The sequence below is a fragment of the Andrographis paniculata genome, unplaced genomic scaffold (genome assembly GCF_009805555.1).
Source record: "Andrographis paniculata isolate CXL003 unplaced genomic scaffold, ASM980555v1 Contig98END, whole genome shotgun sequence".
In the NCBI taxonomy this organism is placed as follows: Eukaryota; Viridiplantae; Streptophyta; class Magnoliopsida; order Lamiales; family Acanthaceae; genus Andrographis; species Andrographis paniculata.
The window spans coordinates 317,861-531,213 of record NW_026137637.1 but is presented as its reverse complement, the minus strand read 5'-3'; the positions used below and the strand labels follow the sequence as shown (position 1 = coordinate 531,213).

Genomic DNA, 213,353 nt, shown 5'->3' with positions numbered 1-213,353 from the left:
TATTTTGATATAATATTTATAATAAACAAAATACTCACTCTATCATTTAAATTTGTGTTTAATTTTCTTCTTATGTGTCACCTAAAAATATTATTATTATTTTCTTAAGTAAAAAATATATTATTTTGGTACTTTTTTACTATAAAACAATAATAAATAAATACATATTTATATTGAAAATTCGTAATAAAAAATTTAAGCATATTTTTAGAAGGAAAAAAAAATTGAAAATTATGTAAAGTGAATAATATAAATTTTAATTTGGAAAGAAAAATCATATAATTTATGTAAAAGAACATAGAGATTAGAGCTAGCAAAAACTGATTCAACACGACAAGCAAATACGACACGACATGAAATAATTAGGTTTGGTCAAATATTTTAACTCGATTATGTATAAACGGGTCGGGTTAGGGTTGAGGCTCTTAATTCGAATCTGACACGACAACCCGATTATAGTATATTAATATTGATTAATATATTTATTATATATGTAAAATAATCATAATTTAATAATTTTCTCGTAAATGAATTTAAACTAAGTTCAATTTTAAATAATTCAACTTAATTTACGCTTAAACTAATAAAAACTAACATACCACGACAACACAAAAAAAAATTATTTAATTTGAATGAATAGATTCGACTTAATTATGTATACATGTCAACACAGTCAACCCGAACCTGACACGATAATAAACGGGTCAATACGAATCCGACACAATAATAAATAAGTCGGGTTAAAATTGAGTAATTTAATCCGTTTAAAGTAATCAACGCGACACGAATCCGACATGAATTGACTCATTGTCAGTTCTAATAAAAATACTGTAGAAAGGAGCTTAAAATTAAAAATAAAATCAAACATACCCTTTTATTATTCTTTTAAAATTTCAAAAATTAACTTTCAATATATAGATAAATAAAGTAAAACATCATTTTCATTGTCATACTAATAAAAGTTAGGTAAAGCCTGTGAGATTTTATTTTTATTTTTTTTAATTATTTCCTCTTCTTTAAGATTGCCACTAGTTTTGGTCAAAGGAAGTATATAGATGCATAAATATATATATATATACTCTATATTTAAAAATAATAAATAAAAGAAAAGAAAAATATAAGAAAGGTATATTCTTGAATAAAAATAATAAAGTTATAAATATAGTTGATTGGTTGAGAAAAAGTTGAAAAATACAAACTAATCATTAGTGCCACAAATCATGACAAAAAGCAAATCCCATAATCCCTTGTAATAATTTATACTCCCTCCGTCGGCCTGCAAAATCTGATCCGACATAACAATTCGAATACGATCCAATACAAAATAATTAGATTTGGGTCAAAAATTTCAACCTGATTATGCATATGAATTAACACGAAGCCGACACGATAATAAACGGGTCGGGTTAGGGTTAAGACTCTCAACTCGAGCCCGACACAATAAGCCGATTATAATATATTAATATTGATTAATATATTCATTATATACGTAAAATAATAATAATTTATTAATTTTCTCGTAAATTAATTTAAATTAAGTTCAATTTTAAATCATTCAACATAATTTACGCTCAAACCAATAAAAACTAACATAACACGATAACATAACAAAAAATTATTTAATTTGAATCAAGAAATTCGACTTAATTATGTATACGGGTCAACACGAGTCAATCCAAACCTGACACGATAATAAACGGGTTGGGTTAGAGTTGAGTAATTTAACCCGTTTAAAGTATTCAACCCGACACAAATCGACCAATTGCCAGCTCTAACCCCAATTGATATGATTTTCATTTTTGTTTGTCCCATAACAACTGACATATTTTTATTTTTAGTAAAATTATTAAATCAAAACATATTTAATAAATATAAATTATTTTAATTAAGTACATAACATACAATATAATGACTTAGGATCTACTCAAAACCCATTTACTTCTATCCTCAAGAGAATAAATATTTTATCTATATTTAAAACTACACATCTTTTATAAAATTGATTTATGTTAATTATAAATAAACAAAAATATTTTTTTTATTTACTTTGTATTATAAAAAATTTCATTATCTACAAAATGATATCCATATTGCATATATTTTTTTAATTTCTATATAATTTTCAAATATTTAAACATATATTTTAATTTATTTAATCATATATATTAAATTTACTTTAAAATTATACATATTATTAATTACATAAAAAAATAATATAATAATATCATAATTTATTATTATTAACTAATTAAACATCCTTACCTTAAATGTCGTATCCCTAATCAAAGGGTTTAATTCCAATGGAACGGAGGGAATACTTCATCAGTCCTACTTTTTTTGTCCGATCTTATTTATCATTTATTTATAGGAAATATAATTATATACTTCTATAATTTATTTCATAATTTTTTGTAATTTTATTTAGTTATTTTAATATTAATATATAATTAATTTTATTATATAATAATTGTTTTTATTAATATATTTTTTAATTATATTTTACTTAAATTTAAGTATCCACCGTGACTTGGACACAAAAAAGTAGAATAAAAGAAACAAATTTCACTTCAATGACAAAAAAAAAAAAATCAAAACTAAAAATGTATAAATTTAAATGACAAATGAAATAATTTGTTTGTGTAATTTTAAATTGAAATCAATATTATACTTTATTTCAAATTAATAAATTACAACAAAATTAATTTCTTGTTTACTATTTTTGTCTATCCGAAACCAATAGTCTTATTTCAATAAATAATCATATCACTATAAAATTACTCTTACTTTTTTATTTTTATTACACAATTATCACTACTTTCTACACTAATACATTCACAAGGCAAAAAAGTCTTTTATCCATACTTTTTACCAACTATTAATATAATATCAATATTCCTTAAATCTCATGTTCAACTCAATTAAAACTATAATTTTGGGACAGGAAAAGTATAAAATAATACAATATATATATATACACATGCATACAACATACTATGAAACAAAAGGTAAAAAAAAATAAAAAATCATCAATTATATGTAAAATATTATTTTTTATAATATAACACTAGAAAACAACTTCCCTAAACAAACACACGTAAGAAACATTCTTGATCACAAATTATAAAATATAAAAATAATTTGGGGTTAAAATGTAATATATAGAAAATGGAAAAATGTCTCTTGGCCGAGATTTGGGGTTAAAAGACACTTTCTTGCGTAGAAGCCGCCAACTTTTGTTTAGTACGTAGATATAGGCTCTGTTTGTTTGGAAATTTTAGATTTTGAATTTGAGATTTGAATATTAAAATTTTAAATTTGAATAATTATTTATTGTGATATAAAAAAATATTTATGTAAAATTTTGAATGAAAATTCAATTTTTAATAGTATAATATAATATAATAGAAAATTTATTTAATTTGATACTTCTTTGGTTCCAAATATCATAATGGGCCATTTGGATTTTGTAATACTCCCTCCGTCCAAAACTATAGTTTGAGTTGTGTTTGACACAATATTTAAAAAATATTAATATTATATTGGTAGTTGATAGAAGTACAGATAAAAGACTTTTTTGCCCTTTGTGTAAAAAATAGTGACAATTGTGTAATAATAATAAAAAAGTAAGAGTAGTTTTATAATGCTATGATTATTTATGAAAATGAGACTATTATTTTGGGATAAACCAAAATAGTAAACATGACTATTGTATTGGGACGGATGAGTATATTAGAAAATAATACTCCATCCGTCCCATAAATATGTATCAATTTGCTTTTTGTACGGAGTTTTAAAAACATTAATATTATATTGAGATACAGTAAAAATAAAATAAAATAAAAATGTCTAAAATAACATTTATTAGTATTGTGTGATATAAATGTAATGATATTATGGGACGAAAAAAATATTATAACTCACTATTATTAACTAATTAAACTCTATCAAATAACGTGTCCAATTGAAACTAAGTCATTTAAAATGAAACAAGTGATTATTGTCAATATAAAATGCAATTATATAAGTAAACATTTGTATTAAATAGTTATAATAAAAGCCCAAAACTAATGATCGTGAAAAGGCCCAATCAAAGTCTAGCCCATATATCTTATGTTTATTTAAAGTTTGTTTGATTTTGATTTAAATTTAAATAATATTTCATAAAAAAATAAAAAAATAAAAAAATTATGAAACTGATAGTAATAATTATAATGTAAAATCAAAACCAAATAAACCCTACCCTAGCAAAACAAGAAAAAAAATAAGGAAAAAAAAAAGAAAGAAAGAAAGTATCAATATGCCTTTTAATAGAGAAATTAATCCTGAATTGTTTGTTTTTAATTTTATTTAATTGTACTATGGTAAATATAAATTGTCAATACAATGTGCTAATTTTAACACGACATATTTAATTTATATATATAAATAAATATTTAAAGGTAAAAAATTATTTTTAGTTCCAATATAACTAAAATTCATCAATTTTGGTCTCAATATAAAAATTTTATCAATTTTGGTCTCGATATAACCAAAATTCATCATTTTTTATTCAAATACAACCAAAACTCACCATTTTTAGTCATAATATAATTTTGTTTTTATCAATTTTAGTTCTAATATAACCAAAACTCATCATTTTTTGTCCCACCGTCAACAAATCGACGGAAAATGTTGACGTCAAAAGAAATCAAACCTTATATTTATATTCGAAAAATTGCACAATCTTGCAAGTCCACGTCAGCATTTTCCGTCGGTTTGTTGACAGTGAGACTAAAAAAGATAAAGTTTGATTATATTGGGAAAAAAAAATGATGAGTTTTGGTTATATTGAGACTAAAATTGATAAAAATTTTATATTGGGACTAAAATTGATGAATTTTGATTATATTGGGACCAGAAATAATTTTTTTTCATATTTAAATTAAAATAAATATTATTCATTTTGTATGATTTTCAATAAAAATATAGTACTATTTTTTCTCTATAAAATATCACGTCAAAATACAATTTAAATAAAAATATAAATCAACACAAATTTTTAAATTAATTTCAAACTCCAACATAACAAAATATCTATTTATTATTTAATATTGAAATAAAAAATTAGATATTCTTTTTATTTGAACAATATTAACTAGGTTATAAAAGTTTATAATATGACATAATTATAACAAGTCAATAGACCAACCACAATTTTTTCAAATAGTGCAAAAATTTTCCAACCCACTTCGATTGATGAAATTTGATTAGTAATGCAACATTTAAAATAATGAAATTTGTGGATAATAAAATTTTGGGTAAACTGTTTTTTTAAGTCCCGTAACTGGACCCCCTTGTCATTTTAGTCCCGTAAGTGGAGCCTGTCACAAACTAGTCCATAAGTGAAAATTTTTCGTTGTTTTAGTCCTCTGGCGCTGGAGATGCCCGCGTGGTTCGCCGGAGGTGAGTGTCCGCCAGGTGTCGCTGACCTGGCGGGCACGTGGATTTTTTTATTTTATTTTTTATTTTTAAATTTTTTTTAAAACTTATTTTAAATTTATTTTAAATTTTATTTGTATATTTTTTAATTTTTTTTTATTTGATCCAATTAAAAAAATTTTAAAAATAAAAAAAATAAAAATCCACGTGTCGATCAGGTGTGGCTGACCTGGCGGGACACATGGCGGACACGTCACCTCCGGCGAGCCACGCGGGCGTCTTAAGCGCCGGAGGACTAAAACAACAAAAATTTTTCACTTATGGGACTAGTTTGCGACATGCTCCACTTACGGGACTAAAATGATAAAGGGGTCCAGTTACGGGACTAAAAAAACAGTTTACACTAAAATTTTTATTATCATTTTTATGTGTGATATTTCGATATCTTTTAAAATAAAAATTAATATATAATCAAAAGAAATTTAAAACACGTGTTTAAATATTTTATAAATTATATTTCAATCAAATATATACATTATTTTATAAAGAATACAATTTTATATAATATAAATAATTTTTTATATTATTATTAAATACAATTAACATATGAAGTAAAGAGTTTGTCCATTTTTTATTTTTTGGATAAATTTGTTTGTATATATATTTTTTAATGTGTTAGGTCTACAAATTTATAATGATAATACAAAATATAATATTTTGTGTTAAATTATTATTTTTTTTATAAATATATAAATAAATAAATAAATATATATTATATTGAGTTAATATGAATAAATATTTTTATTTTTTCAATAATATTTATAGACAATTGTACCATTAAAAAATATAATGTAAACAAACCCAAAATCTATACATTTATGCAATTTATATTAAAATTTAAGTATTGTAGAAGTAATTTAATTACTAGATCAAATATATATATATATATATATATGTTTGTTTAGTGTCTACATAAGATATTGACATTTTGCGACATAATATATATATTATTGAAAATTACGATCGAATTTGGATGAATAAAGTAGTTTTAATATTTCTATGTATCACATCAAATCTAAAAATCAAAATGATTTCTCATAACATAACACTCATAAAATTATCATTTAAAATCAATACGATCAATCATAGATTTTTATTCGAACTATTCATCAACCATCGACTTCACTAAACACTATTTGTAATTTTTCAATCAAACATTCGATTATTTTAAATATCAAAGTGATCTTAAATTATTTTATATTTATTAATTTACTAAAAAAATAAAAGAATTCATTACATTGAAATAGAGAAAATATAAATTTAATTTATTAAAAAATTTAAAAATTGAATAAATAGATAAAATAGTGTGGTTCCACTGATATATATATATATACATGCATAGATAGATAACTAATAAATTCATATTTTTTAGCGAAAAAATCAAAAAATATTTTTCTTTTTGAAACATGTGCTTTTTTTTATTTATTAATATTATAAAATATAAAATATACATATATCCTCACAAAATATATAATATTTACTTTAATCATTTAAATAATATTTTTTTACTCAGAAAAGAAATACTCACCTCAATATGCCACATCATCATTTTCATTTATAAAAAAATTTAAAATATTTCATGTGCATATCTATTATATATATTTTTAAATAATTTTTTTTACTAAAATATTTTTTTTCGTCTCAATTCAATGAGATTTTTAAAGTTTTACACTAAATTAAGGAATAATATAATAATATTTTATTAGTTAGCGAAGCTGTGTAAAAGTTTTTAACTTTGTTTTTTCCTTTGACTTTATATAAAATAATTGTATGTTTGTAAGTTAATAAAAGTTAAGGTTTTTTCCTTTGACTTTATATAAAATAATTGTATGTTTGTAAGTTAATAAAAGTTAAGGTTATTTTATTATTAGTGTATGATTATTTATTTATTTGTTTTTTTTTTTTAAGTAGGAAATGAATACTTTAAAGTAAAACAGACGAAAATGATAAAAGTGATACTTTGAATTGGGACGTAGGAAGTATATGTTGACGCAGGAAAAACGAAAACTGAAAAAATATATACTATTGTCAATTTATATCGGAATTAATAGACTTTATTCGAACAATACTTTGTATACAAAATAAAGAAAAACGAAATATTAGCAGAAGTGAAATTAGAATAAACCAAAATCAATATTAATACAGAATCAAAATGCTTCTAAACCTCACCAAAAAACTTGTTGGAAAGTTTATTACTGAAATATGATATATGGCAAATTTCGAAAAACACAAATCAGATAGAATGCGAAATCAAATTCGAGCCTAGCGTTAAAATGCGACTTTTTTGAAGCAAATTCTGTTATATATTTTGGCCCGTGATAATTGAGGCCTAGAATGCACACAATCAACCCGCCCAAATTGAAGCCCGGACCCGGCAACCCACTACCTGACCCAATCTTTTGAGAGACTCGTCGGTTCGCAAGCTGCCTGGCTTTGATCCGGGCTGGACCGGTTTGAACCGGTCTGGACCGCTGGTTTGTTCTGTCCTCTATATATAGGCTGATCCATTGAACCGGTTCACAATTTTTTTTTTTTTATTCCAGAATATTCATTCATTCAGAGAACAACACAGAACAGAACCTTCTCGCGATTCTTCTCTCATGCCCTAGGCGATTCCTTCGTCATCGCGTCTGTCTTCTCCGGTGAATCTGTCCGGCGAGTTGGGAGTTCCTCTTCCCCGTTGATGCGCGCCTCTTCCCTCGGTGTTTCTACGGTTTGGTTTAATCGATTTGTGCCTTTATGTGTGTCTCGCGATGTATATGCTGTTCGCGGTGTGATAGGCTTGAAATCGATTGTGTTTCCGTAGATAAGGGTTCGGGTTTGTGTGTTTGTTGCGTTTCCGTGGCGTGTCGTTTGTAGTTGGGTCTTGGATGTGTGATTGATGTCGGTTGGTTTGATATTAGGGTAAACTGAGTTTGAACTGTTGCTTCCGTAATAAACGTAATAAATCGAAGTTTTCTTTTAAGTTTTCTTCGATGTTAATTTGATTTCGAGAGAATATAGCCTATTGGATCTTGGATTAGTAGTAACAAATTCGTCCCTCCATCTATCACCTTCCATGATAGAACGAATAAAAAAAAAAAATAAAATTCCGCAAACCGAACCATAAAGTTTTTTGAAAGAAAATTTGGAAAAAAATATCTAAGAATTTAGAAAACAAATCGATGAGTTTGAGAATTGATTTTTCATATTACAGAGAATTAAGGATAAATATAATGTATATATATTATATTTTTTTGAATTATATTATCTGATTATTTATTTATTTATTTTTTAAAATCAAAATAAATTAATTAATAAAATATGGAACAAATCATTTATTCCCCTTTCACATTTCTAAATAAATACCCAACAAAACTTTTCTTCCAAACTCCCTATTCTATCTCTATTTTTTAAAATTACTCCAACAAACTAATTTAACAAACTCACATACCAATTGGGCTAAGGATATGATATAGTCCCTCCTCAAAGCTAAAAATATACAATTTTTTTTTTGCGCGAAGATTAAGAAATAATAATAATATTTTAATTATAGTGGATAGGTAAAAATAGTAAAATGACATTTTTGCCCTTATTTTTTTTAGTATAAAAATAATGATGTGATATAAAGTATAAGTATTTGTGGAAAAAATGAGGTATTTAATGAAATAGTTACTTTGTAATTGCACGTCCCAAAATAGAAATATGTATACTTTTTGACTGGACGGAGGGAGTATAGGTTTGGGCCTAGAAGTTGATTTAGGGTATGTTTGTTCGCGTTTTGAATTTTAAATTGATATTTGAATAACAAAAATTTTGAATTATAATAATTATATGATGTGATATAAATAAATATTGATATTGTAGAATTGATTTTTAGTATAATATAAAAAATGAGAAATAAGTGTTTGATTTGACATTTTCGAGAGCAAAAATTTGGTTGAATAGTAGAATTTTAAAAAATCTTCCAAACACACACTCTTAGGGTGTGTTTGTTTGAGGTTTTGGATTTTGAGTTGAGATTTGAATAGTAAAAATTTTGAATTTGAATAGTTGTATGATGTGATATAAATAAGTGTTGATGCGATGTTTTAAATGTAAAATTGATTTTTAGTATAATATAAAAAATAAAAAATAGGTGTTTAATTTGATATTTTTAGAGGAAAAAAATTGAATAAATAGTGTAAATCCAATCAAATCCTCCAAACAAACACACCCTTAAAGGATTTGGGCCGAATTCAGTGAGCCGGATTAAAAAGTGAGCCCATTATCAATGTATCCATAAACTCGTTGAATTAGTTTCCAACCTTTGTGTTTAGGCAATATAGACGAAATAATAGAAGTTAGATGTAAAATTTAAAAAATACTTTCCCAAAAAAAGTTTTGGAGTTCTTTTTGTCCCAACAAAAATATAAAAGTATAAAATAAAGATGCTTTTGTTTTGTAAAAATTTGAGAAATTAATTTTTTTTACGATGTACAAAATGATATAAATAATAACAAAAGCCTCTAATATATTATTATTATTATTTTAACAAAATGTGTTTTTTTTTTTTTTTTTTCGCAAAATGAACACCCTCAATAATTTTATTACAAGTTCCTTAATAATAATAATAATCACTAGGCTATAAAATAAAATAGAATAAAATACAAGAATCAATTATGGCCAGTTAGCTCAAAGCCAAACCCTAATCCCCAATTTCCTTCGTCACTCCCGTTTCCAATTTTGGGAATTTCTTGCAACTTCCAATCTGATTTCAACCGGATGATCCAATTGATAACTGAAATACCATCGGAAGCACATTTTCAGGCAGTTTCGAGGGTCAAATCGGCGGTTTTCTCCGGTAGCTGTGTCTGTTAGGCGCCGGAATCTGCTTCCACTGCGGTTCAGTCCAATTTTTCATTGCCATCGTCTCCGGTAAGCAGCGTCGGTGAAAATGGAAGGAGGTAAGCTCAGATTCTGCGTCGATAGAGGAGGAACATTCACAGATGTATACGCCGAAATTCCTGGCAACTCCGAAGGCCGAACGATGAAGCTATTGTCCGTTGACCCTGCGAATTACGCCGACGCTCCGGTCGAAGGTATTCGCCGTATACTGGAAGAATATACCGGCGAGAGCATCCCGCGGAATTCGAGAATTCCGACGGATAAGATCGAGTGGGTGAGAATGGGAACGACTGTGGCGACTAACGCATTACTCGAACGAAAAGGGGAACGAATCGCCCTCTGTGTGACGCGCGGATTCAAGGATTTGCTGCAGATTGGGAATCAGGCCAGACCTAATATATTCGACCTAACTGTATCGAAGCCATCGAATCTGTACGAGGAAGTTGTGGAAATCGACGAGCGAGTCGAGCTCATTAGCTCCGGCGACGCTGCAGATATTCCCGACGCGGCGGCGATCGTCCGGGGAATTTCCGGTGAGCTTGTAAGAATTGTGAAGCCGATCGATGAGAAAGCTTTAATTCCTAAATTGAATAGTTTGATTGAGAAAGGGATTACCTCTTTAGCTGTAGTATTGCTGCATTCTTATACATATGTGAATCATGAGGTAGAAATCGAGAAATTAGCTCTAAGATTGGGATTCAAGCATGTTTCGTTGTCGTCGGCATTGACGCCGATGGTTCGAGCCGTCCCTCGGGGGTTCACGGCGTGCGTCGACGCGTATCTAACCCCCGTGATCAAGGAGTATTTGCAAGGATTCATGTCAAAATTCGAGGAGAAACAGGGGAAGAAGTTGAATGTGTTGTTTATGCAGTCGGACGGAGGTTTGGCGCCGGAGAAAAGTTTCTCCGGCCACAAAGCTGTTTTATCCGGCCCCGCCGGTGGTGTCGTCGGGTACTCGCAGACGCTTTCCGGCGTCGAGACTGATAAGCCGCTTATCGGATTCGATATGGGCGGTACGTCGACCGATGTGAGTCGATACGCCGGAAGTTACGAGCATGTTATAGAAACGCAAATATCGGGCGCGATAATTCAAGCGCCGCAGCTCGAGATCAACACGGTCGCCGCCGGCGGCGGCTCGAAGTTGAAGTTTCAGTTTGGGGCTTTTCGGGTCGGGCCGGAGTCGGTTGGCGCCCATCCTGGGCCCGTTTGTTACAGGAAAGGTGGGGAGCTTGCGGTTACGGATGCGAATCTTGTGCTCGGATACATAATTCCCGATTATTTCCCATCGATCTTTGGCGCCGGCGAAGATCAGCCATTGGATGTGGATGCTACTCGAGCCGAGTTTCAGAATCTCGCGAAACGAGTCAACGATTACCGGCGGAGTCGGGATCCGGAGGCGACGGATATGACGGTGGAGGAGATTGCTCAAGGGTTCGTTAACGTCGCTAACGAAACGATGTGTCGTCCGATTCGTCAGCTGACGGAGATGAAAGGCCACGAGACGAAGAACCACGCCCTTGCTTGCTTCGGAGGCGCCGGACCTCAACATTCGTGCGCGATCGCGCGATCGCTCGGCATGAAAGAAGTTCTGATCCACAGATTCTGCGGGATTTTGAGCGCGTATGGGATGGGATTAGCCGATGTCGTCGAGGAAGAACAGGAACCGTATTCTGCCGTTTATAGTCCCGAATTGTTGTCCGAAGTTTACGATCGAGAATCGACGTTGCTGTGCCGCGTAAAGCAGAAGCTGATGTCTCAAGGTTTTAACAACGAAAACATATCGACGGAGACGTATTTGAATCTGCGATACGAAGGAACCGACACGGCGATTATGGTCAAGAGCTGGACGGATGAAAATGGCGTGAGAGGAGACTACGCTGTCGAATTCGAAAACTTGTTTCGACAAGAGTACGGATTCGAGCTTCGAGGCCGGAAAATTCTTGTATGCGACGTCCGAGTTCGCGGCGTCGGGATTACGAACATACTTAAACCCCGAGCAATGCTTCCCGGCTTGGGAACCCCGAAAAGCGAAGGTAGTTACAAGGTTTATTTCGAAAACGGCTGGCACGATACGCCGCTATTCAAGCTCGAAAATTTGGCGAACGGGCATTCGATCTCCGGGCCTGCCGTGATCATGAACGGTAACAGCACCGTGATTGTAGAGCCGTTCTGTAACGCCGTTATTACGAAATACGGTAACATTAAGATTGAGATCGGGTCGAGCCGTAAGACTGTTGCGGAACCTTCGAAAGAAGTCGCGGACGTCGTGCAGCTCTCGATATTCAACCACAGGTTCATGGGAATCGCCGAGCAAATGGGACGGACGCTGCAGCGAACGTCGATCTCGACTAATATTAAAGAAAGGCTGGATTTTTCGTGTGCGCTGTTTTCTTCCGACGGAGGTCTCGTCGCGAATGCGCCGCATGTTCCTGTGCACTTAGGTGCCATGTCGAGCACGGTTCGATGGCAGCTCGATTATTGGGGCGACGATTTGCACGAAGGCGATGTTTTGGTTGCAAACCATCCTTGCGCCGGCGGAAGTCATCTCCCGGACATCACCGTCGTCATGCCGGTTTTCGATAATGGGAAATTGATTTTCTTCGTTGCGAGCAGAGGGCACCACGCCGAAATCGGCGGGATCACTCCCGGAAGCATGCCGCCTTTTTCAAAGTTCATAAGCGAAGAAGGGGCGGCGATTAAGGCTTTCAAGCTCGTCGAAAAGGGCGTTTTTCAGGAAGACGGTATCCGGAATCTTCTTCTACATCCATCTCCCGACGAATCGGGTCGCAAAATCCCGGGAACTCGGAGGCTTCAGGATAACTTATCCGATCTCCACGCGCAGATCGCGGCGAATCAGCGGGGGGTCTCGTTGATCAAAGAGCTGATCGAACAATACGGATTGGACACCGTGAAGGCGTACATGAACCACGTGCAGGTAAACGCCGAAGGCGCCGTCCGGGAAATGCTGAAATCAGTTGCGTCGAGAGTGTCGTCGTGTTCGGGAGACGACGTAACGGTCGAAGAAGAGGATTATATGGACGACGGATCCGTCATACATTTGAAGCTGACGATCGATAAACGAAAAGGCGAGGCGTTCTTCGACTTCTCCGGGACAAGCCCCGAAGTCTACGGGAATTGGAACGCTCCGGAGGCCGTGACGGCAGCTGCCGTCATTTACTGCCTACGGTGTTTGGTCGATGTCGATATTCCGTTAAATCAAGGGTGTTTGGCGCCCGTGAAGATCCACATTCAGCCTGGGAGTTTCCTCTCCCCGAGTGATAAGGCGGCGGTGGTCGGGGGCAACGTTCTTACGTCGCAACGGATCACCGATGTTGTCTTGACGGCATTTCAGGCCTGCGCGTGTTCGCAGGGGTGTATGAACAATCTGACCTTTGGTGACGACACTTTCGGTTACTACGAGACGATCGGCGGAGGGAGCGGCGCGGGCCCGGGATGGGACGGCGCGAGCGGCGTGCAATGCCACATGACGAATACCCGGATAACCGACCCCGAGATTTTTGAGCAAAGGTATCCGGTCGTGCTTCGTGAGTTCGGGTTACGGGAGAAGAGCGGCGGTGCGGGAGTTCGTAGAGGCGGCGACGGCATTGTGCGGGAGATAGAGTTTAGGCGTCCCCTCGCCGTGAGCATTCTCTCGGAAAGACGTGTTCACGCTCCTCGTGGCTTGAACGGAGGTAATTTTACGAGTTTTTGTTTTTGTTCATTATAATGCTCGAATTTTATACCTAATACCGTAGATTTCTCGCATGAATCCTTTTTAGCGCTTTGTTCCTTGAAATTTAAAAGTCGCGCAATCATCTCTTACATGATAGACGTACTTTAATCAGCACACAAGCTGTCGATAGATAACATATGATTTGAATTAATACAACGGATGTTGTTTTAATTGAAATTATGTGCTGACAGTTTATATTTCATATACTGCGCAATATGAGGATATCTTTTGTGGTGAGATTATATTAACATATATATACCTCCTTCGTCGTACCATGGACTTTTTGCAAAATACCTCTATTAATCTCTTATATTACAAAATAATCATACTTGTGGAGTAAATTATACAAATATAAGAATATTTTTAACGTTAACTACAATGATGCAAAAGACAAATATAGGTCGTATTATGTTTATTTATAGTTCATATATTGTCTGGCAATAATATCTGTGCTGTCAGTACAATGTTGAATCATTTAGTTAGGGGTTGCGGAAAAGTTATATTAGTTCCTCAAGTAGCGTCGAATGGGCTAGCGCACCTTCACACATTGTATCATGCGCGGGGATAATTTAAATGTTACGAGAAATATGTCGTACAAATGTTCTCATGATTCTTTCGGACAGGGAAGGATGGCGCTCGAGGAGCTAACTATCTTATTACGAAAGATGGCCGGAAGGTGTACCTAGGTGGTAAGAACACGGTCGAGGTGCAAGCCGGCGACATTCTTCGGATCCTAACTCCCGGCGGCGGTGGTTGGGGCTCGCCGTGACCCGCCCAGCCGTGTCGGGTCGGGTCGGGTCGGGTCAGGTCGGGCTCATGAAGAAGGCTCTCTTAAGTGTAAGAACCTTCTGTTAGCTTTGGGTAATTGTTTTGGGATACAATTTTCTGAATTTTGATTGTTCGAATTCTTGCCAATAATACAAATACTGAATCAAATTCATGGTAAGAATTTTTGTGTGGTTGTCTTTGTTTGGGAAGTAATTGAACGAGCACCAATATGGATTTTGGAAGTATTTTCGAATTTTGGGTTAATTTGGAATTCATTAAATAGTAATAAAAAATAAGTATTTAATTATAATATAAATAGGACTAAATATAGAGAGAAGGTTTTGTTTTGTTTTGTTTTTTATTTATATATTATATATATATATAGAGAGAGAAATGAGCGAATATATGATATGACTAATAAAAAAATTGTACTGATAATATAAAAAGATTCACCGAGAAAAATATATTTTCATAGAGGAAACACAAATACTTACGGGTCACAAATAATTTATTGAAAGAGTGACGTTTTAATTTTTACGTAGAATTTTGAATATTAGCGATATATTGGATGTAGTAAAAAAGATAAAAATATTCCTATCGCCTAAAATTCGAATGTTATAATTTTATTTTATCTTTGTACAAATTTTGTGTAACTCGAAGCGTTAAGAGTCAAAATATCACATAAGGAAAGCGATTTTATACAATTCAAAATATATCAAAGATCGATAATATACCATGCTATATTCTATTTATTCAAATCTCATATGACTTTCCAACAAAAATACCTAAAATTAAAATATAAAATCCATATGATATTTTTTATGTGATGTATAAAAAATAGTGTAATAATATAAAAATAATGAATGTGACTGATATATTAATATTTTGAGAAAAATGTGTGAAATAAACAAAATATAAAGAGAACCCATCCCCTTGCTTCAATAATGTTTTTTAGTTCAATGCTATGAGGTTTGTTTTTTTTTTTTTTTTTTTTTTAAATATGAGTTTTGGGATTTATATTTTTAATTTTAAATCAAAATTATTAATTTTCAATAAAAATATATTATTTCATCTCACAAAATATGACATTAAAACATTTGTTAAACTAAAACTAAACAAATATTTCATTTAAATTGTGATATTTTATGTTTTTATTGCAAATTATATATATATATATATATATTTAATAGTAAAAAAAATAGTTTGAAGAAAGAAACTAGTTTTTCATTATTAGGCAATTAAGTAAATTTTTATACCATTCAATAACACAATTCCAGAATAAAATCGATCCAAACTCAAATTAACATTATCATTTATCAAAACACAAAACCAAAATAACAAAAAACAAACAACTCACTAATTAATTACTATATACATAAGCAAATCAAGATAAAATTTACACAAACTAAATATTACAACACACGCATATATATAATTATCGATAAAGACAACATTAAATCGCTCATATATATATATATATATATAGGTTCGATTTTGATTTGACCTTAGGTTGTCCGGTGCAACAACCATTGGGAGAAAGTGTGGAGAGTGTTCATATCAGCTCTATAGTGTTTCTGAGTGAACTCAAGAAGGGATGGCCATGTGAAATCAGGATACAGTCGCGGGTTGCCGGAATCCACCAGCTCAGGCGGCGGCTTAACTGTCTTGTCCTCCTTAGGACAAAGGAAGAAGGCTAGGGTTTTCCTCGGACAATCTTTGTTCACCACGGCGCGGTGCAAACAACTCTTGTACTTCCCATTTGAAAGCGCCTAATTAATTAATTAATATTCGTCCAAGGTTAAAAATGATGATCATTTATTCGAGCTCACGTCATAAAAGCGCGCATTTTTGTAATGAAAATTATATATTTATGCAGTAGGGGTCGTGGTTTGGATGTTTATTGCTTATGTTTTTATCTTACAAAACAGTACATTCGACTACTATTTATAATATAATTAAAATCAAACATAAAAAGAACATATATATATATATATTTATATAAAGAGGGAGGGGAGAATTTCATTGTATATATTTATGGATAAAATTATGGGTGTGTTAATTGATTTTGGATTTTATTTTTTGTTATATATTTTTTATTTTAATTTCTTTTGAATTAAAAATACTTGTTAAATATGATGTTTATATAAAAATAAATAAATTATTACTTCTGTCCGGCTCTAAGGGTTATATTTATTTTTTGTGTATTAATATATAAATATTAATTATTATATCAAAATGTAGTACAAATTAAAAGAAAATTGACAAAATTACTTCTATCAATGTCTTGTAATACTAATAGAATGACATTTGTAAAAAAAAACTTATACACATATAAAAATATTTTTAATGTTAAGTATAATGACGCAAAAGGTAAATATAAAAACTTATACACATATAAAAATATCTTTTAGCAAAGAAGAAAAAAATCATTAACAAAATACTCAACTCAATTTTAATGTCAAGATAATAATGTATTTATTTATTTATCTTAACATGGAAAAGGGTGGACAAGATATTCATTTCATGTGTTGTTTGGGATATTTTTGTTCTCTATTTTTTTTTCAACAATAATTTAGATATAATTTAGATGTGATGTTTTATATGAATAAATAATATATTTGCGTAGCAAAAAAAACTGAAATCAAACTCTAAAGAAACACGATTTAAAAAAAAAAAGTGTGATTTACTTACCATGAAAGTGTCACCTATGTTGACAACAAAAGTATTGTGGTTGGGGCGAATAAAGCGCCATTCGTTGTTGACAAAAACTTGGAGGCCACCGATGTTGTCTTGGTGGAGGATGGTTAAGGATGTTGGATCGCAATGAGGCCCCGTCCCTAAAGTTTGTTGTGGTTCTTGACATGACGGGTAATAGTTCAATCTCACGATCGATTTATGCTCTTTGAAGAACTCCATGTAATAAGTTCTGTCGACACCCAAACCCATTGCCAAGAGCTCCAAAATCGCCATTGATAGTGAGCTCATTGCATTGCAATACTCTTGGTACACTTTCCTACACACATATATATATATTATAGAAATTTTTGTAAATTTTATTATTATTATTATTATTATTATTATTATTTTTAAGGAAAATTGTATTTATGCTGTATGGATTTTTTATGTAAATGTATGAATAATCTATATAAAGTTTATTTCATAAGTCACACTTCTTGTATCGTTAAAATGATGAAAGAAACTCTCACACTTACGATATTTCATACATTTACGAGCATGCAATTAATATATATATATATATATGTATTTTAGCTTTCTTTTAAGCTAAATACATAGGGTTTGTTTGATTAATAAATAAATAAATATATATATATATTTTAACTCTTAATGTGAAAGTGATGTTTTGTGAAAAATAAATAATTTAATTTTATAAAGTATTATAATCTAAATAGTAAAAAAAATAAAAATAATTGTTAAGTAAAAAACACACTCGTAATTATCTTCTATAAAAAATCATTTTAAATAATAAATAAGCATGGAAATGATTTTCTCATATATATATATATATGTAAATGTTTAAATTGTGCAATTTACTTCCCAATGCAAAAGGGTTACATGTATATTAAACGAAGTTTTTGCATAATTATCTTCTATTAAGAATTACTTTTTTTTTTTTTTTTTTCCCTAGAAGAACATCTTTTAGTATTATAGTTTCTTTTTCCCAAAGATTATCAAATAATATCGAAATGTAATAACATACCCTAGACGTTCAAAATCTTGGCCCAAATTCTTGCAAAAGTAGTTTTCAACAATGTGAGAATCTCCCTCCTCGGCCGAGTATTCGAATGACAATGTTTCCTTCCACGGCAACTTGGTAGAGAATCTTCCGACAAAACTACTAGCATAGCCACAATGCTCGCCAAGTTTCCTTTGAGCCCTTTGCTTCTCTTCCAACGGTCGTTCAAAAAAAATATCAATCAATCGTTGAGCCTCAGCCACCAGACCACAATCTACACCGTGATTAGCCACCACAAAGAATCCATGTTCTTGGCAAGCTCGGCCAATGGCTTCCGAGGCTTTCTTGGAGGCCATAGGGTTGCCGGCCAAGAACCCCCCGAGATCAACCATGGTTGGGCAAAACTCGGCCGGGTGAGGGCCGGGCTTTTCTTCGTCGGGCCATATGAATTGTGGAGGGATGTGGGATTGATGTGGGAACATTTGAGGATGGAAAATAAAGTCATGTTTAGGGTTTTGAGGAATGGAAGGAATTGTCATTTTTAGGACAATTTTTTAGGGTTTATACTAAGGGCTATAGTTTGTTGATAGATTTGATAAAAGGGTTTTGTAGTGTATGTAATGTATGGTTTACATATGGTATATTTTAAATTCTAACACATGATTGAAATTTAATTTGAAGAACGTATTATTTTATATAAAAATAATAATCAAAAGAAGGTTGGAAAACTAAAGGGTTTGTGAAACATAAGAAAGAGTTTGGTGGTGAAGAAATATTTGAGAGGATATTTTGTTGTGATGGAAAAATAAAACCAAGACCTTCTTCTATATATAGGGGCAAAAGTGGACATTATTAATTTGTAGTTTATATTGCCCTTTATTTCACAATTGTGTTTTAAAATATATATTTTCACTATTTATTTATCCATATAAGGGGTGTATTTATTTGGGGTTTTAGTTTTGAGTTTGAATTTTGAATGATAAAATTTTAAATTTAAATAGTTGTTTTTAATGTGATATAAATGAATGTTTTGAATAAAATTATTTTTTAGTATAATATAAAAAAAATAAAAAATTAAGTGTTTGATTTGATAATTTTTAATGAAAAAAAAAATATGAATAGTAAAAAATATGAATACTTTAAAATGTATGAATAGTTCAATAAATATTATGTTTAACTCAACATTATTAAGCATCTATCAAATATAATTTTTAATTGAAAATGATAATTAATTACCTCTATTTACTTAATTATGAAAATGTAAGTAAGCACATAATCTTATACTCCCTCCGTCCTAGATTAGAATGAGCGCTAGATACGAGAATTTAGGTAAAGTATAATTAGTAAGTAATTAATAAGTATATTAGTATAAATAATTATTATTTAGTATAAATAATTATAGATTAAGACTAAGATAACTAAATATTTTAATTAAGATTAAAAAAAATTTAAATTTTAAATTTTAAATTTTAAAATATGATTAAAGTGTATAATCAATTTTTCAAAAAAATAAAAGATAAATTATGTGGGACTGACGAAAATAGAAAATAGGATCAAATTACGTGAGACGGAGGGAGTATATGGTAAGAAATAATGTAGGTTAATTTGAAGAAGGAATTTATATCCAAACAATAGTTATTGTCATTGTCATATTTAAGTGTAGGATAACATAAATATAAAATAACAAGATACTAATTAAACATCCCAATTACTATTATTTTCTAATTTTTTTTTAAAAAAAATTTATCAACTAATACTTATTCTAACAATAAGAAAAATTGTAAGATATCTTTTGTACGTCGATTGTTATTCTTGTCTTATATATTTCATTGGTCGTATAGAACTTAGAAATTAAAATAATAAAAATAATAATTTTTGCAAGGTTCAAGATCCAAACAAGACTGATAAAATAAACATAATAAGAGTAAAATTGATTTCGTGTATATAGTTCAATTTTTATTTTTGAATTTTCCCTAAAGCATTTATCACTCATTTAGAAGCCAACGATTAATTAATTATATGCATGAATAATGTATGACGACAAACAATCGATTAATTAACAATGCTTTCACCTTTAACATAATTACAGTGTATGGTACCCTAGCATTTTGGATATTTTGAATTCAAAATGTTTCATTTGAAAAATAATTTTTGAATGCCATGTTTATATAATAATATGGTACATGTTGAACGATACATATATATACATATTACACATTGTAAAATAATGTTGTTGTAGAAATTAGAAAATCAAGAATGATAAAAAAAAAAAAAAGAAAAAAAAGAAGAAGAATATAATAATGCAAAGATTTATTGATCTGGTTCAAGAAGATGATTTACGTTTGGGGGCGATCAAACTAATTATTTTCACTAGTAATTTTCGGGTGTAAATTACAAAAAAAAAAAAAAAAAAAAAAAACACTTACATTAAAGTATATATAAAAGTATAGTTTATAATCCTAACATATGACCCAATAAACTGCACTGACGGTTCAAACTAATAAATTCGAGAGGCTATATGTATTGTACGCTATGACTTCAACTTGAAATTGACAACCCATCAAATATTGAAATACAAACTTATATATCATAAATATATATTTTTTAAGAAAATAAAATAAATATATATATGCAATAATATATACTAGTACATGCATATATAGTAGCTATGTGATTGATTGAAGTGAAAACCCAACAAATTTAAATAGTCTATATTATCATGAGAACAAAAAAGTAGGAATGTTGATTGTCACCTCCCAAAGTGGGCAACACAAACAATAAAAGTCCATGGATTGGCTTAGCTTATATATATATTTGTGTCACATAAGGGCAAGACCTTTCATGTGATAGGCCCCAATGAGACCACCTAGCTCATTGGACACGTTGCTCGAAACAATGCACATTATTCGAGAAAATTAATTTATTTGATTGTAGTTTGAAATTGATTTGAATAAAACATTAATTTAAATTTTTATTTAAATTATAGTTGGATATGATATTTTGTGAGAAAAAATAATGTACTTTTATTGATAACTCTGCGAGATGTATAAATTTATTTTTAGTTTAAAATCACAACTAAACATTTATATATAGAAATTTTACTTGTGTGTATATATATATATATATATATTCAATCATCTTATAATCACAACGAGATTATATATTGGATTAGTCCCACAACCAAAAAAATTAACCTAAATGATCTTCAGATGCCGTAGTTGCTGGCACAGCAGCATCGTGGCAAGTCGGAGATTGTATGGATAATAAGTGAACATCTATCTGACGATGATTTTAAGACCATAATTAGAACTTGTATTAGGTTAGTCTCATAGGTTTTAAATTTAGATAGAAATGATCCTACACTGGCTACTTGTCATCTATATAATTTCTGATGTGCTACGACGTTGCCATACAAGCAGTTCCGGCCCTTGAAGCTCATTTCTGTCAAATTTTTTAATTATCGGACTAATCCAATACACATATATGCACACACTCGTATATTTATTAACTGAATTTGAGTATGAGTGTGATGCAAGTAATGTATTGCATATAAATAAAATAAAATAAAATATATCAATGTATAATAATATTACCTCGAAATATCCCTGATACTTAATCAATTTTGATTTGTGCTATGGTTTATAAAAATTAATCAAATTAAAGAACTATGATTTTGTTTTTGTTTATTTATTTTTGTGGATTATATAAATTGAGTTTCTTTGTATATGTTTAACATGATGAATTTTTCTATTTTAATAAATAATTAATAAATATATATGTATCCAATTATTATTATTATTTGCATTCTCTAACAGGATAAATAAAATAAATAATGAAGCCTTGATTTAAGCTATAGTCCTTTTTTTTTTTCCGCATTCTCTAAGAGAAAATTAATTTTCATCATATATATAAATATTCAATTATTATTGTTTATTATTTTTATTTTTATTTTTTTGTGGTTGTAAGTCATCATGTAAATTTAAATATTAGTAATTTTTATAACAATTTCTCACATTTCTATCACACGACTTAGACAACATATGATGTTCACTCAAGCAATTAAAATAAAAATATAATGAAATTTATAAGACCAAACAATGACGGTAAAAATAGTACAAGATAAAAAGGGTAATAAGTTATTATACGTACAAGACAAAAATTGTCGCTTCTTCGATTTTCTTGCTACATATATATTTTTCAATAATATCTTAAATATATTTCGTGGAATTAATTCTATTTTGTCGAGACTTCAATTGTCGATAAAAAAACATACAAAAAAGACCATCGTGTACCATATATATTCCTGAGGGGTCCTACGGACAATATAGACAAGAAATTAAAGGTTGCCACGTGAAGGTTGGACTTAAATTATAGAATAATACTTCCAACACCTAATTTGGATTTGGTGGTAGTTGAAATTTTACCCATTTCTTGATTTTTTGATCACTTTGTAAATAGAAATAAATAATAATAATAATAAGTAAATAGAAAAGTAAACGTATTCGAAGAGATTTTTTTCATTGTATTGTTCGAATAAAGTAAATCTAAATCAAAACCCTAACTTTGAAGCATTAGGGTTTTCCTTTTCGCAAGAAAATTCTCCAAGGTAGAGTATTGTGTTATTTTTGTAGTTCATTCATGTATGTGTATATAACAATATAAATCATTCAGAGTAAAGTAATTATTTGCATTTGTACAAAATTTTAAAAATAATAATATTTTATGTATAAAAGTAGTTGTGTTGTGTGTAAAGATATATATATATATATATATTCTTATAATTTATGCTACTATGGAGTGATATTGTTGTAAATATACTGAAGTATGGAAATATCATATTAGATTAAAAAAAAAAAAAAATTAGATTCTTTTTGTAAAAGATTACCAAATAAGATAAAATGTATAATTTTCCCTTGGAAGAAGGAAATATGTACTTGTTTAGAATATATTGATAAAAATTTGAAAATTAAACATACCATGAAAAAATAAAAATAAATGCACTAGAATAATTTGTATTGATTTGTTGGATCATCATCCCATAAATCACGTGACACTCCCATGAACTAAGGATTCGAATAATTAGGCTAGCTTATACGTATAATTGGAAATGATTTAATATCGTTTCATTGGAAGGATCGTGCAAAGTATATATTACTATTCCAACACCAAATTATTTGCTAGTTTTTATTCCAATACAACTTTTCAAAGTTTTTAGGTGATACAATTTTGATTTTGAATTTTTTTGGTATCATTTTGCACTTTTTATTTGTGACAAATTTATGAATTATAATTGACATAGCTAGGTAATAGAGAAAAAACTTTGTATATAATAAAGAAAATTGTACATATTTTGGAATGTCTTAAAATTGAAGTAATAGCAAACAATTTGGGATTTAAAAATATTACAATATAAACGAAAACACAAACAAATGCACCCGTAATTCAAGAATAAGGGGAGTGATACAAGAACATATAGTTGGGGCTCAACAAGTATGGTCGATCTATCAAAATATCACACCAAATGCCTATTTATATCATATTAAATAATTTTAAGTTAAATTTTTTTACTATTTCCAAGATACAAGAACATCACAACACAACCAAATACCTTTATATATATATACAGTGGCGGAACTAGAATATTATTAGAGAGAGAGCAAAAATTTTAAATTTATAAAATAAATTTCTTTATTTGTAAAATAATAATACTATCGTCCACTTAATAAATTCATATTTATTTTTTACATACTAATATTGAATATTAATTATTATATCAAATATAGTCCAAATAAAAGAGAAAAATGAAATGTTTTTATTAGTAAATATTGATATATTATCTTTTGAAAAAAAAAAAACTATTACACTTTCTTATTAAAAAAAATCAACATTTTGATATTTTTATTATTATTTTTTATTTATTTTAAATATTTTATATAGATTATAAACATATATATTATTTTTTTCTAAAATAAAAAAAAATTTCATAAAATAGGATAAAGGGTGGGGGGTGCCCCTTAATAGGTCTGCTACTATATATATATATGAATAGCATATGTTAATAATTGTGTATTTGGAAAAACTAGTTGATGGACATGAGTTAAGACTTATTTTAACTATCAAAGATGAAAAAAAATACTAAATGTGAGTGACAAAGCAAATTTCCACTATTTAAGATTCTCTTTTTGCACTATTAATATGGAAGAAAATTATTTATATATATATATATATATACATACATGCAACTTGATGCCCTTCAATCTTTCAATGTCACAAAAATAATAATACACCTTATTTTAAATTATCTCAAGCCAACCATAAAGAAGTAACAATGGTTTCTCATTTTGGAATAGGGTTATTGTAAAAGATTTTATTCAAACTTAACTAGGCTCAAGTTTTGACTATGATTCGAACTATAGTTAAAATAGTTATTTTGAAAAATTTCCGAACCCAATAAATATTAAGTTTAACCCAATTTGTTTAAGTTAAAGTTTGATTGAAGTTTATTCAAGTACAATTGAAATAGCACCTTATGAGCTCAAATTGGTTAAATAATAATAATAATAATAATAATAACAATAACAATAATTTACTATAGAACATGTATATATTTGTCTTCCAAACAAGTAAAAATGTTCACTTCATGAAGTGAACATTTGATCTTGTATATTTTCAACATTGTAATTAGGTATGATGAGTTTTAATTGTTTGCAATTTTTTTTTTAATTGTATTACCACCTATGATATATATATATATTTTTATATATATTAATTTATTACAACTATTATTGAAGAACATTTTAAGTATACGAAAAATATGAACAATATCCTCTCTTAAAGTGGAAAAAAAAAATAGAAGAAAAAATTTGCATTATATTTGTTGTAGGTAGACCATATTAATTTTGTTGTTTTCCGAAAATAAAAACTTTGAAGAAATATGATTGAAGAGTCTATGCTCGAATAGAGCTGAAAAAAAAAAAGAAAATTATTCAACTTGTTCCAACTCATGAATAAAATCAAGATATAAGTAAAAGAAAAATTGTATTTCTTAAATTAGAACATACTCATAACCTTAGAATTGTTGGTGCCACACAATGACAACACTTACTGCAAATTCGAACAAGATAAATAATAAGGGATTTTGAGTTCTTCATTAAGGGTGTCATTTAGCAAGAAATTTGTTGATTCTATTAAAAAATTAATCTAAATTGAAAAAAACTTCACATATGTAGGTCACAAGTGAATTGAGTTGATAAAACAATTCATCTCACTATATTATTATTTTGTCTGTCTTTATTTTCTGACTAACATATCGTGCAAATCACATTTAAATCACGATTCAAATTGTGATATTTTGCAACTTCTAAGGGTGATCATCAATGTACAAGCAAGTAATTAAGAATTTTTATAATCTACTTATCTAAAACTAACCTTCTTAATGTGTATGTTATAATCTTACATATGATGACAAAGAGGTAAAAACAAAAAAAAGACAAAGTCAAGTTCAAGTGAAGGTCCACCGAAGAAGGCAACTAACATGGAGAAAGAATGGCACTACTTCATTATATTCTATAAACTAATACATATTATCAATATATATATATAATATATATATACATTTATTTATAAACAAACATTACAATGTTGGGCGGTTAGAGTACTGATTTTAGTTAATCAACGTAATAATAATAATCCACACAACATATACTACTATTGATTCATAATAAGATATATAATGATATAATTCAAATTTATACATGGTAATTATTGATACAATATATAATACGAGTGATCTAATAACAAAGTATATGCTAACATAATAAAAATACATAGTATGAATCTAACCATACAAGATAATAATTCAGTCATACGCTATAATAATTTCAGTCATATACTATAATAATTTGAGAAGTAATTGTTCGATTTTACCTACCGCCATAATGTTTTGTGTGTATATGAATTCAATGAGACAAATTCCATATAAATACAAACACATGTATTTGTAATAATTTCGTACACAAATAAAGCTATGGAGTAAATTATAGTTTACGACTATCAGTACTATCAAATATGTTCATTTTTATTCATATATTTTCTCTTCTCAAATGAAAATTAAAATAATATATTTTTTTTTGTCATATTAAAATAATATAAAATGTTCTAAGAACCTTTTTTAAACATAAAATATTTAATTTCTATATGAAATATCTAATGATAAGTATGAAAATATACTTCTACATTATGTTAAGCTATCATAATTAGATAGCCTATATTATTACTATTATTAGTATTTTACAATACAATCTTTGTAATTCCTTATAAGAACATATTATTTTTTATCATAAGTAATATTTTTATATAAAAATATATATATATATTTTTTTTCATAAAATATCACATCTAAATCAATACTATTCAAAAAAAAAAAAAAAAAAAAAACCAACTATACATTCACTATTATAGTATTTTTTATTTTTTTTTTATTTTTGTAATGCCTATTAACGGGAGATATTTTATATCATCTCGACACAATATGGAGGAAGTAATTCGTATTTTTATCGTACTTATTTTTTCGCCGGGGCTTTCATGTGTGTGTATATATATGTATATATGTATCTTTGTATAATTAAAATATAGTGAAATGGAAAATAAATGATCTCTCTATAGATTTGTTTTGGCCTTTTGGAGTTTGAATTATTTTTAAATGCTTTAAGAGTTAGATGTGTGTTGGTTTGGAGAAAAATAAATTAATAAAATGGAATGTTTATTGAAAGCTAAAGGTTTATTTAATTTATTTGCACAAATAGTTCGAACAAGATTTTATGGGAACACGTGAAGTTGTTGGCTATTATGAGATTAAACACTTTCATTTCTCTTACAAACATGTCCCATTCACAAACACATGCCATAAAACTTTGTTCCATTTTATTTTATTTTTCCTTTTTTGAGTACAATGCACATTGCATAGACATTTTTATATTGATTCGAATTATATTCATGGTTTTATAGATTTTTTATGACTCGATATAAAGTGTTTTGGGATATTTATATCATAATAATTCAATAGTTTCTTGTATGATTCGATATATTTTGTATCTTAATTCAATATTATATAAGCGTTCAATATACTTACGGATTGATTCAATAGATTTACCCTATTGAATTCAAACGGTTTATACTTGGTTCATCAAATCTTTTATTTTAAGAAAAATAGAAAACACTTCAATCGAAAACATCTCTTTCAAATTGTGTGTTCTTTGGAGTTTGATTTTGTTTTTTCGTTTTAGTTTCGTGAGAGATAAATAATATATTTTTATAGTGAATCTAAAAAATAATAAATAAATAAAAATAAAACCAAACTCTGAAGGAGCATAACTTTATTTATATTGGGAACACAAAATCCAATACTTAATTTTTAATTAAAACATTAAATCTAAAATCAATATTTTTAGTGAAAATACCATGTCGAGTATCATTTAAAATATTACATATAGAATCTATTTTTTATTCAAAATACAAAAGAATACGTGGGATTATTTATTGGCGAACGAAAAGCCAAAATTAATACGAAACAAATAGAAAAGAGAATTTGTAACTTAAGATTGAAATGTGTGGGGATCATCATTTCTATTCAAAAAAAAAACTTTCCCACATTTGATGGTTTGGACAATAATTCCATAGACAAAACTATTGAGCAAATCTTATCATTATGTAAGTGTACACTTGGAAAGGATAGACTCAAAGGACCCAAAGATGGAGAAATACATACAAACAAATAAAAAGCTACAATTGTACATTTTAATTTCATCGAACATAGACACGCGAGAAAGATCCCACAAAGTGTGGCATTAGGGGACATAGAATCGCGACATAAAGTTCAAATCCACGATGAAATAAATACAAATGCCGACATACTCGAGCTGAAGGGTTGCCGCCAACACATCGACAAGTGGATATTATATATATATATATATACATATAATTGTTAAAGATTTTGTTTTTGGAATAAAGAAAATGAAAGTGACATCAAGTCATTGAAGTACTATTGAAGATGATAATGTCTAAATTGATTAAATGGTTTTAAAACAACACAATACTAAAGAGATATATATATATATATATATATGTGTGTGAGAGAGAGAGAGATATGACAACAAAGTAGAAATTCTTGATATGATTTTTGGGCTTGAGACATTTATATCCCTACAAAGTGGAAAGAAAGACATAAGTGTATTGTAGATCTCCATTAATGTAGTGAAAATCAAATGGGAAGATACAAAAATAAATCTTTGTTATATACAATAAGACTTTAATTTAGAAAAAAAATTAAAAATAATAGAAAAATCGATGAATAGTATTAAATTTTTAAAAACATCTGCTTAAGCAAAGCCTAGGTTTTTAGGAATTAATCTTAACAATAGGTTCGGCTTGATTTTTTTCGTTACTCAAACAGTGGTTCGATGATATAATTCGAAAAGCTTTGCTTTGCTTGGAGAAATAAAAGAAATATGTATCTGCATTATTAATTTATTCGTGATACATAATTGTACCAATCCCAAAAATAATAACCCAATACAAGACAGTCTAAGTCAAACAATCCATGGCTCAACGGTTCGTCTGGCCCAATTATTTGACCGGCCCAAGCCCAAGACGGCCCATAAGAGTAATTCCAAGGTAAATATGATTGTTTAGTAGAGAAGATGTTGAGACTTTGGTGGGAAAAGTCCACATAGATATAAGATTATCCAACAGAAAGACTTTATCCATACAAAATATTGACATATAGGAGGATAAAAGTGACATTTCAGAGGCATTGGGTATATCTTTTTACCTTCTCGGGCATAGTATTCAGATTTAATAAAAATGACATTACAGTAATTCCAGAGAGATTTGAACAGACATTTTTCATCATTTTAACGTATTATTTTTCTTTCGAATTTTAGCCTTTTTGCCATATTAATCATTCAAATATTACGAGATAGTTTAGATCCTTTTTTAAGAGGTCAAGAAACCATTCGGACAAATCAATTCCGACTGACATTTCCGAGTAGGCGGTCAACGACGATTTTTTACAACAAAAATAATATATCCACAAATATCTTATCATATATGATATATGTTCCCGAATCCTATTTGTACCAAAAATCGATTTTTTTATATGGATCGATCATTCGTGATTGAGACTTTAGCGACATTTTGAGTTTTTTAAGTGCAATACGAGGGCTTTTTTTAAAAAAAACCACCTATTCTAATACTATTCTAGCCCAAGCACACTTAATTTCGAAATTACAATAAAATCCGATATGTTAGATTGCTATGGATTGTGCCACTTTTTGAGTAAATTAAGCTATGTTCTTTTAGTAATTTTTCGGCCGTATGTCCTACAGGCGCGCTCTATCAACGGTCGAGGTTCAAAAGGCGGTACAAAATTTGATTCTCGTAACATCGTTAGGATATGTAGCAACTACACATTATCAAGATAAAATCGAATGAGGTACAATCTCCAATTTGCGAGCTCAATCCATCATCATATCTCTTCCAGTTTTCAACTTGCTCGGTTTAGCATGGACACAGTCGTGGCGCAAACCCATGGTTTCCACATCCAATTCAAAATGCATTTGGTCGAGCTCCCTCTACACGAGATGTCATGAAAACAACAAATAATATTAATGGAGGATAGAATACATCGATAACTAGCCGACAAGAGGCATAGAGGGACAAATCAATACTACATTTCCAAACTAATCTCATTTCGAAAGCAAAAATACGAAAAAAGAACAACTACTACAACCTCAGATCAACACTTGCAAAACATAATGTGAGAAAGAGAAGGTAAATTTACTACCAGGGCGCTTAATAACGAGCCAAGAAAGACAATTTAGACATCAGAATCAGCAAAACCATCGTGGAACCATATCTATTCGACAAAACCATCCACATGCCTCAGTAAAATAAAAGGACTCACCGAAGGAATCACAAGCTATGCCAAAGGTCTGAATCAAATGATTATGACATACGAGAATCAGCGAAAAATTCAGTTATTACCATCCAGAATGATAAAATGATGCACAAAAGGTACCGTTAGAAATAAAATCATCATTTTCCCCCAAAAATGAGATAATCAAACTCTAAATTTTAGTTTTCGATTGAAACTGATGAAAGAGTGCCCTTTCTTAGGGACTAATTACAATGGCAATGTACTAACTATCTCGATATTCTAAAATCGATAACAAAACAATTTTAAAAAATTTAAGCACGTTGTAAAGCACTATTTCCAACATTCAACTATATACCAGAGAAAAAAATTATAAAAGGCTAGCTTTCCTCTCTTCCCATCGCTCAATTAAACCAAACAAGTCGGAATAAGTGTAATAACAGCATCGAAATGCCGCAATATGTAGCCCTGGCTCTCACCTGTCCACATCAAAAGATTTTTACCAATCAGAAAAGTCAATCCCAAAACTGAATCCAGTGCACATTTCGATTTCTCAATCACTAAAAACCGCACGAAGTCCTCAGATTTCAACTGTATTAAATTCTACACCACTCGCCATCACTATACAAGCCGCAGTAAAATACAATAACCACAAGCATCGCATGTAAGAATATCAGACTAAAGGGAAACAGATATATTCGACCATCTCACAGGAACTAGAATATATATATAAATGTAATAAGATGAGGTAGACTTTACCAGGTAAAATGCCTTCATACCAAATTTGACTCCTACAATTTTCCGGTGGAATGCCAAGTTCCAGAGTTTGAGCCCGTAGCAGGAAGCAGGTCGTTCATTATATCTTCAAATATATTGTCTTGATTAGATATAAAGCTAATGCCATCCGAAATATCCCCGGAAAAGTTTTCATTGTTAAAGTCTCCTCCAATAATCAGATTCGAGGGTGCTGGGCTGCTACAGTTGTCGACTAATCTAGTCTCGATTTCAGAAGCTGGTCCGTTACTGCAGACATAGTTTGAGGGTGCCGAAACACTACTATTCCCTTCTAATCTGCTCGTACAGTTCTGCGCTTGAATATCTAATGGTAGAGACAGGTTTCCATTAGTGTTCGAGAATCTCATCGAATTATTTTGAGGGTTATAACCTTGTACATCGCTCAATAGCATCATACCAACATTCGATGTTGGAAGTGCCGGGCTATTCGATGCATTTGACTCGGTAGAAGGAAGCGTCGAAAAATTAGTTTGAATTGAATCATGGGGTATGGTTCTTCTAATATCAGCGGCTGAGTCGGCGCCAGAACCAGAATTTGGAGGTAATTCCCGACTACTGCTGGATGCGAGCACCCGAATATTTGAGCTTGGATAAGCCAAGCCATTACTTGCGGCGAGCACTCTAGCATCGACATCTGTACCCGAATTACTGACTCTAACTGTGCTCAGAGTGGAAGACACTTTGCTGCTGCCCACAATTTTAGCTCGTCTACGGAAGAATGTGAGAAAAGATGCATCAGAAAGCGGAGAAACTAAGGCTTTGTTCTTTCGCTTTTCTTCTTTCGCACACGCTTTCTCAGAAAAATTAATATACTAAACACATTCATTATTTTTATATTTCCTATACAATTCTCTCACTAAGGATGTCAACGGGGCGGGTTCGGGACGGGTTTTGCAAGCCTCGGGATCCGTCCCGTTATAAAATATTAGGACCCAAGACCCGCCCCGCTTCAACCCGGCCCCAGGACCCGTCTCGCCCCGAAGCCTCCGGGTTCGGGGCCAACCCGACAAACCCATTTTTTTTTAAGAAATAAAATAAAATAAAATATTTTAAAATAATTTAATACTAAAAAAAATATGAACGTCAAAGTACCAAAAAATTATAGTTTTAAAAATAAGAACAATCAAATATTGACGATAGTCCGTAGTAATGGCGGTCAACAGTAATTTCGATTATAAAGAGAATTGTAGGAGAAACAAATGGAAAGATAAATTTGAGTTAGAATTAAGGTTCTATTTTATATTTAAATTTTTTTAAATATAAATAAATTATAATAATTATTAAAATATCCGGATTCAGGTCCGGGGTAGAGCGGGTTTATAGTAAAAACCCGTAACCCGCTCCGAACCAAGCTTTTTAGACCCGAACCCGCCACATTAAAACCGGGTTCGGGGCTAACCTGCCAATTTGACATCCTTATCTATACTTCACGTAAATAAAATTCTCTTTCCAAAAATCTCATAAAACAAACACACCCTAAAGGCAAAAATTGAAGAACAAAGATTTCGCCCGTTTTCATACCTAATTAGCTTTTGATTAGGAGACGAAGCTTTCAACTTGGTCAAACCTATAAAAGAGATAAGACAGTTTAACCGTTAGTTATATTCAAGTCGCAGGTGTAAAAATGATATCATATACACAATAGTCATCATCATACAATGATAGCACACTTAAATAAACTTGTCTTTAATGTCATCATTATACAATAGTCTAAAAATCACATTAGCTCCATTTATGGTTATTTTCTTCTTTCCATCGAAAATAAGCTATTTTCCATTTCTTAGCATTACGGCGAGCAACTTCTATCTCTATTACTCGAGTTCTCACACCTTCCAAAACAAGAGTGACAGCAAGAAGACAAACAAAAAGACAAATTTGAACGGAATAAAATGGCTAAGAAAAGCCCGTAGTCCAAATTAAGAAGAGGAAAGAAGAAAGATTAAGACACGAACAAAATGAATAAAAGTGAAGCAGAAACCATCTATAAATTTCTTTATAAAGTAAAACTATGCTCCCTCCATCCGGGATAATTATGTCAGTTTTCCTTTCCAAGCTATCCGCTAAACCTATGCATAAGTTCATTTATAGTAAAAAATTTATCCAACCATAATTGTATCACCTCTGCTTTAACAAATAATAACAAATTTACGACTTATTTTACTTACCTCACTATTTCTTTAACAACTCCTTAATAAATTCTACCTCTTGATTTACCTTTTACTTCTCTTTTATATTAAAATATCGTTATTGTTTAATCTCTGTGTCCAAACAAAGTAGCATAAATATCCCGGATAGATGGAATATATATATATATATATGGGAGTACGATCACAAACAGCCAAAGGAAACTGCAATTTTACTGGGAAGCCCAACAAAGCTAGAGAAAAAACCCAGCCAAGCATGCTTATCTTTATGATAATGAATTTTTACGATTAGGCTAACAATATACGTATGTTTAGGTTTAGAAAACACACCAGATGATGATGTCTTGTTAATTCGGGTGCGCCTGTGGCCACTCCTCTCGGCTTTAATTGAAGCAATTACAGAATCTGCATACGGCCCCAAACCCTTTCTTCCAATCAACTTAATCCCGATTTTCTCAAGGTAATTCAATCGACCCTCGTCGCCCCCTCTCACCTCTCTCAGATCAAGTGCTTGTTGCTTGCTTAATACCGTATAAATATGAAACTCCAGCTGCTGATTAAAGTGAGACTGAAGCTGCTCGAAAAGCAGCTTATTAGTATATTGCTGATCCGGTTTTTTCCGGTGCCCGCCAAACGTCACTCGTAGAATCGCCATTGAATCAGCATTCTTTCTTCCAAAGAGTACAGCAAAGCCACCGAATTCCAGATCGGGCTGCCTGAACAAATCTGCAAGAATCGAAGCACAAGTGTGTGCGTTTTGAGAGGGGTTTTTCTCGACTTTTAACCTCAAGGACCTAACTTTCGCGTGATGAGCTATGTTTGCGGCTTCTCTAAATCCGCTAAGAAAAGCACCGTGCATTGTTGCAGGATAACGCCTGTTTGTAGCCTCCCCGGCAAAGAAAAGTCTTCCATCTCCAACGTTTTCTGCTAGGATATCATAGTCGTCTCCCGATGCACCAACTGCAACATTGGAGTAAGAACCGCAGCTCAAGGGATCGGTGCCCCATCTTGTACATACAGTTTGGACGGGATCCGGAACTTGAATGCCTTGCGGTTCATAAATATCTGCATAATAGAGTCTAGAAATCACGTTAGATAGCACCAAACATAGGGAGGAATCGTGCTGTTAAATACTTCACGAGAGAATCAATAATCCATTACATCTTAACTTCAATAATAAATCAAATTCGATAAATCAATCCTACTGCTCTAATGCTTCCTCTTACATAAGCTAAAATGATTTACCTTCATCCTTCGGCAAGTTGTAACATAATACATTCTAATTCTTCAGTTTTCGACCATTTCACCTAAAAGCTTAACTTAGTAGGAAAATACATCATTAGTTACACATTATATCCAACTCGTCCCCTCACATTCAAGGTGGATTATCTCACACGAAACTTGCACATGGACAATTTGTCTCCGGCTTTGATACCATATTAAATGATCATTTGACCAAAAAGTTTAAGCTAATAAAGAAACAAGCCGTTAATTACATATTATATAATCTTCAAACAGTTCTTATCATTTTATATCACCATAGATGTAAACGGTACACGGTGCAAGGCTTGTGCCATGCCATGGCGTACGGCACACACTATAACTTTGCATATCCTTATTTAATCATCAAAAAAATAAAAATCATAAATAACCCTAACAATTTATATTAAAACCGTGCCTTGCAACGGACGCCATGTCGACAGCAAGTTAAGAGCAAATGATTGGAAAAACTAACACTAACGGAAGATTGTTCAATAGATTAACTAAATTTCTAAAATAATATCGAGCACACCATTCAGACATTAATGCGCGAAGATTACAATCCTAAATGCATATAATAGAACTCTAAACAATAAATTCAAGTAAAAAACACATCAATTTGCCGAAAATCAAACATTTACCATACAACATACACTTAAAAGGTACAAAAAGCAAAAAAGTCTGACCTCTAAGAATCCGAAGCACCCTTTCCACAGCATCAGTCGGCTCCATAACTTCAAACTTATAAGCAGCTTCTCCTGCCACCAAACCAATCAAAATAGGACCACCAGCTACCGTCGCATAGCTATAAAACAGAAAGAACTCGCCCCGGCGGCTCGGATGATCAGAGAGATGACCAAATGTATCGAGATGGTTCCCCCAAAACGGATAAGGAAAAAGCAATGCCACCTTATTTAACAACCCAAAACCCAACCTCCTTATCGCGTCGAGCTTCCTCTGTGGCAACTCAGGTATAAACTTTATCGAACCATTTTTCAAAACCCCTAAAGGCACAGTGCAAAGCGCCATATCCGCCTCGTAAATTTGGCCCCCGCTAACCGCAACCTTAACCCCATTACTACCGTACCGAATCGCTTGCACCGTTTTCTCGTAATGAATCGGGACCCCCTCCGCCAACGCCTGCACGAGCCGCCCATTTCCACCCGGCAAAAAACAATGATCCCCTCCCATATCGTACGGATCATCCTGATCCCAAAACGCAAGCGAAAGATTCGAAATTAAACCGGCGTTTGCGTATTCCAAATTCGCGAGATGCCAACTAAACATCGCCATTTCCTCATCGCTAAAATCCTCCCTAAAAGTCTCCAATGCCGCGCCGAGAGAAACATCTTGAGAAACCTCGCCCATCGACAGCCTCAGCTTACTCAATTTATCCAAAAGCTGATTAAACGAATTCTCGACCCTTCTATCCAAATCAGGATCGACCGGCGTTCCGTCCACTCTGTACAACGGACACTTATCCCTCACCTTATGAAGCGTAAACGACAATTGCCGCGCTAAAATCCCTAACGGATTACCTAAAGTACCCGTCAACACACTCCCCCCTAAATCAGCTGCCGCAACCATATTACTACCCTCCAATTTCTTCGTGTAAACTCTCCCTCCCGGCCGCTTTCTCCCCTCCAAAACCGTTACTTTAAATCCAAACGCCATTAATTGCCTTGCAGCGCCTAATCCCGCGAGTCCGGCTCCGATTACTATCACATTTAACGGCCGCGGCTCCGGAGAAACCCTCTCTTTTATCGCCGGCGCCACTCCGAAGTTAATGTAACCGTGCGAAACTAAGTATCCGTACGCCGTGTCCAAAAGCTTCCCACAATGCTTCGGCACAATGTCGATAAACATCTCCTTTGTTATATAAATCGATACGTTTTCACGCCACCGTCGAATTATGTGATTCCTAATCAAAATGTAGTTAACCTGTTCAATCCCACCTACTACAGACACTACCCCGTATTCAATCTCCTCCTCCGTTAAGGAATCCGCCGGAAAACCCGCCGTCAATGCGATCAACGCCTCCGACGTCGCCTCCTTATTAATCACAATTATCTCCTCCGACATATCGTCAGCTGCTTTCTTCCCTAAATTACCAGAACTCGAAATAGCAACATGATTTTTAGCCACTAAATTACTTGAATTATCCATTTGTACCTTTGCGGCCACTGCCGGAGTCGCATCGGCGCTCCTCGCCTGACCGAAAGTCGATCCCGCCGGCGAAACCCTAACATCGCCCAATCGATTGACGACGGAAGCTGAGGAGAAATTCCTCGCCGGATTCCTTGGCCGGCCGCATCTCCTCCGTTTAGGGATCGGCGCATAGAAGAAGTGATCGGAAAGTGAATTGGAACTTGAAGTGGGGTTGTTCTCCCCCGAAATGGGGGTTTGAAAAACGGTGCCACTGGAATTTGAGGGCTGGGGTAAATGGATTGTGAACTGGAGAGGATTTTCGGGCTGAATCGTGATGCGGGGATGATGATGATGAGGAGTTTCGTTTGATGAATCCATGGAAGCTTTCAGAACGGAGATCAAGATTGGAAACCCTAACGCCAACGAATTGAAAGAGGCATTTGCTTTGGGAGTGTCGTCTTGCCAATATTTGCATGTTGCCCCTTTCTGTTTCAATATTACATTTTTTATACCAAAAATTATTCTCCATTTGTCTCCTTAAAATGTATGGATGAGTTAGTTATTTTATTATTTGAACTTAAAATTAACATTATTTATTTTATATATATTTAAATAAAAATTCAAATTAATTTTAAACAACTATCAAACAATCTAAATATAGGATTGTATACAAATTTGAATCAAAAGAGGAGTATTTACTATTCTATTTGTGAAAATATCAATTATTCGATTTGATATTCGATTTCGTATTGAATTTTAAAATAATAATCGTGTTTGATTATTCGATTCAATTCGAATATTCCATTCTATTTTTTGAATATAAGTTTAACAATTTATTCAAAAATTTAATTCAAAATTTGATTTGTTTTTGTTTATTCAATCAGGATAATTAATAAAATGCAGGCATCTAGTTTTTTTGTTTTTCAATAAATTTAACTTGATTTATTTATTTACAATTAACAGTAATTATATTATATATTTATATAATAAAATTTTAGAAGTAATATTATAAATAAATTTAATTTGATTTATTTATTTATTTTGGTAAATACACGTATAAATATATATATTATATTTTTATATAAAATTTAAAAATAAAAAATTTATAAAAATTTTATTAAAATATTAATAGAAAATAATAAAATAAAAATAATAAAATTATTGATGAATAAATTTATTTCCTATAAATAAATTTAATTGGCTAAAAACAATAACATAGGTTTTGTTTACACACACTTTTACTCATTTTTGACACTATTCATTTTTCAAAGAAAAATCAAATAAAATACTAAATTTTTATTTTATTTTTCAAACTTCCAAAATTCCAAATATTGAAAATTATAGAAAGAAAGAACATAGAAAATAGGAATATAGCCATCATGTTCGTACCTAGATAGCTCAAAAAATCAATTCTATAACAGTCACCAAAGCCAGCTCATTTTTCTTGAATACATGCATATACAAATAGAATAGGTAAAAAAATAAAATAAAATAAGGAGATTACGAAAACAGTTTTTAAAAGTAGATAGTAAAAAAAAAATGATACTATAATTATCTCGGACGAAAGAAATAAAAATTTCTCATTTTACTTTCTTTAGTTACGGGCTCGAATTCGATAGAATGCCTACCCTCTATAAGAAAAAGGAGGCAAAATTAAACGACGGCAACGAAACTAGGTAATAAAAGTAAAGTATGGTCATGCAAAAATCCCCAAATTGCAAAGACCTCCGAACTCCAACCGAGCATTTAGCAAATTTTTACACCACCTGTTTTGCATCATTCATCAACCATTACTTACCTGGCGAGGATGAGAAGTCGAATCACATGGAAGAGACGAGAACCTCAGGCTCGACAACGGATTCCGCAAGGGAGCCCTTCATCCATCTCTTCAGCATCTCTAAGGCAGCTTTTGGCTGGTCCATCGGGACCATGTGCCCGGCATCGTGCACCTGTTAAAAGTGAAAATTCTATATATAATAATCTTGTGCTATTATTTCTAATTTAGAATGTCTCAAAAACTTTTTGAGGTTGTGTTTTTTTTCACTATTCATGAATTTTCCCTTCATGTGGAGGCTTTTTTGAAATGAAGTGCGTGAAGAAGAAAGGAGATGAGAAAGGACAAAAACCTTCAAGAAACTGAGAGGGCCATGGGATTTCAGCAATCCTGCTTCGGAGCCATTTACTTGGAATGGGACTTCGGAGGCTGATACGAATTCTTTCTGGCCTTTCCACTCCATTGCATCGACCCATCTTGAATTACCTGCACGATGAAATTAGATGAAAATTGTCGAAGAACTTCGGCATATGTAAAATGATACAAGTTCCTATCAGCTTAAACTTTTGGATGAAGCGGCAGTTCAAAAAAGGCCTCTAGGCAAAGAGTTTTTTTTCTTAAGAATTATATTGTCTAGTGGTAAAAGTGCGCTAACCGAGCCAATTGCAGATCAGATCATACTCTCCAGCGTAAACCAGAAGTTTCACTCCATCCTCGAGAAGAGCCGGAATTCCTACTTCAAGATTTCTCATCCAATCCACGAGCATTGCCTGGTAAACAGTGGTGCTGCACGATACAAACTCGATATCTCCTACTCCGAGAGCATCTCGGACTTGCTTCTGATTGAGGAACTTATCCAAGTTTGAGAAGTCATAGCAGAGGCTGCCCACGCACTTCTTTCTAATATCATAGTACTGCAAAGTCGTATATGGAAAACACATTCGCTTACTAAAGAGAGATCCGTAAAAGGATATTCAAGCACAATAGATAAGACACAAAAATATAACGTGCGCTTCTACTATATGCATGAGTTGTGTGTCTTTGGAATTATTTTTTGTCAAACTACATTGTATATCGACCATTTATTAACGATAGTTGTTAAAGATATATAAGCTAAAATTTCAAATTTCGATCCCTAGAAAGTGAAAGACCACTGTTTAACTGTAAATAAGAGGTTCAAGCCACAAAAGGCATGCTAGCAAGGAGTAACTTCTACAGTGTTTGTTTATGAAATTTTGTCAAAAATCTACTGTTCATCAAATTTTTTCTTTCCAAAAATATCAAATCAAACACTTAATTTTCATTTTTTATATTATACTAAAATCAATTTTACATTCAAAACATCACATCAACACTTATTTATATCATATCATACAACTATTCAAATTCAAAATTTTTACTATTCAAATTTCAACTAAAAATGCAAACCCCCAAACAAACACACCCTAGTTAACCACTCTTGAGGAAACAGATTGAATGGGACGTGAAATCTGAAATTTATGGAATATTCCTTTCACCCTTACGAAATGTAGAGATACCAGAAAAGATGCTATCATATTAACTTTCCTAAACATAAGGACCAAATACCCATTCACCATAGAAATTTGACTACATATTTTGCTAATGGCCAAACTGGTTAGGTAGATGATGCTAAGGTAAGGCAGAATGATTGATCCTACGATCAGGAAATAAAGCTAGAATTGTGAGTTAAACTAGGAAAGATATGTTTGCCATTAACTGGGAAGTCATATGTAAATTTCTCACATTAATACCACCCGCGCGGCTAATAATAGAATTGAAGATTGTTTCGCAAACTAAATAGGCCGCCAAGCAAGAGAGAGTTCCGTCAGTGCCTGAAACAAGAGAAACGGATGCTATTTAAGTCATCAAACAGCTTTGGCTAGGCACAGAAATTAATCAATCATGGAAACAAATATGCCGGTAATTAAATTAGTAGTGATGGGGAAGATTATACAACCACAACTAAAATTATATGTTAAAAATATATCAATTAAAAGATGCCCTTGGAGTAGCACATTTAGTAATTGCAGGCATGACATGTAATATTCAATCAAAGATTTCCATGTTAATTGAAATATGAAAATCGGATATTTGAGATGTCAAGTTACCGCAAAGTTTTATAGCTGTTTCACAGAGTGGAAGCGCTTTGTTGACATGCTTATGATCAGCCTCTGTAATTATTCCCATGTCAAGGGCGTAATCAGCATATGCAGCATATTGAATGGCAGGATCTGTTAGCCCGTTTCCAATAGCAAATCCCTGTGGTGTGATTCATGTAAGAAAACCAAACTAAAGCAGAAGAAAAGCCGAACATTATATACACATCGAAAATACCTTTAGATTCACATGAATTCCTTCATTTTCTTTGTTTCCCCGGTGAACACGAGCAGCAAAAGCAGGAATATAGTGTCCAGCATAAGACTCTCCAGTGATGTAAAAATCATTCTTAGCTAGTTTAGGATGCTCCTTGAAGAAAGCCTACACCAAAGGTATTTACCACTGAGGGGCTTGTGTTCACAAACATAAAAATTTCCAAAAATCACAGTAACTTCATTCCATTTTTGAGCAACAATATCACAATAAAAAGGCTATAAGTTCCCTCATAGAAAGGTGAATGAAGTAACAAAACAGACCTGTATGAAATCATATAAATCATCACTGACACCCTTTTCATCATGGCGTATATCACGGCGATCAGAACTATAGCTAAAGCCAGTTCCCACAGGCTGGTCAACAAACAAAATATTTGACACCTGAAAATCATCAAGCAATCAAGACAGTTAGTCACATGCTATCACCAACTGAATTACTGCACTAGCTTCCGAAATTTGGCATGTTAACTCCTTTTGCCACAAGTGAAACAATTGTTGGAAGTCCTCAATATTGATCAATAAAGACTCATCCCCTGCCTATTGCGAATTCAGGGGTAAAAACCATGCAAAAATCGAACCATATAACAAAATAACTAGTTTGTGGTAGAAAATTACAAAAAAAAACTAGGATAGAACAAGCACTGTTTCATAACAGTCAACATTAAACTTCATATTTTTTTCCTCAACAACCCCAACTAGTGTTAACAGAATATATTCATTAAATGAATTACCTGGTCCCAGCCATACTCATTCCGCACAAGAGATAAATTGTCAGCAATAGTGAAAGGTCCATTTTCATAGAAAAGAGCCATCTCACTGCTACAGCCTGGTCCACCAGTCAACCAGATGACAACAGGGTCACTGGTGCTGTAACGGGATTCAAAGAAAAAGTAAAACAACCTGCAACCAAAGGCACAAGTTAAGTTCAAATAGCAATGAGAAAAATGAGGGTGAACATATAGTTTTTTAGCCATTTAAAGAGAGTATTTATTACAGGGATGCATGCAGCCCACATCTAAAACGAACTTCTTAATCACAAGCTAAAAATCAAATTGAAGAAGCGTAGTGCTCTTAATGAGTCAAATTAACCTAAACTGTTCGTGTTTGAGCTCAGATTGTTTGACTCAAGCTTGGCTAATGTACATTAGCAAAAACAAGATAAAAATGTTATCTGAGTTCGATAAGCAATTGCTTAACGGCTATTTTCTAGCTCCGCACAAAGATCAAATCAGCTCATTTCATTTTAGAAAAAAACACAACTAACTAATAGGGTGTCAGTTTAATGGTACTAGAGTCTAATGCAACAAATTAAACATATCTCTACAAGGGAAATGATCAATTTATCCTCATCACAAATACATATAACACTACATAGGTTCACAAATAAGGCTTCGTTTACTTTAAAAATTTTCCAGTTTCTTTACTATGAGTCCTCTCAATTCCCTTTAAAATCATCACATCCAACACACTATTTAAACCAAAATCAAAACCAGGGGAAATAAAAAAAAGTGAACAAACAAAAAGTTTGTGCTCATTTAAGAACATAACTACCAAAACTTCATATTCGAACCTGACTAATTTATTCAAAAAAGCTTGAACAAGCCAAACTGGCCAGATTTTAAAGCTTTAAAGAAGTGTCAAGAGCACACTTAAAACAGTAATTAGATTAGGCCGTAACGAAGTTGCTAGGCCCTAACTGGCATTTAAACCTACGGTTTTCAATGAAAGAATCCTACGACTTATATCTATAAAGTTCTTGGATAAGACTGACCACACTAAATATTAGCCCTCGCCAAAAAAATCAATCAAAGCACGTACTAATATCCCCGAGCAGATATTCTAAATTTGAAGAACTGTTGTATCCGAACTATAACACATTTAAAGCAGAACACAAAGCTACAGGCAGCCATAATAAACGTGATAATTTTGCAAAGGTAGGTCAGCAAGGAGATTCTAATAAGATACAAAAATCAAATCAAGCTGAACCCTAACAAACGCAAATATCCAAAATCCTCGCACTTGCCTACCTAAGACATAGATAACAAACTGGAAATCCATATATGCATATATATATATTGTATTAACAGAGTAAGAAATACACCTAGCTCCATGAGAATGTTGAATTTTGTAGTAACCAGCATGATGACCTAATTCCTCAGCCGTCGGATCAACAAAATTCGGAAACCTAAGCGGCCTCTCCACGATCGCCGGACCGGCGAGAGATGCACTATCATCGTCAACGACATTGACCGGCAGGCTGGGGAACAAATTGAGATCGCGGATGAGCTTCTCGGCTGAGGTGGAGGGGAGGAGAGTGGTCGGCGGGCGGAGCAAAGCGAGGACGGAGGAGATCGGAAGCAGGAAAAGCGCGAGGAAGAGAGCGACGAAACTTCGGGAGAAGGAATCCATTTCTGTACGCTCACTCTAGCTCTGGTTGCTTTCCTCGCCTGCTTTGGTATTCATACGACGAAATTGACAGAAACTTTTATTTTGATTATTCAGATAATTTTCTTTGAAAAAAATAAAAAATAGTTTTATTGAACAAAAAAATAATCAACTTTAATTTTAATATTAAAAAAAATAAAAATTGTTTCACTCTAAATAATTTTAAAATATAATAACATAATAAAATAGAAATGCCTAAAATAAGTAATACAAAATATAATGACATTACAGAGAGTGAAGACATAATTGAATACGGAATTTAAGAAATTTTTATATTATATTGATAGTTAGTAAAAAGTAAGGATAAATTTTTTTTTTTTCTAGTGTAAAAAGTAATAGCACGTAATAATAATGAAAAAAATAGAGATAGTTTTACGCTGATATAATTATTTATGGAAATATAAGTTTTTATATATTTTTTATATTAAGATATTCCTCTCTTCTTAATAGAAGGGTTTCATTTTTCATTTTCGTCTGTCCAAAATAAATGTATTATTTTATAATTTAGTAATTGTTAACTTACCTAATCTAATAAATATTTTTTTAACTTATAATATATTACATAAATATCACCACATTTATATTACACAATTTTTATTATAATCAAATATAATACTAATAATTGAAAATTTACATGTAAAAAATAAATATTATTTTTTAAAATGAGACGGAACGATGGAATATATATATATATATTTTTTTTGATTTTGTGTTTCAATAGGACTAATTTATATTTTTTCTATTGATATATTTTTTATTTTTATTCCTAAGTTTTTATTAAAAAATTGTCACCAACGCCCTATTTGAAAATGCTGTTAGAATTGATTTGTTTAAAAAGTTGTCAACTTTTTTCAAAAAAATCCACCATTTTCAAGAAAAGATCCTAGCTATTTTGATATTTATCTAATTCATGTAACAAGAAAATAGAAATTCGAATTAAAAAAATAAAATATGAGCTGAAAATTTACAAAATAATATATAATAAATTAAATTTTAGTTAATATAATAAAAAAAATAATTATTTAATTTGATTATTTTGATGAGAGAGAGGAATTTTGGAATAGTAAAATTAAAATTAAAATTACACAAGTATTTTTAACTTACAATTTTTTCTAAAAAAAAAATATAGGGTTTGTTTACTTGGCTTCCCGATTAAATTTGACGTTATATTCCCTTTTTTTTTTTTCAAAATATTATTCCCTCCATCCCACGTACCATGTAGACACGGTGTTTTAACAGGGGGTATAATTAGTAGATAATTAATAGTATATTAATCAAAATAATCATTCTATAATATAAATAATTATAAATTAAGATTAAAATAATTAATTAGTTTAATTACAATTAAAAAATAAATTAAAAAGTTTAAAATGAGATTAAAGTGTTTAATTATTTTAAAAAAAAAAAAAGTGACATAGAACGTGGGACAGACAAAAAGGCAACGTCAACATGCTATGCGGAAGTGATAGAGTATTACATCCTATATAATCTACTCAAAATTTATTTAAAATATTTTATTTATATCGCTCTTCTAATAAACAAATATACTTATATATATTCAAAATATTTCATTTAATTATAAATTAATTTATATTACATATAAATAAATATTTATATTTTTTATTTATTTTTATTATATAAAAATTTTATTCAATTATTTACAAAATGATATTTATATTACATATTTTATTAAACTATGCTGCTTTTGTCGATTAAAATTAGTCCACTTAGGTCCTAAAGATTAAGAAAAATGAATATTCCCTCCGTCCCGGCTAAATTGTCTCGTTTAGCTTAGGGGCAGAGTTTTAGGTATTGTATAATTAGTAAGTAATTAAAAAGTATATTAGTAAAAATAATTATGATTTAATATAAAATTATAAATTAAGATTAAGATGACTAAATAGTTTAATTTAAAAATTATAAATTATGAATTTTAAAATGTGATTAAAGTGTATAATTATTATTATTATTATTTTTTTTAAAAAAAAAGACAATTTATGTAAGAAGGATGGAGTATTTTATTGAAAAATTGACCGGTAGTTGAAGGTATTTTTAGGGTGTGTTTGTTTGGGGGTTTGAATTTTGAATTGGGATTTGAATAGTAAAAATTTTGAATTTGAATAGTTGTATGATGTGATATAAATAGGTGGTGATATGATGTTTTGAATGTAAAATTGATTTTTAGTATAATATAAAAAAAAAAAAAATAGGTATTTGATTTGATATTTTTGGGGGGAAAATTTTGGATGAATAGTGAAATTTAATCCAAATCCATCAAACGAACACACCCTTAGAAATTTAGTTAGAAATTAAAGTAAATAAAGAGAATGTAATAAATTTAAATACGTGTTTAATGAAATGTAATAATTATATGTTTAATATATTAATTTTGCTTGGTAATAAGATAAATGTAGCGGACATATTAAAAAGAAAAGTCGGTAACAAATTGGCTGAGGGAGAGAGGAGAGAGTAGTATTTATTAAAATAATTGAATACATTTTTACTTTTTTTTAAATCTTATATATATATATATATATTACACATAAATTACTCTCCGTTCCAGTTGTGGTGTTTCCACGGTAGACACAAAAATTTAGGAGAGATATAATTAATAAATAATTTAGAATGTATTAGTGAAAATAATTATCATATAATAAAAATTATTTTTAATTAAAATTAAGGTAACTAATTAATTTAATTAAAATTTAAAAAATTATAAATTAAAAAAATTAAAATAAGATTAAAATGTAACGGAAATAAAAAAAATTGACACGATAAGTGTATGGGACGAAGAAGTAAATATTAATTATATAAATCATTTTCAACCAATTTCCAACTTAATAATCCATCTAATAACCAAAAACACACATATATAGATGTGTTTGTCTGGGGGATTTTCCCCAAACTTTACTATTTATTCAATTTCCCCCAAAAATATCAAATCAAAAGCTTATTTTTTATTTTTATATTATATTAAAAATTAATTTTACATTCAAAATATCACATTAACATGTATTTATATCAATCATACAACTATTTACATTCAAAATTTTTACTATTCAAATCTCAATTGGACTACCCCTTAACTCCTTACCCGTGATTAGCCCATACTAGTCAAAAGCTGTTCCCAAGCCACTCTTTGACTACTCCTTACCTGTCGGTAGCGGTGTCAATTCGTGATTTTGGGTCGTGTTCGTGTCGGGTTGAGCCATGAGGATAACAAAAAACTGTCAATCCGAACCCGACCTGAACCCGAAATCTAACCTGAAACCCTAAACCCGAACACGACACAAATTCTTTCAAGTCGGGTTCAGGTTGACCTGAATTAGTTCCAGGTCACCTGAAATCCGAACAAACCCGATATTAACCCGACACGAAACAGACCCGGAAATTTAAAAAAAATTAAATTGACCTAAAAAATATCATTTTTATTTTAATTTTTATCTTATTTTATATTAAAAATAATATAAATATTATAAATTAAAATAATAATAATAAAAATTTCAGGTCAACCTGAAACACGAAACCCAAAACCTAACCTTATTTTGATATTTCAGGTTATCAGGTCAACCCGAAACACGACCCGAAAACTACACGAATTTTTTTCGTTTCAGATTCAGATCGACCTGATTTTTTTCAAACCCAAAATACCCAAACCTAAACCTGAAAAATTTCAGGTCGAACGGGTTCGATTTTTCGGGTCGGATTTACTTTTGACACCCCTACCGGTCGGCCTTAAAGGGGACCGCCGATACAAAGATCATGTTTGCATCTACCATTATACCTACAATGATCGGACTTACCGTACATTTTCTCAAAATTTTGAAGCAAAGTAATTTGTGTATCTACCCTAATGATACTATTATTCCGGACCCTTATGTAAGAAGATACGGGTAAGATATGTACTTCGAACTATATGTAATAATATTTCAATCATAATAGTGAACAACCATCCAATTTCAATTATAACAAATCACATAGATCGATAAATAATAGTTATGAGAAGACAAATAAAACAAATTCAAACTATAACACTTAAATAAGACATGAATATATTCAAAACTTTTAAAACTTTGTTAAATATTATTCCCTTCGCCGTCAAAAATTATATTTTGATTGAATATGAATTTTAAAAAAAAATAGATAATAAGGTGTGTTTGTTTGAGAAATTTGGTAAGAAATCCACTATTTATCCAAAAATTTTCTTTCAAAAACATTAAATCAAACACCTATTTTTTTATTTTATTTTCTATATTATTCTAAAAATCTATTTTACACTTAAAACATCTTATCAACACCTATTTATATCACATTATACAACTATTTCAAAAAATTTTATTATTCAAATCCTAACTTAAAATCTAAAACTCCAAACAAACACACCCTATAAATTCTTTTCTTTAGTAAACAAAAAAGTTAAAAAAAAATACTTTTTTTACTTAAAAAAAGAAAAATATTATTGGATGATAATAAAAAAAATGAAAAGAAAATAAGTAAAAATTTGAATAACGGAAAGTATTGAAATAGTCCAATGAAATAATTTCTCAAAATTACTGAAGTAAAATAAAAAAATAAAAAAATAAAAAATTCTACGTTCTTTTTTTAAAAAAATTCAATATATTTTTTAATTAAAAAATATATTATATATTCATTATTTTTATATTATTTGTATAATTTTTTATATTTCAGATATAAAAAAAAATTTCCTTTAAACCAAAATACAAAACAAATTATTAAAATAAAATAATTTTATGAACTTTCATAACTGAAATAAATATTTTGATTTAAAATTAAAAAAAAAAAACTAGGATAATTATTGTAATTTAAAATCAAATTTTTTAAAAAATTATATATATTTTATTTTACAAATATTAGACACGTGGACCTCTGCTTGACACGTGTTGCCTTGACACGCTTCCACTATGCATGCAGTGCCAACGTCTAGCGAGTACAAAAATAAATCATACTCCCTCCGATCCAAATAAGGATCTACGTTAAGTTGGACACGAAATTTTGGGTGAGAAGTATTAAATAAATAATTGGGTAATTAGATGATGCCATAGTGAGAAAAATATATTTTTTTATTTTTTTATTAAGATAATATGATAATATAAAATATGAGAATATAAATTAAGTAATTAATTATTTTTTAATTTAAAGATATTGTAAAATATTTGAAACATATTTAAAAAAAAAATGTTGCACTATATTTAGAATAGAAGGAGTATCTTTTAATAATTATTAATGACATCAATATTCAAAATAATATTAATAAATTAAAATATAAACAAAAAATAGTTCCACCGCCAAATACGCTCTCCTTTAATTTTCTCTCCCCCTCATTTCTTCGTCATGCAGATATCTCACAATGAAGGGCCTATCTCTAACGTATGCCGTCGGCGCACTGATCCTGCTAACATGCGCCTCGGCCGAAGAGGACCCGAAAATCCGCCAAGTCACCGACGGCGGCGGCGTCTTCACGGCGGAGAACCGCGGCCAGAGCCTCCTCGGCACGGCGGCGGAGCTCCGGTTCAAGGCTTTCGTGAGAGAGCACGGGAAGGTGTACTCCACGCGCGAGGAGTACCTGCGCCGCCTCGGGATCTTCGCCGGAAACTTGATTAGGGCGGCGGAGCACCAGGCGGTGGATCCCACCGCCGTCCACGGCGTCACGCAGTTTTCGGATCTGTCGGAGGAGGAGTTCGAGAGGATGTACTTGGGGATGAACGGAGGCGGCGGAGTGGTGGAGAATAGGGCGGCGGAGATGGACGTCGGAGATTTGCCGGCGAGCTTCGATTGGCGGGAAAAAGGCGCCGTTACTGAGGTCAAGATGCAGGTGATCTATATATTATGTAATGAATATGAAATTAAAATTCTCATTTTAAAATCGGACAAATATTTTATATTAAAAATATGATTAGTTTTGTTTATTTAGAATTTATTTAATTTGGATTTGAAGATAGTAAAAAGAGATGATAAAATTTATTTTTTAATATTAAGGAAAAAAAAAATTTCAAATTGGAAATTATCATCTTTTTTTGGATTTTCATTATACATAAAAAAAAAAAAAAATTTCCTTCAAATGAATAATTTTTTTTTTCGTTTTTGTAGTTCTAAAATTTTAATTTTATATTTAAGCTATTAAATTAATACTTATTTATATTATTAAATCAATAATTATTCAAATTTAAAATTCAAACTCCCAATCAAACTAGACATACTATGCGCAACTCTTTTTATTTTTTATGTTTAGATTATGGATTTGTATGTTTAGTATTTTAGTGCAAAGTATTTATTTCAACATAAAATATAAAAAATTGTGTCGATAATATTAGAAATAATAATTTGTATTAAATTGATAATTCTTGTGAAAAAAGAGAGTATATATATATATATATATATGAATGTGTGCCCATATTATATTTTTTCATTGATAAAAAAATTGTGTCACAAATCATTTGTTGGTGAACAAACTCTTAAATAGTTTTTTTACACAAAAAGGGTACGTGCGGATCATGTTGGGCATTTAGCACGACGGGAGCGATCGAAGGGTCGCATTTCATCGCAACGGGGAAGCTTCTAAATCTTAGTGAACAACAGCTCGTCGATTGCGACCACACGGTAATTAAATCATCGGTACTCAAATATCTAAACTGTGAAAGTTTATGTAGGGTGTATTTGTTTAGAGGTTTCAATTTTAATTAAGTTTAGATTTGAATAGTAAAAATTTTGAATTTGAATAGTTGTACGATGTGATATAATTAGGTATTGATATGATGTTTTAAATGTAAAATTGATTTTTAGTATAACATAAAAAATAAAAAAAAATATAGGTATTTGTGATTTGATATTTTTTTTAGAGGAAAAAAATTTGATGAATAATAGAAATTCTTGCAAGTTCGCCAAACGGATACACCCGTAATAACTTGTCGGCGTGCCAAATTCTCAAAATGCACCATGCTTTTATTTATTTATTTATTTATTTGTTTTGCATGTGCTACGAGCAAAAGTGCGACATAAAAGATAGGAAATCTTGCGACGATGGATGCTCGGGTGGCCTAATGACGAATGCATATAACTATTTGATCGAAGCCGGAGGCATCGAGGAAGAGAGTTCATATCCGTATGTTGGTAAGCGCGGCGAATGCAAATTCAATGCCGAGAAAGTGGCGGTCAAAGTAGCCAATTTTACGACCATCCCAAACGATGAAAATCAAATTGCGGCTTATTTAGTCCGTCACGGTCCCCTTGCAGGTACTATATCGTATCAAATTTCCATTTATTGTGTTATTTTTGAATCATTAGATTCTTATTTGATTAAATTCTTGAATTCTTTAGATATTTCAAAATTTTCAACTAAATATGTGGAAACTTCGTTTAGATTGAAGTTTAAAATTTGAAGATTTTTAGAAACAATCAAATTCCGTAGAAGAAAAACATATTTAATTTGATATTTTTTTTAAAAAAAATTACTACTGATGAATAGTGTCAAAAATGACAAACGTATTTATATAAACAAAATCTTCTAATGGCCCACATGATATATGTAGAATTCATGTTGACCCGAAGTATGTTTAAAATTCATCGAAGTCTAATAATAGTGTTAATATTAATTTTACATTATTTTTGTAACAAATTGTTGAACTATTAAAGATCAGAAAAAAATAGAAATGAAATGAAGTTAATTTGTGATTTGTATTTTGTTTTGATGGTATTTTTTATGTGATATTTTGTGAGAAAAAATGATATTATATCTGTTTGTCTCTAAGAGTTATATTTACCTTTTATGTTATTGTATTTAACATTAAAAATATTTTTATATTTGTATAATTTTTATACAGTGTTCTTCTATTAGTATTATAATGCACTAGTAGAAGTATTTTTGTCATTTTTTTTATTTATACTTACGTTTTGATATAATATTAATATTCAAAGATCAACAAGTAAAAAAACTAAATGTGACACGCACAAATATAGTATATTTTTAGCGAAAATTTTTCTTTGAAATAAAGAACAAATAAATCCGATTCTTGTGCAAGTTAGAAAAGAGGATAACAACTTCTATGGGCATAAAGCAAAGTTACATCTCTTCACCTTGATTTAAATGTTTCTTATTATTATTATTATTATTATTATTATTTAAATTTTAATAATATTTGATATGTTGTTTGTAGTTGGGATCAATGCGGTGTTCATGCAAACATACATCGGCGGCGTTTCATGCCCTCTCATATGCGGCAAGAAATGGCTCAACCACGGCGTCCTATTAGTGGGATACGGGTCGAGAGGGTTCTCCATCTTGAGACTCGGACACACGCCGTATTGGATCATCAAGAACTCGTGGGGGAACAAATGGGGCGAGGGCGGGTACTACAAGTTGTGTCGGGGCCATGACATGTGTGGGATGAACACGATGGTGTCGGCCGTCGCGACAAAGACATACTAGGTAAGAATATATAATTGAAATAGCCCTTTGTTTAGCTAATTTGTATTGAGATCTTAGACATATTGTATTGTAATAAAAAGCTTCAGTGTGAAATAGTTGCGCCTTGATAAATTTTGCTTATGTAGTTCAATATTTTCTGATCCTTTGATAAATTTTGTTTATGTAGTTCAATATTTTCTGATCCTTTGAAATATAGTGGAAATTTGCTATCAGGAAATTTTATATACGAAATTATTTTTAAATAGGATTTATTTAGAATTAACATTTTGAAAAAAAAAAATATTTATTATTATAAAATAATAATTAGATACAAGATTAAAAAATAATTTATCTTATTATTATAAAATAATAATTGGAGTTTATTTTTACCGGACTTTATTATTAATTATTCTATTTTTTTTAATAAAAATATAATTTTTTAATAAAATATTGCGTTAAAGAATTATTTATATAAAAAAAATAAAAATAGACCTTGTAAAGTATGTAGAAATATTTTTATAATATAAAAATAATTATTGATTTGTTTAGAAAATGAATAGAGCATATATATTAATTATGTGAATATATATAGTATCTTTTTATAGTATTAATTAGAAATTCCGTCACAAAAAATGATATTTAGGGGGTTTATTAGTTATTGAAAATTGTATAATTTGAAAGTGAACAAACTCAATTTAAAAAGAAAAAATTTTAAAAATATATATTTTCAAACAAATAATTAAAATAATAAGAAATGTGGCTTACGAAAATCAAAAAATTTAATTTTGTAGTATAGGAAATTTGGGTACATAGGCAATGATGTTTGGACCAACAATCATCATTTCAATAAGCTTTATTTAAGTGCATTTTTCCTTTCATTATTATTGTTTCTGGCTTTATTTTTATTATTTATTTTATTTTATTTAGTTATATTTTATATTTTATATTTTATTTTTTATTTATTTTTTGACGTGGAAACATGCAGCCGCTACCCGAACATGCGCACTGGAAAACTCCTGGCCAAATATAATATTCTGCAAACTAAGCTTAACAGATATTTTTATTTTAATTTATTCATATGAAACGTAAGGGTTTATTTGCTTTGGGAAAAAAAATTACCATATTTTTCTAAAAAAAATTAAAATAATAACACAAAATAAGTCCAAATAAGAAGTAACAAAAAATCCCTACTACTAACTAATCTCTATGGGTTTATTTGCTTTTCATATAAAATTGGGAGTTTTTGGATTAAATATTATTTTGATATTATATATTCTAAAAAATTAATACTATTTTTATTTTGAATTATCCAATTATAAATTAATTATTTTATATTTTTTTTTTACAAATATCTATAATTTATTATTATATTATTATTTTTATAAAAAAATAAGAGCAAAATTATATTTATATTATTTTTTATTATCCACTAAAATACTATTATTTTTTAAATTTGCGCAAAAAAAATTTAAGTGTATACTTTTAGGTGAACTGATCAATTATATTTTTATTAAAAATCGTAAATACTTGAGTGTTATTTGATTTTGAAATCAAAACCAAAATATTTTATACAAATAACATTTAATTGGATCCAATCAAACAAGAAAAAAAAAATTGCACAAAATCTACGTATGATTTTATGAAATTGTGTCAAATTTTTCATACTTCTAAAATTGCATCAAGTTTCCTCATGATTTTATAAATTCTAGTTCTAACCCCCTCGACCGTTCTTATTTAGCGATGTTTGACATGTATGTGCCCAAATTACAAATGAGTTTCAGAATCTCCATTTCAAAATCCTTAAATTACAAGTATAATCATTCTTCTTATATTTAGCTTCAAAAATATTAAATATACTCAAAAATAGTTATTTTCCTATGTTTTAATTTTTTTTACTATTTATTGAGGCTAATTATAAGATGAATGAATATATTTGTAATTTGAGCCGTCTAGAAATAGAAATTCTGAAACTTATTCGCAATTTAGGGGCGTGTAGATCGAACACCGTTAAATAAAAACGGCTGATGAAATTAAAAATAAAGTTTATGAAACCACGAGAGTGACTATGTAATTTTAGAAGTACGAAGGATTTAGCGCAATTTTGTCAAATCATAAATGAATTTTGTACAGTATTGCCAAAAATGAAATTCATTGGATGGCTTCGCAGCCTAGAGGCTCTGACTTTATCTTTGTCTTCGAGCCTCCTCCCTCGAAGCTTCATTTTCTGGAGCAAAATCCGATCCTTTGAAGCATCATCTTTTGAAACCTTATTGTTTAGCAAATTGTTTGGACACATGTCCAACAGGTGCCGATCATAATATTTTTATATATATATAAAAAGACAAAAGATATGACAATATATAACACATATTTTTATATTACATTATATAATTATATATAGCACAATATATTATAATATTAGCACACAATAAGTACATCATACAACACAGTATAAAATATAATCTACAAAAACACATTATTCTATATCATACAACTTTGTGTTGTGTTGTATACAAAATCATCGCCGTTTTATTTGAACCAGACAACATGGTAACCGTCGCCCAATATATGTATGCATGTCTAAAAATTTGAAGTTATTTTAGCAAACCTTGAATATATGTTAATCATATGATGTCACAAAAATTTAACAAGTAGACTATATTTTTATTTTTTCCGTACATTTATTTATTAATATATATATATATATATATAAATACTTATTCGTGGTGCTAGGTTGGACATGGTCCAAGAACTTTTCGAACTTATTTTTTTTTTAGTTCAAGCATAATTTTTTTGTTCAAACCCTAATTTAATTAAATGTACAATTTACATTCACATTGTACTTAATCAATAATTTTAACAAATAATCTACTCCCAAAATTTGAGGTTGGATTCAACATTACAAACTAAAAGAAAAAACGACACTTGGCATTCATTGCTGCATTAAAGATCCATAATTATCTCCACATTCTTCTCCTTTCAAACCAATTAACTGCATTTATTACCCACATTAATTACCAATCATCACCCCAAACATCGTACTCCCCGAAAATGGGCGACAGCCGCAAATCCCAGTCAGCGATCCAGGCCCTGTCGGCGATCCTCCCCGCCGCCGCCGGCGCTTCCTCCGCAGCCGCCCTCCTCCACGACGCCGCCGTCGCAAAGGAGGTCTCCGCCCACCTCCGCCGCGCCGACTCCGGCGCCGTCAACGACAACCTCTGCGCGTGGCTTTACGACACGTTCCACTCCTCCGACCACGACCTCCAGCTCGTCGTCCTCCGCTTCCTCCCCGCCGTCGCCGGCGTTTACCTCTCACGCGCCGCCGCCGCCCTCAACAAGCCACTCGCCGGCTTCGAGTCCGTCCTTCTCGCCGTCTACGCGCACGTGACCGCCGCCCGCAACGGGCAGCCCGTCACCGCCGCGATCCCCGACCTCGCCCAGCCGAGCGTCTACCACGATGGCGGCGGTGCCGCGGCGAAGACGCTTCCGCAGAAATCCCCGGCCGCCGCGTCGGAGCCACAATTGGGGGTGATATCGGCGAGCCTTGAGCCGCACGGGACGGTGAGATCCACGCGCCGCGCGAGGATCGTGGGCGTGGGATTGGAACTGTATTACAGCAGAATTGCGCAGATTCCACTTGGATCCAAAATTGAGTTCTGCCATTTCTGCAAAATCTGGTCCGCCTGGGTATTATTACAATTTCAATTTTATTATATATATATATATTGATGTTATTTTTTTATTTAAAATATTTTAAAGGTCTTATAGATTAAATAAAAAAGAATAAAATTATTTTAAAAAGATATTTCAAAAGTAATTAAGAATACAATTAAATATATAAATTTCCATTATCTAAAAAAACTGTGAAAGAAAAATAAATATAGCGACATAGCGAGAGTATTTAAAAAAATTATTGTATGATGTATGTTTGAATATTAATTATTATATTAACTCGTAATAAAAATTTAAAAAAATTTGCAAAATTTTTTTTATTAATGTGATAAATTTGATTGAACTTGATACCATGCAAAATTATTAAATTGGTTATTATTTGTTATCAAATTATTAGTTATATTTCAAATTAAATTAATTATTATTTGTTATTAAAATACTGTTTATTATTTTATATAAAATTTAATAAACAATATATCTTAATGATAATTTGTGTAATTTTACTTCAAGGGTGTCGTATTGTATTTGTAGGTTTTGATTTTGTTGTATATTTTGGTAAAATGATGTTTGCTATGTTTGATATACTTCAAGGGTATCCCTATGAAGGTTTTACTATTTTATTTTATTTTTTAAAAAATATTATATCAAACATCTAATTTTAATTTACACTCATTCAATATATATTTATATCATATTAGATAACTATTTTAATTCAAAATTTTTATTATTAAAAACTAATACTCAAAATCATAATCCCACAAATAAACACCCAAATTGTTTTTATAACAAGAAATGTATATTCTTTAACTCGTTCTTACATTTCTATACAGGTCGGGTCAGAATCTTAACATTGACAGTGATCTTGACAAGCACGATAGAAAAGAGGGTAAGTTAGGAGGGCGAATCAATCTGCCATGGGAGTTATTGCAACCGATTTTAAGAATTCTAGGACATTGTTTGATGGGGCCAGAAAAGAACGAGGAACTTCTCGAAGCGGCGTTCAAGGCATGCCAATGTCTGAATTCGAGAGCTCTACACGACTTAAATGCCAAGGCAGTTATGGCCACCGCGAGCCTTGTGAAGCTCGCAGAAATTATGAGGTATGGAGAGGCCGATCGAAGTGAGATAGACACGAGTAATGTAATGACGGTCTAAATTTAAATTTTAAAGTTTGTACGTATAGTCCAATGATAAAAATGGATCGCTAGTGTCAAAAATTTTGTAATTTGAACCCTTTTAAGATTTAAATAATACTTTATCTTTTTAAATTTCAACCGGCGTAATAATTTATAAATCACGTCGGTATGGTAAATTGCATTGTAGATAAGTCTTGTACGACAGACTCGATTGAAAATGCGTCGACCTAGAGATGCTTGGCTTGGCTTTATAGCTTTAATACTATTATAATTTATTGACTTTTTTGTTTAAGTTATAAATAATAGCTCTAAGGTCTCATTTTTACGTGTTGATATTTGAATATTAATTATTATATCGAAACATAATACAAATTAAGAAAAAGTACAAAAATACTCGTGTCTTATAATATTAATAGAAAGACATTTGTACAAAAAAAAATATTATACAAATATAAAAATATTTTTAATGTTAAATACAATATTGAAAATGTGACTCTAAAGGCGAACCTAAAGTGGACACATTAATATAAATGTTGAATATTTAGAAAATAAAATTGAAGTATTTTAAAAAAATTAATAAAAAAAAATAGTTGGGTGAGTAGAAAATATAGTAATAAATTAGTTATTATACAAGAGTAATAAAATTGTATATAAATGATATTATTTACTATAAATGGATTATACATAAATTTAACCCACAATTAAAAAAACAAAAGATAAGAGTATATACATTGATATGCTAATTATAAAATTATTTTTAAATATAAAAAAAAAAATAAAATACATATTTGATATTTTTGTTAAAAAAACATTAAAATAATAAAAACTCATAAACATCCTTTAACCAAACACAACTTTTGGTATGTTGGCAAAATTCGAATCTATTTGATAATCCAAAATTTTTGAAAAAATCAATCTGAATCAAACTGAAATAATCGAAATTCGAAATCCAAAAATTCAAAATTTGAAAAAAAAAAACCCGAACCAAACCGAAAGATCCTTAATTTTAAATATTTTTAATTCTTTTTTAATTTGTAATTTTCTTTTATATTTTATTATTATTTCGTAATATTAAATATATATAATATAAAAGTAAATATATTAAAATATAATTAATAATTTTGAGTTTTTTTATATTAAAATATAATATTTTCTAATAAAATAAATATATATAATAAATAAATATATTAAAATCTTATATTTCGGATTTCGGATTGGTTCGAATTTTAAGTATACTGATTCGATCCGATTCAAAAATTCGAAATTTGTCAAAATTTGGTTCGGATTTTTCGGATTTTCGGATTTCGGATATTTTGCTCACCCCTACTTTATTCAACCAAAAATTAGTTTATTTTTTTATATAAAATATTTTAGGAAAAAAATCATTTTTGGTCCCAATATAAAAATTTTATCCATTTTGGTCTCAATATAACCAAAACATATCATTTTTTTATCCTAATATAACCAAAACTTATTATTTTTGTCCCAATATAAAATTTTTTTTATCAATTTTAGTCTTAATATAACAAAAATTCATTATTTTTTGTCTCAATATAATCAAACCTTATCTTTTTTCTGTATCATCGTCAACAAACCGACGAACAATGCTGACGTGAAAATATTTGAAGAAATTGCACAATTTTGCAAGTCCACGTCAGCATTTTCGTCGGTTTGTTGACGGTGGGATAAAAAAATTAGATTTGATTATATTGAGACCAAAAAATGATGAATTTTGGTTATATTGAGATTAAAATTGATAAAAAATTTATATCAGAGTTTGGAGAAAAAAAATTATAAATTTTGATTATATTGAAATTAAATTTTTTATATTATAACAAAAAATATGAGTTTTAGTCATATCGAGAAAAAATAATTTTATCCCAATATTTTAATAGTTCTTTAAATAATTAAAAATAATTTTTTTTAATAAAAGACGCTGCAACAAAAACAGAAATCACAAACAGTGAGGTTGAGGTTGAGGTCGACTGAAGGGACGAAGAAGAAGAAGAAGGAAATGTCAGTTGTACAATTCTCTCAACCATTTCAGTACACTTGGTTGACGAATTTAAGCTCTCCATATCTTCCGCCGCAGCTTTACGCGTTTCCGACGAGCCTCAGACACCGTCGACGCCGCATTGTGCAGCACAGAGCTTCCGTTGGGCTCCGTTGTCCCTCAGCCATGGCGATTGATGATGGCGCCACTTCTTCCTCTTCTGCGCTTCTGGTTCCTCCTATCTCTGATGCTTGTGTCTTCAATTCTTATTTTAATCACGAGCTCGTCGATTGGATGGATGTTTACTGTTGTTAATGAGTTGGTTAGGCTATGGATATGCTTGGGTAAGTAAGTGTGATGATGCGAGTGTATGAAGTGTATTATCTATTGTAGAGTATTCGAATTGATCATCCCAATTTGGCACAACTTTTTTGTTGCATGAAATCGCTGTTCAAGGAGTGATAGTGAGATGAAAAATTTAATGGATTTTGAGTGGATTAATAACACTAAGTTTGAAGAAGTGGTTTTTTTGGATCTGGCTAAATAATTACTCTTTCAGCCCTCTTAATTGAATTGCAATTACAACAGAGAGTTGTATATAGCTCTCGAAAAGGAGTCTATAGATGCTTCTTACATAACATCCTTTATTGCTATGATAAGAAGATTGGCAAAATTATATTAAAGAAAACACATTGAATGCTGAAATTACATACTGAATTTCTGGTAGCGGGTCTATAATTCAGCTAATGTTTTTCACTGTCCCTGAATCATACCTGTAATAACTACTTAGTTAAGTCTGATGCAATTTTGTTTTGGGGCACCTTATTTTTCAGAAGCCACATTAGGAACTAAGTGTGATTGCTGCTGTGATCCACTTTTCGGGAGGTCACCGGTTAGAACTTGAGAGTTAAGTGTGTTTACTATGTTGCGTTTTTTTTAGGCCACTTTAAAAAACTGTAGAGTTTACCAAGAAACAAAGTCCATGCTATTCAGGATGAGTGGCCCTTAGGAAGGTTGCTAAGGAACATGCTGAGTGAGGACAAAGTTGTTGAAAGGACTTGTAACCCTCCTAGCTTGGTTAAAGATGGTTGATTTGTAGGGTCATAATTATACTGGGGTTCAATGGAGAGAATGTTTAATAGTAATCTTAGAATGTGGTATTCCCTCTAGAATATGATATGATATATAGTTTAGAATTTGATTATGTTTGTTAACCAAAATCAAGGTGTGATTATATTCTATAAGGGGAATGCTGCTGTATCAATCTCAATGGGAAGAGACAATGCTTTTATCTACTAATACGCGAACACAGTGGAAATATGATCAGTGCTCTCCCAGTTTTTCTTTCACTGTTTTGAGAATGTCCTAAAAGTAATGATGATCCTTTTGCTTATTAATTAAAGAAAATTCTCGCAGCATGGACTGAGAGAGAAATAAGTGGAGTTGAATCATTTAGTTGTATGTAGGACAATAATATTTGGAAAGCCTTAATTTGATAAAATTTAGGCCCCATAGCTGTTGAGGAGCATATGCCCTCGTTGAAGTTCTATTCCATCTTGATATGACAAGAAATGTGTGAATTTTGTGTTGTACGTATAAATGTTTTTGATAAATATGCAGCATTTAATGTAAGGGTTTCACATTTGAAGGTTTTTTATTTTTTTTACATCTCAAGACCAAATAATGTTTAGAATAAAGCAAAATATTTAGTGTGTCCAGACAGCTTTTGATAAGGAAAGTTTGGTGTCGATTGCAGTTCTTTCTACTACTCAACTGCTACTTCTGACCTTTTATGCCTTTTCAGGATGATGGAATTCTGTATTCTCGAGCATTTTGGGTTAGCCAAGAAATAATTGTTTGGGATGTGGCTGCTGGAGATGGTTCTTGTTATCTCTATGGCAGCAAAAATGCTAAACTATCTCTAGAAAATGGGGAGGTCAAAGGTCTTTTAATTGACAATCTTCCTAAAGATGCTTATCTGGTTTCGAACAAGAAAAAAGAATATATATTTCCTTTTCTTGAAACAGGCTATGATGTAGAAGTTAGGCTCGAAGAAAGTAAAGAAAGGCTTCCCAAACATGTAAGATACTTGTCTGATGGATAACTTATGTTGTATTTGTCAAGTATACAATTCAACTCCTATCTTTAATGACTTCTTTGTTACCTTAGGTGATACAGAAATTTCCTTATATTCAAGATTTACGATCCTTCCAAGTTCCTTCTGCCATGGATGTCAAATCTTTATTGAAGTCTCAGATGGCTATTGCTATTTTAAACTGTAAGTGCAATAGCTTTAGCTGCCTATTCGAAATGTTAAAAGTGTGCCATTAATATTGCATAACATATTCCTTATGTTTGTCATTTTCTCACAACTTTTGAAATCTTTTGGTACAATCGTACCTTGAGTTGACTTTAGTGAACTGGATTGCAAAAAATATATGGTTTAAGAAAATCAAATGAGTACATGAGCTGTTTGAATTCTCATCTGTTTTCTTTTTCTCGCCATTTTCGTTATGTCTTGTTGAAAGACCACATCAAATAGAAGTTTAAGCTGATGCAGAGATATGTTATTATATGTATTAATGGTTATTATTATATTATATTATATTTAATTCATCCAAGATATCTATTCGTTATAAATCTTGATTGCCTAGACTTGCATGATCGATTTGTTACAATATGCAGCTGCCGGAGAATGCACCAACATTGCTGGTCTGCAGTTACCCGGTATCATGGATGAATTATTTTCTTACAATGGTCCTCTAGGTGTGATTTTTTCATCTGAAGCTGTTTCTCTGTACCTTTGGGCACCTACAGCACAGGTGAATACTTTTTTTCTTATCTTGTTATTTACATATCCTACATTCAGCTGAGTATTTTTGGGCTATTAAACTTCGATTGGGTGTCTGTCACTATAATTTTGGGTGTACACAGAATGTACGCGCTTTAATTTATAAAGAACCTCAAGGCAGTGATCCTTATGAGGTTGTCCAGCTCAAGGAGTTGAATGGTGTTTGGAGTGCAAAAGGTCCTATTACATGGGAGGGCAGCTACTATGTCTATGAAGTCTCTGTTTACCATCCCAGCACAATGCGGATTGAAAAATGTTTTGCAAATGATCCATATGCACGAGGGTACATTGATCATTTTATCTACACATAACTGCTCAATGCTACCACATGACTTTCTTTTCAAAGCATAAATTTTATTGTCCGAGTAGGATTTCAGCCGATGGCCGACGAACCCTTATTGTTAATGTTGATTCTGAGATTTCGAAACCAGAAGCTTGGGATAGTTTGGTACATGAAAAGCCAAGTCTCGGTTCCTTTTCTGACATAAGTATATATGAATTGCATGTGAGGGATTTCAGGTAAGTACCTTCGGGCATGTGATACATAATGCTTCCAATCTATTCATTTAATAATATAAATGAATTACTAAAAAAATCTAGCATTGCACTCGAGAACTTAATTGTATGGACTACCTATGTTTACATTAATTCAGTTCTTTTTTGCCAGCGCCATTGATGATACAGTGCCCTCCGACTTTCGCGGAGGCTACCTTGCATTTACTTCTGTGGTAATCTTTGTGATTGGTCCCTTGTATTGTTGGTTCATATCTTTTGCCAGCATCTTATGGTAATTTTCAATTAATTTATTCAATATCACATTGTAATATAATTAGCCATTCTTTTCAGTTTTCACCATCAATTTCAGTTACATAGAGGGTTAATCTTTTCCATGGGAAAGTGAAATTTGAACTGCAAGTTTATCTGCCCCACAATTCAATTTTTAAAATGGCATACTTTAAAAGTAGAAATAGAATGTTTTTGTGGACGTTTTAGAATTTCAGTTGTTATCAATAGAGCTTTTGTTTACTTGTAGGACTCAGCTGGAATGCTTCATCTTAAAAGGTTATCTAGTGCTGGTATCTCACATATTCATCTACTGCCAGTCTTCCATTTTGCTGGTGTTGATGATGAGAAGGTTAAATGGAAGAATATAGGTATGAAATAAATATTCTTTATGCATTATTTTCTCTACAGTGTTTCACTAATTTTAATTAAACTAAGCTTCATCATTGTTTTCCTTATACTCTTTAAGTTCATGATTTTAAGGGAATTGTTTTTTAGTATTAAAAACGCAGCTGCTGGTGCTTAAAACATAAGAATGACTGAGCTTTTCTGTTCTCCTGGTTTCCTTTTTGTATTTTCTTTTCCAGTCTTCTTTTTTCTGTTTTTGGAATTAATGATTTGTGTACTTGATTAAAATTTATGTATGTGAAACATAAGATGTTTAATGAGAAAATGGGCAAGTCCAAGGGATGGATGCAATGGCAACTCTGAAATTCTATGGAAGAGTCTCGAGAGTCAGGATGCATGCTAGTTTTATACCACCAGGTTACTTGGCACAATATAATCCTGAAAAATTTCTCAACTTTGTAGTTTATTGTTTATGTGCTAGAGTGGCATAATGCAAGGTTACACTTGAACAGCTGGTTTTTTTTGGACTGTTTTAGTTATCATTTTATGTGATACCTACCATATCACTCGTTTTTCTTTTGAATGAGATAAATCCTTAAAACAGATTTTCAGATGCTTGAATCATATCCTCCAGACTCTGATGAACAGCAGGCTCATATAACTGCCATCCAGAATGAAGATGGTTATAACTGGGGGTGAGATACTTTCTCTTGTAGTCGAACTCTTGAATAACACTATTGTTTACTTTGCCAACTAATTTAATTTTTTTTTTTTAACTTTCTTTTGAAATTGTGTCTGGAAAGTTATAACCCTGTTCTTTGGGGTGTCCCAAAAGGAAGCTATGCTAGCAATGCTGATGGCTCAACCCGCATATTAGAGTTCCGCAAAATGGTGCAGGTGTGTGCATATTTGTTGACCTTTTGTGTGTGTGTGTGGGGGGGGGGGGGGGGGGGGGGGGAGGGGGGACGCTTTTGATTGTGATCCTTTGGAAAGATTGTAGTTTTAGCTCTAGAAGTGTATGCTTCTATTTCTATTACAGATAGTTAGCAAATTACAATGATCACCCATGGTGTTAAATGAATTGTGTCTTGCATGACATTTTCTATTAATCTTAACAACTTTGCAAATTATGGAACTAAAATTATCAAAATTTTACTCATCATGGCAACTAACTTTAAATTCTGAGAGACAATTAATTGTTGATAAATTGTGGACTAACTAGAAATAGTCACATTTGTGGCACTGAAAGTGCAATTGTCTAATAATTTCTGTACTGGCAGGCGCTAAATCAGATTGGTCTTCGCGTTGTACTGGATGTTGTCTACAATCACTTACATGCAAGTGGTCCCTATGATGAGAACTCTGTCTTAGACAAGGTCATACAACACATTTGGTTTGACTATTTTTTTTGGGTTTGTTTGTGTTTTGGGGTTGTTTTATAAATAGTAATAATTTGAAGTGAAAATAGGTTTTGGATGTGATCCTTTTACAATAAAATAGGTGTTTGATTAGAAAATAGGTTTTGGATGCTATGTTTTAAGGGGAAAAATAGGTATTGGATTAATATTTTTAGTGTGGAAACAATTTTGACAACATAATGAAGCACACCCAATAATTTTCTATTGTCCTATCCTTAGAAAGGAAACATCTATTGTATTTGTTAAATTCAACAGGGCTAAAGAATGAATAATGTGGCTTAACTTTTATTAAGAAGGGAATATGATGTGGGGATGCATACAGAATGAATAATCTATTCTATAGTTCAGTGTGTCCGTTATGAAAAAACGGCTTTGGTAACTCTTAGCTCTAAAGATCAAGCTTTAGGGCTCAACCATGACACTAAATTTTATAGTGCAATGCTTGGTGGCACCGTGGCATGCCATTGATGCTTCATTCATGGTCTTTACTATGAAATAATTGCAGATTGTACCAGGTTATTACCTCAGGAGGAACCTTGATGGCTTAATCGAACACAGTACCTGCATAAACAATACAGCCAGTGAGCACTATATGGTTGAACGGTTGATTATTGATGATCTATTGCACTGGGCTATCAATTATAAGGTTTTCCTTTTTCTTTTCTGCTTTACTTATTTATTTTTATTCCTTCCTGTTTACTGTTTCCCCGGGCAACTCACATAATCCCTGGGACAAGTTGAGATGCTGAGTCACTGCAACAATTAGGCCGGGCCTTCTGCTAGATCAAGTTCCTAAGGCCTTAGTGTCCAGTAGGTTACACACAAAATAATCAAATACTTCTCAGCTAAGTTTATAGCACATTCCACACACAGTTTATTAGAAGATTAATTAATTGTGATTTAGAGTTGCTAGCTTCCTTCGGTCACTTTTACTAATGAGATCTAAATGATGTAATTCTTAGTTGGTGATTGACCCTAATGCTTATTCGATGTGACCAAAGTTGGATCGTTTTTCAATGTATAGAATTTCAAATCCTACTAGGATTTAGCTTTGGCATTCAAATGGAATCGATGCAAATATAACTTAGACTTTTTCTGCTCTTTTCTTTTTCTTTTTCGTAGTTGGGGGGGGGGGGGGGATTATGTATTTCGTCTTGTTACTGTACTAATCATTCTCATTAATGGCAGGTTGATGGATTCCGTTTTGACCTCATGGGTCACATAATGAAACGTACAATGGTATAAGTTTTAATGTATCATATAGTTTCTCTGCTCTAGATTTGTATCTGAGCATTTATTCCATGTTGAAAAATTTTCAAATTCATATTATTTTCTAGGATTACTGGGATTTGGACTATATTGCCAAGGGGCTGAAATAATTTCTGATAACCTTATAGCTGATTGGATATACAATGGTGAAAATTGTTTGCAAGAGAAAATAAGCTTATACCTGCCATGATTTTTCCGAATTTCCAGATGGAGGAATTTCGAAAATGGGATAATGGTGTGCTTTTTTTTTTTTTTTTTTTTTTTCTCTTTTACAAGATGCTTTTTAAACAAAGTAACCTTTCTTAACTCCCTCAATAGTTGGTATGCAGAACTGTTTGATTCACACAAATACTGAGCTAGTTCTTTCTATAATTTTCATACTTTTGCAGCTGTAAGTATATGAATTTCTGGTTTGCATAGTGCAGGTAAAGGCTAAAAAGATGCTTCAGAATTTATCAAGACAAAATAATGGAGTAGATGGATCTACCATCTATATGTATGTGGTTTACTGATAATTGTTCTCTGCACCTTTTCTGCTTTCTAAATGCATTATATATAGTTAGGTATGCCTTCTTACAATTGGTTGTTTATATATATATATATATAGATATACTTCCTTCGTCCCAAACAAGGTGCTAAATTTAAGTTGGGCGTAGGATTTTCGGTGAGAAGTATTAAGTAGGATAATTGAGTAATTAGGTGATGTGATGGAGAGAGAAGTATATATTTTATTTTTTTATTAGGGTGATGTGATGGGATAAAGTGTGGGGATATAGATTAAGAATAATTAATTATTTTCTAATTTAGAAATGTTGCAGGGTGTTTGGGACATACCCAAAAGGAAATGTTGCACGGTGTTTGGGACGGAGGGAGTACATGTTTTTTTTTTATCTTTTTGTGATTAATTTTACCATTTTCATTTCCAGATATGGTGAAGGATGGGACTTTGGAGAAGTGGCGAATAATGCACGTGGTGTAAATGCATCACAGTTCAACCTTTCTGGAACTGGAATTGGAAGGTACTGCTAACCCCTCCCAACCTTCAAAGGTTCATTGTTACTCTCTCTGCCTCAAGCCTACCGGCTAATTCAAATTCTGGATAGTACTAAAACAGTAACCTAATACTTACCAACTCTAGGGCAGTTCTGAAACCTTATAGGCCTTAACCCTAATTGCCTCACCCTAATATTATTTTTGTCTAGCAATTATTTAACATGTTAGGGTGATTATTCTTTTCATTTTATATATAGCAAAGTTACTTCCTACATAAACTTTACCTTTTATGAAGAGTGACATAGAAATGAAGTGATAGCATATTCTACGGCACATAGACACTAGGAACTCTAAATTTATGTATATTGACCAAAGTAATATTTGCTGATGAATGAATGATCATCAGTTTATAATTTGAAAAATGGACTATCTTCAATAGTCTTGATGGATTGAATCGTGCATTCAGCTTCAATGATCGGATTAGAGATGCAGTGCTTGGTGGATCTCCATTTGGACATCCGCTTCAACAAGGTTTTGTAACAGGTTTGTCTTTGGAGGTAATCTTTATTTTACAATTGTTTATATTCATTAACTTCGTGTGTGAGCAGCACCAATTTCTTTCATCCCTTAGTCATCAGCAATTGCTTTTTCACTGGAGTTCAAATTGAATAAGTTTTGCTGTATGTGCATTTTTAACATCTCTTTTCGCTGCCACTTCTTCAGCCCAATGGACATGACCACGGAAGCAAGGCTAATGTAGACAGGACACTTGGTGTATTAAGGGATCACATTCAGGTACTTGAATAAATGACTGTGTTATGTAGGGAACTACATAATGTAGCTTTTTTCATGGCATATGAGATCTTGATGCTCTTTTAACGAGCCATACATTATAGGTAACAAATGCAATATGTTCTATCTTTCAGAAAGCACTTTTGGCATTTACAAATGCACACATCTGCCTTTTAACCATTTTTAAAAGAACTGCTTTGAACTAGTAGTGTGAAACATCTCAATGAAGCTTCCAGTAAGCCTATTATTCTTTTTTATTCTTGAAAATAAATATCCCTACTGAAAATAATGCATTTTTATTTCTACCCCTAAAACAACATTAGAATTTATTTATTTAACAATCAAGATTATATGTATTCGTTAATTTAGTAATTATGATATTACTTTTTCCCAAGACCCACAATGATCCTTTTTCCTTTTTTTTATTACTTTTTTATTGATTGTAAGTTTGTAACTTTATTTTTGAACATTACAGTTAATACCTATGATTCTAGTTTTAGTTTTAATTAGTTTTTTTATTTATTTTGTAAATGAAGTAACAAATTGCAGGTGTAATATGGGAATGTAACTTTAAAATGTTTCAACACCTGATTATGCTGAAAAGGATAGGAACACAGATCTCTGTATGTAATCCACTACATTGTAGCTCATATCTTTGTAATTTTACATCAACAGCATAAAACAATATTTTAAACATGTTCACTCATAGTAAACATAACCATGTTAAGATCTTATATAATTATACTTCTATACTTGTTTCTTTATGATACACGACCTACAGGAGTTTGTTTGTGCCGCTCTACGGGTTTCTGCTAAGGTCTCTAGAGATTAATGCATTGCATGATAGGCTTCTACTTACACATCTGCTGCTTCATCAGTTCTCGTATGAACTCTTTATGGTTCTCTGTTGTGTGACTGTTGACAGATTGGGATGGCTGCTAACCTCAAGGATTTCATTCTCACCAACCATGACGGCAAAGAGGTAACAATACCATGCCATTGCCATTAACTTTGTTCTTATACACAAATTTTTTATTAGTTAATTTTCAAAAAATTGCAACCCAATCTCTTGGTTTGGGTATATATTACCTGTTAAGAAGGGATTCGTGGTTCATGACAAGTGGGGTAGCCCTTCAACTGTATAAACTAGGGAAGTTTCCTAACATTTTACAATCTGGGATACACTCAACACTCCACCTCGAGATGATACCATCTCGAAATTCTAACCAGGATCATACCCAATCGGTGATAAGTGGAATTCCCTTTACCTTAGAAGCAAGAGGAGATCCCAACATTTTAACAATGTGGAATATACTCAACACTCCCTCTCAGGATAAAATCATTTGGAAATCCTCACCAAGATCGATATGGTTCTGTTTCCATGACCCGAACCCGGGTCTTTCGGGTGGGAGCCATATATCCTGACCATCTGGATCCCATCTTAATATGGTTTCAGAGCCATGGGTACCCATATTAGATGGATATTGATCTTGATTAGAATTTTGAGATAATTTCATTTCAAAGGGGAGTGTTAAGTATATTCCACATTAGAAAAATATTGGTGGGATCTCCTTTTGTTTATAAGGGTGAATGGCAACTCCACCAATCACCGATTGATTTTATGTTGGAACCGCGAATCCCTTCTTAACATCACCCATCAAAGGAAAATTGCTCTTGACAAAGTTAATAACAGAAAAGGACCTTCCTTACTTGGAAGTAGTGTCGAATACTTGTAGCTGCTGTGACAACTCCTATTTGATGGATGACACTAACTTGAGTCAATATTTATCTCCCCAAGTAAAGTTTCATAATGAAACTTCTCTAGAAATAGCAGATGAATTTACATTAAGTACATTGTGCGACATATAAGCTTTGGAACGAACAGCGATGATAGTTTAGAAGCACTTTTGCTCATGTTTAACCCTCACTGTATGTCCATCAGTGTTGCATCATTGAAAACACTTAGATAATGTTTTGTCGTTCATTGCATCCAAACAGGTGAAAGGATGTGAAATTTCACTGCATGATGGGAAACCAGTTGCATATGCTTCATCACCTGTCGAGATAGTAAGTATTCTCACTCCTTGTTAGTCACATTATTGTTTGTAGTTAAGATGGAATATCTGAAAATACCAAGCCTTCAATCAGTTTTAAAACTTTCTATTATTTGCGTATGGAAATCCTATCCTACTATTGTTTAATCTTATGGAATTAGGTGAACTATGTTTCTGCTCATGACAACGAGACATTGTTCGACATTGTGAGTCTGAAGGTAACATTGCTATTGTATATTTTGTTTCAGTTTCATTTCATGCTCTGCTAAATCATTGAACACATTACTCTTTCTTCTGTATAGACTCCGGTAAATATCTCTCTGGATGCAAGATGCAGGATGAACCATTTAGCAACAAGCATAATAGCTCTTTCCCAGGTTGGACATTACGTATACATATATATATATTGCAATTTAGGTACCATTGACCAATATTGATTTTTCACAATAGCAACTTTATGCATGCATTTTCTTAAAAACAAATTGGGGATGGTTTAAAAATTCCTGTTTCGGCTTTAATCATGATGCGTTCAGAAGCCTTTTATTGAAAAGGACAAAAATAAAAGAAAAAAAAAGTGCAACATTTTCTAGATCATCTAATCTATAATATCTCCAATTATAAAATATGTTCTAAACATCTTCTACTAAATATTTCTTTCAACTAGTTTTTTCTACCAAGTTAGTATAGGTTAATAATGTTTTCTGAACATAAAGTGTTCTTGGGTTATCTTTCTAGGGAATACCTTTTTTCCATGCTGGTGATGAGATTCTACGCTCTAAATCATTAGATCGCGATTCATATAATTCTGGTGATTGGTTCAACAGGTAACTCAACTTACTTACATTTCAAAAGGTGGTAGTAGTAGCTGGTCTCTTTACATGAAACCCTTGGATGGAAATATTCTTAACCTAGATTGTATATTAACCGAACAAGGTTCCAAGATTAAGTAAAACTACATCTTGTGCAATTCAAGCGTATACATCATATATTATTATTATGTAGTTCTGTTACAGTATTCGTCTCCTTTCTCTATGTACCAATATTGTGTATACCATGTAAATGCCTTAAACAATGTGAAAACTTACTGATTCGATAATATGCCGAAACCATCTCCAGGTTAGATTTCACCTACAACTCTAACAATTGGGGCATTGGCCTTCCTCCAAAAGAAAAGAACAAGCATAATTGGCCACTGTAAGCATCACCATCGAATGTTCTTTTCCATGTAGAGTTGAACTACTTCTACTTTTAGCTAATGGAATAGATGTGCAGAGAAATTCCGTTCATATATATACCTTTATTTTGTATATATGTTCCTTCTAAATTTAATTTATACGATGTAACTTTACTTTCAGAATTAAAACCAGACTGGCAGATCCTGCCTATAAGCCACAGAAGAGTCACATCCTTGCAGCACTAGAGAACTTTTCAAGCTTCATTGGCATCAGATACTCTTCACCACTATTCCGTTTGGGTTCTACGAAAGAAATCCAGGTTATAAGTGATTCCTGCAATTAAATGTTTATCCTTTTTGTGCTTTTTCACTAAAATGCCACACAGATTTTTAGTTCGGAGTACTTTGAAAGAGCGAAAGTGATGGTACTTTGCATTTATATCTGTTGAGCCATTTTGCTCGAATACCGTTGATGGGAATTTTTAAAGTTAAGCTTATATGCAACAAATAGAAAGATTGCATATACTCACTAGTCTTTGAATTTCAATTGTTGGGGTTTAGTGTCCCAACATAATCCATTGGATAATTAAAAATCAACATAAATCTTAAAAATTCTCGCTACAACTTGGGTAAATCACGAATGTTATCCTAGTTTTGAAGTTTTACATTTACTATATATTGGTGTTTCGATATTTTTGGAATCCTATTTGGTTGTGATATATACGTAACTTCATTGTATTCTATTGTTAATTCATCGAAGAAACCTTTATATATTTGAAATTTTTCTTTCTTTATTCTCATATTGTAACACTCTCATTCTTATGCTGCAAACGACGATCTTTCTGAATTGAAAGTCTCTTAATCCAGGAACGCATACAGTTCCACAACAACGGTCCTTCATGGCTCCCGGGCGTGATTGTAATGAGCATCGAAGATGGGTTTGAAGGGATACCTGGACTTCCTCAACTTGATTCCAAGTCGGTAACAACGAAGTTTATTACTCCTTCAGTCTCATATAATTTATCCCTATTTTTTATTTTCGTTCGTCACATTTAATTTATCCTTTTTCTTTTTTGGAAATATGATTAATCACATTTTAAATTTTATATTTATAATTTCTTAATCTTAATTAAATTATTTAGTTATTTTAATCTTAATTTACAATAATTATTTTTACTAATAGACTTCTTAATTACTACTCCCTCCGTCATTAAAAGTATGTCTATTTGATCGAACACGAGTTTTAAGAAAAGTAGGTAAAAATATAAACTTTTTCCTTTTTATGGTAAAGAAAAAGTAAAAAAAGTGATATTCTTTTACTAAAAAAAAAACGGGAATAAGTTTAGATGACAACCAAAAAAAGAAAAATGATAATAAGTTTGCAGGACAAAGGGAGTACTAAGTATACTTACATAAATTCTTGTATTTATAGGAATAAGCCCAAATTATCTAGGACGGAGGGGGTAATTATTTTTGCTTAATGTAGACATCGGCTGGAACTGGAACTAAATCTTATGTGCACATTTCGACATATGGTTTTTTTTGTTAAAATATTTGAAGAAATATATATTTGTGCGTGTGTGGTTTTGATCCTGTTTTGATTGCTTATCTACATTCTCTTTGATTTTCGAACTAATTGTGTCGTCATTGAAAATGCAGCTACTCATACATTGTCGTTATAATCAACATGCGCCCGACTCCTATCGAATTCACCAGCCAACCTTTGAAGGGACGGCGTCTACAACTGCACCCAATCCAGGTTCTTCAAATATCTCTTTTAGTGATCGAAATGTATGTCAGTAAAAAAAATTCATTTTATCTCAACTCTGGTCATATTATCAATCTTCGCAACTTCTTCGCTTTAGAGCTAGCTAGAAATCGAACAATCAGCTCACCGCATGCTTCGTTTCCAGTTGAATTCGACAGATGATGTTGTCAAGGACTCGTCCTACGACTCGCCCTCCGGTTCATTCAAAGTACCTTCGAGGACTACCTCAGTTTTCGTCGAGCCTCGGACCACTTGAGAAACTCCCGGAATTGTTGTCGATTCAGGTGTGCCTTTCTTCGTTTAGCATAAGAAAATCATGATATGATATAAATAAACATCGAATCGATCATTAAGCATGAACTCATACAGCATTTCTAGGAATGAAATTCAGCTTCTGATAGTCTTAAAATGTTGTTCTAAGTGTTTGATATTGTAGAAAAATGTTATTTTTGTCCTATACCATGATAGTATACTATATGTACTATCTCTGTACGGCTTTAAGGACTCATTTACTTTTTGTATGTTAATTTTTTAATATTGATTATTATATCAAAACTTAGTATAAATTAAAAAAAAATGCAAAAATACTTTTATTAATGTCTTATAATACTAATAGAAAGACATTTGTAAAAGAAAAAAATTATGTAAATATAAGGATATTTTTAATGTTAACTATGACAAAATGTAAATGTAATCCTTAAAGACGAAAAAAATGGAGTATTATATTGTACTAAAAATTTTGTATATCGAAAATTCAGAACGGTTGATCATATATATTGTATTAGACTGATAATTCGGTATAGGGAATTGCCCATTTATACCGTTCATACTGAAATAATAAAATTAAAAATAAATTTATAATTTTGGAGAAAAGAAATAATTAGTATCAAAATACCAAATTAACGATATGTATCGTTATCCTAAATATAAAAATATCAAACTGGGTAGACGATATTCTTGGTCTGGTATTTCGGTATACATCGAAAACTTTAGAAATTTCAAAATTATAAAAGTTAGTATATATGATACTATATCGAAATTTGTGGCATATCTAAATTTTTGGTATTATTTTTATCATACCGTAATGAAATTATGTTATTTTGATATGTCTTTTAAAAGTAAAATGCGCCTGTTAGGATATGAAGCCTAATTATATCCTAAAATCTAGGGATATGATTCGGATATTATATTTTAGATTTTAGAGATATGATTTGGATATTATTATAAAAAACTTAGGCTATAAATATCCATGTATTCTCACTTTAACATGTGCCTTGCGTACTTTATAGTAAAATTCCTGGCTTGGTAGCGCCCTCAGACTTAGATCATCGTGATCAAACTGGGTTACCAAATTCTTGTGTTCTTTTATCTTTGTTGTCCCGTTTTGATTTCCTGGAATTTACGTAACAAGTGGTATCAGAGCCTAGTTCGTTGGTAAGGTGGACTGGGAGGCATCGGATATTGATTGTGGCTGTGGGAATCCTTGTGACCTGCGGAGGTGCCTTATGTCGAAAGTCTCCTGACGGTGTTGGGTCGGTCCCGACTGGTAGGTCAGGCAGCGAGTCCCTTTGTGATAGGCGGTGCAAGGTTGGTAGGGAAGGATAAGGGTTTCGGCAAACGCAGCGGAATATCCGATGTGCTCTCATATCAAGTGAACCTTAGGTTTGTTTGTGGGAGTCAAGATGGGTGATCGTCATGTTGTCAAGGTATTCGATGGTATGAACTTCGGTTTCTAAAATATGCATATAGAAGATTAAATGAATGGTAAAGATAGTATTGAAAGAGAAATCCGAAGACATGGATGAAGCCGAATACAAGAAGATCAACAGGAAGACGATGAGTGCGGTTCGACTAACCCTTTGGGAGAATGTCTCGACTAAATTTAGATTTGAGGCAAAAGGAAAGTGTGAAGATCAAGTCAAAGTTGAAGCCGAAGAATAAGGACAAAGAAGATGCAAGTCAGGTGGTATGTTGGAACTGCAAGGGGCACTTGAAACTGTCAGGGCGCCGGAGAAGGATCAGGGTTCAGCAAACGCAACGGAGGAGATATCCGATGCGCTGATTCTGAGCGTCAGCAGTCCAATGAAGTCATGGATTTTGGTCTCAGGAGCGCCATTCCACTCATGCAGTGATTCGGGGTATGTTGAAGTGGAAGATGAAATCAGTCTTCAAGTGGGAGATTGTTGGGATATGAAGCCTGATTATATCCTAAAATCTAGGGATATGATTCGGATATTATATTTTAGATTTTAGAGATATGATTTGAATATTATTATAAAAAACTTAGCTATAAATATCCATGTATTCTCACTTTGACATGTGTCTGCGTACTTTATAGTAAAATTCCTGGTTTGGCAGCGCCCCCAGACGTAGATATCGTGATCGAACTGGGTTACCAAATTCTTGTGTTCTTTTATCTTTGTTGTCCCGTTTTGATTTCCTGGAATTTCCGTAACAGCGCCTTATTTCGATTTTTTTTTTTTCCAAGACCCTAGCTGCAATGGTATTTGTATGTATTGTGTAATATGAAGCTTTTATTTTGAAGGATTGATTTATAATTCGAGTTATTACGAAATTAATTAATATGATATTATTTCATTTTATTAAATACAGAATAACATAAATTTTAGTATATATGTTAATAAGTTAATTGGATAAATTAATTTATCCTATTCATTTAGTTAGTATTAATTATCAGTAATTAGCATATTAGTTCAATATTATTTAATTATAATAAATATGCAATTAAAATAGATAATATAATATCAGATTGGATCAAGTGCCACAATGCTGAACACTTACATTTTAATTTGTATAATTATATTAATTATATTATTTAATAAACTAAATCATGTAATTAGATTTTTAAATGAAACTTTAATTTCTGATCTGTTCTGATATAATATTATTCACTCTAAACACTCAAAAGGAAATAAATCCTATAGAACAAACATCATACTTCATTAGATATTTAAAATATCAAATAAAAAAATAACTTTTGATTTAAAATATTACATTCAATTTTGACATCATTTTTATTCATGTTTTACAACAATTGTAAGTTTCACCAATCATATTTCTTTATCACTGTAGAATTATCTATCGGCATTTCGAGATAAAAACCATCCGATTTTGCGATCCATTGTCTTGTATATTTTTGTTTATCGGGGGGTCCGAGTTCATACTTTCCATTGAACACGTCGAAAGCTTTATTTTTCGATCCCCACCAGAAATGACAAAAATATAAAGTATGCCCAAAGTAATTCTCGCAAAATCGCCATTGAAAAGATTCGTTCACGGCTAGTGTTCTGAATCCTAATTCGTCGGTCTTTGAGGCGCAATGAACCCACACCGAAGCTGGTAGATTATTTAGGACCACAATCGTTTGTTTGTGCCAAAATAGACTACAATGTGCTGCGAACATCTGGTGAATATTAACCTTAGAAAAAAAAATACAAAACAATGTAAGTATTTTTTTTTTTTATCATTAACAAAATAAATTACATATCTTTACATGAATAGTAACCTGTAGAAAAATGAACATTATAAGTATTTTTATCATGGCACAAGCCATTTTGAGGAGTGAAGTAATAATTAGTTGTAATTGTGTATCGACTCTTTGTCAATGTTACGTGAGTCTATATATAAAAGGATGGGAGGGATGAAGATTTAAAAAAGTAATAAATAAAAGCAATTATTCAATTGTATTTAAGATTGGGATATTGATGGGAATTAAATGTTAATTCTAAACGGTTTTCATTAAATTAGTTGTTACAATAAAATAATTTTGTTACTATCTTTTTTATGAATTTATTATTACATTTTTATAATATTTTATTTTTTTTTTTATTCTTTTATGTTTATATTAAATAATTATTATTTTTAAATTTTTATATTCAAATCAAAATAGCATAAATTGAGTATGTATATATATATTTTGATGACGCGAGCCTCTACTGCGGGCACTAGGTACCTCACGCGTCAGAGATTTGAACTCATGATCTCGCTGTCACAAGTCCAACTCCTTCATCATCAGATCATCCCTTATGGGACTATAAATATATTTTTTATGATGGGAAAAATTTGCAACCGCTATCCGAAAGTAGACAGTGAATAAACTATTTGTAGATGAGTAAATTTCGAACTAACCTAATACCATACAAATTATTTGTAGATGAGTGGTGTGGATTTTTCTTTTTTTTTTTTTTTTTTTTTTTGGGAGAAGTTATTTTTTGGGCCCACCATATATATTATTTTATATTATGTAGATAATAATAATTATCATTAATACTCCCATCCGTCCCACATATCATGTGGACATTACCGTTTCTGTCCGTCTCACATCCCATGTCACTTTCTTTTTTTGAAGAATGATTACACATTTTAATCTTATTTTAAATTTTATAATTTATTTTTAAAAAAAAATTAATTAAAGTAATTAGTTATCTTAATCTTAATTTATAATTATTTATATTATAAGATAATTATTTTCATTAATACACTCTTAATTATTTACTAAATATACTTATCATAAATTCCCGTATCTACGGTGACCCAGACATCCAATGTGGGACGGAGAGAGTATTATTTTTATATTTTTTTGTATTTTGTTATTTTATTATATTTTGATATTAATAAATTTTAAATTTAAATAATTAGTTGATATAACATTAATAAATACTCATTTAAAGTTTATGATTTTAGCATTTCAAATCAAAATAAACATTATTTATCATGTAGAATTTTCAATAAAAATTCATTATTTTTTTTTCACAAACATCATATCAAAATACTATTTAAATTAAAACTCAAATCTAACAATCTATCAAATCAATTTTAAACCACAACTAAATAAACACATAGTAATATTTTATATAAAGATATTTTTTATATGATGTATGAGGAAGCTTGTTGGTAACATAAAAAAATATATTTTTTATAATAAAAATAATATTTTGTTTGAATTATTAATCTTTTGTGAGTAAATAAAATATGTATTATATACATTTGTGTGAACGTGTGTATATATCACTCATTCCGTCCAATTTATAAGTATACGTTTACTTTTATGCGGAGTTTAAAAAATAATAGTATTTGTAATGAGTAGTTAAAAGTAATGTAAAAATAGTTTTATCTTTGTTTTTTTGGTATAAAATTAATTATGTAATGATAAAATATGAGTATTTGTTGAAAAAAAAAATGAGATATTTAATTAATTGATTACTTTATAATTGAACAATTTAAATATAAATATGTATGCATTATGAATGGACGGATGAAGTAGAATTTTTTTTTTTGTTAATATTAATTGATAATCATGTCAACAAAATATTATTAGGTGAACACACTATTTTGATATTTTTCCTATATTTTAAAAATAGTAAATTTTGATTTAAAATAAATATTTAATATAATTATATTATTATTTTTAATATTATACTTGAATTAAAATTTAAAATTATAATTGAAACACCAAATTTAAAAATATATATTTTTTTTAATTATACTAAAATTATTCAATATAATTTATAAAATTTTAAAATAAATCGTAAAATACAAATAATTTAATATTGGATTGTAATTTTATTTTTAATTTATATATTATCCTTAAATTAAAATTTTAAAGTGAAAAATTAATACTAGTCCTAATATAATCAAAATTTATCAATTTTAGGCTCAATATAAGAAAAATAAATAAATTATCAATTTTAGTTTTATTATAAATAATTTTAATCAATATTAGTCATAAATTATAAAAAATCATAAAAAAATGCTGATATGGACCTAATGGAGTTATTACGACAGTTGATCTGGACACAATACCGCAGTATAAAATAAAACATGGCAAAATATTTGAATACATCGATAAAATAGTAAATGATTAACCGAGCAAAGCGAATTTTAACTAGTAAGAATCAACAAAAAAAAAAAAATTAATTTTAAATAATAAATTGGATGTGGCCTTTTTTAAGATTTTAAAAAACCATAAAGATTAAGTAGTTAATAATATATAAATGTAGTATTTTATAAGGTTGACATAATACAATTTAAAAAATTTATAAATATTAAATAATATAAAAAATAAAATAAAATAACAATAAATATACTACACCAATAAAAAAATAATTTATTTTTCAAATTTTATTTTTCTAGTTTAAACAAACAAGATAAATAGAAACATTTCTACCCTTCAATTTTCTGTACCAAACACACTTTTATACCTTTCACTTTCTTTATCCACCTTCCTCCCCTCCGACGATGACTGCGCCACCGCCGCCGGATTTCCGAGAGGACCGGCTCCGGAGTGCCCAAGTTCTTATCTTTGCCCCGCCGCCGCCTAACCGTCGTCGTGGTTTACGATCCCTCCTGGATTAAGCCCACCGGCAGTTCTGGCTTCTCCGATTCTGCTAGCTCCGACCAACGTCAGCCGCCTAGCTGGTCGTGTTTCATTTTATAATCGTGTCTGATCAAGTCGGTTGTCGCATCATTTTCGTTATATTCATGTCAGCCATTTCTATTTATTTTGTAACAATGAAATTAATATTAATTAAAATATTTATAATGAGACTAAAATTTATGAATATTTATTATTTGGACTAGAATTGATAAATATTGATTATATTGAGACTTAAATTTTTTTTTCCAAAATTAAAATATAAATAATCAAATTTAAAAATTATTTTCTTATACTATAATTTAAGCTTTTTAAGTATAATTAATAAAATTTAAAAATAAATTATAAAAGATTTATAGAAAAATACAATGATATTAGCATCATAACCTTTGAATAATTTTAACAATTTAAAAGTACGTTATTATAAAAATTTATCCAACTTTTGTTCTTGGTTTCTACTTATTTTTAAAGTGATTCAAACATCAATTATAGTACAAATGTGATTTAAGTTGAATAAAATAAAATAATATTATCCAGCATAATCACTCAAACCAATAAAATCGTGAATGGATTATTTTCCGAAAGTGATTATAGAACCAACATCATACTTCATTAGATATTTAAACTATTAAATTAAAAAAAAAAAAAACAAATCTTTATTTAAAATATTACATTCAACAATTATTTTGACGTCATTTTAATCCATGTCTTACAACAATCCTAGGTTTCACCACTCATATTTCATTATTATTGTAGAATTGCCTATCGGCTCTTTGAGATAAAAACCATTATGTGTTACGATCCATTGTCTCGTATATTTTTGTTTCTTAGGGGCTACGATATCATCCTGTCCATTGAACACGTTAAAAGCTTTATTTTTCGATCCCCACCAGAAATGACAAAAGTATAAAGTAACCCCAAAGAAATTTTCACAAAATCGCCATTGGAAAGCTTCGTCCGCGGCTAGTGTTCTGAATCCTAATTCGTGGTTCTTGGAGGCGCAATGAACCCTCACCGGATCTGGTAGATTATTTAGGATCGAGACCGTTTGTTTGTGCCAAAATATATTACAATGTGCCGCGAACATCCGGTGAATATTAACCTGAAAAAGCATATATATATAAGTATTTTTTTTTTTTTATAATTGTCGAAATAAATTACATCTCTTTGTGAACATACGACGAATGCTAACCTGTAGAAAGATGAACAATATAAGTATTTTTATCATGGCACACGCCATTTTGAGGATTGGACAGATAATTAGTTGCTATTTTGTGTATTGATTTTCTGTCGATGTACTGTCAATTTATATATATATATATATAAGCAATTATTCAATTTAATTAATGATTGGGATATTAATCGGAATTAAATGTTAATTCTCAACTGTTTTCATTAAATTGGTTGTTATAATAAAATGATTTTATTATTATCTTTTTTTATGAATTTATTAATACATTTTTTTTAAAATATATATATTTTTTATTTACTTTCTATTTATTTTAAGTTTATACTAAAATATTATTATTTTTAAAATTTCAAATCCAATCAAAATAGCATAAATTGAGTATATAAGATAGGGTTTATTATTTTTATCAAAATATATAAAAATGTCATAGTAGTATAAATTATGTTTTTCTTTTTTTCACTTTTAATTTATTGGTATATAAATTGTCTATCTTTCATTAAATATATGTTCATTTAAGTTGAAAATGTGATTTAATGAATATAGTATTATATTGATTGTGAAATAAATTAAGAATATTTTGGAAAGTATATTCTTCAGTTAATAAATTAAGTTGGAGAGTTTTTTAATAAATTAAGTGCGTAAATAATTTTGATATTTGTAAAAATAAATGTAATGTTTAACGGTAGTGTAAGAAAAAGAGAAAATTGTAAAATATACCTTTACATATAATCAATTATTATTTTTGTTATTTATTTATTTTATTGGCACGCGTGATGTTCACACAACAGTTTTTGCACGCACGTATACGTAGCTAAATGATAGAAATAATGACTTTTGTAAACATATAAAATATATTTTGTTAACGGTAATAAATAAATAACAAAAATAATAATTTGATATATAGGGAGGATACTTTTTGCAATTTCTCCTTAAGAGATATTTGCTATAAATATTATTAGTATAAAATATATTTTTTAATCCCGTAACTAGCCCCTTATCATTTTACTTCCGTAATTTTATTATTATTATTATTATTATTATTATTATTATTATTATTATTATTATGTTAAAATATATTTTGATCCATTTTATTCACTAATATATTTTAATCTCTTCATTTTTAAAATAATAATTTTGATCTCTTATTCATTGAATTAGTTTGATTTTAACCCTTAATTATTATTTTCTTAAAAAAATTTATAAATATAATTGTCACTTCCTATTGTCATCTAAACATATGATTTATTATTATTATTATTATTTTTGTATTCTAAAAATAAGTTCACTTTTTTAAAATAAAAAAATCATACAAATTTTCTACTAATTTTTTTTATAAATGACAAAAATTACACAATATATTAAATTTGTACCAAAAAAAATTCTGAGTTTTTTTTTTTTTTAAAGATGGAGATAGTATTGGATTTTATCCAAAAGTATAATTTCAATTCATTATTTTAAATTATTTTTTCAAACATTTTCATTCGGACAAATCGTTATAAAACAAACTTAAAACACTCATCTTTAAGTCTTAACAACATATGTTGCTACTTATTTGTCTTAAATTGTTTACATTAGAAAATAAAAGGGCTTCTTTTTGGATAATGACGCAATATTAAATGTGACGACATATACTCCTTCTATTTGGACTATTTATGTTATAACTAGTCGGGTTCACGTGCTACGCGCGTTGTCGTTTTAAATTTTATTAAATCGTTAAAATTATTTTTTATTATTAAATAAATAACTTTTTTAATATAAAAATTATTTGAATAAATTAAAATATTTTATACGATCAACATTTAGTATTCTAAATATTGGATATTGGTAGATTTTATCGATTAAATATAGATATTATAAAAATAAGTTTACATACTCTCTCCGTTCTATTGAAAGATTGTCGTTTATTTTCTTAATATAAATTTTTGAATATTAGTATCATATTAAGTTGTAATAAAAAAGATAAAAATACGTCTATTAATATTGTGTAATATAAAATTAATGACATTTGTTTAATATATTGTAAATTAGAATGATATTAATTAGGTTAAATTTGTAGTGGGTCCACAACAAAAAAGTAAAAGAAAAAAAAAAAAAGGGCGACGTGGCTGAACACTTTCGTCTCCAAATATATAAGTATATAAGATGTTCGGGTATGGAGATAAAAATAAATAATAATGATAGTATTTTAATATAAAAATAAGGTAAATAAAAAATAAAGTGAAGTATTATGTAAAATTTATTAAAAGAAATTAATAAAAAATAAATGGGATTAGTAGAAAAAAAATGATGGTAATTTATTTATTACTTTTGTTAAAGTAATTGTAATGAAATTGTGGGTTGATAAAAATATTTACTATAAATGGATTATGCATACGTTTCTTGGACAACAAAAAATAAAAATATAGCATAATTATTACGGACAAAAAAAATACATTTTTTTTTATAATAAGTATTACCGGGAGAGTAGTTTTTTAAAATATTTTATTTTTTTTTATCAAGATAAAGATGAATAAAGAGAAATTGAATTTTTTGGTATTATATTTTAATAAACCGAAATTGTAAGAATGATAAGATTGTATATACAAATAAAATTGGTGTTATTTTCTTTCTTGTTTTATGTGTTAGGTATTTTGGTTATGTGTTTCTTTCGTTATTTTCCAACTGTAATTCTCTAAAAATAATACTCCCTCGTCCTATTAAAAGATTACCATTTTTTATTTTTATCCGTTCAAAAATAAGGTTACTATTTCCTAATTTAATAATTGGACTACCTACTTCACATAATAAATATCCTTTCAACTTACAATATATTATACAAATACCATTATTTTTATATATTACATCATACTAACAGGAGTATTTTTTTATTTTTTTTACTACAATCCAATATAATACTAATATTAAAAAATTTATGTACAAAAAGCAAACGTCACTTTTCCAACAAGACAAAAAGAGTAATACAAAATATAAAATATTTTATATAAAAATTAAAAAGAAAAAAAAAAAAAAAACTTCAACTACTCATTATAAAAAATAAAAAAAGTCATTACAATAAATTAAATATTCAACATAAAATAATATACTTTATATTTTTTATATAATTTTTTATATTACACACAAAAAAATCGTTTTATTTTAACTTTTGTTATTTTTTTTAAAAAAAAAATTAAATAAAAAAATAGTATAAAACTTTCTGAAAGTGTACATAAAAGTTCTTTGTTAATTATACTTTGGAATATGAAGACAATTTTTAAATACTTAAAATTAAATGTTAAAATAGTATAAATATTACTCTTTCAATTCCGATAAAATGTCCGAATTCTTGTAAATACGAGAATTTGAAGAAAATATATATAATTAATAAAATTTTAATTTATAAGTAATTAAAAAAATAATTATGATATAATATAATTAATTATAAATTAAAATTAAAATCATTAAATAATTTATTTAAAATTAAAAAAATTATGTATTATAAAATTTAAAAATATAGTTAAAATATATATATATAATATTTTTCTTTAAAAAAACCAATTATGTGTAAATGATCAAAATCAAAATGCATAGGGTGTGTTTACTTGTTCAATTTTTCATATAACTTTATTATTATTATTTTAATTTAAAAAATATCAAATTAAAATATTTATTTTTTATATATTACATTAAAATTTTATTTTACATTCAAAATATTAAATCAATACATATTTTTATTACATCAAACTATTATTTCAATTCAAAATTTAATATTCAAAATCAAAATCTTACAGATAAAATATATCCCTAAATATTTTACATATGTGGAATTATCGGAGTAATATTATAAACAAATAAATAAAAATAGAGTACAAGAAGAACAACCTTACCCGCATCCCCAAATCCAATTCACCCTCAAATTAGGGTTTCTGAACTCTGCAAATTCCCAATTCGAAAATAAATACCATCGCTCAATTGCCTCCAATGAAGGTCTCTTCTCTATGTTTTCTCCCCAAAATTCCCATCGATTCCTCCAAAAATTGAAACCTTTCTTCCTCGCCGTCCCCCGGAGGTACTTATCGCTGAAAATCGCCGACCGCCGGCAACCCATCAGCCACCAAAACATCGGACATCGCCGCCGCCCAAAAGCTTCCGCCAAAAACCATGTCGAAGAGCCAAAAATCTACGCCAAGGAGAAGATCTCAAAAATCTACAACATTCTCAAGTATTCGGCTTGGGATTCCGCACGCGAGCAGCTGGAGAATCTCCCATTCAAACTCGATTCGTTCACCGTCAATCAAGTCCTCAAGGCGCACCCTCCGATGGAGAAGGCTTGGCTGTTCTTCAATTGGGCGGCGCGGCTGAGGAATTTCAAGCACGATCAGTACACCTACACGACAATGGCGGACATTTTCGGGGAAGCCGGGCGGATTTCGTCGATGATGTATGTGTTCGAGGAGATGAAGGGGAAAGGCGTCAAAATCGACGTTGTTACCTACACTTCATTGATGCATTGGGTGTCGAACAGCGGCGACATCGCCGGAGCTATTGAATTGTGGAAGGAAATGCGTGGGAAGGGGTGCCGGCCGACGGTGGTGACGTATACTGCTTGTATGAAGATATTGCTTGATCATGGGAAGGTGGATGAGGCAGCTGGTGTGTATAAGGAGATGCTCGAATGTGGCCTTGCTCCGAATCGTCGAACATATACTGTGATCATGGATCATCTTGCTTGTTGTGGTGAGTGAGGTTTGTCCATTTGGTTTTTTGAGATTTTGGAAATGTGGTTGTTGATTTTGATTTGAATGCAATTTGAAAGGTGTTAGAATTCGAATTCGATGTCGGTTCTTATATGTTTGTAGGTGTTTGGTTGGGAAGATTTGGAGTTCGATTTGAATGTAGTTTTGAAAGGTATTAAGGGCGTTTGGTACATAAAATGGAATTGAATAGAAAAAAAGAATTGAACATAGAATAAAGAAAAGGAATTAATTGTTTTGTTCCTTAAAGCAGAAAATTCAATTGATAAATATAAAAAATGCAACTACCTGGATGATTAATCGGACAAAAGAGTTTTAACTAGTGAGAATCTGGAAGATATATTTTTGGTGGTTTTTTTTGTTTAAATAATAATTTAGATACGATGATTTGTAAGTTGAAATTTTACTTTAATTTATTTCTATTTATCTGGATATGGGAGATAAATGATAACGTTCCGACTCTCAATTCCATGTACCAAACACACCCTAGGATTCGAATATGTTGTTAGTTCTTTTAGGCTGTGTTTGGTTGGAGGGATTTAGCTTAAAGTGTTTCAAATGTCTATTAGAATCAATAGTTTGTTTGGCAAGGTGATGGATTTTTAACTTTCGGAAAGTTGGTTTGGATTCGAATTCATTCCCTTTAATGTTTTAAATATTCTTTATATTGTGACATTTTTGGTGTGTTTGTTTGAGGGTTTGGATGTTGGGATTGAGATTTGAATTTGAATAGTTGTATGATGTGATATAAATAGATGTTGATGTTGATGTGATGTTTTGAATATAAAATCAAACGGAATATTTTTAGTACCTATCGAAGCATTGTGTGACATGCGGATTTGATCATATTGATGGATACGAAGCTCCCGGTTAGGAGATTTTTTAGTGCTCGAGGATTGCTGGTTAAGTTTGATTGTGGTATTAATGCCGGTTAATTTTTTCAGGAAAGTCCGTGGAAGCTTTGGAGATATTTAACCAAATGCAAGACGCTGGCGAGCACCCTGATAAAGCCGCGTGCAACATTTTGATCGAAATCTTTTCACAAAGAGGCGAAATATCGGCGATAATGAAAGTTCTCGAGTACATGAAGGCGAATTTCTTAGTCCTCCGTCATCCGGTGTATCAAAAAGCAGTCGAAGCTTTCAAAATCGCCGGGGAATGCGATGCCCTTTTGAGAGAAGTCAATCGACACTTTTCCGAAGAACACTCGGACGAAGACACCGCTGAATCTGATCCGAAACCTCCCGGCGACTTCGATGCGGAGAACGCTCTCGTTCGGCACTTAACAAGTAAGCGAAATCTCGCTGCGATCGACTCTTTGCTTGCCGAAATGACGGAAAGTCGCAGCGTTCGATTAGAGAGCAGTGTCGTCTCGAAAATTATTGAAATGAACGGTGCTTGCGGCAGGGAAAACGGCGTTCTGTTGGCTTACAAATACAGCGCGACGGCCGGCGTCGATCTTGACTGCGTCGCGTATCTTACGTTATTAGGATTGTTCGTCCGAGGTAATTCGTTTCAGAAAATCGTCGAAATTGTCGATCAAGTGTCGAAAAAAGGCTTTTCTCTCGGCGACCATTTGAATTCGTGCATAATTCGCCGCCTTGGTCGCGGCAAAGAAGCTGTTTTGGCGGCAAAAGTTTTCGATTTATTGCGTGAAGAAGATCGGGGTTGTTCTGTCTACACAGCTTTGATCGACGCTTATTTTGCGTCGGGAGATTCGGAGAGAGGACTCAAAACTTTCGAAAGAATGAAAGACGATGGCGTCGATGTCGCGTTAGGAACGTACGACGTGTTGTTAGGTGGTCTTGAAAAATGCGGTAGAACCCGGCAACGGGATTATTACATGAAGGAGAAGAGTTCGATGATGCGTGCCGGAAGATCCTCCCGGAGTTCTTCGCCGGCCGGAAACTTGTGCGATGTTATGTTCGCCGGCGGGTTTATGTTGAACCATACTAAGATTATGCATCATTGAATTGGAGTGTTTTTTATTTTTATTTTACTATTTAATTTTTACAGTAATGTACGTTACCAAAAATAATAATAATAAATATAAAATATATTATTAAAAAAAAAAAACCCTTCAAATAATCAGAAATTAAAAAGTCAAATATTCACCTTAATAATGTAGGATATTTTATATAAGATTTCACTTGGAAATTTAATCACACTAGTCTACTCTTATTATAAATCAATAACGTAATCAATCTAAATCTAACAAATCTAAAACTAAATATCGAAGATCTCTAGACAATATTAAATTTGAATTCATACAATAATAATATTCAAATTGAAAATAAACAAACATTTACCATAAGACCATTGGAACAAAATTAAATACAAGATCACAAACCAAAACCAAAAAATTTAAAATAAATAAAAACAAATGAGAAGACTTATTCCTATATTCATGTCTTACAATAAGCAATTATTATTATTTAACAATAATAAAAATAATAATACAAAATATTTCATCGATAATTATTTTCACCAATTATATTTCTTTAGTAGTGTCGCATTCCCTATCGGCATTTCGAGATAAAATCCATCGACTTTTGCGTGCCATTGTCTAGTGTAGTAGTCTTCGCCGGATATTTGGGTTCTTGTTTTCCAGTAAATACTTCAAAAGCTTGAGTTTTCGATCCCCACCAAAAACGACAAAAATATAAAGTCGTCTAAAAATAATTCTCGCAAAATCTCCAAGAAAAAAATTGATTTTTCACCAATGTTTTATATCCAAAGTCGGTATCCTTTGGGGCACAATGAATTTGTACGGGATCAGAGAGATCGTTAAATTTGTACGAACAAACGACGGTATATTCTTTAAATTTAATTTTCTACTTTCAAATGTCTACATACTATATTAATTTGAAATCATTTCAGATGCATCCAGGAAGCACGTAGGATTGCACGAGGAAAATGGAATGAACTTTCTCGACCGCACCAAGAAAATTGAGAACTTCGAAACTTTTACTTTCACTGTTTTTGTAATTTGCATTGCATTCATTTTAAAACTTTCTTGCATGTAGCATTAGCATTAATTTTACGTCCTGGGATATGCATCCTTAGATTTTCATACAAAATTTCATATGGATTATTAATCGAAAACTAACTATCATGTTTTTTTATAATAATGTAGGTATGCGATCGTGGGCATTGCGAGGGCCGACGAGGATGCATTTGATCCATATTATGAACAAACGACATGTTATTTAAATTTAATTTTCTACTTTCAAATGTATACATGCTTATATTTATTTTAAATTATTTAAGATGCATTAGGGATGCACGGAGGATTGCACGAAGGAAACGGAAATGGATTATCTTGACCGCACTAAAAAAGGGAGAACTTCGAAACTTTTACTTTTACTGTTTTTGTAGATTTGCATTGCATTTAGCATTAGCATTAATGTTACGTCTCAGGACATACATGCTTAGATTTTCATACAAAATTTCATACGAATTATTAATCGCAAACTAACTATCATGTTTTTGTATTATGTGTAGGTATGCTGGCCGACGGGGATGCATTTAATCCATATTATGAACAAATGACGGTATGTTTTCTAAATTTAATTTTCTACTTTTAAATGACTGCATACTTATATTTATTTGTTATCATTTCAGATGTATTCGGGAAGCACGGAGGATTATGCGAGGGAAATGGAATAAATTTTTTCGACCGCACCCAAAAATATAGGGAACTTCAAAACTTTTACTTTGACTGTTTTTGTATATTTGCATTTCATTCATATTAAAGTTTTCTTGCATTTAGCATTAACATTAATTTTACGTCCCGGGACATACATGCTTAGATTTTTATACAAAATTTTATACGAATTATTAATTGCAAACTAACTATCTTGTTATTGTATTCTGTATAGGTATGCGGTCGTAGACATTGCGGGGCCGACAAGAATGTATTTTATCCATACTATGAACAAACGGCGGTATGTTCTTTAAATTTAATTTGCTACTTTCAAATGTTTACATACTTATATTCATTTAAAATCATTTCAGATGCATTAGGGAAGTACAGAGGATTACACGAGAAAAACGAAATTTCAACTCAAAATTCAAACCCTCAAACAAACACACCGTAAAAATTTTTAGTTTACAATAATGCTTTTACTTATTTTTTCTAAATTCCTAATTAAAATATATAAATAAGTAACAAAGTGTCAAAATCATAGTATTTGTTTATTTTATTTTCAACAATTTATTTTTATTCATTTAGAATATCATACTCATATTTTGAATACAAAATTAATTTTCAATACTACATCCGTCAAGTCAGAAAGTATACATTTTTATATTTTGGGTTATCCAATTAAAAAGTAACTATTTCATAAAATACTTTATTTTTTTCCACAATGTAATACCCCCGAAGTTGAGCCGGTGCTAGGCTAACTCCCGTAGATGACCCGGTGTCAGGACATCTAAGATTGAATATAAATTAAATGAATTGAATAGACTACTTATGTCAATAATGTGCACATTCCTTTTCAGAAGCCCTACTTAAAGAACTTCAGAGTTAAGCTTGCTCCAGAGTAATTTGAGGATGAGTCCCCCCGAAAAGTCTCTCAGGGTGTGCGTGAGTGAGAATAAAGCACAACCTGTGGGGTCAGTCTATAATCCCGACAAAGCACCATCATATACTTTTGTACGAAAAAGGAAGGACAAATTATCTTTATACTACCTTTAACTTTCCGCTACCATTAAAATACTATTGTTTTTTAAATTCTATGTCAAAAGTAAATATATACTTATTAGCCAGACAGAGAAAGTATAATATAGAAAATGAAAATGAAAATAAGTATTTGATTTAACATTTTTTGAAGAAAAATGTTGAATGAATAGTAAAAATTTTAAAAAATTTCCAAAAGAACATGTGTATATTTTGGGGTTTGGATTTTGAGTTGAAATTTGAATTAGAATAGTTATTATATTATATAAATAGATATTGATGTGTTTGTTTTGGAGTTTGAATTTTGAGTTGAAATTTGAATTAGAATAGTTGTATTATATTATATAAATAGATATTGATGTGATGTTTAGAATGTAAAATTAAAAATTTTTAGTATATTATGAAAATAAAAAATAAGTGTTTTATTTGATTTCTTAAGGAAAAAATTTATATGAATAGTAGAAGTATTTCCAAATCCTTGAAACAAACACACCCTTTAAATAATCCGAAAATAAAACAAATTAAATGAATGTCGAAAAATAAATGACATAGCCCTGTACATACATATGTAACAAACACCGTAGAAAAGACTTGCAAGATTAATACAAAACCGGGTTTATCGACAACTAGAGGCAACAGTTGACACTATGTTGCGCTTCGAAAACTTCCTTTTGCTTCAAAATTTGGTTCTTCACCGGAGTAGAGCCTTTTTCTAGTAGACTCGGTTTCTCTAGTATCTGAAATGCAACATGTTCGTTAAAATGTACAGAAACTACGAAACATTTTAAAGACCAATTTGATCGTAAGAATTGTTTTCCAAATACTTTTGCCCGAAAAATACAAAATATAAAGATATGGATAGTTAACCAAAAAAGAGTACAGTGATAGGATTAGGAAAACAAATTAAAACTTTAACCTACTTGGAAGTCGCAGAAATTTATACTTATTTGAAAGCTCGATGAATTCTAATCAAGTAGAGACAACAAAATTTTGTTATGAAAAACAAATATCCGAAAAACTTCTTCTATAGACGGCGGTTATGGTGCTATTGATAGCACGGTAATATATATCAGATTATACATTAGATATAAATTTACAGTACACATATAAAGTAAAATTGACAACACATACTAATAGTTTATACATCATATATTGTTTATTATATTTTTTCAATACTAGATATCTTCATATGTGGTGATCGGGACAATCAGCATGGTATTAATAAGTCCTCAATCAAGTGTTCTATATTATTCAAAACATAGATTTATTTTCTTTGAAAAACAAGTTGAGCGCCTAATACTAAGATTCTTTAACTTTATCACGCTCAGTGCTCAACTCAAGATCAATCATATTCCACGCATTACCTATGAAAAATTTATTTGATGATTTTTACCGGATATCTTTGGTTTTGGTTTTAGTTTCAATTTAAATAGTATTTTCGTATAGTATTTTGTAAAAGATAAAATAATATTTCCTTCATCTCAATTTTAAAGTACTATTTTTACTATTTTTATTTGTATCATTCAAATTTTTTTTTCCTATATTATTAAAAATAATCATATACTAATACAAAAATATCTTTTAATTTTTATATAAATTACAAATATATAATAAATACAATTATTTTGTATACTTCATAAAGTACAAATAGCAAAAATATAAAAATAATCTTACACATTTCATTAGTTAATAAAATATTATTATTTTTTAATCTACTATAAAACCAAAAGACTATTTGGATTGAGAAAAATAGAAAACATATTTTCATTGAAAAAACATGCACATTGAATAGAGATGTAAAAAAAAACTAACAGATTACATGGATTTTCTTTTCTAAAGTCTTGTTTTTCACATTAAATGACTCTCGTAAACTATCAATTGAAGCACTTCCTCCATCCCGGCTACGGTTTCTCATTTACGGTAGACATGGGAATTTACGAGGGATATAATTAGTGAATAATTAATAATGTATTAGTGAAAATAATTATCGTATAATAAAATAATTTTAAATTAAGATTAAGATAACTAATTAGTCTAATTAAAATTAAGAAAATTAAAAAATTTTAAAATGAGATTAAAGTGTATAATTCTTTTCAAAAAATGAAAATGACATAATAAGTGAAACAGACATAAATGAAAAGGTGGACAACGATAGGTAGGGCTAGAGTATTTAATATTTATAGTCCATCAAAAGTAAAAGAAGCATACCTTCACAATGAGTTCCTTGAAGCAATTCTTCACATTTGCTTGAGTCTTGGCACTACACTCGACGAATAAACATCCGTGCTCCTTTGCAAGGGCCATTCCTTCTTCCGTAGTAACAACCCGCTCGCTATCCTAAAACCAAGTTTTACGGCTAATTACTATACTCGCTCTTAATACCAATATATATATATATATATGTATGTATGCAAACAATCGAAGTTGAAAAAAAATTAAGGATCACGACGAGATGCCGGGTTAATGGATTTTACCCTATCGACTTTATTGCCAACGAGTAACTTGACACAATCAGGATTTGTGCAGTATCGTTCGAGCTCCTTCATCCATGTCTTGGATACGCTTGTGTACGTCTCTCGTCTTGTTACATCATACACTGAAATGATTTTCTCCAAAAGCAAGTTAAGATACTAAAAAACAGAACCACAAGTAGACAATCATCTTGACAAAATTATCAAAAAAAATCTTCATTAAGCATATATGCAAGGAAATTAAATAAATAAATATTCGATACGCTTCCTAATTAATATTATAAAAAATACAATATATATTTGTTTACATAAAATATATTATGCTAAAGAATATATTTTTACCGAGGATGATTCCATGTGCTCCTCTGTAATAAGAGCTCGTCAGTGTTCCAAATCTTTCCTGTCCGGCTGCATGACAAATGGTAATAAAAACAGATTACATAAACCGAAATTGAAGAAGTCATTAGACATGGAATTAAATAGAAATCCCTTTAAAAATAAGATAAAATACAGCCGAGGAGCATACCATCGAGTTAGTATCAGAAAATATACTTATAGTAGCCGAGTAAAACCACCAATTCAGAACAATCCATTTACCACAATTTAATCAACTAATCTCTTTAAACTTCGCTTTTCATTAAAAGGTGTCACTCTAGTCGAGGAATTTCACATACTATGAATATTTTTCTTCCTAATAATCAAGCGTCTCATTTTCTATCGTGAAAAATAACCACATCACTTTAAAAATCACGGAGATTCTACATACTTCAACCATATGATTCAAGTGAATCTACCATTTTTTTATGCTATACAAGAACAAATTAAATCATGATCATAATTTAGCAATATCAATCCCGGCTATCAGCAATCGAGTCATACATACCATTAATAAAGCAACCCTTACATTAACTTTTACCCCAAACCTCATCACATAAAAGTATCGATCAAGTAACATTTGGATAATACTATACCACTTTTGTCTTTATAAAAGTTTATATCTCAGCCTTTTACTTCCTCGGTAGATTAACTAGCATCAATCAAAAACCATTCATTAATAATCAGCAACAACCACAAGAATCAGGTGTTGCAAATGATCTAAAATGGTTCCAGTTGTCATATGTCGTCGACTAATTATTCATTTTGTTGTCAATTCTCGCAATATTGTTAAACAATATCTGAACCGAATTCAAACCATCACTACACAACACCAAGTCAATAAATCTTCAATAGCTGGTATTATATATAACCTGCAATTCAATATATTTTGAAGACTAATGAAGTACAAAATACAAACAATATGGAAAATAATTCATATACTAATATATACTCCCTCCATCCCAATACAATAGTCTTGTTTACCATTTTTGTCCGTCTCAAAACAATAGTCTCATTTTCATAAATAATCATATCACTATAAAACTATCTTTACCTTTTCATTATTATTGCACAATTGCCACTACTTTTTACACTAATACACTCACAAGACAAAAAAGTCTTTTACCCTTACTTTTTACCTACTACCAATATAATATCAATATTTCTTAAATCTCGTATCAAACACAACCAAAACTATAATTTTTGGACGGATCAAATATATACGAATAAAATATGAACTGGCAGTAAATAGTAACACCCTAGACAACTCATGCTGGGCGCATATCTAAATAACATACCATACAAGATCCTAATATTTATTTGGAACATCAATCCCAACAACTAACAACTATGTTCCATTTAAAATTTAAATTCAAAAACTAATTTGACTTGATAAAAAATAACTTCATCAAAGCTGTAAACAAATGTAATCTATGGACTCAAACAAAATTCACCAAAACTGCAGGAATATTTAAAAAATAATAATAAATAAATAAACAAATTCAAGTTCCAATCAATTCAATAGTTACTGCAAATGAATAAACAAAAACATTTTGAAATCAAAATCAAAATCAAAATCAAATTCAAAATCCATAGATTAGCTGAGCTCACCTGTATCCCAAATCGTCAGTTTCAATCTCTTCCCTCCACAACTCATAAACTTTATCTTGAAGTCCACTCCTGTTCGTCATCCACAATCCAATCAAATTCCGAAATTATAAAAACCAGAACAAATTATACACTAATTAAGCAATTAATCAACAAACATATCTATATATATATACCGATGGTCGGGGTGAGATCCTGATGAAACTCGTGGTTGAAATCGTCGGAAACGAAGCTGAGGAGCAAGCTGCTCTTGCCGACGGCGGAATCTCCGATCAACAGAAGCTTGAAGGAGCAATCGTAGCCGAGGCCGCAGTACCGATTAGTCCTTCCCATCTTCAACGCATCTTCAATTTTTTCCTCAAAAAATTCAAAAATCAAACTGCTGTTGGAGGGAGAAAATCCAAAAATGTCTCGTCGATCGTTTTCATGGAGACGGTTGTGCTCATCATAATCACAAATACGAATACTGAAATATATACGCTACTGATCTTGTACACGCGCCGGCACCATCACGCAGACAACACAGCACACACTTGTGGGGCCCACACCTGACTCACCACCTCATTTATTTCCCGCATTTTTTTAATTTTTATTTTTAAATAAATGTGTTTTTTATTTTTAAAAATTCGAGAGAGGGAGTCCGTCTAATAGTTACGCTTGTATAATTTTATTTTTTTTTTCCCCAAATATCCTATTATTAGTATTATAAGATATTAATAAAAATATTTTTATAATTTTTTTAATTTATATTATATTTTGATATAATAATTAATATTTAACGATCAACATGCCAAAAGTAAATGAAAGCTTAGAGTCGGACGAAGATATTATTTTTTAATATTATTTTCCAATCTCATTTTTTAATACAACAATTTAAGTAAAATATAATGAATAAATAATTAATAAAAATATTAATAAAAATAATTATTTTATAATAAAATTAATTATAAATTAATATTGAAATAATTAAAAATATAATTAAAATTAAAAAAATTATAAATTATAAAATTAAAAATCTAATTAAAATGTATAATTATATTTTTTTTGAAAATATACAAATATAATAAAAATAACAAAAATAAAAATAATGAACAAAAAAGGTAAAACAGAAAAAATATAATTTTTTAATATTAATTTAAATATTTATTTTATATTTATTATATTATATTAAATAATAATTTTATATTTAAAACATCAAATCAAACTATTATTTAAATTTAAAATTTTACTATTTTAACCTAACATTCAAAATTTATCTAAACAAACACACCTCTAATTTGATTTTGTGATTTGATTTTTAAACAGTATTTTCTTTGATTTTTAAAAAAATACTCCATATTTATATATATATATATATATTTGTAATTTTTTATTTAGTAAAAGATTTTATTGGTGTTTGATTTTGATTGAAACTTAAATCACTGTTTTTTCAAAATTAACATTTTCTAATAAAAATATAGTGTTTACTATGTTAAATAAAAATTATAAATTTTACTATTATAAGACAAATACAACCTTATTTATGTTTTTTTTTAAAAAAAAAAAATACACTCTTAGATAATATTATTTCATTGAATATTTAATATATAGTAATATTAATACTTTTTTTAAAAAAATAATTAAATAGTATATTTTTCATTAAAAAATTATGTATTAAAAATAAATACTCCATTCGTCCTATTGAAATATTAGCCTTTTATATTTTTGTATGTTTCAAAATAAGTTATCATTTTTTAATTTAGTAATTGTACTACCTATTTAACGTAATAAATACTATTTCAACTTACAATATATTACACAAATAGAATTACTTTTATATTACACAATATTAATATGAGTATTTTTGTCTTTTTTACTACTGTAGACAAAAAAATTGTGTTATTTTTAATAAATACTTGTACAAATTATATTTAATTTGAATTTAAAGTGGGTCCTATTCTCTAGATGAGTCCTTTGATTCTCCTTCCGGGTTGATTTATTTTCCAACTTGGTTTTCGATGGCTTCTTTGATCCGAAGAGGTTTGATCTTCAGTTTGACTTTGCCGGCTTTTGGAGGGTTTTGGTCTCCGTGCGGGCTATTTGATCGTCGGCTTTGGATTTGATGTCTTTTTTAGACGATCCGAGGCTTTGATATTTAATTTGGCTTTGCCGCTTTTGGAGGACTTTGGTCTCCGTATTGGCGATTTGATCATCGTCTTTGGATTTGTTGTCTTCTTTAGACAATCTGCGACTTTGACCTTCGCTTTGGCTTTGCCGCTTTTGGAGGGCTTTGGTCTCCGCGTTGGCGATTTGATCATCGTCTTTGGCTTTGTTGTCTTCTTTAGACGATCCACAACTTTGATCTTTAGTTTGTCTTTTCCGCCTTTTGGAGAGCTTCGATCTCCGTGTGGGCGATTTGATCTTCAGCTTTGGATTTGATATCTTCCGCAGCTTTGATCTATGATTTGTCTTTGCCGCTTTTGGAGGGCTTTGGTCTCCGTGCAGGTGATTTGATCCTAAGCTTTGGATTTGATATCCTCTTTAAACGATCTGTAGCTTTGATCTTTGAGAATGTGGATTTGGTGCTCCATAACGCTTTTAGCGGCATGTCCCTTTGACTTTTGGATCGAAGAGGACCGAGTTGTTGCTTTGGTGAAGAATGCGATGAACACCTCGAAGGTTTAGGATGAACTTTAGAGGCTTTCCCTTGGTTTTGACAAATTTCTCAACGGCTTTAAGAGCTTTGATCATTGAAGAGGTGGATATAGTGCTCCATAGCGCTTTTGGCGGCGTGTCCCTTTGACTTTTGGATCGAAGAGGGCCTGGTTTGCGCCTTTTATGAAGAACGCGACGAACATCTTGAAGCTTTGAGAGCGGCTTTTGAGGCTCTTCCTTGGCTTTGATGGATTCCTCGATGGCTTTGAGAGCTTTGATCCTTCCTCCGGCTCGGACACAAGACGAAGAACGTTAACTTCATCGATTCGTCAACCAATATTGGATCATTTGTCCAAATTAGTGACTTTCGACGAAGAACGCTTCGAATGACACGAAGAACAATACAGAGAGAGTCTAGAGACTTACCCCTTTGCTTGAATGCTCGATGCAACTTCGGTGTGTCAAATGAACTGACCATAGCTCCTATTTATAGGGGATTGGTGGTCTTGGCTTCCTTTTTGGATGGTGCCACGTGTATGGAAAGATTTTATAATCTTTCCTTTTCCATCGGATGTTGTTTTCCATTTTTGACGGATTTGATTGTGCACCTTCCTTTCTCGCCAAAATCTTTATATCATTGTCTTTTTTGGAAGATATTAATTTATATACTTCCTTTATTGACAAGATCTTTATATCATTGTCTTGTTTGGAAGATATTAATTTATATATTTCCTTTATTGACAAGATTAATTTATTTTGCTGCCAAATTTATTATGGCTCTATTTATGCACGTAATATTTGTACGATATCTTCCATTTTAAGCATATTTTGCATTAATGGTTGATATTTATTGTACGAAAATTAACATATGTGCATAATTAAATACCATATATTTATTTTATTGGAATTTTATTTTCTTCCAAAACATATGATATCTAATTGATTTTAGACATATATTTTTAGTGTCTACAACTATAATCCAATATAATATTAATATTAAAAATTTTATTTGAAAAAAGCTAACGTCACCTTCCAACGGGATAGAGGGAGTATATTGATTATATATATATATATATATATATATGTAAATATCTAATTAATCTAACTAGTTTTTTGGATAGTGATTGGGGCCGGCCTGATGTCAAGATAATATTTTATCAATTTTCCTTTTATTATTACAGCTATATTTGCGTTTGAATTTCTAATTTTAATTTAAAATAATATTAATACAATCTTTTATAAAAAGTAATATTTTTCATTAATATTATTCAATTAAATAATATTAAATTATATTCAAACACACCTGACATATTTTATTATAATAATAATAATAACAATATATAGAATTAAAAGTATGTTATTCCTTTATAAATTGTCTATATTATTGTTATTAAGAAATTAATTAAAATATAATTAGTAATTAATTAATAAGTATATTAGAAAAATAATTATAAATTAAAATGAAAAATAATTAAATAATCTAATTAAAATTAAAAAAATTATAAATTGTGAATTTTAAAATTTAATTGAAGTATAATCATATTTTGAAAAAGAAAAGAAGAAATTATGTGAGAACTAAAATATAAAATATGAAATGTTCATGTGAGATTGAAAATAAATTTTAAGGGTTTATTAATTCTTTCTTTTTTCAATATTTTTAAAATTATACTCCTCCGTGATATTTAATTTATCTTATATTTTTATTTTTTTTTCTCCTAATTTGTTATTTTTTATTTTTAAATATAATTATACATTTTAATCACATTTTTTAAATTTATAATTTATATTTTTTATTTTAATTAAATTATCTTAATTTTAATCTTTAATTATTTCTATTAAATCATAATTATTTACACTAATATACTTCTTAATTAATTACTAATTACAAATCTAAGCTAAATAGAACAATTTACCTCTGGATGGAGAAATATATATATCTTTCAACTGAGGTTCTTTGTTAGTTTTTAACTATTTCATCGTATTATTTTTTTTCTAAAAAATATTAAATTATATATTTATTTTTTATTTATTATATTTTATTAATATTTATTTTTATATTTAACATATCATATTAATATATATTTATATCATATCAAATAATTATTTCAATTAAAAAGTTTTATTATTTATAACTCAATTTCAAAGGCCAAACCCACAAGGCTACAACTAAATACAACTTCGTTTGCATGATTATTAAATACTATTAAATTTAAAATAATAATAATTTAAGTGATGTCTAATGGTGTATTTGTTTCGGGGTTTTGAATTTTTTGTTCGAATTTAAATAGTAAAATTTTTTTAAATTGAGAGTAGTTAGTATAATGTGATATAGATAGGTGTTGTTATGATATTATAAATATAATTTAATTTTTACTATAATATAAATAATAAATAATAAATAATAAATATTTTATTTGATATTTTTTTAACTAATTTTTTTTGTGAATAATAAAAATCTTGAAAACAAAATGTGATAAAAAGAACACATCCTAAAATATATTCGGTTTCTATTTAAAATTTATATTGATATTATTTAATCGGCATCAATTTTTTTTTTTTTTAAAAAATGTTATATTTTTTCACAAAATATCACTTAATTACATCCGAATACCATTTGTTTTTATAATTTTTGTAACCTCTTTTTTAATATATATATATATATATAATGTTTAATAAAAATTGATCAAAATATAATGTTCAACCATTTCAGAAATAGTAGTAAAAATAAAGACCTTCAAGCAAATAAATCAATAATATATTTAAGCCGTACAATTAAATTTTGGGGTTTTATTTAGATAAATATTTTTATGTTTTGATTTATTTTTTTAATAGTATATAATTGGATCATTGATGTAAAACTTTATGGGATAAAATAAGTAATTGATAGTGATTTTAAAATTGATAATGGACAATTTATTAGGTAGTAGACGAGGCGGATGTATCTGAGGGCAAGGGAGGCTCCAGCCCACCTCTCCCACCCCACTCTTTTTAATTTTTAATTTTTTATTTTTATTTTATAATATATAATATAAAAAATAATAAACAAATTAAAAAAAATTACTAAAAATTGATAGAGTATTTATATAAAAATTTAAATTTTAAATAATAATAAAAAATTATATCATAATACTCGTTTGATGCTGTAAAAATAGATATGAACAAAAAAAGTAATAAATAATAATTAAAAAAAATCTTCAAAAAATTCTCAGCCAAATACACAGGAGATGATATTTTTAAGAGCTATTTTTTTTAATAAATGTCTTTACTATTTATCAATTTCATATAATACAAAATTCATCAGGTAATATGCAGTTATCACTGCAGATTAATATTTTGCAAGATTTTCGAAATATGATAATTTCATTGATAAAATTATTGGATAACAAATAGATGATGATTGTTTCGAAATTTGAAAAATTAGCCCCCTTCTCATCCCTGGTTCCACCTCTGGTAAGTAAAAATATGTAAAATGATTTTAAACTTGAATACGGGATATTTAGGTAAAATTATTATTCGGGAAAAAATCATTTTTTGGTTCAAATATAAACAAAAAAAATTCATCAATTTTAGTCTTAATATAAAAATTTTATCAATTTTTGTCTCAATATAACCAAAACTCATCATTCTTTGTCTCAATATAAGATTTTTACCAATTTTAGTCTCAATATAACAAAAACTCATCATTTTTTGTCCAAATATAATCAAACCTTATCTTTTTTGGTCCCACCGTCAACAAACTGATGGAAAATGCTAACGTGAACTTGCAAGATTGTGCAATTTCTTCAAATATAAATATAAGGTTTGATTTCTTTTCACGTCAACATTTTTCGTCGGTTTGTTGACGGTGGGACCAAAAAATATAAGGTTTGATTATATTGAGACAAAAAATGATGAGTTTTTATTATATTGGGACTAAAATTGATAAAAATTTTATATTATGACCAAAAATGATAAGTTTTGGTTCTATTGAGATAAAAAATGATAAATTTTAATTTTATTGGGACCAAAATTGATAAAATTTTTATATTAAAATCAAAATTGATGAATTTTAGTTATATTAGAACTAAAAATAATTTTTTCCTTTATTATTTATATAGTATTAGAATCAGGACTTATTGTATTTGAGTCCCATTGGCCCATTCATGCAAAATTTTAATAATTTTGGTGGACAAAATTTTTAATATATATATATTAAATTTAAAATATTTTAAATAAGACACTTTGACCAAGAAAATAGTTGGAAGTTTAGCTAAACAATCATACCTACCCCCATCCATCTTAATTCATGAAATTGTATTTCAATTAATAATTAATAAAATCAAACCTCAAACTTCAACCAGCATTACACTTTGGGTGTGTTTGTTTGGGTGTTTGGATTTTGAGTTGGAATTTGAATAGTAAAAATTTTGAATTTGAATAGTTGTATGATGTGATATGAATAGGGATTGATGTGATGTTTTAAATGTAAAATTAATTTTTAGTATAATATAAAAAAATAAAAAAATAGGTATTTAATTTAATGTTTTTGGGGAGAAAAAATTGGATGAATAGTAAGAATTTGGATGAAAACTTGCAAACAAACACACCCTTTATTGCCTTTCGTACATATAATGAAATTTCACATAAATATGAGAATAGAAAATAAAATTGAAAAGAAATGAAATTGAGTAAAAAAAAATAGAATTAATTGTTTTGTTTGGTAAAATAGAGAATTCAGTTGAGAAATGTAAAAAAAATACACCTATATGAATGAATAATAAGAATAAATGATTAACTGGATAAAAAAATTGTAACGAATGAAAATTCATAAAAAAAAATATTTTGGGTAACTTTTTTTTAAGAAAAAAAAAAACTTATAAATTATATACAATATTTTTTAAAATTATATTTTAGTACAATTTCTTAAAAAAAAATCGTAAAAACTAAATACTTTAACAATAAATTTAATTTAATTTTTGTAAAATTAAAATAATATAACTTTATAAAAAGTATAAAAATTAAATAGTATAAAAAAGATTAAAAAAAAATAAAAATATATATATTTTAATATCATTTTCATTTCTCTGCATATAAGAGAAAAATAAAAATAAAGAGACGAAAATTATTTATTTATCAAATTCCATTTGTTTGACTCAAGTGAAATAAGACAATTTTCATTTATTTGACCTCATTTCTCTATAAGTACTCAACAGTTTGAACAACACACATTGAACTTGGGTGGCGTGGCGTTTGGTACAAAGAATTGCAGAGAAATATGAGTAGATAATAGAATTTGAGAGAAATAAAATTGAGTAAAAAATGCGAATGAATTTTGTTGTTTTGGTAAAACAAGATAATTCAATTGAAAAATGTAAAAAAAATGCAGCTATATGAATGAATCAAATAAGAATAAATGATTAACTAGATAGAAAAAGAGTTTTAACAATGAAAATTCATGAAAATAATATTTTTTGTGACTTTTTTTAAAAAAAAAACTTATGAATTATATACGATGTTTTTTAAGATTACATTTTAGTACAATTTTTTAAAAATCGTAAAACTTAAATACTTTAACAATAAATTAAATTTGATATTTGTAAAATTAAAATAATATAATTTTTTAAAAAAATATAAAAATTAAATAGTACAAAAAAGATAAAAAAAAATTTAAAAAATATATATTGCTACGTCATTTCTCTGTATACGAGAGATAAATGAAAAAAAGAAATGGAGATTTATTTCTCAAATTTCATTTCTCTAACTCAAACAAACAAGAGAAATGAAACCATTTCTATTTCTCTGACCTCATCTCTCTGTACCAAATGCACCATATTGAAAAGTAAAGTTTAAAATAGAAGGTTTTGTGTTTAAATAGAAGTTTGGTTAATTGTTAAAAGTTTAGAAAATTTTAATGATAGTTAAAAAAAAATAATTATTTGATGTAATATTTAATAAAAATATACATGTGATGTGATAATTTTTATTTATTTTTTAAAAAATATAATTATTGATAAATAATCAAAATTTCCAAAAATAGATAAATTTAGAAAGTCTGTTAAACTATTACTTCTTCCATCCATTCAAAATTTTTTATTTTTTTATTTTAGTCTGTCAATTCAAATCTTTCTTTTTTATTTAAATTACTTTTCAAAAAAATACTTTTATTTTATCATCGCATATTTTTATATCAGAAAAATAAAGATAAAATTGTTTTTATATACTTCCATCAAATATTAATATACATAAATTTGTATTTAATGAAAAATTTATTAATGGACATATATAAATTAGTTAATAAAAGAGCGAATTTGGGCCATAGCGTGGGCTTCTAGTCATTGACCTAAATTTCAGGTGCAAAGCCATTTTTTTTACTATATACTTTTTTATTATTTTAATCTATATATATATGACACACTAAATAATACTCCCTTTGTGATTGTTTTTTCTTTCTTTTTTTTTTTATTTTTATAAATTGACAAATTTGTTTTTAATTATATGATAAAGATGAAAAGTAATAAATGAATGAAGGGTAAAAATGTAAAATCTATATTTAACTATTCATTCTATTTTTTTCTTAAAAAATATTAAATCAAACACTTTTTTTTTTATTTTTTATATTCTTTTAAAAATTATTTTTACATTTAAAATATCACATCAATACCTATTTATATCATATCATACAACTATTTCAAATCAAAATTTTTTAATATTCAAATACCAACTCATAACCCAAACACTCAAATAAACACACCCTCAGTGGAACTACCAGAAATATGTAGAATTGTCTCAATTTTTTTTTTTTAAAAATTTATATAGATACGAAATAATTAATTGAACATTTTCAGTAATTGTCTCGAAACTTTTGCCGTGACCGTTTTATTGTGATAATTTGGAAAGTCACAAAATGGTGAGACAAATTATCTCGTCAAATTGACCGAGAGAATATCGAGACAACATATTGTCTCGAAAATACTCGTAAGCATCGTTGAGACTATATTTTATCTCGAATAATCGTGATAATTTATAAACTATGTTTTGTATCCAATTGTTGTGATAATTTTCGAAACTATTTTTGTCTCGAATGACCATGAAAGTTTTTTAGACTATTTTGATTCAATTTGCCATGATAAATTCCGAAAATATGTTATCTTAAACGGACATAACAATTTTTGAGATTATACAGTCGTAAAAAGACAATATGCGATACTACATTTTGTCTCCAAATCGAGACTATATGTTGTCTTGGACAATCATAATAATAATCGAGATGATATCTTTTCTTAACACAAATCGAGATAATAGCATGTACTATATTTAAAACGTCTGTTTTCTGAACTCTTGATCAGTGTTTTTTGAATTTTCTATTAATATTTTATGCACTATTGAATTTGATGATATTTAAAAAAACTAACAAAATATAAAGCATAATATATACTTACATTAAACACCAATATATTTTCATAATATATCAGATATATATTCTATAGAACATCAAATATATTTTCATAGAGCACAATATATACTTTTGTGCACTAATAGATATATTAAAAAATATATATATTTTATTGATAAAGTGATAATAGTTAAAAGTATTTTTAAAATTTTAATAAAAAATTAAAGTAAATAAATTAATAGTATTTATTGTAAATAAGTGTTGAATTGAGAATAATAATTAAATTTTAATTTTTTAAATTTTTTAAAATTAATAATAAAATAAATTTAGACGAACAAAATAAAAAAATAATAATAATAAATTTGAACGAATAAAATACTAATGGTAATGAATTTAGTAAAAATAAAAAGCGTAGTCAATCGTTACTCGTCTGTTGCAAGAAAAGTTGCAAATCTAGCAGGCATTTTTGACCATTTGGTCAATTGTTAGTAATGTACTACTATATTTTTTAATATAATATTTTAAAAATTATATATATATTATTTTTTAAAAAATAAAATTAAATAAAATTTAAGTGTCCGTCCAGTATCGTTGAATAGATGGACACGTGTTCATCGACGAATCACATGAATGTAATATAAGTATTTCTGACGTCGGAGAATTAAAATTGTAAAAAAATTATATTTATGAAATTAATTACGACATACTTTAATTACGATATTAAAATAATAAATTGATCGGTTATACAACTAAAAAAAACCAATTATATCAAACTTAATTTCTCCAAAAGCTCAGTTTACACAGAAATATTTGAAGAGTTTTAAAATTTTAAAAAATTAAAAAAAAATTAATATTTAATTTAATATTTTGTAAAATAATTATATTTGATCTAATATTTTTTTACAAAAATAAATAATATCATATAAGTAAAAATTAGTTGTGTAAACAGAGGCTAAGCCTTTAAACATTTCTAAAGATAAGTCATAAATGAGAAACAGCTCAGCAAAGGCCAACAATTATTTTCTTTTCCTTTTCTTTTCTTACACTACAAATCTACAATACAATAGAATTGAATGGATTGGATGTTCGATTTCCGTGTCGGGCAAGGATTCTTCACCCCATCCATTTCTTGCCCCTTTCCCTTCTCACCAAGCAATCAATCACTCCCTCCCACTGCCCCGTCCCGCGCCTTTGCGTGCCGTGCACTTCACTTCACTTCACTCCTTCCCTCTTTTCCATTCCTTTTTCGGAGTGGAGTCGGGTGTGCGTGCGGGAGATGGAGCAGGAGGCGGGGATGGCCATGGGAGCCACGTCTCTGGCGCCGGGGTTCAGATTCCATCCCACCGACGAGGAGCTGGTTCGCTACTACTTGACGAGGAAGGCCTGTGGGAAGCCTTTCAGATTCGAAGCGGTTACTGAAATCGACGTCTACAAGTCGGAGCCATGGGAGCTCGCAGGTACTGCTCTGCTCCTTCAATTGGGGGATTTTTGTTCGTTTTGGTCTTCGATTGCGTTTCTGTTGCTTTGGTTCGTTGAATTCCTGCTAGGGTTTATGCGTTTGGAGTTGAATTTTTTTTATGATGATGGTGATGGTGGTTCGATTTGATTTATTTGGTAATTAGGTTACAGGTTTGATATGTGGTATGGTTTTGCGTAGAAATGTGAGGACTTTGGTACTTTGATTGTTGTTGAGAATTGTGGAAACTGAAAACACAGAGATTGGAGATGATGAACAAATTGAGCTCTATTGAGCATCATACCATTCAACTATGGTGTGTGTATATATGTATATATATATATGTATAATTGATTGATTTTTTACCAAGCTTTGATGGAGTGTTAGATTCTATCACACTCGAATTTCGACTCTCATTGAGCATCATTCCATTCAACTGTGATGTGTATATATATATTTATGTGTATGTATAATTGATTGATTTTGATCCGAAGCACGGAAGCTTCAAGATTCACCTTTGATGGAGTTCTTGATTCGATCATCGTCGAATTTCGACTCTCATTGAGCATCATAACATTCAACTAGGGTATGTGTGTATATATGTATGGGTATAAATGATTGATTTCGATCCGAATGAACATATTAAGAATTTATATATAGATATATAGATTCGTGCGTGCGTCTTGTGGTTGGTCAAATGGAAATTGTGCTCGAGAATTAAGTTCTAATGATTGCTTAGTGTTCTTGCAAGTTGACGAGCATCATAAATGTTAAACGATTTATATAAACACGGGTATGTATTCGTATATTAAAGTATTTGATTTGAACTCGAGCAAATCGTGCATGAACGATTGCTTAGGGTTGCACTACTAGACGAGCATCGTAAATTTATGATAATTTGTTAAATATGTGTACATATATACGTAAACAGAAGTGTTCGATCCAAATTCGATTGCTTAATTAGAGCCTTCCTACTTTTAGTTTTTTGGTGGATTCGATGCGATATTTATATAACGGAATTAATGAATTCTAAGGACGTTAATGTTTTTTCTTTTCAGAGTACTCGTCTCTTAAAAGTCGAGATCTTGAATGGTACTTCTTCAGCCCCGTGGATCGTAAGTACGGAAACGGGTCCCGACTGAATCGCGCCACCGGACAAGGGTATTGGAAAGCGACCGGGAAGGACCGTACGGTGTACCACAAAAACCAAACTATAGGGATGAAGAAAACGCTCGTTTTCCACAGCGGACGAGCTCCCGAGGGCAAGCGAACGAATTGGGTGATGCACGAGTATCGACTTTGTGATTACGAGTTGCAAATTTCCGGAGTTCCGCAGGTATCCATTCCGCTTTTAAGTTCTTATTTCTTTAGAAACTTCTTCGACGTGCTATGAATTTCGACGGTGATTGACTTTTTTGTTGCTTTTCGCCTTTTGCGTCGGAGAAGGATTCGTTTGTGCTTTGTAGAATCTTCCAGAAAAGTGGTTTGGGGCCGCCGAACGGCGATCGGTATGCACCGTTTGTCGAGGAGGAATGGAATGAAGATGCACTCGTTGTCGTTCCTGGCGGAGATGTCGAAGATGATTTCGCCAATGTTGATGAAGAACGAGTCGATCTCGACCAGGTTTCTTGTCTAAACTTCGAATTTACTGCCGCCCTTTCGCACTCGATTTTTTCTAAGCACGTTAATTTCGAATTCGTCCTTATGGAACACGAAAGTATCTTCGTCGAAATTTAAGACTCGTCGAAATATCGAAAATTAGTCGTGGTTGGATAACGGTGGTTAGATTTTGTCGATTGCACTCGTCATATGTCAAATAATCGTCTGATATGATATAAATATGTATTGTTGTGATATTTTAAATATAAAATATTACGTTAATTTCGAATTTGTCCTTGCGGAACACAAAAGTAGCTTCGTCGAAATATCGAAAATTAGTCGTGATTGGATAACGGTTCTTGTTAGATTTTGTCGATTCCACTCGTATGTCATAAATAATCGTTTGATATGATATAAATATGTATCAATGTGATATTTTTGGGAGAAATTTTCCGAAATTCCCGTCGATTTCACTCCTTGTATGCCACGCAGGACACACCGCCGCTAAGCATGGCTCCCCCTGGTTCCGAAAATGCCCCCGGCCCGTCGATCCATCCGTTTACATGCAAACGCGAGAGGTCGGAGGACAACCCGGATCCCTCCGCTGCATCCAAAACGAAAAAGTCGAAGCCCGAGAATCCCAACGTGAACGGATCCGAGGAATCGACGACAACGACGACGACGACAAATTTTTCCCCGGCGCTACTAGAATTTCCTTTGTCGGAGCCTCTCGACTCGAAAGAAACCCAACCGGCGACGAACACGGTCTCGTTCGACTCGTCCAATTTGGAGAAATCGGTGCCTCCCGGGTACCTAAAATTCATCGGAAATCTCGAGAGCGAGATCCTTAATGTGTCGATGGAACGGGAGACGTTGAAGATCGAAGTGATGCGCGCCCAAGCGATGATCAATATTCTTCAATCCCGAATCGACGAGCTAACGAAGGAGAGAGACGAGTTTCGAAAGCGCGACTGAGGAGGTGAGGAGGTACGTGTGAGTCGTCGTTTGATAAAGCTTATCGATCGATGTATTTTTTTTTTTTTTCGGAACCGCAGAGTAAGGAAGGGTCTTTAGGACAAGTTATGAGTTATGTAAATTTTGCGTAGGTTTATTACTTTAGTTTTGAGAGTGAATCCGTCGATCTAACGTTGTGTTCTCCTGAAACGAATCTAGTTTAATAAAGTTGGTGTCTTTAGATACAATTATGGGTTTTTTTTTTTTTTAAGTATTTTAAATTTAAATTAATATTATTTCTTATTGTAGTATTCAAAAAATTATATTTTGTTCTGTTTTTTATTGTTTAAAAAATAATTATACAAATTTTTTATTTAAATTACAAATATATTTTCTTATATATATATAAAGTTAAAAGCAAAAAGTTAAAATTCCTTTTTCTACAAAACATTATGTATATTAAAATATTATTTAAATAAAAATTTAAATTAATATTTTTTATTTTAATTAATTTTAAACTACAATTTTTATATAATGAATTTTTTTTGTAGCTTTTGATCTATTTATTCTCTCACCAAATAATTTGGTGTGCGTTTGTTGAGTAATGAATTTTTTGTTATTTATTATTTAATTTATTACTTGCTCGGTCTATCTATGAGTCACACTTATTTTAACAATTTTTTTTTTTAATTTATATTATGTTTTAATATATTAATTAAAATTCAAATATCAATAACAAAGAGTAAATAAGATCTTAGATTGTGTTTGGTACAAAAAAATAAGGTTAGAGAAATGGAAATTGTATCATTTCTCTTGTTTGTTTGAGTCAAGAGAAATGGAACTTGGAGAAATAAATTATTTTTATTTCTCTGCTTTCATTAGAGAGAAATGATGTTGCAGTATATATATTTTTTAATTTTTAAAATTTTTTGTACTATTTAATTTTTATAATTTTTTAAAAATTATATTATTTTAATTTTACAAAAAACAAACTTAATTTATTTTTAAAGTATTTAATTTTTACGACATTTTAAGAAATTGTATTAAAATATAATCTTAAAAACATCGTATATAATTTATAATTTTTTTAAAAAAATTTTACCAAAAATATTTTTCATGAATTCTCATTAGTTAAAACTCTCTTTTTATCGTGTTAATCATTTATTTTTGTTTGCTCATTCATATATCTGCATTTTTTTTTAGATTTCTCAAATCAATTCTCTGTTTTATCAAACAAGAGAATTAATTCTCATTCTCTACTAATTCCATTTCTCTTCAATTTTATTCTCTACTATCATTTATCTCGTTTGTCTGCAATTTTATTCTCTGTACCAAACGCCCCCTTAGAGTCATACGGACGGAGATAGTATTTAAGTATTTAATTCTTATGTTTTTTTAAAAAATTACAATAATTTTTTAGTTTACAAAATATAATATATAATCTATTATTTAAACAAAAAAATTATTTTTTTTATACCAATTAATCATTTATTGGATTCATATATAACTGTATTTTTTATTTTTTTTTTACCAAATAAAATAATTTATTTTCTCTTGCAATTGTATTTTCTACTAGTAAATAAATTACAATTAAACAGTTAAGAAACCAAAAAATAAGTTGAAAGTGGGTCAATATCATTATCATGCAAACTTCCACGCAGCTGCACCATCAATATTAATATTACTATAACGATAACCATACAAAATGGGAACAATAAATAATTACATAAATAAAAATAATAATAATAATAAATAAAATAAAATAAATGTATATATATATATATAATAATAAATAAACAAATCTAGAACATTCCAAATCCGAACAAACAAACAATTCGTGGCATCGTAGTTACATTGCATTGCAGCAGAAGACTTGGCTTTCGTCAAACCACGTTTCAATACGACGCCGTATCGTTCTTCGTTTTTTTACGGATGCGCTTGCGCCACCTCCTAAACGATGCCGTTTCACCTTCACCCCCTCTTTTATTTATTTATTTCTATGTACACGCTAACGAACAATTCTTTAGGCACTACGTACTACACTCGCTTGCATTTACACGTTAGGTAATTGGAAAATCATATTGGAAAAATCAATTCTTCTCTGATTTCCACGCTCCTCATATGGGCACGGTTGATCCGAGAAAGATCCGAATATCCGACCCGATTTGTGGAAATTATTATTATTATTATTTAGTAATTTATAGTACTTTTAAGAAAAATATGTAATAATATAAATTTTTATTTTTTTTTTCTTTGGTAAAGAAAAGTTGTATTTTTTTTACTAAAAAGGAAAATGGGAATAAATTTAGATGACAACCCAAAAAAAAAAAAAAAATAAAAATAAATTTGAACGACGGAAGAAGTAATAAATAAATACTATTATTATATTTGACTATTGTTGTTTTATTTAAAAAGTAATAAAATTAGAGATAAGAAAATTAACTTGATCAATATTATACTCCCTCCGTTCAATTTCTATTGTGCCAAAGTATATTTGCACCGTTTTTTAGGTGATTGTCTCTTTGTTATGAATTGACAAATTTGTCCTTAATTGTACGGTAGAGATTAAAAATAATAAATGAATGGTAAAAATGTAAAATTTGCATTTGAAAAATAAAATAGGACAATAGTTGTTTGATGTCCCAAATAGAAAAGTAGGACATTAGTTTGTGAACAGAGAATATTTATTAATAAATTTGACTATAAATATGAAGTTAAAATAATTATATTTACAAATAAAATCAAGTTAAAATAAATTTGACTATAAAAATGAAGTTAAAAAATTTGATTTAATTCATATCTTTATAAAGAGAAAATTAACTTTAACAATATTATATTAAAAATACAGATAAACATAATTAGGTGGTGTTTGCTTGTATTATTCGTAGTATTCATAATCTTTATTTTTTTTATTAAATTAAAATTTAAATGTTTATTTGTTTATTATTTAGTATTCATTAAAATTTAATTTTTGTTAGTGTTCATAATTTTTTTTATTAGATAATAGTAATTTAATAGTATAATATTTCATAACCAAAAAAAAAATATTTGTATTAAAAATATAAAAAATATTGATATTGATTTGAAATTACAATCAAACATACTTTAAATTTACATAATGAAATATAATTTTTATATTTATTCATATCATATTAAATAATTATTTACATTTAAATTTTATTTTAAATTCAACCATAAAACCCACTGATAAATATATTTTTGTTTGATTTCGATTTGAAACTGAACTTAGAATTAAAATTTTAATTTAATGAAATAATTTAATACTATCTCCGTTTCATAAAAAAAGATAACATTTATTTTTTGTTTAATTATATTAACTTTGAAAATATTATTGCTATAATTTACTCGTGTATTTGTATTATACGAGACTAATAAAAATATTGCAAAAAATTCATAATACTCTTTTTATAAGACGAAAGTAATATAATAATTTATAAAAAATATATATATATTTATTGATAAATAACGTTAGAATGGTATTTAAAACATAAACAAAACGCAATTTATTTGTTTTAATGTAAAAAAAAAAACGTCAAATGAAAAAAAAAAAAAGTCTCAGTCGAAGAAGTTACCCTACCCGGCTTGATCCGAAACCCGAATCCGTATCCGAAAATGCTCCTATCCACGGCGTTCACGTGAGCCCAGCTAGGGTCACCGGCCCGTCACCAAGACCTAACAGATTATACATTTACCCAACTACGGTCACCGCGCCGTCACAGAGACCCACCGTATTTCGTAGTATCTAGATTATTCTGGCATACGGTATATATACGCAATTTATTATTTTTATATTATATTACTAATTTATTTGCAAAGCTAAAGTCTGCTTTTCTTTACGCTTTTGTTTTTCTTCTTCTTCTTCTTCATCTATTAAACAATGGCGACTACTCGTTTCCACCCACGTTAGCGTCGATCGGAAGGAACCTGCGAGGACTGCCGGAATTGGGGGTGAACTTGGATCGAATTTTGTGTGCGGACATGGAATCGATTGCAGGCAAGAGGAATTCGTCTGGATCGTCGAGTACGCTAGCGCCGGGGTTCCGCTTCCATCCTACAGATGAGGAGCTTGTGCGGTACTATTTGAGGCGGAAAGTCTGCGGAAAGGGCTTCCGCTTCGATGCGATATCTGAGATCGATATTTACAAGATTGAGCCGTGGGATCTTCCTAGTATGTGCTCTGCTCCTTCTGTTCTGGTGGTTTTAGGTCGTTTTTGTGTTTGATGATTCGATTTTAGTCTTATCGGTGGTTTTAGGGTTTGGCTGGAGATTTTGGTACGCTGCTCTGGCGGTTCGATTGAGGGTGGAACTGGTTGATTTTGTAGGGTTTAGTTTTCCTTTCTTTTTCTTTTTTGTTCAATTTGGGGTTTTGTGGTGTTCCCGGAGGGTATTGTGGTTGTTTTGATTCGATTGGTTTGTGAATTTTGCTGTAGAAGTCGATTACCTATGGTCTAGTGGTCTGTTTCTTACGATACTGCATAGATCTGATTTCCAAACGAAAGTTTCTGCTTGTCAATCATTGAAATTGTGTACGGATTTCTTTGCATCTTTAATATGCTAAATATTGACTAAGATGGAGGAAATGAGGTTTTATTTCCTTATCTAATTTGTTCTTACAGATGTTAACCATATTTCAGTGTATCTTTATCGTGTCAGTCAATTATTATCATTTTTTGGTGCCAAATATGACCAAGTATTAGATTCTTTATTTTTTTTTTTATCTTCAGCAATTATTAACCATATATATATATGCATGTATATTGACACAGATGTTTGCATGCAAGCATACTGTTCTTAATCTTGTTTACATAAATAAGTTTGTTTTCTGCATTATGAAGCTGAAATGAAAGTGATGGTAATGTGGGGTTTTAGGTTTTTCGAAGCTGAAGAGTAGAGATTTAGAGTGGTATTTCTTCAGTGGACTGGATAAGAAGTATGGTAATGGAGCGAGAACGAACCGAGCTACCGAAAAAGGGTATTGGAAAACGACTGGAAAGGACAGAGCCGTCTACCATAAATCACAAACTGTTGGGATGAAGAAAACTCTTGTTTATCACAGCGGGAGGGCTCCAAAGGGTCAGCGGTCGAACTGGGTAATGCATGAATACAGGCTTACTGACACGGAGTTGGGAAAGACTGGTGTAGCTCAGGTAGGATGATATTGTGGCCTTTTCATTTCCATGTAGAGGTTAATCTATATATGTGTATTCTACCGTTTTCTTAGCATATTAAAATATGTGGAAGTGCTAAGAGAAGCTTCTTCAGGGTTAGCTTTTGAAGAAATCGAATTTTGCATTTAACTTACTTATATATGGAGCTCTTACTCTTTATCTTTCTCTCTGCTTTGTTTTCTAAAGCTTAATTAGAGATATAAATGTTTTTAATTTTTGCCATCTGAGAGTTACTGTTGTAAGCTTTCAATGCAAGAATTTGTAATTGTTGAATGTAATATTATTAATAATGGGACAAGTGGCCTGTGGGTGATTTGTTAATTACCAAGTCCTGACATTTTTTTGTTTTCTTTCCTTGCAATCATTTCGGTGGGACAGGATTCTTATGTTCTATGCCGAGTCTTTCAGAAGAGTGGTTCAGGGCCGAAGAATGGTGAACAGTATGGGGCGCCATTTGTGGAAGAAGAATGGGATGATGATGAGTTAGAGACAGAGTTTGTTCCGAAAATGGAGATCGCGGAGGAAGTTGACATGGGTGATGATGCTTATTTGGATGCTGATGATCTTGAACAGGTTTATCCTCGATCCATTTGTAACTTTTAACCAATTTGGTTGTACTACTACCCCACCCTTTGACTTAATCAAAATGATTCAGCTATATGTTACCGAACATTAAATGATGAAAGACACATGAAGCTGTGTTGTCACTTGTCATCATTTGTAGGTGTTATATATGCATCTGACATTTATATAGAAATTGATAATTAGGTCAAGTAAACATTATATTTTGCATTTTGCCTTCGAAATTTAGGTGTCTTCTGGAAGTGAAACAAACAAGATTGTGTTGATCGACTTTCTTAGTGATACATATACCTAGCATGCAAATTTGAGTGTTTTAATGTATACTTGAGTACAGAGTAGTGCTGGAACTGGAGCTTTTGGGCTTGAATTGAGCATGATATACTTAACAAATTATATTTTTATAAGTTGGCGTATTTATTTATTTATTTTAATCTTCGTTTAAGAGCCTGTATTAGTCCCACAAGAATTGTTATTTTCGAATCTAGTTACCTTATGCTATTAAAATTAAAATTTTGAATCCCCTAATTTAAAGTTGGTTGGACCTTCATCCTTTCTGATAAATGATAATTACACATGCTAGTTTATTTTTCTCCATCAATCTTTTCATTCTTGAAAGTTTTTGGAAAAGAAATTACTCACTAATATCATCAAATATAAGTGGGGGACTAAATAGATTAAGAACTGTAGTTTTTGTTTGTTTGTCCGTTTTTCTTTTTAATTGGTCTTATTGAGCTAAGAATTTCTTTGTGCCAGATTCTCGGTTCTGATGTTCCATCCGGCGTACCTCTCCCTTTAAACACCCAATCTGCAGACAGTAGCAACGTGGAGGAAACAACAGAATCAATCAATGATGCGCAACTGTACTTGTTGAATTCTGGTGAACAATATTGTGCGCCCGAACCACAGGAGAACAAAAACTTCTACGATTTCTCCATTCCTTACGACACAGAAGTAAGAGCAGTCAAGCATGAATATATTGGAGAGTCCAGCAAGTCTCGGGATTCAGATGATTTGGAAAACTTGCTCGATAAACCATTTGGTGGTTCTTCTGATAATCTTCCATTTGGCAATGGGGGTTTCCTTGAAGCCAATGATCTTTCAAATCCAATTGAAAATAGTTCCGGTGATTTCAACCTGCTGGATGAATACCTCTCATTCTTCAACGAGGATGATAACAGCCCACATCCATTTACATATGATTCTTCATTGGCTCTAGGAAGTGTCGATTCTCTTCCTGATCAACCTTTGCTTCCTCAGAAGGTAACATTACGCCCCAATTTCAGCTTCCGTTTTTCTAACATTTTGAAGGAGTCTTTTCTAACAGAGTACCACTACAGGAACTGATCGAAGCTGTTGACAACAAAGATGAACATGATGCTCCATCTTTGCCGAACGGACATGTCGACAACAATGACAGTAGTAGCTCAGCAGCAGTTTCTGATAATTTGGATTCTGGCAAATTTGAATCAGGTACTCTAACTCAACTCACTTTCGACACATCCAAAAATGCTTATATATACACACACATGGACGCTCGTGCTTTTGCTCGATTTATAAGTGAAATATCTATCTTTACATACACATATACATGTATTTGTTTCAACAATTTTCAGTTAATCATGTCTTTATAGGTTGAAATGCTTTACAACCAAGTTCTACAATTTTTTTTTTTTCAAAATTATATACTTCTGACATTTTTTGTTTATTTTGGTTGTGAGTTTTGGTTTAAGCAGTAGCTGTTTTTATAGAGAATTGTGAAGGGTCCATAGTTAAAAAAATAAAATAACTGGAAAAAAATATCAAAGAAAATGGAGCCTTAGAATTAACCTTCTTATTTCTATAGCGGTAATGCTTTAGATGCAATGTGAACTTTGTTTTTATGAGAACTTCATATTTGTTATTTGGTTATGATTTGAAATAGTGTTAGTTTGAGTTTCAATTTGAAATGTTATTTTGATTTGATATTTTTTTAGAGGAAACAATGTATTATTATCGGGAATTGTACGAGATGAATAGCGCTGATTTCAGTTTGAAATCACAATTTAACACACCCTAAGATTTAGATATAAGTTTCGGATGTTCTAGAAATTTGGAAAATTTTGGGAATAGTATAGAGTTTGGGTATTTCATTCGACAGTTTTGTGAAAGTAAAGAATCATATATGGGTGTGTATGTTTTGGGGTTTGGATTTTGAGTTAGGATTTGAATATATAATTTTAAATTATAATAGTTGTATGATCTGATATAAACATGTGTTCATGTGATGTTTTGAATGTAAAATTAATTTTTAGTATAATATAAAAAATAAAAAATAGGTGTTCGATTTAATATTTTTGGGGAAATTTTTTTTTATAAATAGTATAATTTTTGGAAAATCCCTCAAATGAACACAACTATTAATGAATATTGACATCAGACAAATGTTCCAAAGTGGTGTTTATGTATTCATAGCCTTAGATTTTTGCAAAAAGAGCAGTTGACAAAAATCTGTTGATCTAACATATCTCCCCACCGGTAAATTGTACAGATTTTGATTATCCATTCCTCAAAAAGGCGAGCCACATGTTGGGCAGCATCTCAGCCCCATCGGCCCTCGCCTCCGAATTCCCATCAAAAGAAGCCGCTCTTCGGCTCACTTCACTTTCTCAACCATCGAGCTCGGTCCATGTCACAGCTGGCATGATCCGGATAGGGGATCTGACCGACAGGAGACACCAGGCATTGGGCAAGCCCGAGAATCTGAACATTGTTCTTTCCTTTGGATTTTCACAAAGCGCGGATGGATCAGCGCGTGTGGAGTCGAGCTTCAGCCTACTACCAGGCAAGTCTTTTGCCTCATCCTTCTCTAGAGCTTGGTTCTTGCTGCTGTTCTTTTGGGTCGTAGTTCTTTCTGTCAGCTTCAAATTAGGGACGTGCTTACGCACGAAGTAGACGACGAATTATCGAGAAAATTAACTAAAAAAAAAGAAAAGAAAAGAAAAGAAAAAGCTTGGGAATAAGCTTTTTTTTTTTTTTTTTTTGGAGTATGAGAAAAACTTGAGAAGAGAAAGAGCAGACAGTTATGTTTAGAGCCATGAATAATGTGGAAAGAAATATTGGCTCTATGTGCTGTGTGTGTTTTTTTATTTTAAATATGGTTTGATGAATTAGACCGTAGACTTTGCTCTCTCTCTCTCTCTATTTGTCTCTTTCTCTCTCTATATTTGGATTAGGACATACTTACTTACATACAGACTTGGGATGATGATTTCAAATGGTTGAAATCCACTGCCTGCCTCACTCTATTATTATTATTATTATTATTATTATTGTTGTTGTTGTTGTTGTTGTTGTTTACCTCTAATGTGACATGGTTCTAGATTTTGGGGTCAGCTTGTTTGTGTTTTTGGGAACTTTGGACTCAAATTTAGATTTAAGTTTTGGAAAATTTTGACAATAGTAAGAACTTGTGTATTTGATTTATATATATATATATATATATGTAAGATTATTTGATTTGATTATCTTTTGGTTTTTAAACTTATTGTTAATAAATAGAGTTAATAGTTCCGAAAGTGTTTTTGTACATTTGGAATTGATAATTTTGAAGGCAGGGGTAGGGGTAGGGATAGGGTTAACAAACTTCGATGTGATGTGAATGGTTTGCTTATTGTTTAACAAATTCTTCGAGAATTAGAAAGGTTCTTTTCAAGTTTGAATTTGTTCATTGGAATCTGAATTCTTCTATTTTTTCATTTTTGTTTTTAAAGTAGACGTAGTATCTATCTAATAATACTAATTTTTTTTTTAATTTATAATATATTACACAAATATTATTACATATAATACTAAAGTAAGTTTATCTTTTTTTTTTACAATAGTCTTGTTTACCATTTTTTTTTTCATCTTAAAATAATAGTCTTATTTTTATAAATAATCATATCATTGTAAAATTACAGAAAAATATAATATAAATATTTCTTAAATTCCGTGTCAAATATAATTCAGATTATAGTTTTGGGATAGATGGAGTAATATAATCTTAATATTTTTAAAATTTTATGCAGAAAAACAAACGAATAGATAGATATAGAAGGAGAGTATATATTAAGAAAAATAAGAGGTTGAACTATACAAAAATTATAAAAACAAATGGTATTTTGATGTTATTAAATGATACTTTAATGTAATATTCATAATGTTTTTTTGTTCGGGCTATTTATCTCACAGTATCTAAACAAATAAATTAGATAAAAAGTAAAATGGTCACAATTTTCAATATACGGCCATGGTGTAAAATTAATATTACGAAAACATAAAATCATGTTTTTAATATACAATTATATTTTTTTCGTTCAATATTCATTATAAGGTATCCATTATCATTATTTTTAGTTCGGATGACGTAATTTGTATTATATTATAATAATTTTTATTAATATATATATTTATTTAATTATTTACTAATTATAATTTTCTTTTTTTTTTTAAATATGTCCAACAAAAATAACACTTTATAGAGACGGGAGAGACAATTATTTAATGTAGTATATCAGAAATACAAGTACGTTAATATGGCTGTGTATGTTCCCGAAGATGCGACATGTGTAAACTCATAATGTAAATATCAAAGTGTCTGTTTGTTTGTATAATTTTGATTTTTGATTTTACTAATTTAATTTAATTTAATTTAATCTTTTTATCAAAAAGTATCAAATCAAACGTACATTCAGTATATATTTATATTGTATTAATTAATTATTTAAAATCAAAATTTATGGTATATTTTTTTATTAAGAATATTTTAAAATAGTCTATTTTTGTATATTTAGTCCTCCAGTGTTAAAATATCTACGTGACACCCGCCGCTGCAAATCAATATCTAACATATATTATTTTTTTATATAAATCATAAATATATTATAATATATATTATTCCCTCCGTCTCATATACTGTGTCTGCTATACTATATACACGGTATTTTAGGAGGGATGTAATTAGCAGATAATTAAAAATGTATTAGTGAAAATAATTATCCTAAATATAAATAATTATAAATTAAGATTAAGATAACTAATTAGTTTAATTAAAATTAAAAATAAAATTTAAAAATTTAAAATGAAATCAAAGTGTGTAATTATTTAAAAAAAAGAAAAGTGAAACAGTAAGTGAGACGGACAGAAACGACAACTTGGACATATTATTTGGGACGGAGGGAGTATTATATATAATTAAATTTAAAATAAATAACAAACTTAAAAATATATATATATATATATATTAAAATGATAAAATGATGGCCCTCAAATTTTTTATTTTTAGTGTAAACAATTATACTACTTTGATCGATTTTAAAAATTTCATTTACTTTAATAAAAAATTATTTTTACAAATTCTTTTATATAAATATAAAGATATTTTAATATTAAATATAATAACTAAAAAAATAAAATGTTAGCTACCAAGATGAGGAAGTACTATCTTAGAGAATCGTCCAAAATGCAAATAATACTTTTTTTTTTTTATAGGAAATAGAAATAATATTAATTTTATTGGTAATTATTATTATAAAAAACCCTGATAGAAGAATTAATGGCATCAAAAACTGCATATGCTCTAAATACCGCGTCAAGTTCTACAGCCGCGCCTCCAAAATTTTCAACTTCCGTTTAACCACCAAAATTTCTATTCCGATTCCGATTTCACGTGGACTTCGTGAGAAGCTATGGATGCCGCCGATGCTCCTGGACAGGGTACAGTCACGTGCGCCGCCTGGATTCGGCGGCCAGAGAGCGCGCACTTGGTGGTTCTCGCCAAATCGGGGAAGCCGTCTTCTCTCGAAATTTTCGCTTTCGATTCTAAGACCGCCTCGCTCTCTGCTGCTCCCAAGGTCAGGTCAATTTGTTCTTATATTTTTGGTAATCAGTAATTTGTGAATTGATTTTTTCGTTTCCTCGTAGCTAGTCACGTGAATCAGTGACCGTCTGTTAGCTAGGTTGATTTTCGATGGTTTGCTTTGAGTAGTGTTTTGAAGTTAATTTTGTCCCTTTCTTTAACACTTTCGAACTTCGAATCATTTTTTTCTTTGTTTATATATATTTGATGTTTTGACTTGTGAGGTATTTATGGAAGCAGTTGGGAATACCATTGTTGGTTGGTGATTAGCTATGTATTAACTGCAGGCAAGGTATGAATTTGGCAAAGGGACGAATCCGGTGGGAATTGCTGTGCATCCTAGTGGAGACCAATTCGTTTGTTCCATCAACACTGGCGATTTGAAGTTAGTTTTCTTGCTTTAGGGTTATATATGCGCTCATTGTGGCTCACACAATTTACAAATTTCTATTAGGTGAAATATTTTACATATCTGTTGGGAAATATAAGTTTTTGGAGTTTTGGAAAATTTTGGGAATATTAGAAGAAAGTAGGGTTCCGTTAGAAAGTTTCCTAGTTTTGGAAAATTAAGAATAGTAAAAAAATTAAATATTTGATGTAATGTTTTGTGGGAGAAAAAATGTTTCTGAGAAATTTCCCGTAGATGAATAGAGCCAAAAGAGTGTTGTGAGCAAGAGTTTAGGTATTTGATGAGATATTTTATGAGATGAAAAATATATATGTTTGAAAAGGTTGAAATATTAAAAAAGTAGGTATTATATGTGATGTTTTGTGAGATAAAAAAATGGTATTTTATTTTATGTTTTTTGAAAAAAAAATTATTGATGATGTTGATGAATAGTATTAAAAGTTCCAAAAATGTATATCTTAACAGAGCTTTATTAGTCATTAATGGTTGAAGCACCAATCGCCTCGATAAAGAAGTGGTTCAATCCTTGTTGTTAATGTGTGTAAGAGTTTTGTTGTTAAAGGAAATTGAGGGTATCACCAGAAGATGGGAAAATGAGAGCAATATGTAAGATAGGATTTAATCATGTATGTTGGAGACTTTTGAATGCTACAGCATGTAAGGAATAGAAATGCCCTTTTTTCTTAAAAAGGGTAAGAATGATATAGAAAGAGAATCGAAAGTGAGTTATTAGGAGACAGAAATGTCACGCGTGAGGATGAATAAAATATTTTTCGATTGTTTGAGTTGTGCTGAAGTTGAATTTGGCAATACTAACGGAAATTTTTAGCACACTACGAGTTCAGTTGTGAATTTGCCAAAACCTATTGCTTACCACTTGCAGATTGTTCGAGGTATATGGTCAAGAAGACAAGGTTAAGCTCAGTGCTAAAGATGAGATTCTATTGCAGGGTATCGTCGGTCAGAAAAAATGCTTAGCTTTTAGTGTTGACGGGACTAGATTTGCTTCCGGTGGAGTTGTACGCTTTTTATCATTACATCATTTGTTATGAGTTTCTGCTTTTATGATGATTTAGAAATATTGACTTGGCAATATATTATTCAAAATTTTCTTATCAATTTGAAGGATGGATGTCTTAGAATATTTGAGTGGCCGAGTATGCGCAACATTTTAGATGAACCGAGAGCTCACAAGTCAATTCAAGACATGGATTTTAGGTAGAAAAGGATTTGATTACATTAGTCTTTTTTTTACTTCTCTTTAAATCTTATGAATATGTGTAGTTTATTAGGAGTATTATTTACTCTTAAATTAGAATTATATTTTTGTTTGGGGGATAATTTGCAAAATGTCGCCTGTAAAATAAAAATAGTTTAAACTATTGTTTTATGAGAAAATTTTAAATGATCATCTCATGTAAATGCTTAAGTTGATGAGGAATGCCTTGTACGTGGACAATTTTTTTTTACGGAATTTTCCGTCTTTATATCATGTTAAATGACCATCTTACCTAAAAATTAAATTTAGTAGGGAAATGCATCATTAATTATGTATTATAGCCTTACAACAGGAAAAAAAATAGAGATAACCCCCCTAATGTTTGTTGAAAATATCCAAATAATTTACACCATTTGGTGAGTTCTTTTTCACATGGTATTATTGATTGATTTTATTTTACCTTTTCTTGGCATCTTACGATTGATAGTTAAATGACTTGTATCTTTGTATTGCTTTATTGCAGCTTGGACTCTGAATTTTTGGCTTCGACATCCACTGATGGTTCAGCAAGAATATGGAAAACCAGCGATGGCACTCCGGTTACAACCTTGACAAGGAACTCTGTATGTTCTATTTAATCTCAAATTCTCCATGTCTTTTCCACCTGCCTTGTTTCACTTATCCTTCTTCATGTAGGATGAGAAGATTGAATTTTGTCGATTTTCTAAGGACGGGACAAAGCCATTCTTATTTTGTTCTGTTCAACGAGGTAGGTTGTGAGTAATTTCTTGAGAATGCATAAATCCATGAAGTATTCAGTGAGGATTGAACACCCCGCCCTAAATTGTGATCGATCAAATCTACCAGGGAATAAACCGCTGACAGTTGTTTGGGACATAAGCACTTGGAATAAAATCGGGCACAAGAGATTACTGCAAAAGCCAACTTCGATTATGGCTACTAGTTTGGATGGAAAATATCTTGCTCTGTGAGTCCTAGACCTTTTTCTAAATCGCAATTAATCTTGTTTCTGGTTAATGTTTCACTTCTGGAAAAGCAAATAAATTTTGGCTGCGTTTAGACAGAAATTTTAGAAGTTTTGGAGTTTCGAAAAAAAATTTGAAGATAGTAAAAAATTTAGGGATTTGATGTGATGTTTTGTGGAATGAAAAAATATTTGATGTGATATTTTTTTTTTAAAAATTACTGTTGATGAATAGTGCTGGTAGTTCTGAAAGTGTCGATGTAAACAGAGGAATTTCTATCTCTTAATTACGAAGTTACTTGGTTTTTATAGCTTTATTTTCTAGATTATTTCTATCAACACTTTCTGACGCTTATACTTTAATGCGATTGATTGGTAGACAAAAGTTTATTTTATCGGTTGGTGATGTATAGTAATTTCCTTGTTCGACATATTATGTGCAAATTATTTGTTCTTCATTTACAAACACAGGGGAAGCAAGGATGGAGATGTATGCGTGGTTGAAGTGAAGAAGATGGAAGTCCGCCACTTGAGCAAGAGGCTGCACTTAGGCTCCAATATTTCATCGTTGGAATTTTGCCCGAGCGAAAGGTCAGTCGAACTTATCACCACTCTTTTTTTTTTCCTATTTGATTTTGCCACAATTCATGATATAACTATGTCAATTTAGCAACGGTCATGAATTTACGAGAGTTTTCACATCTATCGCCCGTTGCCGATAAAATTTAATAGGAACTAGTTTGATCGATTATTCGATCAAGACATAATTCACTTTATCTATAGAAGTGAGTATGTGAATGGATATATAGGCGGCAATGCTTACAACACAGGATGTAACATCAGATAGGGGACGCTTTAGATTAACTTAATACAAATAAAGTATATGAACTAACAATTGTCTAATATTTGTTTAATGTGATATTTTTAATGTAAAATTAATTTTTAGTAAAATGTAAAAAACAAGTGTTTGATTGGATATTTTTGATGAAAATTTTTGAAAAAATAGTAGAAATCCTCAAAAAGTCTCCCATACAAACACGCATATTGATTAGGGGTGGGCACGGGGCTATTTGCAAATATGCTGGTCTTTTTATATCTGATTCGAACCAAACAAATACTCGAAATCGTGAACTGTATCCGAACCAAAAATAAACTCAATTAACCGAAAATATTTGCAACTAATTCGAACCGAACCGAAATAAAGAAAAAATACATTAAAAAATAATTAAAATTCTAAATAAATAAAAATATTTGTAAATATCCGAACTGAAATCAAATCGAATATAATTATTAATATAAATCTTAAAATATAAGCATATAAGTATAAAATATCAAATATGCAGTATTTGTTTCGAATCGAATTTGCTCTGTTATTCGAAAAATTTGATTCGGTTTTTTTGCCCACCCCTATTATTGATATAGTATATCTACAAGGATGAACTGACACTTAGTGGTTTTATTTGACATAATTGTTGTATTAAAAGTAGGTGTTGTCTGTCTGCCTGCATGTTCTATATATATGTTGATTTGTCTCAATCAGCACCTTAATCATCCCCGAATAAATAACTCTGTTTTCTTCTCGACTCTGCAGGGTAATACTTACGACTTCCAACCAATGGGGTCTAATGGCTACAAAGCTCGCCGTCCCCGCCGACTGGAAAGGTCTTCGACTCAATACCTTCGCCACTCATTTCCATTTTGCGTCGAACCGATTATAAATCTAACGAATTATTTCCTCCGCAGAATGGCAAATATATTTACTCCTGCTGGGGCTGTTCTTGGCGTCCATCGTTGCATTCTACATATTCTTTGAGAATTCGGATTCATTCTGGAACTTTCCGCTTCCCGCACACCACCCGGGAGGCGGCAAGAGCATTTTCGAGAGCGATCGGGTGCCGGCGACGGAGCCGAATGTTTGGGGTCCCGTCGACCTTTGAACTCGGCCGTTGAGGATTGTACAATGTCAAGAGTAGAGCTGTTGATGATTCTGCGAAAACTTGTATGAATTATGAATTTGAGTGTTCTCGTGGATCAGGTTAGTTATAAGTATTAACTTTTGTTTTTGCACTATTTATTAATAAAATGAAAAATATTTCATTAATATTTGTTTTACTATTTAATTGTTTTTATTTTAAAATACTTTTGTTTTTTCTTTTTTCTTTTTAATGAATCAGATATTTGTAGTGATTGTTGATATGGGATGAATTCGGACAAATTTTCGAATTTTGCACTATGAATAATAGTGGTCATAAAAAAAATAAAAGTACAGTACATACACATTACTTTAGTAATGTCAAGTTTGAAAGTAAATTTAATTTAACTTTTTTCTATTTTTTTTATTAAAATATACATTACAATGCTTATTAAAATATTAATTTATCTTAGTTCATATCCAAAAGTTAAATAAAATATTTACTAATAAACGAAATGAGTATGTTAGTTTACATTATACTAACATATGATTAGAGCTGTTAAATGAGTCGAGCAAGCTCAAGTATTGATTATTCAAGCTCGATTCGAACTTGTTAACGGTATAGGTTCGGTTGGGCTCATTAAGAGGTCGAGCCAAAATAGTGCATCAAGCTCGGCTAGTTAAACTCAAATTCAAGTTCGCGTTTTTAAATTTTAATAATAAATGTAAATTTTGATAATATATATATATATATTATATAATATATAAATAATATAAATATATTATTACGAGTTTAATTGAGCTACTTGCGAGCCAACTTGAGCTTGATTCGTTTGTAAAAAAAAGTAATTTCGAGCTCAAACTCGACTCGTTTATAGATCTCTATAAACGAGTCGAGTCGAATTTGGCTCACAAACTGTTCGATTTGTTTAAGAAATATATATATGATGATGTATTTGGGATAATATGCCATGTATGATAAGATAATAATATGTGTGCATTTCATGTGGTGCCATATTTTTTAAAAATTTCTATCCAATTTATTATTACTATTCTTATTATTATAATTATTTGATAATTTTCTGTATTTTTTTTTAAAGTCTCATAACATGCTCTTTAAATATATCATAATTTAAAGAAAAAAACTACAATAATTTAGCAATATCACAGCCTAATTTAATAACACTACATTAAAATTTTGAGATATGTTATAATAATAATAATAATAATAATAATAATAATAATAATAATAAATGGACATGAGCAGGATATGCTCAAGGATATTTTAATATATTGAATTATTGAATACCTTCTTTTATTTCCTCAAATAATTACCAACCTGAATAAGGAAATCGACGGCGGAGATTTGGCGATGGAATGAGATTCACGATAACCGTCAAGCAGTCCGGCCCCGAAAAGCTTCACACCTTTTTCTCGTCTTCCTATAAAAGCCCGTCCACGTGACGCTGCTTCTCTCTTCTCTTCGCTTTCCAATTCGCCATTTTTGTTCTCCACTGCAATCTTCGCTATGCTCCATTCACTCACTGTTCCTGAGCTTCGATCAACGATGAATTGCCTCCAGAATTTGCCACGGTTTCGGTTTCTTTCCGCTCTGTTTTTCGGTGGTTTGAACTTTGAGCGTATTGTGTGGTGTCTGTGAATTTTTAGGTTTCGATTTTGTTGATTTGTTTTGGCAGGTACTCAGCTTGGCCTCCGAGGCACCATTCTGGAAAGGCTCCGTGTGCTGTTAATGTATCGTCAAGCTCGAAACATTGCTTTGTTTTGATTAATTTTTGTTGTTGATGTTAATGCTGGTGTCCTTGATCATTTTGCTTTTGTGATTCAGGGTGTGGTAAGAGGTATGGCGTTGTCTTCACTACGTGGCATTGGTGCTAAGGTGGGATCTCTTTTCTAGTTGGATTTGCGCCTTCAATGGAACTAATTCATTGGCTTCCATATATCTATACATATGTATGTATGTATGTATTGGTTTCAGATTATTATTGTTGGTGAGATGTATGCCTTCTGTTCAGTAAATTTCAATCTTGTTTGAAATTGTTTCACCTTTGTGCGAAGTAATATTATCTCAATTCCAGTACTTGATCCCTTAAAAAAATTCCTCATTACTTTATCTTTATACTGAATGAAGTTACTGTTAATTTCTCTTCAAAAGTTAAGCTAAGAGGGAGATGCATCATCTTGTGTTTATTTATAATGATTCCACTAAGCTCTCATGTGCACTTGTTATTCTTGTCTTTACAGAATTTTGTAAATGGGTGACGAAAAAGATCTGAGTTTTTACTATGATATCATGTTATGACCACTTAAAATTAAATATTTAAGCTCACAGGGATTGTATCGCTTTATATTATATTTAACTGCCCCTTCAAGAATACATATTTTAGTTTAGGGTTGCTTGTTAATCAAACTTTTGTTTCGGCAAGGAGCCATGGTACTTCAATTGTTGTTGAATCCTCTATGTTGGTTATTATCTTGTGCAAAATTTCAGGCATCTTCTGGTTCAGCACAAAGTACAGAAAATGAGACATCCAATTTGGATGAAAAATCTGAAACTTATAGTCAAGACATGACTGCAGCTATGGGTGCTGGTATGTGCTGTTTTTACCTTCAATCCGTTTCCTTAGGGAATAGAGAAAAAATAAATAAACATGTTTAGCTTTGGGAACTGGCATATATCTGGTGTATCCATATTTGTGATTGTACCCTATTTACGAATTGATTGTATTTACTGTTAATTTGCCTGGTTGCAGTCTTAACCTATAGGCATGAACTTGGAATGAACTACAACTTCATTCTCCCGGATTTGATCGTAGGTTCATGCCTGCAGGTGATGAAATCTCTACATCTTAATGTAGAAAATGTTATATATATATATATACATACATACACATTCACAATTCTCCTAAAGTTGCTTCTATTTGAAAATATAACAGACTCCCGAAGATGTTGACAAGCTTCGCAGCATTGGAGTGAAAACTATATTTTGCTTACAACAAGATTCAGACCTTGAGTATACAAACAAACAAGTTTATATTTATCATGTTTTCTGTTGCTATTATATTTGGGTTCCATGAAAACAATGTTTTTCGTCCTTAAATTCTTCAGGTATTTTGGGGTTGATATAAATGCCATTCGCAAATATGCCAATAGCTGTGGTGACATTCAACACTTGCGTGCCGAAATTAGGTTAGTGACATAATTACATGAATACAAAGTTATGTTTGAGCAGTTGTGTTCCTTGGTAATTCTATTTGTGAAAATTCTCTTGGTGCCGGATATTAATCTTTCAATTAATCCAATCACCAAATCCAAGTTTATAGTCTTTTAGCTTCCGTGCAGTTTCTGGTTCATAATTTAACTGTATTCTTGAACAGGGATTTTGATGCATTTGATCTACGGTTGCGGCTTCCAGCAGTGGTGAGCAAACTCCACAAGGCCATCAATCGGAATGGAGGGGTATCATATATACATTGCACTGCTGGTCTTGGACGAGCTCCTGCAACTGCAGTATGGACCTCCACCTTCAGCTTTTGCTGTTCTTTTAATATATTTACTTCAATACATTTTTTATATTTATTTATCAGGTACTTTGCCATGCAATTTCTCGATTCTTTTGAACCTAACTTCGATGAGAATGATATCGTTACTAGTTATAACTGTAGGTGGCTTACATGTTTTGGGTTCAAGGCTACTCACTCATCGAAGCACATGAGTTGCTCTTGGTAACTCTTTCTCTCCTTTGATATCTGTCTTACTACACATTTCTTTCCGTGGTAACCTATTGATTCTCACTTCTCTAGATTACTTTTTCTGATTTCTTGAGCTGAGTTCAGCTTTATAAGTCACTGCTGACTAACTGGTTCCACTTAAGTATGAAATATTAATTAGGTCCTTGTAAATTGCAATATATTCAGAATAATTCTTATGAAGAAACAACCAAGAAGCTAGTGCAATTTACCTCCCCCCATTTTTTTACTGGATTGTTAAGAGTTTTTACTTAAAAAGGGTTTTTTTTCCCTTCTCACTTCTATTACTTTGATTTCACAGTGTATTTCAAATATTTCATTTCTCATATGGGGTAATTTTCAAATCTCCGTTCCTATTAATTATAAATAGCATGTTTCTTCGCCAATGTGCCCATGGAACCAGTTCTGTTAAAAGAACCATGAATTTGTCTATGATTTCTGAAGCTAACAACAAATTGACTAAACATTTCTAAACTGTTAAGATAATTCTTTTTCTTCGGTATTTTTGCAGAGCAAGAGATCATGCTTCCCAAAATTATATGCTATCAAAAGTGCAACAGCTGATATTGTGAGTCATTCTTCCCTTGTATTGTTCGATCTTGCCAGTTGGATTGCTGTTATCCAGTCTAAGTGTGAAGCTTTATATAACTCAATATACCCTACATCTCAGCACTTCAGCTGCTCTAAGATATTTTAGAAACAAACCATATGGCCTATTTAGTTATGACATTCGTCGCATGTATGAACAATTTTGCTATTATTCTCCAAGCTCAATTCGAGAAGCCTGATTTATTTAGAAGATATGTTATATTTTGGCCAAGTGAGTTAGGTGGATCTACAGATATGGCAATCTTAAATTGATCTGATGAGGTTTTGGTCTCTGCTTAAAGCTTACAGGACTTGAAAAGAAGCGTGTGATGTTCACATGGTATGGTGGTGATTGTACGACAGTGGAAATCTCAGGACTTGACGTCGGCTGGGGTCAGGTAAATAATATTTCTTTTGAGTCTCGAAAGCCTAGAATCCTTAATGTAAATGTTCGAATATGAACAACCCCTCCCTACAAAAAAAAATCAACAGAAAGCTCCTAACACTTAAAAAAAGTAGTATAGCTGTGGCCAATAGGGATGATTTGCGATGCACATTTTCATTTGAAACGAGATGTTTTGTATGCCATGGCATCCAGCTCGATAAGGATATGAATGTGGTGCATACATGTTTAAATCTAGCTGTGCATATTTTCCATGTGTTGTTTCTTGCCTTCTTCTTCCGAACATTGATCTAAATGGAGATCCATGTATCCTGTAACCCGAACAGAGAATACCTTTGACATACGACAATGAACAAGAGTCGTGGATTCTCCATAGAGACTTGCCGGTAAGTATTATTTTTTTTCATTATATTGTTTGATCATCAATGATTATATCACTTGGAGTTAGTTAGCTGATTCAATTGTTCCTCGAACAGGTAGGAGAGTACGAATATAAGTATATAGTTGACGGTGAATGGCTGTGCAGCAAATACGATCTAATCACTAGTCCTAACAAAGATGGCCATGTCAACAACTACCTTAAGGTTACATATCATTGCAATTCCCTTTATTTTTCAGTAAAATTGTTCATAAATTGCATTGATTTCGAAAACATTGCATAAATCTATGTTTTAGGGGATTCTGCATAATATTTTTGAAAATACAATGGAGCCTCACTGAATTTTTTGAAAATTTCTAACAATATTTTTAAAAAACATGAGAGTTTCATGCAATTTTTAAATATACTGGAATGTGGTACTAACAGATATCTTTATGGGAAACTTTGTTAGAATCACATTTCATTGAATCTATAATTCACTGCATATGAGATATCCTTATCAATGCAGGTTTTCGATGACAACCCGAGCAGCAGTAGTGCTGAAATTCGAAACAGATTAACCGGTGATGATCCTCAGCTATCCAACGATGAACGCCGCAAAATCAGACAGTTTCTTGAATCCTATCCGGCCAAGGATTGATTCTTTTTCGACGAGTTTTCGGGTACGTACGCATATATATATATATATATATTTATATATATACACATACATATGCACAAATAATAACGTGATGCTGTATTGGTATAAGACAAAACAAAACAAAACAAAACTGTAGTCTATATATATATATATCAAAGGTATGAATATATGTATCATAAGATATTAATTAACTTAGTATTGTAAAACATGTAACCTCCATGAAACGACTCTTCTCATTTAAACTTATCCATAATTTATTTATAATAAATAGATTCATTAATTTTATTTTTAACAAAATAATAATTAATTTGTTATTATTATTATACTTTATTTTTTACCTATATCATTTTAACACTAAAATGTTATTATTTTTTTAAGTCTATATCCAATTATACACAACATAATTTGAACAAGTGATGTTAAGTTGCTAGACAACCCATAAAATATAAATCAATAATATAAAGTTTGTCTTAATATGATACAAGTACAAAATAACAACATATGATAATAGTTTATATAACAATTATTGTTATTGAGTTCCTAAGAGATGACCGGATGCTGTTACGTAAATTCGTGATCGTGAGGTTATGGGTTTAAATTTTCGATATTTTCAGTTTTGTTTGTCATACATGATTTGTATTGTCGGAGCTAATTTGTAGGTAAAATATTAGGTTTGATCGGAACATATTTTTATTAGTAATTAGCAAATCATGTGCCGTGAATAATAATAAAATTGTTTGAAAATGTAAATCAACTCAAAATATTTATTTTTATACTACATAAAAAAGTTTATATTTAAAGCATTGTATCACCTTGTATTTATTTTATATTAAACAAATATTATAATTTAAATTTTTACTATTTTCAACATAGGCTATTCAAGCCAGGAAGTAACGGGTTGCGTTTTTTAAAGGAATTGCTTCCATCCACTTGGGGCTGTCTCGGTCGAGCCAGCTTTCCAAGAAACTCCAAATTTTATTTAATTTTTATAAAAAAATATTTTTTTATAATATAATTATATTAATTTGTCTCTCAAAGTATTAAATTATTACTTTATTATGAATTTATTTTGTTTTCGTCACCAATTACTGTTGTGACAAAGAGAATAGAAAAAAATAAAATTCTATCAAATCAACAAAAGTATAAAGGTGGGAAGCCCTTATTCCGAAATTCGGAGGTTGGTTCCGCCGCTATATCTAAACATACTTTTTTTTATCTTTTATATTATACTTTTATAATTTATTTTATATTCAAAATATTACATCAACATTTTTGTTTATATCATACAATTATTACTATTTAAAACTCAAATATCTGAACAAACATTCTTTTTTAGTTTTTAGTTTTTATTTATTTTAAATATGCTAATTCTTATTTTTTTTTAAAAAAAAAGGTATACTCATTTTTTATACTCATTTCTGTCTACATAAAGTATGTAGATTTTTATTTTAAATTGTTTAATTATAATTTTTTTTTTATAGCTATACTTTACTATTAAATAATTACTTTTATATTTAAAAAATAAGAGTAAAGTTATTTTTATATTATATAATTATTTATTATAATTAAAGTATTATTACTGTTTAAATTGCACCTCTAAAGTAAATATAGTTTTTCAAATTGGACACTTTTGAAAAATAATAGTAATAAAATAATTTTTTTTTGTTTTTTTTTTTTTAAAAAAACCTATAATAATACTACTCGGGTATTTTTACATTTCATATATATCAACTATCGAGTATTCATATATCAAATACTATATTTTATTTTAATTTTATTATATTATATATTTTTATGTTTAAATTGATTTTTTTTTTATATATTAACTATATCAAATAGTATTATTTTTTATGTTTATTTTTTTTTCTTAATTGAATGCAATTAAGACTATGAGTTTATTCATTTTGTTTGGGGCATTTTTTTCTGTATACATTATTCATTCAATTTTTTTTTTTTAAAAAAAATATCAAATCAAAACACTTAATTTTTTATTTTTTATATTAAACTAAAAATCAATTTTACATTCAAAACATCACATCAACACTCATTTATATCACATCATACAACTATTCAAATTCAAAATTTTTACTATTCAAATCCAACTTAAAATCCAAACCCCCGAACAAACACACCAGTGTTTTTTGTGATACAATTGTTTATTAATATTATTAAAAATAATATGATATACATATATATTAACACAATATATGTAATATATATTTTATATTATCAATACCATTTTTTTTATCTAACATAAAGATATATATATTTATTTAGAAATACAAAGTAAACAAACCCTATATAGTAATCATTTCGCGTGGGTCAGATGATCCATTTGATTAGAAAAACGATATTTTAAATACTGTAAATTAGCAAATTATTAATAACATGTCATTATATTATTATTTTTTTATATGAGTAGGACTATTGTTATTTTAAATATCTTTCAGTTTAAGTTTAATTTCAGTAAAATATATACTATGAATATAATCATTTTATAAAAAAAAAATAAGAAGTTTTAAATGTAAATAAATATATTTGTTAATTGAGGAAATATATAGAATTAAATGGATTTTAAATGAGTCTAGAATATTTGTAAAAGATTGAAAATTTAATTAAATTAATTTATAAGATTGATAAATTTACTAAAAAAAAATGAGCATCTTTTGTGAGATGGACGAGAAAAATAGATCTTTTGTGGCGGAACGGAAGGTATATATATTTAAAAATAATAAAAAATTACTCCATCCGTCCTATGTAATATGGCTCTATTACCGTAAATACGATAATTTAGATAAAGTATAATTAGTAAGTACTTAGGAAGTAGAAGTATATTAACAAAAATAATTATTATATAGTAAAAATAAATATAGATTATGATAATTAAATAGTTTAATTAATATTAACAAATTATAAAATTTAAAAATAATTAAAATGCATGATCATATTTTCAAAAAAATCAAATGACATTATATAAAACGAACAAAAATAAAAATGCAAATGAGTTAAGTGTAATATATAGGATTATGTAGGATATGGACAACAATTATTAATGAATGGGAGGGCCACACAATAAATAGTAGGATTTATTAACAGTAGGGGTGGTCCTTAAGATAGCTTGCTTCTTGTACCGTCATAAAATACGTACTTTCGGGTAACGACTGTGGCTGCAGATTTATGCTCAGCTTATTTGGATTATAGTTTGAAATTTATTTGATGTAATACTTTTTTAGAAAAAATACTGTATTTTTTTTTATTTTTAGAAAATGTATATAATGAATAAGATGGATTTGGATTTAAAATGATAAAAGAAGATAATTCTTCATAATGTCAATATCATTTTTTTTAAAAAAAGAAAAACTAAACATATATATTCCTTCTGTCTCGGATATCATATCTATGTTGTCGTTTCTGTCCGTTCCACATACCATGTCACTTTTTTTTTTTTGAAAATGATTGCACACTTTAATCTCATTTTAAATTTTTATATTTTATTTTATTTTTAATTTTAATTAAACTAATTAGTTATTTTAATTTTAATTTATAATTATTTATATTATAGGATAATTATTTTTACCAGTACATTCTTAATTATCTACTAATTACACCCCTCCTAAAATACCGTGTCTACAGTGTAACAGACACGGTATCTGGGTCGGAGGGAGTATTATGTAAGTAGTGTGTGTGTGTTTTTGGAGTAAATTTTGTATAGAAATAGGTAATGAGATGTTTGGATGATGGTTGGATTTGTGATTAAAAGATTGGTTTGTTTGTTTCGTGTTTTGATTTGATTTTTTTTTTTAATGTGAGATATAAAGAATTGTGTAAATAATATTAAATATTCTATGTTAAATATTGACTATTGTTAAAAAAAATAAAAATATATATATTAAAAATCGTAGAAAAAAAAATTGACAAACATACTCGATATGTCATAAGAGATTTATTTAATCAATTTGAATTATAATACAATATATATTAAAATATATTTAAAATATGTATTTAATTATTTTCAAAGTTATATCTTAACAAAATATATCTATATAATATTTTGTAGATGATAATTTTTTTATATAAAATAACTAATATATAAAAATTAATTTTATTAAAATTAAATATATAAAAATATATTTATTTTTTATAATGTGAAAATTTGCGGTCTTGAGCTCTGGGTAAACTTTCGGTTGATTTAATATCCTCAAATTATGCTTAACAACACAAATCACACTAAAGAATTTTATTTTATTTTATTTATTTATTAAACAGTGGTTTGAATGAAATTATTGTAAAATGAGTGTTTTTATTAAAAAAATTGAGATAATTATATAATAACAAAAAATTGAATCTGTACTTAAAAAAAAAAAAAAAAAAAAAAACCTACTTAAAATAGTAGTAGTGTGTAATTATTATTATTATTATTATTAATTTTTTCATGACAATATATAAAAAAATTTCAAACAAAATATTCTATCAAATAATTATTTCTTATAAATTTTATAAAATAAACACAAAATACCAATAAGTAAAAGAACCCTAAAAGTACATCATTTATTTAGAACATGTAGCTTATAAATGCATAATTAATCATGATTGTTTTAAAATATATATTTTTAAATATACATTTTAAATTTTATATTTTATAATATTTTTAATCTTAATTAAATAAAATTTTATTTACATATACATTTTTAACAATTATGATACTATTTATTAATAATATATATATATACAAAATACATCACATCAAATATGAAAAAATTACAAAATATATATGTACTCAATTACTTCCTCTTTCTCATTTAAAAATAAATTCTTTTGATTTGAATATAAATTTTAGTGTGATGTGTATTTTTTATTTTTTTATAATAATAAAGTAGAAAAAATAATTAAATAGTAAAAAATGGTAATATACAATATAATTTTTTATTTTTATACTAACAAAAAAGAACACACCCTCACATCTTTCAAACAATCATGTTTTTTATACTCTTTCCAACCAATTTAAATTATTTCCTTTACATTAAACATCGAGTTTTAGGCCTTGAGTAATTTGCAAGTAATTAAAGAATGAATTAGTAAAAATAATTAAATATTAAAATTAAAATGATTAAATAGTTTAATTAAAAAAAATTATAAATTATGAAATTTGAAAGGTGATTAAAATGTATCATTATATTTTAAAAAAAAATTATGTGAGACGAATGAAATTAATAAGAGTAAAAAAATTAAGTGAGACGAAACTTTTACCAAATGGGTTATATATTTATATTTATTTTGTATTATATATATATAACCAGGCCCGACGGAAGACCTCACGGTCATAAGTCCAACCCCTACCCCACGAGTCAATCCTTTACGGGACTATATATATATATATATGTATTCTTTCTTATAAGAACTTATAGATACAATGTTTATATTTTTAAAATATATTTTTTTTATCAATAATTAAAAAGTTATTGTATTTACCTATTAAAATTAAATTAAAAGTTCAATAAAATGTGTTGTCCATTCTACTAATAAAGTAATATACAAATATATAGTTTGATGTGATTTAAGATTTTAATTGGGAGTTTGGGAAACATGTTATAAATGACAGTTGGCCCATGCAACTAATTTTGATTTGATTTGATTTCATCTTTTTAGTTATTCAATATTATATATATATATATATATATATATATTATATAGAGAGATAGAGAGGTGAAAAATATATATTCATGGATATAAATTAATGCATTTCTATATTTCAATCCAGGAAAATTATAATTTTTTCAAATAAACAAATAGTTAATCACTTCTAATATAATATACTCTTTTTATTTGTTTATTAAAAAATACACATTCCGTTCCAATACAATATTCTTGTAACTCTTGTTTACTATTTTATCCGTTCAAAAACAATAGACTCATTTTTATAAATAATTATATCAATGTAAAACTACCATTACCTTTTCATTATTACTACACAATTGTCACTACTTTTTACACTAATGTACTCACAAGGACAAAAACGTCTTTTATCGTACTTTTTACACGATACCAATATAATATCAATATTCCTTAAATCTCGTGTCAAACACAACCCCAAACTATAGTTCTGAGACGGAGAGAGTATTTCTTTTCAATTATAATAAAAATAGTTATTATTAAATTTTACAATATCTTTAATTTTTAAAAAATAATTTTTCTTTTACTTTCAATGATGAAAACATTAAAAATATTTTACATATTTTTACTTATTAATAAAATATTATTATTTTTTAAGTCAGTTAAAATATGGGCCTAAACAAACCAATCCACTTGAGCCGTGAGATTGGGAGGAAATTAGCCCGCAGCGAGACAAATTAGCGGCCAAGTAGATATAATAATTACTCTTTTTAAAATATTTTTTTTTATCATTTTTGTTCATTATTTTTCTAATGAAAGTAATTAATTATTAATACCAAATTTTTTTTTATTTTTTACATAAATCATAAATATATCAATGCATATTCAATTTTATTTATACATAAAATATCAAAATCTATCTTATACATTTTTTTTCTAAACAATAAAATATTATTCTTTCAATTTACTGCAATAAGGGATACCTTTAATTGGGATGCATAGAATGTTATTTATATTGTAATGACATCTTTAATATTATATTTTATAATAATTTTTTTAAATACTTTATATTAAATTAGTTTAAATCAATTAATTTGTACTTTTTTTTTTAACTCTCTTATTAATGTCATTTTTTTTTTCGATTTTCCAACATTTTTTTTTCATATTTCATATTTTATATATTTTTTCTTTTACAATTTACTGATAGATTCGTAAAATTAACTTTAATTTATGTTTTAAATATGTGTTGTTATTAGTTTATACAATTAGTTTTAACTTCTTTTTTTTATAATTTTTAAAAAAATTGTGGGTCGACCCGTTTAACTTGTCATCCATTGGTGGGTCGAGTTAGACGGATTAAATTTTATCCCGCCCGTCGTGGATTGACCTATAAATAACCCATCTATTTGCAAGTAAAAAATTAACCTGTTTTAATAATTTTAAGGAGTGCAATTATTTATATTTAACTAATTAGGTATATATTATTTATTGATTTATATAATATATTTCATCCGTTTGCTAAATTTATTCTTATTTTTCATGTTGTTCACTAAATTTACCTACCATTACAAAAAGTTAACAAATAAATATTTAATTATTATTCTTTTATTCAATATTTATTTATAATAAATATCACTATATGTTTATTATATTTTCTCCTTTTATCTTTTTTAAATTACAATTAAATTTTTATAAATATTTCCAACAATCTTTATACTTTTGTAATTTTTTATAAAATATTTATTTTTTTAATTTATGTACTTGATTCAAATGGGTTAATTTTAACCGACAGAAACTATGATTTATCATCTATAAAATTATTTAAATAAATATACCTTATTTAACATATTTTAATAAAATATACTGCAATAAACAATAATCAAATAACATCTTATTTTATTAAAGCCCAACTTATAATCTTCTAATAATCGCAATATGAAATTATAAATATAAGAGTGAGTGTGTACTTTTAAAGTTTAATTTTACTTTTTTTTTTTTTTTTGAATTTTAATATAAATACCTGTTTAGATATATAATATTTATTAAAAAATAATAATATATATATTTATAAGAATTGCAATGATTATGATATCTCGAGTTATTTGAATTTAGTCACTACCAAATACACGGTTGACCTTTGACCATCAATGTCAAATACGTGTAATATTTCCACGTATATTAGCTATCTGTATAGTGTAAGGACCAATTAATACCACCATAATCAAATTATGTATATCTATATTTGAAGTTTTGGCGCTAGTTATTATTAATAAGTTTATTTTTTAGAAAATATATATATATATATGTACACTAGTATTTAATATTTTATAAAATATTATATTAAATACTTAATTTTATACTCCCTCCGTCCCAGATACCGTATCTGCTATACTATAGACACGGTATTTTAGGAGAGATGAAATTAGTAAATAATTAAGAATGTATTAGTGAAAATAATTATCTTATAATATAAATAATTATAAATTAAGATTAAGATAACTAATTAGTTTAATTAAGATTTTAAAAAAAATAAAAAATTTAAAATAAGATTAAAGTGTGTAATTATTTTTTTTAAAAAGAAAGTGACATAGTATGTGGGACGGACAGATACGGCAACGTGGACGTGGTATCTTAAATCGGAGGGGGTAATATTTTTAAAAAAAATTAAAACTCGAAAAACTCCCAAAACTTTGGCCCCATTTAAACATAAACATTAAAAAATTCAAAAATTAGGAAAAAAAAATCAAATAGTAAAATAATTGATATTTAATAGCCTACATTTTTTTTTCTTTTTTTTTTTTTATCTTTTCATAAAAATACAATATCCATAAACAGTGTCAATAGTTAAAAAACAATGTCAATAAACAGATTGACTAAAAATTTAATCAAAGTCTATTTAAAAAATAATGATAGCAAATTTCTACAGTATATAAAATTGTCACAACTTAAGGTAAACTTGCTACTATAAAATTATGAATTAAAATTCTAATATTTTAAAATTTATCTGCAACGTATAGTTTGTTTGATGTAAATTATTTCATATTAGTTGAAAATTTATTTGAAACGCATTCAAAGAATAGTGACGGGTACTACACATTATTATGTATTCCTTTGGTCCCGATATAAGGTTGTTGTTTATTTTTTGCACGTAGAATTTTTAATATTAGTATTATAATGGATTGTAGTAAAAAATAAAAAAATGTCCCTATTAGTATTGTGTAGTATAAAAGTAACGACATTTGTGTAATATAGTGTAAAGTGGAAGGGTACGTTAGATATGTAGTACAATTAATAAATTGAGAGTATTATATTATATATTTTTTTTTAGAGAAAAAAAAAAAGGAAAAACAGAAATAAAATGAAGTCCCGAAACACCTAACCTCTTGAGTTGGGTTTGAAAGTTTATTGAATACAGAGTGGATAAGGATCATCACCTCACGTCATACAATAAAATAAATAAATGAAGAGTGACCGAATATTTGAGATGAAGGAAGAAGTAAAAACACAACAAATATAATTAATTGGAGGACTTTCTGATCTAACTGTGATGATGATGATGATGATACTATCATCACATATTCCATACATGAATATGAATGAATATATGATGATGAAGACGATGATAGTGATGTCTAACGAAGTTCGATGAAATCCTAAAGCTCAGAGACGATGATGCTAACATTACATTACAATCTGCTAATCTAATCTAATCTAATCAGATCAGATCTGATCGAATTGCTCAGCCAAATAAACAACCAAAACTGTAAATCCTAAATACATACATACATACATATATACAAATGAACACAGAGACGATTCTAGAATTTGATATATATATATAATTTTGATTTATCATACGAATTACCAAAAAAAAATTGAGAAATGAAGAGGCGCAATGTAATTTCGCACCTGAAATCACCATAGCTTCCTCCTGTAGGAGCGATTCATGCTCACCTTTCTCTCAATCATTTCGAGAAGCGATTCAACCTCGAAGAATTCCATTTCCAGCTCGTCGCCGAGCCTCCGACTCCACGTCTCTGTTCTCTTCCGTTTCTTCGGCGCCGGCGGACAGGTCACCGCCGCCGGAATCCTGTGCTGCGGAGATCTCGGTGTGCGACAACCTTCGTCTTCTTCGTTAATAATTCGGTCGGAATCGGAAGCCTCTGGAGAATTGCCGATCCGATTAATGATCGGAAGCCTCAATTCGAGATCTGTCGACATGATCCACCGCCGAACAGAGAAGTTACAGTTACTCCGTGAACCAGATTCTCTCTCTCCTCTCTCTCTCTCTCTCTCTCTCTCTCTCTCTCTCTCTCTATATATATATATATATATACATATAGCTATACACACGCCAATATATGTATATAGATGTATGTATATATTAGCGTGCAATGGGAGGTAACTAACTAGAGTGTGGGTCCCATATTTTATATATATTTAAAATATATTATAAAATTATTTATTAATTATAGTGATCCATTACAATTTACAAATCTAATACTCCTCTCGCAAATTTACTAAAGTTTTGTTTGGACAATAATACAATAATATTTACTCAAAATCCACTCTCATTTTTCTTTTTAATTCTCCGTTAAATTTATTTTTATTATTAATTATTTTTCATTTTATACTCATTTTTTTATTTTTCAAAATAATAATTTTTTTTAATTTCCAGAACCAATATTTTAATTTATTATAAATAAATAAATATAAATTTAGTAGATAATAATAATAATAATAATAATAATAATAATGAATAACAATAGAAGAGTGTCGACTCTATCATCTCGATTCCTTAACTTACAATTTTCTAATTTTTTTTTTACTTTTTTCATATATATTAATATATATAATAATGTACATTAAATTATACTCCCCGTCACAGATAAATTATTCATATATTACCATAAATATAAGAATTTAGATAAAATATAATTAAATGAGTAATTAAAAAATATATTAGTAAAATAATTATAAATTAAAATTAAAATAATTAGATAGTTTAATTAAAATTATTAATTATTAATTTTACAATGTGATTAAAGTATATAATCATATTTAAAAATTAATAAATTATTTAGGACAAATCAAAATAAAAAAAGTAGACAATTTATATGAAACAAAGATAATATATTTTTTAATTTCTCAACCAGTTTTTTTATGTCACATTGTCTAGGATAATAAAAACAATATAATAGAATGTTAATATAAAAGTTTGGTAAATTAAAAAATAAAAGATAAATATTATAGAATATTTTATTAAAAAGTGAAAGCATAATAATAAAATGATGATAAAATTATTTGTTATAAAATAAAATAAAATGATACAAATATCGCGGATAGAGAAAGTATTTGTATATTACAACTTTTTTAATATAATTTTTAAAGAATATACTATGGGTGTGTTTGTTCGAGGGATTGGATTGGATTTATACTATTCATTCAATTTTTTTTCCTCAAAAATATCAAATCAAATACCTATTTTTTATTTTTTTTATTATACTAAAAATCAATTTTACATTCAAAACATCACATCAACACCTATTTATATCACATCATACAACTATTTAAATTCAAAATTTTTATTATTCAAATCTCAACTCAAAATCCAAACCCCCAAACAAACACACCCTATGTGTTCTTTTAGGGTGTGTTCGTTTGTAGGATTTAGATAAAATCCTACTATTTATCCAAAAATTTCCCCCCAAAAACATCAAATCAAACACCTATTTTCATTTTTTATATTATATTAAAAATCAATTTTACATTCAAAACATCACATCAACACTTATTTATATCACATCATACAACTATTCAAATTCAAAATTTTTACTATTCAAATCCCAACTCAAAATCCAAACCCCCAAACAAACACACCCTTAATAAAAAAAGTACATATATTTTTTAATATCACATATTTATTTATTTTTATATTTTATATAAAATTTCACATATTTCACATTTAAAAACACTCATTCAAATTATCTCATAAAACAAACACACCCATATATTGTTATACTCCCTCTGTTTCAATACAATAGTCTTGTTTATTATTTTTATCCGTCCCAAAACAATAGTCTTATTTTCATAAATAACTATATCATTATAAAACTACGTTTACTCTTTCATTATTATTACATAATTGTCATTATATTTTACATTCATACACTCACAAGGGTAAAAAAGTCATATTTTTTATCCATTATCAATATAATATTAATATTTCTTAAATTTTCGTGTTAAATCCAACTAAAACTATAATTCTGAAAGGGAAGGAGAGAGTATATAATTATGATCTTTGAGATTTTTCATTTTATTAATTTTTATAGTAGTAGTTTAATTTAAAAAGATGCATAAATTATGTAGTTTTTGTTGAGAAAATAATATATTTGTATGTATAATTATGGTATTTTAAAATTGTTTATTTATTTATATTTTACTTGAAATATATGTGAATATATAATTATGATATTTTGAGATATTTTTTTAAAAATTTCAAAAAATTTAATTGGAAAAAAATATATATTGTATATATAATTATAGTATTTTATTGTATATATATATAACTATGGTATTTTAAGATTTTTTGTTTTATTTGGAATATATTCTTTTCGTCTCAGTACAATAGTCTTGTTTATTATTTTTGTCCGTTTCAAAACAATAGTCTTATTTCCTTAAATAACAATATCACCATAAAATTACCTCTACTTTTTTATTTTTATTACACAATTGTTGCTTTTCACACTAATACACTCACAAGAGCAAAAAAAATTTTATCCATATTTTTTACCAACTACCAATATAATATCAATATTTCTTAAATTCCGTAGCCAATTCAATTAAAATTATAGTTCTAGAAAGGAGAAACTATTATATATTTTCATATATATATATATATATATAGCTTTCAAAAAATTACAATTCACAAAATCTTCACGAATGCAATAATACATATTGTATAGGATTTTCAGTATTTTATTAGTTTTTATTTATAGATTTATTTATCTAATAATAGTATACATTTTTTTTATATATTTTCTAAACATTCCGATATCAACTCTTCATAGATATTCTCTATATTTTTATTTAACAAAAGGAAAAATAATTTATTTTTATTTTTAATATTTATCACCATTAATTATTTGAATGTTTTTTAATAATCAAATGGGCAAACGACTTACGTCAACCTGAGTAAAAAGATAAGGATGTAAGACTCATCAATACGTGTAAGAAGGTTAGATATAATATTCATATAAAAAAATATATTAGATAATATAATCAATTTTGTATTTTTTTATATTAAAATATTTATAATCTTGTTTTATAGCATTTAATTTCTTAAATTTATTTTTATTTTTAAAATTTTAAAAAATAAATAATTATTATTGACATAGATAGTACTTAGTTACTGATTTTATCTAATTTTTTATTAGTCAAATTTTATATATAATAATATATGTGAATTAAGTGTAATATATATATATAATAAAAAGTATGACTAATTATTTATTAGAAAAAACAAATAATTATAATTTAAAAGATATAGAAATAAAAGATTATAAGTGAACCCACCTTGATATTTATAAAAATAAATAAATTGAGAATACATTATTTAAACCATTAGGATTTGGATTGAGAAGATTTAACTTGAATTTTATTTTTAAATAATAAAAAATAAAATATTTTATAAAAAAATTAATATATTTTTAAACCTAGTATCCCAATAGTAAAATATTGGAATGAAAAACCAAAGAAACATACTACTCCATCAGTCAATTTCTATTATTCTAAAATATATTTGCACGATTTTTTAGGCAATTGTCTTTTGTTATAAATTGACAAATTTGTCATTAATTGTATGGTAAAGATTAAAAGCAATAAATAAATGGAGGATAAAAATGTAAAATATGTATTTAAAAAAAAAATAGGACAATAATTGTTGGACAACCCAAATAAAAAAGTAGGACACTAGTTCGTCAACAGAGAGAGAGAGTATTAAATTATTGTACATATATACTCATATAATTACGCAGTGACTTAAAAAATGAATAAATAATACTAAAAAAAATAGATCAAAACATACATTTTTTTTTTCATATTTATTTAATTTTAAGTATTTATTTTTGGTACGTAAAGTTTGTGAGTGTGTAGAAAACCATAGTGCATATTTTTAGCAATGATTGTAGGTTATGCAAATAATATACTCCCTCTGTCCCAAAATAATAGTATTGTTTTCTATTTTTGTTCGTTCTAAAATAATAGTTTTATTTTTATAAATAATCATATAATTATATAACTACATTTACTCTTTCATTATTATTGGTCATTATCTTTTCCACTAATACACTCACAAAGGCAAAATTGTCTTTTACCTCTACTTTTTATCCACTATTTCGTGTCCAACACAACCAAGATTATAGTTCCGGACGGAGGGATTATAATATATATAAATATATATACATATAATAAATCACAAGATTAAATTGTCCTTTTGATTTATATTGTGAGAAAAGATAGTCAACAAGCAATCCTAAATTCCTTTTCTTGAATAATTTGAGCTGAATTTTGTGGTCTTTTATTTATTTTATTATTTTTCTTTTAAAAAAAATGACTTGAGTGAAAATAACTTTTTGTTTGCTTAAATAATACGTTGTATAATAATAATTATTATAATAATAGTGTAATTTTAGCAATATTATTACACTAAAATATTTCATGATTGTTAATAGTATAGTAGTAGTATTATACTACTCCTATTATTCAATTAATTTTTTTTAATTTTTTTTGTTATTATTAAAGATAACACAATAATTTAGAAAAGAAAAGCTAACAGAAATGTTCGTTGGTGGGGGTGACGTGTAAGGATAGGATTGGTTGAAATTTTGACGACATGATTTGAAAGCCCAAAACCCTGCTCATATGCTTCCCGCAATTTCATAGAATTTGAGGGGCTAAAGTGTTATTTAATCTCAAATACAATACTCCTTCCTATATACTATTAATATAATATTTTTAAAGTAAAATGAATTTTAATGTAAAATGAAAAAAAATAAAATTTAATTAATTTAATATCTTTTGAAGGAAAATTTTTTATAAATAATAAAAATTTAGTAAAAAAAAAAAAAAACATTCAAACACAACCAAGGAGTTTATCAAATAATTATTTCCCTTTGAAATCAATTTTTTATGATAATTTAAATTTGATATTTTATAAAATAAAATAATATTGTTTAATCTCTTACCTTTTCAAATTATCCTACTTAAACATATATTTCTATTTATAATCTAATGGTTTCATTTAATTACCAATTTACTCACATTTTTATCTGTTTATCCCCACACCAACCCATATTTTACTTTTAATCCCATTATATCCAAAACTATTTTAAATTTACAATGTAGATTGGCCAATTTTGTACAACACTATAGTTACAGTGCCGATTAAATATAATCACCATTGAGCTGATAGGATATAATAAATATTAAACAGCACATTATATATAAACACACGATGTCTGACCTATTTTCATATGTAATCTATAGTATTTTTAAGTTGCCAATCAGTATCCTAAAACTAAACAAAATTATGAAAATCTAATTCACTAAAAGAGGCTCTAATCCCTTAAAAGAAGTCGGGTTTCGAACACGAACACAAAAATTTATCAAAGAGTTTCTATACCTTCTCGAAAAACCAGATATGATTCTATGGTGCAAAAGACACATCAAATACAACAATGAGATAAACATCTTCGAGCATGTTGTAGAAGAAGGGCGAAAACACACACCACATTCGAATCGACACAATAATGTTATGAAAAGAACAACAAGGAGAAGCATATTTTACCTCATTCGGTCCAAAACTTGAAGAAAGACGCGATCCCCTTGAGTAATGCAACGAGTGGATTGTTTTCAGGTCCGGTAGATTTCATCGGAGTTTCACTGCCCAAAAATAAATGAGTGTGTGTTCTTTAGTGTTTTTAGAGTGACATGGTTTTCTTTAAAAAATTACCCCAAAAATAAAATGTATACTACGTATACATAACAATAAAAATCAACAAAAACACATTGAAAGTAAAAAAAGAAAAAAAACCCAATAAACTACTCATCTATAATACTTTCACAATTCAAGACAAAAACATGTAAAACTATAAAAATTAAACAAACATACCGATTTAGATTGCCAGTGTAATCCAGATCATTAAAATTTCTTCTAGCTGAAGTAGAGTTGTGTTCGGTGGAACTACCCGCCTGCATAAGCATTAGATCAATAAGTGGTAACAAGGAACAAACAGTATATCAAAACACAATGCTTGACAATAGGAGTCAGAAATATCTCTGTTTACATAGAAATTTTTTGAATTTTTGACATTATTAATCAACAGTAATTATAAAATATAAAAAATAACGCCTGTAGTATAAAGACAAAACTATCCTTATTAAAAAATAATGAAAAGTAATGATATTATTGTAAATAAATGTAAAAACAGGGTATTGTAATTTGTAATACCATTGATGATTATTGAAAAAAGAAAAGTATACCTTTGAATTAGACAGACAAAATAGAAATATATAAAGCTTAGAAATGGACGGAGAGTGTACTTTTCTCTTTCACAAAACATTAAATCAATCAAATATAACTTTTTACTATTTCCAAAATTTTTCAAAAGTCCAACACTTCTACAACTTTCAACGGACCCTAAGTATAGTCGAAAAGTTCCTTTGATTGACTTTTCAATCCAAAAGCCAAAATTTCATAGGTCTGTTAGCTATGGTAAGAGCAAAATACTTCATACTTCTTCTATACAGCACTCAGCTTATTTTCTTCAGCAATTATACATATACATATATACAAGCATACGAAAGCTTTATAACTATACCTAACCTAATAGTCAGCATAACAAAGATTGAATCCTAAAAAAAGACTAAATTAATCTATCAATGAAGAAAAGGTATCAATTGAAAATGGAAGACAAAATTCTCATCTAGGAAAAGCTTACCTGCGATCTTTTGTGCAATGCAGTCTTGGATTCACGCTCGATAGCATCATCTAGATGAAGTTTTGATTGATCATCTTGACTGTGCTTATCTTTCGTTTTCACAATTGGATTGTGAACTTTTTCGAATTCTCCATCAACGTCATGAATTGTACAAGAGACAGGCCTCAATGGAAATTTCTCAACCACAATGTCGGGATTTAGGGAAGCACCATTTAGTAGAGCATCTCCATTTCTCTCCCTATCCAAATTCTCAAAAAACACCGGCTTTGGGATAATTCTTTGTGTAAATCCTCGTGATTTTTCCACTACCCGATCAGCTTCATCAAGAATTTGCTCCTTAACATCAATGGATTTTTCTAAATCAGGGTGTGAATTATCTTCGAGCATTTCGACATCACCATTCACAATCTTCCCATTTTCGAGAGGTTCGTGTTGATCCAGCTGTTCCTTACGATTCGATACTTCTTCACTCTCGATTTTGATTATTTCGGTGAATTGTTCATTGTCCAATTCCAAAGAAGAAATGCTCCCTTCACTTGTGATCGTAGAACTTCCATTCAATGTTAGCAAATCCATACGAGGTTCCATAGAAATGGATCCTAATGGATGTTGTTCAAGGAATTCGGAATGTTCTTGTCCTAGAGACAACTTAGGTGGAGCCAGAACTCTATTTTCTTGAATAATTTCCCTAACAATCTCCCGAACTGTATAGAAAGAACCCCCGACTTCTTTGTGTGTGAGGTTGAGGGAAGGGAAATTTCCGGCGTTTGAACTTTGATATCTGAAAGCAATAAATTCAATCGATGGAAATAACTACAGAAGGTCAGTATGATGCAGAATAACATAGATCGGAATATTGCAAACAAATAAAAACAAAAATAACGATAAACTTTTCTTGATACATAGTATCACATTTTATAATTGAACTCAACACATAAGATATATAAAAACAGTATACCTTTAAAATATAAATAGACAAAACATTGTAAGAATTAACACAACAGATGTTGTATTAATTTAGGTCATGTGCTATATTTTATGTGTTATCAGCACAGTGCTTATTAATATATTGTATTAATTTAAGTCATGTGCTATATTTTATGTGTTATCAGCACAGTGCTTATTAATATATTGTATTAATTTAAGTCATGTGCTATATTTTGTGTTATCAACACAGTGCTTATTAATTTAAATCAATATCCTAAACAAGCCGATTGTTTATCTACTAAATGAATAACCTTCGGCAAAAAATGTTCATATAAGTACCAAAAAAAACAATATATGCTCATAGAAATATGTTATAATACTTATCCAAATGCAATTTTTTAAAAAGAAAAGAGTAAGACAAAGATGAATAATCCTCAATAGTGTAATGTAGTATTTGCACGCCGTTAAGCAAGAGGGAAGCAAAAAGACGTTACCTTTTTATGAAAGATTCAACCATTTCCTTTCTCTCTTCTTTCGACCGTCTAATCCTCGATTTCTTAGAATCGTTGTTGGCTGCTAGAGCAACAACTTGTCCACTCCAGCTGCCCTTGATTGTGTCCATGACTAAGTTCCAACAGCGAATGTCTGAAAAATAAAATGAAGTGAGAAATTGGCTAGTTTCCATGTACAAGTACAACAACCATATAGCTATCGGTGCATGATTACAATTAGGACCCGTTACAATACCATAATTAAGTGGAATTATAATCATATATTACATTGCAATTAGCCAATTACACCTTTCAAGTCCAAAATATTTGAGAAGAAAGATCTTTTTTTATCTTTAATCCTTAACTAAGTTAATAGTTCACAAAGGGATCTTTACCATATTATTAGATTAGGATGTAAGTTATACTGTAATTAGAATAGTTAGATCATTTGAACTAAGCATGTATTGGACTAACATCAACAAATAGCTCACATTTTATTAGAGGGAAAAAAAAATAGTAATAATAAATAAATAAATAAAAGGAAAAGAACATATAGTTCTTGAAGAATAAAAAGAACAAAAGATACAGAGTAAATAGAAACACAGAGCAATAACAACACACAAAATTCTTTACTCAATCAAAATACATTATTTCCTCTCAAAATCCAATTTAAACCCAAATCCAAATAAAAAATCTCAAAATCAAACAAAACAACTTATGATTAATCTCCACTGCAGAGAGAACTTCTGAAGATTCAGTAATACAAACTGCACAACGAACAGATTTAAGTAAATAAAGGGACTAAGAAGTTATCCTGAAATTAGTATCTCTAGATTTCTATATAAATGGGTGCTCTCTTCGTTTATAACAAACTAAGAGTTTTTGAGAAAAATTTTATAGAAACGTGAGAAGTTTTAACTTAGTTCTCAACAAAATTTTCGACTTTTTTTTTCATACTCACCATTGTCATCTCAAAAATAAACAGCTCGAAATTAAAACAGAACAAAATAAAACCAAGAAACGTATTCTTTAAGCAACAATTTCAATTAAAAATGGAAAAAAAAAAATGGAGAAACTTCACCTGTAGAGAAAGGATAGAGATAGAATTGAAAATCGGTCGATTGGAAGTCTCAGAGGTTTTGGCGCTGATTCTCTATAAACCCTAACCCAATAATTGAGGGAAAAACTATTTTTAAAATTATTTCAAAATTGTTATCATTATTTATTATTACACTTAAAAGAAAATAAAAGTATATTTTTTATTATTTTTTTGTTTAATTGAATATTTATTTAATTTTCAACTTTATATATATATAAATAGTTTTACATAGCTATGTCAACTCATTTTAAATTTATTTTAAAAAAAATTATCTTACCAAACACTTCATTCACCAAATTTACCTCATTAGTAATAAAAATATTATACTATCAAATATCAATATATTATTAATTTCAAAAAATTAAAAACTCAAATCTATAATTAATGTAAACACAAGAATTTAAAAAGTATAATTAACGTATAATTAAAATATATTAATAAAAAAATTATTGTATAATAAAAAATATTTATAAATTAATACTATTAAAGTAAATAATTAATTTAATTAAAATTTAAAAAAATTTAAAATAAGATAAAAGTGTATCAATCTTTAAAAAAAAACTCACACTTTAAGTGGATAGTGAAAAAATAATACTCCCTCGACTAATATCCTATTTTTCTGTTTGGGACGTCCAACAACTATTGTCCTATTTCTTTTTTTTTAAATACAAATTTTATATTTTTACCTTTCATTCATTTATTACTTTTAATCTCTGTCATACAATTAAGGGCAAATTTATCGATTCATAACAAAAAAAACAATCACCTAAAAAACTGTGCAAATATATTTTAGACAATATAAATTGGACGAAGATAGTAATTAATAAAATCAAATAATTAAATATTAAGATTTTTTAAAAATATGTATCATAATAAAGAACTAAAATGAAAATAATATATACAAGTATTTAAATCACATAAATATTAAATTAATCATATACTATCTCCCTCCCATAATAAATTATGATTGGACAGAGGAAAATAATAAATTTCACTTTAAATATATATAAAAGACGTGTTCTTTCCAAAATTTTTTGAAGACTTCAATTATCCATCAAAACATTTTTTTAAAAAAAATATATATATTAAATTAATTTTTTATTTTTTTATTTTTTATATTATATTAAATATTAATTATAATAAAATATATCATGTATAATTATATTCTTCGTATAACTATTCAAATTTAAATTTTCAAACTCAAAATTCAAATCCACGAACATAAACATAACATTTTCCACGGTACTATAAATCATTCCACGATAATTTATTAAATTTCAAAAATTCAAAAAATACATTTTTAATTCTAATTATTTCTTCGAAATTCCGTTCTCTTCTTCGATCTTCCTCAGTCGCTGCGATTGCAACACCATACTCGCCATTTGCGGCGTCGCGTAGCCGTTAAAACCCGCCCCTGCCGGCGCTGCCGCGCCGAAGCAAACACTCTCAGTGGCGGCAGCGGTGGCGGCACCACCACGAATGGTGGCTCGTTGAGAGCCATGCGAGCTGATGCCGGACAATGCATAAGCCCGTCCCGTTTGTTGATAAACGTATCGGTTCAACATCCTCGACTCGGTTTCCTTCATATCGGCCTCAAGCCACATGCTCAATCCGTCGCCCGCTTGCGCGGCGGCGGACCCGAAGACGACGCTCCGTTTATCGGCGAGCAACGTCCTTGCTCCATCGAAATCGCCCGTCTCGGCCATCCGTTGCGCCTCCGAGATCGCCTCCGTCGCCAAGACACGGTTCCTCTGTCTGTCGATCGATAAATTAACCATCATGTCGGTTAGGGACACTGTCGCCGGCCGACGAATCTCTATAAGGTCGCCTTCCACGCGCGTCATTTCGTTCGAGACCACGTCTTTCGAATAGCACGATACGTCCAAAAGCGACGTTTTCACGATCGTATCATTTTCGTTTTCTTCAATTGACGGGACGGAGACATTGATTAGGAACTCCTTGTGCTCGTCGGCGTACATGTCGCCCACGCGAATCACGCCTTGCGACCCGTCGTTGACGATTTCGCTCGGGTATCTCCCCGATGGGATCGATTTTATCTCGACTCCGTGCGACGCGGATCTTATGTCGAGTCGAACCTCCCGAGCCACGACGCTTAGGAGACCGCCTAGGCATCCGGCGAAGGCGTCTTGCACCACTTCATACGACTCGATGAAGGAGAAAGTCCCGCCCGATGCGTCGGAGATTGCGTGCATCGCTATTGGGTCGTGGTCCGATCCGAATCCAAATGTATGGACCGGAATTGTCTGTATAGACTCTGCATTATATGCGAAAGCATTATTATTCCTCGGACGAATAGATGCCGGCAATAAGTGTAGGTATTCCGGAAGATTCCGATTGCCCGAGGTTGTTGGAAAGAAGATGCCGCCGTGATTACACGTGTCGTTTCCGTCGGATAAGAAGATGATGCTCGAGACCGGATTCATTTCCCGCCTTTCTTCGAGAACCTATTTAAAATTTAAAATATCTCATAACGTAATAATAAGTCGGCAATTACTAAGTTGAATTTAAAAATTCAATATAATTATACCATCACAATATATGATAATAATAACATGTGACAAATTGTTAGCACAATATATATACTCCCTTCGTCCCTTAACGATCTATCTATTTTTTCATTTTGGTCCGTTTCATAAGAAAATATCCATTTTCTTTTTTAGTAATGTATCATTTACTTAATATTACAAATATTCTTCTACAAATACTCTTCTAATTTACAATATATTAAACGTTATTAATATAATACTAATATTTCTAAAACTTCTCGTGTAAAAAGTAAATAAATATATAGATACGAGACAAATGAAGTATTGTAATTGATTTTAAAACATAAATTATATCATAGATATAGATCGGTAAAAGAATAAAAAATATATATATATTAAAAATTATGTTAGAAAACTTATTCTTTTTAACATATCATATTTAACATATTCTTTTTACCTGAACGCCCTTTTTAAGGCCGTCGACGATGTTTGTCCCGCCGTCAGCTATAAGTGAATTAACCGCCCTCTTGGCCTCCTCGCGTCCCGACTCGGACATCCTCCGCAACCGCAACATCCTCGTCGCTCGGCTAGAAAACGACACGACAGATAACCGGTCGGAAGGGCCTAAGCGGTCAATAACAAACCCGACCGCGCGCTTAACAAGCGCCAACTTCGAACCCGACATGCTCCCGCTCACGTCCAACACCGTAACGAGGTCGATCGGCGCCCGGCCACCGGAAAATGCCGCGGCCTTGACCCCGACAAGAACCGTGAAATCGGCCACCGACTCCGACGCCGCCACTGCCGGCCGCTCCGCCACTCCGGTGACCGCCAAACTCCGGCCATCATCCGGCGGCACGGCGCCTGACGCCGCGGCGAGGAGGGGATCATCGTCGGAGAAATGAACGGGCTCGACGGGTTCGACCGGCCGCGGCATAAACCGGCGGAAATTGAAAGGGTTGGCCGGGGCGGCGGCGGTGGCGGTGGTCAACGGGAGGCGGCAGATGGGGCAAAAGGGGTCGCCGGAGAAGAGGGTGGGGGAAATGCAGAGGAAGTGGAAGGAGTGGGAGCAGCCGCCGGTGAAGATTCCTTGGCCGTGCACGGCGGCCGGAAAATTTTCCGAGCAAATGCCACATGTGTTCTGCAACAAGATTATATATATATAAATTTAATTAAATGATATATATATATGTATGTGTTTTGTATGTATATGTTGAGTTATAGCAGAAAGGAAAGGAGGAAGGGATGAGAGTACTTACAGTTTGAGCAGAAGTCATTTTTGTTTCGATGTTTTTGTGATAAGGGAGGATGATATACGAATATACCTATTTATATATATATATATATATATTGAAGTTGCTTGGCCTGTAAGGTGTAGAATTGAATTTGATAAACGTTACGCGGTTAAGATTGAATTTTATAATTATAATAATAATAATAATATTGAGATATTGTGTCGAACAAGCGTGTTGCGGTAATGTAACGCAAGTTGACTTTTGGGGGCAGTTGATTGACTCATCAGCACATATTTTCTTTTCAAGATAAAATTACTATTTATATTTTTATTTTTTCGAAAAATATATATGTATTTTCTTATAAAATTATTTAATCAAATATTTCTTTTCACATTTGAAAATAGTTTTTTAGATTTTATAGTAAATTAAAAAATTAATTTTTTATTAGTTAATAAAAATGTAAAAAAAATTTTATATTTTCCTTCTTGGACTTTATATAAAAAAAATTATAAATTTAATGATATATTTATCATTTAAATAAAAATTAAGAGTATTTTAATATTAATATATAATTATTTTTATTAGAAAAAAAAAACTAAAATAATAAAAAATGATATTTTGAATTAAAACGAAATAAATATTATTTAAATATAAAATCTAAATTAAATCTTCTCGCATTATGATTTGCTATTTTTGCGGGTGCGAAAGGTGCCATAGTATTTTTACAAATTCTATTGCGCGAGAGGTGTTACTTTTATTGTTGGATTAATTTATAAATTATGTCATAATAAATTTTGTTTTTAATTAGAAAAATCACAATCTGTCATGCATGATGGTTCTCACTCAAATATGCCTCCATGACTGACACATCAAAGCTCAAATCGATTTTTATTTTCTAAATCATCAAATCATTCACAGTGTCTTAAAAGATTAAGTTACAGTGAAGAAGAAAAAAGAAGACTAACGAGAGGAAGAGAGAGAAAATAGAAAGAGAAGTGACGAGGAGAAGAGAAAAGGAAAGAAGAGAGAGAAGAAAACTTGTGATTTATTTTTTATCAGTGACAGTGACAGTGAGAGTGAGGGAAGAAGATAGATAAAGAATCTGTTGTATTTTGCTATAATATCCCAAAGCTCAACCGTCAGCCTCCCCAACCTACAATTAATTATTCATATGTAAAAAAGCATATCATCATCTTAATCTTTTAGATACGCAAATGGTGAATAATAAGACATAAATTAAGCTCTTGAGAACAAAATATGTTAAATATGAGACTATCACGAGGTCTAATAGAATCCTAGGTGTACCAAATGTTTTTGTGGAATAATTTGCATAAATATTAGATATAAAAAGTTACGTAAATAATAATCCCTCCGTCCCTTAAAATTATGTATCAATTAACTATACACATTTTTATTTTGGAACATCTAATTACAAAAAAAACATTTTATTAAATACCTCATTTTTTTCCACAAATACCCTTATTTTACGTCACATCATTACTATTAATTACCCACTATAATTAAAATACTATTACGATATATACTTTATTCGTGGACGGATGGAGTATTTTTTAATAACTGTATTTTTTACTAATATTAAAAATACTCGTACAAGTTACAACTTACAATATATTATACAAATGTCATTATTTTCATACAATATTAATAAAATTATTTTAGTCTTTTCACTTTATTCATACAATATTTTAATATAATACTAATATTTTTAAAGCAAATGAATAAATAGATAAAAGGACGAAGGAAGTAACATTTGTAATATATTACTCCCTCCGTTCCACCTTTTTCATTAATTATTTTTATTTTCGTTGCTCTCATCTTATTCATCATTTTCTTTTCAAAAAATATAATTATACATTTTAATCACATTTTAAAATTCATAATTTATAAATTTTTTTTAAATTTTAACTAAACTATTTAATCATCTCAATTTTAATCTTTAATTATTTTTACTATATTATAATTATTTTTACTAATACAACTCTTAATTTCTTAGTAAACAGAACACAAGCAAGGAGTAATTTCTTTTAGAAAAACGTGTAGAAGAAAACAAACTAAAAGAAGACACTAATTTCAATCTAAGTCAAGACTAACCGAACATCTCACCCAACCATCATGCTTTTACCTTATAAACAAAGTACACAAAAACTACCATGAAACAAGTAAGCATATATATAATCAAGCAAAAGCTACAAGGGAATGCAGTTTTACTCCAAGACCAAAAAAATCGATATATATATATGTGCATGTAGTGTGTGTTGTGTGTGAACTATTTACGATCGAAGCGACCGACGCTTGCCTTTTGTTGTTCCGAAGATTCTATTTGCAAAATGTTTCGTATATATATATATAATGAGGAAACATTTCGAGAGCCTATAATCCTAAGCGAAAGAAGAATCGGAGGGAGGAAAGAGAGCTCGGAGATGAAAGTAGACAGAAGTGTAATAGGTACTTACTTTATGCGCCCTTCTTACCATTTCTCTTCCTCGTTTTATAGTATCGAATAAGCTCTAATCACCTCAACAATGGGCGCCCGGCACAGTGGACATTTCCCTCCCCCTCGAACCAACTCGTTCGCACATTTAGAGCATGTGCACATGTGCCCACATCTGCAACTTATTGTAAAAAAATCGTATTGGATCTAAACACATTGTAAATGAAACTTTTGACATTATTTGTCAACAATAATTTTTTTTTAAAAAAAAATATATCGTATCAAATAATTATTTCCTCTTATCGATTGCTATTTCCACAAATTTTCAAAATTACAAAAACCTATATCGATTGCTATTTCCACAAATTTTCAAAATTACAAAAACCTATAGGTTTGTTAGAGGATTTTGGAGAATTTCTACTATTCCTCAATAAAATTTCCCAAAAATCATGAAATCATACTCCCTCCATCCATCCCTTTAACAATCTATCCATTTTTCCATTTTTGCCCGTCACATAACAAAGTATCCATTTCTTTTTTTTTTTTTTTTTTTTTTTTTTTATAGTAATTGTACTATCTACCTAACATTACAAATACCCTTCCAATTTACAATATATTATACAAATGTCATTACCTTTATATCATACAATACTAATAGGGTTAATTTAGTTTTTTTATTTTTATTTATACTTTATCCCAATATAATATTAATATTTCTAAAATTTCGTGCAAAAAGTCTATATAGATATGGGACGAAGGGAGTATCATATTTTTTTATTTTGTATATACTAAAAATTAATTTTATATTCAAAATATTACATATTACAACTATTTTAATTTAAAATTTTAAAATTCGAAATCCAAACTCAAAATTTAAACCCCCAACCAACCATGATCATGTAAACAAAGTCTATAAATTTCGAGGGATTCGAGTGGATTTGTTACTTGACACCTAAATTGTCAAAGACTATACAATTTTTCCTCACAATATTATCAGTGTCGAAAAATCATGAGACTACATTACAGTCATTACTAAGAATTTTCCTAAAGTTTCCGAAAACAGTAAATTATTGTACCAGCAACTCGAAGGCTAACACTTATTGCTAAAGAAAATTTTCGATTTGGTAACGAGAAAGCTTGATAGAACATGCAGTAAGTATGATAACGAGGCGTACCTGTACAATAGGGCATCGATGTGGCTATCACAACAGACACAGCAGGTACCTTTTCGTACGTGAATCCATTTAGATCCATCCTCGGATATGTCCGCCACTGCATTCAGTGCATTATGGTAAGAATAAAGCTCCGAGCAGAATTAAAAGAGTCGAGAATATTAAGAGCACAATCACAAGCAGAATTGGAATCCAAACAAACCTTGCCCAGTGGCAGACCGATTGAGAGCAGCCGAGACCTCCTGCCGAACAGAGCGCTGGAGCTCCAGTTGCATGTCCATGCAAGCTTCTAACATCCTTTGCATGTGATTCATACCTTGCTGGAGTTTCGCCACATCTGCTCTTAGATCATTGATCATCTCCCATTCCTGTTCAAATACGAGTAAAATTGCATCAAATATATGTGTGCGCGCAGATGTTTATCGCAATCATCAATTTGTAACTTCATACAAAGAATAGTTCAACATCTTAAACAGCAATTTATACGTTAAAATAGAAAAGCTAATAAGACCAAAAAATGATGACATGGAGGAATAAAATGACAACTAATATATCATGTAATGACGAAACTGGGAGCCGGTGTGGAAAATGAGAATGGCAATATAAATCTATTTATTCCTGGTCATTTGAATTTTAATAAATCTGACATAATATAAACTTGAATCAGTATGTATTGAATTCAATTTGGTTCAGATATCTCACCAAATTTATAATTCGTGTATCTTTTAAGTGAACTCAATTTGAAAGAAATAGTTCAAACTACAACTCAATGCCAATTGAATAAGTCCAAAACTAAGGAGAATGAAGACCGTGTTGATTCCACCACATTCAAAAGTCTTGTTGGAAGTCTAAGGTACTTGACTTGCACTAGACCAGATATTTGATTTTCGGTTGGAATTGTGAGTCGTTACATGGAAGTTCCTAGCCAAGCACATTGGATGGCTCCATAGGGCCTTTTCATCAGTTGCAGGGTTAATTGGTAAGTCGAACCAAATTGGAGAGTATTTAAATTCAATTCCGATCATGCCAACAGCCATATCCTAAACTCATTTCCACCCCAAATTCTAGTTCATGCATTTTAAAGTACTCATCTTTCGAACAAATTACCAAATTAGAAATTCTTCTAGTAAATTGGCGATTATCAAAATTTTTGCACATTTTATGACAAAACTACTGGAAATTCACATGGAGTTAAAGATAGGGAGAAGAAGAATCAGCTTACAAGTTCAGAACGATTCACAGTATGACGTGGCCAAGGCGAGTGATGCAGATCCTGGTGCCAAAGAGGTTGTGATGGAGGTACAGGAGGAGTCGGCAACACCAGTGAAGGTCTACCAATACCATTAGGCTGATCCTCATTTTGCTCATCGTTCTGTTGATCCGAATCCCTCTCGGGTGATGGTGGAAGAGGCAAGTTCCTATGGAGATCCCAATCAATTGGTGCCCGGCCTTGCCGGTCTACATAGGACTGAATCAACTGATCCAGACTTGCACGGAAACCACTGTGAAGAAGATTCGAGACACTCCTCCTGAAATACAGATGTGTATATAATGTAAGCTGAAAAGAGTGACAAGCCAAATAGAATACGTTGAAGACACCGAGAAAATGCACGAGAGAAGAAAATCATACTATAGTACTTGATGCTTTACATAATACATATTTACACGAGATGACGAGATGAATTTCACCTACAAATCAATAGGGCATATGTTTTTTTTAAGGATCCTAAAAATACAATGAAATCAAACAATATAATTTAGGATAAATTAGTATAATGGGAAAAAATAGACATATCCCATCCCACAAGAAAATACAATGCTCTCTGGGCATTTTCAGTTGAAAATTAAGGTGAAAAAATAAAAAATAAAAAATATCCATCATAATTACATGTAAACGAGCTCCTATAGGGTTTAACATGATCATCTAATCCAACTTTATATTAAATAAAACTATAATCTTAATCATGTCTACATGTATATTTCAGAACTATCACTAATATACAGTATAATACTTACTAAATTGTAAATAATTATACTGAATGGTCTAAGTATGCTATAAATTAGTGAATTTAATCAATTTAATTAAATATAATTAACTCATCAAAGAAATATTTTATGACTAAAATTATTATCATATTCCAAGGCATCAGCAAACAAATAACCTGCTTAGTAGTTCCCTGAGTTCCATGCTGTACACATTATCATCATCAGGAGGGTGGAACCTTGAAACTCTTCTTGATGGGATAGACCTTAGCATTCTTGGAGGGTCTGAAGGCCCTTCTGACCAATTTTCAACAGCTTCTCGAGACCCGAGATCTTGCTCTTGGTTTTCTGTTGCCATATTTTCTGAGGGCCACTCAGATATTGTGCTTTCCTGCCCGCTCAGAGAAGTGTCCTCAACTCCTGATACCTGTCCCTGGCGATCACTTTCTTGATCCCTAGGAGCATGTTGATTTTCAATAAGTCGGCTGCCATCTGTGTTTCCAACATGATCTAGTAATTGATTATTGTTAATATCCTGATTCTCATCTTGATCTTCCGGAGAAGCAGTTGCAGTACTCTGATCATATCCGAAATCGCTGTTGCTATTGTTAGAGGAATTTTCAAGATGGCTGCTTACTTGGCCTCGCATAATGTTTTCCAACCGGGATCGAAAACCTTCCCTGAGTGAAAAGTAAAGCATAGTGCATAAACAAGAAGCATAAGAATTACCGAGTTACTCGCAAAAGATTACAGGGCTGGTAATGACAACATTGAACTCACAAAATAAATCCATGAAAAAGAATATTGACTAATTCGTTTAGTAGTTGCCATATAACTCGAGTGGTTAGGTTTCTATAGAAGCAAGCAACTTATTCTTGTATATTAGGCTTGTTAGTACACGGAGTATCAAGGACACAATATGTTATTTTAATTAATTTATTATTATCTTAGGTCACAAACCCAATTGATCCAAATTATGTCATATAGATGTGCATACAGAATTTCATTGTTACTCCTACACAAAAAGCTTCCGATATTGTTCCTTAAGAACCCTCCTTAACATTCCCTTTCCAACTATCGTAAACTATTGAGTAACTTTGTATTCCTCTTAAATACCCAACTAAAACTCATGATACAGAGGTGATTGAAAAGCTCAAAGTTAAAAGAGTAACATAATTTGCTTACATTACAAAAACACGAAATGCATAAAACACCAATTTTTCATCCCTAAATAGCTATCTAAGGTAGTGTTTCCGCTTCACAGGGGTTTGGAAAATAAACATTTACAGAAATCAGCAAGGAAAGAAACTTAACAGCCAATTGAATATATAGCAGCCCATAATGGTAACTAAAAGCAAAAAAAAAAAAAAAAAAGATGAAGAGATGTAAGCTGATATTTTAGATCACAAGTAAGTTTCCAGCATATTAGATAGTCGGTGTACCTCAAGCCGGAGACCGTATGTCGTTGTCTTAATTGATTTAGTTCACTAGCAGCCATGGATGGAGGTCTCTCTTCCTCATCGGGCCTTTCATTTCTCAAAAATCTACCTCTAAGCAGTGACTGAAAAATCAAAAATAAATACAAATTACCTTTTCCATCCTAGACTTTGCATAAAAATATTAAGTGTGAAATAACATGTACAGTGCATTAGAAACATATTTATCGTAATATATTAATTTTAAAATTTTACAAATACTGCAAAGGCTTCTGTTTAAAACCTAATAATCAATAAAGTTGTCATGCAAACCACTTACCAAATTAGGATCATGGATAAAATCGTTACAATTAGTCCAAGCCAAAAAAAAAAAAAATCCATTGATAAAAGCAAACAGGGCATTGTATATTTCACGACTGTTTCAAGCCAAACACATTTTATAAATTCAGATAGAATTACCTGGATACGATTGCGATGTGCAAAATCAGAAACAGCACGATACTCCAACAAACCCTGAAGTTCCCCTTGTCTTTCCCTTTCCACTCTCACAAGCAAATCAACCAAAGCCTGTCTTCCCCGTAGTCTCAACATGTCCCTTCGAATATGCTCAGGCTGAGTTTCTTCGTGATTGGCATCAGACCCTTCATGGGACCGAGCAACTTGAGGCTCATCCCTACGCCCACCTCGAGAACTCCTTTGCTGACTTGTCATTTGCATCCACTCTCTCACAATCCTTACCCTCTCGCGCTCAGTCTCACCCAGCCACTCAGATCTCGGACTATCATTCCTCTGCATAACATTAGAGGAAGTGTCCCGAATACCACTCTCCATCCATCCTCGAACAATTTGCCTAACCCTCTCCCTCTCCACTTCTCCAAGATCCGGAGATTGCTCGCGGCTAGAATTTTCACGATCCATATTTCCATGCTGAGGCCCGAGCTGATCATGAGACCAAGTTGAATAATCATTCTCACTCTCGGTAGCATCCCCGAGGCTACTCTGATTCTCACCCTCCCTGGTTTCCGACATGTTTATGGATTGATTTGTATTAGAATCCACAGTCCTCTGCTGCTGCTGCCTTAATCTGTCCCTCACCCTCCCACGAGCACGGCTTATTGCATGTTCTTCCTCCAACTCGCGCCACATCTGAAAAATAGACGATGCTCGCGTGCTGAGCCTTTGTACATTCCCCTGACGCCTTGAGGTCGGCGACTGCGACTCTCTCAAGAATGACGAATCCAGCATTGAAACTGTGTGCAACCCTGCAAGCGCCATCAACTCTGACTCACGATTCCGTCTCTCAATTGTAGTAATCATCTCTTCTGCCTGTCGGGCCGCCCACCTGCTCAAAATCCTCGAGTGGCGCCTTCTGGCAGCGGATGATTCTGCTAAGTCATCACCATCGTCAAGATCCGACCTCCTCCTCCTCCTAACAAGCTGTTCCCCCTCATCTTCCTCATCCTCTGTAGTTGTTGTCCTCGGCGAACTGCAGGAGGCAAATGACATGCACTCGTCGTAATGGCCGCACATCAATTCCTCGAACCCCCTCTCGAAATCAGACCGAGCATCGCTCCTCGTGCTCTCGGGTTTCTGCTGCAATTGCTGCTGAACGTCATCCATCCCTCAAGTATCCCTTTAATAGGTATACTCACCACCTCCTAGTTATACAACTATTAAGGAACCCTCAAAAACTAATCCCTAACAACATACACAGCAATTATCCCCAAAATAACGGATAATGCACTGTACGTCACAGAAAAACCCTAATTTTCTCCACACCCAACCCTAGCCCCAACCCAAATTCTGAAACTCGCCATCAAAACACCAATTCCTCCACCCATCCAGGCCACAGCGTCGATACATGATAATACCACCTGATCAAGCTCCAAATTAACTACCGAAACAATAAAGAAGAACATCCACACGTCGCGAAAACGATACAATCAGACATGAAAAATAACCAAACCGACAGCAAAATCAAATTGAACCGAGATCCAATAAAGGCGCAATTACAAATGAGTGAAATTAGGATCGAGCACAACGAACATTATATATAGCTACAAAGAACAACGATTCAGAAACGACTGTGGGGAAAAGCGAAACTTACCTCTGAAGACGCGCCTCCTTCGATTGCAGTGCGGGAATAGAGAAAAGGGAAAAGAATAGCCAACCTTCCACGCTACAGCAGTATATAGATACACATATAGATATGGATAGATGCATAGGTGAGCTTCTTCATCAATGGCGGTAAAAGAGAGAAATACCAATTTGCTCAACGAAACGAAAAAACCGTTTCAGAGAACAGAGGAGAGGAGAAGAAGGCGGAATATATATACTTATATTTATATACGAAAAAAAATAAATATTTTTATTTTTATTTTTATTTTTATTTTGGCTGCTTATAGTGTGGAATGTAATAAATTGACATTATATTCTTGGAGTTCTTTTATTTTCTAAAATACTCAAAATAAATAAATAATAATTGGGATCATAATTTATGAGGTGGATAATTAATTTATATGTATTTTAAAATAAATTTACTTTTGTATTTTTTAATTAAGATATTTTTATATTAAATATGATAAATTGTATAGTAAAATAGAAAATATATATTGCAATGAATTGTTAATTTTTTTATAAACGGTTAAAAAACTATTATTTATTATTAATAGAAAATATACTTATATCATATACATATTTATTTTTATAAAATATTAAATTAAATGCTTAATTTTTTATATTATCAAAACTAGAAAATGATCCTACAACAACATTGTGTGTTTACCTATTAAATTTTGGTTTTGAATAGTAAAATTTTGAATTGAAATAGTTGTTTGATGTGATATAAATATATATTAATGTGATGTTTTTAATGTAAAATTAAATTTTAATGTAATAAAATAAATAAAAAAATAGATGTTTGATTTGATATTTTGAAAAAAATAAAATTGAAATAGTAAAATAAAAAATAAAATCCACGAGTAAACAGAGTATTCAGTTTTTTAAAATATTTTGCAAATAGAAGAGTATTAACATAAATATTATACTTTTGAAGAGTAAAAAAATATAGGGTTCGTTTGTTCTGTGAAGTATTTTGATGAAATTTTTTTTTAGATGAAATAAAAAATATAAAAATAATAAATATATGTAATATATTAATTTTTTTAAAAAAGTATGTATAATATTTTTTATAAAAAGAACACACACATACTTATTTAAATACTCCTAAAATTATATAGGTTGGGTTATCAAAAATAATACTTTTTGTTCTACTCACCTTGTCCATTTTTTTATTTATGTCTGTTGTACTTATTTTGTTATTTTTTTAAAAAAAAAATGTATATACTTTATGTGATGTATAGAAAATTATATAAATAGGTACTATTTCCGTCTGGTTCTAAATGTTATATTTATTTTTTGTATGTTGATATTTGAATATTAATTATTATATCAAAATGTAGCATAATTTAAGAAAAAATTGCTAAAATACTTCAATTAGTGTTATAATACTAATAGAATGAATGACATTTGTAAAAATATAAATTAAAAATATAAGAATATTTTTAATGTTGAGTAAAATGACTTAAAAAGGTAAATGTGACTCTTACATACGAATAAAAATATTTAATGTGTATAATTTGTTAATTGTTTTTAGAAAAATGTATTTTTGAAAAATTGTGGAAGAAATTACCTAATAGATTTTTATTCGATCAATTTTCTTCAATCATTTATGCACTCTGAGTTGCTTCTATTTCATTTTTATATTATTTCATAATCAAATTTGATTGAAGATTAATGAAAAAATATAAATTTTTGTTTTTTAAAAAAATATTAAATATCTATATTAATAGAAAACATTAAGGGTGTGTTTGTTTTGGAGATTGGATTTTTTTTTTTTCACTATTCATCCAATTTTTTTTTCCTAAAAACATCAAATCAAACACCTATTTTTTATTTTTTATATTATACTAAAAATCAATTTTACATTCAAAACATCGCATCAACACCTATTTATATCACATTATACAACTATTCAAATTCAAAATTTTTACTATTCAAATCCTAACTCAAAATCTAAACCCCAGACAAACACACCCTAAGAGAAAAAAAGAACCATGATTCACATATCATATATCCATTGTATTAACATCATAAATAGCATTTGTGTAAAGGTAATGACATTTGTGTAACATATTATAAGTTGTAAGAGTATTTGTAATGTTAGGTAGATAGTACAGTTACTTAAAAAAAAAAAAAGTAAATAGATACTTTGTTATGGGACGGACTAAAATGAAAAAATAGATACTTTGTTATGGGACGGACTAAAATGAAAAAATAGATACTTTGTTATGGGACAGAGAGAGTATTCAAAAATTCCAACTCAAAATCCAAACCCCCAAACAAACACACCCTAACTTAATCATATTTTATACCAAAAAATATAAAATCAACTAAAGCACACGAACAAGTACGAGACCATACATTTTAAATAGAATCAAAAGTTTGCACCAAATTTTTTTTTATTTGACTAATTTTCTATTATAATATTTTTTAGAAATATCATACTCCTTCCCTCCGTCCCAAACAACGTGCAACATTTACTTTTGGCAAGGGTTTTTACATGGGTAGTATTAAGTATGATACTGATGTGATGGAGAGATAAATATATATTTTATTTTTTTATTTGGATGATGTGAGAGGATAAAGTATGGGATAGAGATTAAATATAATTAATTATTTCATATTTTGGAAATATTGCAGGGTGTTTGGAACATACCAAAAAGAAAATATTGCAGGGGTGTTTGGGAAAGAGGGAGTATTATATATTTTATTTGTCGATCAAATTTATTCACCAATTAAATTTATATTTTTGCTATATTTGAAAAAGTCAATATTTAATAGTTACTCTCATTCAACACTTATTTGTAATAAATATTTCATTTGTCCTATAAGTAAATATTCATTTACTTTTTGAGTAGTTTTAGAAATATTAGTATGATATTGGGATATAATAGAAATAAAGTAGAAATGACTAAAATAACCTTATTAGTATGTATGATATAAAAATAATAATATTTGTGTAATATATTGTAAGTTGTAAGGCTGTGTTTGGTACAGAGAAATGAGACCTAAGATAAATAAAAATAGTTTCATTTATCTTGTTTATTTTAGTAAGAGAAATAGAATTTGAAAATAAATCATTTTCATTTATCTTTTTCATTTATCTCCTATATGCAGAGAAATGAAGAGAAATGATATAGCGGTATATATTTTTTAAATTTTTTAAAATCTTTTTTTACTATCTAATTTATATATATATATTTTTTAATATATTATTTTAATTTTATAAAAATCAAATTGAATTTATTGTTAAAGTATTTAAGTTTTACGATTTCTTAAGAAATTATACTAAAATATAAAGCATCGTATATAATTTATAATTTTTCTAAAAAAAAAGTCACAAAAAGTACTTTTCATGAATTCTCATTCGTTAAATTTTTTTTTTAATCCAATTACTCATTTATTCTTGTTTGATCCATTAATATAACTGCATTTTTTTTTATACATTCTTCAATTGAATTCTTTATTTTAGAATTAATTCTCTTTCTCTACTCAATTCAATTTCTCTCTGATTTCATTCTCTACTCTAATTTCTTTGCAATTCTATTCTCTATACCAAACGTCACCTAAGGGTATTTGTAATGTTAGGTAAATAGTACATTTACTAAAAAAAAAAAATTGATACTTTGTTATGGGACGGACTAAAATGAAAAAATAGATATTTTATTATGGAACGGACGAAGTATCACTTATTTGTTATATTATCTCTTAATTTTTTTTATTTACTAACTAAATTTTCAAAAATACATTCGACTACAAATTTATTTTTTTTTCACTTTTTCATTATAATATTTAATTTTTTAATCTCCGCGTCAAGTCCAAATGAGCTAAATTTTGGGGTGGGGAAATGAATGTTTTCTTACATAATTATTTTATGCCTCAAAATTCTCAAAACTTTAAAATCTTTAAAAAATATTAAATGGAGTTTGATTGTATTTAATTTGTGATTTATTTTATTTAAATAATAATTTTGATATAATATTTTATTAAATAAAATAATTTTATTTTTATAATTAAACAATAAAAATTGAAAATACTTATCAACTTTTTTTTCTTTTTTTTTTTTGTCATTTTAAGAATATAGTGTTACAAAATATCACATTAGCTAGTGCCAAATATGAATATGTATATTTAATTTTATACTATATGTTGTACTTTAGTGTATTTATTGATATTTTTCTTTTTACTTTCACAATAGTATAATTGATAGTGAAGTTAAATTTTTGGCTAAAAATGCCATTCTAAACACACGTTTTAAATTTTTTAAAAATTTATATTTAAAACAAATAAATAAATAAATAAATCAAAACATAAGCAAATAGTGGGAAAGTCATTATCTGATCCTAATGGGCAAATTGAGAGTTGACCTCATTTTTATTTTTATTTTTATTATTATTATTATTATTATTAATATTATTATTATTATACGTTGCAAAGCATCTCTCATTAGTTGTGCTTGAAGTTGATCTTCATAATTATATATTAATTCACCAATAATCATCATAATATATATATTTTTTTAAAATCAATATATATTAATAAATATACTTTAATATAGATGTATAAAATATTATGTACAAAATTTTAATATGGATCCTAGTAATATATATACATGTAGAATTCTATTTTACAAATTTTATATACACAAATATATAGATTTTATGTATTATTATAACTAAATTATATAATAAACTTTAAAGGTATTATTGTGTACCATATATTTTAATAAATAAATAAATAAATTTAAGATAAAATGTCATATAAAACCTATCTCGCTATCATGAGGTGTATACATGTGGTTGTGATTTTTCAATAGGTTTTATTTAAAATATGCAATAAATTTATTTAATTTGCACATTATTAATTATAAATTAGAGGATGTTTGAGAAACAGTTTTTTTTAAAAACTTTTAGCTTATTGAACTAGCTGTTTGACCAGTTAAAAAATTAATTTAGGTGTTTGATTAATTAATTTTTTTTTACCCAAAAAGCTAATTTCGCTTTTTCATTTTAATTTTGGTTATTTCTTATTTATCCTTAAAATTTAATTATTTATTTTATACATATAAATATATTTTTATAGCAATATTTATTAATTATTTTTAATATAATTAATTTATTAAATTATATTTTTATTTTTGTAAATTTAAAATACTATTATTAATTATTATATATAAATTATTTTATTTGTAAAATATATAAAATTTTAAAACTACATCAAATAGAAAAAACAAATATTATTAATTTATTTATATATATTAAAATAATAATTAACATAATAAAAGTATATATAAAAAAATTTCATTATTTTATAATTTACATAATTTTAATAAAAAAAATATTATTTTTTAGTAAAAAAAATTCTCAAATCTAAATAATAAAAATAAAAATAAATATTTTATAATTTTCAATAATTAATAACAAAATTTCTTATAAATTTCAAATCAAAATGAACAAAATTAAATATTTTTAAAAAATAACATATAATGTCAACCCGTTGTTTTACCAAACACTTTAATACAAACCGCTAATTGAATTAGCTAGTCAAACCAGCTAATTGAATTTTCTAACAGCTAAAAGCCATCAGCTAATTACCAAACACTTTAATACAAACCGCTAATTGAATCAGCTAATCAAACCAGCTAATTGAATCATCTAACCGCTAACACCTAATTGAATCAGTTAATTGCTAAACGCACCCTTAACATAAACTATATAGCATTTTATTCTAACTATATGTGATAAATAAACGCATCTAATTATCAAGATTATGTTCTTTTCAATTTATTTTTTTTTGGAAATATAAACACTCCCTCCGTCCCGCAATAAGGGTGGCGTTTGTTTTTTGCACGTAGATTTTTTAATATTAGTATTATATTAGATTGTAGTTAAAAAGATAAAAATACCCCTATTAGTATGGTGTAATATAAAAGTAATGACATTTGTGTAATATATTGTAAGTTGAAATGGTATTTATTATGTGAAGTAGGTAATACAATTACTAAATTAGGAAATGGTAACCTTGTTTTGGTACCGAAAATAAAAAATAATAACATTTCAATGGAACGAATGAATAATATTGTATTTTATACATAAAACGTTACTTTCAAACAAGTTTTTAAAAATAAATAAAAACTCCAAAAAAGGAACACATGGGTCGTGTTAATATAAAATTCTTTAGATTTTACAATAAATAATAAATAAATAAAAACATTTATTTAATTTTGATTTTTGCAGTTTGCAGCTTATTAATTTAAATTTTTATAGTAATTTGAATGTTATGTTTTTATAAAAAATAATACTCCCTCCGTCCGGTTCAAATGGGTTATTTGGAGTTTTGTAATAGATTAAAAAATAATAGTATTTTATTAATTAGTGAAAGTATGTAACGGATTTTGACATTTTTGGAACTTTATGTAAAAAAGTAATTGTATGTGTAATGGTATATTTGTAATTTAGATAAAAGTTAAAAGTATTTTGATATTGGTGTATGATTACTTTTACTAAAATATGAAATTAATAATTTAGAATGAGACGGACAAAAATGATAAAAAGAATATTTTGAGTTGAGACAAATGAAATATATTTTATAAAAAATCATTCGAATTACACAATAAAATTTTGAAATAAAGCTCCAAGTAAGCAACATATGTATTCTTTCGATTGTTATTTTTTTTTAACACGATTTTTAATATATATATATATAATATATTATATTTTATCATTTCATAAAATATCAACATTCAACACAATATATTACTTACATTATGTTCTATACCTTATATTAAAAATATATTTAAAAAAAACACTAAAAAAACCCCGAAATAATTTATAAGTTAAAAGTGAGTTGAAAAGTATAATTTAAAATGTTTTTTAATACTTCCTCCGTCCCATGTATTATGGGCCTATTACTGTAGATACGAAAATTTATATAAAGTGTAATTAGTAAGTAATTAAGAAGTGTATTAGTAAAAATAATTATAGTATAATAAAAATAATTGTGGATTAAGATTAAGATAACTAAATAGTTTAATTAAGATTAAAAAATTATAAAATTTAAAACTAGATTAAAGTGTATAATTATATTTCCAAAAAAGAAATGAAAATAGAAAATAAGTACAAATTATGTGGGACGGAGGGAATATATATTTAGATTTATATCATTCTTACCAAAATATATATATAAAAGAAGTCCCACAAAAATAAAGAAAATAATATTGGCAAGAAAGCCCACAACTCTTTCCCTCAAATCATTCCAAGACAAGCATGAAAAGAAATAAACTAAACCCCAAACACACACACAACAATAAATAAATAAATAAATAAATATATATATATATATATATATTTATGTGTGTCCAATCCATTTAGGACAAATACATTGGGATATACAAATCTAACTCAATAAAACCACCCATCTTACCTTATTTATTCAATCAATCATTCAATTATAAATAATATTAAAAAAAAAAAAAAAAATTGTTGGATCTAGCAATGAATCAAAAAAATCAAATGATTTAATTCTTAAAAGAATCAATTAAATAAAAATGAACATTATGTCGGTATTTTTGAATGACAAAAGTATCATTCATTCCCATAATTATAATTATAATTATATATATATTATTAATTAATTAAAAACCCACCCCATTCTCCCTCGTGCATTCAAGAATGCTTCTTGTCTACGAATTTAACAACACTCCATTCCCAACATTCCAAAACTCAATAATAATAATAATAATAATAATAATAATAAACAATAATAATAATAGTTAGAATAGGAAGCTGAAATTCTCTATTTCAATTATAAGAATATGTACATATTTATAATGATATACAAATCGTCTAAATAAAACAATAATCCTACGAATCTCTTTAATAAGATAACTACCATAAATATAATACTCCATTCTTCTCAATACAATAGTCATGTTTACCATTTTTGTCGGTCCCAAAACAATAGTCTAGCTTCCATAAATAATTATATCACTATAAACCTACCCTTGTTTTTGTATAATTATTACACAATTGTCACTACTTTTTACACCAATACACTCACAAGGATAAAAAAGTATTTTACTCATATTTTTTATACACTACCAATATAATATAATATTAATATTCCTTCGATCTCGTGTCAAACATAACCCAAACTTATATTGCTTCTAGATATATTTTAACAATAATAATAATAAGTTTTTAAATAATATACGCAACCACAAACTTTTCTATCGGAACTATGCACAACATGTGCTAGGGATGGGTACGAAATAAATATCGGGATATAATTAATTATATAACTTGATTTAAATTAGGGGGATAATTGATAGATAAACTTTTATTTTTTGTTTTATCTATGGATATATATATATATATATCAAATTATTGTTATTAAAAAAAAAAAAAAAAAAGAGAACTTGTATGATTAAGCAAGAAATTTTGGGTTATTTACAAATAAATCAAGTTAAAATTGATTGAAGTAATATTAATAAATAGATAAACTAAAGCTTCAAAACTTATATTTACAATTTATTTCAGTTCGGCCAACTAATGTAAATACTTAAAATTTAAAAATACTAAAAGCCCAAAGATGTTTGTAAATTTTATTTATTTATTTATTTACCATTATTCAATTTTATTTTTTTTTATCTTTTTTTTTTTTTTTTCTAAGAAAACATCACACATTTACATCCAACACTATTTTCATTTTAAAAGTATATATATATATATATAAACCAAATTTAACATCACCAACGTCTATTAGTAATTAAATCGAACCGATTTGATTAATTTGAATATAACATTATATGGATTAAATTAGTAAATTTCTTGTAGCTAGTTTTAATTAGTAAATTTGATTGTGTTTCTATCTCTATAATTTTTTTTCCCCACATTTGCACTAACTGTTTTTTTTGGGTGACGGTTTGGATGATTTCAGCACATATTATTATATATTAACACAAGATAATTAATAGTATTTTATAACTAATAAGTACTAACACAGTGACACATGTTAATGATATTCACAACATATATTGTTTAACAACCATCTATTCTGTATGACATTACAATACCATAACCACCTTAGTTTGCTTCTTTAAATAATAATAATAATAAACATTACAAAATATTTTTTACAGAAGTCAAAAAGTCATAAAAAAAAAAAAAAATCCCTCAAATATTCATTACAAAAAATTTAGTATTTAATTTAAAATAATATATTTTATATTTTTGACATAATTTTTTTTATCACACATAAAAATCAATCTATCATATTAAACAACTATTTCAATTTATTTTTTTCTAATTTAAAAATACCAAAATAACAAAAATAAAATAATAATAAGAGCCAAACACGAGCATTCTACACAAATGTACTGTATGTAGGGAAGACATAACGAACCACTTAGTCAGAAAATGTGGGAAGAAATCAAATTGGGAAATATCATTGGAAAAAGTTGGTTCTTGATTAGGATTTATAATATAGAATCCTAAGTTATTGATAAGCAAAACATATACTTACATATATATATATATATATATTATATATAGTGAAAAAAGTGTTGTAGAGGGTGGGGTGGGGTGGGGTGGGTCCCCAACCCCATTCCATATCGGTGTTTTTGGATTCATATTGAATGTCCATTTCTTCTAAATCGAATCACTTTAGTACTATTGCTACACCAACATACACACTACTTACAACTCTCATGGCTAAACTACCCTTGGAAAATAAATATAAATGTAGGTCGGGATTTACCCAGAAGGCACTCGAGAGATTAACAACCGCAAATTCTCACATTATCAAAAATAAATAAATAAATAAAGTATATGACAAAAAGTGATTGAATCAACAAATTAAATAAATCACTAGATAAAAGTAAACTTGAAATCAACAGAAAGTCAAGACTATATACTTCCGAAAATATATATATTTACCACGGTAACTTTAAAATTTTCAATTTATTCGCACAAAACATCACATTCAAAAAAATAAAACACGAAATCAAACATAAAGTAAGCAAACCTAAAAACATACCAAACTTGGGCTCGAACCAATACGTCTCACAAACAAGTCGTGCAAAAAAAAAAGCATGAAAAGCCAACCCGACTCAACAAAATAAATAGGCTTCAAACACAATGCTGATCAATTGCTACAAAGCAATATCATTTGATGTTCATCTTGTCGAAACAATGAGTATTTCCAAAACACGGATTAAAATCGAGCTCTCAAAATCCCATGACCAATCCCTAAAATACAGCTTATGAATTACACTTTCAAAATCTCTTGCTATCAAAAAGACTTCATCAAGATTATTATCGACGAGATTCACCACAACACACATGTATGTATATATACCTATGGAAATACAAAATTTGTACAAGAGAGGTATGAAAATTGAAAACATACCGGGCTCATCTCACATAGCCTCGACAACCTCCTCGACCTCAGGTTCACGTTTTGGTCGACCACACCTCCTCACATCTTTACCCTTCAGTAGTTGCAAGGCTTTCTCGAATGTTATCTCAGTAGGCTTCAACTTCTGCAAGGATTGTCGAGCGAGTATATATATCAGAGTAAAATATCATCATATGTGTTTCCATTCAATTGCATTTTCACACTCTTTTCGAAAATAAAAAATAATAAAATGGTATATAAACAATAAAAAATATAACTTTTTTACCAAAGAACATCATTTTCAACTCTTAAAACTCCAGACAAAATATCACATTCAACCACAATTTTGGGCTCCAAAAAAAAACCATTGTGTTCAGCTATATTGAACAGTCGCAAGTCACAACAATACAGAGTAACAGGATACAGGATATACACTCAGAACTATTGACCAATTTACCACAAAAATTCAAAGTCAATTGTGTAAATTCATAATTAATACATCGGTAGCGCCGCAATAAAATCTTGCATAAATTTCAACTTTTCAGACTTATTTTTTTAATTATAATAAGTTTCCACATTTGTTACATCTATTTCCATACCAAATTTGGCAATACAGAATTCAGCATAATGCTTCAAGTAGGGTGTGTTTGTTTGGGGCATTCTTCCCAAAATTTACTATTCATCAATTTTTTTTCCCCAAAACCATCAAATAGAACACCTATTTTCATTTTTTATATTATACTAAAAAATCAGTTTTTCATTCAAAATATCACATCATACAACTATTTCAATTCAAAATTTTACTATTCAAATCCCAACTCAAAATCCAAACCCCGAAACAAACACACCAACTGAACTGAGTATAAAATATTCAAAATGCAAAATATTTTTGAAGCAATTCACTTTGATTTGAAATTGGCCAGTTTTAAAAATTCGCATTAACAATAATTTGCCGAATTCATCGAATTGAATAACCAAAAATCAAATTTTGTGCTCTCCTCTACATGCAACAGATATTACCTTAGGTACGGGAGCAATACTGCGCCGATGTCTGATGACAAAACCGACCCTCCCAAGCCTTAAAATTACTGGCTGGTTATCATCTGGGTGCTTCCCCTGAAACAAAAACCCAATGTGATCATTGGAATGAAAATTTGGAACTGACAGAAAAATAATGCATTGTATTGTAAACATACCAAGGTAATCGGATACTTCAACAAATCAAAGGCATCTTCTAAGGTGACTGACTCCACATCTTTGATCTAGCATTCGAAAGAAAGCAAATATTATAAGAAAGCCGATCAAGAAATTCAAGCACAAATGTGGCCATATACTTACATGAGCTAATGAGGCTCGCTTAGGTTGGTATCCCTTTCGATCTTCACCAAGCTGCACATAGTGTCCGAATGGACCACACTTTAAAAGAACCTGTTAAATTGTCAAACAGCACTATATTTTTTAAGATTTTAAAATCTAGAATAAAAATAAAAAGGGGCAAAAATGCAATTATAGAGGAAAACCTTCTCATTTGTTGCTGGATGCAGACCGAGCAACTTAGGCTCCTCCATACTTTTTTGCTTGTCTTCGGGATCATCTTCTTCATCTTCTTCTTGGCCATAGAGAGTTCTAGCAATATACCTGAAGATAGACAGAAATGCTTGAATGAAAAATAAATAATTTGCAAGGTACCCCCTATAGAATAAATAATAATAATAGCTACGAAAAAAAATAATCCATTATTTTGTGGAAACTCCCAAGAAAACCCATGAGGAGATAATATCACTATTTTTACACAATTTTCCGAGCAATTCAACTTTTGTAGAGGATTAGTTATACTCACTTGCACTGTGGGAGTTGATCACAAGCAATGAAATATCCAGCACCAAACCGACTCACTTTGAAAACCAATGTCCCCACCAAGCAACTCGGGCATGTTCTATCTCCGTCGGGGAGAGAAGAAAACAAGGTTTTGCCAAATGCTTTCTCCAAAACCTTCTCCACCTGAAGAACAGGGACTTTGTTGGCACTCTCACAATACTTGCTAAATCGAGTCCAATAATCTTTTAGAAGGCCTTTCCATTCAGTTATTCCAGCAGATACATTATCCAGTTCGGTCTCCATATCAGCAGTGAAGCTATAATCTGTCACCTCGGAGAAGTAATGTGAGAGAAATGCAGACACCATGCGACCGCGAAATTCAGGATGTAATGTCCTGCCTTTCGAAGAAATATATTTTCTATCTTTCAGCACCTTAATAGTGGTTGCATATGTGGAAGGCCTTCCCATCCCAAGTTCCTCCAGCCTTTTCACCAATAATCCCTCGGAGTAACGGGGCGGATGCTGTGTATAGTGTTGCTCGGTTACTATTTTTATCAAGGATAACTGTTTCCCGCGTTGCAGATTACTCAGAATCTCAAATTCTTCCTTATTATCAGAATCATCAGCCTCCTGCCTTCTTACTCGTGTGGTTTCCGCATCCATGTAAACAGCCTGAAAACCCGGAAATTCCACCCTTGAGGATGAGGAACCAAACATAATGGACTGATTAGAATTTCCAATATCACATTGTATCTGCTCAATAACAGCAGGCTCCATTTGACATGCCATTGTCCGAGCCCATATGAGCGTGTATAACTTCAGGGAGTCTTCATCGAGCAACCCAGCAAGCACGGATGGCAGTCTTCGGATATCAGTGGGTCTAATGGCTTCATGAGCTTCCTGGGCATTCTTCACCTTCTTGAAATATTTAATTGGACTCTTTACTGCAAACTTAACTCCATACCTTTCCCGAACAAAAGACTGGATATCCTTTACAGCTTCATCCGATAAGTGTAAACCATCAGTTCTAATGTAAGTTACTAGTCCTGTAGCCTTACCATCTGGCAATTCAACACCTTCATATAGCTTCTGAGCAATTTTCATTGTATGTGAAGCGGAAAAGCCCAATTTGTTTGCAGCATCTTGTTCGAGTGTTGATGTTATGTAGGGAGTCGGAGGTTTTTTTTGGATTCTGTTGGCTTTAGTGTCAATGACTTTAAACTCAGATAGATTGATCTTCTCTTCAATATATTTTGCCTCTGTATTTGAGCTGATTGACAAAGGTTGCACTGGCTTGGAATCGAAATGAGACAAATGTGGCAGAAGAGACACACTGTTGGCTGAGTTTGGATCTTTCTTCTGGAAGTGTGCATTAATCGTCCAGTACTCTTGGGGTTCGAAGTTATCAATTTCCTTTTCCCTGTCGCATATAAGCGCCAAGGCAGCAGATTGGACTCGTCCTGCAGACTGGCAGCCTGGTAATTTCCTCCATAACAATGGCGAAACGTTGAATCCAATCAAGTAATCAAGAGCTCTTCGTGCTAGATAGGCATGAACCATATCTGCATTGATAACTCGAGGAGATTGGAGGGCACTTTGAACGGCAGATTCAGTTATTTCATTGAAAGAAACTCTTGCAACAATCACATCCTCACGCAAAGCATCCTGTTGCTTCAACATCTCAATGATGTGCCAAGCAATTGCCTCCCCTTCACGATCAGGGTCAGACGCAAGAATAAGATTTTCTGCTCTGAAACAAGGGTGGAAAATGGCAAAATAAATAAAAAAGTTTGTAAACAACATTGTGGCACCAAAGCATATTGAAAAAAAAATCACGTGTAAAAATTTTCTAATGATTCAATTCGCTACAACTTACTGACTTTAGAAAAAACATGTCCCATTCAAGACATTGTGTAAAAAAAAAAAACAAAAATCCACACATCTCACCTATGAAATATAAGATCAATACACAATTATGCACCTCCCTATTAGTTTAAACTTTGATTAAGGTGGACATAACAAAGATGACCAATAAAGGGCACAAAAGAAATAGAGCAATAGGATAATAATAAAGGAAAGGGCAGATCCAGCATAAATGAGGATAATAATTCTAATTGGACAAAAGTTATCGTACCCAGTTAATGCAACTTTTATACTCTTAAGATGAGACCAGGCAGATGATGGGACTTCCCAGACCATACTGAAATCATCATCAGGTCGTACAGACCCTGATCTTGCAGCCAAATCCCTGAAATGACCATAACTCGGCAGAACCTCAAACATTTCTCCAAGGTATCCTTGAATAAATTTTGCCTTTGCAACAGACTCAACCACCACAACAGATTTAGCAATAGGTGGATATAATTGAGGCCAAGTTTTGTTATGTTGAGATTTCGTTCTGCTGTGTTGAACGGATTGCACTGCAGATTCCTCATCAGACTTTGGCTTTGGCTTAGAACGGCTGTTTCCTTTTCCTTTTTTAACAGATATACTTGCTGCCTTCACTGCAACAGCCTTTGTCGTTGAAGTATTACTAATCGGTGTTTCTTTTTGAGCACTTGAAGTTGAACTAATCTAGAGACATGCAGAATTAGTGAAAATTATGGTGAGGCACCTAAAACACAATTAGCCTTGAGAAAAGACTTCTAACCTCTAATGATGTATGAGATTGTTTACTTTTGTTATCGTTGGTCTTGTCTGCTTTATGCTTAGCTGTGGAGCTATTCCGTATGTCTGCTGCCTTAGGAGCATTAGCACTCAATGATTGATTGTTCTTTTTCTTGCTTCTAGATTGCCGCTTCACTTTATCTTTGCTTGTTGGTGCTTGTGTACCTTTGATGTCAACGGAAGTCTCATTGGTCATAGTGTCACATAAAGAGGACAATTTGACATCTCCTGAAACAGCTTCATTGCCTTTAGAACTTTTACTTGCCAATTCATTTTGGGATGCTTCAGTGTTTTGGGCGGCAAACAACCGTGGTGACTTTGGGTGCTTCTTATATGTTTTCGATGAATAGCTTTTTCCACTGGCCAGACCTTTGACCCACAAAAACTTGTGTCCGGAACCTTCTCTGGCATATTTAGAAAATAACCTGGTTGTACTACCAAAATAATATGAACCTCCACCCATTAACTCATTATAAGAAACAGTTGTTGGCTTTCTGTAGTTGGAAAGCTCACGTCCAAAAGGTACTCCTATACCCGATGAAGTAAAAGAGCGAAGCATACCAGCATGACTCCACTGCGAACAAATCTTCATTTCTGACTTGATGCTGAGACCATAAGGTATCCTTACTCTCTGAGGTTTCGATTTAACAGCATTTGCAAACGAACACTTTAATCGGACACGAGGGTAACTTTTATATGTCAGGTTCTGTAACCAAGAACGGAAAATTAATGTGAAATACAAAATTCAGCTCGAAGTCCGCATATATCATAAGCTCTTTGACATGAAACTTTAAATCATGTAATCAATAGGAAAACTGAAGGCATACAACAAATTTAAAATGCACTCACATATTTCACATCCGTGGATAATAACCCTTAACTAATTAGCTCAATTATGGAAGCATAAATGATACAAAAATGGATAGAATGGAATAAAGCATAGTCCATTTAAGTAAAGATGGATTAAGGTATTTTGAATGATATGATTGATAGATAAAAATTTATTACATGTGCTACTAAAATACTACCTCCGTCCGCCAAATTTATGCTTACTTTTCATTTCAATTTGTCCATCATATTGTGATTACACAATACATAGCAAACACTTTTTCTATCCACTTAAATTTTACACTTACTTTAAACACATAATTAAACCTACGCCACTGTCATTGTATCACGTGTACACTATCAATTAATCACACTCCCCAATGGATTTCCCAAAATACCCGACATAATGTTTACTTTTACATTAAAATACTATTTTTTAGTCTCCGTGCTATGATAGACAAGCACAATTTTGGCAGGTGTGGGGAATACTAATTAAAGATAGAGGAAAAGAAAATTGAAAACTTTTAAGGAGAATTTTATTACTGTTGTTACATATGTCCATCCCCTCAAATAGAAAAATGTGACACTAACACAAGTTCTCTCAAAAAAACTTCAATATTGGTCACACTAGGAAATGCTGAAAGCACCTGGCAGAGAATTAGATATGAATATACTGAATCCCAATCACAATCCTGAACAGAATCTCAATGAAATTCACAAAACAAAGATATAAAATAAAAGGCTGTTCATCTTCAATATATCATGTTGTTGTCCACTTCAGAAATAATATGGGATACTGAAATATCTGAACCAACAGAATTACCAAAAATGAAAAACTAAAAACCCATAAACATGCCCAAGTTATTGTTCATCATAAAACAATTTTGATCACTACTGTATACCTGCGCCACTTGGCCACAACTCCATGTCATGCCAATAAACTTTGCTACTACTACATGCCTGCTTTGTAAATCCATTCTGCAAAATAAAAGGAAAACGAACAACAGCTTGATCATCCACAATACTGTTTCAATAAGAACATATCCATACAATCAAACAATCGCTGTTTGGAAATATAACCAAGAATGTGCAGCATATTCAAAGTAGAGAATGGTGAGCAATGTCACTTTTTCCAACCCAAACTACACGCAAACATACAAATAATTCAGCAGACATAGACTTTACTCAAAATTTTCTTTTCTTATTTAAACACAATAATCATCCACTCACTACCCATTTCTTAAATTCCATATTAAATCCAACAAACTGCTAGTCGTCGCCCCTTCTTTAAATTATAATCCAAATTCATTCATCCCCACATTTTCCTATAAACTGCCTAGCTCATAGCATCATCCAAATATCATATAATTCTTATAAAAAAAGAACATATCAAAATCAAATCAAATACTAATCGTACAGAATACACAATCATGTAAAACAGCTCAGAGATTAACTGCGATCATCTGCCACCTCAGTCACGCACAGGGAAGTTTCTCAGGATGCAGAAAATTCAAAATGCCGGCAAAACATTAGTATTTTCTCAATAATAACAGCCCAGGGGCATTAATTGAGGTAGAAACAGAGTGTTTTTTGAAGCGCACGGATAGAAAAATGTGACGAACAAAAGCACTGTAGAATACATTGCAAGAAACAGAGAAATGAATCCGTTGTCATGGTGAAAAAAAATGGCCGAGGAGGAAGGCGCACCTGTTAGAATTCAACCTGTGGAGAAGAATGCTCTGCAAAACCCTAAGCTGAGATTTTAGACCTGAACATTTGTGGGGATTGAATTGACATTTTAATCCCTCAACTTTACAAATTTTACAATTTTGTAATTATATTTGGTAAAATTACACAAAACTTCTTCTTATTTTTTAAAAAACACTCCATAAAATTCTTTAAAATTGCATAAGAGTTTTTTTTTTTAAAATATTGCACGGAATTTTATGAGTGTGTGTTTATTTGGAGAATTTTGTAAGCTTTTTACTATTTATTTAATTTTTTTTTAAAAATATCAAATCAAATATATATTTTTTATTCTGTATATGTTATCGTAAAAATTAATTTTACCGTTCAAAATATTACATCAACATCTAATTATATCACATCATACAATTATTTAAATTCAAATTTTTTATAATTCTAATCTCAACTCAAAATTAAAATCCCAAACAAACGAATTGTCAAGTATTTTGGAAATACATATAGTCTCATGTAATTCTTAAAACATAAAGAAAAAATATATATATATATATAGTGCAGATTTTTTAAATTATAAATATGTTATAACTAATTTTGCCTTATATTTTCAAGGAGATGAATATGTTTATGTTTTCAGTACTCCTCTATTCCGTAATAAAATATTTATTTTTTTTTAGTAACTGTACTATCTACTTATCATTACAAATACCGTTACAATTTACAATATATTATACAAATGTCATTACATTTATATTTATATTATACAATACTAATAAAGTTATTTTAGTCATCTCAATATAATATTAATATTTCTAAAACTCTGCAAAAAGCAAACGAATACATAGTTATGGGATAGAGTGAGTATAAATTTTGATTTTAATGATATTTGTATATGTATTTTATTGGTAATGTTTGGTTTGTTTCCTTAGTATTTTTAAATGAACATTTTTTAAAAAATATCATTAAAAAATGTATAATATAAATATATGAACACTATAATTAGTTTGTTCTTTCACATTTTTCAATGAAAAAAAAATTTATAAATATTATTACAAAAAATAAAAATATACACATATATTAATATAATATATATCATCCACCTATAAAAATTATTAGTGTTTTTTATATTAGTACTTTATACAAAATAAAAAAAAAAAAAAAATCAATTCATTTAAAACTGAGTGAACATCCTAAACAATATACATCTAAAATATATATATACATTCAAAATTTTCAAATTATTTGTGAGCCACTCAAAATTCATTTAATTTTTTCTATTTTTATCTATTTTCAACATATACATTCACAATTTTCTATTTGTTTGAAACATAATTTATGTTAATTATAAATAAATATTTTTATTAAATAAATATTTTTATTTTTATTTATTTGTATTGTATAAAATTTTATTTTTTAAAAAATTATAATCATATTATATATTTTTTAGATAAAATAACATAAAACTCTTGTGTTATTTCAAAAAATTCTGTCAAATTTCCTATAATTTTAAAATTCCGTTAAACTAACCTGGTTTAATATACTTTGCATCATATTCATACCGTTAATGATTAATAAAAATTGAATTTCTGTCACCCTTTAATGCAAATATAATTTATTAATTGCAACAGAATAATATTTCATCCGTTATAATTAAAATTATTTTTTTTTTGACTAATTTTGTCTTTTCCACTTCAATTTTTTTATTTTATAAAAAAATAATTATACATTAATATTAAGATATTTTTAATTTTTACTTAAATTACAAACATATCATTACACTTACAATTACTTTAAACATAAATTCAAATAAAAAAAAAAAGTTAAAAACTCGTACACACAGTTACACTAACTAATAAAATGCTATTATTTTTCAATCTATTACAAAACCCCAAAATGCCTTACTGAATTCAGGCACAAAGAGTAATAAGAAATTTACAAATTTACCCTTAATATGACATTCTTTTGTCTCATGTTTCATCTTTCTCGTTCTTGTTCTTCACATTTTACCTTGCTTTCTTCTTCTTTTCTATTATTCTTACCTTGTTTTCCTGCTCATTTTTTTGTTGTAAAATTGACGAGAAAAATATGATAAAATATTTAATTCAAAATAATTTGAAGGAACTTTTTTTTTTTAAAATAAAAACATACACAAATTACAGTGATTCATGATAAATTCTTACATCTACGAGCAAATACCTATGATAAAAATAACACAAAGAATCCAATTAAAATGAAGCGAAAGAAGATCCTAATTTTCTCGTATTCTAAACAACAAATCCAATCCGCAAAATCGAATTCGAATCTCTAAATTGATTTCGTGAGAATTGCCCTTTTTTAAATTGAGCTCCACCGACGGCTTAATTTCAAGTCACATAATAATAAGTTTTCACATAGATTGGAAACTATCAAACTTCAAACAAACGAACTCACATACTACATAAGCTGATCAAGTTCAGACTGTGTTTGATCTTGGATGCCACCAATAATTTAATCTTCGCATCCATTGATTATCAAATATTGAAGATTTTTTTTTTTTTTTTTTTTTTTTTTCAAAATTCTATGTTACAAACAAAGCAAAAGAAACATAATTTGGAGGTGGATTTACTTGTCTTCTCATATGACCAATATGCATATTATTCGGACATTATTTGAATCACAATTTGATGAAAAATCAGTAGAAATTGATGCATAATCTAAAATTGTGCTGTCTTAAAGTAAATAAATATTATTTTTTATCAAAGATTTCATGAATCACATGCGAAGAATTTTTAGAAACTCGTAGAACTCCACTAAATTGACTTTAATTAAGGATGTAAATATTATTATTATTTTTTTAAAAAAAACAAAAAAAGAAAAATAATAACATAATTATTGATTAATTGTATATAGGAGAGTGTGCAAGATTTATTCAACCACCGAGGGTTTAACGCAATTTCAACAGTACAGAGGTTTTGACGTAAATTTTATATGTATAATTTTATGGAGTATCTCTAAATTTAGATCTCGTATTTAATACAATTACATATTTTCATATAATTAATATACTCCATCCGTCCCATAATTATAGTGTGGGTTGAGTTTGACACGAGATTTAAAGAATATTGATATTATATTAGTAATGAGTAAAAAGTACGGGTAAAAGACTTTTTTGCCATTTGTGAGTGTATTAGTGTAAAAAATAGTGTCAATTGTGTAATAATAATAAAAAAGTAAAGGTAATTTATAGTGATATGGTTATTTATGAAAATAAGACTATTATTTTGAAACGGACACTATTGTATTTGAACGGAGAGAATAGTATTTTATTAGTTGTTATTTATAATTTAACTTAAAAATTAAAAATTAATGTGTAATAATTTATAAAAAAAAAACATATTATAATTTTAAATATAAAAATCTAATAACAAAAAAGGTAAAAGAATCATATTTATTGGATTACATAATAAAATAAAAGTGAAGCAATATTATACAGTATCTCGTTTAGCGCCAAATATATAGATCCATCCGTTTAATCTCAGCCGTTAATTCGCAAAAGCTAATCTACGGTCCAAAAGCAAGATCCGCGTCACCAGTGGGATTCCCCTCAGCCCTATATAAGCCGTCCGCCGTCCGCACCTCTTTCATTCATCATCTGCCTTCCTAGAGAGCTTCAACCCTACCGGAAAATTCTCCAAATCCCTAACCTAATTTTCATATTCTAAAAATGGCTTTGAAGGGCGAGAAGAAGCCGGCGGAGAAGGCGCCGCCTGCAGCGGAGAAGAAGCCGAAAGCTGGGAAGAAGTTGCCGAAGGACGCGGCCGCCGCCGTCGCCGGAGACAAAAAGAAGAAGAGGACGAAGAAGTCGGTGGAGACGTACAAGATCTACATTTTCAAAGTGCTGAAGCAGGTTCATCCTGACATCGGAATCTCCAGCAAGGCGATGGGGATTATGAACAGCTTTATCAACGATATTTTCGAGAAATTAGCGCAGGAATCTTCGCGATTGGCAAGGTACAACAAAAAACCGACCATTACCTCTCGCGAAATCCAGACTGCGGTGCGGTTGGTTCTCCCCGGAGAATTGGCGAAACACGCTGTCTCTGAAGGTACGAAGGCTGTGACGAAGTTTACCAGCTCTTGATTTAATCGAAATTCGTTCGTTAGGGTTTCTGATTTGGCTTTGTTGGGGAAATTGTTGGTGGACTATACAGATTTGTTGGTTTTGGCGATTGTTTAAGGTTGGATTTGGATATTGTTTCATCAATCTGGATTTGATATTTCAAACGATGATTTGGATTTGAGATTTTTTTTGGGAACAATCAATGGGGATTTTGTTTACACGTTTTCTGAAAATCTACCAATTCGATCATAAACATCATATTATGAAAATCACACAGAGTACTCTAAAAATTACAGAAATTCTCTAGTATCATTGGAATCATTTCTAACGATGATAATATTTCATAGTTATTAACAAGGGTATGATTGTGTAGAAATTTGGAGCTTTTTTTTTTATCGTGCTGCATATTTTATTTTATTATATCATTTAATAAAAATATATTAATTTTATATTATAAATATAGATTTATTAGAAAAGTAATAATCGTTGTATTCGGCATTGTATATAGTTCAAAATTACATTTCATTTTATTTGATAAAAAATTATACACTTTCTATTTCAAACATCTTGCAATATATATATATATATATATTTTAATATATGTCTCAAACTCACTGAACATTTAGTGGAGGGAGTATACCTTAATTTTATTTTAAAATTTAATTAAATTAAATAATTATTTTTTATATTTCTTTAAACTCAACTGCTACCAAAAAAAAATTCTGACTCTCCATATTTATTTGGTTATTTTAATTTGTCTAATTTTAATGTATCCAAATTTTTAAATCATTGTGAATTAAAGAAAAATAAATGCACAGTCAAAATTATCTTTTATCTATTATATTTATAAATACTACTAATATTTTAGAATCTGTATAAAACATAAAAAAATATATTGAAAGTAGATGCGGCAATATATAAATTTGATTCGTTCTGTATTTAGAAATTATAATTTCCCCAAAATAATGATAAATAACATAAATTTATATTTATATATATATAAAAGTCAAAAAAAAATCTTCAAGTAAAATATTTAATATAAAATAATATTTTCTTTGTATTTAATTTAAAAGAATATTTTTTTTGTCTCATCTAGATATCAATAGCTGGATATTTAATTACTTTTTTATAAAATTTTATATATATTACTATTACATTAATATGTAGCAAAAATAATGTACTACATAATGTAAATTTAAAAATAATAATATTTATGTAATATATTATAAAATATTTTTAATATTATATAGAAAATATTATTATTAAAAAATAAAATTAATATTTTATTACAAAAAAATGAGTAATTTATTAATAAAAAGATGAATTTAAATAATTATTTGATTCAATATAAATAAATATTGACCTTATATTTTAAATATAAAATGAATTTATAATATATTATTTTTAAAAAAAAACTATTTTTGAAAAAAAAAGAATATAAATAATAAAAACATGTGTTAAAACCACAAAAATCAAAACTTATTTCTTTGTTTTATCCCCACTTTCACCTCCTTCAAAGGATATCTCAAGGTCTGGTCTGGTCTGGTCTGGATGGATATATAGAGACAGACAGATGAACAACTCTCTATCTATCTATCTATCTATGGAGCTATGGCTAAACTAACTGTTTCCCCTAATGTCACACTCACACTCACACTCAACTCATACAAAGTAAGTAGAAAGAAAATCTTTCCCTAAAAATATTAGAAATTGAAACAAGTTCCTTCAAACAAGCAAATGTGTTGAAAGTGAGATTAATTAGCAGAATTGAATGGAATGGAATGGATGTCAAGTGTCAATTATGATCACAATCAGAAGATTGAACTAACGTGATTATATACATCTGATCAAACTATTATGTAACAACTCACAATGTCAATATGTCATCCTCCTCTACCTCTACCCCTACCTCTCTCTCAAGACTCTTTTGATCCATTTCTCCCATTATTTCCTGACCTGACCTGCCACAATTACAACTAGTTACTTCTTCAATCTCAAAATCAGAAACTTGACAACATTTAGGTTAGCCACCAAGAAGAAGAAGAAGCCAATAATACATCTCATCTATCTATCTAACAAAAGTTGCAACACCAGAACCACTAAATACAATCACTACACAATCATTCAACATTTCAAAACACACAATGCATAGATAAATAAATAAATAAATAGAAATCGCAATTAAACGCACGCTTAAACAATGTTAACAATTAGTTTCCCCCTCCCTCCCTCAGGTGTTCAACGGAATGACTGCATCTGCATGATTGAGCAAGCATCAATCTTCGCTTCTCAACAAAACAAAACCAAAAAACTCACCACCAGCAGCCATTAATTAAGTGACAGCTTAGAATGCAGCACAAATTCCAAATTCAAGCATATATTACACACCTCAAGGTATGTAGATTCCAATGCGATGAAATTGTGGAAAGTATAGTATAGTATAGTATAGGGAGAGGACTTCAGTTCACGAACCTAATTTCAAAACTGCAAATGCAAATACCACCCTAGAAGTATATATATATATATACATCAATTCAATTCCAATTTCGCTTCTCTTATCTTCACACAGCCAAATACACCTTAAATCACGACGCTCCTTCCATTTTCTTGCGGTTGAAACTTGGGAAGTTAGGTGAAATTCAAATCAAAATCCTGAAAGGGAAGAAGGAAGTTATTACTTATAAATATAAATGATCTCCAAGTATGACAGTGTTCTTTTTTTATCCAAGTATAGTAACCTGCATTCTTCTTTATTTTAGGAATAGGAATTTAACTTTCTTGTTTATTTCTTTCTACGATTTTGCTTTCAATCACTAACCTTATTAAGCTTTAATTTAATTTAGTTTTCTCTCAGGATAGTTAGTTTTGGGTTGAATTGCTGCATGATAAAACTACTAAGGTCAGGGGCGCAAAGGAGGCCACAACTTTCTTGCGACTAACCAAGGTTGGTTATTCCTTTGTAGAAGCATCCCTTCTAGGATTTTATAAATCTTACTGTTACGAATGGGAATAATATTCTTGTACGGTGCTTTGCAAGCAATATATATGTACAAGTGAACAAATAATGACAATTTTTTCTTATTTCTTTTTTTATTCCGACAATCTTATGTTGCCCTCTAATCTTCACGTAAGCCTATCTACAAACATAATATACTAAAAAACAGTTAGTATGCAATTTAGAAATGAAATCAATTCATGCATACAAGTCGCAGGATGTAACTATAATTCTTAATATTATATGCAAGTATGCTAAAATAAATGCAATGCATGAATATACGACAAAAAGAACGAAATACTCCCTATTAGGAAGTCATGGATAATCGACCGCACTAATAATAGGGATTATTTCGTCATTTTCCTCTTACATTCATGCATTGCATTTAATAATAGGATTATAATTACATTTTGGAACATGCATCCATGCATTGATTTCATTGCTAAATTTCATAACAAATCCTTCAATCTCAATTTTGGAACATAACCAAATGATCCGTAAAATCCATTTTAAACAAAATGGATGTATTCAACTACACCGAAGATAGAGACTATTCCTTCACTTTCTTTCTTACAAAAGCATCGATACTTTTTTCTTTTATTCAACATATAATACTTTTTTTTCTTTATAATATGATAAAGGTGCATGTGTTGTAGTGGTTAATTGTAATGTTACACCACCACAAAGCGATCCAAGACTTCCATCCAAAATTTTGCTTAGAAAAAATTGCAAAAAAAACAATATTATTTCCAAAAAATTTTTTATCTCATTTAAAAATAATTATCAAAATTATTACAAAAGCTGGGATGGCGACTAATTTCGGATCAAACAGTCCATGTTTAATAACAATAACACATTGGTGTTATTAGTAATGTTAACAAAAACAATTTATAAAACATTATTACTAACACAAGACGTTTTTGTTATCACATACGAACATGTTTGATCCAAATCAGTTACCGTTATGTCAGCATTGAAATTCATCAAAATTGATGATTTATATTTTTTTTAGATGAGATTTAAAAAATATATATATATATCATCGAAGTCAAAGAGAACAGATGAACTGGTGGGAAGCAGGAACAGAATTTTACAAGGAACTTACCATATTTGCAGTCATAGAAACAACACATACTTTGAATCCATCACCACCACCACTTTACTCGACTGTAAATTGAAGATTTAACAGATGGTACTTCCCAAGGTAGAATAGAAATAACTGCAGTAAAACACAATTACATGTAGAATGGTATCAATATCTAAATCAATCAGCCTTCCCTTCACCACAGCAAAACATTGGAATTTTCAAGCATTGGAAATAGCTACTTTCACCCGCTAATTGAACGTTGAAAAAATTTACCTGAAGAATCAGAGTGCACAGAGACGCATCCGCCATTATTGAATTCAAATGAATTTGGAGCTCATATATGAACTGCAAAGTGACTTGGAAAACCAAACAAATTGAAAATTTGCTAGAATTTCAAAAGGCTAATTTCAACAAGGCTGATTGAATGATGTTAAGGAGATTTAACTTACCAATCAGAGTGCAGAGTTGCATTCACCGTTGCTGAATTCGTACAAGCACTCTGCTAAGCAAACAGAAGGTGCAATCAGGCATCAGTAAGAGGTGAGTTTAAAAACCAAATAAATTGAAATTTTGCAAGAATTTGAAAAGGCTAATTGAATGTCAAAGAAATTTACCTCATCAACAGAGTACACAGAGTTGCATTCACCATTGTTGAATTCGTATGAACTCTGAGCACTCCGCGGAAGCAGACAGAAGGTGAGATTAGGAATCAGTTAAAAAAATAAGCGATATATGAACATTGAACTAATTTAGAAAACTGTAAAATTGTTAATTAATACCCAATATCATTCATCATCGAAGTAAAAAACGACAGAAGATCTAAACCAGCCTAAATTTACATCAACCCTAACAAAAACTAGAAATCAAGCTAGAGATAACATTGCAGAAGCAATTCAGTCCAAACCAACCCTAATTAGAGAGAAAATGTAATCTCATCCTTTCAAGAGCTGGTGAATTTAGTAACCGCCTTGGTGCCTTCGGAAACAGCGTGCTTAGCCAACTCGCCGGGGAGAACCAATCGAACCGCCGTCTGGATCTCGCGCGAAGTAATCGTCGGTTTCTTGTTGTAACGCGCAAGCCGAGACGCCTCCTGCGCCAATTTCTCGAAAATGTCGTTGATAAAGCTGTTCATAATCCCCATCGCCTTGCTGGAGATTCCGATGTCAGGATGAACCTGTTTCAGCACCTTGAAGATGTAGATCTTGTAAGTCTCCACCGACTTCTTCGTCCTCTTCTTCTTTTTGTCTCCGGCAGCGGCGCCGCCTTCCTTCGGTAGTTTCTTCCCAGCCTTCGGTTTCTTCTCCGCTGGAGCTTTCTCCGCCGCCGGAGCCTTCTCCGCCGCCGGTTTCTTCTCGGCCGGCTTCTTATCTGCTGCCTTGGGAGCCATTTGTAGAGAGGGAAAGTTAGGGTTCTGAGGTAAACGAGGTTTGCGGGAAAGGGAATAGTGCGTACTGATGGTAATGAGATATTTTGCAACGCTTTAGGATTGTTTATATAGTGGAGGCGTCAGGTGCCATTGGTTGAATCTTGCGTACACGGATCGTCATGGAGAACCGTTGATTAGATTATTAGACGGACGGTGCAGATTGGTCAGACAAACCTTTATGGTTTTCCTTCTGAATTTCGAACATTTTCGTTTGGCGGTATTTGGAAAATTCGCAGTCCACGTGTTTTTCAAATTTCAACAAAATTTCGTAGAATTGCAAATCCCCGCTTATTAATCTAAAATTACCCTGAAAATTTAGGGTGGGTTACTCTGCATCAAATTTCAAAATTTTATTATTTTGAGTTTTATATTTTAAAATAAAAATTATAAAATATTTTATTTTACATTATTTTATTACGAAATTGAAACTAAATTTTTTTTAAGCAAAATCACAAGAAACAAATTCGTATTTTTAATATTAAATTTAAAATAAAATTATATTTAAATGATACTTGAGGTATATGTTTTAGTTATTTTTTATTATTTTAATTTAATCTAATATTCTTAAATAAATATTTCAAGTTAATTTATCCATTTTAGTTGTGCACAATATTTTATATTTTATGTAATTTGTAAGTAATTAAAAAATATATTAATAAAAATAATATTAAAATAATTGAATAGTTTAATTAAAATAAAAATATATAAATTTTAAAATATAAAATAAGCTATAACAATCATATTTAAACGATCTATTGCATATAATAACAAGAAAGATAAACTTTTATGTAGTATTTTATTTTGGACTTTACTCAATATGCATGTTGGGATTCTAGATCTTCCTGAACGTCGGGTGATTTGCACAGATTCTCAACCAAATAATTAGAACGGATAAAAACGATGGTTAAGAATATGAAACAATATATTAAGAATTGAAAGAAAAATAGATCAATTGGTAAAGTAAGCTCAGATCGCAGCCACTCATTCGTCAACTCCAAGTCGTCCTATGAGGTAACCCACAAGGTGTCGACTACGATGGTTCCTAACACGAAGTAACCCAAGAACCCTATATTGTTCCTCGCACACGCAGTATCAGGAGGAAAAGTAACGAGAGAAGCCGATAGGCTTAGGCAGTAGGTTCGTTGCTCACATAACATAACATAACAGAATAGCAATCTCGTTACACCCCTCTCCTAAAATCCCAGACCCATATATATATAGAGAGAGAAAAGGTGGACGGATAGAACTCAAAAGAGTAGGGAACAACATTACCTTATCAACAGCCAGACAGACTAAATCAATCTCGAAGAAATAGGGATAGCACCGTGAATAAAAGAACAGATTTAAGAAGGGTTCAAAGATTCGAACATAATGGGATTAGATCGGTTAGATCGATTCTGGTTTAGGGAAGGATTGTTGGGGTGCAAACCCAAGTCCCACATTCGAAGTTGTGAAGAAAATTAAACATCTTATAAATCCTAAGTAAACTCCGCTAGTATGAGGCATTTTGGAGAATATCCAAAAACAAATCCATGCGAGCTCAGCCCAAAGCGGACAATATCATACTAATGTTGAGTTGACCCAGTCCCAACAGTGGTATATCAGAGCCTGGTTCGATGGTGAAGTGGACTGAGTGGCATTGGGGGCATAGGTTGTGATGATGGGCTCGCCCTCGTGACCTGCGGGTGCAAACCCAAGTCCTACCCGGGCTCAGCCCAAAGTGGACGAAAAATAGTAAAGCATCTGAAATTGATACGGTAAATATATAAATGCAATTAATTTTAAATAGTACTTTTATATCAAAATAATGTATTGAAAAATTTAAAGACCCTAATGAATCAATAAATTTACATAAAAATTATCGAGAAACAAAAAATATGTGGTCAAGTCTCATCGTCGCAGGATAATGCTACATCTGAATCTCATAGGCTTTTGGCATTTATTTTGGATCTATCCGATTGAAATGTTGATTGTGAACATTTTTATTTGAATAGTAACTTTGGCAACTCTTCTAACGAACGACCAATATGTGTAAAAAAATCAAATGTTAAATGAAATTTGATAAAGTGTATGTTGCTGACTTTGCTAAGTTAGATAAGCACAATGCAGAACTTTATAAATGATGAAAAACAATTGTTATGATATACAAAAATACTTTTATATTTCAACAACAAAAAATATAACTTGCACAAGCCAAAATAGAAGATAAAATCATGTCAATCAACTTGAGCACCATTCGGCTACTTATGTTTTTTTATTGGACATGAGTCCAAAAGCTACTCGTCATACAACAATACTCCAAATAATAAGGCTTCAAATGATCAGAATTTAAAGAAAAACAGTTCCAAAAGATGAGGTTTTGGATGAGAAAGCTTGAAGACATTTCTATGTTTGTTTTATATTTAATGTTAGACATTTTTCTATAATAAATGTCATTCTCAATATTTTTTATTCATAATAATGTAAATTTAATATAAATAATTTATAATTATTTTATTATAATTAATTAATTATAAATATCAATAAACAGTAAATGAATCAATAAATATAGTATAATTTATTATAAATACCAACTATAAACATAAAATATAAAAATAAATTGTTTTGTAAATAATAATAATATTTTTTTTAAATAAAAACTAAAATAAAGGAGAAAAAATATAATATTTAAACAAATTTAAATTAAAATAAAGGAAAAATAGAGAAGCGGCCGATGACAAGGCGTCGACTGCACGAAGCGACGTCGATTGTGATTTTAAATTGATTTGAAATGAAATATTAATGTGAATTTTTATTTAAATAATATTTTACATTGATATTTTATAGAAATAAACAATATATTTTTGTTAAAAATTATACAAAATTAATATTATTGATTTTGATTTAAAATGATAAGATAATAAATTTCCAATGATCTATAAATAACTAAATTAGCAAATACCAAAAAGGGGTGTCATGGTTAAACCCTTATAAACATGTGAATGTCATGCCATGAAAATATCAAATATATATAGTATAAAAATATATTTTACCCGTCATAATTTAAAGTACTATTTTTATTATTTTTGTCAGTCTTATTTAAAAGTATATTTTTCTTATTTTAGTAAAAATAATTATATAATAATACCCAAATAATCTTAACTTTTATTTAAATTAAAAACATATAATTATATGGAGTATATTATTACTTTATACATAAAGTCAAAAAATAAAAATGTCAAAATCTCTTGCACACTTTAATATTAACTATCCTTTAATTTTTAAATAAATTATAAACACATAATTACACATACAATTAATTTATATATGAAATATAAATAATAAAAATATTAAAATATGTTTTTATTTTCGATACTCAATAAAATATTAGTATATATTAATTTACTATAAAATTTCAAAATACTTCATTTGAATTGGAATATGAAAAAAAAACATACTTCCTCCGTCCAATTTGAAATGACTCCTTAATTTGGGACACATTATTTAAGGTAAAATGATTTAATTAATTAATAATAATGAGTTATGATATTATTTGATTATATTTTTATATAAGTAGTATTGTTAGTGATTTTAAAATAAAAATTATTATATATAATTAAAATAAATTTGAAATATATGTTTAAATATTTTAAATAATAAATATATTCTCAATAAAATATATGTAATATGACATTATTTTGTAGAGAATAAAATTTTAAATAATACAAATAAATAAATAAAATAATAATTTATTTATAATTAAGATATAAAATTTTATGACAAAGGTGAAATTTTAGATATAAATAAAAATATTTGTTTATTGAAGAGAGAAATAAAAATAGAGGGGGGTTTGAGTGCGTCTTAAGTGATGAGTGATGTTATATATTACTTCATCCCTCTTATGTAATATGAGTCTATTGCTACAGATAATTTTGGTAAAATATAATTAATAAGTAATTAAAAAATATATTAGTAAAAATAATTATTATATAGTAAAAATAATTATATATTAAAATTAAGATAACTAAATAGTTTAATTAATATTAAAAAAATTGTAAAATTAAAAATGTGATTAAGGTATATAATCATATTTTTTCCAAAAAATGACAGATGATGTATGATAAAAAAATTAAAAAATAGAGAAAAATTACGTGGGATTAAAGAAATATAAAGTTAATTAAATTATTTTATATTTGTTAAATAAAAATAAAAACGTACCCGTGCCAATTAAAGTGAACAAACAAACGAGAAAATTGAAATGAGATAGTAAGTAATAAAGAAAGATTTACCAAAAATCAATAAATAATGGCTGACTTATCTAAAAGAAGGCCTAAAATAGAAGAACAGTTAAGGGCCCATGAAGCCCAATAACACAATAAATTAAAGACCACTCGCATCCATCGCACGCAGTTTTTCAACTTCCACTCTCTCTCTCTCTAGATTTCAAATGCTCTGACCTTCTATAAGCTTCGTTCTTCGCCTTGCACACACACCCACACACGCTCCAACACGCAGGGATAAAATTCGCTGCGAATTCTGCAATGGAAGGGGACAAATCTACATACAGTGCAGCATCCTCTGAGGTTGAGATGGATCAGTCGTCGCCTCGCAAATCCACGCCTCCTTTAGGTATTATTATTGTTATTATTCGTCTTACTTTGACATTTCAAGGTTTGTCCGGAGATCTGCGTCGCTGGATCTGTTTTCTCTGGTTCGAATTATGATTCCGTGTGAATTTCGTGTTTTCTTCAGCTCATTATTTGCTTCGTTAAGTCAATTTTGGACGGGAAAGATTACATGTGGGTGAAATGCTTGAAATAATATATGGCAGTGGAAAATTGTTGATGTGGTTTAATGCTTGGTCTTGCTTGTTTTTGTAATTGTTAACGGTGTTCTTATGTGGGAATTGGACGGTGATTTTTATTTTTTTTACTTATTTTATTTTCTGCAGTTCGTGAAACTTTCTGGTGCATGAGTGAAGTAATACCAGCTGAGATGTGGAATCTTAATAATCTTTTAGTGGAAATATCTTGCTCACCCTGTAATTGATGGCAACGGAATAGGGATTTGATAGATTTACATAGGTATATTCGAGGTAAAAACTGTAGAACTGATGCTTTCATGCGTACGAATCTCATATAAATGTTTCTCAATAAGAGAAATGAACAGTGGGATCGAATACTTTTAACCATTAAATGCTTTTATGCTGATGTTGGAGAACTTCAATTATGTGCATGAACAGCTTTATGCTATTAGCTAATTTACAGCTGTTGTTATAAATTTTAAGTTCTCGTGAAATTTTTCGTGCATCATTGATGGAGAGCACACTGTTTTCTACCCATGTCATTTGATATGGTTTTGTTATAGCACAGGAGATTACGAAAATGGGTTTCGATTGTTTTGTGTTGCACTTTAGATGTAATCTGATTCTAAATCTGATGCCCATCAATTCTGATGAATGGAAATCATACTGACATGCTGTGATTTTTGGCTTAATAATATTTGCGAGTAATCTGTCCCATCTTTGGGCAGCATAGAACCGATAGAGTGTTAAATTGGAAGTGTTGGACAATTACGCAAAAGCTCCTCACGATATGTTACAGTAATGTTGAGGTCGGCATATCTATAGGTTTGCAAACACCATGACAATGATAAACTGAATGGTATTGGTGGAAATTTTTGAGAGGGTTTTAGACTTTTGGAAATTTTATGCTGAACTGGTGTGACATAGGATAGTCTCAGTACAATTAATGTGAATATCTGGGCATTATACGAGCATGGTATCATCATCCTATTGGATTAATTTAATTTTTCATTTAGCTTATTCTGCAAAATTATGTTTAGGCATATCTATTTATGCATTGAACTTAATGCGAACTTATTCTTTTTCATATTTTTGTATGCATTGATCTCCATTGATTTCTTCCGCGCTTGGCTGCTTTTTCAAATTAGATAATTTGAATAATAGCGTAAGTAATCTAAATGTTGAGAGCAGTCAAGCCCAGTATAAATTAATGGAGGCAATTCGAACAAAAATTTGAAAAAGAATATTGAAACATGATATCAATTAAGAGTTTCCTCTTTGTTTCTTTCTTTTTCTCTGCTTGTACCTTGAAATATTGCTTGTATGTGACCTCGAATGTCTTATAGTATTAGAGCGATCATTTAAGTTCATTTGAATATACTACACATATTAGTTTCTACTCTTGCATCCAGATTTTGATTCATTTCTCTCTGGTCTAGGAATTGTAGGCATGCTATATTTCCTCCCCTTGAAAAATTTATGTTCTTGGTGATTGCGCAGACAATGAAGAGAAGACCACTCATCTTAGGTTTCTTTTATCAAATGCTGAGGCTGGTTCCATAATTGGGAAAGGTGGTTCCACAATAAATGATATCCAATCACAATCTGGAGCCCGGATTCAGCTGTCACGTAATTATGAGTATTTTCCTGGCACATCTGATAGGATTGTCATGGTCTCTGGAATTATTGATGACATATTAAAGGCACTCGAACTGATTCTCTCCAAATTACTACAAGAGGTTAGGAGAAGTCTCCCAATATTTCAGGGGATAATTATTTGGATGTATTGTTTAAAGTGTTGTTCTTCTGGGCTCAGTTTTATGTACAGGATGGGGTTGAAGTCGAACCTGAATCAAAGATTAGACTTGTTGTGCCAAATAGCTCTTGTGGTGGAATCATTGGGAAGGGTGGATCCATCATAAGGTTAGCCTGTTTGTTTTTGATTTTGTCCAAGACATCCCCTTTTCAGTTGATGTTGAACTTAATGACTAAATTAGAGTTGTTATCATTGAGGTCAGGTCATCTGATTCTTAAGCATAACATATATAAGTTTGGGACCATTATTACACATTATATCAATGCTATCAGTTAAAGTCAATGGTCAACAATGAAACTATTTCAGTATCTTTTCTTGTGTAATTCTGTTAAAAGGGGTCGGGTCATTCACTCAATCACTCCTTGATTGAATCATGCTTTTTGAGTGGACATATTTTAGCTTGTAACATCTTAAACTTTGATGAATGTAGAATGGAATATATACCCATAATTAGGTTGGTTATACTTAAATTTAGTCATGACTTCAAACTATTGTACACAAGGTTTAGAACTCTGACATGCTGAATGAGTGTTATTCTCAAAACACACACAAAGCAAAATAATCATGCAGTTTTGTTACGAAGCGTGGTTGTTGTTGATTGACCCACAACTTTATTAAGCAGCATGGTCATTTTGTTTCAGTGCATGCTGATTGTGTAATTATATCTATTTCCTAGAGCAAAACCTAGTCGCGGACATGTGAATAAGAAACAAATCTGGGTAGGTATTGGGACTGGTTACCCAATTAACTTATTAATTAATACTCAAGTTTAATTGATTGATACAAGGGATGCCTAAAAGTTTGTGCACTATCTAACTTTGCATGATGTTCTATAAAATTATTCCTAATGTACAGAAAACTAGGCATCAAATGAAAAGTTGTTTCAACAAATACTTGAATTTGGGCTCTATAAATGCCTGCCTAACTTCAACCAAGACAATCTTATCTTTTGTTCTACACGTGAATTTTCTTCCTTTGGCTGCCAAGTATCCAAAATACATTCAACTGGCCTCTCTAACTCTACCCTGCTCTCAAATTGATCCGTATATGTAATAATGTTTTCCCTCCATGTGTTAAATTTGATAATGTGAAACTAATGGTTAAATCATTTTCTAAGAGTGATGTTCATGTGCCACGTTTTACTTATTTGCTGACTCTTAGAAGTGAGTGTGTTAGTGTAACAAATGTTTATAAATGTGAAGAGCAGCCATTAAAAACCAATCATTTATCTACTTTTTATCCAATTGTTGAAACAGGACATTGATTGAAGATTCCAGGGCTAGCATCAAGATATCTCCCCAGGATCTCATTTACCCCGGTTTGCATGATAGGCTAGTGACGGTGGCCGGAGGTTGCAGGGAACAATTACGGGCGATTGAACTGATCCTACTGAAATTGGCAGAGGATCAGATTTATCATCAATCTGCAAATGTTCCATTTCCCTATGCAGGTACTGTTACTAATTCTTTCTTCAACCATTGTTACTATTTTGATGGCACTGGGATCTCTGATTTTTTTTTGCTGATTCATTTTGTTGTTATTGCTGTGAATGAATAATCTGATAAAACCACTAAAGTATATAACAAGACATATATATATATATATATAGAGAGAGAGAGAGAGAGAGAGAGAGAGAGAGACTAGCCCAATGGGTTTAGCCCTATTACTAAGCCCTTGTAGGCTTAGATCTACCATTATCTAACCCTTCCCCTCAAGTTGGAGCATATAAATCATTGTCCTATGCGTGTCACACAAATACATGACGTGAGGATCTTTGAGAGACGTATTAATGGAGACTTTAGTAAATTGATCAATGAAAGGTTCATAGTACTAATGCACTGAAATAACACCGCCACTTGGATAAAGTGGCAATCAATCCAATTTTGAGTAGGTAACCAGTACTTGTATTTCCTTCACCGATATTTCAATTTCTGACTTAGTGACTTCTTCAAGCTACAGCTGACATTTCATCCATCTACAACAAATAAATGAATGATGTCGTCTAGGTTCTTTAAAAAATATATGCAATCATCAAGCTGACTATGCAAAGATTGCCTCAGGGCCTGTTTCACCCTACATAAGAATATCTTTGGCTTGCACACAAATATTCTTTCGTGGTATGACAAATCCTTTGAGATCTTCCTTGAATTTGTTGCTCAAGAATGCTATTATTTTACATATCGATTTGTTCACTCAAGAGTGAGAAATACCAACTAGTGGTATTCATCAAAGAAGTAATGCTTTAGGGAAATTATCCGTGTGCTTTCTTCTTTAATATTCACAGATAATACGAGAAGTGAGTGGGAAAGGATCTCAGGCTTCTTTTAATTTTGCTGTGTGACATTCCCAACATCAGGCCAAAAAAATAAATAATAATGATTGGAAGATTTTCATGCATTATTTTATTTTATTTTTTCCCTAATTTACTTGCTATCTCATGGTTATATATATACACATATTAATTGATTTGTTACAATCTGTGCCTTTCAGCGCTTGCTTACAGCGGGATGAACTATGGTCCTCCCCCCAATGGGTTTGCAGGGAAGTATCAGAACAACAACAGATATCCCAACCAGGTCTGACACGAATTTTGTTGTTTTGATAGAAGTAGTTAATTGCATTGCAAGATATTCTTGCTGCGGCTGTTTATGATGTTGTGATCTTTATTCTGAAACTTCTTTTTTTGATCCTGAGTCTCTTGTGTTTAATTTCTTCTTCCTGGATGCATATGAAATCTAGACGTCCATGCATTCTTTATGTCTTTTTTTTTTTTTTTTCTGGGAATATATATCATTTCTTAACTTCTGGTTACAATTTAATATAATGTCAAAATAGTTTTTTTCATAAAGAGTGTGTTCAATAAGTGTTTTCAAATCTGTATGATTTTTGTTGTTAGTTATTTGAATTGTGAAAGTGTTTGGGGAGATTCTTATATTGTTTGAGTAAATTTAGTTATATTTCTAGATGTTTTACGAGAGGAAAAAAGTGTCTTTTTACTGGAAAATATGAGATTTTCTTTTAATTGGTAATTGTACGAAAATAAAGGCTCTGTTCATGCAGCGTTTTGGATGAAATGATTTTTGGTGTGTGATACGGGGAATTGTTTCAAAAATATAAAATATATTATTTTAGGTTGAATATTTTACTTCTTGAGTATTTGTAATGATTTTTTTACTTTTTATAATGAGTATGTTGATTTTTGTATAAAATATTGTGTTTTCTATTTCTTATTTTGGGAATCATAATTGAAAAATGGTCCTCGAGCGGAAAAAACAAACTCTAAGGGTGTGTTTGTTTGTGGGGTTTTAGTTTTTTGAGTTTGGGTTTTCAATAATAAAATTTTGAATTGATATAGTTGCTTGATGTGTGATATAATATGTATTAATGTGATGATTTGAATGTAAAATTTAATTTTAATGTAATATAATAAGTGAAAATTAGGTCTTTAATTTTGAAGTATTATCCATTTGGCTTACGAGCAATTACTGAAATGTAATGTGCAGCCACAGGAAGATAAAACAAGTTCTGTGACCATCGGCATTGCAGACGAACATATCGGAATTGTTGTTGGCCGCGGTGGGAGGAACATCATGGAGATGAGTCAGGTCTGTAATTTCCCCTTTTTTTTTTCAAACTTTTTGCAGTTGAATGCCATTTCCGACTATTTTCCTCTTTCTCCTTACAGCTTAGCGGCGCCAAGATTAAGATATCTGACAGAGGCGACTTCATGTCCGGGACATCAGATAGGTACAAAAACAACTACAACAATAATAAACAGTCTAATCCCAGATAGTTTTCTCACAAATATACCATTTCAGGAAAGTGACGATCACGGGGTCTCAACGAGCCATAAATCTAGCCGAATCCATGATATCGCGAAAAGTTGCTGCAGCAGCCACCCCCGAGCAATAAGCCTTTTGCTGGATTCAATTTGGTACGTCGATCTCGTCTCATCTTGTCTGTGTTTTGTTTCTCTTTTTCTTCTTCTGTCTCTCTCTCCCTTTTTCTGTGTTTTATGTTAGAGAGTGAAACTAAGTCGATATGCGCGCGCAAGTTATAAGTGTGGTTATGAACATAAACATGAACATGGAGCTCATAAATCATATCTAATTTGCTTCCCATTTTCCTCATCAAAACTATTTGACATACATCTCTCACACTATGATCTGTATACTGTTGTAGTAATTTGATTCAAATTTTGAGATTTGTTTGCTTAAGTTTTGCATTGTTGTTGCTACTATCATGAGTATATTAAATCTGCATGTTCTAAATTAAATGTTTATGAAATATAGTATTATTTAAATTTTATTTTATAAGCGTTCCGAAAGAACACATTATTTTGCTATACATTTGGGTGGGGGTGGGGGGTGGGGAGATATATATATATATATATATTTAGTCCTATATTATTCCATTTCTTGTTCTGGCCATTTGATTAAAACTAGTAATAAAGGTGTTTCTTTTGGATGAATTTGGAGAAATTTGGTCTCCGTTTAGTATTAAGATAATGTTTAATGAAATATTTTGCCAGAGAAAAATATGTTTTTTTTTTTTGTTTCTGAGAAATGTAAAGAGCTACTGAAATATTACCATGTAGGTTGAAATGTCATTGTTGGCACTGATATAAACTAGTCACGTAACAATTTTAGCTTTAAAAGTTGGCATGATTTAATTTTGTATGCTATTTATATAAATATATTTGTGCATTTATTTTAAAAATTAGATTAATGTCATATTGGTGTTAAGAATTATCACGTGGCTAGTTTGTATTAGCTTCGATAGTGACGTATCAGGACATGTAGGGTGTGTTTGCTTGTGGGTTTTAGGTTTTGTGTATGAATTTTTGAAGAGTTAAAAAGTTGAATTTGAATGATTGATTGATTGATGTGATATAATTAGAGATTGATATAATGTTTTGAATGTAAAATAAATTAGTAGTATAATATATAAAAATAATAATTATTTGATGTGATATTTTTTAAAGGAAAAATGAACTTGAATAGTAAAAACCTGTCGTGAAAACCACAAAAAATACAATCATAATATTTTGTTATCAATAGATTTTCTCGGCAATTACGATTAGATATGGAATTATTTTTATATAATTTCTTCTTTTTTTTTTTAATCGGATATAAGTTCAATTACCATGATTAGGGTTTGTTTAATTGTGGTTGGAAATTGATTTAAAATTTTGTTTGATTTTTGTTTAAACAGTATTCTGATATAATGTTATATAAGAAGAAATAATATTTTTTTATTAAAAATTGTGTAAAATAAATAGTGTAGATTTTAATTTGAAATGACAAAAGATCACACCCCAAAATGCTTATTTTGTGTTTTGGTTTGAAGAATTTTTTTTATGTCAGAAAATTGATTAAATAATATAAAAATAATAAATGTGTAGTATAATAATTTTTTTTATTAAAACTCATTGAAAACTTTTTGTTAAAAGACAAATCATATATTCCCTCCATAAAAATGCATTGAAAATTTTTTGTTAAAAAACAAATTATATCCATTTGCTTTTTTACGTAGTTTTAAAAATATTAGTATTATATTGGGATGTAGTAGGAATAAAGTAGAAATGATTAAAATAACCTTAATATAAAATGTAATGACATTTGTGTAAAAGTAGATAGTACAGTTAAAAAAAAAATATTTTGTTATGGAACGAAGAGAGTATCTATTACCGGATATATATTTGCCTTCAACTTCTATTTTTATATCTATTTATATCTTCTAATCATCTAAAAAAATTAAGGGTGTGATTGGTTACTTCTATTTGTATACTATATACATATACTCCTCCAAAATAATTGTTAAAGAGTTAGTTTTTATTTTTTTATTCTTGTTGTCTCAAAATAATTGTTCTCTTTTTTATTTAGTAATAGTGATTTTTATTTTATACTAAAATTATTTTTATTTTTTTCAAACTATTTTAATTATTATTTTAACTTATTTTTTTTATTTTATTTTTTTAAAATAAGAGCATTTTAATCTTTTATATTTTATTTTGTATCATTTTTAATTAAATATTATTATTTTTTAATTTTTGTGTAACTCTCTAGGATGGAGAGAGTATTATATTTTTTTAATATAATTAATAATATTAATAATTTAAAAATAAATTTAATATATATGATTAAAAATAAAATTATGTATTTAAATATTTTAAAATTTATATCGCAATACAAAATATATTGAAGAAAATAATTTTTTTATAATACAAGGAAATAAATGGAGTTTTAAATATAAAAAAATAATTTTTTTTAGGAGCTAAGATAAAAATAAAGGGGTTTTAAGTGAGTTCTATGTTATATATATATATGATATTATATGTTATGTAATGAATTAAGTTGATTTATTTTTGTGAAGTATGTTTATATATAGGTGTGTTTGTTTGAGGGATTGGATTTAATATACACTATTCATTCAATTTTTTTCCCTAAAAAACGTCAAATCAAACATCTATTTTTTATTTTTTATATTATACTAAAAATCAATTTTACATTCAAAACATCACATCAACACTTATTTATATCACATTGTACAACTATTTAAATTCAAAATTTTTACTATTCAAATCTCAACTCAAAATCCAAACCCTCAAACAAACACACCCTAATGAATTTATCTAAAATAGAAATATGTCAATTGTTATTGGATAAACAAAAATAAAATATGTATCAATTGTTATAGGACAATATAATTTTCATTTATAGCAAATAATTTTTACATAAATTTTAATTTATATATTCAACATTACATTTATTTATAAATTAAGGGAAAAAAGTAAAAATAATTCAATTAGTGTCTTATAATACGCTAATGCAATAACATTTGTACAAAAAATTATATAAATATAAAATTATTTTTAATGTTAAAAATAATGATGCCAAATATAAAGAGAAAGATTAGTGGTGGACGGAGATAATATAATACAAATAATTACAGGTTAAAATTAATATAATTAATTAAAATTAAAAATATAATTATAGTAAAATTTAAAATATGATTAAAATATAAAATTATTTTTTTAAGAAATAACAAATTGTATGAGACTGAAAAAATAATACTCCCTCCGTCCGGCTCTAAGGGTCTCATTTACCTTTTATGTCATTATATTTAACAATAAAAATATCTTTATATTTGTATAATTTTTGCACAAATTTAATGAATAGGATTTTTAAAGCCAACCGAATGTAGTACTAACTTTTTATGAATATATAAAATATACTCCATCCATCTCATGTAATATGAGCACGTTAACGTAGACACGATAATTTAGGTAAAATATAATTACTAAGTAATTACGAAATGTATTTGAAAAAAATAATTATTATACAGTAAAAGTAATTATAAATTAAAATTAAGATAATTAAATAGTTTAATTAAAATTTAAAAGTGAATAAAATGTACAATTATATTTTATAAAAATAAAAGTACAAATTATGTAAGAATGACAAAAATATAAAATAAAGACATATGAAAAGAGTATATTGTATATATTATGTTATTATATATTTATATTATATCTTTTAATAATATTTATTAAAAATAATCTTACATGTGAAACCTATATTGTTATCAACATATATATATATATATAGAAGTAATTGTTAAAATACTTATAAAGTTGCTTTAAAGTTTCAATATTTTGATCCAATCAATTACTTTTATTTTTAAATCCAATTCAGGTATTCTTCAAATTGTTTAAATGTATTTTAATATACTTAAAAAACAAAAAACCTAATATTTTGTCTGTTCCATTTTAATTTTTTTTTGTTTTGTTAATTTCATTTCAATTCCATATATTTTCTATTTTTGATAAATTACTAAATTTAAATATGATTAACATATATAAATTAATTTAATTAAATTTATAACATACATGTAAGACTAGTTCACTTATTTTTTCAATAAACAAATATTATTATATATATTTAAAATTGTACATATTTTTATAAATTTAGTTTATTATAATTATAAATAAATAAAAAAATATTTGTATTATTTAAAATTTTATTTTCTAAAATATAATTTATATATTACAGATATAATATTTAAACTATTTAAACAATATTTTAAATTTATTTTAATTATATATACTAATTCTTATTTTAAAACTCTAACAATATTACTCACAAAAAAAATAATAAAATAGTACCTTTGTTAATATAAAATATTTAAAACATAATAAAAATAATATTTCAATAATTTTTTACACTTAATTCAAAATAATTTTTTTAATAATATATAGAAGATTAATTAATAAAAAAATATTGATAATATGTTTATTTTGTGAAATAATTTAATATTTTTTTTTTATGTGAGTTATAAAAATTATATAAATATATAATACATTATTTTTTAAAAAAATATATATGTATAAAACATCTCCTAATCCGTTATACATTTCATATTCTACTTCTTTATTTGAAAATTAATTATATTTTAAATTTATTAAATTAACTATTTGTCTCAATTATAATTATTTTTATTAATACTATATTTTTTAAAAATAATTTGATGCGATATACAGGACGGTGGATGGATGAAATAGTATTAAATATATTATTATTATTATTTTTTTCAGAAATAGGAAAATTTCCAAAATTGTGATAAAATGAATTGTCATATCACTCAGAGACAATCCTCCCTTCGGCTATGGCGTGCCCGACCTTATCACCGCCGCAACTCCTCCGCCACCCGGCGGCGCCTTCCTCCTCCTTCTCCACAAAATTTCCTGTTCTTTTTCCCTCCGCTCTCCCTCCGCTCATTCTGGTGGAGCCTCGGAGACTCCGCCACTGCTGCGGCGCCGTCTCTCTCGCCGGAGTTGATAGCGCGGCTGTTATACAGGACGCCGGCGCCACCGTGTTAGTCGTAGGAGGCGCTTATGCTCTCGTCTCCACTTTCGATGGCCTCACTCGCCGCCGCATCATCGAGCAGGTTAGCGATTCGATTGCTCTGCCATCCGCCGCCTGATTTGATTGTTTTCATGCATGTTTGCGTTGAGCGAGTTTTCCGATGTGCGGATTTTTTCCTGCGTTCTCTATGTGATAAATTGAGTTTTTCCTGAGCTTTAAGTATCCATTACTGTGGTTGGGGAATTGGATCTGATCTGATAAACTGACAGCGATGAAGATAAGGCTATTTTGATGCTTTTGTACTGCAATTGATTGATTGTTTGGGCATAGAAGTGAAAATTCAGTTCACTACGGATTTGATTTTGGACGCAAATAGGTAAACGGAATGTCTTCTGCAACACTGCTTCTCTTCACATGATGAAATCATTTAGGAATTCCAAAATTAGCATCCTGAATTTTTTAATCTGCAGCACTGTTATCTGCACATGATGAAATGACTGAGGAATTCCCAAATTAGCAGTAACTCTGTCGAAATTTTCACTTGCAACTTCAACATAAATGAGTTCCAAAACTAGCAGTAAATTACAATAATTTCACCTGCACCACTGCTTCTTTTCACATGATTAGATTTCATTTCCATTGTTCCCTCTTTGTTCTTTACAGTTCATCAATAGGGTAGATACATTTACATTTAATATAGAGGTAAAGATAACAGAACTTTATATGCATCTGTAAGAGTCAGTCCTACTCTACATTGGGGATGATGTTCTGAAATTTTTTTTACTGTAATACAAATTTTATTGGAAGGTTGTTTGAGTTTCATTAGATTCCCTTTCTTTCAAAAGAATTTTGTAGTGGATTAAAAAATAGCATTACATGTAAGTGAATTTGTGTAGATCTTGACTTTAATCTGATCGAAAGTGAAGTTTAGGATAGTATTTGGGTAAACCAAAGTAAGAACGATAAATTGGTAATCGGGTAGGACGACGTAGATGGTAAATGGAAATGGGCTATTTAGGCGGTTCAATACTAAATGAAAAGTTAAGACTATTTAGGATGGGACGGTGAAAGTATCCCTTTAGAACGGCTACCGATTAAGCTAAGAAAGAATCACGAGCAGATCGAGACTTGGAAAAGATACTTGCTTATTATATCACACGAAACTATCCCACAAAAACATGCTTATTACAACATTGAAACTTTTGTCGTTATTAATTATTTGGATGGAAATGTGATAATATGGTGCTTGACTGCTTGTTGTGCAATGAAAAATCTTTCAAACAAACCAAGAATGGTGTGATTGATGCCATGTCTGTGAGATAGCAAGTTTTTCTTTTAAATTTTTTTTTTTTTTTATTACTAAATTAAATCTTTCCTCGACTGTGGCGACAGAACCTGAGCAGGAAACTAGTTCACATATTGTCGGGTTTGCTCTTCTTGGCGTCGTGGCCAATCTTTAGGTATGATCTGCTTTTATGTTTAAACATTTTTTATTCGCATTTTGCATTAACGTAACTCGGGGCTATACAACTGATTTTGATCTTAGATCAGCACATCTAGAGGGGCGCGTTACTTCGCATCACTCGTTCCTTCCTTGAACTTCTTAAGGCTTGTGATAAATGGTCTTTCCTTAACCAAAGACGAAGGGCTCATAAAATCCGTTAGTCGGGAGGGAAAGCCCGAGTAATTCCCAAGTATCATTGTGAATCATCTTTCAAATTTCTTGTTATCGATAATTGAAGATTTTAAAATAAGTTTTGTCACATTTTTCTTTTAGGGAATTGCTTCGCGGCCCACTTTATTATGTTCTTGTGTTGATTTTATCCGCAATATTGTTTTGGCGCGACTCCCCCGTCGGAATGATTTCACTCGCAATGATGTGTGCTGGTGATGGTAATGTTTTCGAATTTATTCGTTTCTAAGTGGTTTCTTATGTTCCGTAAATAATCCATTTATTGATCGAGCTTATTCAATCGTAGGTATTGCCGATATCATGGGACGAAGATTTGGCGATCTGAAAATTCCTTACAATCCGCAAAAGAGCTTGGTCGGGAGCATGTCCATGTTTCTTTTTGGCTTCTTGGTTTCCATCGGGTATGTCTACTTGCAAAAACTTTCATCGCAAATTCGGTTGCTTTGAATATGATCTTTAGTTAGTTTCTACTCCCTCCGTTTGCTTTAAAATTTTGGACATAAATTTTAACGATTGTGTAACTTTTACTATCCGCTGTGTAAAAATAAGTTCATTTAGTTTGGTATGAATTTTAACGTTGCTGCCTTTTATAGTAAAAAAAAATTAGAATGTTTTATAATTAAAAAAAAAAAAGAGAATTCTTTTTATTACTGCACATAAAAGAAAAATGAACATATATTTTGATGAAAAATGAGTATATTACTTCTTTTGTCGCATAAAAAATATGATCATTTTTTTGTCTTTAATTTAAAAATATATTATCATTATATATTTTAAGTGAAAAATTATATTTTCTCCATTCAGTGTTAATATATACATTTTTCTATTTTTGTATGTCCTGCGTTAATATATACATTTTTTTAGTATTTATTTTACTTTCAAATGTAAGATTGTCTTTATATCATTTTTAATTATTTAATACAATTAAAATATTATTATCTTTTACATTCTGCATATGCACTTTGATGTGAGATGAAAAGAGTGTTAGTTTTTGTGTATAATATTTTTTTACTATGAAATATCTAGAAAAAAATAATAACAAAAAATATACATTTAGAGTAGAATTTGTGCCCAAAAGTATAAGCACAACGGACCGAGGAAGTATAAAATAACACAAATTTTATGGAGTTAATTTATGCGTAACTATTTTTTGATTCCTTGTGACTATAGCATGCTCTACTATTTTGAGATGCTCGGGTACGTTCACCTCGAGTGGTTCAAGACGATTGCAAGGGTTGCGATCGTCTCGTTGGTCGCAACCATGGTCGAGTCGCTCCCGATCACTGGAGTCGTTGACGACAACATCTCTGTCCCATTGGCCACCATGGTATGTGCATCGATTCTTTTTCATGACTAAAGCTTTTTATTTGGGGTGTGTTTTTCCGAAACTCGGAAAAGTTTATCTCATAAAACAAGGCTAAATGATATATATACCCCAAGGGTGTGCTCTTTTTTACTTGGGCTCCGTTTACACAAATACTTTTATTAGAATTTTTTATACTATTTATTTATAATAATTTTTTTTTTAAAAAAATACCATAATATTAAGATACTCTATACATATATATTTATTTCAAATTAAAATATATTATTTATTTGATATAGTTTTTAATTAAAATATATTATTTAAAAGATTTTTATAAAATATCACATTAAAATTGTATCAGTTGAAATTTTGTATTCCCCGTGCAGGTGGTATAAAGTATAAATATTTTTATTTTGGGATGTCCAATTACAAATAAACATTTCATTAAACTACTCAAAAAAAAAAAAAAAAGGGACAAAAATGTTATTTTACTATTATTAACTAGTATTAAATATTATAGAGTAAATGAATTAATAAATTTAAAATTACGAACAAGTATGACCGAAGTAGTTCAAAAGTTAGTTCATAACCAATTCATCGATCAATTTGGCCCCATTAACGAAATTAGTAGTATTGTTATGTAATAAAACTTTCCGCTCAGAAGTTACAATCAAACTAAAATTATGAATAAAACCTTCCAATTTTGCATTCTTGTTATATATGTATTTAAATAATTATTTCACAATTTTTAATTTATATTAATTTTTGGTGCTTGAAAGTAAGTTTCGAATGTATTATATCAACACATGTGATAATATTTTTGAATAAAATCAGATTATTTTTAACTCCAATTAAATGATTAGAATGATAAATAATGCCACATTTGGTTTTGAAGAAAAAAAATTCTTCATATATATTTATCAAACAAAATTAATATATTACATATATTCATTATTTTTATATTATCAACATAATTATTTAGAATTTTATTTTGATTTTGAAGAAAAAAAAAATTAGATGAATTATAAAAAAATTGAATAAATAATATAAAAATAATAAGTATATGTAATATATTACTATTATTTTTGAGAAAATGTTTTGTATAATTAAGAAAAAGAACACATCCTTAGTTTGCCACATAAAAAAAATAAAAAAAAAAAATATACCTTCAAACTATTTAACAAAACAAAAACACCTTGTACGGGAATAAATGACGGATCTGTGACCGTGATGTAATGGATTCAAAAATCCCGATGCCTTCAGATCACGTGTTAAATATTGTTAGCCTATTGTGACTTGTTTTGTCGGATCTAATTTTTCAAAAAAATATTTTTATTTTTTTTACAAAATATAATATCATACATTATTTTAATACTAAACTAAAATCAGAATTTTCTAAACCATATCAAAAGAAACAAATCGGGGGAGAGGGAACAAATTCGTATCATATACTTATTTTTATAAAGAAATTTTCTTATTTTTTCGATGAAAATATGTTACTTTATTTTTATAAAATAAGAAAATTACTTCAATCAATTTATAATTATTCAAAATACTTTTATATTTTTAATAATTAATTACAAAAATAACAATAAATCATGAATACTAAAAGCACAAATTTATATCCAATTTTTTAAAGAATGACCTGATAGTAAGGACGAGACTTGTGACTGTGAGATAATGAGTTCAAATTTACTTTCAATTCGGTTGTCCGATTCGATTTTTTTGAATCCACTTAAACTTGAGGAGTAGTCACCCCGGATCCGGTTCAGTTTGGATTCGGTCTCAGATTCAAGACCCTTTTACATTTATATTTATATCCAAATTAAGATTAAATATCATTTTCACCAATATTTGTAAAATCTCAGTAATTAAATTGTATTGACGATTGCTTCCAATTTAAATATATATAAAAAAATATCTAATTAATAATAAAAATATAACGCTAAAGAGATAAAATAAATAAAAATTAAAACTCAAAACCATCAAATTACAAAATAAATATTCTTCTTTTTTTAAAAAAGAAAACGGTCCGATTTATTATTTTCAAGCAATACAAAAATAAAAATATGCAATATGTATTTTTTATTCCTTTATTTATTATTTTTATTTTTAAATATATTTGAAAAATACAACATTGAAATATACTTCCTCCATCCCTTTTGAAGGGAGCCCTAACTAGATTAAGAAATAATATTATTTTATTAATTAGTAAAAATGTATAAGAGATTTTGATATTTTTGCCATTTTGACATTTTGTATAAAATAATTATATGGGTAATGATATATTTGTAATATAAGTAAAATGTAAGAATATTTAGATATTAATGTATTATTATTTTTTCTATGATATTTTGAATTAGTACGGAAAAAATATATTTTTAATAGTATTATTTTAAAATTTTAAAAATTAACTCACTTATATCATACTCTAGTTCCACCTCTGATTAACTGTTATGAATTTGTTATATTTCCCATAGAAAAGGGACATGCATAATTCATGTTGCTTAATCTTAAGATCCATTTATTTTTTACATATTTTATTTTCTGCTCGAATTATATTATTTATTTATTTGATCTGAAATTGATTTAAAATTTTATTAGTGTTCTCGCTCAAAATATTTTTCGTTGATTTATTTGAGCGAGGGAATCGAAATTTGCACTACAATATATATATATATATATATATATACACTAAACTTGAGTAAAATAGAAAGGTTACCATCAAGCTATAACTTAAAATTTGTGTTATTATTTTAACTTAAAATTTATGTTATTATTTTGTTAGTTAATATATATAAATATATATTAAATTTTAAAAATTAGTTATAAAAAATCGTGCCGGGCTAGACACCGTCCAAATTTTATGGGCCCAAGCACGGCCGGTTTACTTGGCATGCGGAGTCGGATATGATCCAAAAAATTTTGAACTTATTTTTTAAGGCTGATCACAAATTTTTCATGTTGAATTTGAATCAAATTTTCGGAGTCGTGTTTATTTTTGTCTATCCCTAATAATATACTTCTTTCATTCCATAACAAGTAACCTAAAGTCTTTTTCATTTTATGTGACTCTTTTTTATATTTGGTAAAACTTATTAAATTAAACGTATTTAATAAATACTCTATAAATTGACTTAATTAATTTAATACTTTCTACGTGTCTGCTACACTGTAGACACGGTATTTTTATGAGGGGTGTAATTAGTAGATAATTAAGAATGTATTAGTGAAAATAGTTATTCTATAATATAAATAATTATAAATTAAGATTAAGATAACTAATTAGTTTAATTAAAATTAAAAAAAAAATAAAAATTTAAAATGAGATTAAAGTGTGTAATCATTTTCCAAAAAATGAAAGTAACATGATATGTGGGACAGACAGAAACAACAACGTGGACATAGTATCTAGGACGGAGGGAGTAACATATAACATCATGCATACGATTCACTATAAATTCTTTTATTTTTATCTCTCCAATTAATAAAGAAATATTTTTATTTGAATTTAAAACTACTCATCTTTTATAAAATTAGTTTATCTTAATTATAAATAAATAAATATTATTTATTTGTATTATATAAAATTTTAGTCTCTATCAAATAATATTGCTATTATATATATTTTATTAAGATATAAAATTTAAGATATTTAAAGACACATTCTAAATTTATTTTATTCATATGTATTATTATATTAATATTTACTTTAAAAATATTATATACATAGAAAAATAAAAAAAAATATTATAATTAATTGATATTAACTAATTAAATTTTATTACTTAATACTAGTATCTAAAAAAAATAGATCTTATAAAATGAAATAGGGAAAATACAATTAAAAATAAAATTGATAGTAATATTTTAAGCTGGGCTCGAAAATCTAGATCTAAGCACAATCCGGTGTGAAATATATTGGCCCCGATTGGCCCATTATTTTTATTTTAATAATATTTTACTAATTAAATTTTTTTAGCATGTAATTAGTGTAATTTTTCATTGAAAAATAAATCATATTAGTCTAAATGAATAGTCATTTGTATTTCAAATTCAAATCAGTGCTACTATTTGATTTATAAGATTTTTAATTTAATGGAAAAGTTATCATTTTTTATTTTTGTCCGTTCCATAACAAGGTTACCATTTTCTAATTTAGTAATTGTACTGTCTACTTGATATAATAAATACCTTTTTCAACTTACAATATATTAGACAAATGTTATTACTTTTATATTACACCATATTAACAGAGGTATTTTTGTCTTTTTTACTATAATTCAATATAATACTAATATTAAAAAATCTACTTGAAAAAAGCAAACACCACCCTTTCAATGGGACGGAGGGAGTATAAGTTATATTTTTCATCAAATAAAAACCCCAATCTTGAATTAAAACCAAACAAGCCCCTATATTTTTACGAATAATTAATGATTCAAAAAAGTTTTTTTAGAGGAGATATTAAATTTTCGTTTATTTTAAAAAATAATTTTTTTTATGGTATATCATTATTAATATTTTATTATTATTATATATATACATATATTTTTCACAATTTTGGGCCTGTGAAAGATACTAAGGGTGTGTAGGTAATATATTTACCTCATTTATTGTATAAAACTTGAATTATTATGTTTATATTTACACTTAAATATCAATTTTGGACGAATATGATATTTTGTGCAAATTTTAATATAATACAAGAAATTTCATGCAATAATTCTTTTTAAAACAAATATTTTGTGCGTTTTAACTTCAAAAAAAAAAAAAAGAAATGTTATATTATCCGTACCCTATTTTTATACCATTTATATCTGACTCTAAGTATCTCATTTATTTTTTCTGTGTTATATTTAAATATTAATTATTATATCAAAATATAGTATAATTTTTTTAAAAAAAATTAAAAAATACTTCTATCGGTGTATTGTAATAATAATAGAATAACATTTGTAAAAAAATATATATATATATAAAAATATTTTTAATATTAAATATAATGACGCAAAATATAAATGTGACCGTTAAATACGTACTATTTAATTTCAATTTTTTAAATCATATTTATTTTTTTGCTAATTCTAATTTTAATAAATAAATAAATAAAAACAGGTATCATACACTTTACCGCGATGGAGATTTTAATTTTAAATTTTGCGAGAGTATATTCCACAATACATTATTCTTCTGTCACATTCTGGCGGGTCCCGCAAAATAAAGCTTTTAACGTCTACGTGGCACATCGCGATCATGTTAACACGCATGTAATGTATTATTTCTTCCGTCCAGCTAGAAAGTATACATATTTTTATTTATTTTTATTTTGGGACGTTCAATTACAAAGTAACTATTTCATTAAATACCTTATTTTTTTTCCAAAAATACCATTATCTTACATCACATTATTACTTTTATACCAAAAAAATAAGGGCAAAAATCTCATTTCACTATTTTTACATACACACTATAATTAAAATAGTATTATTCCTTAATCTCCGCGCCAAAAATAAATGTATACTTTTAGTTTGGACGGAGAGAGTATATGGCAAGAGATGACGGAATTTATTGGCAAGGCGATGCATATCAAACAAAAAAATTGTATAATTAGGAGAATAAATAGTACTCTCTAAAAGTCATACTCCCTCCCACTTATATTTATATATTTATATGTCCATTTATTTTTTACACGAAGTTTTAAAAATATTAGTATTATATTGAGATAAAATAAAAATAAAAGTAAAAAGACTAAATTAATCATATTAGTATTGCATGATATAAAAGTAATATCATTTGTGTAATATATAATAAATTAGAATAATATTTGTAATGTTAGGTAGATAATACAATTACTAAAATAAATAAATAAATAAATAGTTGTATTGAAACAGACCAAAATAAAAAAATTGATAAATTATTTAGAGATGGATGAAGTATATTTATTGTTTTATTTTACTATTATTTTGTTTTTTGTCTATAATAAATCAATTTTTATCTTTTATTATAAATAGTAAACACTCAACCGCTTGAACTACACTTTCAAGATAATGATAAAATCACACACATTCAATTATGCCTGATTTAATTTTTAATTTTTAATGTTTTTTTTTTTTGTGTGTTTTTTTATGAATAATTGGTGAAGATAAATTAAAAAATAAAATATTGAACCATTGGCAAATTGGGTCTTTGGGTTCTGTTTATACATTACATTTTCACTCGTTTGACATTATTTTCTTTTTTAAAAAAAAATTATATTTTTTTTCTTACAAAACATCAAATTAAATAACGTTTTACTTTTTTTTTTTTTTTTTTTTTTAAC

General features: G+C 29.4%; 22 protein-coding genes across 34 annotated transcripts; 12 read left to right on the top strand and 10 right to left on the bottom strand.

Moving 5' to 3' along the window:
- The first annotated feature begins 10,103 nt into the window (after nucleotides 1–10,103).
- Nucleotides 10,104–15,099, top strand: LOC127243812 (5-oxoprolinase 1). The gene is made up of 2 exons (XM_051263985.1): nucleotides 10,104–14,036; nucleotides 14,701–15,099. Exons 1-2 carry the CDS (start codon nucleotides 10,394–10,396, stop codon nucleotides 14,844–14,846), a joined length of 3,789 nt encoding a protein of 1,262 aa, XP_051119942.1. The 5' UTR covers nucleotides 10,104–10,393; the 3' UTR covers nucleotides 14,847–15,099.
- Nucleotides 15,100–16,137: 1,038 nt separating this feature from the next.
- Nucleotides 16,138–19,294, bottom strand: LOC127243813 (gibberellin 20 oxidase 1-D-like). The gene is made up of 3 exons (XM_051263986.1): nucleotides 18,564–19,294; nucleotides 17,537–17,858; nucleotides 16,138–16,614 (listed from the first exon to the last, which is right to left on the bottom strand). The coding sequence occupies exons 1-3, from the start codon at nucleotides 19,076–19,078 to the stop codon at nucleotides 16,351–16,353; spliced, it is 1,101 nt and encodes a 366-aa protein (XP_051119943.1). The 5' UTR covers nucleotides 19,079–19,294; the 3' UTR covers nucleotides 16,138–16,350.
- Nucleotides 19,295–29,866: 10,572 nt separating this feature from the next.
- On the bottom strand, nucleotides 29,867–37,300 carry LOC127243796 (protein FLOWERING LOCUS D). 4 transcript variants are annotated; one of them, XR_007837034.1, is made up of 6 exons: nucleotides 35,357–37,300; nucleotides 33,741–34,475; nucleotides 32,788–32,833; nucleotides 31,231–31,974; nucleotides 30,830–30,950; nucleotides 29,867–30,169 (listed from the first exon to the last, which is right to left on the bottom strand). XR_007837034.1 is itself a non-coding variant. In XM_051263960.1 (6 exons), the coding sequence occupies exons 2-5, from the start codon at nucleotides 36,750–36,752 to the stop codon at nucleotides 31,263–31,265; spliced, it is 2,889 nt and encodes a 962-aa protein (XP_051119917.1). In that variant the 5' UTR covers nucleotides 36,753–36,772; nucleotides 36,843–36,979; the 3' UTR covers nucleotides 29,867–30,169; nucleotides 31,231–31,262. The 4 variants fall into 4 exon arrangements, 3 of the variants coding, with proteins under 3 accessions (XP_051119917.1, XP_051119915.1, XP_051119916.1); XM_051263960.1 differs by lacking the exon at nucleotides 30,830–30,950 and having other exon boundaries at nucleotides 35,357–36,772; nucleotides 36,843–36,979; XM_051263958.1 differs by lacking the exon at nucleotides 30,830–30,950.
- Nucleotides 37,301–38,369: 1,069 nt separating this feature from the next.
- LOC127243894 (serine carboxypeptidase-like) lies at nucleotides 38,370–43,449 on the bottom strand. The gene is made up of 9 exons (XM_051264118.1): nucleotides 43,087–43,449; nucleotides 41,717–41,885; nucleotides 41,247–41,366; nucleotides 40,948–41,091; nucleotides 40,722–40,872; nucleotides 40,357–40,445; nucleotides 39,248–39,506; nucleotides 38,945–39,078; nucleotides 38,370–38,767 (listed from the first exon to the last, which is right to left on the bottom strand). The coding sequence occupies exons 1-9, from the start codon at nucleotides 43,392–43,394 to the stop codon at nucleotides 38,639–38,641; spliced, it is 1,503 nt and encodes a 500-aa protein (XP_051120075.1). The 5' UTR covers nucleotides 43,395–43,449; the 3' UTR covers nucleotides 38,370–38,638.
- Nucleotides 43,450–48,768: 5,319 nt separating this feature from the next.
- LOC127243945 (probable cysteine protease RD19D) lies at nucleotides 48,769–51,997 on the top strand. Of its 2 annotated transcripts, none has more exons than XM_051264190.1 (4): nucleotides 48,769–49,263; nucleotides 49,929–50,048; nucleotides 50,432–50,681; nucleotides 51,602–51,997. In XM_051264190.1, exons 1-4 carry the CDS (start codon nucleotides 48,799–48,801, stop codon nucleotides 51,871–51,873), a joined length of 1,107 nt encoding a protein of 368 aa, XP_051120147.1. In that variant the 5' UTR covers nucleotides 48,769–48,798; the 3' UTR covers nucleotides 51,874–51,997. The 2 variants fall into 2 exon arrangements, with proteins under 2 accessions (XP_051120147.1, XP_051120148.1); XM_051264191.1 differs by having other exon boundaries at nucleotides 48,772–49,263; nucleotides 50,438–50,681.
- Nucleotides 51,998–54,903: 2,906 nt separating this feature from the next.
- On the top strand, nucleotides 54,904–56,750 carry LOC127243744 (uncharacterized). Its single transcript, XM_051263909.1, has 2 exons — nucleotides 54,904–55,529; nucleotides 56,355–56,750. The coding sequence occupies exons 1-2, from the start codon at nucleotides 54,904–54,906 to the stop codon at nucleotides 56,677–56,679; spliced, it is 951 nt and encodes a 316-aa protein (XP_051119866.1). The 3' UTR covers nucleotides 56,680–56,750.
- A 1,859-nt stretch (nucleotides 56,751–58,609) lies between these two features.
- LOC127243953 (pullulanase 1, chloroplastic) lies at nucleotides 58,610–72,628 on the top strand. 3 transcript variants are annotated; one of them, XM_051264207.1, is made up of 28 exons: nucleotides 58,610–58,884; nucleotides 60,458–60,596; nucleotides 60,681–60,733; nucleotides 60,823–60,931; nucleotides 61,339–61,475; nucleotides 61,588–61,787; nucleotides 61,874–62,023; nucleotides 62,172–62,232; nucleotides 62,538–62,658; nucleotides 63,240–63,330; nucleotides 63,439–63,532; nucleotides 63,916–64,011; nucleotides 64,559–64,699; nucleotides 65,242–65,292; nucleotides 65,748–65,818; nucleotides 66,249–66,341; nucleotides 66,782–66,872; nucleotides 67,039–67,110; nucleotides 68,033–68,089; nucleotides 69,106–69,174; nucleotides 69,323–69,379; nucleotides 69,464–69,538; nucleotides 69,897–69,985; nucleotides 70,278–70,355; nucleotides 70,517–70,655; nucleotides 71,203–71,312; nucleotides 71,995–72,094; nucleotides 72,249–72,628. In XM_051264207.1, the coding sequence occupies exons 1-28, from the start codon at nucleotides 58,675–58,677 to the stop codon at nucleotides 72,357–72,359; spliced, it is 2,865 nt and encodes a 954-aa protein (XP_051120164.1). In that variant the 5' UTR covers nucleotides 58,610–58,674; the 3' UTR covers nucleotides 72,360–72,628. The 3 variants fall into 3 exon arrangements, with proteins under 3 accessions (XP_051120164.1, XP_051120165.1, XP_051120166.1); XM_051264208.1 differs by having other exon boundaries at nucleotides 58,884–58,997; XM_051264209.1 differs by lacking the exon at nucleotides 58,610–58,884 and having other exon boundaries at nucleotides 60,453–60,589; nucleotides 72,249–72,627.
- Nucleotides 72,629–83,539: 10,911 nt separating this feature from the next.
- LOC127243987 (pentatricopeptide repeat-containing protein At2g01390) lies at nucleotides 83,540–86,415 on the top strand. The gene is made up of 2 exons (XM_051264258.1): nucleotides 83,540–84,399; nucleotides 85,361–86,415. The coding sequence occupies exons 1-2, from the start codon at nucleotides 83,661–83,663 to the stop codon at nucleotides 86,386–86,388; spliced, it is 1,767 nt and encodes a 588-aa protein (XP_051120215.1). The 5' UTR covers nucleotides 83,540–83,660; the 3' UTR covers nucleotides 86,389–86,415.
- A 3,160-nt stretch (nucleotides 86,416–89,575) lies between these two features.
- Nucleotides 89,576–94,001, bottom strand: LOC127243698 (ras-related protein RABC2a-like). The gene is made up of 6 exons (XM_051263847.1): nucleotides 93,731–94,001; nucleotides 93,558–93,626; nucleotides 91,914–91,979; nucleotides 91,575–91,696; nucleotides 91,309–91,437; nucleotides 89,576–89,837 (listed from the first exon to the last, which is right to left on the bottom strand). The coding sequence occupies exons 1-6, from the start codon at nucleotides 93,885–93,887 to the stop codon at nucleotides 89,727–89,729; spliced, it is 654 nt and encodes a 217-aa protein (XP_051119804.1). The 5' UTR covers nucleotides 93,888–94,001; the 3' UTR covers nucleotides 89,576–89,726.
- A 10,648-nt stretch (nucleotides 94,002–104,649) lies between these two features.
- On the top strand, nucleotides 104,650–107,817 carry LOC127243889 (NAC domain containing protein 50-like). Its single transcript, XM_051264110.1, has 4 exons — nucleotides 104,650–105,017; nucleotides 106,075–106,352; nucleotides 106,463–106,639; nucleotides 107,108–107,817. Exons 1-4 carry the CDS (start codon nucleotides 104,837–104,839, stop codon nucleotides 107,588–107,590), a joined length of 1,119 nt encoding a protein of 372 aa, XP_051120067.1. The 5' UTR covers nucleotides 104,650–104,836; the 3' UTR covers nucleotides 107,591–107,817.
- A 3,577-nt stretch (nucleotides 107,818–111,394) lies between these two features.
- On the top strand, nucleotides 111,395–116,633 carry LOC127243994 (NAC domain-containing protein 53-like). Its single transcript, XM_051264266.1, has 6 exons — nucleotides 111,395–111,758; nucleotides 112,460–112,737; nucleotides 113,137–113,331; nucleotides 114,094–114,600; nucleotides 114,678–114,810; nucleotides 115,868–116,633. The coding sequence occupies exons 1-6, from the start codon at nucleotides 111,569–111,571 to the stop codon at nucleotides 116,269–116,271; spliced, it is 1,707 nt and encodes a 568-aa protein (XP_051120223.1). The 5' UTR covers nucleotides 111,395–111,568; the 3' UTR covers nucleotides 116,272–116,633.
- A 1,152-nt stretch (nucleotides 116,634–117,785) lies between these two features.
- On the top strand, nucleotides 117,786–125,203 carry LOC127243995 (SEC12-like protein 1). 2 transcript variants are annotated; one of them, XR_007837075.1, is made up of 11 exons: nucleotides 117,786–119,210; nucleotides 119,503–119,600; nucleotides 120,508–120,643; nucleotides 120,751–120,842; nucleotides 121,367–121,466; nucleotides 121,540–121,612; nucleotides 121,711–121,831; nucleotides 122,300–122,419; nucleotides 123,420–123,490; nucleotides 123,572–123,863; nucleotides 125,089–125,203. XR_007837075.1 is itself a non-coding variant. In XM_051264268.1 (10 exons), exons 1-10 carry the CDS (start codon nucleotides 119,046–119,048, stop codon nucleotides 123,763–123,765), a joined length of 1,170 nt encoding a protein of 389 aa, XP_051120225.1. In that variant the 5' UTR covers nucleotides 117,786–119,045; the 3' UTR covers nucleotides 123,766–123,929. The 2 variants fall into 2 exon arrangements, 1 of the variants encoding a protein (XP_051120225.1); XM_051264268.1 differs by lacking the exon at nucleotides 125,089–125,203 and having other exon boundaries at nucleotides 123,572–123,929.
- On the top strand, nucleotides 125,191–129,785 carry LOC127243996 (phosphoglucan phosphatase DSP4, amyloplastic). Of its 2 annotated transcripts, none has more exons than XM_051264270.1 (14): nucleotides 125,191–125,333; nucleotides 125,438–125,492; nucleotides 125,587–125,637; nucleotides 126,250–126,349; nucleotides 126,512–126,588; nucleotides 126,695–126,771; nucleotides 126,867–126,947; nucleotides 127,136–127,268; nucleotides 127,424–127,483; nucleotides 128,019–128,075; nucleotides 128,398–128,493; nucleotides 128,825–128,884; nucleotides 128,975–129,082; nucleotides 129,386–129,785. In XM_051264270.1, exons 1-14 carry the CDS (start codon nucleotides 125,269–125,271, stop codon nucleotides 129,515–129,517), a joined length of 1,152 nt encoding a protein of 383 aa, XP_051120227.1. In that variant the 5' UTR covers nucleotides 125,191–125,268; the 3' UTR covers nucleotides 129,518–129,785. The 2 variants fall into 2 exon arrangements, with proteins under 2 accessions (XP_051120227.1, XP_051120226.1); XM_051264269.1 differs by having other exon boundaries at nucleotides 125,201–125,339.
- An 8,835-nt stretch (nucleotides 129,786–138,620) lies between these two features.
- On the bottom strand, nucleotides 138,621–139,455 carry LOC127243859 (cyclin-dependent protein kinase inhibitor SMR3-like). The gene has a single exon (XM_051264072.1). The coding sequence runs from the start codon at nucleotides 139,346–139,348 to the stop codon at nucleotides 139,043–139,045; it is 306 nt and encodes a 101-aa protein (XP_051120029.1). The 5' UTR covers nucleotides 139,349–139,455; the 3' UTR covers nucleotides 138,621–139,042.
- Nucleotides 139,456–144,607: 5,152 nt separating this feature from the next.
- LOC127243870 (uncharacterized) lies at nucleotides 144,608–148,712 on the bottom strand. Of its 2 annotated transcripts, none has more exons than XM_051264088.1 (5): nucleotides 148,507–148,551; nucleotides 147,549–147,699; nucleotides 146,128–146,908; nucleotides 145,299–145,378; nucleotides 144,608–145,069 (listed from the first exon to the last, which is right to left on the bottom strand). In XM_051264088.1, the coding sequence occupies exons 2-5, from the start codon at nucleotides 147,674–147,676 to the stop codon at nucleotides 144,976–144,978; spliced, it is 1,083 nt and encodes a 360-aa protein (XP_051120045.1). In that variant the 5' UTR covers nucleotides 147,677–147,699; nucleotides 148,507–148,551; the 3' UTR covers nucleotides 144,608–144,975. The 2 variants fall into 2 exon arrangements, with proteins under 2 accessions (XP_051120045.1, XP_051120046.1); XM_051264089.1 differs by lacking the exon at nucleotides 148,507–148,551 and adding an exon at nucleotides 148,627–148,712 and having other exon boundaries at nucleotides 144,609–145,069.
- Nucleotides 148,713–149,854: 1,142 nt separating this feature from the next.
- On the bottom strand, nucleotides 149,855–152,545 carry LOC127243895 (E3 ubiquitin-protein ligase WAV3-like). The gene is made up of 3 exons (XM_051264120.1): nucleotides 152,411–152,545; nucleotides 151,609–152,292; nucleotides 149,855–151,109 (listed from the first exon to the last, which is right to left on the bottom strand). The coding sequence occupies exons 1-3, from the start codon at nucleotides 152,426–152,428 to the stop codon at nucleotides 149,955–149,957; spliced, it is 1,857 nt and encodes a 618-aa protein (XP_051120077.1). The 5' UTR covers nucleotides 152,429–152,545; the 3' UTR covers nucleotides 149,855–149,954.
- Nucleotides 152,546–153,248: 703 nt separating this feature from the next.
- LOC127243817 (uncharacterized) lies at nucleotides 153,249–161,731 on the bottom strand. Its single transcript, XM_051263992.1, has 9 exons — nucleotides 161,537–161,731; nucleotides 159,889–161,303; nucleotides 159,436–159,554; nucleotides 158,173–158,673; nucleotides 157,233–157,539; nucleotides 156,213–156,378; nucleotides 156,014–156,110; nucleotides 154,861–155,013; nucleotides 153,249–153,539 (listed from the first exon to the last, which is right to left on the bottom strand). The coding sequence occupies exons 2-8, from the start codon at nucleotides 161,047–161,049 to the stop codon at nucleotides 154,896–154,898; spliced, it is 2,469 nt and encodes an 822-aa protein (XP_051119949.1). The 5' UTR covers nucleotides 161,050–161,303; nucleotides 161,537–161,731; the 3' UTR covers nucleotides 153,249–153,539; nucleotides 154,861–154,895.
- A 9,943-nt stretch (nucleotides 161,732–171,674) lies between these two features.
- LOC127243826 (uncharacterized) lies at nucleotides 171,675–179,005 on the bottom strand. 4 transcript variants are annotated; one of them, XM_051264010.1, is made up of 10 exons: nucleotides 178,966–179,005; nucleotides 178,161–178,236; nucleotides 176,414–177,136; nucleotides 175,898–176,337; nucleotides 173,786–175,513; nucleotides 173,466–173,583; nucleotides 173,284–173,373; nucleotides 173,142–173,207; nucleotides 172,966–173,061; nucleotides 171,675–172,090 (listed from the first exon to the last, which is right to left on the bottom strand). In XM_051264010.1, the coding sequence occupies exons 2-10, from the start codon at nucleotides 178,233–178,235 to the stop codon at nucleotides 171,968–171,970; spliced, it is 3,459 nt and encodes a 1,152-aa protein (XP_051119967.1). In that variant the 5' UTR covers nucleotide 178,236; nucleotides 178,966–179,005; the 3' UTR covers nucleotides 171,675–171,967. The 4 variants fall into 4 exon arrangements, with proteins under 4 accessions (XP_051119967.1, XP_051119970.1, XP_051119968.1 ...); XM_051264013.1 differs by lacking the exon at nucleotides 178,966–179,005 and adding an exon at nucleotides 178,676–178,931; XM_051264011.1 differs by lacking the exon at nucleotides 178,966–179,005 and adding an exon at nucleotides 178,713–178,931.
- A 3,567-nt stretch (nucleotides 179,006–182,572) lies between these two features.
- LOC127243827 (histone H2B.3-like) lies at nucleotides 182,573–183,276 on the top strand. The gene has a single exon (XM_051264015.1). It carries the CDS (start codon nucleotides 182,663–182,665, stop codon nucleotides 183,077–183,079), a length of 417 nt encoding a protein of 138 aa, XP_051119972.1. The 5' UTR covers nucleotides 182,573–182,662; the 3' UTR covers nucleotides 183,080–183,276.
- Nucleotides 183,277–187,905: 4,629 nt separating this feature from the next.
- On the bottom strand, nucleotides 187,906–188,601 carry LOC127243877 (histone H2B). Its single transcript, XM_051264098.1, has one exon. It carries the CDS (start codon nucleotides 188,525–188,527, stop codon nucleotides 188,081–188,083), a length of 447 nt encoding a protein of 148 aa, XP_051120055.1. The 5' UTR covers nucleotides 188,528–188,601; the 3' UTR covers nucleotides 187,906–188,080.
- Nucleotides 188,602–192,954: 4,353 nt separating this feature from the next.
- LOC127243952 (protein BTR1) lies at nucleotides 192,955–199,382 on the top strand. Its single transcript, XM_051264206.1, has 8 exons — nucleotides 192,955–193,174; nucleotides 194,850–195,088; nucleotides 195,166–195,272; nucleotides 196,422–196,615; nucleotides 197,656–197,741; nucleotides 198,669–198,770; nucleotides 198,851–198,912; nucleotides 198,984–199,382. Exons 1-8 carry the CDS (start codon nucleotides 193,087–193,089, stop codon nucleotides 199,075–199,077), a joined length of 972 nt encoding a protein of 323 aa, XP_051120163.1. The 5' UTR covers nucleotides 192,955–193,086; the 3' UTR covers nucleotides 199,078–199,382.
- A 4,409-nt stretch (nucleotides 199,383–203,791) lies between these two features.
- On the top strand, nucleotides 203,792–207,181 carry LOC127243713 (probable phytol kinase 1, chloroplastic). The gene is made up of 6 exons (XM_051263865.1): nucleotides 203,792–204,114; nucleotides 205,425–205,492; nucleotides 205,584–205,715; nucleotides 205,810–205,925; nucleotides 206,012–206,126; nucleotides 206,896–207,181. The coding sequence occupies exons 1-6, from the start codon at nucleotides 203,833–203,835 to the stop codon at nucleotides 207,080–207,082; spliced, it is 900 nt and encodes a 299-aa protein (XP_051119822.1). The 5' UTR covers nucleotides 203,792–203,832; the 3' UTR covers nucleotides 207,083–207,181.
- Nucleotides 207,182–213,353: the final 6,172 nt, after the last annotated feature.

What these genes read in the sequence shown, in the direction of transcription:
- LOC127243826 (XM_051264010.1), bottom strand. Translation starts at nt 178,235, where the DNA reads ATGGATTTACAAAGCAGGCATGTAGTAGTAGCAAAGTTTATTGGCATG. An exon ending in ATCCAGCAACAAATGAGAAG is followed by an intron (nt 173,374 to 173,465) that starts GTTTTCCTCTAT and finishes ACAATTTAACAG; the next exon opens with GTTCTTTTAAAGTGTGGTCC. An exon ending in TGAAGTATCCGATTACCTTG is followed by an intron (nt 173,062 to 173,141) that starts GTATGTTTACAA and finishes TTTTTGTTTCAG; the next exon opens with GGGAAGCACCCAGATGATAA.
- LOC127243889 (XM_051264110.1), top strand. Translation starts at nt 104,837, where the DNA reads ATGGAGCAGGAGGCGGGGATGGCCATGGGAGCCACGTCTCTGGCGCCG. An exon ending in GGAGCCATGGGAGCTCGCAG is followed by an intron (nt 105,018 to 106,074) that starts GTACTGCTCTGC and finishes TTTTCTTTTCAG; the next exon opens with AGTACTCGTCTCTTAAAAGT. An exon ending in AACGAGTCGATCTCGACCAG is followed by an intron (nt 106,640 to 107,107) that starts GTTTCTTGTCTA and finishes TATGCCACGCAG; the next exon opens with GACACACCGCCGCTAAGCAT.
- LOC127243994 (XM_051264266.1), top strand. Translation starts at nt 111,569, where the DNA reads ATGGAATCGATTGCAGGCAAGAGGAATTCGTCTGGATCGTCGAGTACG. An exon ending in TGAGCCGTGGGATCTTCCTA is followed by an intron (nt 111,759 to 112,459) that starts GTATGTGCTCTG and finishes GTGGGGTTTTAG; the next exon opens with GTTTTTCGAAGCTGAAGAGT. An exon ending in AACCTTTGCTTCCTCAGAAG is followed by an intron (nt 114,601 to 114,677) that starts GTAACATTACGC and finishes GTACCACTACAG; the next exon opens with GAACTGATCGAAGCTGTTGA.
- LOC127243817 (XM_051263992.1), bottom strand. Translation starts at nt 161,049, where the DNA reads ATGGATGACGTTCAGCAGCAATTGCAGCAGAAACCCGAGAGCACGAGG. An exon ending in TCGGTCTGCCACTGGGCAAG is followed by an intron (nt 156,111 to 156,212) that starts GTTTGTTTGGAT and finishes CACTGAATGCAG; the next exon opens with TGGCGGACATATCCGAGGAT. An exon ending in ATCGATGCCCTATTGTACAG is followed by an intron (nt 155,014 to 156,013) that starts GTACGCCTCGTT and finishes AATAAGTTGCAG; the next exon opens with ATGTGGGCACATGTGCACAT.
- LOC127243996 (XM_051264269.1), top strand. Translation starts at nt 125,269, where the DNA reads ATGCTCCATTCACTCACTGTTCCTGAGCTTCGATCAACGATGAATTGC. An exon ending in AGGCTCCGTGTGCTGTTAAT is followed by an intron (nt 125,493 to 125,586) that starts GTATCGTCAAGC and finishes TTTGTGATTCAG; the next exon opens with GGTGTGGTAAGAGGTATGGC. An exon ending in TCGTAGGTTCATGCCTGCAG is followed by an intron (nt 126,589 to 126,694) that starts GTGATGAAATCT and finishes AAAATATAACAG; the next exon opens with ACTCCCGAAGATGTTGACAA.
- LOC127243870 (XM_051264089.1), bottom strand. Translation starts at nt 147,676, where the DNA reads ATGGACACAATCAAGGGCAGCTGGAGTGGACAAGTTGTTGCTCTAGCA. An exon ending in GTTGAATCTTTCATAAAAAG is followed by an intron (nt 146,909 to 147,548) that starts GTAACGTCTTTT and finishes TATTGCTTTCAG; the next exon opens with ATATCAAAGTTCAAACGCCG. An exon ending in TACACTGGCAATCTAAATCG is followed by an intron (nt 145,070 to 145,298) that starts GTATGTTTGTTT and finishes ATTTTTGGGCAG; the next exon opens with TGAAACTCCGATGAAATCTA.
- LOC127243945 (XM_051264190.1), top strand. Translation starts at nt 48,799, where the DNA reads ATGAAGGGCCTATCTCTAACGTATGCCGTCGGCGCACTGATCCTGCTA. An exon ending in TTACTGAGGTCAAGATGCAG is followed by an intron (nt 49,264 to 49,928) that starts GTGATCTATATA and finishes TTACACAAAAAG; the next exon opens with GGTACGTGCGGATCATGTTG. An exon ending in TCGTCGATTGCGACCACACG is followed by an intron (nt 50,049 to 50,431) that starts GTAATTAAATCA and finishes ATGTGCTACGAG; the next exon opens with CAAAAGTGCGACATAAAAGA.
- LOC127243894 (XM_051264118.1), bottom strand. Translation starts at nt 43,394, where the DNA reads ATGGATTCCTTCTCCCGAAGTTTCGTCGCTCTCTTCCTCGCGCTTTTC. An exon ending in CAACATTCTCATGGAGCTAG is followed by an intron (nt 41,886 to 43,086) that starts GTGTATTTCTTA and finishes CTTTGGTTGCAG; the next exon opens with GTTGTTTTACTTTTTCTTTG. An exon ending in GCCCTCTCAGTTTCTTGAAG is followed by an intron (nt 38,768 to 38,944) that starts GTTTTTGTCCTT and finishes CACTTTTAACAG; the next exon opens with GTGCACGATGCCGGGCACAT.
- LOC127243952 (XM_051264206.1), top strand. Translation starts at nt 193,087, where the DNA reads ATGGAAGGGGACAAATCTACATACAGTGCAGCATCCTCTGAGGTTGAG. An exon ending in CAAATCCACGCCTCCTTTAG is followed by an intron (nt 193,175 to 194,849) that starts GTATTATTATTG and finishes GTGATTGCGCAG; the next exon opens with ACAATGAAGAGAAGACCACT. An exon ending in ACATCATGGAGATGAGTCAG is followed by an intron (nt 198,771 to 198,850) that starts GTCTGTAATTTC and finishes TTCTCCTTACAG; the next exon opens with CTTAGCGGCGCCAAGATTAA.
- LOC127243995 (XM_051264268.1), top strand. Translation starts at nt 119,046, where the DNA reads ATGGATGCCGCCGATGCTCCTGGACAGGGTACAGTCACGTGCGCCGCC. An exon ending in ATTCAAGACATGGATTTTAG is followed by an intron (nt 120,843 to 121,366) that starts GTAGAAAAGGAT and finishes GCTTTATTGCAG; the next exon opens with CTTGGACTCTGAATTTTTGG. An exon ending in GATGGAAAATATCTTGCTCT is followed by an intron (nt 121,832 to 122,299) that starts GTGAGTCCTAGA and finishes TTACAAACACAG; the next exon opens with GGGAAGCAAGGATGGAGATG.
- LOC127243698 (XM_051263847.1), bottom strand. Translation starts at nt 93,887, where the DNA reads ATGGGAAGGACTAATCGGTACTGCGGCCTCGGCTACGATTGCTCCTTC. An exon ending in ACTGACGATTTGGGATACAG is followed by an intron (nt 91,980 to 93,557) that starts GTGAGCTCAGCT and finishes TTTGTCATGCAG; the next exon opens with CCGGACAGGAAAGATTTGGA. An exon ending in TCAAGGAACTCATTGTGAAG is followed by an intron (nt 89,838 to 91,308) that starts GTATGCTTCTTT and finishes GTTGCATTTCAG; the next exon opens with ATACTAGAGAAACCGAGTCT.
- LOC127243859 (XM_051264072.1), bottom strand. Translation starts at nt 139,348, where the DNA reads ATGTCGACAGATCTCGAATTGAGGCTTCCGATCATTAATCGGATCGGC.
- LOC127243877 (XM_051264098.1), bottom strand. Translation starts at nt 188,527, where the DNA reads ATGGCTCCCAAGGCAGCAGATAAGAAGCCGGCCGAGAAGAAACCGGCG.
- LOC127243953 (XM_051264207.1), top strand. Translation starts at nt 58,675, where the DNA reads ATGTCAGTTGTACAATTCTCTCAACCATTTCAGTACACTTGGTTGACG. An exon ending in AGAAAATGGGGAGGTCAAAG is followed by an intron (nt 60,597 to 60,680) that starts GTCTTTTAATTG and finishes TTCTTGAAACAG; the next exon opens with GCTATGATGTAGAAGTTAGG. An exon ending in CTTCATCACCTGTCGAGATA is followed by an intron (nt 69,175 to 69,322) that starts GTAAGTATTCTC and finishes TTATGGAATTAG; the next exon opens with GTGAACTATGTTTCTGCTCA.
- LOC127243796 (XM_051263958.1), bottom strand. Translation starts at nt 37,196, where the DNA reads ATGGATTCATCAAACGAAACTCCTCATCATCATCATCCCCGCATCACG. An exon ending in GGTGCTTCGGATTCTTAGAG is followed by an intron (nt 34,476 to 35,356) that starts GTCAGACTTTTT and finishes TCTATTATGCAG; the next exon opens with ATATTTATGAACCGCAAGGC. An exon ending in TAACAAGACATCATCATCTG is followed by an intron (nt 32,834 to 33,740) that starts GTGTGTTTTCTA and finishes TCTCTTTTATAG; the next exon opens with GTTTGACCAAGTTGAAAGCT.
- LOC127243827 (XM_051264015.1), top strand. Translation starts at nt 182,663, where the DNA reads ATGGCTTTGAAGGGCGAGAAGAAGCCGGCGGAGAAGGCGCCGCCTGCA.
- LOC127243744 (XM_051263909.1), top strand. Translation starts at nt 54,904, where the DNA reads ATGGGCGACAGCCGCAAATCCCAGTCAGCGATCCAGGCCCTGTCGGCG. An exon ending in TGCCATTTCTGCAAAATCTG is followed by an intron (nt 55,530 to 56,354) that starts GTCCGCCTGGGT and finishes ATTTCTATACAG; the next exon opens with GTCGGGTCAGAATCTTAACA.
- LOC127243813 (XM_051263986.1), bottom strand. Translation starts at nt 19,078, where the DNA reads ATGACAATTCCTTCCATTCCTCAAAACCCTAAACATGACTTTATTTTC. An exon ending in CAAGATTTTGAACGTCTAGG is followed by an intron (nt 17,859 to 18,563) that starts GTATGTTATTAC and finishes ATATGTGTGTAG; the next exon opens with GAAAGTGTACCAAGAGTATT. An exon ending in ACATAGGTGACACTTTCATG is followed by an intron (nt 16,615 to 17,536) that starts GTAAGTAAATCA and finishes TTAATTAATTAG; the next exon opens with GCGCTTTCAAATGGGAAGTA.
- LOC127243812 (XM_051263985.1), top strand. Translation starts at nt 10,394, where the DNA reads ATGGAAGGAGGTAAGCTCAGATTCTGCGTCGATAGAGGAGGAACATTC. An exon ending in TCCTCGTGGCTTGAACGGAG is followed by an intron (nt 14,037 to 14,700) that starts GTAATTTTACGA and finishes TCTTTCGGACAG; the next exon opens with GGAAGGATGGCGCTCGAGGA.
- LOC127243895 (XM_051264120.1), bottom strand. An exon ending in GCCTTAAAAAGGGCGTTCAG is followed by an intron (nt 151,110 to 151,608) that starts GTAAAAAGAATA and finishes AATTTTAAATAG; the next exon opens with GTTCTCGAAGAAAGGCGGGA.
- LOC127243987 (XM_051264258.1), top strand. Translation starts at nt 83,661, where the DNA reads ATGTTTTCTCCCCAAAATTCCCATCGATTCCTCCAAAAATTGAAACCT. An exon ending in GGATCATCTTGCTTGTTGTG is followed by an intron (nt 84,400 to 85,360) that starts GTGAGTGAGGTT and finishes TAATTTTTTCAG; the next exon opens with GAAAGTCCGTGGAAGCTTTG.
- LOC127243713 (XM_051263865.1), top strand. Translation starts at nt 203,833, where the DNA reads ATGGCGTGCCCGACCTTATCACCGCCGCAACTCCTCCGCCACCCGGCG. An exon ending in GCCGCCGCATCATCGAGCAG is followed by an intron (nt 204,115 to 205,424) that starts GTTAGCGATTCG and finishes CTGTGGCGACAG; the next exon opens with AACCTGAGCAGGAAACTAGT. An exon ending in GGCTTCTTGGTTTCCATCGG is followed by an intron (nt 206,127 to 206,895) that starts GTATGTCTACTT and finishes TTGTGACTATAG; the next exon opens with CATGCTCTACTATTTTGAGA.